At 43.0% G+C, this 288,358-nt stretch overlaps 3 protein-coding genes and 1 non-coding gene across 15 annotated transcripts; 2 read left to right on the top strand and 2 right to left on the bottom strand.

Moving 5' to 3' along the window:
• Positions 1–67,162: 67,162 nt before the first annotated feature.
• On the bottom strand, positions 67,163–214,628 carry RPS6KC1 (ribosomal protein S6 kinase C1). 4 transcript variants are annotated; one of them, XM_024552435.4, is made up of 15 exons: positions 214,378–214,628; positions 198,986–199,021; positions 192,593–192,713; positions 184,366–184,481; positions 175,994–176,087; positions 162,884–163,246; positions 135,576–135,691; positions 127,752–127,844; positions 108,599–108,646; positions 107,026–107,158; positions 96,333–97,907; positions 95,972–96,061; positions 79,315–79,397; positions 77,940–78,035; positions 67,163–67,399 (listed from the first exon to the last, which is right to left on the bottom strand). In XM_024552435.4, the coding sequence occupies exons 1-15, from the start codon at positions 214,480–214,482 to the stop codon at positions 67,289–67,291; spliced, it is 3,180 nt and encodes a 1,059-aa protein (XP_024408203.2). In that variant the 5' UTR covers positions 214,483–214,628; the 3' UTR covers positions 67,163–67,288. The 4 variants fall into 4 exon arrangements, with proteins under 4 accessions (XP_024408203.2, XP_053770491.1, XP_024408210.2 ...); XM_053914516.2 differs by lacking the exon at positions 214,378–214,628 and adding an exon at positions 203,305–203,395; XM_024552442.4 differs by lacking the exon at positions 127,752–127,844 and having other exon boundaries at positions 214,378–214,623.
• LOC112299212 (small nucleolar RNA SNORA29) lies at positions 122,658–122,792 on the top strand. The gene has a single exon (XR_002974238.1). It is a non-coding gene; the product is annotated as a small nucleolar RNA SNORA29 (small nucleolar RNA).
• Positions 214,629–221,344: 6,716 nt separating the features above from the next.
• ANGEL2 (angel homolog 2) lies at positions 221,345–240,611 on the top strand. 9 transcript variants are annotated; one of them, XM_024552414.3, is made up of 10 exons: positions 221,345–221,636; positions 223,835–223,942; positions 224,036–224,160; positions 227,261–227,514; positions 228,163–228,232; positions 229,578–229,999; positions 230,869–230,995; positions 231,627–231,684; positions 236,071–236,234; positions 238,016–240,611. In XM_024552414.3, the coding sequence occupies exons 1-10, from the start codon at positions 221,578–221,580 to the stop codon at positions 238,165–238,167; spliced, it is 1,539 nt and encodes a 512-aa protein (XP_024408182.2). In that variant the 5' UTR covers positions 221,345–221,577; the 3' UTR covers positions 238,168–240,611. The 9 variants fall into 9 exon arrangements, with proteins under 9 accessions (XP_024408182.2, XP_045044456.2, XP_024408179.2 ...); XM_045188529.2 differs by lacking the exon at positions 221,345–221,636 and adding an exon at positions 221,721–222,101; XM_045188525.2 differs by lacking the exon at positions 221,345–221,636 and adding an exon at positions 221,721–222,423.
• Positions 240,612–240,928: 317 nt separating this feature from the next.
• On the bottom strand, positions 240,929–277,653 carry VASH2 (vasohibin 2). Its single transcript, XM_024551397.4, has 9 exons — positions 277,547–277,653; positions 277,122–277,164; positions 276,492–276,948; positions 268,667–268,755; positions 264,713–264,769; positions 264,104–264,178; positions 256,454–256,835; positions 254,865–254,980; positions 240,929–243,947 (listed from the first exon to the last, which is right to left on the bottom strand). The coding sequence occupies exons 3-9, from the start codon at positions 276,765–276,767 to the stop codon at positions 243,875–243,877; spliced, it is 1,068 nt and encodes a 355-aa protein (XP_024407165.2). The 5' UTR covers positions 276,768–276,948; positions 277,122–277,164; positions 277,547–277,653; the 3' UTR covers positions 240,929–243,874.
• Positions 277,654–288,358: the final 10,705 nt, after the last annotated feature.

The following is a 288,358-nucleotide window of genomic DNA, read 5'->3' as shown; positions in this document are numbered from 1 at the left end:
AAAGAACACAAAGGAGAAAAACTTCGCGTCACAACGCCATCCCCACGCCTACTGCAAGAGAACAGACTTCAGGCCCAAGGTCTGAGCCGGGCGGAGCAAAGTAACGTGCAGTCCCCCACAACTAAGTCCACACCTCCCAGGCCATCCAGCTCCCCAGTCCCCGGGGGCTTATGAGAGCACTCAAACCACCCAGAGGTCAGCCAGGAGTTGGGGGGGATCTGAGTAAGGGTGGGGTTAGAGCCATAACCTTCAATGTGAAAACAGTCTAACAATCAACATAAACATTTATCTTTCCCATGACGAGATTCTCTGTCTCTGGGGACAACGATGTTAATAATACCATGTTTTGTCACATGCTCATGGCCCTGCCAAGTCTGGGCGTCATCGCCAGGTCCAGTGGCACGACGAACCCTAAGCCATTTTACTATAAAGGACAGGAGGCCTGCTTTCCAATTTTGTTTTTAAGTAAATACTGAAATACAGCATGCTTTGTTTCCCACGTGGTCTGTGTTTTTGTGTTTGAGAAGGTTTTCAGGTTTTATGAATTTGGGTTCAAGCAGGAAATGACTGTGAATTACTTAGGAGACCCTCCCCCCATTTTGTCTTGAGGATCTATTAGTCAATTTACGATCATTGGAAAGGTCTGATACATTTATTATCAGACTTGAGGCTGAGTTGGCCCGCTGCAACTGTTATAAGCCAGCAAAGTATCCAGAAGCTTGGAGTAAGCTGCGTTGGGAAAAATAGGCCAAGGCACCCAAGTATCACGTAGCCTAAATCCACCCACCTCACTTTGCCACCCCAGGGCAGCCCAGGGTAATGGGTCACCCTCTAATACATCAGTCCTGGCAGTGATGGACAGCACAGGGTATGGCCATGGGGTTAGGGGTAAAAAGCATCCACAAGACCTGCATCTGGTTAACAAACCTTCTCTAAGCTAATAGAAAACTTGTTACAAAGAGTCGTGAGTACAACAGGATGTTTGCTACAGTGACCTTCAAGCCTGAGTTGAGAAAGAATCCAGGAATGAATATACTATGTGTGGCGGTATTTTTGTGCTTCTACGTAACACCCTCCAGCCTTCATCAAATTCAATCACTTCAAGCACTTACTCTGTGCCAGACACTGTGCGAAGCGCCTTAAAGATATTCTTCATCCTTTCACAAGCCTGCCCGATACTGTTTATTATCACATACAGGAGGGAGAGAAGCAAAGAGCTAGAGCTTTTTCACTCTACCCAAAAGGAGAGACCCAGAGCAGCTGAGAAAAGCTGTCCCATTCTTGCTACATGAGCTGGGAACACCTCCACTGCAAGTTGCAGAGTCACCGACTCCACCTCACTTAAACCACACGCAGATGTGCATCCCTCATCCAGACCACCACAGCCGCTCAATGATGCCAAGTCCAGGGCCTGTGCTTCTCCTTCCTGCCACCCCTGGTGTTGACCTCACCCTCAAGAGGACAGAGTGACACTGCTATATCTGGATAGCTTTTCTTTTATCTTAAAGGAGGACAACTTCTGTAGCAGCACCTTTGAAAGACTTCTCCCCATGTCTCCTAGGCCACAGCTAGGTCACAGGTGCTTTCCGAAGCCTGTCCTAGCCGGGGAACAAGAGCAACCGTGAAGGTGAAGAAGAGGAGGAAGAGTTGGACCGAGGGAGTTCAGTTCACAACCCTCTGCATTGTTTTCATCGGGAAAACGCAGGTTGGTCCCTGGAACCTTCCGCTGAAACCATCCTGAAAGCTTAGAAAGGGTCCGTCTCTGCGGCTTTTCCTCGGAGCTACTGAATGAGACTCTCTTGGGCCCAGAAATGTGTTTTTTAAGTCTTACTTTATTTTTTATCTTTCTTTTATTGAGGTAACATTTGTTAGTAACAGTACGTAAGTTCCAGGTGTGTGACAGTATAAATCGGTATCTGTACGCACTGTAGCATGCTCACCACCACGGTCTGGTTTCCACCCACGACTCCTTTACCCTCCCGCCCCCCCCCCCCCCCAGCCTTCTGGTAGCCACCCATCAGCTGTCTGTATCTATGAGTTTGTTTTTCCTTTGATTTCATTTGCACATTTATTTCTTTTTGGTTTTATAGTCCGCAAGAGCAAAATCATATGGTTTTTGTCCTTTTCTATCTGCTTTATTTCACTTAGGAAACGTGTATTTTAACCAGCTCCCCAGCTGATTCCCATGTTCGGTGACGTTGAAAATAGCCGAGGCCCCCTTGGACCCTGTGAAGAGATGACTCAGGCCCTCAGTGGGACTTGCTGGGCCCTCCCACACTGCTCCTACCCACCTCCTCACTCTCCACCCTCCTCCAGGTCACCAGTCACATCCCACCCCAGGGCCTCTGCCTTCGGGGTCCCGGGGCAGGTGGAATAACAGCTCCCCAGAGACACGCATATTCTGTCCCCAAAACCTGTGGAGATATTAAGGGACTTCGCAGCTGTGGTTCAGTCACATTTGTCCCCCATTTCCTACACGTTATAGGATTGATAAAGTTGTCTTTACTCCTTTGTTTTCCATCTGACTTTTGAAAGCTAGACTTTTATTCCTATTATCCCAGTTACCCATACATTTTAATATGCGTACATAACTATATATTTTTCTAATACTAAAGCTGTTCCATGTCTTTAATCTCTTTCAAAATAAAATAAGAACTATTTAACTACCTCCTGAGAACCAACACCCTTAATTTTTCTTGTTGGACCTTTTGTTAAACATGAAAAAGTTTTCACAATAATTTTATTACCAATAGGTTTTCATTTCATTTAAAAATTATTTTTTATCCCCACCCAAGGACATTTTCATTTTTCTTTGCTTTTAGAGAGAGAGAGGGAGAGAGAGAGAAACATCAATTGGCTGCCTTCTTGTATGCACCCCAACCCTGACTGGGGGTCGAACCCACAACCCGGGTATGTGCCCTGACCGAGAATCGAACCCAAGACCTTTTGGACTACGGAACAATGCTCCAACCAACTGAGTCACACTGTCTAGGGCTTAATTTCATTTTTAACCACATTTTTTGTAGCTGACTCTTTCCCTCTGCGATCACTTTTACCATTGCGAAGTACACCCTTTATTAATTTATTCTGGAGCAGTCTTGAAGGGTTAATTCCCTTGGTTTTTGTATGTGTGAAAAGCTGTATGCACCATCTTCAACCTTAAACATTAGGGCGGTTTTTTGGCTACGGAATCTGGGTCAATACCTATTGCCATTCAACACTTAAAGATATTATCTCTGTGTTTTTTGTTAGTTAGGAGAAATTTATGACTATATTTGTCATTCGTGACCCCCACTACTGGTGACAAAGGACTGGGTTATTCAGATGGAGACCACACTCCTGCAAGAAGGTTGCAGGTGGGCTCTGCTCCCTGTGTCCCCTGTCCTGCTCCACACCAGCAGGCTAACCTGGCCGTGCGCTCCTCACGGCAGTGGGAGAAGCGCAGGAGCACACCTGGGGTGGGGCGGAGGGACGTCAGCAGCTGTGCAGACACGGAACGCGTGGTTTATTCTTGTACTGTGACTTATGCACTATTGTATCATTTATTTGTATTGCAACTGTAAACCTACTTTAGCCCACCCCTGAATTACATGTATGTGCACACAGAGTGTTCATGAAGAGTATCATACTATACATTCTTATTGACCTTCTCCCCACTTAAACTGTGTAGTAGGCATTTTACATGTAAGTACATATAGATTCCACTTCAGAGGACTTAAGAAAAATTTTAAGCAAATCAGCTTCAAGTAACAAAAAGGCAAATTTTTTATGCCTTCACAACTTTCTGTCTCACTATGGAGGGATAAGCAATTCTTTCTATTTTCTGTTTTCTGATCATTTTCATCGTGATTCTGTGTCATGATATGAATTTGGTGGCATCAATTAACTCTCATCTAGTAAAACTCAGAAAACGTAACCCTCTTATATTACCTCCTACCTCACATGTACTCCCAGAGGTGGCTATATTTTTTCATTGTTTTAGTGATCGCCTTTAAAATAATGAATATCCAATATAGTCTTCTGTGCCTCACCTACTGGTTAATTACAAAACATGAAAACCAGTAAACAGGAATTCTGCTTCCAACTCTGTCATATTAGCTTACAACAGATCAGCCCTCCTGCTAAGAATAACTAAAGAGTTGGATTTTAAAAATACATTTGCTAAATGCAACGTGGTATCCTAAATTGAATCCGGTAATTTTTGAAAAGGATATTAGTAAAAAAAAAAATAGGTGAAATCAAAATAAAGTCTGAAATTTTATTAACATAACACACCAATGTTGGTTTCTTAGTTTTGACAGGGAAGGTGTTGCATTAGGGGAAGCCAGAAAAGCTCACACTGTTTCTGCAACTCTACTGTACATCTAAGCTATTCCACAACACGACATTTATTAAAAGAAAAAAATGTATAGGCTCTGGAAAGCTGCCAAGACAGAAAGATTTCTGGGGCCAATATAGCAAAGAGAAGAAAGTACAGAAGAAGGTCAGCCATTCGTGTGGTTTTTAACGTCAAGGAATCTGCTGATTCTTAAAGATACAGATAAGGGGCCAAGAAGCAGAGAGAGGGTCAGAGATGCAGAACAGAAAGCGAGAGCCCCATGTCTGAGAGGCTAAGAATCCCAGGCAACCTCACAAGGCCCGAAGAATGAAAATTGAAGTTTAGGGTCCATCAAGCTGAGTAACTCTGGAAAACATGCCAGTAATTCTGTAGGACAATTCCCTATAAGTAAAGACAAACCGAAACAGACCAGTTTTTCGGCTTCGAGACTAAAGCCCAGATTCAAATAAACTTAATCCTTGTCTCGATTCAGGTGTGCTGCCTGCCATCTCTGGAAGAAACCATCACCCAGAGCCTCAGATTACTTGTACAATTTTCATTCCTTGACATCCATAATTCCATCAAAAAGTACTTGGGCCCTGGCCGGCATGGTTCAAATGGTTGGAGCGTCATCCTATAAACTGAAAGGTCTCAGGTTCGAGCCCTGGTTAAAGCACATACCTAGGTTGTGGGTTTGATCTCCAGTTAGGGCCCCAGTTGAGGTGTGTATGGGAGTCAGCCAATCAATGTTTCTTACTCAAATCAACGTTTCTCTCTCTCTCTCTCTCTCCCCCCCTTCTCCCTCTCCCTCCTCCTCTCCCTCCCTCTCTCCCTCCCTTCCTCTCTCTCTAAAAGCAATGAAAAAAAATGTAAGCGGGAGAGGATTAAAAAAATTACTTGGTATAATAACAGGCAAGATCAAATTATAAAAAAAAAAGAAAAAACAATCAATAAAAAGAGGCCTATCAAGATAATAATAAGAAAAGCCAAAGACTTGGGGAAAATATTTGGAAAAAAAACATATCTAATAAAGGTCTGTTATCCAAAAAAATACAAAGGGATCCTAAAACTCAACAATAAGAAAACAAACAATCCAATTTTAAAAAGGGCCAAAGACCACCAAAGATGTACAGATGGCAACAAAGCATATGAAAAGATGCTCCACATCAGGAAAGTCATATCAAAACAACGAATGAGACACACATGTATTAGAATGGCTAAAATCCAACACACCAACATCAAATGCTAACGAGGATGTGGAGCAACGGGAACTCTCATTCACTGCTGGTGAGAATGCAAAATGGTGCAGCCACTTTGCAAGACAGTCTGCCAGTTTCTCACAAAACTAAACCTACTCCTACCACGTGCTCCCACAATCACACTCCTTGGTATCTGCCCAAAGGGGCTGAGGACTATGTCCACACAAAAGCCTGTGTGTGGATGTTTATAGCAGCTTTATGCAGAATCGGCAGAACTTGAAAGCAACCAAGCCATCCTGCGGTGAGGCGAGTGAATAAATAAACTGTGGTACCTACAGACAATGGAATCTTATTCAGAGTTAAAAGAGAATGAGTATGAAGACATGGAAGAAACTTGGATGAATATTACCAAGTGAAAAAAGCCAATCTGAACAGGCTACCTAATGTGTGATTCCAACGATATGAGATTCTGGAAAAGGCAAAACCATGGAGACAGTAAAAAGATCGGTGGTTGCCAGGGGCTTGTGGGGGAGCGGGTGAGAAATAGGTGGACAATGAAACCCATTGTATGATATTATAATGGTGAACATGTCATTACACTGTACGTCAAAACTCAAAACAAACGCCGCCAAGAATGACCCCAACCGTAAGCTGTGGACGTGGGGTGAAGCTGATGGGTCAGTGCTGGTTCGTTGGCTGTAACTGCTGCAGAGCCAGAAGTGGACGGAGAGCAGGAGAGGCTGTGGGCGCTGCGGGGAGAGAGGTACAGGGAACTCTCCGTACTTTCCACTCCATTTTGCTGTGAGCCCGAAACTAAAAAATAGCCTATAAAAACAGACGGAAAAACAGACCCACGGGAAAACCAAACGTTGGGGTTTCAGATGAGAACTTTAGAATAACTATTCTTTTTATGTTCGAGAAAGTAGAAGAAACGATTGATAATTTCATCAAACGGAGAAAGTAATTGGGGTATTTGGGGGACGCTAATAGTGTTCTGTTTCTTGATGTGCGTAATAATATTTATCAAGCTGTTCCCTTCGATTTGGGAATATAATAGAATAAAATAATAAAATAAAATAACTCAATAAAATAATTTATTCTTGAAAAATAAACAGGACAGTGGAGCCTTGAACAGGGAGGGGTTAGGGGCTCTGACCCCCATGCAGTCCAAAATCCAAGTGCAGGCCTGGTGCGTGTGGCTCAGTGGGTTGGGCGTCATCCCACAAAGCAAAAGGTCGCCAGTCCGATTCCCAGTCAGGGCACATGCCTGGGTTGCAGGTTCGGTCCCCAGTTGGGGCACTTAACGAGATTGTTCAATGATTCTCTCTCATATTGATGTTTCTCTCTCCCTCTTTCTCCCTCCCTTTCCCTCTCTCTAAAAATAAGTAAATAAATAAACAAAATCTTTTTTAAAAATCCCAGTGTAACAACTAGTCAACCCTCCCTATACTCAGATTCCCAACCATAGATCGAAGATACAGTTGACCCTGGAATGACATGATTTGACCTTTGCTCTGTGCAGGTCTGCATATATATGTGGATTTCGTAATTTTTATTATTGTTAGAGGGTCTAAGCAGTTAGCTGATGGAAGCAAGATGTTAACTGCAGATACCTCAGACTCCTCAGTCCTCTGCGCGGCCCCTCTCAGACGGAATAGCAAATGCGTACATGGTCAGGTGCTGGGGTGCCCAGGCGTGCTCCTGCTCAAACATTTCATGAAATACTTGGTCACTGGGCCTCTACAAAGCCAAAGCCTTCGTCTTCTGTTACAATATAACTGCGCTCCCCGATCCCCAGGCCCTTCCCACACAGTTAGGTCATCCGTCAGTCACACTTAAGTGTGAATGATCTCCACATCTTTCGTCAAACCAGTTCTTAATCGGGAGGCTGGTGTAGGCAGCCTGATGAGTAGGAGAGCCCAGTCTTGAGAAGGGAGCCACAGGCCCAGAGGTCAGTGGCCAGGTGCTTCAAAGGCAAACTTTGGCCACCTACACAGGATGGCACGTCAGGGTTTTACATTTGTTCTCCGTCACAGCTCCGGGAGGCAGGGATTACTATCATCCTACTTGATATAATGAGGAACCTGAGGCTCAGAGATGCTAAGTGATTTCTCTGAGACTGTTCAACTGATGAAGGGCAGGGCCCGGACGGAATCCAGGTCTCCCAAGCCCACACCTTGACCTTGTCTGTGGCCCTCTCCAGCCACTGCCCACTGGCCCTGCCTTACTCCTGCCCACCACCAGTCCCATGGAGTCAGCCAGGGCCACCTGGCCCTCACATCCCTCCTATCTGTCCATTCACCAGAAGCTCGCAGTGAGCCCAGATTTGTCACAGCAGAGGAAAGAAGAGGAAAGGTCATTGTTTCCAACCATTTGCAAGAATATCTGAGTTAAAAATGGAAGATTTGTCATTTGCATGGGGAAGGGAGGCGGGGGAGAGGAAGCATTGTAAGGTGTTGGTAATGTAAAAACATAAGTATGCTGTTATTTATGTAATTAGTTATTGCTTTCATTATGGGTGCAGCCTTAATGGTTATAGTATTTATGTATAATTACCTTAATATTCACTGAAATTTCCAAGTAGCTCCCTAATTAACTGTCTCAAATATATAATTACATTGCATCTTTACGCAAGACTTGCCTAATTAATGTAGTTACACCACTTCTTTTGTGAATGTGCATTATTAAATGCTCTTTGCATCATTCTTCTGACTTCTTGTAATTCACGCTTTACAAAAATTAAGACCCCAAATTAGAAACCTTCACAAGCAGAATCCAGCAGCAAAGCAGAGGCGCAGAGCTGCTCTGGAAAAAACAAGGACTTGCTAAGCCTCATTAGGAGTTTCTCGTTACACAACCTTCCAACTTGGAGGTGAGAGGAGCCTGCTTAGCAGGTCTCATTAGGGACAGGCGGCCTCAGAGTGAGGCCCTCGGGTCTCGACTCTCCTTGTCCAACTCAGGCTACTGCCCTCAGGGTCAACCTGCCCTCCACAGGGAAGGCCACCCCCAGTCCTGGGACTTGCATATGACAGTGGGCTGAGCACTGGTCCTACATCCCCTTCCAGCTGGTGTGTCAGACGCGACCTCTCTGAGCCTTGGTTTCCTAATCTGCAGAATCGGTGCAATGACAAATGCCCGTCTCCTCAAAAGAGTGCTGCAAAATCCAAATGACGTGATGGACGTGAGAGAGGTCTGAACTATATAATGAACGCGAGGGATTATTTCTAGAACTGCTCCGTCTTCCCACCAGAGTGGTCTCACAGAAAGTATTGGTTATTCAGTGCTGCAGAGCAAACCACCCAAACTCAGTAGCTTAGAACAACCCCATGTTATTTAGTTCAGAATTGTGTGGACGGACAATTTGGGCCAGGCTCAGCTGGGTGAGCTCTCTGGGCGGAACCAGCCTCAGCTGTTCTCGGGGGGCTCCCTTCCATGCCTGCGGCCACTATGGAATCACCACGCTCCCTCTCCACGGGGCCTCTTGTCCTCTGCCAGGCTAGCTTTGGCATGTTCAGTGTTGGAAGTATTTCCAGCCTAAGATCAAACTCTACAGAGCTTCTAGACCCACAATTTGCACTATGTCCCTTCCAGCACATTCTGTTGGTCAAAACACCTCATCAATCCAGCCCAGATCCAAGGGCGGGGGAAACAGACACCACATCCGGCTGGGGAAAGTTTGTGCCATTTGCGATATCACTCCAGGCTGACCTCCAACCCATTTCCCAGAAGAAGACTAATCCTTCAATTGGCCGATAACCAAGGGCCCAGTGAGTGCCTGCTATGGACTTAGCATCGTGGGAGAGCCCACGGGGCATCCAGAGGTTCAGACAGATCACCCCCAAACTACTGAGCGGCAGCTGGAGAGGCAGAGCCAACAAACAGGAACGAAATAAAAACCAAGCAGGTGCAGACTGTGAGACACAGTCAGAATGCTCGGCAAGGAGCGGCCAGCGGAGTGGTGAGAGGCTTCATGGAGCGGCGGGGTGCAGCGGCCGAGGCGAGGAGGCGGTCATGGGCCAGGCCGAAGCGGGGTGGTGACCATGGACTTCATGAGCAGGAAGCAGTGAGACAATCAAAGCAGCGAGTGAGGTTCATGCTGCAAAGGCCCGTGGCAGTTTTTGAACTTGATGTGGGGGCCCATGGGAAGGAAAGTGGGGTTTGAACAGATCTGTGAATAGCTGTTTACTATGTAACATTAGACAAACACTTCCCAAGAGCCTGGGAACTTCCCCCAGTCAACCACACAGTTCACTCCTCTTAACTTAGGTCACCTTCACCACTGTCCCACACAGGCTCACACCCGTGTGCACACACATGAATCAGTCAGACACATACACAACACGTCCCCCTCACCAGCCCCTTGTTCTGCTGCACTGTCTTCAGCGACATCGTCACTCACTACCTGATACTGTGTTACACACTCCTGCGTGTCTTTGCCTCCGGTCCCTCTCTTCTGTCCCCGACACGACTGTAAGCTGCACGAGGGCAACAACTCCATCCATTTTGTGGGGAGTTGTGTCGTTCCTCAGCCCCTTGAATATCCCTGGCATGTAGCAGGCCCTTCATACATATCTGTTGAATGAACAAGTGATGAAAGGAATGTACGCTATATGCCAGGAACCAATCAGCTGTGGCCAGTCTCAAAATCAATAACCAGAGTATAACATTAAGAGATACTGGAAGAAATGGCGTGATATTTCATAATCAATCCCGAGTGCGTTATCATGGAGGGCAAATCAACCCACCTCCCCAACTGCGTCCCCCTGCACTCACCGCTTCTATCACTATGTCCTCAGGGGCTGACAGGGTGGGCTGCACGCAGCCTGGAAACAGCGCTGTCTGGAGACAAGAGCTGGATATACACAATTATTGGCATAATCATACACGGTGGGAGGGCATCTTCCCTGTTACAGAGGAGAAAACTAAGGCTTATAGAGACAAGGCCACATAGCTCATTGACGATGGTGGGACTCAAACCCAAGTCTTCTGTCTTCAGATAAGATCTTATCACACCCTGGCCAATACGGCTCAGTAGGTTGGAGCACCACCCCCTAAACTGAGGGGTTGCAGGTTCGATCCCTGGTCAGGGCACATGCCTGGGTTGCAGGTTCAGTCGTGCATGAGAGGCAACCGATCAGTTTCTCTCTCACATCAATGTTTCTCTCCCTCTCTCTCCCTCCCTTCCCCTCTCTCTGAAATCAGCATGTCTTCAGGTGAGGATAAAATCAAACAAACAAAAAAGCTAAATTCTTATCCCACCAGCACACTTGCTGCTACAATACGTGGGGTGGCTGAGTGAGAACTCTAAGCCCTCCCCCGTAGTAAGCCAGGGAGAGTGAGGAGGGCAGGACTTCAGTGGGGCCGCGGGGAGGTTTACCCCCACCCATTGCAAGGACCCCACGTAGTCTCTGTAAAGACACTGGAGCATGATGACTCCACAGCCTGAGCCTCAGTTTCCTCATCTATAAAATAGGAATAATATCTGCCCTGATTTTTGGAAAGGTTTTCGAGAGGATTAAATGAGATAAAAGCACTTTGTAAATATGTAAAAAGCCAGACAAATGTTAGGCATCATCATTCCCTCCACACTGAGAAGGACAGTCACCCTGCGGTTCTCTGCTCTCCTTGACGGGACTTCCCCATCCTGAAGTCAAGGTCCTTCTCTAACAACAAACACATCACACAGCCTCTCGGTGCCCGACGGTCTCCTACGCAGTGCCGAGGGGCTTTATAACAAGCACTGGCACCGGGCACCATGGTGGCCCCTCAGCCCACATTTGCTGACTCATAAACTTGATTTTAGCCTAATTCTGCCGCTGCCTCGCTCTGGGTGGGATGTGGCCAAATCACTTCACCATTCGGGCTTCACAGTAGTTGCGATACAATGAGAAATCAGGACTAGAGTGGTCGCTTTCAAGCTCGCAAACAAGTTTGAAGGAGTTCTGAAACTAGTGAATTTCATTAAAAGGGGACTTTAAACGATTTATAAAACAGTGGAAAACACACACTGTATCATGTGTCAAATATTAACCCATTAGATACCTTCAACACTTTAAGTCAAATCCTTGCTGATTTTAAAGTAAGAAAACCTTATAACTTGGAACTGAAGAAATTTATTTTAATAACATACTGCTTTTATGACTTCCATATTGGGGTCCCCTAAAGGATTTCTTTTGAAAAAGAATATATACTGATAAAAACAAGTTTAAAAATCACTGAACTGAAGGACCTCAGTGGCCATTTCAGACTCTGCAATGGCTCTGATTCTGTGGGTGAACACAGAATAGAATCCCTGCTCTTCGAGGAGAGTGCCTTCTTCTTGAGACGATAAAAAGCAAAATATGATAAAATGCAGCACAAGAAAATGACGCTAGCTGTTCCCTTTTCCCACAGTATTACCTATATACCTGCTTGCCTAGAATAAAACCTACATTTCCCAGTCTCCCTTGCATCTTGGTGTGGTCATATGACCAAGTTCTGGCCAATGGGATTGTAGATAGGGGTGGAAGTTGTGTGCAGACACAAAGTTGTGTATACACAAAGTTCTCAGTAAGTGTACTTAGAAGGAAGAGATCTGTCTTCCCTCTGCCCTTTCTCCTTTCTGCTGGTTAGAATGTAGACCTCATAGTCGGAGCTTAGCAGCCACTTTGGACCATGAGTTAGCAGTTCTCTGTGGAGGACGGCAGAGCAATAATATAGAAGAAACTTGGCCCCTGATGCTGGTGGACCACCTACCTGGAACTTCACATGAGAAATAAATGTTCATCTGATATAAGCCACCGTTATTTAAGGGATTTCTGCCACTAGCAGCCAAAACTAATCCTAACTAACACAACAACCTATCATTATGTACTTAACTTCCCCCAAGGAGCAGTAAGCTCCCTGCCATCCACCCTCTAGAGGCCATGAAATGTGATCCTTGTCTGTGTTTTGTAGAGAGGCCATCATCAGTTCATGCGAGTAAAAAGTGACTGTCAGAGCCCATGCTTCACCCTGTACTCTCCTCGGAGCCTCAGCTCCCGCAGGTGCAAAATGGGGATAAAACTCTGGGCACACGTTGTTTGAGGGAGACGTGGGGTGAAGCAGTCATTGGATCCACCCCTTAACAAACGGCTTCAAATGCAACCTTTGCGTACTATCTCCAAGTGAGGAATTATCCCCGCCAGAGCAATAACACCCAACAGGACCGGCTGCTGAAACCAGACACCTCCCGACGTGCGTGCTGCTACTATTTCCATAAATACATAGATAAGCCCTGTCAATACCTGTGACTAGGAACAAACTTCGTGCAAAGCGAATGAGCGTAAGCTTCGTGCTCATGCAGGCTGCTTTAAAGACCTGGGGGGAGGCCCCTACAATTTGTTAATGTGAACTTCTGTCTTTATAAAATTTGCAGAAGTAAGATATTTTAGCCAGAGTCAAGGAAGACTTCTCCCTTTTCCACTCTGACTTTCCTTTTAACTCCCACTCGGGAGGTGGAGGAATGGCGGAGGGCGTTTAGTTCGGGTTTTGTGGGGTGTAGCTGTGCAGCACCGTGTACACTTCACTGCTAGTGACCCTACTGTAGGAGTGGCTGCCAGGAACACTCAGTTCACAGAGCATGCTAGAATCACACAAGAGAAAAACTCATAAGGGGTATTCCCAAATGTGACACAATTTAGAAAAACCTGTGTGACCTCGGGCCAGCTAATCAACCTCTCTGGGCCTCGGTGTCCTTATCCATGAAATGAAGACTATAGAGTCCAACTCATGGAGCGCTTGTAAGATTAAAGGGGGTAATTGCTCCTGCTATTATTATCACCCTGAACCTGGAAGAGTTTTCTGTCTGCTTCTCTTTTGGAGCCAATCTTGCTCTTGAAGTTCTCCAGCGACGGTCTCCCTGATCGCCATTAGAAAGCCAGTCCTTCTTGTTGCCAAAATGTCCCTAACCTGCAGCATGGAGCATCACAGGGACTCAGGAAATAGATCAGGAATGTTCCCACAGCTACACCTCTTGTGAAGCTGCAGAAAACCAAGCAACCAAAATAAACACACACATGCACACACCACCCACCCCAAATCTCACCCTCAGCACCTCACAAGACACATCAACACAGCTGGATAAATCCTTGAGGCCGATTATCCCGAAAATCAACTGCAGTCTCGTGTGTACGTGAGATGACAGACACGGATGCTTCCATTAAACACGAGGGAAGCATCGCATCAGTGAGCCTTATACGCTTAATACAGGTGATGTACCAGGCTCTTCCCTTAATTCACGACATCTGTTCCACCAAGTCCAGCTTCCCACTTTTAGGAAATGTAGATCTACACGAATGGAAACAAATACCAGGAATTGGGTATTTCAAATGTGATGATAAATGTGCAGAATCAGTGGGCAGGCCCCCCTTCCAAGACTTCTTATAGAGACTTGAGGGTCTACACTCATTCACAAGAGAAATGTGGGAAGAGCTACTTCTCTGTAAATATGTAACTATCAGCCTAAGGGTCCCCTAGGACTGAGGAATGGAAAGAAAGAAATGGATTTGAGAAACAGTGTGGGAGGTAGAATGAGTAGGACTTTTCCACTGATTGGAGGTGGGGTGAGGGGGTTCAAGAACAGGAAGAGATGGTTAGAACTCCCCAGGCCTGACCTCCAGCCCCTGCTCTTTGAGCTCTGCCACTTGGGCCATGGGAGCCCTGAGCTTCTTCCAACAAAACAAGATAAAACGCCTCCTCTACCCAATCCATGGAAGGGTGGGAAAATCCACTGAGGGACTGGTGTCTTTTTTGTCAATCGTTGTTTGCGACTTGTCGAGCTGGATCTGTCCCCGGGTGGGTAGGAAAGAGTGGTGTAAACGGAGTGAGTTGTCCCACCGCACCGTCCCAGGCCGGCCGTCTGCAGTCAGGCCAGAGCGAAGACACCCCTCCACACAGAGAGGAAGTCACGGCCCAGCTGTGCCACCAACAGCCACCCGCGGAGGAGCCGACTAAATGGTGTCTGAGGGAACAGTTTACCTGCCTGCAGGAGCTGGCCCACACAGACTTACTAATGAGACTCTTCCTATAGGCCTTCCTCAGGCCAAATTCCCAGGCACTGTTGGCCGTCCCGGTGCCAGCGATCGCAGAGTCCCCATCGGAGCAGCATATGTCTTCTGTGGCATTTCTTCTGTTTTGCATATGCAGACAAGCGCGGCCGCTCTGCCATTCGACTGGAACACGGCACCGATGCGTTTCCCCCTGTAGGGCAGTGAGTGGAGTGAAGGCGTTTAGAAAGGTCTGTGAACGGCCACGCCCAAAAATGTATCTCCAGAGAGCCTGGAGGACTTCATTCATTGAATTCGGCCAGTTCAACGAGAGCCAACTATGTGCGGGGTGCTGCGGGGGGCTTCAAGGAAGCAGCTTAACACGACAGAACCGTGGACATTTGAAGTGAATTGACTGCACTTTAGTTGGTCGTGCATTGGAAAGCCATGCATTGGAAACCTTGGGACGCTCCGTTATGCAACCTGGGACACATGTATGGAAATTTTTTTCCAATATAAAATTTTTCCATTGTCTTTTTTCCTTTTTTTTTTTTTTTTTTAGATCTTGTGATGCCCGGGTAGCTACCAAAATAACCAGTGGCTACCACATCTGGGAGACCAAACAGACACAGGAAAAATACCGCAGAAGGGGAAGACCCATGAAAACAGGAAACATGGAGAGAAGAGTAAAAAGATGTCAAAACAAAAGCAGCCGGGGCAGGCGGCAAGGGAGGAGGCCCGGAGAGAGGCCACGAGTTCATCCGCCGGCACAAGTTCCTCAGGGGTCTTCGGAGAATTGCAGGGTGACATGGCTGCACAAAAGGGCCACAGCCTTTTCACCTCTGTTTTACACAAAAGGCATGGCCTCCTTCAAAACCAAATAATAGCAACACCGTCAACTTCCCTCCCCAGGCGGCTGCCCCTGCCTGTCTGGGCAAACCGGCCACCAGACACGGAGAGGCAGTGCGGTGGGGACTCGGGCACAGAGGCTTTGTCCTGACTCTGGCCAGCTCGTCCCAGAGATGCTCCACAGGCCCTCATTCTCTCCTTCATCCCCATCGCCCTGCACTGAATCTAGGCCGGGCCCATGATTCATAGTTGCTCAATTAATAATTGACCAAACTGAACTTAAACTGGCTTTGACCCCAACATCCAATACTTTTATCACATCCCCCTCATTTCCTGGTCCAAGTTTTCAGTTCCAACCAGATCAAAGCACACACCTCCCAGCCGAGGGGGACAGCACCCAGAGGACCCTCCTACACAGAGTGGGCACCCAGTCGATGCTGTTGATTAATTCCTAGACAAGTAGACCTTTAAGAGTTGGATGGAGACCTAAAGTTCATCAAGTCCAACCATCTTCTTAGACACGAATCCTCCACACATCATTAGAACAGAGAAACTTTATTTTTAACAGAGAAACTTCACTTCATGCATCTCCTGTGCCAGGCCACTTTCCCCTAAAGAGGGACACCTGTCCAACTCCTTCCATGGGCAAAGCAATGGCTAACTGCTTATTTCTGCCATTTATCTTCAAATGACAAAACAGCTGAACACCACCACCTCGTCGCTGTTCCTTCTTCCGTGTTTCTTCTCTTGCCAGGAGAAACTAAAGCATCTGAACCCAAGTGCTGGCATTCAGGCCACGGAGTCCTCACTGTTCACCTGCTCAAGAGAAGTGGGGGTGGGAAGGAGATGGCAGCCCGTTCCCATGATGTCATGCAAAGTTCCTTCTCCCCCTTCTAAACTGGTCACCACCCTGTACAAGTGGAGTGAGAAGGGGTACCAGGGGCTCCTCTGTTCTTTCAATGCTCACACCAGCTGGGTCTTAACACCACTAATTTCCTTACCCCTGAGCCTGAGAAGGGTGGGGTCATCTGTCCCCAGGGTCAATGAGCCCTTAACCACCCCAAACGCACCTGGGCCGGGTGCTGGGCAGGAAGAGCTTCTCTCTGGGCACCTCCAGTCTAAGCCACAGGCATCACACTGTGCTGTGAGTTAACTGCTTTTGTGTCTCCCTTCCCTCCTGGATTCCAGCAGGTTAGTGACTTGATTATCCGATTCTCCAGTGTCTAGCAAAACAAATAAAAACTGGAAAACAAATAATTTTTTTAAAAAACAAACACTTTCACATATTTGTGCTAAAGAAACACTCACCTGAGACATGCACGGAGAGGCCAGTTGGTTACGGCATTTCTGGCCAAAGAGTCGGTGAACTCACTAGGTCATTGGGGGCAGTGAGGCATTCGGAGACTAAAACCCCAAATCCAGAGCGGACACGGATGGATGAGGAGTGGGGTTAGGTTTCTCCCACATCCCATGGAAATCTTTTTCTTGGGTCTGTTTAAAGTTAAAGTAATGGGCAAAGGAGCCAGGGCGTGGGGGCACAGTACCCACAGGAGCCCCTCCGGCAGGCTGGCGGAGAGGTCTGTGGCGGGCGCTTTTCCACACAAAGCGACCTCCCTCTTGAACCCTTCTCACTTCAGGTTTCTTTGAGAGGGTGCCAAGGCTTCGCTGGCTGGCACGGAGACGGCTCCTTCCCTCAGACGCGGTGTGTGAAAGGCCAGGCAGGAGGAGCTTTTGTCGCCTGTGTGAGTGGGAGGGGCCGGGGGTCCACGGTGAGACCCCAATAGAGGAAGGACCTCAGACAGCTGTCTGCCAAGGCACAGAAGAATGTCTTTCTTACTTTATGAGAAAGAAAACAAACAAACAAACAAAAAGATCTAAGGAGAAGGGAAAGAAAGGTAACCATGGAGCTTTTCCCAAGGAGCCTAAGACAGCTATCTCCGCCAGGCACGAGTGGGAAAGTTCAGCTTTGTTCTGATGAAGGGACAGGAGGCTTATGTGGATCCGAAAGGGGGAAAAAAATCAGATGCCTCTGGACTGGCCACAGAAGGCTCTGTCTGGTGGTGTTCACTGGGCCTGCTGGCTTCCTGCAGAGATGAGAGCCTCCCCGAAGACGACTGCCATTCTCTGAAAGTCGAGTTCCTGGCACGGAGCTGGGGCCCTCGCCATAAGGGATTAGGTGGTTGGGGGCCTGCTCTGGCCTTCTCGCTGCCAACTCCACATGGAATTAAAATGCCTGGGGCTGAGCGGCTCAGTCGAGACCTGCCCATCATGCCACTCCCCGCTCCCAATAAATGTGTGGCCTCTGGGTCCCCTGAAGTTGGAAATGAGATCAAGGCCATTGGGAGCTGCCTTGCTGAGCTTCCTGGGAGAAAAGAATCATTCCAACTGGAATGATGGAGAGAGAAAAACAAGCCCCAAGATGAATTTAATTTCCATTTAATCAGTCATGGCAAGTTCCCGAAAAAAAGAACTTACTTCATTTTGAAGGGCCCAAGTGATGCTCTAAACCAGCAGAAAAGGACTTCTCCTTCACTTCCTCGTAAAAAGCTACAGCTAACAGCCAGCCCCCATTGGGGCTCAGGGTTGCGAAGCGGAACTCAGCACCTGGAACCTGGGTCTACGTCACAGGGATTTTTTTTTTTAAGATTTTATATATTTATTTTTAGACAGAGGGGAAGGGAGGGAGAAAGAGAGGCAGAGAAACATCAATGTGTTGTTGCCTCTCGAGCGCCCCCCACTGGGGACCTGCCCTGCAACCCAAGCATGTGCCCTGACTGGGAATCAAACCAGAAACCCTTTGTTTTGCAGGCCAGTGCTCAATCCACTGAGCTGCTCCAGCCAGGGCGTCACAGGGAATTTTAAAGGGTGTGATCCAAGCAGAGGAGGAAATGCCTTTCCAAGAGACTCTTGGCTTATCAGCTCCTGGAAAAAAATAATTAACCCATGTCCACTTCTTTAACAGAAGTCAACCTGGCACTTCACTCGGCATTTCAGCCATCCTGGGGTCCATTCACAGTGTCCCGAACTCACAGGGTCTCTAAGGTGTGGAATGGCAAGCCTTGAGGAGCCTGCTAACCTTCTCATCTCCCTTTCTCTTCTCTCCTCTTCCTCCTCCCCACCCTTCTCACATCACCCAGACCCCCCAGCCGCTCCCACTCACACCCGGAGGTCTGCATGGAAACATGAAGATGGCTGGCTCCCAGCTCGCACGCAGTGGACACAACACAGATGATGAATGCAGGGAGAAAATGGCCTTCCTTTCCAACAAGCCACTGTGTCGCTTACCCATCAAATGAGCCCCAGACTTAAAGAGGGGAACTGGGCAAAATATCTTTGTAAAGAAAGGAGATCAGTGGCCCACACTGTAGCATCCAGGAAATTTTGCTACGATATTACAGCTCAGAAGGTAACTTGAGCAACCTCTTGGAGATGACAGTTAATGTGATTTGACCTCTAGCCATGCCTTCTGAAGGCCAGACCGAGCTGCAGACTGGGGATACAGTACTAAAACAGAGAGAGAATAGTTCTCCCCTCACAAAACCCACCTTCTGATGGAGCCAAGGGATGATTTACATGTAAATAAAAGTAAATAGTGCTTATATGAAGAAGTTTCAGATAGTAGTACAACCAGTAACATAAATAAAATGATGGTAACGAGATAAAGATGCAGGTGGAAAGGTGACCACTCACTGACCATTGGAGGGCACAGCTGACCCCGTTGAGGACATGGAATTGACGTGAGACTGCAGGATGAGAGGACCCAGGCTGGGAAAGATCTGGGGGAAGAGATCGTTGGGCAGAGGGAACAGCAAGAGCGAAGGGAGAAGTGTCAGAACAAACCTGCCTTTAGCCGATTACTTTTCCAACAGTACCAGAAAAGTCTCCTCCCTTTCTGAATTCTTTTTTTTTCCAAATAGAAATCAATCATAATTATTTCTCTCCCAACTTCTTCCTGCCAGAGCCCCTTGTCTTATATCCACCCCTTCCCCTACCACTTACACACGCACGCACAGAGACACACAGCTACTAGAAAATGAAGTTCCTGCTTCAAGACTTAAGACCACCCACAAGTCGGGCACGTGACCAACAGCCTGAGTGGGAAGCTTGAGACAGACGCCCCACGGCTGGGAACACATGCTGGGGTATCAGAGAAAAGGCAGGACGCACTGGTGAGACTGCTGTGCACGGTTTTGTCTCTTCTTCCTCAGTCCTATGTGAACAGCACTGATTAATAGTGTGCCTTAAAAAAAAGACAGATTAGGAGTTAGTCTGAGGCAAGAAAGGTATTCTGGTGGTTGGAAAACAGAATGATTCTCTCTTTCTCTCTTTCTTTCTTTCTTTCTTTCTTTCCTTCTTTTCTTCTTTCTTTCCTTTTCTTTTCTTTTTCTTTCTTTCTTTCCTTCCTTCCTTTTTTTCTTTCATCCTTTATTCCTTCCTTCCCTCATTGGAGCAACTCCTCCCTCCTCGGTTCAGGCTGAGATTCACATCCCCGCACTCAGCCTTGTTCAGTCTTCCCACTTCCTGCATTTCATGTGAAGAGCATTCAAAAAGTGACAATAAGCATTTCATTCAATTTGATCATCTTCTAAAAAGAAAGAAAGAAAGAAAGAAAGAAAGGAACAAAGGAAGGAGAAAGAGAGAGAAAGAGAGAGAAGAGGAAGGAAGGGAGGTAGGAAAGAAAGAAAAGAAAAAGAGTGAAGGATAAAAGTTGGGAGAGGCTAGACAAAATGAATATGATCTGAATGCATATTTGTGTTACAACTAATGCAACCAGCATCAGAGAGGGACCAAGATCAAATAAATGGTAAAACCTGACAAAGGGAAGAATAGATGGTATGAGGAGCCATCTGTTTTGGAGGACACCCAAATCTGTCTGAATCCGCGAGGCCAAACTACCAGCTATTCTAAGACGCCCCATTCCAAGAGTGGCCTAATGCGAATCTACACAATCACTTTCTCTCACCATCACTTTGGCTGCAACTTTTTTGTGCAATTAAGTAATTTATTCCTTTCTTCAGCCTCCTGATTCTAATGAATCTGAGCCACAAACAAGCCTCAGTTGCTCCTATTCAAGGAGTCTGATTGCATCTGGCAGTGAGTGCTGAAAATCCTGAAGAGGAAACAGGGAAGGGGAGCATATTGTTCGGGGGGGTAATAGGTGAAGACCTGCCTCTCTTGACCTATAATACATTAGTGTCAGTGAACATTTGGCAGCCTTCAGATGATTAGCAATGAAGATGAATCAAGCAAAAAAGAGGTAGAAATCTGCCTCATCTGAATCTCCAGAACTGCATACATTTGCATGCTGATTAGCTGTTCTTTTGTCTGTGTTCCTAATTATTATGACACATTATGTCTTCATCATGCAAGATTCTGATCTGTCTTGTTCAAAATGCATGTAGAAAAAAGTGCTGTTTATTGATTCAACATGTAACTTTTATTTTTATGTTTGCTTTAATTAAATACATATTTGATTGCCTTTGACTGCCGTCTTTTTTTTTCTTTTTTGCTGTTATTTATTTCCTCTTGTTGACAAACACACAGGTAACCTTCCTTTATCATTCTCAGATTGTTTGGTGCTCGCAGCCTCTTCCTCCCTCTGCCTCCCTCCCTCTCTCTTTCTCAGGTGCTCACTTTCATTTTCTTGAAGAGGCAAAACAAAAGAGGAAAAGAAAACAAAACAGCATGCTGGCAACCCGGCAGAGGGGTGCGAGGATGCCCGGAGGAGGGAGGGGAAACGGCTCCAACCTCAATGAGAGCAAACAAATGCTTGTGACTCTGGGCAAGGGCTTTCCAGAGGGCGGTGGGCAGCGAAGGGGGTTGCAAATAGCATGATCCTGCCAGAGAAAGAGACCCTCTGTCCTTCCCAGTTGTCCTCCCACATTGATGACGCAGATTTGTGAGAAGGTTGTAAAAAGGCCTGCTTCCCAGGTCAAGCCTCCATTTTTCCCACAGGGCCCAGCGGCTCCACTGGTACCTCCAGACAGGAGGGGAGAGAGCTTTTCCAATGGGCTCTCCTTAGACCCGCTTATCCCCTTTCTCAGAAGTGGAAGTGGTAAGGGAAACTCAGTCTGTATCAGTGCCAGATTCCCCACCCCCAAAAGCAGTCAAGAAAACCGCATCCCCAGGAGCAAGGTCGCTGGTCACAGAACCCCAGAATGAAGGGCCTGCAGTCTCCTCTACCTACATGCAAAATGTACGTGCATGAGCCGACTGCCGGCTGGGGCTACGCCCTCCAAATTGGGGGTTCTTTGCGTGGGGGTGGGAGTGGGGAGTGGTACAGGCAGAAAGGGAAAGGAGAAGGTATTTCTTTCCTGCTGGTACAGCCCCCCCCAAGTCCTGATGGCCTTCTCACCCTCCACCCAGGGCTCTGCTGAACAGCTGTAGTCAGCACCAAGCTATTTGGTGAATCCAATCAAGACACTCAGAACGCGAACGAGCATCACAGAGGAAGAGCCGGATGCAGGAGTAATTGAGTGCACTGAGGGTCCATAGATGCTCAGAAAGAAAGCGGGGGCCCAACCAAATGCAAATGGCTCCTCGCTGAAGAGGCATAATGCCCACCGCTCTTCCCTGCTAATGGGCAATGATTGGCTGGAAATGTACTCAACAGCTCTGCCCCCAACATCTATCCCCACAGTGAGGGATGATGGAAATCCATATTCATGAGAAACAAACAGCCATGTTTACTGGGTGCAGAAAGGGGGCAGGGCTGGCCTGGCCAAGACTGAGGTCCCTGGAGAGCGATAATGAGGCCAGGAGTGGAGAAAACAGTGCGGCTAGAGCCCCACCCCAGTCCTCCCTCGGGTACACAGTCTGCTGAACCTGGAACGAAAGAGGATTCCCAATGTGCAAGTCCTTAGTTTACCTAGGCAGAATTTCCCCAGCGACAGCGGCCTCTAGATGTCCATCTGGGCACCACCAGCTCATAGCGCCTCGTGCAAAAGTGCTCGCTCACTCCTCACCACAAACCCGACCTCCAAGTACAGCATATCTTTCCACGTGCAGGAATTGACACGGAGCAAATGGTCACAAAGGGGACAGGTATGACACAGACGTCTGGAAATCCATTTTGGAATCTCCCCATCACACACTGGGCTGTCCACACTAAAAATAAAGGCTATCGGGAGTTGTACTGAGCTGAATACTGTCTGTATTAGTCCACTGAGGCTGTCGTAACAAAATACCATGGTTTGGGTGTTCTAAACAACAGAATTTATTTCCACAATCTGGGTGCTGGAAGTCCTCGATCAAGGTGATAGATTTGGATCCTCCTGCTGTCTCTCTCTTGGGCTTGCACATGGCTGCCTTTTTGCTGTGACCGCACACGGTCTTTCCTCTGTGCCCGCCCATCCCTGGGGTCTCCGTGTGCCCTACTATCCTCTGCTTATAAAGATGCCAGCCAGACTGACTCAGGGCCCCCCAAATGGCTTCCTTTTAACCTCATTCCCTCTTTAAAGGCCCTATCTCTGAAAACAGTCATATTCTGGGGTACAGGGAGTTAGGACTTCAACCCATGAATTTTAAGGGAACACAGTTCAGTCCCAAACAGTGTTCTCCTGAAACCCACATTCATCAGATCCTCAGAATGTGACCTCATTTGGAAATCCAGCCTTTGCAGATGTAAGTAGTAAAGATGAGGTGTTACTGAATTAGGGTGGGCCCTAAACTCAATGACTGGTGGTCTTACAAGAAGAGGGGACAACCATAAACACAGACACATAGGGTACACGCCATGCGACGACAGAGGCAGAGACTGGAGTGATGCAGTGACAAGCCAAGGAATGCCAAGGGAGAGCTAGGAGGAGGGAAGGCAGAACTCTCCCCTCGAGCCTGCAGAGGCAGAATGGCCCTGCTGACACCCTGCTTGCAGACCTCAGCCCCCAGAACTGAGAGAGAGTAAGTTTCTGCTGCTGTAAGCCACCTCCTTTGAGGTCATTTGTTACAGCAGCCACGGGAAACTAACACAAGCCTGATGACTGAAACCCACACAGGAAATCCCCAAATCTCCATGCCGAATGAGAGGATCATTTGAGCCTACCACCGGCTCAACACCCCACAGGACCGCAGATGCCCCAGCACAAACCGGTCTGCATTTCTGCTCCATTCTCCGACTCCCCAAGTGCCCTCAGGTGCAGGAGCCAGTGAGCAGCAGCGAGGTTGGAGAGTGTCCCCACGCAAGACACCAGATCCTCAGTCATCGGGTCACCAGCTGTCTGATGTCAGAGCCCAAAGACATACAGAGAGATCATCATGTTCAGTAAAGTCAGAAACCCAAATGATAAACAGCGCAGACAGCCTTTCGTCCCTGGGCGGAGGTGCAGAGACGGTGCCGTCCACAATGAAGTTTTAAGGGCTGTCAGTGAAATGAGAAAACTAAAGCCTGAACATTGAGCTTTTATAAAGTTAAATGTGTTTAATTCAAAGAACTCCCCTTTATTCTGAGATCATGCCATTTTTATTCCTTGTATGCTTCAGTGTTCTACCTGTTATGACATGAAGGCAGTAAGAGATGGTAAGAATGTTTCTAATGCATACTCTTAGCAAAATTAAAAGCTGGCAATTCTCTGGCCCCCAATTAAGGAATCAAAATCCGTGACCTCCTACTTCTTCCAAGAAGCCTCTCCACATTCCTCACTTCCTTGGTACTAATGCATAAATCTTGCATTTCATTTTCCACTCACTTCTATTTAGTTCTGCAATTGTTCTCTGACTCATTCTAAAGAAATTGCAAATAGACCCTTATCTCCCAAGGATAAAAACAGTGACTCTTACGTCTTCTATTTCTACTTTTACATAGCACAGAGCAGCACACTCCACAGATGCCCAGAAAACACTGAAGAGATGAACAAAAGCACAAGCAGATGAAGTTGGTACCAACTACCCAAGCTGTGTTCAATGGGCCCAGGACAAGGCAGGAAATTTATAAATTGATGATGGGGACGTGAGAGCCTCTGGAGTCCCTTGCCACCACGGCAACTGTCTGTGGTTTCTTAGTTTGTGGGGGAAAACTACTGGGATGAGAAATGGACCTCAAGCCCATTGAAATGACATTGAAAACAGGGATGCCCATGACACGGGCCGAGAAAACTGTGGAGGCTTCCATACTGAGACTGGCCCCAAGTAGGAGGCAGCTCGATACATCGCCAGGATCCAACTGCTTCTCACCCACCAACTTTGCCCGAGCCACCTTCATCCTTCACCTGCCTGGATGCACTGACTTCTGTGGTGGTCCGAACAACAGCCTTCCAAAGATGAACACACCCTCATTCCCACCACTTGTGAATGTGTCCTCTTACATGGCAAAGGGACTTTGCAGCTGTGATTGAATTAAGGATCGTGAGATGGGGAGATTATCCTGGATTATGCAAATGAACCCAATATACAAGGGTCCTTACACAGAAAGAGGAGGGTCAAGGTCGGTGACAAGGGGAGAGATGAGAGAGAGATTTGAAGATGCTAAGCTGCTGGCTTGGAGGACGGAGGAAGAAGCCGCGAACGGAGGAATGCAGGCCGTGTTTAGAAGCTACCCAGTCAGAGGATGGAGTCTCCTCCAGAGCCTCCAGAAGGCACTCAGCCCAGCTGACACCTTGACAATAGGACTCGGACTTCACAACTGCCAGTAATAGACGTGTGTGTTGTTCTGAACCACTCGGTGTGTGGCTAATTTGTTACAGCAGCAATAAGAAACTAATGACCCTCCCCACTGGCGCCCCTGCTTCTGCCCTGGTCCTGAAGAACTGCCTATTTCTAAGTAAAAGGCCAGAGCGATCCTTTTAAAACCAAAGTCAGATCACGTCCCTCCTCCTCTCAATATCTTCCTGTGGCACCCTGTCTCGGAGTAAAATAGAAAGTTCTTAAAATTCCCACAAGGTCCTACCTGGTGTCACCATAACTTTGAGGCTTCCTCTCCTGCCGCCTCCTCCCGCTCATTCCACTCTGGTCATACTGGTCTCCGTGGGGCTCTGGGCATTCTCCAGTCTCAGAGCCTTTCCATTTGCTCTGAACTTCTGTCGAGAAGCCTCCTTCTCCAGACATCTATGGGTGAGACTCCAGCCTCCTTCAGGTCTTCGCTCAAACGGCACCTCCTCAGTGAGGCTGTCCTTGAGGGCCCTATGTAAAACCGAAAGCCCCTTCCACTCCCAGCCAACCCCCCCTACCTGAGGTTTCTCTATGGTGCTGAAACGCTCTGATGAACCATGTTTTACTTACCCGCTTATTTCCAGTCTCCAATAAAACGCATACTTCGTGAGCACCTAGATGTAGATCTGCTTTATCTACAGCCCCAAGACAATACTAGGCACATAGTAGGTGCTCAATAACCGTCTGCTAAATGGACGATAACCCTCTGCCGGCTTTTCCCTTCCCCCGAGACAACGCAGCTAGTGCTGATGACAATAAGCACACTAATCACGGCCCCATTACTCAGCACTTACTAAGTGCCAGGCATTGCGGTAAACGCTTGACATGTACAAACTCAGTCGGTCAAATCACAGGAGCTCCTCACACGGGATCTTCAAGGGAACTCAAGGAGCAATGAAATTCAAAACGTGGGGTGGGAATTGCTGAGTTTTGATTAAGGTCCCAGCTGGCTCGGGGCAAAGAGAGAAAACTGTTTACTGGGCAGAACTGAGGTCCTCGCGAGAGCGTTGATAAAACAGAGACAGAGCCAGTAACCCCCGGCTCTGGAAAGGTTCTGACCCTGACGGAAGGAGACTGGACCTGGGCTGGTGAACACACGACACAACACACAGATGATGTGGTACAGAACTGTGTATCGGAGACCTGGGTGATTTTATTAACCAACGTCACCTCAATAAATTCAGGTTTTTAAAAGAAAGAAAATGCCTCACCTATAGTAGGGAAGTACTCAGAATTGCTAATTGACTTATAAAAAAGAAAAATCGAAGTCACCTCCTAATATGGAGAAAGAGGACAAGCTCACAGAAATAAGGGACTTCTGCTCGGCAGCCCACCCTCGTCCAGAGCAGCCAAACCCTCCCCACCTCTCGTGCTGGAGGCCCAAATGGCAGGGGGGAGAGGGTAGATGGGACGGAGAGCAAGGAAAGGAGACAGGAATGAGATGGGTCTGTGAGGTCTCTTACTCCCCAAAGAGTCACAGCTGGGGAAGCACGGTAGGTGCAGCCCTGTGCATGGGCCTGTGGTCAGATGGGGGAGGCGCCTGGGAAGTCCCTCCTTTCTGACTCTCACGGAGGGGGGTGGGGTCAATGCTTTGGGCGGCACCAGAAACTCACCTATGACAGCTCCCCTACAAGCCTGATCATCCCTGGGGGGAAGGAAAAGGGATCCCCCCTCAAGCCACACTCGGGGGTGGGTTTCCTTTGTCTGCCGTTGTAATCCCAGTAGTCACCCTGGTCAAAAACAAACAAGCGAGAAGATTCAGCGAGGTGTAAAAATAGATTTGCACAGGGCAGGCAACTGCGCATTCCGTATATTTACCTCTTCTAGCAAACCGATACCTGGGGTGACATTTATTAATAAACGGCATTACCAGGCGCCTGATATGTGGCTCGCAGAAATTAATTACCCAGCCCGTGGTAAAACCATAACAAGCCTGCAGTGCTGTAACACTTGTGCTAATTGAAAATGAGCGAAGTGCTGTGGGTGCAATTTGCATTCAGTGCAGTGTATTAATTATCTTCGGTCCTCCTCGTGATAAATACACCTGACTGAATCCCTCTCCTAATTTACCGGGTAATGGAGTCGTAAGCAGATTCCCTCAGGTAACCAAGGGAAGACCCCGCGTTGTGGGCAAGAGGGAGGCCTTCCACTTCTCGGGGTCTTCTGCAAGCTTAGCTCACGCCCTTCCCTTTGCCTTGTGTCACTCCTAGGAACAGAGAGATGTCACCTGTAACACTCACCCAAACTCCCAGTCTCAGGCCCAACTCCTTCCCTCCTCACCCACCAGGTAGGCCGACTATCCTCAGATCAGAAAGTGCTCGAAAAACATGAAGGTAAAGGGATGTATTTCAATCCATTTAACGTCGGCCCTGTACACTGCATATTTTCTCCGCGAGGAAGGCCTTTTGCTAGTCGCTGTCCTTGAATTAATTCAGGAGCTAATCGCATTCAGTTCGGAATGGACACGAACTGAAACGTGCACTATCCTAAGAATCAAGAAAACAGGGTTAAAGATAGGAGCAGGTGCAGCAGGTGAATGGTTGGGGATGATGGTTTGGAGGGAGCACTCCAAACCCAAGACGAGACGCATCGCAGAGTTGCGCGGTACCACCCAACGAGGAAGGCCTGCCTTTCGGGATGCAAAGAGGGAAAGAGACATTCAGTTATTGTGACCTGGAGTTCCCCGACCACCCAGGGCTGGCCCAGCTGCAAAGCCTTCACCGTTTCTTCCAACGCACAGATGCATTCCTCCTGCCCTCGCACACTGAGCAGCAGCGTGTACTGAGGGAGAGGGGACGACAGTGGCAATGGCAGTTATCACGGACTGAGAGCCACCACAGGTCAGGCACCAAGTCAGGGACCTGACCTGCATCCCCTGAATTGATGCTCAAGCCTTCCCTGCTCACTCTGTCTAAAGAACCCACCCCCCGCCCTCCCCGGACACGGCAACTCTAAGCGAGAACACCTTGCTTGCTTCCTGCTGGGCACTGTCCCCGTCTGCACACACCTTGCCCAGTTGTTTACCTGCCCACTCCCCAATTAGCATACAAGGTCCTGAGTGCGGGGCTCTAGCCATCTTCTTCACCCCTACTACATGACCAGCACAGAGTAGGATACTCAATAAACACACGTAGAATGAATGCAAACTTGTAATAATCATGTAAACTAAGCCAACCAAACTCAGTTTATGACCCAGTCCAACCAGCGCAGAAACATGTTCTCAAGCAAGCAAATCTGCAGGGTGCCCCAGCCCCACCCGCAGCACTCAGCAGGGCCAGGAATCCTGCATGAGGGCCAGTGGCACAGAAGGGCCTACCGTGAAATCCCATCTGCTTGCCAGAGGGGAGGCTCCAACCTGATTCTAAGAGGGAAGTACAGTCGGAAGTACCCGTAAGATAAAACGAACCCAGAGCCCGAGGAAGGAAGAGCTATGTCTGACGCTCACACCAGACAGAGATTTCTTCCAAGGGCAGAGAAGACACTGTTCAATGTCCCATCACACCCACACAGTAAGGAGACTGCTGCTGGCCCACAGGCGCTTCTGCGCGCCTTAGAAAAGGGTGGGCGCCCCTCTCCGAGCCACCGCAGCCCAGGAGGGCACAGGGCTCAGTGAGAGGAGCCCGGCTGGATTTCTGCCCTCACTGGCCCCCTTGAGTGGGAGCCCCCATACAGAACATGACCAACACCGTCCAGGGAGCGGCCCTGCTAAGGAGAGGCAGGCAACTGTCTCCTCCTCAAGCCTCTCTCAAGTTCAAGTGAATTCTGGTCAAACCATCCCCATGGCGGCCGTCAGAGTGTGGTCACAGTCCCTAGCTCTCAATCCCCTGGTAAATGTCACCGTATCTGGGGCAACTTTGCCAGGGTATGCCTCAGTATGACAAAGGCCAGTGACTGCTGGGTCTCTCCTCAGAGAAGGGCGACAGATTTTATTTCGGCCAAATGAGCATACTCTCCCCTCTGGAAGAAAGAACGGAACTCTTAAATGTCATTTCCATCCTGTATGCACAGAATGCTTGCACTCCCCCCAAATTCATATTTTGAAGCTCCAACCTCCAACATAGTTGTAACTAGAGATTGAACCACCTAAGAGGCAATTAAGGCTAAGCGAGGCCACAAGGGTGGAGGCCTGGTCGGAGAGAAGTAGTGTCCTGATAAGCAGAGACAGCGATGGGTCGCTCTCCCCACCAAGGGAGGGCACAGCAAGGAGGAGGCCGTCTGTGAGCCAAGAGAAGGAGCCTCAGGATAAACCTACCTTGCTGGCGATTTTATCTGGAACTGCCAGCTTCCAGAACTGTGAGGAATAAACATCTGTTGCTTGGGCCACCCAGTCCGTGTATTTTGTCACGGCAGCCTGAGCTAAGACACCACCCTAAACATCAATGCTATTGAGCTGCCCTGGGAAATGGGCAGCTGTGTGCAAAAGGAGAATGCTTCACAGGGTATTGAAAACTAGAACCGGGAAAGAAAAAGCCAGACGAGCAATGAATCAGAGGCGGCTTTCTTCAGAAAGTTGTATTGGAGAACCCGTTATTTAAATTTATGTCCACTATGAGTTACATTCATATTTCAATGTCATATATTTTCAACATAGTAGCCAGATTGGTCCTTCTGAAATACGTCAGACACCATCCTTCGCAACTTGCCAATGGCTCCACCCCCCTCAAAGTAAAATCCCAGGGTGCTCCGGGTCCTACAAGGTCCCCCATGACCTGGCCCAGGCTCCCTCTCTGACCTCACCCCCCACTAACCTTCCCTTAGCACACTCTGCCCAGCCATGCTGACTTCCAGTGGCTTCTCAGACGTATTCCCAGCACACGCCTACCTCCGGGCCTTTGCATCTGCTGCTCCTTATGCCTGAAGGCTCTTCCCTCACTTCCTTTCTCTCGGCTCGGATGTCACGGTACCGGCGAGGCCTTCCCTGAGCATTCTGTGTAAAATAGCACACAGATTGCATACCCTTCCTGCCCGATCCTGCTGTTTTTCTCCATAGCAGTACCCAGCACCTGACATTCTATTTGCTTATTAATGTGTTAAGTGTCTGCCTCTCCCTAAAACAGAAGCTTCACACAGACAGGGAATTATTTGTTCTTTCTTACATCCCCAGCAATTTCAATAGTGCTTGGCACCTGAGAGATACTCAGTAAGTATTTCTTAATAAGTGAAAAATGCACAAGATTATAAGGGAGCAAGTAACAGCAGCTACGTGTAGTGAGCAACGAGCTAAGCTTTTCGTATCTACCACATGTATAGATGCTGGACATTAAGCTAAACTCTTTACATACCAGGAAGAGAGCTTCAAATACATCATCTCTTTAGCGTTTACTGTAACTATGTCAGGCAGGTGTCATTAGGCCCATTTTACAGATGAGAAAACAGAAGCAAGTCCTCCGCACAAACTCACAGGGATAGCGGCAGCGAGGGAAGCTGGTGAGGGTCTCAGCACAGGTCTGTCTGCCTCTGAAGCCTGTGCTCTTCCCACACGACACACCTACCGATACATTCTGAGAGCTGGTATGGAAGCCACATCCCTGTAAGTTAAACTCTTCACTGAAATATACCAGGAGCATTTACCATTTAAAGGGAACTTGCAATAAATTCCAAATTGTTTATTTTTTAAATAATGCTTTTTATGACATAGCCCTCTAATGTATCTATTTTTTATAAAATATGCCAGCTTTATCTTAAACCAGGACATGCTTGTTATTCAAAAATCACTTTTATTTCACTTTACAATGTAACATGTGACATTTTTGCCAGAAGACCGACCTTCCTAATTAGGTTTTGCTCAGACTAGCACCCCTCAAATCCCACCAATGGACAAGGAGAGAAAGGAAACCACCATCGCAAGTGGGCTGAAAAGCTCACCAGGCATTAAACTGTTTCCAAAAAGATGCATAAAGAACTCACAAAGGTCAAGAAGAGGATTTTTTGTTGAACATTATCACCATTCTGTTCCTTTAAACATAAGCAGAAAACCACGCCTTCACCAGGCGGCTCCCCACCCAATCACCTCGTTTAAAATCACTGTCACTGAAAGCACAGAACAGCGCAAGGACTCGCCGACTTCATTGACTGTCCTGGTTGAGTTGCGGGGCTCAGACAGGCATCATGCACCGCACGTTTTAAGATATATGCTTGTCCCCACTTTCAAGGGGGAAACACACCTTCCAGAGGTCAGGAGAGTACATGGGGAGGGGGGGGACTCACACACATCCGGTCCGACTCTCGGCTGAATTCAAGGATCACTCAGAATTGAATCTTTAAAAATTGCTCCCATTCTTCAGGGCCCATTTCACACTATACAAACAAACAAAAAAAGTACTCCACTGAGTGCCCTACTATTTATCCCTTTTACCTCATTTGGGACAATTCGTATGGCAGAAACAACAGCCAATGGTCTGTGCTCCGCCAAAGTACATTCCACTGCTGTTAATGGAGAAAGCGTGGGGCAGAAAAAAGTCTCTGTGGTCAAACAAGCTACTGAGAATAAGTTTGATTTGAGCAAGTGTCTTGATAGCAAGATTTCTCAATGCCTTTAATATGCTAATAGGCCTCTTTGGTCTCCAGATCAGGAACAAAGATGGTGTTTCTCTAACGTGTGTGACAATTCATTTTAACAAGAACCTTAGGACTACCGTTCCCTAGCTAAGGTTTTAGGGAACACTGTTTAAGGAGGTACATCAAACACACCAGGCCTGTAAGAAGGTTACGACTTACTTGAGGGGCAGTATGAGTTAAACCGTGTCCCCTAAAAAGATACGTTGAAGTCTGAAGCCTTGTTATCTGTTCATATGACCTTGGTTGGAAATAGGGTCTTTACAGACGAGATCAATCAAGACGTAGTTGTAGGGTGGGCCCCTAGTCTAAGAAGACTAGAGTCCTTATGAGAAGAATCCCATGTGAAAAGACAGAGATACAAAAGGAGAAGACACTGAAGACAGAGACAGAGATCGGAGCTATGGTGCCATAAACCAAGGAAGCCTGTAAGCACCAGCAGCTGGGAGAGGCAAGGACGGATCAACTCTTAGAGGCCTTGGAGGGCGCGTGGCCCTGCCCACGCCTTGGTTTCGGACTTCCAGCCTCCAGAATACTTGTCAGTCTTTCGAAGCCCCTTTGTTACAGCAGCCCTAGGAAACTCATACAGGACGATGAGATGCAGGAATGACTGGCTAGAAAATGGAAGATAAAATAACAACAAGAGCTGCGGATGGAGGGAAGCCGTGTAGAAGAGTGTCCAAAAGGGAGTGTGCAAAACAAAGACGCAGGGTCTGAGAGGAGGAGAGCCCTCTGGTGGCTGGGGCGGTCAGCAGTGGCTTCCAAAGGGACATGGGGAGGAGTAACGCAGACCCCCTGAATTACTGGGGGAGTTAAACACAGACACACACAATTTGATGGAGTCACTAGAATAGACTGACACCTCCCTTCTGAGAGGTTTCTCCCTGGGCACATGAGGGGTCATCCGTCTGTCTTGAAGGCATCATGTAAAACCTCGTAACTTCTCAAAGACACCCCAAGTGCGTTTTAGAAAATACATGTCTTTTCAATTTTTTTTGTGAGCTTTGTGTTTCTGGGTCAGTGTGCATGTCATTAGACGAAGAGCTAAATAAGAATAACTACACAATAATTCTAGGTCAAGCCAGTTACGCAACCATCCCGTTTCCATAGGGAGACCCAGAATAAAAGAATGTGTCTTGGAAACTTTGGAGTAAAGAATCTCTACTGACTAAAATAGCAGTTAAGGCCCACATGGGGGAAGGGAAAGCCATCATGAGAACCTTCACTTTTAGCATGAAATGCATCTGTTAAATAGACCTACTAGTGGTGTTATTGTAGCTAAAAACAGCGACTTGAAAATGTTGTGTACATTATTACTGCCATTATCCACCAACTGTGAGAATGCTATGTTAAAACTAACTCAAAACACCTCGAGGAAGGTAATTGCTACTAATGGATCTGAAGTGTGCAAAATTGGGCATCATTACCCTGTCCTCACATTGTGGGGCTGGGGACGCTGCTCGAGATGGCGGTTAGTAGGCTCACTCATCTTTCAATCAGGACCGAGGTTTAGGGAAAGGGCCAGCCTTGCTCTCGCTCTATAATGAAGGGAAATTCCACACCGCCGGATATTACAGGCAAGTGTTTATGGGGCAGAGCCAGGGGCAAGAGAGTGAGTTTTAGCGCCACTTTCCACACTTCCCCACGTTGACTATGTTGTGGGGGAGGGGACCAGAGAAATAAGAGCATCTTCCCACATCACAAACCTTCCCGGTGCCAATTTGTCAGATCAACTGCCACCGAATTGCTGACCCTGAAATGTAGGGGAATGACCCAGATACGAGGGTCATAGACGCCAAACAGGTCACGTCGAGTCATCTGGTTGCTCCCGGCCAGCTGCACCCTGAGAAGCCAGCTCTTCCCAGAGACCCAGTGATGTGGCTCCGGGGTGACACGCCCAGCCTCCCTCAGTGTGCAAAGTCACACACTTCCTGATGTTCGGCCCAACCTGCCTTCACGGTGATCGCCAGGTCTGTCTGCTGAGTTCTTCACCTCTCACCTCGCCCACCCCTCCAGAGCTCCCTTCTCCAGTGCTAATGGAGAACAATTTTTAAAAAACTGTTCTTATATGTGTCCCAAACTTGCAAAATCAATGTTCACCAACAGTACACGCACCTTAAGACGGAAGCTTCCCTCCTTTGCCCAACTGTCCACTATACCTCCCACCCCACGCCCACCAGCAAAAAGGAAAACAGTCGAGAAAGGTGACGTTGACCAGGGACTCCAACCTCTATTCTCCCTATCAGCCTGACAATTTGGGTGTGATTCCCTCATTCCTCCAGTCGAAATACAGGAATACAGGGGGCCCAAACACCCAGAAACTGCGTCAGTAACCTCTGACCAAGACAGGGCTGCCTAAATTCTAAACTTAAATTTTTATTTATGTTTATTTATGTATTTTTCCTCACCTGAGGATTTTTTTTTATGGATTTGAGAGGGAGAGGAAGAACATTGATGGGCTGCCTCTCCTACGTGCCCTGACGGGGCATAGAACCCACAACCTTTCTGGTGTATGGGACGATGCTCCAGCTGACTGAGCCACTCAGCCAGGGCCTAAACTAATTTTTTTTTAAATGTCCTTCATACATGTAAGAAATTTCTTCCCAACCCCAATGGCTCCAGGTGAGGAATACCCCCAGCGCCCTTCCCGGAGAAGGAAGCAGGTGATCTTGAAGCTCTAAATTGGTGGCTTTGCCTCCATCGAATCACCAAGAGGCGGAGTGAGAAGCAGAGACCTCAACAGTCTTTCCTGTTCCCTGGGCAAGGCTCCCCACTGGCAAAGGGCACAGGGGGTGGGACAAGGGACAGATGAATGCACATGAGATGAAATGAATGTACAGGAAGAAATGTGACAAAACATTCTGGCTTTTAAAACAATTTTCTTACATGACGCCCCACTATGGAGAATATAGCTTATCCGTTTCATCACCATGTTATTTATCTCTTTGCTATTCGATGACGACTTATTTAGCATCTGCTAACGGTGTTGGTGTGCTGACAGTACCCGCCAACGAGAGAGGCAGGCGCCCGATGAAAACACTGCCGACAGCGTATATTCCGACATGGAAGGTGGACTACCAACGTATGAGTTCATGTCAGGTGTTGACTATTTTTCTTGAGGAGAGACTAGGTAGGAAAGGATGGTAAGGTGGAGTGCTCTTTTAAACTGGGCTCAGATCAAATGGAAATAACTGGAAGGAAGTGAGATGTCAGGGGCAAGAGCCGGAGGGGACAGAAGCGTGAGGCCCACATCGGGGACTGTGCTTTGGGAGCGGAGCAGCAGCAGAGACGCCGGGTGACAGAAGCACCCTGCGGGGGCAGAGCGTGAAACGAAGGACAGCAGGGAGGCCATCGGGAACAAGAGCTGGTTGGGCTGTATAGCCCCAGGAGGACTTGGGATTTCATTCAGAGGGAGGTGAGAAGCTGCTGGAAGGTTGGAGCAGGAGAGGGATGAATTGCGACCTGTTTTACACGGGTCACAATGACTGGTGTGTGGAGAACAGACGATCCAGGGACGGGGGTGGGAGTGGGAGCCCACTGGGAAAGCTGTGGCAACAACCCAGGGGAGGGACGCAGGAGGATGGGACGGTGAGGGAGAGAAGAAGTGGATAAGAGGCCAGCAAGACCTGCCGTGGGCGGGATGTGAGGTATGAGGAGAGAGGAGTCGAACACCCATCGCTGCAGTGACCAGAAGGACTGGTGAAGACCCACGCCTGTCCAGCTCCGGCACCGGCAACGTGACCGGGCACTGCATCCTCAGCCCCTCTGGGACCCTTCACGTCTAAAGCGAGAGGGCTGTGTTTACGAATCCCAAAGTTCTTGTGGACTCGCATTTTTCACACCATTTTTGGAAGAAAGATTCTAAAGAAGATCATTTTTTTTTAAATCCTCGGGTATTACATCAGTGTTCGTAGGGTTCAATAATTCTCTTTTCAAACACCTATGTGGTCACCATGCATTTCAACAGGCTCTTCTTCCACTTCTAAGTAATCCAGAGCCCCCGCGGACACAGGCTTTGCCTGTGAGCAGGGCAGGTCTCCGCGTCACTACCAATGACTTCATGACCACTTAGATCTGCTGCCAGATCTCCAAGTTCATTCTGCCATCGAGTTTTCTTTCATTGTCATCAGTGTCATCACACGTTTCCCACACCCTGAAATTAGCTGGGATGGACTGAACGCCCGAAATGTTAAAGATATTGACCCAAAGGGCAGGGCTAGAGCCGTAGTGTTAAACAGGGAGGGGTGTTCGAGTGGATGCTGATCTTTTAAGTGGTCACATTACTGCTGAGGATTTTCTCGGTAGAATGACTTTTCCTTCCTTTTGCAACTGGGGACTCAGACAATGAACACAGAGAACAAAAGGACCCTTCCACCCATGACGAAGCTTCCAAAAGTTTCCCACGATAGGTCTGAAATGTCTGTTAGTGGCTAGGCATGGTGTTCTAACTTCCAGTTCCAAATCGGTATATACAAAATATTCAACGTGTGCCAACAGAGAAAATATTTTGGAAAACCTGTTCCTAGATTTATCATATTTATTATATAGACAGAGATAATGAAAAAGAAATCATGGAACAATGTATTTCTTATTTTTCTTTAGAAATAAATTCTTTTTCTTCTTTCTTTTCTTAAAAGATTTTTATTTATTTTATTATTTTTAGAGAGAGGGGAAGGGTGGGAGAAAAGAGCAGGAGAGAAACATTGATTGGTTGCCTCTACCAGGTGTCCCAAGCGAGGACCAAACCCGTAACCCAGGCATGTGCCCTGACCAAGAATTGAACTGGTGACCTTTTGCTCTGTGGGATGATGCCCAACCCACTGAGCCACACCGGTCAGGGCTCTACTTTCTTTTTAATTTTGGCAGTGGCCCAATATCATTCCACAGCCCTTTACTCCTCTAGGCTGGCACGGTCCTTGATTTGCCACCCACTGAGCAAGTGCTGTGCTCTCTGGAATGAGGGACATCGGGGGAGCCACAGGAGGCCTGCTGATGAGACGAAGGGGACGAGAAACAGCAAGCTGACTGCAGTGGTCCTGCTGAGGGTCTCCCTGTGCCGTTTACCGTTGCACTTGACTTTCACAGTACAGATTCCATGGAGAAACCGTCCCAGAGTCCCAGCTACATATGAGCCCCTTTGGAGATCCAGCTCACCTTCATATCACTTCTGCTGAAGCAAGTGAAGAGAAGAGGGGGCATTCCTCCTGCTCCATCTGGGTGGGTTACAAACACACACACACACACACACACACAACACTTACAGGAGTGGAGGAGAATTAATATCATTCCCAGCTGCTACTTCAAGCTCTTCAGGAAAAGAGAAAGTTGGGTGTCAGGGAATAGAATATGGGGCCCAATAAGAATAAGCAACGTTTCACACAGCAGCCAAAGGAAGGAGCGAGGGAAAGAGAAACAGAAAAGGAGATGGCGCTGCATTAACCCCCTTTCGTTTCCTTGAAGGCACGCCTCACAGGGATGAAGCACGTGGGTAGTTCTGCAGGGCTCATCACGATGAGGGGGATACACTTCAGAAACCTATACCCTTCTTATGGGAGTGCATATGAGAGACAGCCAATTAGCGAGAATTTCTACTGCTTGAATTAATCTGGCTCCAACTGAATAGCCACATTAGCTCAGACATGGAAGTATCCAGAAAATAATGTGCCTCCCTTTTCCTCGCCCACCACCCACGCACGCAAAGGCAGGCACACACACAGGCATCCCATGACTGACAGGCATCGCTAAGGGATGCTGAGACCGCAAGTACTATGTGGGCTGCAGGCACCAGCACTTGGTCCAGGGCCTACTACGCAGACGTGGTAAGTGCTTTGTAAAATCTGTTGAATGAATGAATCACTGAACTCTTCCCCACTGAGCCTAGACGCCACCTGAGAGTCCTGCTCGACACAGCAGCGGCATTCCAAGGGGTTTACTACCGAATCAGGTGGCCATGGCACACAGATGGAACCTGCTTACCACCCCTGCACAATTAGCTAGATCCTAACGCTCTTCCTTTAAGTGATGCAATTCGTATCTGAAGACACAGGTAGATTCCTGGGTTACCTTGAGTTCCATCATGAAATCAAGGTTAATTTGATGCAATTGTTTTTACCACGAGGCACAGAGCTTAACATATTTGAAAACAACAAATTCCATGTGAAACCAAAAGTTGCTATTTTGGATGCGCTCGTAAGTCACTATCCATGCAGCTTTCACATACTTAATAATGACGTTTTTCTCTGTTATTGTGTTTGGAGTGTATCTGAAGATCATTTTTTGTTTTGTTTTGTAATTCAGGTGGGCACCATAATGCTCACCAAAATTTCCAGTTCTCCTTTCTTCCTGGACAGACAATCGATCCTATTTCCCTGACCCCAGGCAATTAGGTGAAGTCCCATCCTTACTTTTGTCCCAAACACTGTAACTGTATGTCACTTCCAGGGTGAGACACTTAAGAGACGGTGCTCAACTTTCTGCACACTCATCACCTGCCATGGCCATTCTGAAATCATGTCTTAAGATCAAGGTGCCACAAGACCCAAGTGGACCAGTTTGTTGAGTCACACCCCATTGGATGACAGCTACCTGAGTGAACAATAAACCTGCCCAGGCAAAGGCGCCGAGATGCTGTCCAGTGAGTTACCCTCGCGTTGCCTGGTTCGTCCTGGCTAATACAGTAATGAAAGAGTTCTGCCAGCCGTGATGGAATACTTGTCCCTTGACCTCAGCCCAATCCAGAGTGGAGAGCAGATTCTCAGAAGTGACAGGGTCCAGATAGTGGGTGGAAGAGCAAAGCAGCCCGTCCAGAAAAGGCACGGAGGAAGACTCAGAAGAGAGGAGCTGGCAGGGACAAAGATGGACAGAGGAATCCCTTCCCAGGAAATCTGTGGTAATATGATTGGCCAGTGGGATCTGTCCTTAACTAAGACACCAGAAACACAGACACCATGTATGTGAGCCCCCAGCCGTCACCCCCAACTCTTCTCCACTCCCCTAGGTGGCTGTGACACCTTCCTTGAGCTCAGTCATGGGCACCACGTCCCCTCCGCCGAGTGAAATGACCGAAGCAGTACACGCCACTGACTGGAGCTGGGGTCCTTGATGCTGCACTGTTCAAAACACCAGTCCCGTAAAGCCAGGGCAACCTGGACCTCACTCCAAATACTGCTGGGCGAGTACACAGCAAGAGTCTCAAGCCTAAATGCCAACTGGATCCAACAACACAGATGTTGCAGGAATTTCAGTCTGTTTCCCAAAGGCAGGTTCCAGGGAAGGAGACAGTGGCATCACTTGTAATAGCAAGAATTTAAATAGTCTAAGTGATCAGCAAAAGAGGAATCATTAAAATCAAACAAACAAACAAAAAACCAATCAGGGGATATGCAGGTACTAGAATATTATGGATAAAGCAAATGGTGTTTGTGAAGAATATTTAGTGAGATGCAGAAACACTTATATAATGTCAGGTAAACAAAAAACATACAAAATTTCTGGACAGAATAATCTTAATTTTACACAACAATATGCAACATGCATAAAAAGACTAAAAGAAAATATATTAAAAATGTTACCAGTGATTATCTCTGAGGGGTAGGCTATGGCGATTTTTGTTTCTTCTTTGTAAGTGTCTACGTTTTTCAAGTTCTCTTTAATCAACATATATCACTTTAAATAAAGAAGAAATGTTTATTTTAAATGAAATACATTGACAACAGGGTTTCAGGAATTTTAATCAGCCCGGGGCATTCAGGGCGAGGAGGGCTTGGCTCGCCCTCTACTGCAATCCTACACGGCGGTCGCTAATGTTCTATATGATGGTTCTGTTGGAACAGGATGTTTTATTTTATAGTTTTCTAGTTGATAGATCGTTAATTAAATAAAATACTATTATAACACCATTCAGAGCCTCGTTGCCAAATGATTTATAACACCTTTTAGTCATATAAGACTACCCTCAAATTAGCTAATTTGAAATGCAGGGGTTCTTTAAAAATTCAGCATGGCTGGGAGAAGGGTGCTGGGTTCTCCGAGCGTATGTTGCACTCCCCTTTCTCGGGGCAGACACAGCCATCATGCAGGCCATGTCTAGGGGAGAGCCACACCCCACACTCCAGTCCCAGGGCTGCCCCCCTGCACCCCAGACCCGGGGTCCAGGCATCCAAACAGGCATGAAACCTGCTCTAATGTCCACGTCACCCCAGAGATGGAAGGAGCCTGGGATGGTGTCAAGTTTCCAGGATTCTTTAGGGATAGGGTGATGTCAGAGATGAGTTTCCATCTGGAAAATACCAAGATGAGTCTTGAAGGGAACACTAGTACTGCTACTGGGACTTCCCAATAGGTTGAGGCTCCAAGCCCAAAGCAAGGGCTTCTTTATCTTCTCCTCTCACCCCTCATCCTGAAATGGTCTGAAGTTCATTACAACTTTGTCACACAGGGGAATCTGATACACGGCACCAGATATCCAGAACAGAGGAGCTCAAGCTGGAAATAGGAAAAACAAAAACTATAATTCCTCTCTCCTTAGAGAAATAAAGACATACATCATCAATAAGATAAGAATGGCGTGCTATAAAATAGTTACATCCAAAGAACAAGAAAGATTCTTGAGAATTAAAAAGGTGACTGCTGAAAGAAAACTCAATAGGAAAACAAGATGAAGTTGAGGACATTTTCAAGAAAGAATAAAAAGAAAATAGGAAAGAAAAAAATGTTGATATCACTCAAAAAGGCCCAAACTTAGCTAAAAAGAATTCCTGAAAGGAGAGCAAACATAAGAAATAATACAGTAGCCCTGGCTGGTGTGGCTCAGTGGGTTGAGTATCTGCCTGAGAACCAAAGGGTCGCCGGTTCAATTCCCAGTCAGGGCATGTGCCCGAGTTGCGGGCCAGTCCCCTATTGGGGGTGTGTGAGAGGCAACCACACACTGATGTTTCTCTCCCTCTCTTTCTTCCTCCCTTCCCATCTCTCTGAAAATAAATAAATAAAATCTTTTTTAAAAATTGAGAAAACATTCTAAAAGCTTCCAATGAGGAAAAAAAAAAAGGTTGCCCAAAATGCTAGGAATAGATATAAAATTCAGAATTGCCTTTAACATGCTGAGTGAAATGGTTCCAGTTAAACTCTGTACGTAGCTAAACTATACAGCTTGAATTTGAAGGAATGATACACTTTCAGGCTAAACGAAGATAAAAAAAGTATCTCCTCTGCACCCTTATTCTGGAATTCTGGAAGTTACTAGAGCAAAGAGATGAAGACATGGGGGTCAGGAATTCCAGATCTATTGATGGTGAAGGGGTTTCAGGACAGCTGAGCTCTTGCAGCCAGGCTGAGGATCTTCCCAGGCGGAAGTCACACTGAGGCAGCCAGCCTTTGGATGCTCAGAGGAGATCGGTGGATATTGCAAAACCAGAGGAAGAGTGGGAAAGAAACATCAAAACCAAGCCACGTATAGCTACTCTTTCTCTTTGACTTATAACGTCCTCAGCTAAAGGCACCGTTTCAGACCCTGGAAGCAGAGGTATCTGGACGGGACAGGCCCACGGGATATTCGTGTCCAGATTCTCGTATTCCAAGAGGAGAGGCCGTGGAAGCTGCCCTTTCGCACACCAGTTCCTGAACAAGGGCCACACCTGTGTGGGTGTTTCTCACGTTACACCAGCAAATTCTCACGTGGCCCCCATGGTAGGAGCAAACAGTGGAGAATCACTTTCTGTGCTCACTTAAAGTGAAGCTGCATCGTCAGTCTGCGTGAGTTCACTCGGCAAGGTCTCGGGCTCTTTCTGCTCCTAACCATTACCATAGAATTCTAGAAACCTGAGGCCCTGTCCAATGTCAATGCCTTAGCCAGGTCAGACCGTTACAACAAAATTACAACAGACTGTGTGACTGAGAGAACAAGGTTTGTTTCTCATCGTCCTGGAAGCTGGGGAGTCCAAGATCAAGGCACTGGCAGATCTGATGAGGACCCACTTCCTAGTCTGCAGATGCCTTCTTGTGCCCTCACCCGGCAGAGGGGGACACGCTCTCCTGTGTCTCTTCTTGCAAGAGCACTGACCCATTCATAACCCCGCATGACCTCATCACCTCCCAAGGGCCCACCCCCCACACATCGCACTGAGGATCAGGATGTCACATATGAATCTGGGGAGGACACATTCAGCCCCTAGCACCCCCTTTGAAAGGCTGCATCGTACTGCTGCCTGTTGCTGCTTGGTCCCAAACTCACTTCCCCCGGCCGCCTGGTGGGTGTGTGGGACTAGTAGGCTGGAGAGGGGGGTGAGTGTTCAGGGGAAAAGAATCCACAAACCCCAGTGCACAGAGGAAGATCCTTGCCCTTGACTCACTCCTCGCCCAACACACTAGTTATTTCTTTTGTCACAGTCGCAAGCTCCCTTGTCTAAAAGATCCTAAAGAACTGGCAGGTTTTCACTGTGACCCTCACTTGACCTTAGCTTGTAACTGTTTTCCCCACTCCTTTTGATAAACTTGAATCGCCCCGCCAATGGCTGCTAAACCACAAGAATGAACCCTCCCTCTCCACTTCTCCAAGAACCATCTTTGACTGACTGTTCCCAAAACTGCCTGAGCTCTGCTGGCTCTTCTTGCAAAAGCTCTGTAGAAATACTTCCCATCCTTCCCCAAACAGAATACTCCTCAGTCGGGTGCATAGCATTCTAAACACGGGCTGATGCTAATGGTGCTCTGGTTGACTATATTCCAGTTTTTTATGCCAAGACTTCACTGCTGCCTGGACCCACTTCTGCTCAGCCCCACGAGGACAGAGAATGCAGGAGACCCCTCCAGCCTTTCCTGGGAGTCCCAGGGCCTGGACAGCTGGGTTAAGTCCTGCCCTTGACTAGCCCTTGGCTTCCCACATGTTGAGGCACCACCTAAGCCCTCTGTTCTTCCCTCTGCGTTGTCCTTGGTGAAAATTTTTCGTTCAGTGTATTCCACAGCTTAAGGCTCTCAACAGTAAGATGGGTGTGTAGACATGTGCCAAGATTCTGAGGGAGTCACCAGCCATTCGATGAGCCCCCCGGTCTCTGTCCAGCTTCTTACGTGTACCCCATGGTGCCAATAGCACCAAATAGTAGAAGCTCTGATGGAATCTTCCCAAGAACAATGTAGAGCTTCAGTGGCCACTCTAGTGCACTTGGGTTATCGGTAAAATAATCCATCTGCATGGCACTTTAGAATCTAAGGGTCCAAACTCCAAATATTCAGTGGTTACTAATTTTTACTGGTATTACAAGGCCTCTGAAAAACAGCAATATTCTAATAGTTTCTCCCTTTAAGGACTCCTTAGGAAAGGCTAATAAAAACCCAAGTGGCCTACACTGCAAACTCCTCCCTCTCCTAACACCATCGCCTATGGGCCTCCCTCTGGTTCACTGCACCTTGACTTCCTCCTCAATCCTGCTCTGCTCTGCCTCCTGCACCTCCAAACCCCCTTTCCTCTTCTCCACTCCCCACCCTTACACTCATCCCTCTCCCTGGGAAATATCTCCTAACAATGGTTTTTTAACAGGTGGGGATAAAGACCACTCCCAAGGTCAACGGGCTTATAACTTTACTCCTAGGTCCAGATTAGAGTTGCGTAATCTAGTTAAGGGCTTCCCAACCCCTAGTATTAATAAGGAGGGACAAAAATTTGCTGAATAATTAAGCATCATCCATGGAACATATATTCTGGGACTCCTTCGTCTCTATCAATGGATTTGATTATCAAAATAATGTCAAATACATGGGTCAAAATTTGACCAAGGACAGCTATTAAAAAGAGCATAAATATTAAGACAAGATTTCTTAGCAGCTCTGAAATCTTTGATGTCAACATTGAGTGGTCAAAACTCCAGTCCCGTGAAATGAAGCCATCCTGATCCCTGAAACTATTAACTATTTCACCTCCCAGGACTACTCTGATGTCCCTGCAGAGACGCTAACCGCCTTATCTACTTCCTCTGCTGGTGGTTCCTGCTGGTGGTTCTTAAACCTCGGTGTACCTCTCCGAAGGGATCTCACAGAAGGGATCTCACAGGGTTCCATTAATTACAAACATTACAAACACTGCAGTGAAATTTCAAGGAATCACCCCCACTGGATTTATGATTTCCAAGATATCATACCCTGAACTTCCATATCGACAGGAGATCTAGAACTGGGACTCCCTCAAGATTATTCTGGATAAATGACATCACAGAGGAGACAGCTTTCCGAGAATCTCAGATGGAGCAGCAGACGACTGGACATGGGCAGTTTTGGCCTGTGACTCCAGATCGAGACCCCAGAACACAGGGAGCCACTGGCTGTCATACCCTTGTCTCCTCCTCCTCCTCCTTTTCACGGCTGTCTTTTCCCTTCTTTTTGTTTAAAACTGTGTTCAAATAAGATTCTTAAAATTTCTTTCCCTGATAATGTTATTCTGGATACTAGAGATTAACCTTGATGACTCTAGGCGGGGAATTGATGTGTTGTGTAAATTTACTGATGTCAACCCTCCCTTCTTGTTGGGCTGGGGAGAGAGCTGTTCTGGCTGATCCCAGGTAAGGAAGGATCTGGGCTCCTGAGCCATATCCAAGGCCTTTTGATAATTCTCTTAACATGTGTTGTCTCCACAATGATTTCCTGTTGTTTTCTTCAGTCTTAAATGTTCCTAGTCAGCCACTTACTTAAAAAAAAAAAAAAAGATTGAAATTCAACTACGAAAACAGAAATCACAAAAAACTCTGACAGCAGTTCTCATCAATTAAGTTTGAGACTACAATTGATGTGAGTTATATAATTTGAAGGGAAAAAATAAATCAGAATCTGATCAAATGATGAGACTTGGCTTCCCTGTTGACCAAGAAGAGGACTATTAGGGACTCTAAGTGACTGAAAATTTCCCACTGTGGCCCTTGTGTGACGTGGCCCCTGTAGCCATGGTTCCATTGATAAAACAATTTTTAGTAGCTGTTAAACCACCAGATCAGTCCCTCCCAATTCCTTCGATTCCTCCTCTTATCGGTGCCCTGGTCCATTTCCTTCTACATCTGCTGACTGTGACTTTACTACTAACAATTTTGTGCCCACTATAAAGAATGTAAGGGGATTATGAAAAATGAAAAAAATGTTGCTGTGTTAGGGTAGTGAGGCTCCTGAGAACTGTTTCCATCCTGGCTGGGTAGCTCATTTGGTTATAGCATCATCTGGATACGCCAAGGTTGCAGGTTCGATCCCTGGTCAGGGCACTTGTAAGAATCAACCAATGAACACCTCAATGAGTGGAACAACAAATCAATGTCTCTCCCTCCCTCCCTCCTTCCTTCTCTCTCTCCCTCCTTCTCTCTCTCCCCCTCCCTCTCTCTCTAAAAATCAATCACTAAAAAAAATTGTTTCCTATTTTCCAAGTTCCCTCTAAGCTAGTGATATTACCTTAATAGTAACTATATCTCCTAATGAAAAGGGGGAGGGATGTATTACTCAGTTCCCACACAATTATAACCCCTCCAAAAAAAAAAACGAGTTCCAAGAACATTTAAGAATTTGATATTTTCCAGAAAGATGCTCAAGACAAGTCTTGAGTCATCTGAGATATTGGTTTCTTTAAAGTTTTTCCTCACTTTAAAACAATTTACTGTTTCTCCCATAGAAACATGAATATTTGGTTTAGAAATGACCGATGTCTCAAAAAGCCTTGATTTCCTGCCACCTACTCATCTCCAAAATGCCAAATTAATGACATCTGATCCTAACTAAGTGAGACATCCACTGCTAAAAATGTCGTTATAATGGGGAGGGGGGTGGAGGGAGACAGGGAAAAAAGCAGGGGTAATTTTTTCCCCAATATGTTTGTCATTATTATAGGTTGTATATACAGAAGGAAAGTTAATTAAGCTTTTAAAAAAATCCATCACACATCAATGGCTGCATTTTAATGAGTACAAAAAGTTGAGGTGTTTACTACCAATTAAAGTGGTTTTTAAATAAGCACTAATTAACACAGAAATTCAGAAGAAAGTTATACCTTGTCAAAGAAAGGCCAGTGCGGGGCTGTGCCCACCCCTGCTCCCATTCATATTCAGATAGTAATTACCACCAACCCTATACTTTCCATAATAATGAGGAGATGCTGTCACGTCCATCAAACAACACCGAGCACACACAAGTGTTGGAATTAGAAATTCTCAACCCGAAGTAAACTTTTCAAACTGTTTCTTTCTGGGTTTATCCCTCTTACAGGTCAGAGTTATTCAAAGAGGCTAGCTGATCTCAATGGTGGGTCGCTCTCTTTCTTTCTCCCCCTTTTTGTGGGGAGTATTGTTGGGGGACACTCTCCTTGGTCAGAGAGGTGTTACTGGAGTCAACACTGGCAAAACAGAACTGCCCAGTGGTGACTGAAGAGGGCCTGCAGGTCTCCCTCTGTTTCTTAATACTCACATTAATTTGCATAATCCTACTATCTCTACTCTACTTCCTCTCGGAAAATTGTTGTCTAAGGTGGTAAGGAGGAAAAAGAGAATCTTTCAAACCCACAACCTGACTAGCACATGGTGTGGTGGGTGGTCTCATCCTCAGGCGAAGAGCTGTGGTAGAATCTGGGGAGGCCTCTAGGAAGATGCCCCCGGGGGTGGTCGCAGGAAGGGTGTTTTCCAGCACCTCGAGGCAACAAGGCCCAGAAACTGAGCCTCAGCCTTATGAATCAGATTTTCTTAGTGATGACCTTATTCTGACCAAATTAACACACAATTGACCAGCAAATGCTAATTTACCATGGAGGAGTTCAGAAGTTGCCTTTCTGGAGCTTAGAATTTCAGTGCTCCCCATCTAGGATTCCCTTTCCGGTATCAAAGTGTTTAAGGGAGGATGCTGACTTATTCAAAGAGGCCTCCTTGGGGAACTTGCAATGAAATCAGGGCAGGGAAGCAGAACGGTGTGGGAGGGATCTGCCCAATGGAACTTGCCCTCCACACGACAGGGAGCCTGTCAGGTCCCTCGCACACAGTGTCTCTCCCGTACACAGTGCTACCCACACGACTCTGGGCTCTCTGGACTCCAACTGGCAGTGCGGATGCCTCCCCCGTTCACTGACCTGTTTGGCTTTACCTAGCCACAAAGTTCCTCCCATTACAGTAATTTAATTAGGGAGAAGCTCTTCAGAGGCACGATCTTTAATGATCCAAGGACACCAAACAAGAAAGATCACTTCCACAATCTGCACTAGGCGTGTTTGAAGCCAGGTGGGCCCAGTTGTCCTAGACTTGAAGCCAAAGGGTGGGTGGGGGCAGCGGAAGAGACCTCACCATCCCTGAGAGCGCGATGGTTTCTCCTCAATGACAAAAAGGTAGCGGATGCTTCCAGAAGATCACACATACAAGTGGGAAGGAATCTACCCTCTTCTTAGCCTTAATCTAAGCCTCGAATTATGTATGAATAAAGAGATGGATGAAGAGATAGTCTAACCGAGTAGCCTTCTAGCTGCCAGAGCAATTTTCAGTGACTACTCAGGAGGCTTCAGAACATCTACTTAAGGCAGATTTAGGGAGCAATCCAGTTGAAAGGGGCTTAGAGAACGTGTCTAGAAGCCATATTTGCAAAGCAAACTTGTGATTTTTATCTAGATACTCTGTATCTTGGGGTGCCCTAGGGGTGCCGATGAAATTGAGAAAGTAAAGACTCTGCCATTTGCTGTGGGGTTATGGAGGGGGGGCCCGGGTCTAATTTACCTTTAAATCACGGACAATGCCTAGCAGAACTAAGTAGGACAAGTCAAGTACATTTATTATGTTTATTAAATGAATGGCAAGTGAGGTTTTAGTTCATTGGAGGTGATAGTTGGTGCCTGGCTTTGATTCCCTTATCACCCCCCTGGCTTCCCTCTAGTTTCAGCTTGCAGGCTTGCCCTGTTACAGGTAGGCTCAGGAAGAGACTTATAATGGATAGGCAACAAAAACTACAAACAAAAATAAAAAACAAAAACAAAGCCAGGAATTTAGTTGGGAAGAGAACAAGCTGAATGGGCACACCAGAGAAGGTGGGGCTGGAAAGCAATGTCAGGCAGGAAGCACACAGCGGCCCAGACCTCACCGAGGAGCCACAGAGCAGAGATCCCAGTGTCGAATGGCTGGCACTCTACGCCACCCCTTCCCCTTCAATATAGCTGTCCGCTGAGGGCACTCACCTTGGCCTTATCTGATCAGGAGTAAAGAGCTTCAAGGAAGAGTTAAGCATTAATGTACTTCTTCAGCAAGAACAGTCAAAGGCGGGCAAAGCCCCAGATGCCGGAAGTATGGAAATCTCCTGCCTGACATGGCTGCACCCTTGGCCTTGCTTCTCATCCCTTTCACTGCTGTTGCCTTTGCAGGCAAATGCTCATTCGGGCACTGTTTAAACGAACGGTTGATCGCGCTTCTTTTTGGAAACGCGCATTTCTTCCACAGAGCAGGTGCGGTACCATGCCTCCTTGGTCACGTCTGGTGGAATGAAATGCCCCTTTTTCTGAAGTTCCTCAGTCAGGTTGCACCCGCTATCTGGCTTTATTAAAAAGGAAAGAGCGCACCCTTCTGCATGCTCCACTCTTCCATTCACCAGGCTCGGGCTAGATTGTGCCTTTCCACTCAATTTGGACAATGAAATGAGTTTCATTTTTATTTATGGGCTTCATAAATCCGTTTCACTTGCTGCTTTTCATGCCCCAGTTCCACGCTGCTGTGTTGGGATTTCTCACCCCGCCAGGCAATTAAACCAAAAACTTGTGGGGGGAAATATTCCTTTACAAAATTCTTTTAAACCCAAAACACACAAAATCGTCTCCACTACAGGTCCAATACATTTAAGGGAGGAGGCCTTTAGGTCTTCTTTTTGAGCACCCAGCTCTCCAGATTAATTCTTTCGCTGTCATCAGCAAGCCCTCGTTTGAGTTCTAAAGATGAGTTCAGAACTCCAGAATGAGAAGAGGTACTGTGTTTCCCGCCCTGGTGCCCGGCCTGTGGGAAGAGAAGGCAGTGGCTGAGGCCCGAGGAACAGCAGGGGCTCACACACCATGGTCACCTGAGCAGGGTTTCCAGGCAGGACGAGCCCAGAAACCTGGGGCAGCAGCGACAGTTTAATGGTCTAGGCTGGATTAAAAACACAGACCAACCAGCCAGCCAAATGCAGCCCCCCAGACCTACAGCATTATAGGAAGGCTGCAGAGATGTAGTCCCACTTCCCAGTCCCTTGCCACCCTCAGAGGAACTTACTGCTAATTTCTCTATCTACACAATCCAACGGCAGGCTTCTACCTGAGAAGGCTGTGTCCAGTCGGACCCAACAGCTCCAACGCCACCTAATAAAATGTATGGGTTGGGTTCAGTTAGAGTTCAGTCCCGTGATACAAAGATTCAAGAAAAGAAATCCAATGAAGCCTTATTTAATCAGAGACCCAGGAATCTGAATTTTTAAAGGCTCAGACAAGGCCAAGCTGAAGTTCACGTTGATGCTTTCTCCGATTCAGTCACACTATACACACTGTACATGTAAACTAGTAGAATTGGGCAAAGAATGTTTAAGTCTGGCCCCACCAGGCCGTAAGCGACTTAAGACCAGGAACCACCGGTGATTCCTCCTTGTGCCCAGTCCACGGAAGATGTCCCATGTTTGGAACATCTGGTTCCGTTACTTGAAATTCTCTGCATGTGAGGCGAGCTGGCTGCTTCAGTGGTCACGCCACTGATCACCAGGAGTGACCCAGATGCTCTCGCTGACTGGGAAGGCGGTCCCGTTCTCCCTTTAAGCAGAGCGGGAAAAAATAAGCTAGGAAGCGAGAAGTGGTAAGTGGGTATATTGCACGATGTTGACACGGTTGACACAAGTGTTTTGGTCCAGCTGGCAGGTGCCTCCCTGGGGTGAAGATGGGTGGATCAGAATGTGATGAGAACGTCACCGCCCATTAGGATCATCCACCTCCCTCTGCAAACCACACAACCTTCTGGCTTCCAAGGTACTTGCCTAGTGGGAAGAGAAGAGAGCTAACACAAGTATTCTCATTCATTCCGCAGTTACTAATAATGGAAAAATTAATAAACTGACATTCTGATTTATATCACAATCTCATGAAATTTTGCTAATGTGCGTCTATCCCCCTGAACTTAATGAATTCTGGTGAATCAACTTCTGGACCCAGCCAAGACTGGATCTAAGGCCTAATATAGGGATATAATGCCATGGAACTTCCTGCCTCTGCAGCCAGCCAGCCCTCTTAACCATCCTCAATACTATAGAACATCTCAGGAAGTACTTAGTTCTATCTCAGGAATACTCCAAAAGGAGTGAGAGAAATACTAGCTAGAATGGCACTTTCCCTATCCCACTGGATCGATAAATTGCACTGAAGTCAAATTCCTCAAAGAATAAAATGGTGCTTGCCCCAAAAAAAGTCCCTTTCCCTAACAACACCCAACAGAGATGAGCTTGAACCAACACAGAGACGGAGATGAGCTTGACCCAACACAGAGACTCAAGGTCATTTCACGAAATTAGTGCAGGTTGTCCCCTGCACAGGAGCACCATCGAAGAGGCCCCTTTCGTGTAATCGGCCTTAGATTTTATTTACTGGCCAACAGCCAGTAAAAAGAAATCCCAAAAGGCAAAAAACACAATTTGAAGACACAGAGCAAGCAGCAGAAGCAGACATTGCAGGGATACTGGAACTTTCCGATTGGGAATTTACAACAAGTGTAGTTAATACGAGGCGGGCTCCAGTGAATACAGTAGACGACATGCGAGAACAGACTGGCAATGTGCGCAGAGAGATGGAACCCCTAAGAACTAACCAAAAAGAAGTGCTGGAAATGAAAGAACAAAAACACACAGGAACAGACCTGATACACCCTTTGATGGGCTTTATCAGTAGACTGGACACAGCTAAGGAAAGAATCTCCGAGCTAGAAAATGTGTCAATGGAATTCTTAAAAACTGAAAAGCAATGAGAACAAAGATTGAAGAAAGCAGAACAGAATATCCAAGGACTGTGGGGTAACTACAAAAGGTACGTACATGTAATGGGAATAAAACAAGGAAAAGAAAGGAAGGAACAGAAGAAATATTTAAAACAATAATGACTGAGAATTTCCTCAAATTAATGTCAGACATTAAACCACAGATCTAGGTAAGAACAAAACTAAACTACACCTAGGGTCATCCTTTTTTAAAAAAGATTTTATTTATTTCTTTTTAGATAGAGGGGAAGGTGGAAGAGAGGAAGAGAAACATCTATGTGTGGTTGCCTCTCAGCCGCCCCCTACTGGGGACCTGGCCCGCAACCCAGGCATGTGCCCTGACTGGGAATTGAACTGGTGACCCTTTAGTGCACAGCCTGCGCTCAGTCCACTGAACCATATCAACCAGAGATTATCATTTTAAACTATGGGAAATCAAAGATAAAGGAAAAATTGTGAAAGAAGCCTAAAAGAAATAATACCTAAACAGGGACAAAAATAAGAATCACATTTGACTTCTCCTCAGAAAACATGGAAGCAAGAACAGAGTGAAATATTTAAAGTGTTAAGAAAATAAAACCGAAGAACCAAGATGGCGGCGTAGGTAGACACACTGCGCCTCCTCGCACAACCAGAACTGACAGAGAATCCAACAGCAAGGGGGACCAACACCAAGAAAATAGAAAATAACCATTCATCCAGACTGGTAGGAGGGGCGGAGACGGGCACCGGGGTGGAGAGGACTCGCGTGGCTGTGGCGGGACTGAGACTGGTGGAGTGTGGGACAAATGGCGCAGGCAGTCCGAGCATTAGCAGACCCTGCGGCCCCACATCTGCGCAGATAAACCGAGAGGGCCGGACTCAGAGTGGCGGAGAGTGGGGCAGGCAGAGCAGCGGGTAGCACCCCGCGGCACCAAATTCGCCCACAGATAAACCTGACGAACGGCGGGCAACGAAGCAGACTGTGCAACCCAGGGCTCCAGCTCCGGGAAATAAAGCCTCAAACCTCTGATTGAAAGCGCCCCTGGGGCGGCAGCAGGAGAGACTCCAAGCATCACAGAAGAGGTTGTTGGAGAGACCCACAGGGGCCTAGAGTGTGCACAGGCCCACTTACTCGGGAACCAGCACCAGAGTGGCCCAGTTTGATTGTGGGTAGCGGAGTGAAGGATTGAAATCCGGAGGAGAGTGAGGAGGGCACCATTGCTCCCACTCGGCCCCTCCCCCACATACAGCGTCACAGCTCAGCGACCAGCGTTACCCCGCCCTGGTGAACACCTAAGGCTCCGCCCCTTAAAGTAACAGACGCGCCAAGACAAAAAAAAAAAAATGGCCCAAATGACAGAACACTTCAAAGCTCCAGAAAAAATACAACTAAGCGAGGAAGAGATAGCCAACCTATCGGATGCACAGTTCAAAGCACTGGTTATCAATATGCTCACAGACTTGGTTGAATCTATTTGAAAAACAGATGAAAAAATGAAGCCTATGCTAAGAGAAACAAAGGAAAATGTACAGGGAACCAATAGTGATGCGAAGGAAACTGGGACTCAAATCAATGGTGTGGACCAGAAGGAAGAAACAAACATCCAAACAGAAAAGAATGAAGAAACAAGAACTTGGAAAAATGAGGAGAGGCTTAGGAACCTCCCGGATGCCTTGAAACGTTCCCACATCCGAATTATAGGGGTGCCAGAAGGAGAAGAGGAAGAACAAAAAATTGAAAACTTATTTGAACAAATAATGAAGGAGAACTTCCCTAATCTGGCAAAGGAAATAGACTTCCGGGAAGTCCAGGAAGCTCAGAGAGTCCCAAAGAAGCTGGACCCAAGGAGGAACACACCAAGGCACATCATAATTACATTACCCAAGATTAAACGCAAGGACCTACATCCAAGATTACTGTATCCAGCAAACCTATCACTTAGAATGGAAGGGAAGATAAAGTGCTTCTCAGATAAGGTCAAGTTAAAGAAGTTCATCATCACCAAGCCCTTATTATATGAAATGTTAAAGGGAGTTACCTAAGAAAAAGAAGATCAAAAATTGGAACAGTAAAAATGACAGCAAACTCACAGTTATTAACGGCCACACATAAAACAAAAACGAGAGCAAACTAGGCAAACAACTAGAACATGAGGGTTGTCATTAAGGGAGTGGGAGGGGGAGAGAGGGGGAAAGGTACAGAGAATAAGTAGCATAGATGATAGGTGGAAAATAGACAGGGGGAGGGTAAAAATAGTGTAGGAAATGTAGAAGCCAAAGAACTTATAAGTATGACCTATGGACATGAACTATAGGGGGGGAATGTGGGAGGGAGGGGGGTGGGCAGGATGGAGTGGAGTGGGGGGGGAAATGGGACAACTGTAATAGCATAATCAATAAATATATTAAAAAAAAAAAAAAAAAGAAAATAAAACCACCAAACTAGAATTTTGTATCCTGAGAAATTAGCATCCAAGGAGAAAAAAAAAAGACCATTTCAGACAAACAAAAATTGAGGGACTTTGTTGCCAATCTTATAAGCAATGTTAAAAGAAGTTATTCAGAGAGGAAGAAAACAATATAGTTCAGATAATCAGATACACATAGACTAACAAAGAGTATCAAAGAAGGAATAAGTTAAGGAAATATTAAAACTTTATTTCCTTATTGATCTAAAGGCAAGACTTTGTTCAAAATAACATTAAAATGTATGTGATTATGTATCCTTGTGGATATATTACATATTATGATTATATATAAGTGAAATAAATGATAGTAATGATGAAAGGGACAAAAAGGAGGAATTATGATTATTATTATAACATGCTCACACCACCTGTGAAGTGCTACAGTGTTATCTGAAAGTGGACTTGAGTTAACTATAAATGTATATTGCAAACTCTAGGGCAACCAATACAAAAGTTTAGAAAAAGTATAACCAATATGCTAAGAAAGGAGAGAAAATTGAATTATATAAAATGCTGAATAAAAACCACAAAAGGCAAAAAAAGAGTGAAAGACAAAAATAGGAACAAAGGACAGGAGCAACACATAAAAAACAGTCATAAGTATGGTTGATATCAATAATCACTTTGAACATCAATGGCCTGAATGTACTAATTAAAAAACAGAGATTGTCAGAGTCGAATAAAAAAACAAGAACTAACTATATGTCGTCTACGAGAAACCCACTTTAAACATAAACACATACAGATTAAAACTAAGTAAATGGGGAAAATATACCAAGCTAACACTAATTAAGAGAAAGAAAGAGAAGTTGTGTTAATATCAGACAAGGCAAACTTCAGAGCAAGGAAAATTATCGAGGAAAGAGGCATTACATCGTGACAAATTGGTCAGTTCTCTAAGAAGACATAACAGTCCTGGATGTTCATGTGCCTAACAACAGAGCCTTATTAAACTATATGAGGCAAAAAACCCCAAAAACTAACAGTATGGCAAAAAGAATAGATGAGTCCACTAACATGTTTGGAGAATTCAAAACCCCCTCTATCAGAATGGACAGCTCCAGCAGGGGAAAATCAGCAAGGACGCTGCTGAACTTAACACCACCATCCACCAACCGGATATAATGAACATGCAGACTAGCTCATCCAACAACAGCAGAATATACAGTTTTCTCCAGCTCTCATGGAATACTCACCAAGACATACCATATTCTGGGCAATACAACACACCTTAACAAACTTAAAAGAATAGCAATCATAGGATGTCTGCTTTTAAACCACAACAGAATTAAACTAGAAATCAGTAACAGAAAGATACCTGGAAAACCACAAAAGACATGGATATTGAACAAACAAAAACACTTCTACATAACACGAGTTAAAGAAGAAATTTCAATATATTTTGAACTAAATGAAAATACAACTATTCAAAATTTGTGAAATGTACCATAAATGCTTAAATTTATAGTACTGAACGCATATATTAGAAAGGAAGAAAGAGCTAAAATCAGTCATCTAAGTTTCCATCTTAGGAAACTAGGAAAAGAAGAGCAAATTAAATCCACTGGAACGAATGGCCATCCACATGCAAAAATAAATAAATAAATAAGAAAGAAAAGAAGTCTAGATACAGACCTTACACCTTTCACAGAAATCAACTGAAAGTAGAGCACAGACTTAACTAAAAAGTAAAAAACTACAGAACTCCTAAGAGATAACGTAGGAGAAAAAGTTAGATAAATCTGGATATGGCGATGACTTTTTAGATAAAACCCCAAAAGCATGATCCATGAAGGGAGGAACTGATAAACTGAAATTCATTAAAATTTACCACCTCTGTTCTGCAAAAGACAATGTCAAGAGAATGAAAAGCCACGGACTGGGAGAAAACGTTTACAAAAGCACATATCTGGTAAGGAACTGTTGTTCTGAACATACAAAGAACTCTTAAAACGCAGCAATAAGAAAATAACCCAATTAAAAAATAGGCTAAAGACCTTAACAGGCACCTTCTCAACAGGGAAATGCAGACAGCAAGGAAAAATATGAAAAGGTGCTCCACATCGTGTTTCTTCATGGAAATGTGTAATAAAACAACAGCGAGGTGCCCTGTACACCTGTCAGAATGCCCAAAGTCCAGAACACGGACACCACCAAATGCTGAGGAGGACGCGGAGCCACAGGAACTCTCCTCCCTGCTGGTGCAAATGCACAACGGGGCAGCCACTTGGGAAGACAGTTGGAGAATTTCTTACCAAAGCAAACACGCTTTTACCATACAATCCAGCGATCATGCTTAGTCTTTACCCAAATGAGTTAAAAACAGCTGTCCACACAAAACCCTTCACGTTGTATATTTACAGCCGCTTCATTCGTAATTGCCAAAACCCAGAAGTAATCACGATGTCCTCCAGGAGATGGTAAGCTGCGGTACGTCCCAGACAATGGGGATTTATTCAGCACTAAGAAGAAAGGAGCTGGCAAGCCATGGAGGCCCAGAGGAAGCTTACATGCATGTCACTACGTGAATGACGCCAATCGGAAGAGACTATATACTATGTGGTTCCAACTACATGACATTCTTAAAAAGGCAAAACTAGGGAAACGGTAAAGTGTTCCGTGGTTGCCAGGTGTCAGACAGGGCGGGGGGAGCAGGGCGGGGCGAGTAAGTAGAGCAGAGATTCTGTGGGCAGTGAAAATACTCTTTATACCATAATGATGGTTACGTGTCATAATACATTTGCCCAAACTCATAGAAGGTACACCACCAAGAGTGAACCATTATGCAAACTATCAACGTTGGGTGATTGTGACGTGTCAAAGCAAGTTCACCAATTGTAACAAATGTACCACACTGGGGGCGGACGTTGATGGGGGGGGGAGGATGCTGTGCATGTGTGGCGACAGGGGATTATGGGATATCTCTGCACCTCCCCCTCCATTTTGCTGTGAACCTGAAACAGCACTAAAAGCCTTAATTTAAAATTAAAAAAAAATATTTGCGCCCTGGCTGGTGTGGCTCAGTGACTTGAGTGCCAGGCAGCAAACTGAAAGGTCACCAACCCAACTCCCAGGCAGGGCCCGTGCCTGGGTTGCGACCAGGTCCCCGGTTGGGGGCGTGTGAGAGGCAGCTGATGGATGTTTCCCTCCCACACTGCTGTTTCCCTCCCTCCCTTTCTCCCTTCCTTCCCCTCTCTAAAAAAATAAATACGATCTTTAAAAAAATAATTCCTTTTCACATCTTCTTAAGGTCTGTGGTGTTTGTTCCCTCTTTCGCTCCTCCCAGCCGTCATTTCTCATGTTTTTCCTTTTATTTCTAATTCTTCACTGAGTTGTCATCCCTGAGTGTTCTAATCACGATTTATGTTGTTCTTTCATGTCTTACATCATTTTCTTAACGTCTCTCAGTTCATTGGGAAACAGTGCACTAGTTTTGATCTGTTTTGTGAGCACACCTTTCTAGAATGCTTTCACTGACTGTGAGGATATCGCTCCCTCCTAATTCTATTTTTCTTCTAATAACTGTGTGTGAAACTTGATGTGGATTCTTTTGTTGTGCATTTTAATGTGAAATTAGTTTTACTAAATTATGAGAAGGAAGCAGGTTAAATTTTAAAAGCTGTAACTTCACAGAGCTCCCTCTTCTGTTGTTTTTGTGAAGTGTTAAAAAAAAAAAAAAAGTACAACATCGTGTTTTCTGAGATTCCCTGGCTGCTCTCTACTTCCTTTGAACTGGACCTTTTTCTTGTGCCTACCCTGCTCAATTTTGATTCCATTCCCAGCAATTTCTCCTCAACGTAGCGCCCGGCGCTAGAAGGCAGTTCTGGCAGGTCAATTTTGAGAGTTCAAAAGGCCAGAGGCTTTAATCCCTCTTCTTGCAAGCTCTTTGCACTTACCAGGTGTCAGAGTGGGCAAAATGCCTTTCCCTTCAGTGGCTGTTCTCAAATTGGCCCACTGAGTTGCAGTGCGGCGGTGGGCTTTGGGGGCTCTGTTCACAGATTCGCTCAGAAGCTACACTGTTGCTTCTTTTTCTCTGCCGCACGAATGCCCGAATGCCCGTCTTGTGCGAGTCTTGTGGTTACTGGTATTTTGCCCCCTACTGCTCGAATCTAGGGACTCCTGCCATCTTGTCACCTAGGCTTGCTGTAAATGTCGTCTATGAATTCCCGAGTTTGCTGTCTACGTGGGTACTATGCTGCCGCCGCCACCAGTACCACCACCTTCCCGGGACCATCATCATCCTTTAACTCCAGCAAATTTTTCTACGTACTCTTTCTTGATTTCTTCCTCCCTTGGCCTGTTTGCAAAGAGTCCAGTATTATACACATGTGTGTGTATGTGAGTAAGTGTTAGGAGAGATGTGCAGAAAGGGGATCATGGGTGGGGATGCAAATTGGGGGCAGAACTGCAAAAACTTAAAAGACACAGGCCCTTCCTGCCTTAGGAGCTTATCACCTAAGAATCCACCGCACATCCGCTCAGTGAAGCAGGACCGCATGGCTTAGTGTCCCGTCCGTCACAGCTCTGATCGGCGCACCATGCCAACCGGGGCAAGTCAACTTCTTGGGACTTCAGTTCCTCCCCTGGTAAAACACAGAGCACATCACTCGGTCGGTCCGGCAGCAGAGGATGTGGAGAAGAAAGGGGATCGTGGGAGTGTACGTAATCTGAGCGCCCATGACCCTTGCCTGGGGGCAGGGGCCCTGTGTTCCTCGTCCCTCTCTGCCCCTCAAGGCCTCTGACTGTGCTTAACGCATACATTCTGACCACACATTCTTTTGCACCTTGAAAAAAGTACAAACAGCCCTATTATGTGATAATTAATTTTAAAAGCTCCTCAGCTTCATCAAAGATGACAAGTGTCGATATGCCCGTGTTTGGGGGCTAGAGAGGCTAACCCCAAAAAAGACCCTTCACATCGAAGAAATGGCCTTCACTCCAAAAGTCAGCCATCAGAAGACACGGAAGAGCTGAGTTTTTAAAATGCATTTTTTATTATTCAGCCTTCAGCAGAAATGTCACCTTTCTAAAGCAAGCTGTTATCATGCACTCCCCGTGCCAAACGGTCGCCTCTGAGGAGCAGGATTTTATCTCAATGTTTTTGAGTGATTTGTGTTTTTCTTTCAAGGAGCTCCATGCCTCAAGGCACCTGCAACACGAACAGCACAAGAAGGTAAGGTCACGTGAGGGGCAGCCTCTGACGACAGGAAACGGGGATCTTCGCAGAACAGGCCCAGGACCAGCATCCTGAGCCACCCTGCTCAGTAGCTCTGTCCTCTCCACGCCGTAGCTCGCTGTTTGCTGGTGGGCTCCTTGGTTGCAAACATATTCTCAAAGAAACTCCGTTTTGTGACAGGGCCCCCATTAGCAGGCTCAGCCACATGACAGGCCGAGAAGCAGCCAGCACAACAGCCGGCGACGCTTGCCAATAAGCCAGATGCTGCCACATATTGGCATCTGGGTCCTGGAATAGCAACCATGTTCTCAGTCTGGCTAGGGATTCTGACCCTCGCTACGGAAGGAGACAAAGGAAGGAAAGAAAGAGACCGGGCAAGGGGAGGGAGGGCAGACTGAGGAGAGTCTCCTGGTAATTTCCTACCATGGATTTAGAGCTCCCGCAACAAAGGACGCGCGTTGGAAAGCTGCTACCAGTGCTGCAATGGGCGGGAGAGGTAGAGATGGGGAGCAGGCGCAACCCAGCGAGCTGTTCTGGCACCTGGGGAGTGGGGGTGGGTGATTCAAAAGGAGACAGCTGCAGCAGGCAGCGACCGCTCTCCCTCCGCTCCCTCAAACCATGAGAGCCCACAGTGGAGAGGAGCCACTGGATACAGCTTCGATCTGCAGCAGAGGGATGGAGAGCGGCAACATCAGGATGGCTGTTTCGTTCTGCTCTCTGGGTGCCAAGATTTACCAGCGCCAGGGAGGCCAGCTAAGTGGCGGGGTGAGAGCCAGACCAGCAGTCTCACGGAAATCCTTTCAAATCGAGGGAGGGTGACCAGAGGTGTTTTGGTCCCAGGGAACAGGGTGCAGGCAAAACAAAGCCCTGTGCCTTGAAGGGCCTTTTGATACTAAGGTCAAAACAGCCCGAGGGAAGCTTCAGGCCCCGCTGGGAGGGCTGAACCAAAGTTACGGGCTAGAAGTAACAGGTGACAGAATGAAAAGCAAGCAGCAGTTCTTTCTTGAAATACCAAGTTCATCCAACACCCCTGTACCCACGTCACATTGGACAAGAGGTGCTCAAGGCTTTACACTTGAAAAAAAAGGGTAGAGGAGCAAGAGAATGAGAGACGACATGAAGAGCCCTGGACTCCGCAGTCAGACCCCTGGGGGAGTAGCCCCAAGGGCCATTTACCAAGAGAGGGTTGACGCTCTCAGGGGCAAATTGGCTTCTCTCTGCCCAGCAGACACTGGGTTACCCAGCCAGAAACACGTGGGTGTGCCCCTGGGCACAATCCATGGGGGTGTGTGGGGAGGTGTGGGTGTTAATAGGAACCTCTGCCTACTGTTAGAAGAAACTGTGCAAAGCTTGTCCTTATTGAGAGTGGTTTAAGCAATAATGCCATTTTTAAAAAAGAAGGACAGCACATTACTATTGAGGCTGAGAAGGCGGAGCAAAAATATAGACAGAGGAAGCAACTGCTAACCCTGAAATCCCACCCAGTGAAAACAAAACTACCCAAACAGTTGGCAAATGCTCGCAGTGAGGTCAAATACATACATTTGGTCAAAATATATTTCATTAATGATCTCATCTAATCACCTTGGGACCTTGTAAGCAAGAGTGAAAAGTAGGAAGGTAGCGAGTCGCCCACATTTCCCTCATCACCACCTCCCCCCACCCACACACACACACTTTAACCTTCAGGGATTATCTAGAACAATGCATCTTACTCCCCAGAAGCTTGGCGCCCATTTTCAAAAGGCAAAACCAAGTCTACCCAGAGTGCATGCCCAGCTGAGCCCCTTTTATAACAAGAACACTGAGCAAGCAGCTCTGCTACACATCAAGTCCAATGAGAGCATCCTCAGAGCCTTTATTTTACATGGAGATGGAGAGCAATGCAGGGACTCAACCCTAAATCCCCACTGTGGCTCTGCTTTAAGGAGCAAGAAAGCCCAACAACAGACAGCAAGTCATCCAGACAGTTATAGTTGTAATGTGATGTTTACTCTATCTGTGGGTTGACTCTAGTCGAGAGAATTACGACTGAAGTGGCCCAGTGTTTGGGGGAACGGAACCACGCCCCCATGTGCTCCTCCTTTTGCTTCTCCTCCAATTTTCTCTTCATCCAACTGGCTATTTCCTGTGCTTTTTCCCTTTCCCCGCATCCTCATTATCTTCTCCTGTCACTTTGACACTAGGACTCCTCGGGACAGCCTCCTGGGAAAAACGCTGAGTGCTGGGAAGTATCTTCAAACTCAAGCCAGCACAGGAAGGGTACTTCTGCTCTTACAAGGCGCAGCCCCAAAAGCTGACATTAAACTAAGCCAGTGGTTCTCACAGTTGATCAAACATCAGAATCGCCCGGGAGCCCTTATGAAAACATTGCTGTGCAGGCGCCGGAGTTCTGATTTGATAGATTACGGATAGGGTGCAAGAATTTGCATTTCCAACAAGTTCTCAAGTGCTGCTAACGTTAATGGTCTGAGGATCACTTTTCTTTTTTCTTTTCTTTTAACTTCCCTGAAACCTTTTTATTTGGGAATAATTTCGAACTTAAAGAAAAGTTGCAAGAAGAATAAAAATCACCGTATTCCCTTGACCCAGATGGGAACCACTTTTTCAGAACCACTGAGCTAAGCAAAATGTGTGTCAGAGGTCTGGTACACAGAGAACAATCAACTGGCAGGATGTAATGCCTTCTAAGACCAAGAGCAGGACACGGTCCACATCAAAAGCAAACTGACTATTTAAAAGCAAAAGGTGGGAAGAAGTGTCACAAAATGATGAAAAGAAAGTGAGCTGGGACCCAGGAGTTTTAAGTTAAGCTCTGAAGGGTAAATATCATTTTCAATCACCGAGGAGGCATATGAGCTTTCCTGCTTTGCCTCTCTGGGGCTTCCTCCGGGTGAGCGTGCAAACGAATCCCTAATCTCCTGGCACAATCTGGCTTCAAGAAAAAGAAAGAAGCAATTATTTGTTAGGGAAACTACTCTGCACACTTGAGAGACCTGGACCAGAGGATGATTCGGCACCCCACCCCTGTATTCTACCGCCTTAACTCCGCATTTATCTCTTGCCTAAATTTCCGTAATAACTCCTAACTTACCTCTCTGCCTCTATCGCTTTCTCTCCAATTTAGTCTCCATTCTCACCCTAAAATTATCTTTTGAACAGCAGGATGCAATAATGTCGGCTCTCTAAGAACCTTCTCTAGCTCCCTACCACCTAGAGAATGACGTCCAAATATCTCAGTGTGGCATTTAATCTGGCCCCAATTTACCTTTCAAATCCATGCACCTACAAACCAGCTGAAACGGAATACACACAGCTTTACATTTCCCCACCTCCATGCCTTTGTACACAACTGGTTTTTGTTCCCCTGGATACTTTCCTTCTCCCCAAACATAATCTTGGGGGGGGGGGGAGTCCTTATGTTTAAAAATACTATTCTAACTTCAAGGTTCTGCCCCAATACAGGAAGCCTTCCTGCAGTTCCTCAGATCTCGCCTTTGTAAGCTCACCAGGCCCTGTTCGGGACTTACAACAACATTCTGCCCTACTTATTATTTATGCTTTCTTTCCCTAGGTTTCATAAGGTCCTTGAAGGCAGGCACCATGTCTTTTGTTCAGCAACCAGAGAAGCACAGAAGTGGGAGGGGGGGCAGACAAAGAGAAGATGAAGAGAGGAAGAAGAAATGAGAAAGCAGTAGGAGATCATGGCGAGTGGGAAAGTTCAGTTTTAAAGTTTCCTTAGTCAGAAACTTTTGGCTGATCCTCCAAATAGCTAACATATTTTCTTTCCAGAACAATCCCAAGACACTGAACAATTTTTCTTCTGTTTTGCCACCATGGCACCTCCTTTCTTCTTGTTTTCTATCTACGTTGCTATTGAGTCAAGCACATCAGGGCGACATCACATGGCGGTCCTTAGTTTGGCACTGAGGCGGGCTCAAATCCCCTGACATCTGTGGAATCTCCTCTGATACTGGGGGTGGGAGGGTGGGTCAACGCCTGCCTAGTGGATTAGCTTTAGGAAGAATCTGATCAACATTCCTAGAAGAGCTACCTTTTTGATATTAATTTTTATTTAAGATTTACAAATGCAGAATGCCAGCAGCTCTAAGTACGGCCAAAAGCTGGTTCACTGGTCATTCTTCCTTACCACATTCCACCCAGAAAACCACAGCCGCTCTTCACAGACACTCCCGGCCTCCTCCTGAGAACAGCTATCGCCGGCCAGGAGGTGGAAAGAGAACCGACTCTGGGTAAGCTAGTCACGTAATCCTTTCCAAAGAGGCAGTACAGTGTCCTATCTTCTGGGATAGAAGAAACAAGTTTCAGTTTCCGCCTGACTCTTCCAGGAGGAAGAACAAGGAAGTGCACTATGGGAAAAGTCAAGAAACATATTTCACTCATATGTGGGATACAGACGTGAAAGAAACAAATGAACAGACAAGACAGACACACACAGACACAGACAACAGTGCGGTGGTCACCACAGCGGCGGGGCAGTGGTGGGAGACGGTAAAGGGTAGAGGAGGTCAACTACATGGTGACAGAAGAGACCCGGCTTGGGGTGGTGACCGCACATGTAAAGATGACATACTGCAGAACTGTGCAAGTATGTATAATACTTGAAGTCTGTATAATTTTACTAGCCACTCTCACTCCAGCACATTTAACAACCATTTTTGAAAAATATGGCTCAACAAAGAAGGCTGTCTCTTGCACCTGGGCCCACACGCCGGCCAGGTGCTCTGCTTCATCTCCCTCCGTCACCTCCCTCAACTGTCCTTGTTACATCTCCACAAATGTTCTCTGACTCGATTTCTCCCTGTAAGGACAGCCCTGAATCAAGAAAAGAAGTTGTGCGATAGGGACGAAGAAGGCTGAGCTATCCTACCTATGTATTACCACCATTGTTAACCTCCCCAAAGAAAGCTCGTGCCCTGGCTTCCTATGGGCTGCACTTGAGGGAGTGAGAGATGCCGAGTCACCCAAACCCATAGTACTCCGCTTCCCATTCCCCTACTGCTATTCTGTTTACAACTTTATTTCGAAATAGCTGACTTCACAGCTTTTGCCATTTAGTAACCCTTCCACAGAAGGACCTAACACCAAATCCTCAAAACGAGCTGAGCAGGCATCAAATACTCTAAAGTCCAAATTACCTAGACTGGTAGAGGTTAATGTTCTGCATTAAATATGAATACAAAGTATCAATTTTGTACTCTGATGATGCCTGCTCCAGAACTGAGTCAAATGCACATAAAACATGATGATGAGGGCAATAGGGTAGGAACACCATCACGGTTGCTGAGAAAGGTCTAAGAAGCGAGCAAATGTGGGTGTGTCCCAACCTCCTTTCACCTCCGTGTACTTCCATCTGGACCTTCAATTCTCCGTTTCCGGTGTAGAGCTGCCTGAGAAATAACCTTTCAATATTTCATTCTATTTATAATCTTTAGAGCCACATAACCGCTAAGGGCTGTGCTACTGAGCAGGGTATATGGCAGCAACCCAAGGATGTGCAATTGCTAGAAAAATAATTACAAGAAAATAGTGAAGTACCAATTTAAGAGTTTCATTAACCTTGTCTTTCTACGATGTTGGTTTATCAAATCAGCTCACTGCGAAAAAGAGAAAGTCCATCCTATGTCTGTGGAGCTTGAGCTCACCCTCCTCTTCATTCTGGAGGTGAGGAACAGGTCTGGAACATCCTTATTTGGTTCAGATTAAAGTCCAGGCAGTCACAGGGAAAGGACCAGGACGCCACTCTAAGTCTTTCCACTGTATCTCACAACCCTTAAAGGAAGAGCTCGCAATACCAGGCTTCGTTACCCAGAGCATTTAGATACACCAAAGGCTAAATCAACTGCTTCTGAGGAGGAAAATGATCCACCTCGTGCCTTGGCCTTTGCTACAAAGTAATCCCTGAGTGAGTCCAGTGAAGAAGCTGGCGGGGGCCCCTCGAAAGGCAAAGAGTCTTACAGTGCCACAGGCAGATTTCTTTGGGCTCATAAGTTGTGGGCAAGTGACTGCAAGCAGGGCACGCTATGGGCCACAGCATGAGTACGTGTGTGAATTTTATACTCAGCACTACAGGCATCACAAGAAAGCAGAACTCAACTTAGGTTCACAATTAATCTGGAACAGAACAGGGTAGGAAAAACTGGAGGGTCAAACACAACAGGACTTGGAGCTGTTTAAAATTGTTTACAAGGCAGGTTTACATATACCATCGAGAGTTCAGGTATAAGAAGTGGAAAACATCTGTCTCAAAAAGTATTAACTCATGTCATAGTTACAGCAGATCACTAAAATAATGGCCTCCTTTCTTACCCACCTGTGAAACAGAAACGGAGGATTTTCACATCGAATGATAGGTGGCAATGCACCAGGATATTACTGGTGCCCCGCCAGAAAAAGCTCTCTTAGAAAGGGCACAGTAAACTCACAGTCAATGACACTGGCAATTTCATATAAGAACATAAAACCAAGCGAGAGCATGGACTCGGGTGTTTGCACATCCATGTTCACAATGGCACCGTGCCCATCAGCCAAAGGGCGGACACACCTACACGTCCGTTGCCGGGCAAACGGCTGAACGAAGGAGGCCTGTGCACACAGGGGAATATTATTCAGCCTTAAACAGGGGTGGCATTTTGATAATGCGCTACATCATGGATGAACCTCGAAAACATTATGCTACGTGAAATAAGCCAGCCTCAGAAGAACAAACATCCTGAGAGTCTAGTACATGAGCCCTGGAAGAGTCAAATTCCCAAGAGACAGACAGTAGAATGGCAGTTACCAGGGGCTGGGAGAGTGGGGGCAGGTAGGGGAAGTTATTACTTAAATTGTACAAAGTTTCAGTTTGGGATGATTGAAAAGTTATGACATGCGCAGTGGGGATGGTTAAATAAGTGTGAACATACTTAATGCCACCGAATTGTATACCTAAAAGTGATTAAAATGATAAATTTTACGTTAGGCATGCTGTACCACAACAGAAAATTCAAATGAGAAATACTAGGTGGCAAGTTCTTTTGTGATTTTGACCCGTATGACATATGCTCAAAAAAAAACAAAAAAAGCAGAACCCGTGCAGCACTGGAAATGTTAGTCTCTCCAATATAGACCATATGAAAACAGACGGGGGCTCCTCGACCCAAAGCCATTCATCCTGTGTGTTTATCACCCACACAATTAATGGCCATCGTGAGTGTGAATAATGCGTTCACACTAAGCACGAGTTCCACCCAAACACACACACAGAGAAACTGAAGCAATGGAAATGTGTCAACACACTGACACAGCGACCATCTGCTGACACGACCGTCCCCCGAATCCCAGGGACCAAAACCACGTGGCAGGGCTGGGAGCGTCACCTTAGCCGTGGAGCCCTACTCCCATGTCACAGGGCACTTCTGGAAGGAAGCTCTGTGGCGGCCGGCTCCAAGGACCTGCAGACTTCCTACCAGCGCTGCTCAGGAAGTCGCTCTGGGTCTCACCTGCATGAGTTCCTGTTATGAGGCCAGGGGGCCGGCCAGTGGAAACCCAGCTCCAGGAGCTGATGTCATCTGGACTGAGCTATGATCCTGGTGACCTGCTCCCCATCCCGGTGTTGTTGCAGCCCTTCAGCTGGGGTTCAGGTTACAAGGGGACCATAAAGGAAAAAGGGGGCGTCGGATAAGAGAAAAAGGAAAAAATGCTTGCACATTTCCTCTGTTTCACTAAAGCATGTTCTGCTTCCATTTCATTTGATGGGATGACCTGACCGATGGCAGATGGCAGATGCTCTTGGAATGGGGGGGTGGGGGGTTCTTACACATACCTCAAAAATACAAAGGACTGAAACAGACAGAAAGCTTCCATTATTTCTGGTAGCTCCTAACTTGGAAATAGTGACTTTTAAGTTAGAAAAAAATACATTAAGACTTTTAAAACATTTGTAAATTGTTGTAAACAATGCATAACCACAGGACCTATCTTAGCAACTGAACGAAATAATACAAATGTTTGAAGATGTGTGAATATTCGTATTCTTTCTATAAAACGTCGAGTAAATTAGGAGGTCAAATCTGGAAATCCTGTCACTATAAGTAATAAAATACGATTGCCATTCAATTCCATTTAGATGATGAGATCCTTTGGTTCTCAGTATACCAAGGCAAAAACTAAACTGATGTCAAGCCAGAAATAGAAATTACTAACATTCCAAAATAAAAGGAAGAGAAACCTTTCTTAAAATTAAAAAAAAAAAGTCCTAAGCAATTAAATGAAGGAGAGATTTAAATTCTTACCACGTTTATTTTACATCATGATTTCTTAGTCCTTAAGTTGATACAATTTGGGGACGTGAATACCCCCTTCCCTTCTTTGTCACATGTGGGTGTTAGTGGAAGAACAGAGTATGACAGAATAGGCCAGGGCTGGAGGATGAAGAGTTGGAGAGAAACAGAGCGAGTGTTTACATAAGCCCTTCCACGCGCGGTACCAACCAACCAAGGATAAAGTTGACATGATGAAGCTTTTCCTTTGCACGTGGACTTCGGAGAGTATGGAACAATTTGGGACCACATTCAACATACATTAATTACACAGCCTCTTGAAACATGTGTTCTATCAGACATGATGAGTATATTCTTTTTTTCTTCACTTTTTTAAGCTCCACAGATGATGTTATTCATGAAGCATTTCTCATATATTATTCGACAAATATTAATGTGATCATGTAAAACAATCTTGGATAGCAGAAAGCATGGTTAGCTGCCATGTAAAGGTCCTCCTTTCAAATAACACTCCATCGCACTCTTGGAGTTCCCTATCAGAGGATGTTCTCGATGGGCATTCCGTTCAGCTGGGTTCACAACTCACACGCCACGCTGAGTGCGGACAAAGCAGAGATCACACCTCGGTCAAAGGTCTGTTCAGAACAGCCCGGGGCACATGCAGCCGATATCTTGTCCAGACAGTAACTGCAAAGGAATTGTTCTCTTTCAGCCTTTTGATCACCCATGTCCTCTAACGGTCTTACCCCAATGCTTGGGGCTCCACAGGTGACCAGGAGGCAGAGCTGCCTCGGCGCTGGGGACGCCTGTCCCAGGGAAGACCAGACTGTGCGCAGACGAGCCTGCAGTATGTTCACCTCATCAGCTCGGCCCAGTCCACGGGGGTAAAAAATGGATGAGATTTGATATCTTCCACCCCAGCAACTCCAGCACCAAGACGCTCCATGGGGTTGAACTGCAAGAGCTAAAAAAGAGGATTTAGTGACTAACAGGAATTCAATGAGCAAATCAAAGGAAAACCAAAAAAAAGAAACATGAAAGGAAAGAACTTGTAAACTCAACCCCAGTGACAGATGGACTTAATAGCCAGCTGACTGTATTTTCTTGAAAGGGAGCTATGTCTAGCATCGCTCTAGCTGTGGGGTAGTGGGCGATATCCAAGTGTATGGCTTTTCGACTGACTTGAAACGTGACCTTGAGTAGTTCATTTCTCTCATCCTCATGTAGTTATTCCTACGAGTTTCCTATTCCGAAAGTACAGTGTGACATTAATTTGATATTGCACCAAATTCTGAGAGGTCCAGTTTCTCCTTTCATGGTTACAAAGAAAGATTGGGAGGCATGGTAAGTCCTCCAGCCCCTAGTGAATTACAGGTGCACTGGGACTAAACTTGACCCGATGTCAGAATTAGTCAATCACATTCCACAAGTGTTTCCTTTAGCATAGCTGACTCACGTGGAACAACCCGATCCCATGAGTAAAACACGTGTTGACTACTTCGCTCTTAGAATTCATGTATCAAATAAGTTAGTACTATTGTATGTAACAGAATTGTTGAGTGTGGGAAACAGAAGTACTCGTATACAATTATTGTAGACCACGGGCATGCTGCATTCACGCATCCTCAAATTTTTGTTTCAACAGCTTCACTGAGGGATAATTTATACAGCATAAAATTCACCTGCTGCCAGTGTACAATTCAACGATTCTCAGTAAAGTTGAAGAGCTGCGCAAGCATTCCCACTGCCCTGTTTTAGAACAAACACTGCGATCGCCCCGAAAAGTCTCCCCATGCTGCGCACAGTCAGTCCTCACTGCCATCCCCGGCCCCAGGCAACCACTGCTCTGCTTTCTGACTCTGTACACTTGCCCCTCCTGGATATTTCATGTAACGCAGTCACAAAGTACACTGTCTTTTGCTGCTCTCTTCCACTTCGCACGTTTTTGAGACTCGCCCACGTTGTAGCAGGTACTGACAATCCATTGCTTTTTATTTCTGACCAGCACTCCACTGTTTGACGAGAACCCATTTCATTAATCTGTTCATCAGTTAATGGACAGGAGCACTTTCCAGGTTGAGGCTACGAGGAACACAACTGCTGTTCACCTTTGCACATGTCTTCGTGCGACACGTGCTTTCATTTCTCTTCTGAACGCTGCTCGGAGTGGAGTTGCTGAGTTGTGTGGTGAGTGCAGGTTTAGCTTTGTAAGAAACTGCCAAGCTTTTCTGAAGTAGCCGTACCATTTTACACTGCCGCCGCCAGTATAGGAGGGTTCCAGTTTCTCTACATCCCTCCCAATACTTCATACCATCTATCTTTTTTATCGTAGCCCTTCTTGTGAGTATTAGTAGTATCTTACGGTTTTAATTTGTACCCCCTAGTGACTAGGGATGGGAGCATCTTTTCCTACCCTAAGCACTTCATATAGCTTCACTGGTAAATCTTGGCCCGTTTTTATATAGAGTTGTCTGCTTATTGAGTTATAAGAGTTCTTTATACATTCTGGAGACAAGTTCATTATCAGTTACATGATTTGCAAATATTTTCTCCCAGTCTGCGGCTTGTCTTTTCATTTTCTTACTGACACCTTCAAGTATAAAAGTTTTAATTTTAATGAAGCCCACCTTTATCAATTTTTTTCTTTTTGGTATTACGTCTAATAACTCTTTTCTTAGGTCATGAAGATTTTCTCCTATTTCCTTCATAATTTTTATATTTTTAGTTCTCACAGGTCTATGAGCTATTGTGAGTTAATTTTTACAAATGATATGAAGTAAGGGTCTTAGTTCATTTTGGTTTTACATGTGAATACTTGGTTTTTCCGAGTACCATTTGTTGAAGAGACGTTTTCACCATCAAATTACCTTGGCATCTTTACTGAAAATCAATTGACAATAATGTACAGGTTTATTTACAGACTCTCAACTTCATACCGTTTATCTATACGCCTTTCTTTGCTCTAATAATGCAAATTAAGTACCGGTGGTTTTACACTGACTATGGAAATCAGGTAGTGTGTGTCCTCCCACTTTTGTTCTATTTAAGATGCTTATGGATATTCTAGGTCCCTTGCCTTTTCATGTACGTTTTGGAGTCAGCTAAAGGCTTCCCAATTTTGCTGATCTTTTCAAAAACCAACTTGTAAATACCTTGATTTTTCTCTTTTCTATTTCATTGATGCCTGCTTCCTTTCTTCTGCCTGCTTAGATTTACCTTGCTTTTTATAGTTTCTTTCTCTAGTTCCTTAAGGTGCAAGGTGAGATTTTTATTTGAGGCCTTCTTTTGTAATATAGGTCTTTAAAGCCAGAAAATTTCCTCAAAAACTGATTTAGCTGCATCCTATAAACTCTGATATATTTTGCATTTGTCTTTGTTTTTAGTTCATTAAAAACATTTTGTAGCTTCTCTTGGGATTTTTTTTTCTTTGATTCATAGGTCATTTAGAAATGTGTTAATTTCCAAACACTTGTGGATTCCCCAGATCTCTTTCTGTTGATGATTGCTAATTAAATTATTATGGTCTGAGTATGTTGTATCATTTCAATCCTTTTAAATATTGAAACTTGTATTATGGCATATTATATAATCTATCTTGGAGAATGTTCCACGTGTATGGGGTAAGAAGGTATTCTGAAATCACTGGGTGGAGTGTTCTCTACACACGTCAATTAGAGTTGTTTGATAATGTTCGAGTCTTCTCTTTACCTTTGCTCACCTTCTATCGACCATCAGAATGGAGCAGCGAAGCCCCCATTTATGATTATCGGATTGCCTATTTTTGCCTTTAGTCAGACCTTGCTTCATAAGTTTTGCAGCTGTTATTAGAACAATATATCTGTAATTGCTGTATCTTTCTAGGTATTGACCCTTCTATCATTAAGAAACATCTGTCTTAGTCTCTAAGAAGTCTCTTATCTTGACATCTATTTTGTCTGGCATTTAATATAGCCACTCCCACTTTCTTATGGTTACTGTTTGCATAGCTTTCTTTTCCTATTCTTTTCCTTGCAACCTAGTTGTGCCTTTGAACTTAAACTTTGTCTCTTGTACCCAGAAGATATTTGGACCTTACTTTTTTATCCAGGTCAACAATCTCTGCCTTTTGTGTGGCGTGTTTCGACTTTCACATTGAATGTAATTATTGATATTGTAGGTTTATATTTGCCATTTGCTACTTGTTTTCTACATCTATTGCCCTTTTTGTTCCTCTCTTACTGCTTTCTTTGTGCCAAATAATTTTTCTATAGTATTTCAGTTCCTCTCTTAATTTTATTTTTTAGTAGCTGCTTTAAAAATTACAATATACATTTCAGTTTATCATAATCTACTTCAGATTAATACTAACTTGATTCCAGAAAAATGCAGAAACCTTGCTCCACTATTACCTACATTCCTTCTACCTTCTTTTGTCTATTATTGTTATTCGAGGTCTGCCCAGAAGGTATCCGGCCATGTACTATGAAAAATAGACATTTATTGAAAAAGATACAAGATAGAAGAAACACTGTACGTACGACAATGACGCCTCAGTCCCCTTCAAAGTGGGCACCCTGGGACCTCAGATGGTTCTCCCTATTGCCATCTGTTGCCCCATCATATTTTCCTGAATCTCACTGATGGTCTGAAATCTCTTCCCTTTCAAAGGTAATTTTAGTTTGGGGAAAAAAACAGAAGTCATAGGGCACCAAATCTAGGCTGGAGAGGGACTGAGTCACCTGGGTGATTTGATGTTTTGCCAAAAAACTCTGCCCAAGACATGATGCATGAGCAGGCATGTTGTTGTGATGAAGCTGCCAATCACCAGTTGTCCAGAGCTGCAGCCTCCTGAATCATCCGAATAGTTTCCGTGGAGGAATGTTCAAGCTTAACGCAAAATGCGATGCAGATGCATTGCTCTACTCGCTCAGTCATTCTGAATGCAATGGCCACACAGTGCACATGCTCACTCAACGGCCCCCTAGTACAGTGAAGTCATCCTTGTTCACGCATGTGCATTCCAGTCCACTCTCCTTGGCGGCCAAAGCACATTGATGTCAGCGCAGACTGTTCTTGTTGTATTAACAATGGCTGGACTTTTTCTGGACAGACCTCAACATATGCTGCATCCACATACATTATAAATCCAACAGCACAGTGTTACAATTATTGCCTCATATAATTGTATGTCTTATATAAGGCATTTAGAAGAGAAATGAGGAAAAAAAATATATTTAGTGTTTTGTATTAACTCCTATTTACCATTCTAGGACTCTTTATTTCCTCCTAGAGAGTCGAGGTACTATGTGGTATCTTTTCCTGTTAGCCTGAAGGACTTCCTGTATTATTTCTTGTAAGGCAAGGAATTTCTTTATCTCATCATTGTTTTAGAAGGATTGAAAGTTACTTCCTTTCAGCACTTCGAATATGTCATTTCTCTCTCTTTTCTTTTTCTATTGAGAGGTAATTTACATACAACATTGTATTAGTCTCAGGTGTACCACATAATGATGTGATATGTGTATATATTCTCAGCTGATCACCACAACAAATGTAATTAACTGTCTTCCATTGTTTTTAATGAGAAGCCACACATTAATGTTCCCTTGTACACAAATTATTTCTCTTTCACTGCTTGCAAAACCTTCCTCTTTGTTTTTGTCTTTCAACAATTTGCCCACAACGTGTCTACGTGTGGATCTCTTTGTATTTCCCTCCTTAGGGTCCACTGAGTTTCTTCAATGCATATTAATGTTTTTCATCACATTCAGCATTTTCAGCTAATATTTCTTCCAATATTTTTGCTGCCCCTTCCCCTTTTTCCTTTCCTTCTGGAACTCCCCTTATATGTACATTGAAGCATTTGATATTCTCTTACACATCTCTGTAGTCCTGTGCATTTTTTGTTTGTTTTCCAGATTGAATAATTTCTATTGTTTTATTTCAAATTCACTGAGTCTTCCTTCATCTCAAATTTGCTGTTAAAATTCTCTGTGAATTTGTTTCCCTTAGTGACTCCTTAATCTCAATTACTGTATTCTGAACTAAAGAATTTCTATTTGGTTCTTTTGTTAAAAATACCATTTTTAAATCCTTACTGAGAATCTTTACTTGTTGATTCATCATTGTTCTACTTTCCTTTAATTCTTTAAACATGGTTTCCTTTCCTTCTTTAAACATACTTATAATAACCATTTCCTAAAATCTAAAATCTGGGGACACTTTAGAGAAAACTCTTATTGACTGCTTTAAACCCTGTATATAGGTCAGACTTTTTTATTTCTAAATGTCTTATAATGTTTTTCTGAAAAGGGACATTTCAGAGAATATATTTTAGCAACTCTGAAGTCTGACTTCCCCCCACGAAGACTGTGAGCGCTGCTGTCAGATGGTTTAGTAACGTGTTTCAGGGAAATCTGCAAACCTGCTTCCCCCACCCCACTGTAATAAGCAGCTGTTGATATCTCTGCTCCTGTTTTTTCTTGTTTCTGTTTTTGACCTTGGCTTCCTAGGGGTCATCCCTGTGTCTGCATGGCTTAGTGGCCAACCAGTGATTGAAAAGAGGCTGCATTCAAATATGACAATGGAGGCAAAGATATACAATGGTGTAAATATACTCTCTTCAATAAGTGCATTGAGAAAATGGACAGAAACCTGCAGCATAATAAAATCAGACCACTTTCTTACACCACGTACAAAAATAAACTCAAAGTGGATTAAAGACTTAAATGTAAAACCTGACACCATAAAATGCCTGGAAGAAAACATAGGCAATAAACTCTTTGAAATTGCTTTTAGCAATATCTTTTAGCATAAGTCACCTCGGCCGAGGGCAAAAAAGAAAAAAAAAGAAATGGGACTACATCAAACTAATCATTTTTTTGCACAGTGAAGGAAAGCATCAACAAAATGAAAAGAAAACCTACTACATGGGAGAAGATGCTTCAAATGATACATCCAATAAAGAGTTAATATCCAAAATATAGAAGAAACTCATACAACTTAACCCCCCCCCAAACAATCCAGTTAAAAATGGGCAGAAGACCTGAACAGACATTTACCCTACAGACCTATGAAAAGGTGGTCAATATCACTAATCATCAGAGATGCAAGTCAAAACCACAATGAGATACCACCTCGCCCCTGTCGGAGCGGCTCTCATCAAAAAATCAACAAAGAACAAATGCAGACAAAGAAAGGGAGCCCTGTACACTGTTGGTGGGATTGTAAATTGGTACACACCCCAGCAATTCCACTTCCAGTCCTTATCCAAAGGAAACAAAAACACGGATTCAAAGACATATGCACCCTCACGTCCACTGCAGCATTACTTACAATAGCCAAGACAGGGAAGGAACCACGGTATCCACCATCATAGATGAATGGATAAAGAAAACGTGGTGTATATTATATATACGTAGAATAAAATACTGTTCAGCAACAAAAAAGAATGAAATTTTGCCATTACAACAACACGGATGGACACAGAGAGTATCATGCTAAGTGAACGCAATCAGACAAAGAAAGGCCAATACTATATGATTTCGCTTATATGTGGAGTCCAGAAAAACACAACAGAAACCTATCTCTAGATGAAGAGAACACGATGATGGCTACCAAAGAAAGGGGAGTGGGGAAATGGAGAAAAAAAAAAAAAACCCACAGCCACTAAAGCTTCCATCCTCCGCCAGTGGGAACACATTCAAAATTCAGGCCACACTCAAGTCGGCCCTAGTTCTGACTTTTCACGGGGCTCCTCCCTAATCCTATGCACATGCATGCAGCCTCATGTTGGTCCTGTGGCCTGCCCCTGTCTGGCAGAACCCTCACGCCTGACCCAGAAGGGAAAGACAGTGGGCACAGCCCCAGGCAAGGATGCCAGAGAGTGCCGCTGCCCTTTCCCAAAGTTCCACTATTTTTCAAGCATAAACACTTTTCAGATTTTTGTATTTCTCTGATCAATTTCCCAAAGACTGAGATGGTTGTTTTTGCCAATTCTGTCTAACTTTATACATTCCTTTTTTGAGGAAAGAATTTGCCAACTTCCTCATACACCATTGAAACCTGAAAATATTTCCAGAGCGAATACTTTTTTCAAAAATTTAGCCAACTGTAATTAAACTATTTAAATAATGTCTTTACATTAATGATTCTGTGCATATAGAAAATCCCACTATTCGAATTTAACCCCTACTTCTATTTCTTCTTTTTCCTTTAGTTCTATTTTTTCTTTCATTCATGCTTCATTCATTCCATTATTTGTGTGAAAAGTACCCACTGATTCCTTATTACATGCCAGGCCACTGCTTTTCTGAGACCTTTTCATCATATCATCAGCGGCTGCCTCATCCTGACGATGGCAACCCTGTGAGTCAGCTGCAGGCTTCGCCACATTACAGATCACGCATGTCATGAACCCTCAACACTGCCCCCGGTCGACAATAGTAACAGAATGTTTGTGCGACGCTCACTGTGTGCTAGCCATTATTCTAAGTGCTTCGTGTAGGTTAATTCATGTACCTCACAGTTCTACGAATATCTACTATTATTTTCTCTACTTCAGAGAGGAGAAAACAGAGACCCAGGGAAGTACGAAGTAGCAAAGACAAGACTTGAGTTCGGGCACTACGGCTCCAGAACCCATGCTCTTAGCACTGTCACAGCGCCTCACGAGCATGTGACCTGCACACGTCAACAGTGTACACTTCACCCTGACGAGACCAAGCCCCGAAAGGGGGTGAAACGCACACCTCAAACAGCTGTGTGCTCACAGTCTTTTAACTTGAAATTACTCTATCTAGCACTCAAAATGACTACTGTTTATTAAATCTAACTCCTCCAAGAATTACTGTATTATCAGTTGCTAAGGTGTTAGGAGAAAAGCTATTACAAAACAGACAAAAGAGTATCCTAAATGTATCAAACCCATTTTCAACATCAGATAATTCCTGTCTACTGACTGAAATGTGGAGGGCATCAGACACTTTAATATAAATTTAAAATATCAAATATTGCTAAGAATTAACCATAATTATAGTATATTTTTTACAATTTCAGGAAACATGTAAGTTCTTTCTTCTTTGTTACAATTGGCTTCTCCTCCACCATTCTATCTAAAACATGACCTCATCATGAAATTCCCACAGAAGTTCACATTTTCACTTTACTAAAGTCCATTCAGTTAGTTCATGGACTCTTCTATACATCTGTAAGAATAAATCTATAGGCAAAAGTGTGATTGTTTTTCTCATGACCATCCTGCTTATTCTGCCATTTCGAGTACTATACCAGGCCTCAAGAGCAAGCACGCACAGATCCCAATGCTTAAGAGAATGGGTCAACCAGTGGCAAATCCAAGACAATCGCTGCCAAGCTCCTTGTTCCTGAAGAGGAGGCAATAAAGCTGAGCGATAAAGACACAGAACTTTGTTTTGAAGGGGTTTTTTTCCCTCATATACTGATCTTTCAACTGAAAAAGCAACTGTGTCATAATTAACTAAATGTACACTATAAAGTACAAACATACACGCTCTGAGGATTTATAAAGCTTTTTTAAAAACTGCATTTAAAACGTAACTATGTTTTCTTTAGCACCATTCACTTGACTGAGATGACCGAACCATGGGAACGGGGCTTCATGAAATCTAGGAAAAAAGCAAGGAGCGGACAGACCAAAGAGGGGAAATCTCCCCAAAGCAGAATAATTATTTCCAAATAAATCATTTTGTGATTTTTTTAAATGACCTCTATGAACTGTGAGGTAGTGGAAGAGGAAAGAAAAGTGACAAATTGCTAATCACGCCAAGAGACCCCTCTTCCCTTTCCTGACGGTGTTTCCTCGACATGAGTGGTGGTTTCCTTAGGCAGGCCCATGACAGAGAGCGGAGTTACTACATAAGCTTTCAGTGTATGTATTTGGGGATTTAACATACCTGAAGCCTAGACTCCTTTACAACATAATTCTAATAAAGACAGGAGCAGCGGACCTTTATAAATTAATGCAAAGAATTCTATTCACATTATTACACAGGGCGGGGCAAAAGTAAGTTAACGGTTGTGAGTACAAGAAACAGTTTATTCGTATGTTATTTATCAATTATTACTTTCCATAGGAACAACTGTTAACCTACTTTTGCCCCACCCTGTACAATAATGACTACCTCTTTGAGAAACAACAACAAAAAATGGCAGTTGCTATCCTTCCTTAAGTGATTTACCGCCAAAAATTCTTTAAATTTACCTTTTTTGTGTCACAACAAATAGGATGAAATCAAGTGAGTCGCTGTCTTTTTTCCCATTAGAATGAAATGTTTTATATATCTTCCCATTATCTCTTAACCCTTTTGCAAAGGGCTCGAGCTATCCTCATTCCAGTATTTCCACCCTGATTACGTTGCTTTATATTTTCAGAATCTTCGTGAGGTGCAGTTCTGATCCTTTCCCTCTTCTGTACAAAAACTCCACATCTCAGTTCTGTTACTGAATTAAATATTACCACTCTACCCTGGTGCTCATGAAAGTAGACCCCCACGACAGAATCCCAACTTGTCTTTCCACATTCATCTGCTACTGTTTTTCATCCCTGTATTTATCCTTCCACTCTAGACAAACCAAACTTCTGATTTCCCAAACTGCATCTTTTAGACTTCCCCCTTTGTTGAAGCTGATCATTCCACCCAGCTATTCCTCCCACATCCAACCCTGTCAGGCCAAAACTCAATCTAAGGCTCCACAAACATAACACCCACTACACAAAAACTTTCCTAATGCTACCACTGCATCAACGATAACCCCTCTTAACTTCACTCGCCAAAGAATTCTTTAAACCTATGCGACAGCCTTCCTCACATCCATCTGCGACGGTTATTTACCAGGCCTTCATATATTTGTGAATGGAACCATAATCACTCTTCAACAGGACACTAGGTATTTCTCTTCCTAATGTATTAGCCCCTCTCCCCTTTTTTAAAATTGTTTTCCCTGATTAAAAAAGAATGTCATGTTTCTTTAAACAAAAATTTTAGTTCTTGATCTTTTTCAAATAACCTTTCCCTTTATATTTTTCATAAAAATGTACGGATCCCGGGCCTGACAGTTACTGCCAATCTGCCGTGGGCCTATCACGCCGCGGGGCTGACACCCTTCAGTGTGCTCACCACCTCCGACATTCGAAATCAGAGGGGCATTCTCAGCGCAGGGAGTCAGTTTAAGCAGCTCACCGGAGTTCCAAGCCTATGGCTGGGAAAAGCAACACTTAAATCTCATGCCTACACAAATATGTGAAACTGACTAAACATTAGCCTGAATGTTTTTTTAAAATCAATACCAGTAAGTTCAACCTGTTCTCTCAGACCTCACCAATACTTAGATAATAGCAGAAATCTAAAGATATACAGTATTAGTTCTGAATTTGTAATTAGTATTGGGTCTTTCTTGCCCAAAACTAATTTCTTGAAGGTTTTGGAGCTGCAGGCTCTACTAATCTGCATGGTTGATATCCTTGGCCAATAGGTCAATTGCATTACCTGTTGAATGAGTGAGCGAGCCTCTTCAGAGACACATTCTGGCATGTTCAGAGTAGTGTGAGTGGTTATTCCGGCCGGATGGCACTCGACCAGAGTCTGAAACAATCAATCAGGCACACTTTTATCCCAGGACGTACGGACAGCGCGCACAGAGAACGCGACCACGATTTAACCAGAGGTGCGGCATTCAACAGTGCCGCCCAGGCAGTTTGGGACAAGGGCGCTAAGCCTACAAACCCTCCAACTGGATTGAAGGCAATCGGCAAAATTACATCATAAGCTGATGCTACCAGCCCTTTTCCCTTAGGAATCAAGAAAATGGCTCATAAGTGGAAGAGCTTACATTACATATCAAAACTAAAAAGAGGAACCTAGGCCGGTGTGGCTCAGCTGTTTGGGCATCGCCCTGCAAACTGAAACATCGTGGGTTTGATTCCCGGTCAGGGCCCACGCCTGGGCTGCGGGGTTTGGTCTCAGGCTGGAGCGCCTACAAAAGGCAGCCAATCAATGTTTCTCTCTCACATCGATGTTTCTCTCCCTCTCTTTATCCTTCCCTTCCTCTCTCTCTAAAATCAATTAAAAAATTTAAAGAAAACTAAAAAGGGACTTTAAATATTACTAAAATTTTTAATGTATTAATGACCTTCAAATATTAGAATTTGTTAATAATGATACTTCATGTACATATACCGCATGATGGTGTAAGTGTATGTCTAGGTGAATTGTAAGTTCTACAACTATCTTCGGAATTCAGTCTTACCTACATATTTAAGGTAAGTGACTGCTTCCAAAAATATGACTGCTCATTTCCTCTGTCTTCTTCCCAGGAGGCAATCTGTACAGTACTCTATTAAAGTTTATTAACCTCAAATGTTTTTCTTAAAAGTTATTGATCAGAAAAAGTTTAAATTCTGTCCTTAAGCTAGCACACAGGAAAAATTTACAGCATTGAGGAAAAAGATGTTACTTTTCATATCTATATGAAATTTCTAAAATGAGAATTCCCTCCTGACTTCAGACAAGATGCTTAAAATTCACCCAGACAATTCCAATACATCCTGGCATGTACCTCACAGATAGAACTGTGTTCCAAGTGAATCATAAAAAATGAAAAGAAAAAATGTGTAGTCTTCTATCCTACTGTGTACTAACATGTGACATAACAGAATTTTAACACCAATTTATTCAGTGTAATACAACTCTATTTTTGTAAAAAAAAAAAAAAAAAAATCTGGAATCTTGATAAACGTATATATCTCAAAGGTTTTCTTACCTAGTCACTGATCTAAAAACTAAAGGCAAAGGCTAAACGTTCTCAATTTGAAATCACGGCAGCAGCTGGTAAAGCTTATTAAGCGTCCGGGTCACTGCTTACCTTGCCCGTGAGAAGTTCAAAGAGGACGGCTCCCAAACTCCACCAGTCGCAGGCTTCCGTTTCTTCAGTGATCGCTCCAACCTCTACATACACCGAAAAAGGTTGCTATTAAAATTCCAAAGGTCAATTAAACTTTCAAAATTAACATGTATAAGCAAGGTGACCTTTTTAATGCTGAGAGAGCATATACTAAATATTACTGGGCTTTCAAAATTCCTGAAAGTTACTTATCCCTTTGGTCACCTACTGTGGTTGCATTTTTTTTTTTTTTTGACACAGTCATATATTAAACCGAGACATTTGTTCTTTGGTTGATAGAGGGACACCTTCAAGATGCTATACTTAAAAGTTACATGAATCTACTAGATTAGCATTTTGCTTAATTTTTCAAATTTGAGAAAGTATAGCCAACTCTACCTCAGAGGTCATGTCTTGTTTTAACATAAAAACCCTAGGTTCAGAAGAAACTGCAAAAGTCGTTTAAACCAGTATTAATTACCCTTGTGTCGATTAGAAACCAGAGAGGTGAAATGCCCTGTCCAATGTCACATAGTAAAGCAGCAGCAGAACTAAGACCTAGTTCACAGTATCACCCCCTCCTATACAATCAATGATATCAACGACAGAGGGCGCATGTGCCATGCAAATTTACCCATTTTGTCATTAAAAGTACAGGGATGTGCTGTCTGAAGTCACCACTGAAACTACTGGCTAAGATAAGGGACTGTAGAACGTCTGCAAATTACAGTTTTATCTGTGTTCCCCCTATCTCGGCAGCACAAGTTCCTTAAATGTAATGTGAGTTTTCAGGTGTCATCTTTCAGGTTTCTCCACAGATCAGCAAAAACTCCTCACTTCACCACTTCTGAGGCTTTTAGCCCTCAAGTCATGTTTGATGTATTCTTGTCCTTTCCTAACGACATTCAATTAATCACTAAGCCTTATCAATATCTACCCTTTCACTTCTATTTGAATGACAAAACACACTGATTAGTTGTCTGCAGGTAGCCCACAACTCATAACAATAATGTTCTAAGGGTTTGGGGGTAGAAAGAAAAAGATCAATACTAGAAACAATACAATGGCAATAAATACACATCTATTGACAACTGAATCTAAAAAACACACCAAGCAAACGAGAAGAACAGAGACAGAATCGTGGAGAGTGGTTTGATGGTTGCTAGATGGTTGGGGGAATGGGTGAAGAGGTGAGGGGACTAAGAAGTACAAACAGGCAGTTACAGAAGAGCCGTGGGGCTGCACAGCACAGCACAGCACAGGAAATGGAGCAGCCAAAGAAGTTCCATGCGGGAGCCATGGCCGTGAACCACGGTGTGGGGATTGCCTGAGGGAGTGGGGGGAGCTGGGTGGAGGGGGGAAAAGATGGAAAACTGGGACAACTGTAACAGTAAAAGCAATAAAACATAATTTAAACAACAAAAATAAATAAATGAATGTCCATAATTATATAAAGAAGAAGAAGAAAGAAGAGAGTAATAACTGGAAGGGGTGCTCAGGCGCCCCGCCTTTTAACCAATACTTAGTAATCTATGTGTGGGAGAACCACAAACTTCATAAAATAGCTTGAGCTTTAAGTCTTGAAACAAAGGTCATACGGACCAGAGAACGAAAAAAGAGCCATTCCTGTGCAAGATACTGAAAGTAGCCCATTTCAGCAAACTTCATCCATACCCCTGCGCCCACGCTCTCCTTCCAGGTTTCCTGACTTACGCAGAACTACACCCTTCACGCTAGCCCCTCCCCAGCCCCCCAGCCCCACACTGAGCTTCACGCCAAGCCACACCCTCCCTTCTCTAACTAGCTGCTCTCACACAACTATCGTGTGAATGACCAAGTCTCCTCATCCCCCTAGATCCATTGGCACTTATAAAATAGCAGCTTGTTTTAGAAACTGAGAACTCTCTAAAAATAGAGATTTAATGATGTATAGTGGTACTCCCTATGATGGAATACTACTACATAATCATTTAAGATGATGTCTTCGTGCAAATTTTAGTGTCTAAGTCAACATCTGGCTATATGAAATTAAAAAAAAACAAGCTATAAAGCAACAGAATTCTATTTTAAAATTACATATTTACAAAAAAGACTGGTGAGACAATATGACAAAATGATTGTGATTTGCCTCTGGGGTAGTGAGATTTTTATATTCATTCTATACTTCTTAGCCTGCGTGAATATCTAAATGCTACAACGTAAAATGTATAAAAAGATGACATGAAAACATTTAGGCTTGTTGGAGCGGGGAAGGCAAAGCCATAATAAGTAGGTCTATCCTTCCCGAGAGCCTGCTCACCCACGCGTGACTATCAGTCCACATTACGGGAAGCAACAGACTAGGAGTCAGAGTTCTGGATGAAGAGCCTTGAGGAATCACTCGATCTCATCCATAACGTGCGGGTTAGATCTGAGATCAATCATCTCCTAAAACAGTGGTTCTCTTGAAAGACAATGTCCTTGTGGTTTCTCACCCAAAGTGCTTCGGGTGCCCTCCCTGACTCAAACCCACTGCTCCCGCACCCATTCCCAACCTGCCCGCAGAGAGCCACTCTCTCCTTCAAAAGTGTGCTCCAAAAACCTTGGGAAAGGTATATGTCCTTAGAAACTTGACAAAAGTAAAAGAAAATTACCGTGTTCTTGTCATCAAATACAACTTTTTGTGCATTTCCTTCCAGTTTAAATGGTCAATGCATCATTTTCCTATTCAATATTCTGAAATGGCCTCTCCCTGACCGTTAAATAACACTCAAGCGTCTAGTTTAATCGGGCGTGCGTACAACCAGGCCTCCAGCCCACGGTCTCAACCAGCGAGGCATCCAACCAGCACACGCGCGCGGCACAAACCAGGCCCTCTTGCTCCACAGAACCCCACGTGCGGGCCACGCTGCTAACCAGTGCAAAACCGAAGTTGCTTTTCCTGTTGGCGTAGCTGACAGTTTTATCTTTCAGTAGGTTTCTGCTCAAGAATTTAAGCTATCCCATTTTCTTTAACCCTACAGCAAGTAGTACATGTTCATAGTTTTCTAATAAAGGTGACCCCTGTTCACAAGCCAAGACCCAAAATCGTTGGTCAGCCACCTGTTCTGAGCAGGCTACCAACAAGTCCGCCGTTCTGTGTGTGACCTGTTGCTTGGCTCGCAGTAGGCACACACTGCAATGATGAGAATTGCAATAAAATAGCAGCCAACATTTACTGACTGCTTACCATATGTAAGGAACTACGTCTCACATTTTACATGCATTTTTGACAATTTCCAAGCAGACTATGGAGAACTCATTTGGGTCGGGTGAACTTTGGAGAAGAACGAATGGAGTAATGGAGGGTCCTGGGAAAAGAGGAACCTCGGACCCAATCAACAGTTGAGAAAATTAGTAAGATGGTTTTATAGGGTCTGACAGCACGTGCTGAGGAGCTCTGGACTAAAGCCCTACGCCACGTCTCTGCTCGGAAAGCTTTCCCATCAGAGTAGAGCAGAGGGCCACTGAGGTAAGTCCATCTAACGTAAACAATGTATAAAGGCTCCTTTTAAAATCACCCAAAGGTCCCAGTGCCAGAACCCGTATAACCCAGACCATCAAAAGTTACATATGACGCCAGGTACCCACATCACTGCTGGGAATGTCCCCCCGGCTAGTGGGGGAGGAATGAAATGTGTCACTGTGTGTGTGCGTGTTGGGGGGAGGGGGGCAGGGGGAGGTCCCTGAAACTACCAAATAAGCCCAGTACATCTTCCTGAGCATGAAGATTTTTTACATGTGTGAAAGGGGGTAGGTATTGTTTCACTGTTAAAAGAAACACAGATCTATTATGGAAGAGCATGTAAAATTTGCATGGATTTGCAAGATAAAAGGCTTCAAAGGAACTTCAAGATCATATTTCACCATTCCCCTGGGGTACTCATTTCCTATCACCGCTGCAGTCAGAAGTACTTGGGCAGAAAAGTTTGAGAAGAACTTGATGAGACAGACAAGGTGTATTCCTTTATTGGTCTCTGTGAACTTGTTCAACTAAGGAGTCTAAGGACTAGTTTCATTGGTTTTATGCTGCTTTGAAATCCCTGCAACGTTCTGCCAGAGTCCTTAACAAGTGGAAAACGATCAAATGTGAATTGCCACGGCGTCTGGTGAGTCCCAATCTGAATATCCTCTTGTATTTTAATATTATTACAAAATAACCCCTAATCTAATACTCAGATTGAAACCGTAGAGCTATACACTGAAACTGCATTGCCAAAAAGAAGCCTGAGGTCGTGTGGCTGTCAAAACCCCACGGACTTGAACTAAAGGCGGGGAACGTGGGTGGGAGGCGGTGTGCAGGGCGGAGGGGAATAAAGGGAGGGAAATGGGACAACTATAATAGCATAATCAATACAATATAATAAATAAATAAAGCACCGCTCTGAAACTGCTTTCCTTGCAAAACCTACAAAACATTTAAGCATAAACCAAGAGTTCTGATTTACACAGGGTCCGGCAGAAGTAAGGCCTGCTTGAGTGTGGTTGGTAGGGTGTAATAATTTATCATTTTAATTTGAACATTTCACCAAAAAAGTTACATAGTGTGCTTGAGTGTGATGCCGTTACATTACAGGATTACATGCTTATGCTTTTGTAACAAAAGAGGGCGTCGCTTGTGCAGAGAGCCCTGTCTCCAAAGAGCTACGCGACAGCTACTACAAACACCAGCCGGCCAGTCAGGCATGTGGGCCACACTTCAAAAGCAGAAAACTTAAGTACCAAATAAATACGTGAGGCTATTTTAGGAATAAAACACGGTGGAGCTGAGAAATCCCTTTAAACTCCTACCTTCGGTTTTTTTAATCTCTGAAAAATAAAAGCAGAAACACGTTTTAAAGGATACATTCCACCACTGTTTTGTCACCTTTCCAACTATTTTTCCTATAAACCCCGACACGATCGGTTTCCGTGCCTGTCCCAGCCACCCCGTGGCATTCCGTATGGGCCTTTCCCGGGGAGGGGGGCAGAACAGCAGCCTTTCTCCCCAAGTGCGGCAGTACTGCAGGCACCAAGCACGGTGACCAAGGGGAAAATAAACTAGCCCCTAAGAAAACGAACAAATTCTCACATTATCCCCACAAAAACTCAACAGAAGGACATTCTCACTCTGAGTCAAAGAAACCGCGTGGACAGGGCTCCAGTCAAGCTCCGCTCCTGTCCGAGCCTGGCTGGGGAGGTCACCAGGCTTCCCTGAAAACGAGGACAGCCAGACCTCCACCGTTCTCCCTACCTGTAATTTTATGAGCCTGAAACCGTTTTCAAAAGCACGCAGGAGCCTTTCTCACAACTTTTTCTCCCTCCATTAACCTAAGATGCCCAAAGAGTGGGATTATGTTAAAAGGAGCTAGCGTCCCTCCATCTTCCTTTTTCCCCTTTCTAGACAGAGGCACTCTTCCCCTTTCCCTCAGGGACCTGGTGGCAAGCGAAATGAATCAGTGTCATTGCCTCTAACCGTTACCACCTTTTAATGTAATGGAGACAGACGTGGCTCCAGCTTAGAATTTAAATCATCCGGAATTTTTTAAGGACATCAAGTATGTGAGAACGGCTTAGTAAAATCCTAGAACTCCCACTTCAGCACCATCAATTCTCAAATTCTAACACAACATAGACTCTTACTGATTCATACTAATGAATCAAACTATTTCATTTCACACGTGAATAAACACGCTCACATAACAACACAGATTTCACAACGTAAAATGTACTTTGCCTACATTGGCTTTAGTCGTGTTTAACACCTCAGAGAACACTCTTCAGCAAGCCAGGACGGTTTTCAGAAAAACAGCGCTACCTTGGTGACCCACACCGTCACAGGGCTCGCTGAAACACAGAGTAAGGGAGTTGTACAGTCCTGACCATAATCAGAGTTTACTAAGTCTCCCCCCACAGCCAAAAATAATAATGTCACCTGACCCCAAAGTTGCAACTATAAAGCCTCACTCCTGAAAAGGAAAGGAGTATAAAAAGAGGTAGCTTGGACTCAGGAAACCAGAAAATGTCTATATCTGTATGAGAAGTGAAGGGGAAAAAGCCCCAGAATGTCCACGCAGACCTGAGGACATAGGAAAGACACTGGACAGAGCACTCAATCTCAGCACTTCTGAAATCATGGCAGGTGCTTGTCCACCCTGCCTTTCAGGACTATGCATACAACTGAAGCCACGTACGTCTGACAGAGACACGACTGCAAAATGGCCAAAGATAATGCCAACCCTATGCTGGAAACGTTACAGAAAAGGGAAAGAGCTAGGACATGCATCTCAAACTCAAGCTTTAAATGAAGACCAACCTTTCTACAAAGCTTTATAAAGAAGAAGCATCTTGCACCTGGCTGGTGTGGCTCCATGGACTGAGCACCGGTCTGTGAACCAAAGGGTCACTGGTTTGATTCCCAGTCGGGGCACACGCCTGGGAGGCGGGCCAGGTCCCCGGTGGGGGGCACGTGAGAGGCAACCACACATTGATATTTCTCTCCCTCTCTTTCTCCCTCCCTTCCCCTCTACCTAAAAATGAATACATAAAATCTTAAAAAAAAAATCATCATCTTGAATTTCAAGCAATGGTAGTGCCCGCAGCACCCCAAATTCAGAAGTTACTCTTCCGTAAGAGACATTACTGTTACAGTGCATGATAAATAAGGGAATCTGGTATTACTCAGGTAGTTCTTGATGGATTTGTTGGGACACAGCTTCAAACTGGTGATGTCACTTGGTTCTGTTCCCTACGCAGGACATCTCATCCTTGCACTTGCCTCTGCTAACACTGACGCTACAGTGGCCCACACCCATTCCAGAAACCACAGCCGCCACCTGGCAGCACGCTCTGTTGTTATCTTCCTTCCAGGGCACGGTAGGAAGTATACAAGAATTTCACTTACTAAAAAATTCCCTTTTAATTTAGGACAAGTAGTTAAAGATTTTTCCTAAACTCTTTTCCTTAACTATACCTTTCCTAATAAAGAGAATCTTAAAAGCCTTATTTTTTTCCACTCTCAAAATAATAGGAACTGTGGAATTGTTATCAAGAGGTCATATAAATCCCAATGAATAACAGTCAATTTAAGCCAACATTTAGATGCTGGAAGAATTTGTCACACAAATGACATAGCACTCTATCCAAATATCAAAATAACAGAACAAGTTTAAAGGCACAGACCTATGTAATACATTAAAATGATAATCAGTAGTAAGTATATTTAGGGGGAAAAAGAGTACATATAATTTTCTAATGCCACAGAATTATTTTCCAAATTAATTCTTTAAATTTTTTTCTAAAATAATTTAATTTAAAAAAATTGACCTTAAGAATTCCATCTCTCCCCCTGACCAGTGTGGCTCAGCAGGTTGGGCATCATTCCACAAAGCGTCACCCATGTGGCTCCCAGGCAGGGCTCCTGCCAGGGTTGCCAGCCCAGTCCCAGGTCAGGGCACGTGCAAGAGGCAACCGATTGATGTTTCTCTCTCACATCCATGTTTCTCTCCCTCTGTTTCTGCCCTCCTTCCCTTCTATCTAGGAATAAATAAATAAAATCTTTTAAAAAAAATGAATCCGAGCTCTCTCTTTTGGAAAAGAAATGTAAGTAACAAAAACACATTAGCTTTTGGAATAAAAGACAAATCCTCAGGGAATAAGATGATATGAAAATTAAACCACTTTCTTATAAACCTTAAAACTAAACACCATGCACACTTTTAGAGTGTCAGAAAACAAGTTGGAGTGTTTAAACTTTTCCACAAATTCTGTAAATGTTCAGTGAGATTTAAAACGCTGTTACAAATGACCGAACATTTGTTCACTTTCTTCCAAGGGAGACAGACTTCGCTAATGGCCTTAGGAGGAGAGAAAGGTTAAAAAGAAAAATTCTAATCTATCATTAATGACACACTGACATATCTGGACCAAGGAAAAGCACATATTTTTTTCGGCAAGGAGCACTCCGTGATTGTGCTGTGTTCCGACACAGGCAGGCTTTCCCTGCAGCATCTGTTGCTAATTGAAAGGGACTAGAATTACAAAATTCTAGTCAATTTCTCCCACCAGCTCTTGCTGTGTGTAAAGATTTTCCACGCAGGGGCTGAGCATTAGTCTTCCACTACAGCTGATGACTAAAGAGCAAAGAGAAAGAAACACAGAAGACAGAATTTTTCTGTGTCCAACATTATATGGAACCAAACTGTGAGAAAAAGGACAGCTAAGCATATCTTTTGTTAGCTGGGTAAATTACCATTCTATAAATACAACTATGCACCTATAAAAGTCTATTAATGTCCTAATTAACCAACGGTACAGGTCTTCTGTTTGGGTAGTCTCTTTCTTTATATCAATCTTCAAAGGAACTGTCAATATTTTACCAATTATGTCTTTTTATCTCTAGCTCCTAGACACAGTGCCTGGGACACAGGAGCCACATAGCAAATGTTTGCCGAAGAAATACACCAATCTTGGGTGGCAGCACTGTTCATTCAAAACACCTAAAAAAGGCCTCATCACATTCATTTCCCTGGGTCCCCTCGGGCACTGTTACACGTGACGGGCTGGAAAGTTTCCAACGCTCTCTAGAGCGTACTCTGGCTGCTGGACGAAACAGAGGAAAGCAGAGTGAGGACAGAGGTCAGTCAGCTGACGACACAGCAGTCCAGGCAAAATGTGATGGTGGCCAGTGCTCCCCTCTGCAGAGGTGACGATCACTACAGTTTGTTCTGGCCCAAATGGCATATGGCAAGGAAAGAAGGTGCAAAGCCCTGGAGGCACGAAAATGACAGGACCGGGAGGTAACTCAAGGTCTCCCCGGCCCCTTTTCAACATAGGGAATCCGGGAGCACAGGTCCAGGAAAAGCCGCTAGAACCGTCTAAGCTGGCTCTAGTATCTGGCTGCCGGCCTGGTGACGTGATTGGTAACCACTAGAAATGTTATCTAAATGTTATCAAAAGCAAATTCATTTCAGTGTTCTCTAGGACAACCATACTACCTACTTTTCTCCCAAGGTATTATTTTAGAAACAGAAATATTTTTGTAAAGTTTCCACAAACAAGATAAAATCTTTCAACTGAAAGATTTTCAGTTGAAAACTGAAAGCCATGCCAACTATAAGAATGAAATTTCATTTTAATTCCAGGTTTGACTTGTTCCTCTAATGCCTATAACCTAAATTGTCGAAGTTCAGAAGTTTAAAGTTTAAAAGTCTGGTGGTGCACAACTATTTAAAGAGACTGAGTATTTAAAATGAGGTGTTCTGCACAGAAGAAGTTCACTTGCCTAAGGTCACATGATGTGTCTGCAGCAGAGCTTAATTCTCCAGGTGAGAGACTAATAAGAGCCTGGAACTTGCGTCTCATACCCTATCCTCTCGAATGGGTGTTTTCCTCCTCTTCTCCTAACTTTATACTATTTCAGAAGCTGCTGGCTGCACAATTAGCATTTCTACATGGCATGAAGTCCTCCACATCGTACTGAACTGATTACTCAAACGCCGTGTTTGTCAAGGAAGGAATGTGACCTGTTTAGAAGTTGCCTGCATCACGTTACTGGAGTTCGTCAGAGTGTTGTCTGGACAAGGCCAAGGACCGAAGCCAGCACGCTGCAGGGAAGGGCGTACCCACCTAGGGCTCTGCCCTGCAGGTGGCCACATGGTGATGGGAGGGGTGTGATGCTGGGCCCACCTTTCCGGCTTTCTTGGCTCATCCCAGTCTCTAGTCTTCGCTTCCTGATGCCACCACATTAATTCGGCTGGTTTTCAGGTAACTCAATACCTGAACCTCAGGGCCTGTTTTGTTACACCTGGGGAGCTGGATATAAGTACACACCACCACCAGCTAACTCGGGCCGGCCTTGACAAAACACCGAATTCTGCTCTCTCCCACCACCCAGCTCTTGTTGTGGTGGTGACCTGGCCACGATGTTCTGAGCTTGAGTCAAAACTCCTTAACTGAATTCAGCATTCCACAGCCAAGAATTACTTGTTCAAGGGAGTTTACAGGTGTCATTACTATACTGTTTTCTTGTGAGCTAAAATAACAAACAGGTAACTAACTGCCTTATGGCTTCTGATTGACTGGTTATAATTATAATTCTGAGCCCTTCACAATCTTGCTTGCTCTCTCACCCGGCATTTCCAATAGGAAAAAAAACCCAAGAGCGTGTTCCATTTCCCACCTTTCACACCACAACAAGGCCATTCTGAACGGCTCCCGGGGTCACAGCGGTGCCCCCTGACACTGTTCACGTTGACTGATGAGAAAAAGGCCAATTGAAAATTGTGGGAAGGACAGACCCGCTTCCCCCTCTCTGCGGCTCTGCTGCTGTGTTGGGCAGGCAGAGCTACACGCTCCGCCATAAAAGGAACTTCAGGAATTTGACTTGCTTTATCATCATTATTTATTTAAAATCTTAGCACCTTAAAGCATTTATCTGAAAGATGTGTTTGTGCATAATGGCTTAGGAGGAGTGAGCCCTGGTTACCTCATGGAGATTCAAAATAACCAGATTTTACATGGTAGAAAACCTGATGATTTGGTCAAAGCAATGAGACGGATTAACCGAATAGTTGCCCCAAATCAATTTTGACCTGACAATTAAGAGGCAATACACTGCAGCTATTGCTTAACACTTTAAGTATCTAGTCTCTTGCTCCTCTTTTGAACGAACAAAAAAAATTGCTCAAGATCATAAAGAAAAATGTCTGAAGTTAATAAGAGATTGAAATTAACCCCCTTTTAATAATTTAAAACTTGAGGGAAACCCCCCTTCTCCAATACCAAGGGGCACTATGAAATGGACAGAGGTAATGTTTTCACACAGAATGGGCGAAATACAGTATCAACTCTCCCACTCTTGCAGATTCTCTACTTCTAACAGCTGAAGAATCCCTTCTCTCGAGCGGGGCGGATGCGTTATTCACTAAGGTGCCACGTAACACAGACTGAACACTCTGCCATCGCTGTCCCATCCCCACCACGAGGGACCAATCACATTCTGGCCGGATGAGGAGGAGGAGCTCGGAATGGGTCTATTTTCAGAGGGAGTGACCTTCACCCAGAGGGGAGGTGACTGGCCCATCATCAGGGCAGTTTTGAGGGTTCCAGGGCACATTCTACCTCGGGGGGATCCCAAGGTTCTAGAACCTCAAACTTATACAAAGCAACCCTTTAATCTTCTTTCCATCAGAAGAGTTTTGCCTGGACAATGTAAGACTTGAGTTGACCTGGAGCTCTTTTTGCTTATCCTACTATATTAATAGGGCACAGGCTTCTTTAATATACAGGGACTGCATCAGGAAAGTCAGTGTAAAATTGGCACTATTTTATCACGAATTTGAAAAGTTAACTGGCTCTCTCTTGAAGATAAAGATTTCATTTTTATGACAATAGCAAATGAAGGTAAAAGATTAAATGTACTTGCTAATCGTTCAAGGAAAACATTAAAACATTTACTATGTACAAGAGAGCTACTGCTGAAGTTTTGCTTAAGGGTAAATCAAACAAAAGAGTTACTGTTTGAAACACAATGTTTAAATATTAACCACAAATATTTTACTCTTTTAAAATTATTTCTAAAGCTCCCTCTTGTCTTTTTCTTCTTTCTCCTTTGCGGAGGGAAAAGACTACACCAGGGATACAGATATATTTCCTGGTTAGATCATTATTATTCCAAAATATACATCTGTATTTGTTTGCTTTCTCTATCAATTTTGCATTCCTAAAATTAGACTCCTCACGCTTGATGAAGTTACCCAGGACCCTAAATTCTCAGATTTAAATGAGTCTTCTTCAAACAACTTTGTCTGCTGAGACTCTTGGCATTCAAATTTCACCCTACTCCAAAAAATTGTCTTGGCATTTTTCCTCTAAATATTTTCCATAAATCTCCCATTTCCACAATATATTCTTTACGTACATACTCTGTGAGTAAAAATATATGCATATAAAGTCCTCACGTAAGATAATTCTTTTAACCCTACTAACATTAGACAAAAAAATCAATATTTATTCTTGGGGGAAAAAATCCTTGCCTAATAAGATGGATTTGAATTTTGACCAAATTTTGAATAAGAAAGGAACTGGATGATTTGACATCTGTGATCTTTTCTGCAGTCATAAACCTGTTTAATTACTGGTAAAGTAAGGCCAAGAAAGTCCAATAACTTGCACAATAAGGCCGTGCAATGAGCTAATGGCCGATATGGGACAAATATCAACGTTTAGCAAGTCTCAATTCTATCTCAATATTCTAAATTTTAAACTTGCGATGGCCTCATGATATTTTAAACCATTCGTGGTCTGACTCCCAGATCTAGTAATCAAATACGTAACTATCATACAGAGTACCATGCTTTAAAAGCAACAAATTGTGTGTAAACCATGTTTAAGGAGAAGGGCAAGGGAAACTACTCTCAAAACATATATTCATGGACTATTTGATAAATTCAGGCTAGCAGAGCAAAGAATGGTAGTAAACAAATGTCATGCTCCTAACTGAATTCTGCAGACAGCTTTCAGCCTGATTTTTCTATGTTTCACTTTTCCCCGTCAGCTGCGAGCTGTTTCCATGTGTGAAATCGCCTAAGAGAGGAAGCAAAGCTGTCATCTGACATCTGGGAGCGTTGGAGATCGGGATGCAGTAAAGAGCATTTTGGACTTCTTCAATTTACACACAGATTCACCTACAAATTCTCAAGTCTGAGCCGTACTCAGTGAGAAATGTCAGTGTAAATTTCAGGCACTTATAAAGACTCTCAGAGGGGTGGAAACTAAAGGTGAAGGGCAGGCACTGATAGGGTCCCGTCTCAACTTCTTAAGACTAGAATGGGAAACTTAAGTGATATTATTATCATAAGATCTAACATATAAGCAATTCAACCCACTTGGACTGCATATTAAACTTTCAAACACAGTTGTTTACATTTTATATGCTCAACATTATAGGTTCTAGTTTCTAGCTGCGTTTTAATGATTAGTTAAGACCGAGAAACTAATAAAAGAAAAATACTTTCTTAACATTTTATTTTTCCTTAATACTTAAAATGCTACAACAAAAATTCATCCTGAGTTGTGAGAGTTCTGATGATACCACACACAAACCCTGTGCGCCCAGGTGCATGCGTAGACCGACACACAGTCAGAGTAATGCCGAGGAAGTCCTCCGGAGGAGGACAACCGATTCACTCCAGTTTTTATTCTGCAGTCTCTCATACTGAAAAACAGGGGAACCTGTCTAAAAGTCTCTTAATACCATATCTAAACGTCTCCTAATACGGAAACTAGACACTGTTCTACTTATATTGTCATGCTATACAATCTATTCCTACTTCGGGGGCTATTTCTTTGCTCGTTCTCGTCCTGAACTCAGTTCTGTTCTTGTGGTATGAAAGGAACCCATTTACTATGAATGATGTTTATGTAAAATAAAATCTTTCTATGCAATCATCCTAGATACTCTAAGGATACAAAGTGAACCTAAAAGAAAGGGCTGCTACTTTGAAAACAGGGTTGGGTTGGATCAATGAATTCCTATTCTCAAGACCCTCTTGATGGGCCTGCAGCTGCAGCCATTTATTTGCTGGCTTTTTCACAGATGTAGACAGAGAACGCTCCATGGTTTTTGTCTTTTTGTTGTTGGATTTGTTTTCTTTAATATAGAAAGTGGCAACTTTAAAAAAAAAAACATTTTTCATTTTGCTACAGAAGCTTGTCAATATCAGACATCCTTGGTAGTCTGTTGTTGAAATGACTATGACTTTTAAAAGCTAAGATCACAAAGTTGGCAGAAACTATACTTCAATAACAGAAGGTGACCATTTGCATTTCAAAATTTATCTATCTTGCTTTTCCCCTCAATTAGGCCAAAACATGTTGATTCACAGGTTTCAGTGTGTGTGTTTCTTTCTTTTTTTAAACTTATTTATAGAACAGAATAATGGCCCCCCTGCTAGTTTGGCATTTGCTCAAGTTTCTGCCCATGCAAATCGAATCTGTTACTGGAAATTTTTCTCAAAATATAAAGGCACATCATCCACAAGATAAAAAGATACATTACTGATAATATAAAGCACAGGGCAGGTGGATAATGTTTTTAGGACAAATACATGATACGGATTCCCAGGAGGGCGGAGAGAGAGGTTGCACACTGTTTAAACAGAAGTGAATTGTTCTCATCATAATCTTGTGACAACTTTACTTTATAACCAAACATCAGTGGCTTGGTACACTGTAGAGTTACTTGGACAGTAATACTAAGGGTAGAGAGAGGAAATGGGAGGGCAGGGGTGTGGAAGAATTAGTTAAACCCTTAATGTTTCTAAGAGTAGATCAAAAGAGGACTAAGACTCGATGTCCCCATGTGAGACGCATAGTAATTTACAAGTTTTGCTCCAATTCCTCTTACATTGAAACAAGGGGCAGAAGTACAGACTGAACTGAGTTCTGGGACTCTCTGAGTTTAAGATCATCTAAATTAGAACACTAGCATTACTTTTCCGTTAAGGCCATTACTGGCTTTATTTTATCCTGTTGATAAAACAAATTATTAAGCCCAAGGAATGAAGAGACTTTCCACGTTGTTCAATGCAAGCCATAATACTAGGGCACTTTTGCAACTCTCAAAGCCTGAAAGTACAATTCTTTTATGCAAATAATTAAAACAAAGCCCTTCTACAGACTACAGCTTTTTTTGAATGTTAGTGAAGGACAACCTGAAAGATGAGAGCAAAAAAATCCATTAATGGTAGACTGCCACCTGCTGGTCGATTGTAAGAATTGTGACTTCTGAAAAAAGGCTTACAAATTAGAACTTGGATAATGATCTATTAAATGCAGTATTTCAGTACACAAAATTGAAAGTACGTATCTATTGCTGAATGTTGTACGGTTTTTTCCCACATATATTTACTCTCTCAGAAGGTCAACATGCTATAATGGTAAACAGGACTGTATTTTAAACGGAAGAAAAATGATCTGCTAGAATGCCAACATACAGATAGTATCCAGTAAGAAAGTAACCACACTAACAGGAAATAATGAGTCAGTTACTATTTAAATTAGAACACTAGCATTAATTTTCAATTAAGGCCATTACTGGCTTTATTTTGTCCTGTTGCTAAAACAAATTACTAAGCCCAAGGAATGAAGAGACTTTCATTATACAAACATTAAACAATGCTCTATAAACACTTGGCTTTGATATAAGTTTTATCCTGCATCTGACTTCAGGATTTAATAGGATTTCACTTGAAAAAATCCCCAGATTTTATTTTGATTCTAAAACCTCCAATTCAACATAATGAACACATATACTTATGTGTTCTGGTACCTCAAATGTTATTTCTTATCAAGTTAGAAAAAAGGAGGGTCTGTTAAAAGAAAAAAGAAAGAACCAGATAACCATAACAAAGTGAGTTTACTATGAAAAAAACTTTTGTTGTCCCTTTAAAGCATTCTAACAGGGTTTCAAAAAACAGCATAATACTATCTGAGAGAAACAAAAATGTAATCACGCTCTATTGCCCCTCAGAAGACAAAAAAAACAAAGAACAAAAAATACCCCAAAGAGCCCTAATTTGGGGAAAGAAAAAAAGTAACAGTAAGAAGAAAATTCAAATCACCGTTTTCAGAAAATAGTTTTAGGATATTTGTTTTGTGAGTTGAGAAACTTTGTTATTCCCCAATACAGAAATCATTCTTAACAATGAAGGGTGTAACTAAAAACAATATAGCTCTTTCCATCCTAATTAGAATAATTTCCCATTACGCAGGGAAACAATGTTAGCATCAATAATATACTGGTCAGCTAGTACGCACTTAAATACTGCATTAATCAACAACTAAGCAGATCATGTCAACATAATCAGCTTGAACTTTCTCTGAAAGCCAGTGGGGTGACAAGTGAAGAAACTTCGGCTACCTAAAGAGGCTGAATGCTAGGCAAAAGGGGAAGGAACTCTGAATTCAAACACAGCCCTATCTGACAAAGAGAAACTAACTCAAATGCAATTCACATGCTCAAGTGACCTGTAATTATCAACAAAGTATCTAACACCCCCAGAAGTGAGTCTCTAATTAAAAAAATAAATAAAGACAATACAATTAGAGGAAGAGAAACCTGTTACATCAAATATTTGGCAAAATAGGCTATTTTAAAGGAAGAACATGCTTCCTAAAATTTCTCGAATACAGAAAAAGAAACTTTACAATCTGCTCTAAAACACCAGGCTGGCTCATCACTGAAATCACTACCTTGTACTTTCTTTTTTAATTCTATACTTTATCCATATTTTTAGCTTCAGGAATTTTACCCTTTTAGTCAATTACCTCTCACATCTTAATAAAAAGCATCCACTTAAAGAGGTTCAGGGTGTTTAAAGGTCTTTAAGCACTCAGAAGTTAAGATGTCTCTAAGACATCAACGCTTCCACAAGAAGTACAAACACATTCAACAACAAATGCACACACAAAACTATAAATTAGATAACGGTTTCACGCCTCAGATTCCTTTTTTGAAGGATGAAAGAGATAACCAAACCCCACACACAGGTAAACTGCTGGTGAAAATCACAACTCCCCTAGACAGTGGGAGCCACGGAAGTACTTTGTCAGGGTAGGCGGTGTAGGAGACGGCGCTGACCTGGGGCACAGTACATTCTCTCCATGGCACCGCTGTCACAGGAATCTTCAACCTCACTCCACCTGCTGAAATACGTTAGCTGGATGTGTCCTAAAAACAAAACGACAGGAGAAATCAAAACATTTTTCTCTTCCATTTTCTGCAGAAGTGAACTGTAATTACTCCTTTTGTAGCTAAAAACAGTATCATTAAGAATAATGGCATCATTAAGTACTAGAAGCTATTACTGGGGGTGAATTTGCTGCACTGATAATGAAGCTCTAGATAGGAAATGAAGATACTAATTACAAGATAAAACGCCTACTCAGTTAATTGGAAGCAACAGCGAATAAAAAGAAATGCATTTGCAAAAGTTCCTGACCTCTATCATTCAATAAGATGTTGTTTGGGTTCAAATCGCGGCACACAATTCCCTCTCTATGTAAAGCGTCAAGGGCTACCACCATTTCAGCTGCCCATCTTTGAATGCAGCCCTCGGGGATGTAAAACCTGGAGTTTAGTGCTAATTTTTTATCAAGGTCCTCAAAAATCTGATGTATCTCCTTGTCTCCTTGTGCTAACCCACTTGCTCCCTTAGTCACAGAGTCTCTCCGAAATAAGGTCGATTCCTCTTCGGCCAAATCGTCCGTTTGATCTGTAAACAGCAATACTTCTTCAGTTCTTAAAGTGTCTGTGTTTGCATATTCATTAGCACCTGAGAGTGGGCCAGAAACCGGGAATAAGCTTTCTTCTGTGCTGTTTGCAGCCACTGCCGACTCAACCACTCCAAGTCCCTGAAAGTTAGGATCGGAGCTGCGTAACAAAGACATGTCTCCTAAACTACTGGGGTCAACAGCGGCTACAAATAACCTCCCAAGATCCTCCTGGACATAGTGTTTCTCTGTTACACCATGGGATTGAAGACTAGAGGGATCACTCAAGTCCTCTGAGCCTTTTTCTTCTTGTGCTTGGCACTGTTCGGCACTAAGCCTGAGGCATAAAACATCGGGGGCTTCCAACAGTTTGCTTTCCATTATGCCTATGTTAGTCTGTGTAAACTTAGCAGGACCCACGGCTGCACCGTCTTTTGTTGGCTCCAATTCACCAGGCAGGTTTACAAGAAGATCAGGCCTTCCTTCATCAGGACCACTGACATCATCAAAAGCAGCATCTTTAAAAGAAATAACTGGGACAGAGTCATCTGAGCCTCTGCTAATGGTGTCCTGAGCTATCGCCCTGCTTTCACTAATATTAAAACTCCTGTCTCCGTCTGAAAGTGTAAAAAATGGTTTCAAAGGCTCGGACTTTACACTATACATTTTTTCTCCAAAATCAAGTCCTAGGAGTTCACTAGTGCTATCCTTACTGTCTATCCTAAAGACTTCCATGGAGCTGTTTTTAGATCTACTGAGGGAATCCAATGTTCTTGGAGAACTAACTGCTTCCAGGCCATCCTTTGCAGGGAAGAGTTTCAGCTCTTGAGCTATCCGCTGAGTGCTGAGGCTGTCGCTGTCAGCCGCAAGGGGCGCCGGGAAGCCTTCCACAGCTTTGGTATCAACACCGCTTCCTTCACTTTTCATGAAAGGCTCCTCGCTCAAGGACCCCGGTTCAATCTTTTCTTGCCCATATTCATTGCATAATGTTAAATAACTAGTCGTACATTCTTCCTCGGAACTCGAGCCCGAATCGGGCCACTTTGGAGAGCTATCTTGGCCGTCATCGTCTTGGCTGCTCCCGTCGTGGGAGCTCTGAGTCAGACTCGTGTCCAGAGGCAGGACCTGCAGCGAGGCTCCCCCGCCGCCTCCTCTGGATTCGAAGCTGCTGCTGTCCTGAGGACTGCAGGTCGGCTGTCGCGGGTGAACTTCACCAAGTGCAGATTTCTCCACGTCTTCGATGCCAAAGCTTTCTTTGGGACTTCTGTTTAGAAATTTACTGATATATGACCAGAGTCTGCCACCTGTGAACAAGTATAACAAACAAACAAAAAAAATTAACATCCCCAAATTAATGGTTACTCATCGAAACCATTAGAAAAGCAAAAAAGTATTCTAATAATCGATTAACGGCCAGTCAATGATACCCATCCATTAAAATATCCAGTATGCGGAAAGGCAAGCATTTCAATAAAATGTCTTTTCGTTATTGCTGACTGATGGGTACAGTTTCAAGCATATCTCCAAATAGCAATTATTTCCGAAAGGACAACCTATTTCTTCCTTTGAAGAGAAGTTAGTTCTAACACATACTAATACGAAATCTCACAAATGAATTTCTGCTTGAAAGTTAAATACAATTTAGCTTTAGAAACATCTGATTGTGTTCTGACTTGTTTATGTAATAATTTTTTTCAAGCATGGTCCCTTGGTCAAGTGGAAATTCATAAATAAGTGCTGCTTAAAATTGTATACTGCACTGGGGGGGAAAAAGCAGCAATATTACTGCATTTTGAAAATGCCCAGCCTAGGATCAGAGGGGAGATTCCGCACACCATATTTTTCGGACTATAAGACGTACTCCCCCCGCCACCATTTGGGAGGAAAATGGGGGTACATCTTATAGTCCGAATGTAGCTTACCTGGCTCTTGGGGGGGGACGGTGGAGTGGGGTTTTTTTTTTTTTCCTATTTTCCTCCTTTAAAACTTAGGTGTGTCTTATGGTCCAATGCGTTTTATAGTCCAAAAAATACGGTAGGTATATAGTTATGCCATTATAAATGGACATATTAATATTTTTCCCATTTTCTCCCCTCCCCAAACACATCATGTGTTGTATGAACCCAAGTAATGCAATTGAGGAATATTAATTGAGTGGCCATTAATGCAGCAAGCTATTAATTCTAATTTTGTATTCTGATATTTATCAGAAACCTATGAAACCCAAAGTCATAAAAATCAATTTCACAGAAATCACAGAAATCAAATACACACAAAACAATCCAGTGTTTTACCAGCAATACTTGCCAGGTATTTATTTCACCTGATTTTTCTTTTGCTTTGTTTTAACCATTAAAAACTAAACCTCTTTTGCTAATTAAAATCTTTGAATATATAAACTATTTTAAGTGTCAAAAACCTACCAAAGCTCTACTGACTAGAAAAAGCATTACAAGAAGAAAAAACAGGTAAATTTGATTCAGAAATCTTTAAAAATAGTAATTGCAGAAGCATATTTTGTGAATGTAAATGAAGCTTCCAAAGGTGAGAAATAATGTGTTAAAAATTAAACTTTCTATTACTATGGTGAAGGCAACTTTTTTCAGTACATTTCTGATGCTGTTATGAAGCATCATACACCAAGGGTGACTAAATCTTAAGAGAAACAACCACTGACAGTCCATTATACGTATAAAAAAGTCGATGGAAACATCCAAAATCCTTTTCTACTTCGCATTTCACTCCACGTGGAGGAATTCCGTGAATACGTAAAGCCCCCGGTACTGTGCGAAGCACAGGGTAACGGCTCAATACGGGGTAGCTGTCATAATATTAACCCCAGCGCACCCCGCATCCCCTCTACCAGGGATCTAGCTAACAGTCTTCTTGCATTTGGACACAATCAGTGGTATAGGACATAATGGCATTTGACCTTCCCCTCTCATTTTTGCCTAGCTCTCTGTCCTCACTAGATCATACATAGTTTTTCTTATTTCCCCACATTGAAATGGAAGTTAAAGATTCACATGTGGTTTTTAAAGGAAACACACTCGCTCCCACAAGGAGCTCCTGCGCTGATCCCATCTTTCCTTCGTCTTCTGACAACCACCCCCCTCCTCCTGTCGCCAGCGCCTCCGCTGAGGCGCACTAGCAACAACACCGGACCCTGAAGCTGGGGTTCCCGCGTGCAGTCCAGAAGGACCACGTGCTGTCTCCAGTTCTCCCGTGTGCTGACGGCTGTGAGGGCAGAACCCAGCCTTTTTCAAACTCTCTGTGTGGGTGCTGCTCACACAGGGCGCGGGGCGCAGCCGGCATTCAGTCACTGCTTGCTAACTCGGACGAGAGCCCATCAGAACCAGGTGCACCCTCACAAAGCGGACAGCTGCGACGCGCCGGTGACCAGCAGGAAACAGCACCAACTCAAGTTCTAAGAAAAGTTTCACTCATTCCTGGGCCAGGTCCACCTGGATGAGCTGCTGAAATCTAACATTCGATGTGCTTAAATTCTTTTATTTCTGCCCCCCAAATCACTTCCTCTTTCTGGTTTCCAAGCCTTTCTGGCAGAAAAGCTTCGGACCAAGCCTGGACTATTTTCTCGCCCCTGCCCTGTCTTCACCGAGCAATCATGCAAGTCCTCCTGTAAGATCTACACATAACGTTTCACAGTCTTCCTCTTCCTTTAACCCCTGAACCACTCTGCTTCTTGGAGTAACGTTATAGCTACAACTAGATTTCTACCACAACTGCTACCCAGTTAATCTTTCATTTTAGCACAGATCTTATGATGTCATCTCTCTGTTCAAGAACCCCAGTCCCCCCACCTACTGAATGATGTACCAACTCCATAAAAGGTATCTGAACCCCTCAGTGATAAAGTATCCACCCATGAGTTGGTCCTCACCCTCAGCTCACCACATAGTTCATCTGAACTGGACTTCTGCACACACAACCTAAGCCAGGCGTTCGATCATGCTACATCTACCGCTTGGAAGTTCCTTTCCTATCCGTTTCCCCAACACCTGCGTGTCAAAATTCCACTCATTCTGGCACGTCCTTCGGAGTTTGTTTTCTTTTACCAACTTTTTATACTCCCTTGCTGGATATGACTCCCATCATCTCTGAATCCTCTATATCACTTCCTCCTTCTTATGACATTTACAACATTCCATTTCATATTAGTAATACTTTTCATGCTTTTATTATCTCCTTTACCAGATGCAGAGTCTGCATAACTGCAGGGAGAGGATTCTCTCTAGCGTGTAGAATAATAGGTATTACATAAATATTTAATTAACTGGATTGTAAAAAGATGACAACTTTACCAATTTTTTGAAAACCTTTCAAGGAAAAGGTCTATAAATATTCGTGGCATTATTTTTGGTCATACAGTCTTCCTATTTTAAAACAAATATATGGTTCTATTGTTAAAAATTTTAAATACAGCCCTGGCTGGAGTAGCTCAGTGGAGTGAGCACCAGCCTGTGAACCAAAGGGTCACTGGTTCGACTCCCAGTCAGGGCACATGCCTGGGTTGCAGGACAGGTCCCCAGTTGGAGGCACATGAGAGGCAACCACACATTGATATTTCTCCCCCTCTCTTCCTCCATCCCTGCCCCCTCTCTAAAAATAAATAAATAAAATCTTTTTTAAAAGGAAGTATGAATATTTTATGCTTCTGACATGTGTTGTGAAACTGCTTTCCAGAAAGGTTATCCCAAAAAGCAGTGTGTGCTGTGCCACCTTCACGGCAACTTGCCTCTGTTGGATATTAGCAAATTTAACAATTTGATTGGTCAAAATAGCATCTAATTTCCATTCTTTCCATTATTAGGTAAAATTTCTAAATGTGTCTGTTGGCACTTTCCTTATGAAATGTGTTCTGAGCCTAAACAAGTACCCAAATTGAATTATAAAAACTCTGCATGTTCAAGCAAGAAATAAACTGTTTTAGCTCTTCTCTGTTCTTTGCAACATGCTCACTTAAATTTAATGCTCAATAGGGAGCCAAAGAAACAAATGTTTGGGTCCTATCACATACTTTTTTGTAAATTACAAAATCGTGGAAACCCCCTGCCCCACAAGAACACATTACTCCTGCTGCAGTTCCTCACCCACAAAGGCCGGGCAGGTTTTACTTCCCACAGAGTTAACATCAGGCCCAACACAGACTTGCACAAATGGCAGTTTTACTGTTGTAGCATTAAAAACATTAACCTTAGAAACAAACTTATTACTGGCTGACCCACAAAATATAAATACGAAATACATTAACGTATTTACAATTTTTAATACTTTAGTAATACAAATGATACCTAAGACCCATGAAAGCATATAAAATAGTAGATATTAGGTATTTTAAACTATGAAAATAGCAATACATAAGGTTTAATAAAAACTCTTTTTTAAAAACTCTCATATTTCAATCTATCGGTTTTCTGCAAGATTGCAAAAATAATTGAATTTTACTTGACCAGAATCAGAATTTTTAATTAATATATACAATAAAATATTGCTGGACCAATGATCAAAATCATCTTTTGACCCAGCAATTCTACTTCAAGAAATTTCACCTACAAACAGTTCTCAACAAAGAAAGATATGGTAAAAGCACTAGAAACAATTTTAACACCAAGTAACACTCAATTATATAAATCATGGTAAATCTGTATAATCAAATACTCTGTGTCTATTTTTTTAAAAATGAGAGCATTATTTGCAAATATTTACATCCTATTTACCATGTGCCAGGCCCTGCTCTAAGTTCTTTAAACATATCAACTCTTTAATCCTCGTATCAGTCCTATGAGCAGGGGTAATTATTATCACCCCTACTTTACAGATAAGGAAACAGAGGCACAAAAAGGTTGAGTAACTTGTCCAAAGTCAACAACTAGTACATGGTGAACCAGGCTCCAGAGTCGCTGCTTTAGTCCGCACCCTGCACTGCAGACCCACACGTACTGGAAAGGAAAGCTGTGCCACATGCTGTCCTGTTAAGATGGGGGAGCGTGGCAAGTTACAAACCAGTGTTCAAGATCCATTGTTGGACGTGAGGGCGATCTGGCTGCGACATCTGTCACCCCATTGATCCCAGAGTTGATTCGGCTGATCTGGCCGGCTAGGCGGGTGTCCCCTTCCTCCCTCACCGATCCATGTGCGTCCCTCCCAAAGCTGCGCGCTCGGTAGAAGAGGACGACCTTCCCAACTAGAGGAGAGGACCGGTCTTCGGTCGAGGGTATACGAGTAGCTGTGCTCCCCTGCTAGAACCTCCAAACAAGATCCATTTGTTTTTTAAAAGCAGACAGGCAGGGAGTACGTGTTTATATATACATAGGAAATTTCCCCCGTTTCCAGAGAATGAAACTGAGCATTATAGTGAATAGGGCGGGAGAATTTTAATTTTACTTTGTGTACTTCTACATAGTTCAAATTCATTTCTTTATCTATTAGTTTTATAAATTTTTAAAACTAGTTAATAAAAAAGAATCATTTCCCCCCTTGGGCCGCAAATAACTTGGGGAGAAATTGTTTCCCATTCCCCGTCTATGTGGTGTGTCCACATTCCGAGGCTTGTCCAATCATTTTCTTCCAATCCGCTCGTTCGTCTTTTCTCTGACTCCCTGCTCAATAATCACACACTGAGCCCCTTCCACGTACTAAGCATTCTGCTAAATGCTGCAGTGTGTATGATGCATACGATTTAATCCATAATCTTAGGAACTTACAAAGTTTTAAAAGCACTCAAGGCCTCTGCTAAATACAATTATTTTTCCACCTTTTCTTCCTCAGAGTTAAAATAACAGATTCATTAATGGAAACAAACATTTCAAACCTCTGTCCTAAAATCTCGTCTGGTATATCCTACTCAATACTACCTAGATTTAATAAGCACCTCAAACTCACAGGTCCAAAACTGAATCCCTGATTGCTCCCTCTACATCTACCTCTCCCACAGCTTTCCCCATCTCAGTAAATGGACATTCCATCTGCGCCAAAACCTTGGAGCCACGCCAGGTACAATCATGTCAGCTCTATCTTCAAAATACTTTCAGAATCTAATGACCATCTCTCACCACCTCCCCCACTAATGCTTTGCCCACGCCTCCTTCGTTTTCACCCAGATTGCTGTGACAACTTCCAAACTGCTCTGCTTTTGCCTTCGCCCTCCTACATTCTACTTTCCGCAAGGCAGCCAGAGTGATCCTTATCTTGTCACTCCTCTGCTCAGTGTCCCCCAGTGACTATCTACCAATTCAGAATAAAAATCAAGTTCTCAAAGTGGCCTACAAGACCACACAGGATCTGCCTGCCCGCCTCCCCACTGCTCCAGGCTCACTTCCCACCACTCTCCCCATTCTGCTCCAAACACGGCGACCTGGCTGCTTCTTGTACACCACGTACACTCTCGCCTCCAGGCCTACCTACTGCTCTCTTACCAGGACACTGATCCTTCACGTATCCACACCCTCCCTCTCTCACCTCCTTCAAGCTACTGGCCTAACTGCCTTCCAAGTTCCTGCCTTCCTAAGAAGGTTACCACTCTCTATAAAAGAGCAACCCCTGCCTCACCCTTCTGGCATTCCTGCTCCTTTCCGTTATTTTCTCTGTCTGACATATATTTCCTTATGCATTTGCTGATTGTCTGTCTTGCCTCTATAATATCTGCCCCACGTCGACAGTCTTCATCTACTATAGAACTAAGCCTGTACCCCACCCAGTAAGCACGCAATACGTTTCTGACTGGAAGAATTAAGGAAAATGAGTCAAGAGACTCATGTGAACCATGAACGGGTTTTATAAGCAGAGGGAAGCTAGTGCCACAAATAAATATTCAAACATTCATATTATGGCAAAAAAATTGCTCATTTACTTTTTCGGCAATACTTTATCCTGCATATGAAAGTGGCATTTATATGACACATGCACAAACCTCCTAATTCACAGAGGGAACGAAGACAGTACCGCTAACACGTAAAAGCACGCTGTCCATCATCCAACTCACTCGATCACTCAAGCCAAATCCAAGAAATTACCCTCGATTCTTCTGTCCCAACCCTTTATGCCACGGCAGGTCCCAAAATCATCGCTTCTTTACTTCATTAGCCTTCTCCCTGCTTCTACTCTTACCTTTCGATAATCCATTCCCCATACGACAGCCAGAGTGATTTTTTTAATGTAAGTCAGACCCGGCCCCTGCTTCAGATGTCCCATGTTCCCCAATGCACTTGAATAAAAGCCAAAGTCCTTAGCCTGCCGTAGAAGTCTCCTGCCTGCTTCTCCAACAGCCTCATATCCTCGCCTTCTACACTCCAGCCAAGCGGTCTCCTGGCTTGTTGCTCAGACATTCCAAGTTTGCTTTAGCCTTGATTCCTTACACGAATGCCTGTACTGGAAGGTGCATCCACCCCGCTTCCATCCAAATGCTACCTCTTTTGTCATTCAGAACTCTTCACTGCCTCTGTTGGGGACTTCTTTGACTACCTAATCTACAACAGGCCCCCAGTCCTTATCCATTAGATCTCTCTCTGCTGAACATCAGCAGAGTCCCTGTTATTATCTAACATTCTCCTGCTGTTTGTTTTTCTGTTTGACTCTGCAGAACAAGAATGCAAGTCGCAAAGGGGCAGGCTCTTTTCCTGTCTTGTTCACCTACACGGTCTCAGTAAAGCTCTTTAACATTAAATGAGTCCAGAGTCCCTACATGCACTATAATTTAGTATCTTTGTATTATAAAATCTTCTTTAAAATTAAGTGACACCTAACACACAAAAAAGAGACACACCCCCTTAAAGTGTATATAATCCAATGTAAATTCTACGGTCATGTGACTATTCTAAGTCAGGCATGGTCAACCATAAAGGAAAAGAGACTTGGTAAAGGTAATCTAAAACCGTGGAAAATTTAAAGACCATTATGTCTATGTCTTTAAGACAGATTATAAATATTTCTATAGTGTTGACGTAAATTCAGTTGAAACATCGGCTTTGGAGAGTAAGGGAAGGTGAGAAGATGGCAGAAGAGAAACCGAAGTGTGACTTGGAGAAGGAAGAGAAGAAGAGGAAGGGGAAGCTGTGAATAGCAGGGGTAAACTAGGATTGAAGATTTGCCACAGATAATCTCCAACATGAATAATCCACCCTGGGTAATAGAATATTGACTATAATTACATTCATCCTACTGACCTTGTTCTAAATTATTATGGATTATTACTGCACAAGTTATTTTTGTTCCACACCAGAGGTGGCTGTATTCCGCTATCAGATGACATGACCTCTAATTCAATAATGTCTGTAATGCACTGGTATCCTCCGATAAAAGCTGTCTACAGTGTCTGAACAAAGGTGAATTAGTTATCCAATTCACACACGCAATTAACTCTCTTAATACCTGAGAGACCATGGAGGCCCCTCTGAATTTCCCATTAAGTACCACATATGGAGGTCTTCCCTCCATCTGTAGTTATCTTGCGCTGTACTTCATAATGAACAATATTAATAGTTTATTGCCATCAAAAATCTTGCATTAGTTATAACAGACCTCATTCCGCAAAGCAATGACTCATTTTCCTGGGAAAATGCATTAAATTCAAATGCTATGCCTTTTAGTAAAGCACAATAGTTCTCTATTCTCAGTAATGTGAAAATAATAATAACACCATTAAATACAGAAAATTTAATTTTTTCCACCATTTTTAAGAACACCTCTTACAAGCCAAAGGGCAGTATTTATAAGGTAGACTTGTATTTATGTGTTGTATTCAGTCATTTTAAATAAAAAAAACTGTTTAAATTCAGGCATGAAAAGGCAAAAACAAATCAAAACAGAGTATTTTTGCCACCTGTTCCCTCTACTCAGAGCTGAAATTTCATACACAGGCTGAAGGCAGGGCAGTGTGTCCCTGCTCTGTACCCGTACGTGAAGCCGATGGCTGCCTTTGTAAAAACCCCGATTAGAATAACTGGGTCGTGTCAAATGCCAAGCAAACACCCAGGCCTTCTAAAAAAGGAGGTAATTAATTAATTCTTCAGGATATGTTTCCTATGTTAGTCATCTAACATTAATGTATCCTTTCAGCAGAGCACAAGAGAACAAAATAAAATCTGTAAAACGAAACCTGGCTCTCTTAGCACACACTCAGCTGGAAGTTCTCGTCCTATTGGGTCAATTCTAGGAGAAAGCAAGTAGTTGCGTGTATCCAAGGATGTTGCTACAGTTCAGATGACATCTGCTGCTCACCTGTGTTCTCACTCCCCCTCCCAACGCAAATGAGGGAGGGAAGGCAGAGGAAGAAGGCAACAGTTTCTCACATGTGTTTCACATGGTTTACTCACTTGTGTAATGACACAAAGAGGACATGCTAAAAACTAAAACGCTGAGAAGGTGACCCTCCTCGCTCCAAAACAATTTAAAGCCCCAACCAACCTTCCGCGTGCTGCAGCACAAGAAACACCGACTCCTCAGACACGATGTACTTGTGCAGACACACCATGTTGGGCACGCAGCGGGGGATGATGGTCTTTCTGTTCCTGCTGTACTCGCTGCTTTTCCGCAGACCCTGACAGAGAACAAAAAGGTCAGTTGTACCCTCAGCTGCCTTTGGAGCCTGCTGTGCTCTGTGTTTATCAACCAAACTAATCTATCCGAGTTACTCTGGGCTTCAGAGAAACCACTCATCTGCTGCTCTATGCCCTCAGTCCCTGGAGGCTCTGCGGATGGCATCTGGCGTGAATCCAGAGAACGGAAGATGCCACAAAGCTGCCATTAAAATCAATTACGTGGGTCAGTGTTTTTATTAGAGATGCTCTCCAACTAAGTCATCAGGATGACACGCAGTTATTTCTCCATGACCTTTCTTAAGTTGTATTTTACTTGTGTATATTTTTAAAGCAGTAGACATTGTGAGATCAATTCGAGTTCCTGGGACACAAAAGTATTCCTATAGTGAACAGGCAATTTTAAAATTCTATTCCAAGAAAGTATAAACGTTATTTTAAGTTTTCTCCAAAGGACCAGGTTTGTAGTTTCTGGTGTCATACCTTGGTTTAAAACTCTGGGAAAATGTCAGTGATAAAGTATACTCATAAAAAGAAATTTGTTTCAGATGTCAATGTGACCCACTACTGCCACACTGATAAAATAAAAGTATCAGAAAAAGAGCCTGGACCAGTGCAGCTCAGTTGGTTGGGCATCACCCCACAAAGCACAGGGGTCGCTGGACGAGCCCTGCTCAGGGCACGTGCGTTACAGGTTCAGTCCCCCAAAGGGGTTCACATGAGAGGCAATCAACCGAGTTTCTCTCCCTCTTTCTCCCTCCCTTCCCCTCTTTCTAAACAAAAATAAAATCTTTTTTAAAAAAGTTTTAAAGTATCAAAAAAAGAGATATAAAATTAATCTGAAATTGATTAATACTAGATGTTGTGGGAATATTTAAACTGGGTTTTTTAAAGAATATGTACTGCCATAATCCATTTCAAATACAATTTCAAAATTGAGGGGTTTTCTTTCCTTATTCATTTAGTTACAAGTTGAGATATACAGAGACTCAAAATAGAGATCAAAAAGAGGGCCAGGAATGTAGAATGGTTTCCCAAATAATTGTAAACAAAGACTTTCAGGCAAAATTTCAGCACTCAAGAACTGTAGTTACCCTCACAAGTGAGGTGGTGTGTGACCCCCACAAATTATACAAAAGGTGTCAGAGATGTATTTAAACTGCACGCTACACATCTAAGCAACATGCGGTGAGTCTTCGAGTTACCAACGTATTCCCCCCATACAGTCCCTTACCTGAAACGCTTTTTAAATGTATACTAGAGAGTATTTATCAACTGTGATGGGCAGACAAAAAGGAAAGTTAAGTACAGGCCACCACAAACATAAATGAACATCCAAAAAAGAACATTCAAACACCCAAGAGACAATATTAAATATTGTTTCTTTCAGAGCAAAATTTGAAATAAATTTCAAGATCATTAAACAAACTAATTCCACTTACTTTTAAAATGAACGTCTGCTCTGTCCTTGTGTCCATTACAAGTAAAACCTACATAAAAAACATGAGTAATAATTTATTCATAATACAATAGAACATTAACTTATAACTTTTAAAACTACACTTTAAGGGTTTGGGGGAAAGTGCTGGAAGCGAATCCACCAACACTGCTAATTTCTAAATAGATTTTTTTTTTTAAAGCACCAAATCACAGGATTGAAATAGTCTTATCCCAAGTAGGTTTATTATGGTTTCCTTTCTAAAAATGCCATATTTTAGAAACATTACTATGTTTCCCAGATTTATTTTAAAATATACTTCTTAAAAGTAAAGGAAAAATTATTTTAGAGAAAGAATTTTTCCTCATGCAACATGTATGGTTAAGAAGTAAAAATATATATATTTTACAGAAATTGTTGGGCTCTCAGTTTTCTCCCTACAGTCCCTGCTGTAGCCACTTGCTATAATGTGATCTCGGTAACTCAGGCTCCAGTCTCAGGCATCCTTAAGGTACCACTTCTCCAACCTGGACTCATCCTACCTCCTCCTTTTCCATCAGCAAATCCTGGTGGCTCCGTCTTCAAAACGTGTCGAGAATCTGAGCCTGCCTCACAACTTCCACAGCTATTTCCCTGAGCCAAACAAAGACGCACCTGGATTGTAACAATTGCCTCCCAACAGATCTCTCTGCTTCCGTCTTTTGTCCTTGGTCTATTCTCAAATAGCAGCCAGAGTGTTCTTTTTAAACAGAAGTAGATCAGGTCACTCCTCTCTTTCAGAGAAAAGGTCGAAGTCCAAAAAATGATCTCGAGACCCTTCGAGATCTCACGCATTGCCCCCTCGACCTACTGCCTCCCCCACCATCTTAATGGATAGGAGTAGAGAGAGAGGAAATTATCCTACCATATTAATATCTTATTATTTTGGAGACATTATTACCAGAGGGTGGCAATTTTTTCTATAAAGAGGCAGACAGTAAATACCCTTGGGTTTGTGGGCCTGTGTGGTCCCTGCCACAGCAATTCACCTCTGCACAAGAGTAGCCCCCACCTGAAATGGCCGTGACAGGGACACTCACATCACAGAAATCTGCAAACCCTGAAAGAGGGATTTTTCCCACAAATCCGGAGAACTGGGAGTCAAGGAGGAAAACAACTGTCAAGCTTGGGAAAATAAAAAATGGGGAGTTAGGATGGGAAACCAGTTTGAGAAGAAGATGGTAAATTCTATTTTAGAAATGATGAATTTAACATAACAGTGACATCATCTCTGACCTCCCTTCTGAGTGCCTAAGTCAGTCTCCATTTAATTTCAATGAATATTCCCGCAGATACCACCTGAACTCACCCTTTCCTCTTTCCAAAGCCCTGTCCCCACTAAAAACAAAACCCATCCCTGTTACTCCTCCTCTAAGACTGAATACTACTACCATCCACAGGACCCCCCCAAATCAAAAGTTCCCTAAGTCCCTGCCCCCTACCTTCATAACCAGCAACCAAGACAGTCCGTTCTATCTCCTACGTGTTTCTCTCACCCACCCTCCACTCTTTCACCTACCGTATTTAAGTGTTTACTGTGTGCTAGGCTTTAACCAGGTGTAACCAGTGTTACTTCTTCCAACTACCCAATGAGATAATTTTACCATTTCTATTCCGACTGTGAAGACATTATAGCTTCCGCTGTAGAAGCTATAATGGTTAGTAATAATGGCATCCACCATATCTGAAAATTTCGGTAAGAGATAATCCTGTAAAAGTGCTCGGTTTAACCAGTTATTACTGTTGCTACCACTATTATTGCTTCTTCTCCCTGAAATGCTCCCCTAGCCACTTACCAAACAAGTACTCATCTTTCCATATTCAGCTCAAATGTCTGTCTCTTAGTAACAGACTTTTTTCTGTTGTTCTCACACAGTACACAGTACCAATTTCTGTAACATTTCTAAGCCTTTAGTCTGGTTTTATGTTTACTTCTCTCTCCCAATCAGATTTCCAGCCTTTTATTGGCATGTTGGAGGCAGAATAATGGTTGCCAAAAATGTTCATACCTTAATCTCCAGACCTTGTGAATGTCGTGTTATTGGCAAAAAGGACTTTGCAGGTGGAATGAAGGTACAGACCATAAAACAGATTATCCTGGATTCTCTGAGTGGGCTCAATCAAATCACATGAGCCTTTAAAAGCAGAGAATGGCCTCTGGCCAGAAGTGGAAAGCACGGAAATGATAAAACGGAAGAGGAAATCCAAAAGATCCGAAGTCTGAGAGGGCTGCGCAGCGGCTGGCTCTGACATAAGGCCCACTTGTAAGCCCCGAGAGAGGCCTCTGGGAGCTCAAAGCAAGCATGAGAACGAACAGGCTTTCTCGGGGCAAAGACCAGCCCTGGCAGACAGCCTGCAAGGAAGACTCCTTCAACCACAAAAACAGTAAGAATTCAGCCAGCCACCTGAATGAGCACGAAAGCGGATTTTTCCCCAGAGCCTCCAGGATGGGATGCTGCCCTGCGATCCTAATAGATCCTTGATTTTAGCCCAATGTGACCCGTGTCAGACATCTGTCCCATGTGACATAATTAACGTGGTTGTTTTAAGCGGCTAAGTTTGTGGTGATTTGTTACGGCAGCAATAAAAAACCGTAGAGGGCAGATGTTGTGTTTCCTCTGACCTATGAGTCCCCCACAGTGAATGTTCCAAGTGAATAAATTCAGGTGTAAAAGTTTGGAAGGTAGTTGGCAATACAGGAGCGGAGCTTAGAAAACACACTGAACTAAAGAGCACCTAGGCCTCTTCTGTTCTCCCCATGATTCCCCTTTGAGCCACCCTCACCATGCACCTTGAACCGCCATGGCATGGCAACACATCCAAAGAACTTGAACCTTCATGGTTAAATTAACCCATCATGAGAGCAAAAAGAGGCACAGGGGCCCCATCCTCTTGCTGCAAAAAAAAGTATTCAATGAACGTGGAGTCTGTGAAGACAAGTAGGGTTCCTTAGATCTCATTTGTTTTTATATCAAGTTGTGATTCCTTTACGCCACTCACCAGAATGCCAGTCCTATTTAAATAAGATATATCTACGAAATACAAAGATTTCACTGGGTAAAAGGTTTGGAAGCTGTTACAAAGGAAAGAACTTCTTTTTCCCACCAGAAGCCCCTGCCCTGATGAACAGACTCCGTGTGCGTAAATGGGAAGTGATTCTTTCTGCTGCTCTCACTTAGCCATGAAGCATGAAGTGGATCAGATAAAGAGGCCAAATTAAGATCGATAAACATGGCTGGGAAGTGCTGCTTTGTTTACATTTACTATCTTCTCCTACCAAGTTGGTTTGCAGCTCGACGACGTTCACATTGAGGCCATAAACACAAGAACATATGTGATTTTTTTTAAATGTGCCCTTTGACTGTCAATTTCTCCCAAACAGGTGTTGGCTAAATGATTATAAATTGGCCTCTGGATACACCTCTTCAACTGAGCCGTACAGGGCTGGTGATAATGTAATTAGGCCTAAAAACATCAGGCCGGTGAATGCTTTCCATCTGTTTGGCAATAATGTTTAGTTAACAATAGTCTTTAAAAGAAGCACCTTCAACTTCAGTTCTTAAAGTTATTTATAGAGCCATTCTTAACACACCAGCACTCTTGCTAACAAGAGCTTTAGCCACTTGGAAATTATTAGCCATACGGCTGTATACAAAGAGAAATGACTGCATTTAACATCTGTATCTTTCCAAATTTACACGCTTCAACCTCATTTAAAGTCATTTCTTAATGAACGGGACTGTGGTGCTGCATTAATATTATAGTAGCACAAAGATCATAAGGAGCCAAACATTTTTTTAATGCCAACAGTAGGCCGATCTGTAATGAAGCTGTCAGCATAAAGGACAAAATAATAGCTTCTTTAACCCTCAAACAGAATTTGTTCATCTGTAGACTAGAACACATCAATTTAAAAACTGCTCATGGGTTTGCTCACCTTTATAAAGACAAAAATCTAATTTGGTACTAATCTGATACAATTGTCTTTCCAATAAAAGGCTCCTAAAACCATCTCTTATTTCATAATAAAACAAGTACTATAACTAAAAGTGTCATGAAATAATTATCTTGGCTAGCATACTTTATTGAGAGAATACAATTAATTTCCCCCTTTCATTTTTCACACTTACTTATCAGCACTGTATCAGCATAAGGTCTAGCTGAAGAGATCACTCCGTTGCTACCCACAGTAATAGCTCCTCCCTGGGGGAAAAAAAGCAGACAACTTACCCCATGAGGATGAGCCTCATCTGCTCTTCAGTTCCACCAGTACGACAAGAGTGACCCACTCTTCCTTTACAAGAGTGGTCGGAAAAGCTCCACCTACTTACAGGTCTGGGTCTTTCTGTTACCCAGGAAAGGGAAGGCCTGACCGTTAACTAGGAACCGGGAGTGGAAGGACAGGAGGAGCAGGGAAGTATATCAAAAGCATCAAATGATGATTCATTTTAATCACACGAAGAACCCATCTGGAGGAAAGAGACACTGCCCTGAAGACACTGGGACTGTGGCAAAGAAGTGTGCGGGCTCCTTCCCTGAGGATAAGGGTCACCACTCTTGAATCTTTTTAGATGCTTAACTGCTGACGTTCAAACTCCGTAAGTCTCTAAAAACGACGTGGGCTCCAGGTCCTTTGAAAAGAAAGATCACCTAGGTAACTTGAGGGAATACCACTCACTTTGGTGCCAGTACTTCACAGGACTCCAGAACAATTAAGGAAAGTCAGAAAAACATTTCAGAAAAGCCTACAGGGAGTCGTCTTGGGCAGACACAGCCCTGCCCCTAAACAGTCTCTCGGCACTATTCAGTCACCTTTGCTAGCTACAGTCTGGGTGAAGTTCAGCCGTGGGACCCACACATCAACACACACGCCAGAGAGGAGTGACACCGACACCACAGAGGGGGCAGGGGAAGCACACACGCCCAACTGCAGGACAGTTTTCCGCAACACAGTTTCAGGTGAACGAGATCACAATTCCCTGTACTCTCTTTTTAAACAGTGTACACTTACCCACGTCAGTGACTTGCTCACTGAACTCATCATGGCAGCCTCACTGAAGCTGGTAACACTATTTTTTGTAGAAATAGTTACAACAACAAACCTTGGCTCACCCCCAATACCACAAGATGATAATCAAATGTTATTTATATTTACTGAAAACCCATCCCATTTTGCATGCTTATCATGTTCAAAATGTGTTTCTAAAACAGCTCATTGTTAATTCCATACCTTACTCTCACAAGATTTCTCTTTTAAAAGTTCCACTACCAGAAAACAAGGAATAGATGACCTTTAATACCAACAATTCTCCTAATTGTCTCTTTCTTTGGGGTCTAATTGTCTCTTTCTTTGGCATCAGGAGGCTAACAACGTTCCCGGCCACTGCAAAAGCCAAAGATACTGAGCCTCCTGCTTTAGTGCACGGGAAGGTGCAGCCTCGAGAGCATCAGCAGGAACAGACTGAGCAGAGGCGCTTCTCCCACGTCATGCCGTGCAAACCATCAGTTCTTGGTGGTCACAGGCTCACAAAAGTTATTTCACTGATGGGAACTGAAGTAAAAGGAGTAAAATTCGACGTGGGTACTTGTAACATGTAGTCTACAGAGTATTTTCATTTACTGTTCCCAAGGATCTTCAGCTGAGAAAAATATAAAAGGTATCCCTAGGATTTAAGAGGAACAGGAATAAAATCCTTTGGAGTCTCATCAGTCGTATTTGTCCTAGAAGTTTCAATACGGCACATCACCACGAAGTGAACAAACAATGCAAAAGGGTAAGGGTTTCTGGATCGCTGGCAGTCAGACCATCGCCAACCAACTCAGAACGAGATGGAACCAACTCAGTATCTCCCCGAGGCAGGTGCAGTTGCTCAGGCTCCTGTGTAACCTACAGACAACTTCAAAGGTAGGAAACTTCGGACCGAACCCACAAGTCTCTGTGGAGGTAGCACCCAAGATCCACATTTCTTCCTAGTTATTAAAATCCAAAATACCATAATTCAAAGTATACTTTAAATGTTTATCTAAACACCTGTAACTCCTAAAAAAAAATCTCCTATTTCTGTTTACGTAACTATCTTATTTGTCTTAACTACAGGCAAATTGGGGCAGGAACAGGAAGAGAAGAACCACGTTAGGAAGAGCAAGCAACACAAAACTAAATTGGTAAATAACTTCTCTCTAAGAAAACAACTAATTTTAGATTTCTTAAAATGCCCAGACATTTGCAAAGGTTTTAGTATGCTAATTTTTTTTAATTAAAAGATATTGCAGCAGTGAAAGCTCTTTCATATGCACTACTGACTCTTCATCAAACGTTAACTTTCCAACTTAACACCAGTACAGCCTGCGGCAGCCTGAAGGTTCGCCATCTGCTGCCGCCGGAAGTCTCCGTGGCCACCTTCAGGACACACGCATCAAAGGCCGGAGATAAGAGACTGCAGAAACCCTGCCTCGGTCGGCATAGGGGGTGACAGACCCAGAGGCAGGCAACAGGCGGGCAACCAGAAAACACAGGGCATCATGAGCCAGCCGTCACCCTGAGAAGGCGCACCCAAGGACACAGGGGACACAAACAGCTGAACAGACAGACAAGTACGACTTCTAATGGAATGCAATGAAGTAAACTCAGTAAATGTGGTGACTTTTCTTTAAAAAAAAAAAAAAAGAGGGACTAGTCCCATTGAAAATCACCTCTGATTTCATTCAAAATAAGTATGTAAGTAAAATAAAATAGAAAATTCTTCAGTGTTTTAATCAGTCTGCCTATGAGTAATAATGTAGGTATATATTTTTATGTAGTCATAAATAAGACACTGTCTTGGAAAAGTTTGTTTTCTGGATACCATCTCACCCATAGTCCCAATGGCGCCCAAGGAAAATTACTTTGAGATGAGGTTTTAGAAAATCCACAAAATACCAGTTGAAAACCCTGATTTCTGGCTATTCAAAAATGCCATTTACTGATAGTAGTGATCATATTTACCACAATACCTCATTAGAAACAAAATACTGTGGTGTCTTTTAAAAGATTTAAAAAAGAGAGAATCTCAAGAACCTGCCTATACTCAATAACAATACTCAGGAACTGGCACATAGTCATCTTAAAAGAAATTCACTAATATAAAATTTTCTTGTCCCTCATCTTTACTTTCTGCTTTTTCTTTAGTATTTCAAAGGTAGTCAAAATCAAATCATTATAGAAGATAATTCTTTAGAAAATAATGCAAAAAAGCGTCTTCTATTCTTGGTTTGAAAATGGCAACAGATGCCTTTAGTTTGCATTAATTACAGCCTGAATCCAGATTCTTGAAAGTTCTTCCAAAGTTCCACAGGGAAATGGTTATTAACTTATTTAAAGTGAGCGCATTATTAAGCATCCGTGTGCCGTAAGAACTGCCAGTGAGTCCCGTGTGTCTTGCCCGCTATTCAAACTGAACGCAACCACAGCCTGTGGCGCGCGCCGGGGAGGACTTCGGCAACTGATGCAATACTGCGTGGTGTGTGCAGGCCCAGTGAACGCAATTTCCGCCTTCGTATACCGAGTAACTTCAATAATGATTTTTTAAAGGATCACAGTTTGTCACTGCGATAGTTAAAAAGAATAAATGCTCCCAGAGTAACTTTATCCCCTAAGATACGTTATAAATATATTATGAATCATACAATCAGAAAAAGAAAACAAAGCTTTGGTGGTACTAACACAAATTTGCCAATACAAGTGACTTACTCAAAACACAAAGCCTTTGTTGTTCCATTGCCCCAGGGGGCATTGAAATGTGGCTGGCAAAGGTTGTTGTCACTGACAGACTAATATCAGGGTCAGAAAAGGAAAAGGATTTAAAGAATGTTCCTCTACTTCCCATCTGAAAGTCACCTGGCCCAAACTCTGGATTACTCATCTTCAGGCAAAGAGCTCAATCTAGTCCTGCCCTCCAGCAATGAAGAAGACATGTCATTCTCCAGAAACCAGCCCGAGAAGTAACTATTTCAACCACAAACGTGAATTTAAAATTTCCTATATTCCTATTAGCCAGTGTCAATGAATGTGAGCCATCAGTGTCAGCGATGTCTCATCCCAGGATGTGAGGTCAACGGTTTAGTGAACAATGCAGCCGACACAGAAATGCCTTTCATGCATGTATACAAAAAGAGTTGCACTTTGTGTAATTTCCAAATCCTGGGCCTATACATCTATTGCTTCACAAAACCTGCTTCCAAAGGACATGGTGTGTCTTTGTAAGAAAACTGGATATAAATATAGCAGAAGGCGGAATATAAAAGACAGAAAAAATGGGGTTTAAAACAGAAATGCTGAAGAGCTAGGAAAAACATCCACTTAGCAGGCTCTTCTCAGATCCAAAGGCTTTAAAAGCTGGATCTCTACACCTTTGTCATCCTCATTTTGATTGTCTGTTTTCTGTTTTTGTGAAGCAACTTGCCCAAGGCCACAAAGAGATTATGCTAAAGAGAGGTTAAAACTCTGAAGTTCTGGGTGTAAAGGACCAAGTTCAGCTCATGCCATTCAAATCCATAATGAAACCATTTATACTAACTATTTCTCTGGTCTGAATTCTAAAGTTCACTTGGAATAATAACTTGACACTGTTAAATTTAGATGAAAATTAATTCAAACAAAAGTAGTCTGTTGTATTTAGCTTAAAATCCCTTCTTATTTGCATTTGCTAGAAAAGCCTAATGCTCTAGTGCTGATACTATGTCTATTCATACCGTAGTTCAGTATTTTCACTCCGCTGCTAGATGTGTTCTATAAATGTGCTTGAATCAATTTATAGGCCCTAAAAACTAAGTCCCTAAAAAGTAGCAAGTATGTCTACATAATTTTTATAGTATCCAGAATTGGTACAATGTATATACTCAGTTAATAAATGCTGTCTTACAATGATAATGGACACAGAGACTACATCTCCAAGGCATTCAATACATACCCAACTAAGTTGCCAACATCAAAGATAGCCCGACTGCAATTCAGAAGACAGTGTCTCAAGGGCAAGGAAGCTATTATTTCTAAATGTTTTTAACGAGTTTTATACTTTTACAGCAGATGGAGCTGAACTTCTGGTATTGATTAAACATGGACAGTGTTTTCAGATGACCTAGAAAATTTATTTAGTAGAAGAATACAATGTGTTCGGAAAAATTCCACATGGGAAGCACAAATGAGGCAGGACACTCCTTCTCAAACTGGCAATTTCCCTGACTGCAACGAGGTACCCAGCCAGCAACCCACAGGCGCTCTGAGAGAGAAGGTGATGGGGAAGGGGAGGAATGTTCTGGCAGTTCTCCGTTCAAACCTCCCTCTTGCTCTGATCCTGCAGGTGCAGTGCATTTTGAGGTGCAGGCTCCCTGAGTATTTGAAACTTAAATCCCACACATTGTCTGTTTTTTGTTCCCTGGACAACCACCCTCACTGCATGGACCCCTCGGAGAGTTAGGCATTATCAGGGAGGATAAAAAGGAATGTAAGATACAGAGTTCCTGCCCTCTAGGGCACGTTAACAATAGATTTAAGGCAACTAAAAGTATACAGGTGAAAATAATACACAATTGAATGCTAAACTTAATTCAAAGAAAGAAAAGATGAGCAGCAAGCAGAGTTACGGAGGAGGTAAGCTTTCAGCTGTCTTAAAGGATAGAGGTAGCCAGGAAGGAAGAACTAAAGAAGTTGAAGAAGCTAGAAAGAGGGCAGACTCTCTGAGTCTCCCTGCTCACCACCCCCTTTCTTTGCTTTGCTTACTCCAAGAAGGCCCTGGAGAGCCCCAAGCTAGATGCCCCTCCTATTTGTTCTCACAACACCCTCGTCTACTTCCCTCCCCCCGAAGCACTTGCACACTGCGTTGTAACTGCCAGTTTATTTATAATTCCCACTCGGTCTTAAACTCTGACAGGGTAGAGATTGGGTGTGTTTTATTGACCATTACATCTCCAGTGGCTAATACCACCCTTGACACAAGCAGAAGATCAATACATATTTGCTGAATGAATGAATGAATGAATGGGAAAACGGAAATGGAAAAGACATGTAATGAAATGGTGAGGAGCAGGCCAATTTGAATCAATGATTTCAGCACATATATATCGAGCATCTGCTATTTGCCAGTCGGTGTGCTAATGCCAAGAATCCAAAATTAAATAAGATATAGTCACCGAGCTGGTGTTTGATACGTTATAGAGACTTATTCTCCAAAGACATCTACCTTGAGCACAGGATTGAGATGATCTTTTCTGCCTAACAGCTGTCTGTAAATACTGTGCTAAAATAGACAAAAATGTTCATATTTTAAAAAGAAGAACAATGTTTGACCACGTGAGGCACATGAAAGCTTATTGTAGGAGACATAGAAATGTCAAGAAACTATCATACAAATACAAAACAGTACTGAAAGTAAACTGTAATATAAAAAAACTGTAAACTACCACACACTATTAATGAATGCTACCACACATAAGTGAAAGGCATGAAAAGAACAGAGCAAAAGATATTTAAGTCAGACAGCAAAGGAGGCTTCCAAGAGAAGACAATGAGTAAGACTGAGGAGCAATTAAGTGAGAAAGAAAAGGAAAAGTCCCTCCAGGGAGAGGAGGGCACCGTGTATGAGACATGATGCCTTGTATTCCTCACAGGTTCAACAGGGCTGTACCCCAGACCTTATCGCCCTCAGGTCTGGGAAAGGCTGGGGGTGGGGGGGGAGCAGGGAGAAACAGGCTGAGAATCAACAGAGACAGCAGGGGCCAGATCACAAGGTCTCTGCAGGCTTAGCTAAGGAGTTTCAACATTGTCCTAAAAACTATGTGAAGGTATTAAAGGACTTTAGCAAGAGGGCTATTAGTTTTAGAAAGACCATTTCGGTTAATTTTTATAAATTACCCTGGCAGTAGTGTTGACAATGAACTGGAGAATAAGCAGACTAGCAGCCAATAACAGCACATCTTAAAAGGGGAATGAGAACACAGTGCACGCCTTTACACTCGGAAACAGTTGGGGATGCCTAACTCTTCATTTGAAACACAGCTGAAGGAAAGATGGGCTCAATGTAACCAGCAGGACCCAGAGAGTCCTGGGGCAATCTGGAATAATTATTCTAGCTACAAGTCACCTACTGCAGGGGTCCCCGTCCTCCAGGCCGTACATCGCAGACCGGTACTGGTCCAGGTCTGTTAGGAACCGGGCCACACAGCAGGAGGTGAGCTTGAGTGCAATGTGCTTGAATCATCCCAAAACCATCCCCCCAACCTCAGTCCATGGAAAAACTGTCTTCCACGAAACCAATCCCTGGGCCACAGTGGCTGAGGAACACTGACCTACAGGACTCTTTGTACTATTTGATTAAAGAAATTTAACAACTTGAAAAGGTCAATAAACATGTTGATCAAAATTATGGATGCCTTGAAGCTGAGGGGGCTACTCAATGTGTTAATTTTTTTTAAAGATTTATGTATTCATTTTAGACAGAGGAGAAGGAAGGGAGAAAGAGAGGGAGAGAAACATCAGTGTGTGGTTGCCTCTTACGCTCTCCTACTGGGGACCTGGCCTGCAACCCAGGCATGTGCCCTGACTGGGAATCAAACCGGTGACCCTTTGGTTTGCAGGCCGGCACTCAATCCACTGAGCCACACCAGCCAGGGCACAACGTGTTAAATTTAACAGTATTTTAAGCACAGATCACTATTCCCTGTAGAAACCCCACTGAAGTACAGCAAACGAATGTTAGAAGATACAGAATGACAAACAAGAGAGGCATGAAAAGATGGCAAAAGTTTAGCAGACAGGAAACAGATGCCAAATGTCTACAGGTGGGAAGCCAATAAAAAGCAAGCCAATTCTTACTGCCGAACTCCAGAAATGAAAAGCACCAGCTATCTCCTGAAAACAGGAGGGCAGGGGAAAAGTCTACACATTCTTGCCACCGCAAGCCATCCAGAGCTGCCCTGCTCCTCCCTGGGGAAGACTCAACGTTCATTCTCTAAAGATGTGCAATCAGACTCCTGACAGCTGCAGGTGGGACTGAGCACAAGTACTGGAAACAGGACGTTGTGTGAAAACTTGCACTCCAGATTGGTGAGTGCATTAGTCCCCCTGCTACTTGTGAGCTCCCAGAATGCTGCTGGTACTAGATCCCTAGGTAGGAGATTGTTAAGGTTCTTTTCAGTATGTTTTGGGGGTTTTTTCCAGCACTTAAAAATGATGTGCCGTCCCTATGGCATTGATGGTTTCTGATGAGAAATCCATGGTCATTCAAACTGTTTTTCCTTTGTAAGTAAAGTGTTGCTTCCCTTGTGCCGCTTTCAAATTTTCTTGTCTTTACTTTCGAGGCATTTGACGATGACGGGCCTTGCCATGGATTTGTTTTGTCCTGTTTGGGATTCACTTCTTGAATCTGAAGGATTATGTCTCACCATTATTTCTTCAAATAATTCTTAGCTCCACCCTCTTCTTCCTCTTCATCTACAACTCCAATGACATGAACATCAGAACTTTTGCTTTTAGCCTCATGGATTCCTGAGTGCCTGTTCATTCTTTCCCCAGCCTATTTCTCTCCGTTCAGATGGGGTAGTTTCTATTGTTCTATACTCAGGTGGCACTATTTTCTCTGTCCTACCCATTCTGCTGTTAAGCCCATTGCGGGTTTTTTTTCCCTCTTATTGATTTGTTCATTCTAAAGTCTCCATTTGGTTTTCTTTATACCTTCTGTTTCTTGGCTGAGACTTTCCATTTTTTGTTTGTTTCATGTGTGTCTGCAGGTGCCCAATGAAGTGCTGTTGTGCGGGCTGGCTTAAAACCCTTGTCAGACGACCAGCCTCTCTGTCAGCTCCGTGGTGGGGCCAGTGGACTGGCTTTTCTCAATGATTTTCTAGATAAACCTGGACATTTTGAATTTTGTAGTATGAGACTCTGGATCTTATTAAATGTTTTTTTTATTATTCATTTTTTTTTTAGAGAGGGGAAGGGAGGGAGAAAGAGAGGGAGAGAAACATTGATATGTGAGACATATATAAATCAGTTGCCTCTTACAACTGAGGACCCAGCCCACAACCCAGGCATGTGTCCCGACTGGGAATCAAACCAACGACCTTTTGGTTCACAGGCCAGCGCTCAATCCACTGAGTCACACCAGCCAGGGCTAAACGTTTTATTTTAGCAGTATTCCCCTGCCAGCAATCTAATGGGGAGGTGAGATAATGGGTTTGTTACCCGCTGGCAGAGATGGATGCTCGGTTCCCGTTCCGCCTTCACTGACAGATAAGGGAGGAAAATGGGACTCCTGGTTACTGCAGGGCGGGGGCAGGAGTTCCAGCTCTGCTGATGCCACCTTGGCTGGGAAAGACAAAGGTGCCTCCTTAATACTCCTCAGGGGGCCTCCCCTGGCATCATGTGCGGGTGGCTTCATTGCACAGGGCAGTGGTCAAACCCGAAATCTCCACCAGGCTCCTCTGATACTTCCCCAGTGGGGAAAAGAAGGGAAACCTCTTTACCCCAGGGAGGCTAACACTCCAGGCTCCCCAAAACAACATCCCAACAGGGGGATGCAGAACCTGGCAAATATCAAAGTTTAGGTGCCTCACATGACTTTTGCTAGTGGTGGTGAGTAGGGCCAACATTTTTCTGTGCTGTTTGGCTAGAGTACAGTGGTTATTGTCTAGAAGTTTTCTGTCTGGCTAAGCTGCTCCTTCCCTAGTCCTCTGGCTAGGAGGAGCAGGCTTTCGTTCGGTTTGTTTTTGTTTGTGCCTGCTGGCCTTTCCGACTTGTCCATTTCCCCAACATCTAGCCTGGGGTCCGTCAGGCAAAAGAAAATGCAGGGACTCATCACCACACAGTCCGCTGGGTCACCAGCCAGTTCTCCTTCCACTCTCCGCTTTTCAGAGACTTTTTATGTTTGTTTTCTATAGAATGTCCAGGGTTTCGGTTGCACTTAACAGAAAAATGGGAAAAAAGACTTCAACTCTATGTTTCCAAAAGCAAAAATCAACATCTGTAATTTAGCATCATTAAAGATACTAGGTAATTTCCCACTGGACTACCACATTTTCTCCTAATAATTTTAGTGGCTACGCTAATGGGACACATTAAAATTGCCAGGATCTGAAGAGGGAGGATTTATTTGTGGTCTCCTCCTGTGTGGAAGGCTGAACAGAAATATTTCTGCCCGACTATTGAGGTAAAGGACAAATTCCCATTAATCCAGTCCGACTCCGTGTTCCCACCTGGAGCAGAGACCCAGACACTGAAGCTTCTGGGGTCCCAATGAGGGCGGTTTTCCCACGCGTCACCTAGAGAATCCATCTGCACAATCTCCACAAACTTCCTCAATCATATTATAAAAGCAAATAGAAACTCATATTTTTCCCAATGGCAAGTCAAACTAAGAACTCTGCCTGGTAAGCATCAAATAAAGTTGGCAAGCTATCTCGATTACAAAATCCTAAGGTACTTGACATAGTAAATAGTGACAGGTTTAGAAAATATGTGGCATTTTGTTTTAGTTTTTACTTATTGATTCGAGAGAGAAGGAGCGGGGCAGGGAGAGGGCAAGGAGGGAGAGGGAGAAAGAGAAACATCAACCTGTTGCTCCACTTATCGATGCACTCATTGGTTGATTCTTGCATGTGCCTGACGGGGAACCGAACCTGCAACCGTGCGTTTTCAGGATGACGGTCTAACCGACTGAACTACCCTGCCAGAGCTTGTGGCATTTCTTGCAACGATGACTGATAAAGCACCCTACTGAAGTTGTTTTTCAAGGAGTGCTCGTATTTGGGCAATCCAACTGCAACAACCTCACTAGTTGATCCTGGGAACACTACACACGCACCCACATGCTGGACGACTCTCTGGCTACGCACAAATCAAAGAGTTAACTGGACGAGGGGATCGCATGTTGGCATATAACTCTACTGTTCAAGCCAGTATTCATCCTGGCCTTTAAAAAAAAACCCTCTTTTTTAAAAGGGATGCAAAACCAGCAGAGTCCCAAGTGCCCGTTACCCAGCTCCTCCTAACGGTGACATCTTACGTCACTACAGCCCAGTGTGAAAACCAGGAGCTGACATTAGCGTGCCGCTGGTTACTAGCCTGCAGACTCCTTTATCCTTCTAAAGTAAGTCACACAGCAGTGAGCGTCCTCAGAAACTCTCCCGGCGCTCGGACATCCAATCACCAGTCAAACTACAAGACCAACCCAGACCAATGGCTCAACCGAAAATCCCCTATATATAAACAACCCTTATACACACAAGCATATGCACACCCTATATATGCATACCTGTCGCACACAAACACAAAAGTTTGCACCCACACGTGAGCAAATACATACAGAAACAACAGCAATCCATCCTTCTCACCCAAGTATGATTTTTCCACTAATTTCTTCTTTCCCCTATTACTACATGAAGATTATGTGAAAATGAATGAGGGCTAAAAAAAATCTTTAAAAATTACATAACGTAAAAATCCAGACAGTGCTTGAATTCCTTCTACAGTATCCCCACCAATGATCCTTCAGCCCTTTCTTGAATATCTCTAATGACATAAAACAAATAAGATGTGAAGAAATCCGGTCTGCCTTTGGTCAATCCTAATTCTTAAAAGGTATCTCCAATCATTGGCCAAAATTTTGACAACTTCTACTCATTTGGTTCTAGTTGAGTCCTATAAGGATATTCACAAACAAGTCCCATCCCTTACTCTCTTGCTCCCAGGAACGCCAGGCATCCTGGTTTGTCCAAGACGTTGTTCTGGCATAATTAGTACCTCCTCTCACCCTCAAGGTTGGAACAAAACATTATATAGTCCCCTGTATACGACATAGTCCTCAAAAATATAACCATCATACTTTTTTTAAAAAGATTTTATTTTCATTTAGAGAGAGGGGAAAGGAGGGAGAGAGGGAGAAAAACATCAATGCTAAAAACAAACATCAACTGGTTGCCTCTTGTTTGTGCCCAAGCAGGGAACCAACCTGCAACCTAGGCATGTGCCTGACTGGTTATTGAATCAACGACCTCTCACTTTGTGGGGTAACGTCCAACCCACTGAGCCACACCAGTCAGGGCCACCACATGTTTTTTATCAGGTTAGCCATCACTCAGTTTCAGCTTTTCTGTATAGACTTGGAGGGCCTTTACTAGCCTTATCATTCTTGATTCTGAATGCACAACAGTTCACTTATAATCCAAGAGCCCTAATGCTTAAATTCCTTGTTGCATATATATGCTTATGAAGGATTTCCTAATCCCAGTTAAAGAACAGATAGTCACTTACTTGCCTTTGAATACTAGACCAAGTTACAGCTATGGAATTATGGTCCATCTGAGCAAAGCATCTTCAACAGTGGTACTAGGTAGCAGTCTCACATTACACCAGTAGGTGTCACTCTCTATATAATACAGTATTTAAAGTTACAGCTTCAATTTATTCATTAATTATTGAGTGTCCCTATGGGCCAGTCATGATTCTAGGTGCTGAGAATATAGAGATGAACAAGAAAGACACAATCTTGTTCTCAGGAGCATATGGTCTAGATATCAATGAACAAATCTACTTTCTATATCAAAGCTTATAAAATCTCCCTGGCTGGTGAGAGTGTCATCCCAATTTGCCAACGCACATCCCCAGTCAGGGCACATACAAGAAGTAACCAATGCACGTATAAACAAGTGGAACGACAAATCAATGTCTCTCTCTCTTTCTCTCTCTAATCAATTTGTTAAAATCCTATACCATCCTAGAGAAATTTTATTTTCCAAATAGAGAATGCTCAAAATAACTCGTAAAGAACAAATACCACTGTAATAAAACAGAATCAGAGAAACCGTGTTCTGCACAGGCTAGGCTAATGTATCCTGTGTACTTCTAGCCATCTGAATTTATTCAACAATTCTCTGACAAACTTCAAGTTTGTAAAACCCAAATTTTAGGTATTCCTCAGTACAGTGGATAGGAATTTATCTTTAAATACTAGGCAAATTTTTAAAAATCTACCTATTCATGTTCTTGCAAAATAGAGGCTATGTTATACATCTTAAAAGATTATTTGCAAAGCTTAATTCCCATACATATTTGCTTATCTCTACTCAGAAAAGTTAAATGCCACCTTCTAAATAACCAAACACATTTCCCAGGTGAACACAGTAAAGACAGTAACGAATTATGCCTCAGCAAAAACTTTAGGAATTCCTCCACTGTCAAAAGTCCTTCGTTGAATAAATCAGGACTTCAAGGTGACTTACTCCTAATTAGAGAATAGCAATGAAAGGACACACTTTGTCAAAATAAACAGTCTAAGAGAAGGGGCAGGCACTGCGCATCAAAAAGTTTATGTGCCTGCACACACATCCAAGAACCTAGGAACTATTCAGTTCCTATTTTGCTCCTTAGTATCCTCAGTCTGAATGTTCTCCAAGTTGGAAAAGCTACAGAAAACATGGTTAAGGTATTATTTCCAGCTCCAAAGTCCTACTGCTTAGAATTCCTTAAATCCAAAATTCAGTCATATAAATTTATTTGAGAAAAAAATGATGCTTGTAAGAATTTAATAAGACACTGAATGCTGCATGTAATATCCAACCTAATGTTCCTTTTGGAATTCCTCAAACTTTGAATCACTGTCTAAATTACCTGAGATACACTGCATCTGTTCAATTTTAGCATGGAATCACGTGCATACGTTAGAACACAAGAAGTACTCACTGAACATTAAGTTACAAATGACCACTAAGGTGCTTCATAAAAAGCCATGGCTGGTGTGGCTCAGTGGACTGAGCGCTGGCCTGCAAACCAAAGGGTCACTGGTTTGATTCCCAGTCAAGGTACATGCCTGGGTTTCAGGCCAGGTCCCCAGAAGGGGGTACACAAGAGGCAAACACACATTGATGTTTCCCTCCCTTTTTCTCCCTCCCTTCCCCTCTGTCTAAAAATAAATAAAATATTGGAAAAAAAGATCTAAATTCATTTATGCCATATTAACATTGAAAGGTAAAAAAAAAAAAAGTTGATCGAATATATTTCAAACACAGTTTATTGTATATGGTTTTTAAATTACACTTGTAAACTCTCTAAGAGGCCCAGCACTGTTAATTTTTGGCTGAGATATCACCAAACTGGGGGGAACTCAATGGCAGATATCTCTGTTATTTTGGAATTTTTATTCCAAATATAAAAGTGTGTGTATGTGTTTGTGGAAGAGAGTCTAAGTGTATTTTTAAAAAGTATGACTTTTGCTCTGGCCATGGTGGCTCAGTTGGTTGGAGCATCGTCCCATAAACCGAAAGGAGGCAGGTTCGATGCCCGTTCGGGCCACATGCCTAGGTTGTGTGTTCGGTCCCTGGGTGGGGTGCACACAAGAGGCAACCGATCAATGTCTCTATCTCACATCGATGTTTCTCTCCCTCTCCTTCCCTTCCCCTCTTTCTAAAATCAATAAGCATGTCCTCAAGTGAGGATTTAGAAAAAAGGAAGGCAGGAAAGGAGGTAGGAAGGGAGGGAGGGAAGGAGGGAGGAGGGAGGGAACAGCTTTTGAAGTCACAAAGGTCAGGTTTGAATGCCCGACCTCCCCTGAATTAGCTACGTGATCTTTGGGCACATTACTTAACCTGTTTTAAACATCACTTTCCCACCAAGATGCAAATAACAGAGTTGTGAGAAGAATTAAATTAAGTTGCTTTATATAAAATGCCTAATACACGGTCTGGTGCACAGTAGGTACTCAATAGACAGTAGTTAAGAGAATGCCATTTTTCTTGGTGACTATTACCTTGACTAGACCAGTTAATGCTGAGCAACTACTGACTCCCCAGTCTTTGTAACCCACAGAAGGTGTGTCTTTACCCTGCTACAACCAGTTTAAAAAACCAAACCCCTGCTCGACTGAATGCCAACCAACGTGCGCCTTCTCCTTTACCTCCGATATATTTTGCATGACCTTACATGAATTGCTTAGATAAAAGCTTTTTCTCTTCTGCTTTTGTTATTTTAAAGTGCAGATGCATTTGAGTCATTTTCTCCTTTTGTTTCATATTCTTAAGATCCAAAGCTTCAAAGACATAATGTCAGCATGAGGTCGATTTATGACTGAACTCTTGAAGAGGCACTGAAGAATTACCTTGTCAATCACCCCAAGGACTCTGAAGGCCTTCAGCTCCTCGGCAGGGCTCCTTAGGTTCCAAGGGGGCCTTGAACTTAGTGATCCTGGAGGCTAATGAAAGATATCAAAGATTATACATCAATCAGGGAGGTACTTGAAGGAAGACTGCCTGCTGAAGCAAATGCCAGGCCAAAGGAAACTAAATTTATCATAAATCAGAGAATGGGAAGATGAAAGAAGTTTCTGTTTGTCTGTTAAAAAAATATCAAAAAATAAAGAAAATCAAAAAGAAAAAGCAAGAAAAAAGTTGCAAGTAAATAAATCATAACATTGAAAAAATTTTAAAAAGAAAACTTAATGAGCTGATAGCTTCTAGCACTAGAATGCAGTTCAGAACTGCTCAATTATAATGAAACTTTGTAACAAGTGGATAATGGAGCCAACAATCAACCACAGCCTTATATTCACCCCAGACGGCTCAAGAGTAATTTAGAACAGAGAACTACAAAACAATGTAATAACAGATAAACTTAGGCTGTGAGGGAACACAAGTCATTCTCTCTCATCATGAAACTACAGTCCATTTGTGTTATTTATAAATATATACTATGTATTGTAGATGGACTGGCAGATTGAAGTTCAACCAGAAGAACTGCCAATCATGGTGAAAAATCAAGAAACTCCACCATATAACAAATAATTGCTAAACCAAAACTTGTTTAAGTTGGAAAAGAGATCATTTACAGGAGAAAAAATTTTTTTAATATTTGAATATCTGTGATGTGGAAAGCTTAATCCATTAGCTCAAAAAAAAAAGTCTAAAAAGATCAGTGAACACAGAAAGGCATATTTCAGCACACATACAATAAAAGAATAATCCTAACTTCCCATCCATTGATCTTAGTTTTTTCCCATCAGTAAAGTAAGACATCAGACTAGATAATTCCAAAAACACCCCCATTTGGCATTTATAATCAGAAAGCAATGCTACATTAACCCCTACAGTAAAACGGTGATGCTGCAAAGGGGGACCAGAGACACAAGGCTTTACCTTTATTACATCCTCAAGGCAGAGCTTTTTGTTGTCAAAAACCTACCAGACTACCTAGGAAACATGTTTCCCCTATGAATGGAAGATAAATAACCCCTATTAATCAAACGTCATGAGTAACAGTAGAGACACCATTTTTCGTATTTCAAGTCCTCGGGCACACCAACATCACCAGACAGGAAGCTCCTTGGGACCAGGAAACATGGCTTATTCATCTTCATATTCACAATGCCTAGCATGTTAGCTGAAAGGAGAGAGGAAGGACAGAACAGAGAGGAAGGAGGAAGAGAGGAGAGAAAAAAAAGAGAGGGGGATTGCAGAAATGAAGTAGGTGTTATTTACAAATGAAAAAATTCACTGGTGATACGTTCTGCAAGCAGCACTTGCCCACGCTTTCCCTGTTTGCTTTGGTTTGTTTTCAGAGTGAGCAGGCAATACTGAATTCGATATGCCTGAAGAAGTGATGTTTGATTTTAAAAAGAAGACAACTTTTTAAAAAAGACTTAACTTGGAAACGTTGATGATTAACACCAATTGGACTGGATAATCATTTAAAATTGATTTAATTTATACTTCTAGGCAATGTTTCAAAGAATACTTATTTAATATTTCATGAGGTGCTGCGCTAGATGACATTAAAAAAAAAACAACAATACCTCTCTGCCTCCCTAAAAGCTCAAAATCCTAAATGTTTTCAGGGATAGAAAAAACATTTAGCAGGGGCTTTTAACAGACATATAACAGAAACAGTACCTTCTTTCTTAATTTACATCATTTCATCTTTATCCCTCACCATGCCCTGAGTGGAATACTTACAAGAACTTATAATACCCCCCCACACACACACTTTACAGATAAACAAAGGGAAGCTCAGCATAGTGGAGTGTGTGTGGTCAGGAAGAGCAGTAATGGAAGATCCTAGTCTAGACCTGACTCTATTGCCCAGTCTTCCTGCTACGCAACACGGTCTGACAATTAAAAATTAATTCCCCCCTACTCCACTCTCAAGAAAGAATAAGAACTACTCATGACTTTGGCAAAAGAAATGCTGAGGAAAGTTTATGGGGAAAAAAGAATATTTTCAGTGATGATTTACCCATGACGTCTTTGAACTACGGCCAGATGAGTCCGACCTCCCTCTCTCCTACGTGCACCTTCTTATTCCCTGATGTCGCTGGATCTCTCAGTCTCCAAAACAAAGTTATCAGTTATCCACTGAATCCAGCCATCTCAACAGCAAAGATAGCAAACTACAAAATCTCTACTGTACCTTTCCATAAATAATTACTGTGAGCCCACCATGTGCATTATAACTAAAAAGGATATAAAACGTCAAAAGGCAGTCACCAGCTTCAAGAAGTTTATAATTTATTTGAGGAGATAAGCCAAGTCCATGAAAAGTTAAATAACAACAGTTTCTTAAAAATATAAGACCACAGAGACAAGTCACTAGTTAGTGTATGATAAACTGGTCTCAGAAAGAAGTAGAACTAAAGGTGATTTCAAATGCTACAGAGAAATTAGGTTAGAAAATGGATATTACATATATCATTGGTAGCAAACTGGCCTTGTTGGGGAAAAACGGTCAAATTGTGGAACAGAGGAAAATAAAATATCACACTTAGGACCAGTCAGGTTTCATAGCCCTTGAGTGCCAGAAAGAAAAGTCTAACCTATATTATCCAGACTCCAGAAAATAAGTTCTTGTACAAGAAACCACCGACGAACACAGTGACTTAATAAGGCTACTTCTGCAAGATGACAATGGTGAGAGCGTAATGGTGAGAGACCAAAGGTAAAGTGATCGTTAAAGTGCGCTTCCTGCTTTCACCGCCTACAAACGTTTAAGATCAAAGGCGTGAACAAAGAAGGACCATGAAATGAAATCATCAATAAAAAATCCTATATTTCTTATAAGCAGCATTTAAATTGGGCAGAGTCTCTATAGATCTATTCCTTTTTCAGATGGCAAAACGTAATAGAAATCCACAGAATTTTAAGAACAGAGAGAGATCAAGTCCAACATTCTCCTTTTCTAATATGAGAAAACTGAGAAGCAGCAAAGTGAAGCAATTTGGGGAGAGGGGGAGGGAGGGAGGGGGAGCGAGAGAGAGGGAGAGATTCTTTGTTCCCCTGGGATTATATTAGCTTGGGTTGGAAAAGACCAGAAGTTTTTTCAAAACGACCAATCAACTCCCAAGTTTTTATGCCCCCTGGTTAGACTGACAGGCCTCTATGGTCCAGCACCACCCCCTGAACCCCTCAACAATTCTGTACTGGAGGGGGGAAGGGAGGAGTGTTAATCCCCTTGGCAGAGCAATGCCGTGATCCCCTGGACCGTGAAGCTATGGCTTCCTGGTGAGGTAAGCAGGCTTATGCTCCCTAGTTTATTACACTCAGTGTCTAAGTTCCTTCGCTCCCCTTTCCTTATTAATAATCAGCTAAATACCAAAGGTAACAGTTGTATTCATCCATACCAAAAGTAAATACAAAGGTCAAGGAGGGGGGAGAGGCAAGAATACTGGTGGCCCAATAATCTTCAAAACCAAAAACAGCAAATATGTGTCACTCAACTGCTCAAACCCATGTCAGTCGTCTCCGTTAATCCCCGTCTCACAATATAGTGCCCCTGGGCAGCCAGTACCCATGGGTTAGAGTTAGCACACTAGTAAAACGTACTTACCATTTCTGTTCTACATTCTCTAAAAGGCTAAGTGAAGCTTCCCTTTGTTTTGGTTTTATGGGGTTTTCTAAAAGTTGCTGTTTATCCTGCCCAGTCTTTTTCACTTGATATTATTCCCTGTTCTCAACGTGACCTCCATCTATTCTTAGCAACTGCTAGTGCAACACTTTTCAAACTTTAATGTGTGTGCACATCAGCTGAGGGCCTTGTTAAAAAGGAGATCCCAATTCACTCACTCTGGGGGACCCTAAGATTCCACATTTCCAAAGAGATCCCAGGAGATGTGATGCTACTGGTCCAGGCACCATACTTGAATCAGGTCAGCCCCTCTTCCTTAAATAACCTTTGTAAGTCACCATTACTTGGGAGGAAATAAGTAATCAAGGGCTCAGGAAAAACACTACAAAGAACTTACCCAGAATCCACACTCCAAACCCTAATGGCTAACTATACCAGTTTCTGCACTTGGCACCCTCTCTAGATTTTTGGCTTTGCAAAGACATTCATTAGGTTCCTATTAACCCAGGCCCCTAAGCCTCTCTCAGGTCACATTACAAGCGTGACTCTTCACTGCAGCCCAAGGACTGACCCCTGACCTCCAGCTCTGCTCTGCCCATGCCTCCCTAAAAGTGACACAATACTCATTTTAAAATATTTTTTCTAAAGAATTGAGAAATACCAATAATACCAGCAAATAAAATGCACAACAGGGAGCTATTTTCAATATTATAACAACTGTATCCAAAATCTACAAAATATTCAGGAAAGGCATATATTCTATACATTAACATTCACTCACACCCTGTAATGCATGACAAAAAAAATGTATTTACACTTTAGAAATGACACAATCTTTGGTGTCCTAAATTTAGACTATTTACTGTCTTTTCCTTTCATTGATCTTGAGTTAAAAATTCCTAGAGCTAAAAATAGCAAAAAAGCCATGCCCACTCTTTTCCGGGGAAATCCCCTTTTAATATTAATTCTTAAATCATTCATAGTCATCTACAATTTAATGTTTAAAAAGTTTAAAAATCTGTCTCCTTCAATTAAGATTTCACCTTTACTTCAAACACAGATCATTTCCTTTTTTTTTTAAACCTGTCTTTTTTTTTCTTGGAGCCCTTTAGTAAAGAAGGGGAAAAAAACAGTGGGAGAGTGCTTTTGCTCCTTTCTATCCTTCTTTGAAAAGGATAGTACCAGCAATGACTAGGAAATTCAGAACTTCTATATTTACCACCTAAGAGTAACATAAATAAATTCAATAAAGCAAAAGCTTAAACCATCACAGAAAACTCAGGTGGAATGAGTCATGACCTAGCCTGCACCAAAGGGAAAAACGGCAATCAAAAAAAAAATGTTAAATCAGAAAAGATTCCTGCATTTTCTTTAATCGACCAGGCTGAAAAGAAATATTTGCATATGAAATCAAAAGAAAAATAGTATCTTCTTTATGCAGAATTTAAGAGCTAAAGGGGACTTAGAAATCATTTATACTAGTCCTTTCATTGTGTCCATTGAAGTTGAGGCCCAAAGACAGTTAAATGGAGACAAATAATGAATTCACCAAGCTAAAAAAAAAACCTCTAGAACACATTTAAGTTGAATTTTAGGTAAGAAAATAATCGAACATGTCCCTGACCTAAACAAGGGCCAGATTTAATAGAATAAAATACAAAATGAAAATAAAAAGCAACTGCTTACTATAAAAAAAAAAAACCATCTTGCTCTAGCAAGAAAAACTCTCCTCTAGTCTTCTTGCCTAAAATCGGAAGAAAAACAAAATCCTAGTATATCAAATCTCGTACCCCTCTTTACCCTTTATGACCCAAATTACCATTATTCCACATGGCTCTTACCATTTTCTCTTTTATTTCCTCAATTATGTGCATATTTTGGGTCTTCAATTATGCTGCAGGGTTTGCAAGAAGCTGTCACTATCTTTTGTATAGCTCCAAAATGTATCTAGTTTACTTTTGTATACACCCAGAGTCTTACCAGACATTTAGTGAATTAATATATAATCTAACACAATTGACTTTCCTGTACTATATCTCTTTAGTTTTATTTTCATTAAAAGCAATACTTGAAGGGAAATTCTGACTCGTACACTCCATGGTTCCTTTCTCCAAGTCAAAAGTGATAAAGCAAGCTTTATATATTTATTTTCCTAATAAATTACTGCTCATAGAAGTCATTATAAGGAGCTCTAACAGGAAATGCCTAAGTAGAGAGAGTGAATGAGTGAGTACAGGTAGAATACTCAAAGTTAATGTTAATACAAAGGACAGAATACTGGAAGTTTTGACTCCCTAAAACTTTTAGAATATTTACAAGATATATTTAATAAAACAAGTAAGTTCATCCAGACCCAGATCTTATTGAATACTTTTATCAATGTCCCCAAAATAGAATTGAGAATGTGCACATTGGGACTGTACACCTGGGGGGCTGCCAACTCCATACACAGTAAGAACTGAATTCAAAGTAATCCTTAGATAAATACTTCATTTTAAAAAGATAAAAATCAACAGTGAAGAGTTAAAGGAATTAAACAATGTTATTAAAACAACAATGATAAAATACAGGAAAAGACTGGTGAACAATACAGAAGAGTCACAATAATTAACAATCTGAAAATAAGTCAGCAGATATATTATTTAAAACATATGCATTATGTTAGAACAAGTCGCAAAAGTACATTACTTCCAAGCTGGCATATAATCTTTTTGTCCCCCCCCCCCAAAAAAATGGTCCAATACTCAACAGAAACTCACTAATAAGTACACTTTTGGTAACTGGATGTTTTAAAAGGTCACACAGAAAAGGAAAAGGGTTCAGAAAATCAGCAACAAAAAGTTCGAATGGTCCAATGAATTAAGATTAAATATTAGGCTGTTTTTTAACTAGAGAATTGAGACGTTTTATCATTTTTCAAAAGGTATAAAAAGCATAAAAAATATAAGAAAGACGTTATAAAGCAGTATACACAGGGGGACGGAAAATAAGGCTGAAACTATTAATCTAGTCGTACAGGTTTGGCTTATAGGCTGGTCTCCGCAATGGTCTCTCTACAAGGAGGGCACCTGGTTTGTATTTACGTGGGTGTGCGCATATCCACTTGTTGAGCGATGTTTCTTAAACTCACTTAATCCTAACAAGAACCCAGCAAAGAGTTACTATGACCCTCGTTATTCAGATGTAGCAACTGACGCTAAAATGTAGTGAAGTATCTTGTCCAGTCTTCCATGGCTTCAAATGACAGAGCTGGGATCTGAAAGAGTCTGCCTGCCTCTTAGTTCAATTAAGGAAATAAACACTTCCTGCCATCTCTAGAAGACATGATTCTTAAATTGCATCAGAAAAGAATCTGGCTTAGTATCAAGAAAATTAATACAAAAGTTTTTTCCAGAAATGTGCCAAATCAGATAGATATATAAAAACAATATAGCCCTGGCTGGTGTAGCCCAGTGGATTGAGTGTGGGCCTGTGAACCAAAGAGTCGCTGCTTCGATTCCCAGTCGCGGCACATGCCCAGGTTGCAGGCCAGGTCCCCATTTGGAGGCTCACGAGAGGCAACCACACGTTGATGTTTCTCTCCCTCGTTTTCTCCTTGCCTTCCCCTCTCTCTAAAAATAAACAATATCTTTAAAAAGAAACAATAATAAAACCACGATGTTTCTAATGCTCCAAGCATTCACCTGCCTTTGAAAGACTGCGGGTAGTCCCAAATAATCTAAAAATCCTTGTTAGAATTATACCTTTATAATTCTAGGTGATCAATTTATACTTAAATGATTAGTTTTAGCATGAATCAATAAAATGGTACAGGAATTGTATGAGAATCATAGCTTTCAAAATTTTTTTAAAAATCAGTATACGTTAGGTATTAGGAGTAGAGCGAGAAACAAAGGGCTGAGAAAGAGAAGTCTCACTTTATTTCACTCCTGGTGGTTGGCTTTAATGCTGTTCTTTCCACCAATCGCTTAAGAAAATTACTGATAAAATTCCAAAGACCAAAATTCTCGAACGCTCTAATAAGCAATAAAGCTGAGAGCCAAGACAGCGGAAATGGCTGAAGAAAATGTAAATGCCACACAAGACGCACCTGAGAGACATCATCAAACTGAGCTTTTCTGTAGCAGCTAGACAGACTCTCCGCTCGCATGAGGTACTCTGCTGTTCTTCTCTTCACAGCTTCTCGCCGGGTAGGGCTCGACTCTCCTTAAGAGGAGAAAACAAAACTCAGGGCATGGGAAGCACACATAAGCACACACTCTCTTCTTTTGTCCAATCTGAAGACTAACGTCCTGTTACCTAATGCACCACTTGCTCACATTGCTAACTGAAAAGAAGAGAGATTCAAAACCGGAACATATATCAAAGTTATCAATATCAGCAAGGTCTAAGTGGTTTTTTACTTTTCAATTACAGCTGACATTCAATATTATTTAATATTAGTTTCCGGTGTACGGCAGAGGGGACAGACATTTGTATGGCTTACAAAGCGATCGCCCCAGTAAGTCTAGTACCCACCTGGCACCACAGACGTTTATTACAGCATTACTGATGACTATGTTCCTTATGCTGTACCTCACCTTCCCAAGCAAGGTCTGAGTATTACCTACAGGAATGCTATTCACCCAAATTCTGAAATTCTCCTATTGGAATATGTATAGAGAGAACTCACTGTATTTTATAGGAGTCGCTCTATAGAAAGACAGTGTCAATAGTTCCGCAGATAAAAGACTAGCCTCGCTCAGAGAGTGGTCTAACTCAGCGAATAGCACCAAGTGCAACAGATGTTTAACGAGAGCTATGACATGGATATGACATGCTATAAAAGTACCACCAAGCTGAAGAATACAATTATTTAGGGTAACTCTCGACTCTAATTGATTTTTGTAAGCTTCATGGTTTTTTCATTAACAAACTGCCGCTCACCTTACAACTGAAAACAAGAATGTGATTGAAATCCCTGTAATGCACAAATTATGTGAAAGTGACAAGTCATTTATTTACCCTGCCTGGCTCTCTGTTTCCCTAAACAAAAGGTATTCAAAACTGCCTCCAAAAAAACTCATGACCTCGATCAAGAGGCACTCCCGCCCATGGAGTACTGGGCTGTCTTTGAGAACCACAGTACTCTTTAAGTTCTCCAAGGCTCCTTTCCTAATAGTTCATACTAGGCCTGACTCATTTCTATCAAGCACTTAACACATAGGGTTGTTTTTATAACTGACCCTATACATCTTCTGAATGAAGTCAATCAAAAAGCAAGTACATGTGGTAGAAAGTGCCCTGTGTTACATTCCAGCAACCCTGGTTATGTGAGTTCTGGCTCTGCCTTGCACCAGCCCCTCACCTGACTGGTGGTAAGTGAGCTCAACTCTGGGAACCCCTTCTCACCCCCGCAAATGGAAATTTACACTCCCAATGATCGTGACGATTAGAGGAGACAGCAACAGAGATAGAAATACAGGAAGCGCTGAATTTTAAAGATTTTCGCTTTTAATTTTTTTCTCAGAACCAAATTCTATAAAATAATGTCACCTGGTTTGCTGAACTGAACTGAATTATAGTAAAGCAGACATCTTCCCCAAAAAGACTACTCATGGAAAAAAACTCTTCTTACTTTTGCCTGCAACAGCATCTCTCCTCTGTCGGGAAAGGCCCCTGTCTCCTCCCCTTCACACTGCTCTGCCTCTCCTCTCCCCACCTCCCACCAGCAACCCTTACCAACCTGGTTTGAATGAAAGCTGCTATCTTGTTTCACATTTCAGTCCCTCTAGACACTACTAGTTAGCCAAGGGTGCAAGTGATCCAATCACAGAGCCCCACCCTCTTGGCCAGAGCTGGAGGAAAGAGGAACTGGCCCAGCACCACCGAGCCAATGAGCCCTTCTCTGTTCTTGATACTGGAGTAAGAGGAGTGGGGCACACCTGTCTGGCCTCCATGCAGCCACGCATGCCAACTTCTGCTCCTGCCACGTGCAACCCTGCAGACTCACAGGGACCTACTATAAGCATGCAGGACACGGAGGTGGGCCTCACTCCCAGTCTCTGATGGAGAAAAAGGAAAAGCCGCCAAGGCCAGATGCAACTCAGAAAATCACAAGATGGAGGCATAGGTAACACAGCTCACCTCCTGGCTCACCTCCACCCACAACCCCAGCAAAAATACAACTAAACTACAAACCAACTATCACCCAGAACCATCAGAAAATCAAGCTGTGTGGAAGTCCGACAACCAAGGAATTAAAGAAATCACATCCATCCAGACAGGTAAGAGCGGCAGAGACACAGAGATGTAGAGACGCAGAACGGGTGGTCCCACACCCACATGTGGTGGATAAAAATTGGGAGGGATACCTCAGGAGCAAGGGATCCCAGCACCACCCCAGACAACCCAGCCCAGGGATTCAGTGCCAGGTTAAGTCCCCATAACTTCTGGCTGCAAAAACGAGTGGGAGTTGGGGTGGTGGAAGAAACTGTGAGTTTCTCAGGTGTCTCCTCTTAAAGCAGGGTCTCCAACCTCTGCGCCGCAGACTGGTCCTGGTCTGAGCCTGTCAAGAACCTGGGAACACAGCAGGAGGCACGCTTGAATGCAATGTGCTTAAATAATACCAAAACCATCTCCCCTCTCCCCAGTCCATGGAAAAATTGTCTTCCAAGGAACCATCCATGGTACCAAAAAGGTTGGGGACCGCTGTCTTAAAGGGCCCACAATGAACTTAGGACTTGTGCAGGCTCACTCCCCCTGGGCTCCAGCACCAGGGCAGCAGCTGGAAGGGCACCAGTGGCATATGGGGAGAAACTGAAGTGTCTGGCATCAGGGTGAGTTCCGGGAGACAGCTTCCTCCTGGACAAAACTCCAGAGGCCAGACAGTGGCCATTGTCCTTTTTCTGGGTCCTCCCCAACACAGAGCTACAGAGTGGCAATAGCATATGAGAGACTCCATCAACCTGGTTCACATGGGTTGCCCTGCCCTGGCAATAACCTAAGGCTCCACTGCATCCGACTTACAGGTGCGCTTTTCTACAACAGGCCATGCTACTAAGACAGGGGGTCAAAGCGCAGCTCTGCCTAATACATAGACACAAACGCAGGGAGGCTGCCAAAATGAGCAGACAAAAAAACACGGCCCAAATGAAAAACAGAACAAAGCTCCAGAAAAAGAACTAAACAAAATGGTAATAAGCAATCTATCAGATGCAGAGGTCAAAACACTGGTTAAAAGGATGCTCAAGGAACTCACTGGGTACTTCCAACAGCATAAAAAAGACCCAGGCAAAAATGAAGGTTACACTAAGTGAAATAAAGATAAATCTACAGGGACTCAACAGTGGTGTGGATGAAGCCAAGAATCAAATCAATTATTGGGAACATAAGGAAGCAAAAAAATATTCAATCACAACAGCAAGAAGAAAAAAAAATCCAAAAAAAAGTAAGAATAGGGTAAGGAGCCTCTGTGATAACTTCAAATGTACCAACAGTGGAATCACGGGGTTGATGGAAGAAGAGAAAGATCAAGAAATTGAAAACTTATTTGAAAAAATAACAAAAGGAAACTTCCCTAATTTGGTGAAGGAAATAGACACGCAAGTCCAGGAAGCACAGAGAGTCCCAAACAAGACGGAAACAAAGAGGACCACACGAACACGCATCATTTTAAAATGCCAAATATTAAAGACAAAGTATCTTAAAAGCAGCAAGAGAAAAGCAGATAGTCTTACAGGAACTTCCAGCCACCAGTTTCTGCGAATGGGCAAAGAGCCAATCTGAAAGAGGAAACTTGACTGAGAGGAGCAGGTATGAAAGACAAAGAAAAAATCCTAGTGTGACTGGGGTCCCCGATTTCAACTGAACCTATGTTCCTGCCATTCTTTGCGTAATAGTTCAAACTTAGATTTTTTACATGCAAACCAAAGAACCTGACTATATACAGACCTCAAAGAAAAAGTACAATGAAGTTGTGGTTGTAATTTTGCTAAAAAACTTTGCTTTCACAGCTTTTACATTACTATTCCATCTATTCTCTCCGTTATGAGAAATTCACAATCGGTCTCGGTGAGAGGAAAAACTCTCTAATGCCTTTTAACTGTGGAATAATCTATTAACTCTCCTGAAACCTCAATAAAAAAATAACAGTAATGCTTCCTACCTCTGTCCTTAAAATTAGTTAATTTCCAAACCCAAGGTTTTTTTCTCAGTTGAAGAATGGACATAATCTATAAAAATCACCTCAGGATAACATATTTTGAGGATAGAGTTTTCCATAATCATAAGAAACACACTACTAGCCCTTTTGTTTCGAGTTTGCTGTTTATGGGCTCTAACATTATCATTAGCTCTTCTCATGCCAGGTTACACCTTTTAAGCCCTAATTTAAATCCTCACTTAGAATTTTTTATTCCTCTGAGGCTCAACTCCCACAGAAACTGGGGCCACTCAGTTTTTTCATTCAGTGTGAATACGTTTTAATAAAACTTCTAATTTTGCTTGATTCGAAGACATCAACTTGTCTCCCAAAATAATCTGAAAGTCAAAAATGCCAAGACTATGAAACACCCAATTAAAGCTAGAGTTAAAACCGTATTTTGTGATCAAATCTGGTTTTTAAACTTTTGGTATCTCTGCCGCTTTTTAGGCAGTCTCCATAGGAACAGAGAGTCAAGAACTGGAAGCAGGCAGTTGAAATGGACTCCTGCTGAGGATAGTGATTCCGCTTCCATGGAAACGAGGAAGTGATGGAAACACTGGAAGGCCTTTCAAATGTAACCTTAAACATACATACTATGACACCTTCCTTATCAGCCCCTCAAAAGTAGGTCACAACCACTGCTGATCAACAGCAGCAGTCAAGGATGACCAGCACCCCTTACAGATTTCTGCTGCTGGATACTGACCGAGACTTGTGAGTACTGGACTGGAAATAAAGGATTACTCTATAGATTTCTGAATAATTGAACTGATAACATTACAGATACATGTGACTTTAAACAGACTTTAATTGATTTAAACATTTCTAATCGACTCTAACCTTCTTAATCTTCATTTTAAAACACACACAACCGATAAGGATTATTTTTCAAGGAAAATCTGGAATTCAAATTTTATAATCCCATTATTAGGTCACGTGGCTATTATTTCTTCAGCAATATATCCATGTAGACACTTACACTCTTAAATGGATACATATTTTACATTCTACCTAAAGATAAGCCACTACCTTCCATAAATTTTTCTACATTTCATCTAATCATTCAGATAGAGCAAAAAACCCCACCGTGCTTTAGTGTTCAGAAGAGAAAGACTGCTCCCATTATGTACTAACTTTTCTGTCAAGAAGTTCTGGTATGTCATAAAAGATATCATATGTACACTGTGTCAACCTGTGTTTCTTTACTCTGTACCTTATCAATTTCTGATCAGGGAAGAAGATTGATATAGGGTGATCTTATCAATTTCCGATCAGGAGAGAGGATTGATAGAGGGTGTTCTTTTCAGAGTGTGATCTGTGAAAAGACATGTCACTCAACAGAAATGGGAAAAAATTCCAAAACTGTCACTGAAATTTTTAGAAACACTGGATTGACTGCCTTGCATTTCTCAAAGCACCAACTCTGACTTACGTCACTAAGAGAAGTTTTATGGGAGACACAGTCCATAGATAACAGAATCATGGATTCTAATGTATCCAAGAAGGCATCACCATTTGGCACTCCTTCCCTCTATCAAATTCTATTTTCAAGAGATATATGAAGTCCCTTTTATAACTAAGGAGACTAAGGCTCAGGGATATGGAATGCCCTTCTCAGTTCCAAACCAGGTCTTACGACACCACAATTCAGGTAACTGAATTCCAATTAGACAACGTTACTGTTACTGAGCAGAACAGCAACAAAAATACAGAGCGCAGGACACAGAGACAAAGAGAAAATAAACAGACAGAGTGGAGGGGAGACTATCAGACAACACAGCAGAGGAGGGTCGGAGAGGAGGAGAGCTGGACTGAAGGTGACGGTCAAGCACACAGGAAAATGAGAGCTACATGGGTATAAATGTCACACTATGTGAAAGAGAATGGGCCTTTCTGAGCAAAACTGGTCTCCCACACATCCTGGTTACCCAGGGGCTTCCTTGTAAAACAAAGGCCTTTTCTCATTTACCCACAAAAAAGCCAAAAGACATTTTTCCTTACGGAACTAATGAAAGTCAGTTTCACAAACTAGAATAAAAAGTAGTTCTTCTTTTCCTACCTTAATCACTAAAAGAATACAGCTAACACCTCGGCATGGGTTAAACAAAAGGAAAGCCACATTGGAGGAAGAACTGGCCCCCCTTAGGCCTCTTGAATGACAGTGTGTCTACATCCGTATGTCATGGGAAATTGTAAGGGAGTTTTAAGAGTGATTTGACTATACTTGATTTTTGCCACCTGCACGGAATTTAATCTCCACACAAGACTCCACTTCGTCCCATCGTATATTCTCATATCTCGTTCTCCACTCCACGCTCTCAACAGGCCCCGTGCCATTGTGCTCTTGGTCAAGCATGCTTGGTTTCACTGGTTCACCACATCAGAAAGAACATCAGATCAACCTAGGTTTGTTGGAGTTTTTGTTTGTTGGTGCTTCCTTTTTTACTTTTTTTTTTTTTTAAATAACTTTAGTCACATAAAAGAATATGCCTGCTTGAGATGGCCTTGGTAGTTATAGTTTTAAGTGCTGATTTATTTTATTTAATGGTATTTTGTTCTTTTCAGGGATAGCCTCCCATATCTGACTTATGCTAAGAGTTTTGACAACAAAAGACAACCTTGAGGGAACAGGAATTTATTGTTCGGCGTGTCTACGACGACTCTGGAGCCATGGGCCTTTCTGCACACAGCCCGAACCCGGGCAGGCAGGGGTCTGCTTCCCATTTGCATTAACCAACCCCTCCAGAGACGGTTTTATAAAACCAAGTTCATGCGACCCACAAGGTCAAAGAGTCACCAAACAATACTAAAAGCAAAAGTCACAATGAAATTCAGACCCATGCACTGCCTCAATTATATTGCTTTCAATGTTGTTTAGCAGTTTTTCTACCACCAATAACACTGAATGAAAACAAACACAATATTAGATCACAGAGTATTAAATACTTGCAGAGATAGCCTTCTCTTAGATTCAAAAACTTCTTTCTGCTCCCTAACCTCTTTTTCTTCAAAACAACATTGTCTGGCCAGTCTCTTTCTGACGATAAACTCATGTCAATAAATAAAAATAAATAAATAAATAATCCCCTAAGTGTCTTTTATGTTCTAATCAAATAGCTCCCAAAAGATGAAGATAAAGAGAATTTTAAAAGCTAGACATATAATGCAGGAAGGAGAAATAAAGAATTAAAACCAAGGCGCTAAACCAAGAAGATCCTTAATAAAATTTTATTAGACAAATGAATGGAAAACTTTGCACCAATATTACACGGTCCGATACTGTAACGCAGGAGCCCCAAACCAGGTTGCTGCTTAAGTGTTCACGATATTCCAAATAAACCTCCTGGAGGACTCGCAGATGTGGACACCCTGTTTACTACTCACATTACGGGGGTGCACGGATGGCTGGCAGGCCAGGGTGAGAGGGACCGCACCCGCTGTGTCCCACACAAGCCGGGCATGTGTCCCACACAAGCCGGGCATGTGTCCCACGTGTGACTCTAAACTACATTACCTCAGTGTAAAGAAAAGGTCAGGAAGCAGTCACAGGACGGGGAGCCACTCCCAAAAGGAGATAAGGAGGGTATTACAATCCAGTCCCAAAACAAAAAACATTCCTTCTGGCCAGGGCCAGGTGCCCAGGCCTCAGTCTCAGGAAGAGGAAGGACCTGTCCATCGACCCCACAGATACCAATACCTTCACGCCTAGAGATGCTCCAATTACCTCTTTCAGTAATGTAGCGCCTTTCTCTAACTTAGACAATAATTAACATAAAATGCATGTCAGAAAACGTGTGTAATTATTGTCTTTACCAACCTTTTGGCATCTCTGGGCCACAATGGAAGAAGAAGAGTTGTCTTGGGCCAAACATGAAACACGTTTTGACAAGTAACCACAAAAAAATCTCATAATGTTCTAAGTAAATTTACAGTTTTGTGTTGGGCCGCATTCACAGCCATTCTGAGCTGCATGTGGCCCGTGGGCCGTGGGTTGGACACCCCTGGTGTAGCAGGTGAAATGCATACAAAGGGAATATAGAAGAATACAGCATAGAAGTGGCATGTTGAACAAAAAAGAAAACCTACATTTTGATTTAATTCTATGAAAACTTGCCAGAACAGTATCAATGAGGGAAATACAGCACAGATATTCCAATTAAAAGTCATTGTGTAAAACATAGAGAAGTCTACAAACTCTCTTTTTATTGTTTGATAACTACAATTTTGGAAAACGCGTTTAAAAGTTCACAAAAATTACAGTATGTCTACACAATTATCAGATTATGTTTCCAATGAAACACATTCTGAGACCAGGAACAGCAACAGAGTAAGCTTCTGAGGAAAAGCTGATTTACGTTGTCAAAACTGCCTAAAAGGGAACAGATGTGCCGAACTTCTGTGCAATTTACACAAGACTCGATATTTAATTAAGATACAATTTAAGCTGTTACATAAAACAATGTGACTCAAGTAATTACAAAACAATGGTTACCTCTTCCTCAAAGTGCATCATAACCTGCCAGTACCAAAAGAGCAGCAGTCCTCGGTTTAGGAATTTTTAGTTATGTTTGGTTTATTCTAACACGCTCATCGGTAACTACATTTCTTCTCCGCACAGTGTTTGTGCAATAATTGCAGGGATTAAAGCAACCTTCTCATTTTAATGTTTTTCAACTGTGTTGCTAAATATAGAAAAATGTGGCGACGCTGATGACAGAGTCCATCTAATGCAACACCCTTCGACACCCTCATCTCTGTCTCTGCTTTTGCCACTGAGCAGCTGCGCCTCACACGGCGTCACGTGAATGAAAATATTTAGATGAGAAACCACCCACTTAGTTTATTTTCCATATGACTTTCCTGTAATTATTTTGTAAACTGCTCACACAACAATACATAAAAACATCTGCAAAAACAGGTAATTAGTGTGTCAAGCCAAACTAATGCATTTTTATGGTGTCCATGCTTCGTCAACTGTAATTATAACTCTTTTTTAAGCAGATGATGATGTGTTTGTTGCAATGTGCAAGCGGTTATTTTAGATGTTCTGTTTACTGTTCATACAATTTGAATATAAAACTCCACGGCTACTTTACCCCATACAGCATTGCTTTACCTAGCTTTTTGCAAAACTGAGAGAGTAGTTCTCTTTCCCAGGCTATATTTCATAGTAAACATTCTTGGCATTAAACGTGAAACTCTCAATGTAAATGTTGACACCAAAATAGCCAACAATTCAAAAAACATGTCAGCCAATGATTCAGCCAGACTTTCCTCCTTCAGTTGTAACTCCGCGGGAAATACAAAGCGTAAGCCAATCGCTACAATAAGCTAAACCTCCTGAGTATCATACGTTTAGAAGGTTTGAAGGTACATCACTGTTTTTAGTGTATAATATCCATTCCATCTAAACCCACTGGACACATATACCTTTGATGTGAGACCAACAAATGAAGAACCAAATCCTGCCCAAAATACAGTTTTATAATGGGGTGCTGAGCTAGAGGCCCCCCAAAATGGAGAAAATCCCCACAGCCATAGCAATGAAGTAGAGCAGGGCCACTGAGAGTTACTTTGCTTATCTAAAGAACTTGGCCAGTGTTTCAGCAATGTTAAATAGCTGTGCCTGCTTGGAGCCAGGAAGACAGGCGTGACTCTAACCCGTGATCCAATGTAGCTGAGGGGCTGACTGCACCTGGGCAAGAGAACAGGAAGACAGTTAACTCTGCATTGTGGGGCCATGCCTGCCCAGACTAACAATGGCAGCCCAGAAAGGCAGAAGAAAGCAGAGCGCTGGCAGGTGTAACTCAGTGCAGGAGAGGTCGGAAATGGGGTTACGGAGGAAGATCCGCGCTGGGATTTAAACTCAGGTGTGGGATAGCCAGGCTCTCTCTTAGCCACGCGGGAGCTCTGGCCCATGTGGGAAGGAGAGGAGAGCCATGACAGGCTCTCTCTTTCTCTCTCGCTCTTAACCATGAGTCTTGGGAGCAGAGAAGGGAGTCTTGGCCACGTGGTTTGAAAGAATGCAGAAGGACCTCTCCCACTGGCTGGCCGTGAGGATGCAGGTTTGGATTACGAGCAGGAGCCCATCTAACCGAGCACAGACAACTGGAAGAAGCCAGAATGCAGACAGGGATGTGCCAGCTAAGCCACAGACTTCTTTGTCTGTTCCTGAGAGACAGTACCTCTGACCGGCCTGGTTTGGCAAGGGGCAGCAGGACTGTGTGTTTGTGGGTGTTTTCTGTTTCTAAGAGTGAGATTTAATGGCAAAATTCCACCATTATAATAAACCTGTATAACTTGTTCCCTTCCTTTTCATAAGACCCTGGCCTTGGGAGTCGCAGTTCTTATCGGTGGTGGGCAATAGAACCCAGGGGTTCTGCTAGTTTCATAACTCAATTTACCCTGCTTGAGTTCTAACTACATGAAAGATCTTTATAATTATTGCTATGATTATTATATGATAATATAGAATACTAATAATTGTCCTCAAATGGACATTCCTGAAGGTCCAAATGTGATCTCTAAAGTTGTTTCCAAAGCTAACAAGATCTACAATTAAGGGAGAATCATAACCCTATAATATTTTTCTAGGGTCCTTTTTCTTTTTAAAAGAGGCAATTTTTAAAACATCTATGGTGATGACCTTTTATAGAAAGGTAATATAGAAAAACCTTATAAAAAAAACTTCCAGAAAGCAAGGTTTTCTGTTTGTTTATTTTCATAATCAAATCTTTTTAGAGATAGTGCAGAATTAGCCCTTCCAGGTGCAAGTTTATGTAACTCTTTTGATACAACTATTTCTAAACTGAGCTACTTTGTTCTTCCCCTGAATATTAGCTGCTGTGATATGCTACAGGTGTCTGTCCATCCCCACCCCGTCCCCAAGAAGAACGTGAGAAAAGTACTGTAGCAAATCATATTGATAGCTTCCCAGATGCCACACTTGAGTTCTAGATCAAATGCTCATTTCAGAGAATTTTGGGTTAGGTCTGATAGAAATAGAACAGAGCCCTAGTTCCAAACACGCTGGAGTAGGAAGTGCATGACCCAGACAAAGGCTTACTTATTAAAGCTAAAAATCCAACTCAGGATCCGATTAGCAAGAAGTCTCAATCCTCAGTTCCACTATTTATAGAGCTACAAATATAAATGTAAAAATGCATACAATTCATGCTACTTCAAATGGTTCAATTCTACACATTGTCAAACCCTCGGCACAAATATACTGATATCCGTGTACTGAGACACCAGACAGGAGGCATTTTAAACCTATCTGCTATTTTCACAAGCTACCTTAACACATACTGGCTCTTTACTACACATACTTTAGGATTCAACTCACTACCTCCTTTAGAAGCCTTCCCTGTAAGCCTCTTCCTCCTGGTCAAGTGCCCCTTTATAAGTATCTGCAGAATCATTCTCATTCAAAAATGTTTACAGAGAACATCCCATGTAACAGACACTATGCCAGAAGATACAATAATGAGAAAATGCCCAGCCTTCAAGGACATTACGAGTAAATAAAGAGATAGTCACTCAATAAGTAAGTGCACAAATAATTAGTGTTCAATGACAACAAAGTCAGGAAATCTATTGTGGACTGAACAGAGGTGAGGAAAGGCTTCCTTGAGGAAATGTCACTGAAATTTAGACCTGAAAACAAGGAGGAGATACGGATCGAAGCCGCACAGTAAAGCACGCGGGCAAAGCAGAGCTGATGTGAAAGTTCTAACACAGGGAAGACCTGGGTGCCTCCCAGGAGGTGAAAGAAGGCCAGTGTGGCTACAGAAGAGAGAGTGAAAGGGAGGGTTCAAGATGAGTCTGAAGCGGAAGGCACCAGCCAAATCATCCATAGGCTTGCAGACCGTAATATCATGAATTTTATTGACAAAGCAATGATTTTAATTCCGGAAAGTGACATGATCAGACTCCATTTTCAAAAAATCACCCAGGCTATTGGAAGAGAAAGAATGTATGAGAATCAAGCAAAAGCAAAAGCAAAAAAGGCAATTATAAAGTTGTTACAGAAGTGATGATTGAAGGTGGAACTTCCAAAACGTCCTAGAGAGAAGCTCGGCAAAACGTCTCAACAGACAAAACCAGTCAAAGTTATCAAAAAGAACAACTCTGGAAACTGACTACAGACACACAACAAATGGAGAGACACTTACAAAGAAAAAGCACTGAACTACAGTGAGCAAGGGCGTTTTAACTGGAGCTACCCTTACACATACATCCCCTAGCACAAGGCAGTTGCAGATTCGAGGATCAGCAGCCTTCCTGCTCCCGGAGGGAGCTGGTCTGATTTGGGTCTCCACTAAAAAGCTCTGTGCTACTGAAACCAATAGCAATCAAAGACAAACAACAGCCAAGCCAAAACTTTAACAGGAAAATCTGGGAAACAAGATAGTCACAGTGTGCTCTAATAAGCTCCTACATATTCTTGGGGATCTTGAAAGCTTCTTGAAAGCTACACACATGGACAAAACAGACCATAGAGGGCTCCAGCTACCCACTCATTCCTAGTGGGCCTTACACAGGCAGAGAGTAAAAGCCAAGGCAGACCTGTAAACTGCCTGAGTTTTGATGCCCTAACCCACAGAGACACTCTCAGGAAACTGGCAGAAGCCTCATTGACTAATGCAGCTTAAGCACAATATCTAAACAATCATTGACCAAGGGGGTGGGTGGAACCTACAGTTGCTCTATTAGCTACAATGTCAAGTTTTCAACAAAAAATAGGAGACATGAAAAGAACAGAAAAAGCAGTCAATACAAACTGTCTCTAGGGGACTCGTGTAAATCTTAGCAGACAAACACTTCAAAGCAACTATTATAAATATGTCCAAGGAATTAAAAGAAACCATGTTCAAGGAATTTGAAAGAGTACAAAGACAACGGACCATCAAACAGACGTTAACAATAAAACACAGAAATTGTAAAATAAAACCAAACAGCAATTTTGCGGTTAAAAAGTACTCAACAATACATTGAACCTACAGAAAAAAAGAATCAGCAAATTTGAAGATACTTGGGTAGAAATTATCCAGTCTGAATAAAATTAAATAAAAGGGGGTGGGGGGACCAGACTCAGATACATATGCTAACATATACATAATGCAGACCAACAAGGTGGGGGGGTGAAGACATAATAGCTGAAAAACTCCCACATATAATGAATCTTGATCTACATATTCCAAAAGGTCATCAAATACCAAGGACACAAATCCAAAAGGATAAACTTAAAGAGATCCACACCTAAACACATAATAGCCAAACTGTTAAAAGCCAAAACAGAACATCTTAAAAGTAGCAAATGATAAGCATTACTTATCATGCACTAGGGAATTTCAACAAAACCAACAACTTATGTATCATCAGAAAAATGGAACCTACAAAGCAGTGGGATGGCACAGTCAAAAGGGGGTGGGGGATAAGAAAGGTCAACAAAGAACCCGATAGCCAGCAAAACTATCTTTCAAAACATAAAGGCAAAATGAGCATCCACACATAAAAACTGAGAGGATTTGTTGCAGTAAATCTGCCTTACAAGAAATCTAAATGAAAAAATAAAAGACAGGGCCTGACTGGTGTGGTTCAGTGGGTTGGGCATCGTCCCACAAACCAGAAGGTCACTGGTTCAATTCCCTGTCAGGGTACACGCCTGGGTTGTCGGTCCGGTCCCAGATTTGGGGAGTGCAAGAGGCAACCAATCAATGTTTCCTTCCTTCTCTTTCTCCTTCCCTTCCCCCACTCTCTAATAAGAAATAAAATCTTTAAAAATACATAAATATAAAAGATAGTATAAATATACTTTTCTCATTTCTCTTCCAACTGGTTGAAAAGTACATTTAAACAATAATTATAAAACTACACTGTAGGGTTTATATAAAGATGTAACCTAAATGAAAATACTAGCAAAAAAGTAATAGAAAGGAAAGGTGGCTACACTGAGGCAAAGTTTCTATATATTAAGGTAGTTTTACTCTGAAATAAAATGTTTGAGGCTAAAATACTTATTATTATAATCGTCGGGAAAAAATATTATGGAAACAAGAAACTCATAATATAGTCTTAAAAAAGAGAATAAATGATACACTAGAAAAAATTTCTACTGACCTCACCACAAAAGAAGGTGGTAAAAAAATGACAAGGGAAATAGAAAATGGCAAGATGGCAGACACAAACCCAAGTGTATTTCTAAATATACTAAATCTATATGACGTAAACATGTCGATCAAAAAGCAGAGAACATAAGACTGAATTTTTTATAAAAGGATACAACTATATCCTGTCAGTAAAAGACACACTTTGATTCAAAGAAACAAATAGGTTGAAAGTAAAAAGTAGTAAGGGAGGGCCCTGACCGGTGTGGCTCAGTTGGTCGGGCATTGTCCCACAAAGGGAAAGGTCGTTGGTTCGATTCCAGGTGAGGGTACATGCCTGGACTGCAGGCCTGTTCCCCAGTTGGGGCACGCGCAGAAGGCAACCGACCCATGTTTCTCTCACATCAATGTTCTCTCCCTCTCTTTCTCCCTCCCTTCCCCTCTCTCTAAAAAGGGATAAATTAAAAAAAACTTTTTAAAGTAATACAAAAGGTGGAGTAGCTACACTACATCCACCAAAACAGGTATCAAGAAAAATATTAGTGCAGAAAAAAGACATTTTTATAAGTCTAAAAAGTTAAGCTAATTAAGGAAACATTATAAATATGCATGTACCTTAATACAGATGGAGCAAAAACTGACGGAAATAATGGGAGAAACGGACAATTCATCATTAGTCAGCGCTGTCTCAATAATTACCAAAACAAAGACAGAAAATCAGTAACGATGTAGAAGACCTTAACAACCAACCTACATTAACTGACTTCTACAGAATTCTCCATTTAAAAAACTCCAGAATACACATTCTCCAGGACAGACCATGTGCTAGGCCACACAACAAATCTCAATAAATTTAAAGTAATTTAGATTATACAAAGTATATTCATCAACCACAAGAGAATCAAACTAGAAATCAAGAACAAAACAAATTGGGAAATCCACAAATATTTGAAAATTAAAGAATACACTTCCAAGTAACCTATGGCTTCAAAAGGAAATCACACTGAAAATCAGAAAAGCATTCCAAACTTAATGAAAATGTAAACAACATATCAAAATACACAGGCTGTAGGGACAGCAGTTTAGAAGGACTTTGCAGCTTTAACCACCCATACTGTAAAGACCTCTCAAGTCAATAACCCAGGCTTTCACCTCCTAAGGTAGAATCGAAAAAATGAAGAGTAAACTACATACAAAGAGGGCAGGGGAAGAAGCAGAAACCAATGAAATAGTAAATTAAAAATATTTAAAGAACTCAATAAAATCCAAAGTTCTTTAAAAAGAACAACAAAATTGACACTCACACTTTCCTAGTCCAACCAAGAAACAAGAGAGAAGACACTACAATCAAAATAATGAACATAGCCATCATTTCCAATTAATAATTCTTTATTTTGCCTTTATATTTTGAAATATATTTTCACTGGGTATAGAATTCTCCTTTGACAGGCTTTTTTATTCTTTCTGTTAAAGATGTTCATCAACTGTCTTTTGTTTACAATCGTTCTAAAAAAAACTCTGAGGTTATTCATATCCTTGTTCTGTACATCTCTTTTTCCACCTGGTTTTCATTTTAAGATTTTCTCTTTATCACTGGTTTTGAGCAAATTGGTTATAATGTGCCTTAATGTAGTTTTCACGTTTTTTATGCCTGGGGTTTGTTGGGCTTCCTGGACCTGTACAGTCATGCACCACGTAACAATATTTCAGTCAATTACGGACCACACATTTGACACACGATTATAATGGAGCTGAAAAAATTCCTATCAACTAGTGACATCATAGCCATTGTAACATCATAGTGCAACACGATTATTCAGGTGTTTGTGGTGAGGCTGGTGCAACGGGCCTAATGCACTACCAGGCATAAACAAGTGCAGCACAATTACAGTAGTAGTCCATGCCATCCCAGCTTATGTCGGTACACTCTGATGTTTGCACAGTGACAAAAGTCTCCTAACAACGCCTTTCTCAGAACATACCCCCATCGCTGACTGGCACGTGACTGCAGAATGTTTCCATCAAATTTGAAAACCTTTCAGGCATTATTTATTCAATAGTTTTGTCTCCCTCTCCCCCTGTCTTTTCAGGGGTTCCAATTACACATAAAGAAGTTGTTCTACAGCTTACTGATACTTTAGTCATTTTCACATTATTCTTCAATCTGTGTTTCATTTTGAATAATTTTTATTGCTATATCCTATAGTTCACTAAACCTTTCTTCTACAACATCTAATCTGCCACAAACCCATTGCTTATATTTTTCATTTCTGATACTGTAGCTTTCATCCCTAGAAGTTCAATTTGGGTCTTCTATAAATGTTCCATGTTTCTACTTAACTTTTTGAACAAAATAAATACAGTTATAAGAAGTTTTAAAGTCCTTGTTTGACAATTCTAACATCTGTGTCACTTCTGAGTAGGTTTGATTGATTCCCTTTATCATCATGATAGCTCGTATTTTTCCTGCTCCTTTGAATAAATGGAAAACTTTAGTGAGATGCTAGCCATTGTGAGTTTTATCTTATTAGGTGTTTGACAGTTTTCTAGTCTTACAAATATTGCTGAGCTTTGTTCTGGGATACAATTACGTTTCTTGGAAGCAGTTTGACCCTTTTGAGACTTGCTTCTAAGATTTGCTGGGGTGGGCCTTGGGCAGCTACTCATTATTTCACACAACTGAAGCAAGACTCTTCTTGAGTATTCTGCTCAAAGCCCGAGATTGAGGTTTTCACTACTACCTGTCAGGAACAGACGCTAGTCCCAGCCCTGCGTGGGTGCCCAGACTGTTTCCCCTAACCCTCTCAGTCCCCTGGCCTATGGCAGTTTCCTCTCACCCCATCCGCTGATCAGTACTCTGCTGAATGTCCCAGGAGACACTCTGAAAACCTCTGCGCAGTCACCTCCTCTTTAGATAAAAACAGTGAACTTCAGGCGATAACCCTGCAAACGCTAACTGCAAACTCTGGCTTCGGTCTTCCTAGACTCTGAACTGCATCTCTTCAAATCAGAGATTTTGCCAGGACCCATCTGATTCCCTTTCCCTGAACCACAGCCTGGATCAATCGCACAATGCAAATTCCTATACTACTGGGTCATTATATTTTAAGGGATTATTGCCATATACTTAAATAACTTGCTTCTTGTTGCGTGGGTAAAAATGGGCCTTTAATTAACAGTGCAAGTTGGGATACTGTTTCCCCTCCAAGTACAAGACAAATTAACTACAACAACAACAACAAAAACACAACCCTAATTTGGGGTTCTTTGTTTCTAATCTCTGCTTTTATTTGTCCCGGATACTCATTATCTTTGCTTTTTCTTGTCCTACAGTGAACTTTTCTTTGGTAAGGAAAGGGACTATCAATGATCTGGACTAAGTCAAGAAAACTATTTTATAGCAGGATTTTACTACATTTGTGAGCTTTTTCTGACAGCCAATAAAACAGATGAGCTTTCATTAATCAGATAATAATTGAATGGCCTCTCATATAGATCCAAATCAATTTAATCATAAGGACCTAAGATTTTTCTATAATCAACTATTACAGAATGATCACTACAGACTGATTACCCTGTAATGATCGGTTAACTACCAAAAATAAGGCAGAGACTACTAAAAGGTATGAAAATAACCTACAACATAAAGATAGTCATGTTATAGAAAGTATCAGGAAACCCTCAAATATGTTTTAGAATGTACTGAACATTCCATTTCAAGGCTTTGTATTAAAATAATTAAACAGGTAGGGTGGCTTGGCTATGAAGAAAGGCTCAACAATTTTCAAAAACCTGAAATCATTCTGACAAAGTTTTTTGAACTTTGGAATTAAAGCAAGAAATTAATAACAAAAAGATAATTAGAAAAACCTCAACTGCTGGGAAGTTAAATAGTATACATACTTAAGATACTTGAAACTATATTACTTCCAAGTAAATTCACAAGGGTCATTAACAGACCCCATATGATGTCCATGTCCTAATCAAAGAAACTGCAAAAATATTACTTTACTTGGCTAATACAACTTTACAAGTGTGATTAAGGTTAAGAATCTTGAGACTGGGCAATTATCCTGGATTATCAGGGTGGGCTCACCCAAATCACAGGGTCCTTAAAATCAGACAGCCCCTCCTGGCTGAAGATCACAGTGAGACCTACGAAAGAACAGCCAGAGGACAACACTGAGGCTGTGAAGATGGAGGCCATCACATCCTGTGTTCATGGACAGGTAGCTTTCTCTTTTAAATAATTATTCTTGCTAACTAAGTGCCAAGCTTTTAAAATCATTATATTAAATGTTTGCACCCTCTAAGTTTTGGTGTCCCAAGACAAAGCCCACTGTGACTGGTCATAATTCAGCTTACAGGCTTGTTCTGAGGATTAAAAACGACAGTTGGAAAAATCCCTGTACAGTGATAGACATGCAATAAATGATACGTTATTGTTATTTAAATACTTCACTAACAGTTTTACATCATCCATTTGCCACTCTACACTATAAAAATCATTCCAATAAGCTCACACTGAGAATACAGGCCAATCATCTCAGCCACTTGCAGAAATATATAAAGAAGGCAGACATGAAAAGATATGTACTGAAACATGCTCTTCAAAGATTCAAGTGGATTCCTTCCATCGGGACTTTCGGATTGTCTCTCTGAAATCCATAAAGACCTGAGGACTCAGAAGAGTAGAGGGAACCTGAACTTCAAGAGCCATTTCTAGACTGACAGAGTAAGTGTCAGGTTCAGGAGGGGAATTCAAAGTGGCCACTATCGGGGTATGCTTTCTCTCCACTGGATGGGCGAACGGACTGCTGCCATTGTGTTTTGCATCTAGTCTCAGCTGTGCAAACACCAGTTAAGTAAGAAAAACATGATGCCATCTTTATCAGTTCTACAAACAACCCAGATCAGCTCCTTTAGGATGAACAGTTTAGTTAGGATTAACAGTTAGTATTTAGAATAACAAAATTTGCCAACTCGTAAGAATCCTGTATAAAAAGCACTCCTACTTTGCTCCGGAAGATTTCTTTCTCTGGATAATCAGATACCTAGAAATAATTACTTTATTATAACACGTGTCAACCCAAACTAAGGGCACAGTTAACAAATCTTATAACAAGAGTTAAATGAAAATGACGCTTTGGCTACAGTGATGTTTCAATAACAGTTCTGTCACACTAGAACAAACGTTCCCCAAGGAAATATCTCTTCTGCTCATAAATGTCAAGTCAGCTCACAAGCTTGAGCCCTCCATTTCCCCCAAATTAAAGGATAATGTCAGTTATACTCAACATCATACTCAGTGGGCATGAGTTGAAAGCTTTTCCTCTAAGAGCAGGAAGAAGACAAGGATACCCACTTTTATAATTTTATTCAACATGGTTCGGGAAGTCCCAGCCAGAGTAATTAGGCAAGAAAAAAGAAATAAAAGGCACCCAAGTCAGAAAAGAAAAAATTAAACTGACTCTACTTGCAGATGACAAAATATTATATATAGAAAATGCCAGACTCCACCAAAAAACTTTAAAACTAGTAAACAATTCAGGATATAAGTCAATATACAAAGATTAATTTTGTTTCTATACACTTACAACAAACTATCAGAAAAAGACTTTTTTTTAAAGATTTTATTTATTTTTAGACAGGAAGAGAGGGAGAAAGAAAGGGAGAGAAACATCAATGTATGGCTGTGGCTTGTGCGCCCCCTACTGGGGACCTGGGTCATAACCCAGGCATGTGCCTTCACTGGGAATCAAACCAGCGACCCTTTGGTTCACAGGCTGGTGCTCAGTCCACTGAGCCACACCAGCCAGGGGAGAAAGAGAAGTTTTAAAAATAATCCCATTTACAATTGCACCAAAAAGAATAAAATACCTAGGAATAAATTTAACCAAGGAGGTGAAAGATCTGTACACTGAAAACTACAACCATGAAAGAACTGAGACAAAAATAAATGGAAAGGTATTCCATCCTTAAGCATTAGAATAATTAATATTGTTAAAAATGTACATACTACCCAAAGTGACCTACGGATTCAATGCAACTGCAATTAAAACTCCAATGGCATTTTTCACAGAAGTAGAAAAAACAATCCTAAAATCTGTAAGGAACCACACAAGACATCAAATAGCCAAAGCAATCTTGAGAAAGAACAACAAAGCTAGAGGTATCTAATTTCCTAATTCAAATTATATTACAAGGCTACACAAAGTATCAATAGTAATCAAAAGTATATTATTTACATAAAACCAGACACACAGGTAAATGGAACAAAACAGAAAGCTGAGAAATAAACCCACATATATATGCTTAATTAATTTAGGACAAAGAAGCCAAGAAGGACAGAGAAAGGACAGCCGCTTCAACAAATGGTGCTGGGAAAAATGAACAGTCACATGCAAAAGAGTGACACTACGTCCCTACCTTACTCCATACACAAAAACCAACTCAAAATGGATTACAGATTTGAACATAAGACCTGAGACCACAAATATTCAGAAGAAAATATAGGAGGGAAAGTCCTTGACATCAGTCTTGGCAATGATTTTTTAGATTTGATGCCAAAAGCAAAAGCAACAAAAGGAAAAATGAGTGTGAATCTATCAAAGTAAAAAGCTCTACACAGCAAAGGAAACAATCAACAAAATGAAAAGACAACCTATCAAATGGAGGAAAACCTTGGCAAATCATATATCAGATAAGAGGTTAATATCCAAAAAATATAAAGAACTCATAAAACTTAATAGCACAAAAACAAATATTCTGATTAATAAAATGGGCAGAGGAACAGAACAGACATTTTCCCCAAAGAAGACATACAAACAACCAATAGGTACGTGAAAAGGTATTTAATCATCAGGGAAATCCATATCTAAACCACAGTGAGATATCACCACACCAGTTAGAATGGCTATCAACAAAAAGTCAACAGGTAACAAGTATTTGAGAGGACGTGGAGAAAAGGGAACTCTTGTGCACTGTTGTTGGAAATGTAAATTGATGCAGCCACTATGGAAAACAGTATGGCAGTGCCTCAAAAAAAATGAAATGGAACTATACTGTAAAGTATGACCCAGCAATTACACTGCTAGGTATATATCCAAAGGAAACAGTATCAGTATCTTGAAGAGGTATCTACACTCCCACATTCAATGCAGCATAACTTACAACAGCCAAGGAAACAACCTACATGTCCGTCCACAGATGAATGAATAAAGAAAATGTATACACACACACGTAATGGGATATTACTCAACCATATATATTAAGGAAATTCTGTCATTTGCAACAGCATAGGTAGACCTTGGGAGCATTATGCTAAGTGAAGTAAGTCACACAAAGATAAATACTGTATGATCTCACTTATATGTGGAATCTAAAAATAACTAAACTCACAAACAGAAAAGGCAGTGGTGGTTGCCAGTGACAGGGGGTAGAGGTCATGGTGAAGTAGGTAAAATTGGTCAAAATTTACACACTTCGATTTATAAGATCAATTAATTCTGGGGATGTACTGTGCAACATGGTGACTATAGTTACAAAACTGTATTGTATGTTTGAAAGCTGCTAAGACGACCGGTCAAGATGGCAGCATTGGTAAACACAGCTCACTGCCTCACATGAACACATCCAAATTATAACTAAAATATAAAACAACCATCACTCAGAACCATGAGAAATTGAGGTGACAGAAGTCTGACAATTACGGAAATAAGGAAACCACATCCATCCAGACTGGTAGGAGAAGCAGAACAGGCTGCTCCCACATCCACACGTGGTGAATAAAAATTTAGGAGGGATATCTCGGGAGCAAGGAGTCCTGGGCCACATCAGGCCCGCCAGCCCAGGGTCCAAGACAGGAAGATAAGACCCATAACATCTGGCTACAAGAAACAGTGGGGATTGAGTCAGTGAAGAAACTTCTGGAGTTCCAAGCAGTTCCTCCTAAAGAACCCACACATGGACTTACTCGGACTCACCTCCTCTGAGCTCCAGCACCAGGGTAGCAGCTTGAAAGGTATCACTGGCATACAGGCAGAAACTGAAGTGTCTGGCATCAAGGCAAGATCTGGGGGAGAGATTTCTCCCAAACAGAAAGAAGGGCAGATGACAATGTACCTTTTCTGAACCTTCCTTACACAGAGCTGGCAGGCTGGTACTCTCAACCTAGCTAAAAATGTTTGCCCCACCCTGGTGAATCCCTAAGACTCGGTCCCAACCAACTTAAGGCCACCCATGCTGCTTTTCCATATGAATGGCTGGTCTTGGCTCATGATTCACAACTTCCTAAATCCTCTCAAACAAGCAACAGCCAGTCTCACTGAGCCCCCAGTGCCTATACCTCTTGCTAAGTGGCCCCAGGACTGGAACTAGCAGCAGCCAGCCTAGCTTCACAGCTTGGCTTCTCCTGGGAATCTCCAAGCCCAGCACAAGTAGCAGCCATCTCAGATTGCTTTACAGCTCAGGCAGGGTGGCTCTGGGCAAAACACAGGTGATGGCTAACCTTAGCCTATATCACCCAGGAAACCCCAGAGCCTGCACACCCAGTGGACTGCTACAAACCATGTAGGAATACCACCATCCTGCTCCCGGACAGCTGATCTTCCATGGTAGACAGAGGTTGGTGGTCAGTGGTCACAGCCAGTCCTTACAGCTGACTGGCCTTAGTAAATCCCTCCCATTGATCTGCCATCAGCAACCAAGGCTCAACTATAAGAAGGTGTACTCAGTCCACACAGTGGATGTACCTTGAGTACCCAGCTTGGGTGATTGGGGAGGCTGTGCCACTGGACCCTACAGGTCACCTACTACATCAGGCCACACTAGACACAAAACCAAAGCAGCTCTACCTAACACATAGAAACAAACACAAAGAAGCTGCCAAAATGAGCAGACAAAAAATATGGCCCAAATGAAAGAACAGAACAAAACTCCAGGAAAAAAACTAAACAAAATGGAGATAAGCAATCTATTAGATGCAGAAGTCAAAACACTGGTTATAAGGATGTTCAAGGAACTTAGTGAGGTCCTCAAAAGCATAAAAAAGATCCAGTCAGAAATGAAAAATACACTAATTGAAATAAAGAACAATTTACAGGAAAACAACAGTAGAGTGGATGAGGCTGAGAATCAAATCAATGATATGGAACATAGGAAGCAAAACACAACAAATCAGAAAAAGAAAAAGAAAAAGGAACCCCAATAAATGAGGATAGTATAAACAGACTCTGGGACAACTTCAAGACATCCAACATTCTCATCGTAGGGGTACCAGAAGGAAAAGAGAAATAGCAAGAAATTGGAAATCTATTTGGAAAAATAATGAAAGAAAACTTCCCTAACTTGGTGGAGGAAATAAGACATGCAAGTCCAGGAAGCACAGAGAGTCCCAAACAAGATGCACGCAAAGAGGCCCACTCCAAGACACATCATAATTAAAATACCAAAGGTTAAAGATAAAGAGAGAACCTTAAAAGCAGCAAGAGAAAAGCAGTTAGTTACCTACAGGGGAGTTCCCATAAGTCTGTCAGCTGATTTCTCAAAAGAAACTTGGCAAACTAGAAAGGACTGGCAAGAAATATTTAAAGTCATGAAGAGCAGGGACCGACAGCCAAGATTGCTCTACCCCACAGAGATGCCATTTAGAATCAGAGGCAGAAAAAGAGCTTCCCAGACAAAAATATTAAACCCAATCATTATTATATGAAATGTTAAGGGGACTTAATAAAGAAAAGGAAAAAGACCAAAACTATGAATAATAAAATGGCAATACATACACATCTATCGACTATTGAATCTAAAAACAAACTCAGCAAACAAAAAGAACACAGACAGAATCATGGACATGGAGAGCATTTTCATGGTTGCTAGGTGGAGGGGGGTATGGGGGAGAATGGGTGAACGGGTCATAAGGTGAAAGGATTAAGAAATACAAATAGGGAGTTGCGGTATAGGAAACGGAGTAGCCAAAAATCCTAAGTATGATCCATGGACATGAACAATGATGTGGGGATTGCCTGAGGGAATGGGGGTGCCAGATGGAAGGGGGCAAAGGGGAAAAATTAGGACAACTGTAAGAGCGTAACCCATAAAACATAATTTTTTTTAAGAAGAAAATAGAAAGTTGCTAAGAAAGCAGATCTTTGCCCTGGCTGGTGTGGGTCAGTGGACTGAGCACCGACCTGCAAACCAGAAAGTTCCTGGTTCAATCCCCAGTTGCAGCACATGCCTGGGTTGTAGGCCAGGCCCCCAGGTGCAGGCACATGAGAAGCAATCAATCAATGTTTCTTTCACACAATGATGTTCCTCTCCTTCTTCTTCTCCCTCCTTTCCCTCTCTCTAAAACTACATAAATAAAATCTTTTTTAAAAAAATAATAAGAGTTAAAGAAATGGTACTATTAACTAAGCAATTTTTTTAAAAAATAGATATTAAAAGTTCTCACGGAAAAAATTTTATAACTATTTGAGGTGATAGATGTTAACTAAACTTATTGTTAGTATAAGATTTCACAATATATACATTTATCAAATCATTACATTATACAGCTTTTATTTGATACTATATGTCAATTATGTCAATTAAACTGGGCAAAAGTTTTTTTTGAATAATGTCCATGCGTTTGTTAGGAGGAGACTGATACTTTTAAATATGGTCCACGGACCAGAAGCACTGCCCTGACATTAATTACATCTGACATATAGTTAAATGTACAATATAACCATGTTACTTTACATGTCCTTTAAAAATCAGAATTCTGTGATTATGGTTCCAGTTTGTATGAACAAAAATTGATCACATTTTGAGTAACAATAAAAGGCTACAAGCAATTAGTCTACTATAACTTTTTGAATTTGATGGCACATTAACATCAAAAAACAATCCAGGGCAATAATGGATATTGTGGTTTCAGAAAGAGAGGCACATATTAAATAGAAAAAATACGGTCAGCGCTGGCTGGCGTGGTTTGGCTGATTGGAGCATTGTCTTGTGGACCAAAAGGTCACAGGTTCAATTCCTGGTCAGGGCACATCCCTAGGCTGCTGTTCAATCCCCAGTTGAGGCATGTACAAGGGGCAACAGATTGACGTTTCTCTTTCACATTGATGTCTCTCCCTCTCCCCACCTCCCTGACTCCCCATCTCTCTAAAAGCAATGAAAAAAAAAATCCTCCAATGACCAGTGAAAAAAATGGTTAAATGATAACATTCCTTAAGATAGAGGTCTAGTAGACTTGGTATCAAGTTCTATTGGAGAAATAATTCACGACCATAATCACAAAGTAACTAAGTAAATGAAATATTTTTTATTTGCTGATGTGCATCCATAAAGCTCATTTTGAAGCAAAGATTTTTATTTTTCTGGTGCCATCAAGTGGTAACATTATGAAGTGTTCTAAGGTTAAATGTAAATGACTTTAGACAAAAGAATCACACTGACATGTTTTATCTATGTCAATTAAACACCAGTGATGTTTTAGCACAAAAAAATTATCTAAAAAGAAAAGGAAAAAGGATCAGAGCTGATTGTTTGCAACTCATCCCTATTTTAACCCCCAACCCAAAATAAGAGTAAGACAAATAAGAAAAATAAGTAGATCTTTAAGACCAGAATGCTCCACTAGCAAACAAAAAATCCCAATAGAGCCCTGGCTGGTGTGGCTCAGTGGATTGAGTCCTGGCCTGTGAACCAAAGGGTCGCTGGTTTGATTCCTAGTCAGGGTACATGCCTGGGTTGTGGGCCATGTCCCCATTGGCGATATGTGTGAGAGGCAACCACATATTTATGGTTCTCTCCCCCTTTCTCCTTCCCTTCCCTTCTCTCTATAAATAAATAAATACAATCTTTTTTTAAAAACCCAAAAGATTTTTAAACTATTTGAAAAACAAGTCTGTATCAAAATGATGTATGTTGTACTATCAGTCAAACCAAGAGAAATGCTCCTTTCTGAAGAAGCTCCATTAACATGGCTGTAAAATAGCTATTTTTAAGCCAGAATGCCACAAGGACAAAGAGATCCAGAGAAAAGACAGCAGCAACAGGACTGCAGGTGAAGGGCGGTTATGGACTTGGGGGACCTGCAGCTGCCTGACATACATGGCACTCGATCTCTCCCAAAGTTCAGGAACTGGTGGCCCGAGGCAGCCGTGGACATGAACGTAAAGGATTAAAAACAACAGACTTCGTTGAAATCAGTTAAAAAGCAGTTAGCGGGCCACTACACACACTTCCTATTCCGTGCCACACAGCCAAGTCTTCGCACCACGTGGGGAGAATGAAAGTTTAAATCCTAAAAAGTACAACAAAACGCTTCCAGACCACAGGACACCCGGCACAGTGAGGGCAGGAGTCAAAAAGCGTTAGTAATACGGGATGTTGTGGTAATCTCGGTGATGCTAACAAGTCAAAGACCACCAAAAAACAATGAAAGTAGTGGTTTTCTAGAAAGAAAACCATGGGAGGAAGGCCCCCTCACCCTTCCATTGGTGTGACCAGGAAGTCATGGCACTAAGTGCAGCATGCTTCACTCTGCTGCTACAAGGAGAAGCAGTTAAACAAAAACTGATGCTTAAAACACAGGTAAGGTCTTTACCGACTTCAGCAACATTTAACTCCACATGCCCCGTATCACCCCCATTCGCCAGCTGACAGTTTGCTGCAACTAAACAACACAGAACAAAAACAGCAGGCAAATCCGAAAACCTTTTACACTCTTAGTTAAAAGCCCCTTTCACCTTGTCTATTCAGGCCACTGAGAGCTAAGGCTCTAAAGAACCTCCCTGTCAACACTCCTGAGAGAGGTGAAGGCTGGTGAACACTGACCATGTCAGAAAACCAAGTATTATTCATAACAGAGACTTAGAGACTTGATTTTGTAAACCCTATTTTGTTGATTTATTGATCGAAGTATATAGTTCAGTATATCTGATACCGTCGTGTAACTAGAGGTATATATCCATATACAGGTCACTTAATCTTCAGTTATTTACCGTTTCAGTCTGTTTCTATGTAGGACTATAACATAAGATATACTTGTATGCATATATTTCTTTTCCAGATACCAACATAAGAAACATATTAATACAGATAAAACTGTACCTTGAACACCTTCTAGGAGTAAATCAACTCCCTTCCTATAAAAATCAGAAGCAGCTTCATAGTCATCTTCTTCTTCCTTTTTTAAAGCCAGCTTTATTAATTCTCCTGCTTTCTCCAAATAATCTCTCTTGCCAAGCTTGGATTTTAAGCTGCCAGGAAAGAGGCTACGGTTTTCCCGTTCTTCTTCTGTTTTGTTTGGTTCGCTGTCAGAAGCAACAGCTCCTAGTGCTGAAGGATCCGAAGAAAGACTGAGACCAAAAGTTCTAATGGGAGAACTTTGATTGGAAGCCATTCCATCATCTAACTCAGCAGGAGAATCCACATCAACAGTGAGAGACACCAGGTCGCTGTCACTGGAGAAGCCTGGAAATGTGATCGCAAGAGTAAACATATTAAACTGAGAATCAACCAAAAGAATACAAATCATGCTGACCATTCACTTTTTCATTCTGCCCAAGTCAATTAGGAAGGCTGGAATTTACTATGGAAGTCAGTGTCTGGCAAAATGTTTCAGCTCAGTTCATGCATTTGTGCACTTTCGGTAACTCTGGGAGACCATCTCTTTGCCTTAACTACCAAACTAAAACCGAAGACAAGTCTTTATCCAGCCTTGGTGTCAAAAAGAGCCTTGACCACAAGATCTTGTGAACCATTTTTAGAAAGCTGGTGCTTGTACATACAGCTGCTGTGAACAACAGTATCATAAGAAAGGGGAAAGAGTATTAAGAGCTTTAGAGCAAGTAAAAAACAAAGTTCTTGAAACCCAGCTCTTAAAACGTGTTGTGTGACCAACAGCAAGTTACTTAATGGTATTAATTATTATGCAGGGCATTAAATGACGAACAGAGTTGAAGTATACGAAGCCTAATAGACTATCACTAAATTATATTATAGCAATTATACAATAATTATTTAACTATTAGATGACATATAGTCCGAGGTGTACGTTCAGGTCACTGTGCACATCTGGAAAATGTATGCCATTTAGTTTTTGTTTTCTTTTTAAAGAACTGAATTTTTAATTTTTTTGTTTCAGACTCTTCCACAGCTTTTGGAGATAGTTCTGACCTGTATTCATATATTACTTTTATGACAGAAAATCAATAATAGGTGCTGTTGAAATTTGTAGCAATGAAAATTACTTCTCCAATTTCATATAACTGACTTCATGGTAAATGAGCATAACCTACAATAATGGTTATCAACCTTTTGCATCTAAAAGCCTCCCTTTCCATTCTTAAAAATGACTGATGGCCTCAGAGATTCTATTATGTGGATTATATCTGTAAATATTTACCAATATTGATATTTAAAAAACAGACTGAAAAATTTTTGATTAAACATTAAAGCCTATTACATAACTTTATTTTAACATAATTTTTATTTTAAAAAAGTGTATTTTTCTAAACAAAAAATAGTCAGAAAAGTGGCACTGTTGTACATTTCTGCAGATCTCGTTCACAGAAGACAGCCAGGTTCTCCTACCTGTTCTGTACTCAGTCTGTTCTCGGAGGCTGTTCTGGTTGGAAGATTAGAATAAAATGTTACGTAGAGATGTAACTGAAAACAGGGTAAATAGTAGTAGTCTTTTTAATATTGTCTTTTGATAACACCAAAACTTGATGAGTGGCTGTTTCTCAAAGCTTAGCTGCTATGTAGAACATAAATTCCTATCAGTAAAATTTCTGGTGCTATCACACTCAAATCCATCAGTCAAATCCACATTGAATGGATCTTTTTATCCATCATGAGTGTGTAACTTCACACACTGGACATTTTGAACATACTGGTTCCCACAGTTACACAGATCTTCCAAATGGTGACAAATCCCATATTACAATATCACCCCCAAGACCACAGTTGTTACTATCACCATCGATTTCACCAGAAAATTATTTAAATATCGGAAAACTGTCAAGCTCAAAGTAGCAGACACAAGTTCTCTAAAACTCTAATTTTGGGTTGCAAAGCTGAATTTTATCAGCGGCAACAAATATGGTCAGTTGTCTTCCTTCAAGTGTCAGCTCACTTAATTTACTTTTGAGAAAATATTTGCCAGACTTCCAGTCAAGATGGCAGCACAGGCAGACATAGCTCACCTCTTCAAACAACCACATCAAAAGTACAACAACCATCACTCAGAACCATCAGAAATCGAGCTGAATAAAGTCTGACCACTACAGAATTACAGAAACCACATCCATCAGGACAGGTAGGTGGTACACAGACTTAGAACAGGCTGGTCCCACACCCACATGTGGTGGAAAAAAACGGGAGGGATATCTTGGGAGACTATTCCCAGCCCAGGATTCCAGTGCCAGGATTTTAAGTTCCCACAACTTTTGGCTGCAAAAACCAGCTGCGATTGAGTTAGAAGAAGAAACTTCTGGAGCCCCAAGCAGTTCTTCTTAAAGAACCCACACATGGTTCACCTACTCAGACTCACTCCCTGAGCTCTAGCACCAGAGTAGCAGCTTGAAAGGCACCAGCATACCAGGAGAAACTAAAGTGTCTGGCATCAAGGTGAGCAGAGGCCCTTGTCTCTTTTCTAAACTGTCCCCCACAGCCACAGAGCCAGCAAGCTGAGATTCCATTAACCTGGCTAACACTGTTTGACCCACATCGAAGATCCCCAGAGACTCCACCCCACCCAACTTACAGCCCCACCCAAGCTGCTTTTCCAAGTGAATGGCTGGTCTTGGCTCATGATTCACAACTTCCTAAATCCTCTCAAACAAGCAACAGCCAGCCTCAATAAGCCCCAGGCCCAGCATTAGCAGCAGCCAACCTAGATTCACAGCGTGGCTTCTCCAAGCCCAGCGCAACTAGCAGCTTTCTCAGATTGCTTTATAGCTCAGGAAGGGTGACCACAGGCAAAACACAGGTGGGAGCTAACCTGGGCCTGCACCACTGGGGAAACACCAGAGTCAGGGCACCTAGTGAGCAGCCACAGACCATGTCAGAGCACCATCACACTACCCCTGCACAGCTGATTCTGCACAGAGGGCTGAGGGTGGTGGTCACTGGTCACGGCCAATCCTTGCAGCTGACTGGCCTGGGTAAATCCCTCCCATTGATCTGCCAACAGCAACCAAGGCTCAACTACAAGAGGACGGTGTATTCAGCCCATACAAAGGGCACACCTCAAGCACCCAGCCTGGGTGATAGGAGAGGCTGTACCACTGGACCCTACATGACATCTACTACATTAGACCACATTACCAAGACACAGAGTCAAAGTAGCTCTACCTAATACATAGGAATAAACAGAGAGGCTGCCAAAATGAGGAGACAAAGAAACATGGCCCAAATGAAAGAACAGAGCAAAACTCCAGAAAAAGAGCTAAATGAAATGGAGACAAGCAGTCTATCAGATGCAGAAGTCAAAACACTGGTTATAAGGATGTTCAAGGAACTTAGTGAGGTCCTCAGCAGCATAAAAAAGACCCAGTCAGAAACGAAGGATATACTCATTGAAATAAAAAACAATTTACAGAAAAACAACAGTAGAATAATGAAGTAGAGTGGATGAGAATCAAATCAATGATTTGAACATAAGGAAGCAAAAAACAACAAATCAGAACAAGAAGAAGAAAAAATCCAAAAGAATAAGGATAGTGTAAGTAGCCTCTGGGACAACTTAAGAGGTCCAACACTCTCATCATATGGGTGCCAGAAGGAAAAGAGATATAGCAAGAAATTGGAAATCTATTTGAAAAAATAATGAAAGAAAAATTCCCTAATTTGGTGAGGGAAATAGACATAGAAGTCCAGGAAGCACAGAGAGTCCCAAACAAGATGGATGCAAAGAGGCCCACTCCAAGACACATCATAATTAAAATACCAAAGGTTAAAGATAAAGAGAGAACCTTAAAAGCAGCAAGAGAAAAGCAGTTAGTTACCTACAGGGGAGTTCCCATAAGTCTGTCAGCTGATTTCTCAAAAGAAACTTGGCAGGCTAGAAGGGATTGGCAAGAAATATTTAAAGTCATGAAGAGCAGGGACCTACAGCCAAGATTGCTCTACCCAGCAAAGCTGTCATTTAGAATCAAAGGGCAGATAAAGAGCTTCCCAGACAAGAAAAACTAGGAGTTCATCATCACCAAACCATTATTGTATGAAATGCTAACGGGTCTTATTTAAGAAAAAGAAGACCAAAACTATGAACAATAAAAAATCTATCGATAAATCTAAAAAACTAAGCAAACAGAGACAGAATCATGGGTACGGAGAGCATTTTGATGGTTGTCAGATGGGAGAGGGGTGTGAGGGAATGGATGAAGAAGTGGGAGAGTTAAGAAGTACAAAAATAGGTTGTTACAGAATAGCCATGGGGACGTAAAGTACAGTGTAGAAAATGGAATAGCCAAAGAACTTATACGCATGTCCAATAGACATGAACAATAGTGGGGGGACTGCCTGAGGGAGTGGGGGTGCTGAACGGAGGGGGCAAAGGGGGAAAAATCGGGACAACTGTAATAGCATAATCAATTAAGTACAATTTAAAAAAATAATTATAAAAATAAAATTTCTTAAATGAAAAAATATTTGCCAAATTCCCAATTCTGAATAACGATAGTTTGTGAATCATCCTTTCGGCAAAAATGGTGTTCCAGCAAAAAAGCAGCTAGTTCATGGCTCAAACATCTGCACGGGTACTTTCCCATAAGACAACCATGGCAGTTCAGGCTGCAGAAGTGTTTTATACATACTTCCATTTCGTCACACAGAGTATCAAAAAGGCATGTACCCAAAGACGCAGATTTAATAAAGTTAAGTTTTTCCTGCTTTAGCAAGGATACTCACTGCACTGGCACCACGGCAAGTGTGTGCCCTGATCACTGATGCCGGCTGGGGTCACTGTCCCCATTCACGCTCCCGCACAGTTTTATCCACCATTGTTTCTGCGTCATAAGTGCAAGTATCAATCAACACAGCAAAAGGCAAGCCATTTCCCAGAGGATTAACAAAACATTTCTGCCTTGGGACTCCCTGAAAAGGTCTCAGGAATACCCAGGGGTCTAAAGACCACACTTTGAGAGCCACTGATCTCTACAATCAAAAAAGACCGGCAACAGGGTTATCAAAGTTAGGCTCGGGAACAGCCGAGAGCTGCGTCACCCTTGGATACTCAAGTTTGCCTAGTTTCTCAGGAAACTCAATACATTAAGAAGGAAATTATTTCCTCAGTGACTCAAAATTACAGGTGAATTAGACTGTATTATTCTAGATCAGGGATCAGCGAACTTTTCTGAGGGCCAGAGAGTACGTATTTCAGGCTTTGTGGGCCATCTCTCACAACTAACCAACGCTGCTGTGACAGCACGACAGCCGCCACAGACAATGCACGGGTGACCACGCACGGCTGTGTTCCAATAAAACTTTACAGATGTTGAAATGTGAATTCCATATAATTGGCACACGTCACGAAATCATATTTTTTTGAATTTTGTCAACATTTCAAACATAAAAACCATTCTTAGCTTTTAGGTCATAGAAAAACAGATGACAGGCTAGATTTGGCCCACAGGCTATACAGCGTCAACCCCTGTTACAGACGCAAATGGCTTACTTCACGTCAAATAACGTAACTTACGGTAAAAACTTGTTACTGGCAGCTAAACTCAAATTTCTCATCAGTTTTAGACATGACTCCGGCACCCTGTCAATATATCCTGTTTTCAGTGTTTTTCTTTCAAATCTTCAGAATGTCCATAAAGAACTAATATTTTTTTTATTTTTTTTAATTTTTGGCTTGTACAGCTAATCGCAGAAGAAAGGAAATGCTGTCAGAGACCTTTGGTCGGCTCTCCCGTGTCTTGTCACTGTGACCTCACATTGTATGTCACACCGGACCGTTTCATCCTTCACCTGACTCTCCTCTCTAAGCGGGACCGCAACACCAAAGGGCAAGAGGGCACAGCTGTGTACACGCAGTTTCTTAGCTTTGCCCACAAACACCTAGTGTCGTAGTCACATTTCCTCTTACCTTTCCAAACTCATTTTATTAGCAAAGGAAACCATGACTAAATGAAATGAGATCAGAAAAGTAAGACCATGATAATACTGAGGGACAAAGTCAGATAGCAAAATAAAGAAATAAATATTCTATCAAATTGTTTCAATTTCTACCTAATTCTAAACGAAGAATCTTTCAGAAAAAGCAAGCAAATAAAAACTGATGGGTTAGGAAGAGGAATTTTTTTTAGCCTCACTGGGAGAAGCAAAGGGAAACAAAAAGACTTCCTGTTTAACCTTTTTGGATGATAATCTGGCGATACATTATCAGATGCAAAAGAGTGTTTATATGACCAAGTCAGCCAGCAATTTATACCAAAAACGATCAGAGATATGAAAAGAGGTCTCTGTGTGAGACCATCCACCAAAAAAAAAGGTGAAAATTTTGCAATGACAAATTGCTAACAATAGATTATGATTCGTACTTATGATAAAATATTATACAGCTAATAAACGTGTATTATAGAAGAATGTTTAATGCTTAAGTAGTCAGATCTATTTGCGAGAATGACAAACTGCAAAGCAGTATATACACACGCATACATACACATATACACATATACATATGCACGGACACACATACATACACACACACTATAGTGCTCATTTAAAAACACAAACACAGAAAAAACCCTAGAAAGGTACACTGGACACTAACAGTAATTCTCCCTGCATGGTGGGATTGCAGAGGATGCCAATCATATTCCTCCTGCGTGTACGGCAAGCCCTTCAGGCTCGGTACAAGAAGACCATCGGAGCAGATGCGGCAAGGGCAAAAACTGAGAATCTAAGGAGTCATCATTTCTGAAATACTGACCTGTATAAATTATCCAGCAGCCAGTGCCCAGGAATCCCTAACTCCAGAGAGAGAAGACAGAACAGGATAAAGACAGCTCTGTTAGCACACTGGCCCCTGATGCTTCCCTGCCCATCCCCTTCCTTTAATTTTCCTCCTACGATGCGCCCACTGTACCTAAGAAACCCACCCTCACCGCATCTCCTCAACCGTTCACTGCACCTAATCATCTTTTCTGGTATCTCCGATACTCTTCTCTTCCATAGCTAAGCAATTTCTAAATTCCTTTCTTCTCAATGAAGTATTCCCCAAACAGTAAAAAGTCAAAAGTTACATATATTCAGTAACTAGTTTATTCCTCTTGTATCTTTAATATGCCTACTTAATACAGGGCCTGCTCAAGTCCTGGAAATCTCAGTCCTGTCATTCAACCTTTTTTACACAAATCTAAATATCCCATGAAGTGGAGACTAGCTCCCTGTAACCCAGGAAGGAAGTTAACAAGTAAGATATAGGGCACAGCAAACAAAACATTTTCAGTTAGATGAGCAGGAACAAAACTGTGGATAAGGCAGAGCAACAACTGACAATACAGAGACCATGTGTCCAAAGCTAAACCAACCTGAAGTCAATCCATGTTTCAAGGGGCCCCCTGGGCCATCATAAGAGGGAAAGGTTCACCCTTCACCTACGCCATCAAGTCAAAACCCTAAGATTTTTCCGCAGAGGATGAGGGCGGGGGTGGGATGGGGAGTCAAAGGGTCTGTGAAGCCTTCTGGCTCCAGATCCATTTCACAGACATTCAAGTCTCGGGCTATTGGAGGCCCCAGGTGACTGGTTAAAAGGCGGATGCGAGGGGTTTATTTAGCATTCCAGTCCACCTACCCACCCTCACCTTCTGTGCTTTGAACTGCTCCGAGTAGGGCAGTACAGTGCAATCTGTCTAGGACAGCATCTCTGAAAGACAGGCCCCAGGGGGAAAGGTTGAGTGGCCACAGAATAAACCTTTATAATACAAACTACCAGAAATCTGTATTTGAAGGCCATGTGCAAAAAGACCTGTTTTCTTTAGAACAACAGGTGGTCTCTCGTGGTTGACTATAAATAAAATACATGGCCTCATTATTACTAGCTGATAGCTTTCACCGAGCCCTGAGGCTCACATATTGCCAGTCAACAAAAGGGAATTTCGCTTTTCCTAGTAGCGATGACTCTGGCTTCTCACACAAAGCAGGACATCTAGCCAGCAGGACAAAGGTCCCCTGAGATGGAAGAAACACCTATCACTCTCCATCAAGAAACAAGCCCTCATAAATGTGATTTTAAGTGAGTACCTAAATCTAAATTTGTTAAGATTATTATGTTAAGATTCCTGTACTTGATTACCAACTCACCATTTAATAATAGCTACTGTTACTGAAAGAAACGTTCCTTCAATGTTTCACATTTTCATTACGTCCTTGGGACATATCTATGTCTCACCCTTGAAATTTTATGAAAATAGCACCAGAATGCCTTCTGTATACGTGGTGAAAACCAGAATGAGCTCAGAAAACAACACATTCATCACAATTACAACCCTAATACTGTTATCTTAGCATGAACAACAAAGATCTATGAGCTGGCTTCCCTTTCTGCCTACTGAACTTTTTATGCTGCTCCTCTCCACAGGTCTTCCCTGCAAACCACACCTGTTTGTTAGCGGCACACTAGTAGCTCACAGTGAGCTTTCTATACCAAACACATACCCTCCATAAATTAAGTCTCTTCATTTCACAAACGCACTTCTGTGACTACCATTCAATACCTGGAGTGCCTTGTCTGCCTTAGGCACATGGCTTACCTTCTCTGTAAGAAGGTAAGAGACGTATCTATATATTCCCTAACATTCCTTCTACTCTAAAACCCATTCCCACGACACAGCATACCTTTTTATTTGCCTCGCCCAACCCCTAAAGCCCTAATTTCAACATTACCCTCAATAACCCCAGGGCTGTAAGAGTCAATATTTACAATTGGTATCATTTGTTTTACATGCACATGTACACACAATGACACATTCTCATTTGTATTTATCTTGAGAATAATGGCCCGTACTTCTTTCCTATTTATTTTAAGCTCCTTTATCAAAGAAAACTGAACTAATAAAGAACAGTGAATAAAAGTTAAGCAGATAAAAGAAAAAGGAACTTCAAACTGAATAAGCGTACTCTAACAGAGTTCCGGGCCCCGACTAATTCCACTAACACGATTTAGAGTTCTCATGGTGCCACCTAGTGGACATTTGCTATAAATTCCACTTAAATTTAAATTTAGACTTTTGTATATTTTGTCATCTTACAGTACGTGTAGTGCAGAGTTTAAGTTTGTCTTAAATATATACCTAGTTTATTAAGTAGCCAAAACAAACTGAAGAATTTTCCTTTTTAAAATGATCCTGCCTGAAAACAACTTTAAATCTACATGAAAATAATACAAATAATAAAAAGTAAAAAAATATATAATAAAAAAGGTATTTTAATACAGAATAAATTTTTTCAAACTTAAATAACTACACCTTTGTAATTAGTCCCCCCCAACATAATATAATGTTGGGTACATTTAATGTCTTAAATATAATATACGTTATTCAATTTCATACATATTATAATCTTCATGTTTATCTACATAATGGAAAAAATTATTACCTTACTACCAAATAAAAACACAAATATTGGACTGGGAGTTATTTAATGAGTTCCCTTACATACACCAGCAATAGATGCCATTTCTCTCAAAATGTACATCTCATTTACTCTAAAATGGCTAATTCAAGACAGCATAATAAATCCTTTCTTGAGTCTACAATTGTTAGAATACACACTTAGAAGCTCCTAGTACACAATTTACAGATTTTTTAAAAAAGGTAGATTTGACTACTCCAGGAGACATTTAAGAATATTCACCCTTAAGATCTGCTACACATAAGCTGATCTCTTAATTTGTATTTGTGGTTATGATCGCCTAATTATTTTCTCTCATTTGCTGCATACACCTGGCAAGTGCCCCTCCCAGAACTGCAAAGGAAATAAAGTCATGGATTAGGAAGAGGAAATGACACAGGTTCCCAGATGAGACTGTACCGACATCAAAGGCTCCGGTATCAAGGCCAGCATGGCAGTAAAGCACCCCACATCCTTCAAACAGGCCAGCAGATGAGAGAAGCATGTCAAGAAGCCCGATTCCCATGCATCATTCTGGCCAGGTTTTCACAAATGTCAGTAACTTCATAGCTAACTTTAATCCAACAAATGATGAAAGTTTAAAAAGGAAATAAGATGTTAACAATCAATTGAACCTTTCTTCTATGAAAAAAGATATAGTTTAATTTCTCTGAACAAAGAAGATTAAGAGTAACCAGCATTTCACTTTAAAAACATAAAATGTTAACTTTTTATCTAAAAACCTGCTGAATAACTTTATTATTTTCAGTTTCATATTAGATAAACTATATTTACCAGTTACTTGCTGAATTACTGGTTTTATCAGACCCTAAAGGGCCTTCCTCCGTCCCACTGTACTACAAAATAAGGTTAAACCACTAGCAGCTCCTTGTTTTCCTGGGAAAACTTTCTTTCAAGGTGACGTAAAACATGTTGATTGCATTTTTATAGTACTAATAAAAATAATGATCCCTTAGCCTTTGCATCTGTTCTCTGAGGCGATAGACTTGCCATATCATTCTAACTCTACCTGAAGGACCTTGAAACAGCCGACTAGATATTAAGATTTGCCCTTCTGGCTCATTCCACTGGCAAACGAAATCACAAGTATGAAAAATGAATCTACCTTCAAAACACCATTTGAAACACTGCCCTCAGAGGAGCTGTTATGGAGTGAATCACCTCCTCACATTTTGGCTCTAAATCCAACCCACAAGCACGTGCCAGCCAGTCCCTCCACAACCCTCATCTCCCCGCACACCGGCAGGGCTTGGCGGGCGGCTGGCTGGCTTTCCCTGCACTAGAGGCCCTCTCCCTCGGCTGTCTCTGGGGTCTGCAGACCTTTCTGTACAAAAGTACGTCTTACACTTGCCAGTATGCCAGACAACCTCATGACACTTAAAAGTCCTTTCCCCTCTCAAATAGCAGTAAGTTTGTAAGCTGACATTCTGATCTGTCTTTGTCAATAAGATGTCTTTCAGTAGGATTGATCAGCCAGGCATAAAGGCCTTTAAAGGAAGGGGTAAAAAAAACATAAGCATTCACGGCATTTCCAGCCCATGTTTTTCACTGTTAGTGGATCACAGTGCATTTTAGAGATGGTAAGACTGTTGGAAAACTAAACGATGCCCTAAAAGGATAAAATGTCACTATTACTTTTAGGTCTCATAAGTCTTTTCCTGAGTTTTTAATAAAAATGTTGCCCCAATTTCTCTCACAAAAGCATATTCCCAGAAGAGAAATCCTTCCAAAGAAAACCCATCTTTTTGAAACTTGGAGGGCAAACTCTGAAACAACGGTTTTACATGGAAAGCCATTCTGCTCTGCTGTCCCAGGCAGTCCTGGTTTATGCCTGTTGTCTTACTGTATTTATCAAGAGCACCTCTTGCTTCTCAGACTGGACCATAAATTATTAGCTCACCTGAGCTTCAGGTTATATCTCCTTTAACATAAATACAGCCACGTTTTTACCCAGAAGAGCTTTGCTTCTTTTAGAACATCATCCCAAGAAAAGTCATTCCTGATAATAACGCCCCTCCTTCTCCCTTCTAGAGAAGGAAGGAAGACCTCTGCATTGCTCCCATCCCTGATTACTTCACAGCAAAACAGGCTCCTGAACACCACGGCCAACTCCCACTTAGCAACAAAGCCTTTTTATGGCTGTCGACAGAACATAACCATTCCTATATCACACAACCTTCGCTTCCTGTATCACAAAACAAAAAGAACAAAAGCATCCTTCAATATCCAAGTGCTCGTTGGATACTCTCCTACAATTATTTTTAACTGTCCTATTTGTCCTCTACTGAACATCACCGAATCTGCACATTTCACAGGAAGAAAACACACTCTCCCTCTTTCTCAGGGGGAGGGTGTCTCTGAGGCAACAGTCAGGCCAGGTTATCCCGGAGAAGTCACCTTCCAAGGAGACTAGCTCTGGAAGGAGAGTCACACTGGGGACTCAGTGGAGATCCTGGGCCTGAGGGCCCCCAACATTACACAGAACACTGGCTGTAAGTTAGTGAACTTGCTTTTAAGTCAACAGAGGCCACCATGAAAAACAAGAAAAGTTAATTACTTTCCCATACAGTAGAACCAACAGAAAAGTATATTTAAGTGCATCAGACTACACAATGGGTGGAAACGTGCTGCTCCTACCAAATGGAGATGGGGCTCCACAGCAGGAGCTCCACGTCAGTGTGTCTGTCTGCACACAGGCCCCAGGGACACCGCCGCAGTGGGGGGGCTGCCTCCCACCTCTAGTTTCACAAAACACCCTCCTCTGCTAGGAACTCCCACTTGTGAAAGAGATCAAGAAATACTAACTAGTTGTCATTTTGCTTTTATATAACCAGACCTAAGCGAGCCGAACAAATCTAATTAACTATTTTTAAGGACTCTCCCCATCCCTGTCCCCAAATCCTTTTTTTAATTCCAAAATCTTCCCTGAAAGAAAACTAGCAAGGGAAATCCAAAAATCCAAAAATGTATGTATTTTAAATCTTCATAAAAATTCAAGGATGACCTAACAGAGGAATAAAACACAAGAGTGAGCATTCCGGAATTCAAGTGATTAAAAGTACAAAAACTGCTTTGGTTTAGACTCACGCAATCTTACAAGATATCAAAACACTAAAACTGCCTTAGATTTTCCTTTTCTGGGTACATGACTGAACTTTTAAAGCCAGTCTTAAAATTAACTGTCAAAAAGTCGGATGCTACTAAATAAACTTAGTAAGCAAGGCATCCTTATTCTAGAGAATCCAAATTCGAAACATTCATTCTACCACATTTCATCAAAGCTAAGATGCCACTAATTGTAAGAGGAATCATTACCTTATTATACATCACTAAGAAAGAGAAAAAGCCGTCAATGAAATGTAAGATATCAATCCAATATCATGCACCAAATATCAGTGATGTTAAAATGTAAAAAAAAGTAGAATCTTAGAATGAAATATTCTCAAATTCCTATATCCATTTATTTTTTGCAATATAAATACGATTTATAGCCTTCTGCAGTCAAAATCATTGAAATGAAAAAATAAAATAAAATAAAATAAAATAATATAAAATAAAATAAAATCCTCTTACCTTCCGTACTACACTCAGGAAAGCTATCAGCGAAAGAATCCGAATAAGCTTCAACAGGACCAATCAATTCAGAACCATCGGTAATTATTCCACCCTAAAAAGATCAGAGTAATTGTGTTTCATTGTCAAAGAGTATTTTTTAAAAAATCAGTAATAAATGAACTACTATAATCTCAACTGAGTATGCATAAGGATTATAAAAACTATTCATCTATTAAATTAGATTGCACTTGCTATTTTAAAAAAATCAATAGAAATATCAATATTGGTTCATCAATTTTAACAAATGTACCACACCAATGTAATATATTAATAACACAGAAACTCTGTGAGGGAGTAGGGGGATATATGGGAAAACTATACTTTCTGCACAATTTTTCTGCAAACATAAACTGCTCTAAAAATAGTCTATTATTTAAAAGTTCGACAGGAATGTTATCATGCTTATAGTAGTAATACATGGCTTTTTACAAAAGCATTTTTTTTAATCTCTCAAAAGTACTCATTAAAAAATGCAGAAAGAGAAAAACCAACCATCTAAAGAATACCGTTCAGAATCCTTAGTGACTGCTCATTCTAATTACTGATGAACGACAAACTCCATTAGGAAGTAATTTAATTTTGTCAAATTAAAAACAACAATATATCATACAGCACCTCCAGGAGATCCCAGAAGTGTCTTAAACTTGAAAACCACTTAAATACAATATAAGGAAAGCTAAATAAATTTAAAATACTTTTATTAAAGACACACAGTGTTAATAATTTAAAATTGATTTCTCAATGGGACCATTATTTAATTCTATATTTAAGTTTGCAAATCCAAGCCTCAGTAGACTATTTGCTCTCACTTACATGTGACTAGAGAATGCTACTAGTGGGCAGGTGGCAGTGGTGTGATTCTGGGCCGTGGCTTCCTGCACTGCTCCAATCGTGCACACACGGGCTTATCATCTTTAACCACTGTAACTAAGTACAATAGCAGCTCTTCTGCTCCCAACGTCTCTCCTTCCACCTTCCACCAGCAGTTCTGTGCTCCCAAACACGACTTCCAGAATAGTGAGACCCAAGAGAAGTACAAACCCCGTTTCCTCTCCACATCAACACAAAGAATTCAACGACCATCTTCACCTAATCAAAGTCTCCCTGCCAGCTTATCTTCAAGAGAAATGTGAAATGGTCTTTCTCAAATTGCAAAATTTAACTTCCCAGAGTACTAAATGAACTAACACTTTAAAAACAAATATTCTTTAGAAGCAAGAGTTTATATTACTTTATTCTATTTTTATTAAAATATTCCAATCACAGTTTTACAGCTAAATTTCTCTCCAAAAAAGAGTACCTATTCCAGACAAAGTCATCCTTTGAACATCAAAACTAAATTTTAAGAAAATATGGGAATATTCTTGAGAATTTTAATAAGCAAAGTTGATTTTATTTATAATCTCACTTAACAGAAAGTGACGCAACGATAACCTCTCCTACCACTAGGTAGATAGTGACTTTAAGTTACCTACCTATAAAACAGAAATGATGCTATAAGTAACTCAAGGAATTGTTAGGTCTAAAAGATTTCATATGTGTCAAGTTTTTAGATCAATGTAAGTACTCAAGATTTTTTGTTATTATTATTAAAAACTGATATAAGATCTGCTTATAAAATAAAAACAAAAAAACTAAAACTGAAAAAATGTTTCAGCTAATAATCCTAAAGAAATCCTATTTACCTAATTTAACAAATAATACTACACAAAATAATAAATACACTATACCAAATAAAGAATACACGTTTAATGAAACAAATGAAAATTGCTGTCTAGGCACTACAAGGAAGTAATACGAAAATGCGCCACAATTCCATTTTAACTCTCTAGTTCAAATATTAACTTTATAGTGCTACTGACTGTGCAGGAAAAAGGAACTCGGGTTCCATAGCATCTCAGTGGTTTTGGTAATGAAAGTCAGTCTGAAGGGGAAGGAGTTCAGGTATGGTAGAATACATGGATCAGCAAATGCTCTCCCAAAAGACAACAATATAACTAAGGAAACTGTCAGAACAACCACTGGAGAGCTCTGGAACTTGATCAAAAACATAAAGAAAATGAAGAAGTGGTTACTCATAAAAAACTGCAAAACCACAGGTAAGAACTGTGGGAGGCTATGGCATTCTGGCCTGGGGTTGCTACCATCTTCCATCCCAGCTGGGTTGCCATGGTAATTATTCAAGGGCAAGGCAGGCTTTGAAAACCAGCCGATTCACTTGCAGAGGAGGTGGGCATGATTTTGATTACAGCACAGAAAAAAAAAAAAATCTACCCAAAACAGCATATCAGTAACAGTAGCGATCTCAGTGCCAAACCAATGGCAAGGAAGTGAGTGGCTCAGCAAGCATAAGCTGTGGCAAGCGAAGGACCAAAACATGATTAGTCAGACATTTACCAGGGAGATCAGGAAATAACACAGTCCCAGGGGTTCTTAATAAACTCTCTACCCATCCATGTAGGAGAGGCCAGAGAGGGATCCAGCTGCCTACAAATCCCTGGCAAACCATGCACATGCACAGAGCCAAGTCCACGATGCCCCAAAGGAAAGTAAAACTCAGGACAAACATGAAACTGCTGCAACTTTGAAAACAAAGAGTCATCGGCCTGAGGGAACAGCATGAAATGAAACCAAGTGTTCAAGGACAAGCAAAGACCAAACACTGGCTGCCCACTAACCTATAATGATACAGAGCTGATCCCTACTAAACCAGGTTTAAAGATACAAAAATAAAATAGAATAAAATAAAAACTGAGCATCAGTATCAGCAGTCACAAACTATACATTAAACAGACTCCACAGATTTTGTACAGACAGGTTAATAAACATACGAGCAAAACAACGGCAACAACCCTCAGGGGAAATAAATCAGAACTCAGCATTGCTATAATATATTAACCAAAATTTCCATTTTCAAAAAATAGATATAGGACATACAAAGAAACAGGAAAGTGTACACTCCTACAGAGAGCGGAAAACGCTGTCAATAGAAACGAATTCTGAAAGGGCAAAAATGTTGGACTTAGAAGGCAAAGACTTCAAAGCAGCTATTTATAAATAGGTTCAAATAACTGCAGGAAATCATGATTAACAAATTAAAAGAAAGTATAACTCTACGGTTCATGAAATAGCAAATAGAAATCGAAATTATTTTTTAAAAACTGAAGCATTATCACAGAGCCAAAAGTGGAGGCAACCCAATTGTCTACCAAATGATGAATGGATAAATAAAATGTAGTATATTCATATCCACTTAATGGAATAGTATTCAGCCGCAAAAAGAAACAAAGTACTGATACATGCTACAACACAGATGAACACTGAAAATACTAAGCAGTGAAAGAAGCGAGACGCAAAAGGCCACATATTGTATGATTCCATTCATATGAAATGCCCAGAATAGGCAAATCCATCACTATGGAGAGAACGTCAGGGGCTGCTCAGGGTTGGGGCATGTGGGGAAGTGAGTGCTAATGGGCATGAGGTTTCTTCATGGGGTGATAAAAATGTTCTGAATCAGGGAGTGATAATGGTTGCATAACCTGTGCATATACTAAAAGCCACTAAACTGTACACTTTAAATTGGTGAATTTTATGTTATATCAATTAATCTCAACTTAGGGGGAAAAAAAGAACCAGATGGAAATTCTGGAATTGAAAGGTATTATAACAAAAATTTTTAATTCACTAGGAGTTCAACAGCAGATTTGAGGAAGAATAACCAATGAACTTGAAGATCAACAGAAACTTCTAATCTGAAGATCATAGGGGAAAAAGACCAAATAATAATAAAAAGAACCAGAGAGAAATGTGGGATCATATCAAACATACCAACTTACATGTAACGGCAATATCCAATGTAAGAGAAAGGGGCTGAAAGGGAAATATTCGAAGAGATGAGGGCAGAAACCTTCCAAAACCTGACAACAAAAAACCTTAAATCTACAAATACAAGATAAACTAAACCTCATATAGGATAAACAGAAAGAGATCAATACCTAGACTACCACTGCTGAAAGGCCAGTCTAAATTATGAAGGAGGCAATAAAAAAAAATACAGAGGAACTACAGTACAATTAACAGCTGACTTCTCATAAAAACAATGAAAGGCAACAGGCAGTGAAATGACAAATTCAAAGAACTAAAAGAAACACTGTCAATAATTTCATATATCCAGCAAAACTATCCTTTAAAAATGAAGGGTGCCCTGGCTGGGTAGCTCAGGTGGCTAAAGCATCAACCTGATACAGCAAGGTATGTGGGTTCAATCCCCAGTCAGGGCACATACAAGAATTAACCAATGAATGCATTAATAAGTGAACAACATATCGACGTTTCTCTCTCTCTCTCTCTCTCTCTCTCTCTCTCTCTCTCTCTCTCTCCGTCTACCTATTTCTCTCCCCTTCCTCCCCCTTTCTTGTCTAAAGTCAATAATTTTTTTTAAATGAAGAGTAAACAAGAACATTTCCAGACAAAGACTGAGAGAATCTGTTGCTAGCAAACCTGCCTAAAACATAAAAAAGGAAACAACAGGAAATCCAAGCTGAAAGAAAATGACAGTTGTTGGTAATTCAAATCTACCTGAACAAAGAAACAACACTAAAAAAAGGTGAATGTGAGGGTAATAGAAAAGACTATATATATAGGTCCAGGGAAGGTCCCATCTTGTTAGTTATTTCGTTTCCTTTTAGGAATATGCTCTTGAAAAATATGTTATCATTTTGTGTACATGTATTTTAGATTTATATACATTGTTTTATGTTACATATCCTATGTTCCCTAACATTTTTTAATAAACACTGTTTTTAAGGTTAAAAAAGACTATATAAATATATATTGTTTTTTCTTCTCCTAATTTCTTAGAAAATATCAGATCATAACACTATATTGTTGTGTTTCTAATATGTTTAAGGAATACATATGATAATAATTCAATGGATGGGGAGTAAGTAAAGCTTTTTGGAGCAAACTTTCTATATTTCGCCAGAATTAAGTCAGTATTAATCTCAAGTAAATTGTCATAAATTAAAATGCGTGTTTTACTCCTTAGAGCAACCAATAATAATTTAAATTAACAAAAACAGCTCATAAAAAAGAATTTAAATGATACAACAATCATTATTTAACACAAAAGGTGGCATTAAGGAAAAACAAAAATATAGGAGACAACAAAGAGCAAAGTGGCAGACAAATTCCATCATCCCAATAATTACTTTAAGTATGACATGACTAAATACTCCAATCAACAACAGCAACGTTCTGACTGATAAAAAAAAAATAAGATCAAACTACACAGTGCATGTAAGAGATACGCTTTATTCAATAACGCAAACAGACTGAAAGAAAAAGAATAAAAAAAGGTACCATGAAAATAGTGACTGTAAGAGATCTAGAGTGGCTATGTTCAAATCACACAAAATAGGGCCTTAATAAATATTACTAGAGGCAGAGAGAGATACCGCATAAGACCAAGCAATTCAATTCATCAGGAAGACATACCTTTTATAAACATACATGTACATGCCAACAGGACCCCAAAATACAGTAAAAATTTACATAACTGAAAGAAGAAATAAGAAATTAAACAATAACAATAGAAGACTTAGAAAATTAGCAAGGATATCAAAGACCAACAGCACTATGAACTACCAACTAACTGGAACTAACTGGCATTTATAAAACTCCACCTGACAACAGAATATACGTATATACCACTGAAGCACACACGGAACATTCTCCAGGACATATCATATGCTACGAAATAAGTCAGGTCTCAATAAACTTAAAAGGATTGAAATTATACAACATATGACCACAACCACAAGAAAACAAAATTGGAAATCAACAGTAGAATAAACTTTAGGAAATCCATGAATATTTGGAAAATAAATGAATAACCAATGAATGGATCAATAAAAAACATCCCAAAAGAAATCAGAAAATACAGTGAACCAAATAAAAACAAAAACAAACTATAGAAATTTATGGGACTTGAGGCTCAAGCAGCACTAGGAGGGATATTTACAGCTGTAATGCTTACGTTAGACAAGAAAAACCATCTCAAAGCAAGAACTTAAGCTTCTACTTTAAGGAATTAAAGAATTAGATAAAGAGCAAAGTAAATAGAAGCAAGCAAAAGGAAGGAAATAAGTTTAGAGTATAAATCAATGAAATGAAAACAGAAATATAGAGATAAATCAATAAAACCAAGTTGGTCCTTTGAAAAGATCAACAAAAACATCAAACTTTTAGCTACACTAAGAAAAAAGTAGAGAAGACACAAGTTACCAAAATCATGAATGAAAGACAGACATTACTACCATCCCTAGTGAAATTAAAAGTATTATAAGGGAATACTATGAACAATTTTATGCCAATAATTTTGAATTTCAATCAACAGATGAAAATTTTTGGCTACATACTGATAATTTTTGAAGCTGAGTAATGAGATATGGAGGCTTAGTACACTATTGCTTCTACTCTTGTATGTTTTTAAAAATTCAAATCAAGTGGCTATATGGTTATTTGCATGTGATACTTAGGAGTGTTTCTGCAAAGAAAAAAACTATGTTATTACAGCACACCCTGTGGTTTGGCTACCCAAACCCCACCCCTCCATACCTTCACCCACAATCAAAACTTAGAAAGCTGAAAGGGCCACCTGCCCAGACTGCTCTGAACTCAAGGGTTATCCAGTGACCCAGTTTGGCCAAGGAGATATCAGGACTATCCCTAGGTAGAGAGTTAGCTTCACTTTTCTTAAACTGTCGCATCTTTTCTTCCTCTTCTTTTGTTTCTCATTTCTCAAAGCCTAAAAATAAGTGTCTTCCAGCAGCAGTTACAATTAGGAATTCCCTGATCCAGAAGAAAGGTAATAAATAAATACTTTCATTTAAATTATACAAAGTCTACATCTGACTTCTATGTCCCTAGATCAGCAATTTTCAGCCAGGGTGCTGCAAGAGGCACAGTCAACACAACAATAGCTGTCTGGTGTGAATGAATGAATCAAAATTATACCTATATTTTTTGTCAGATCAGCAAAAAAAAAATAATACATTTTTTGGTGTGTCACAGAATGTTAGTAGTTAGTTTACGTGTGCCATGAGATGAAAAAGGTTGAAATTCACTGCCCTAGACTAATTTTTTTTATCCCTTGGCATGTGTTAATTTGTATGTCTTGCCTTTCACAATTTCTATAAAGCAATATTCTTCTTGCTTAATAATGTTGCCTTTTTCTATAAGCATAAACTCCACATCAGTTACACTGTATCTAAAAGCAGCAAAGAGCGAAATATTTTATCATTCTTACTTGGCCTTTGATCCCAAAGATCTGCATTAGGTTATAAGCAAAGCCAAATTCATCATCTTGACCTAGTCTACAGAGTAACAAAAAATTAAGCAACAAAGTCAATCAGCAGGAATCTTATTGTTACTGTAAAAATTTTCTATTACTATTTCTATTTCCATTGTGTACTGTGTAAGTTTCTCGTAATATCTTTGAAAAGATCAACTTCTTTAGTTAACTAAAATAGGTCATTTTAGGTCTACTAGTATCAGGAAAATTAAGAATCCCACTATTCATATACCTTGTTGGCTATATGTTCTAAGAAATTACTTCTATACAAATGAGTAGAATTTTAGTCAAAGAAGGAAAAAAACAATTATGACACAATCACCCAGCTTTTTCCTAGAAATAGGAAAATTATGATCATTAAAAACAATGATATCAACCGACAACCTGTACAAGGTTCAGTTGAAAATAAATTCTAAAATTATTATTAAAAATTACAAAGAACTCAGAATGAAAGCATATGTCAAGAAACTTAATACACAAATATTCAATGATCTCTGGTAGTATAATTTGTACTAATTTACCTCTCTAAAATTGTGTGTAACTATTTTTGTTCTATCTTTGAATAAATTAGTACAATTACATAAAATGTAAATAGACTTATAGTGGTTTCTGTTCCCCAAAAAAAGTCTACCACTAAAAGATACCTCAAACAGTGAAGATAACTACTGGAGTTTCATGATTCTTAAAATTATTTTTAATGTATTTCAATTATAATGGAATGAATCATATAATGTCTAAGCCCTCAGTATCAATTTTTTAAAATCTATGAATCAAAAACCTTACATATTTCTGCACTAAAAATAAAAGATATGCCATAGACATTGTTATTAAACTAACACCTATTTTAGTGAATAATGAAATTCAAAAGTAAATGACATTTTCTACTTTTTAAAAAAACTTGACGCTTGTTTTACTACACAGAAAACACAGGTACTTAATAGAATACGAAAGTATTTCAGAGAGACCGCCAAACCTTGAAAAAATCTTCGAGCTGTTTACTGTTATGGAGAGCGGGGATGTTGGCAGAGAACTGCAGCAGGTCTTCGGCGCACTGCCTCCTCTCTTCGATGACAGTCTCGTCAAACCGGCCTAGGATGGAACGAGAATCAGCACAAATACAGACGGCTCCAACACCTGTTTCTGCCAATTTGGGGTCACAGGGCAGACAGCAGCAGCAGACCTATCGCTGCCTCTTTGCTGTGCTCATCCCGCAACCTCCTGAGGTCAAACCTCGTCTCCACAACTGGAAGCGGCAGCACTCGCACCAGAAGAGAAAATAACGCTCCTGATAAAACAAGAGGCAGAGATTTCAACTCAAATAAACGGTGCCATCATCACCTGCGGCCTGTCAATACAAGAAACTTACCGCTTAAGAAGCTGGCGATCTGAGACTGAAGTTGAAAAGAGAATTATAAAGAACTCAAATGGCTTTCTATGGTAACTTAATACTGTAATTACTCCTAATTTTCCCTTTCACACTCTTTTTTCTTGATGAAGGAATTGAAGAGAGGAAATTATGAGAACATCTGTATATCAATGGGGTCGAAGACCTCAGTTTGAAGCAAATAGCTCTTTAGGCTAAATCCCACGTGTGATGCTGTCGGCGTTTGGGAGAGTGCTCGTGAGAAGAAAGAGCACACACGACCCCCCAGTGCGCTGTTCTACAAGGTGACGGAAAGGCGGTTTTCATAGAACTTTTTAATAATACATACAATTTGAATGCTGATAAAGACATTTTCGAATGACCATTTTTACTACTCTCAAATCAGACCACCAGTTGGCATTTGTCACAGGCCATGTATCATACTGATGGCTATATGTTTTAAAAAATACAAATTTAAAAGTAGCATCATCACATACTTAAACATTTTCAGAAGCTTTGCAAAATGTTAACAGAACACTGAGGCACGAAGAGATTCCTGGTTATACTACCCAAGGCAAGGGTTGAAACTGAACTGCTAAATACCTCAGCTCAACGTGTCTCATGCTTATGGTGGGATGTATACTTCGTGGTAACTCAAAGGAATGGTGTTACAGTTAGACCTGGATTCAACTACTAGCTCTATCATTTACTAGCTATAAAATCTTAGGCAGATTATTTCCCACTTTATAAAATGAAGAAAATGAAGAATGTGCTTAAGGCTCTCAGTTCCATGCCGGGCACATAGCAAGCACTTAAAAAATTAATCACAGTGTTGGATCTTCAAGTACCAGCAGAGTGTCTAGCACATAGAAGATGCTAATAAACAGGCGCTGACCTGACTGCATGAGTGAATAATGAAAACTTAGAAAAACTCTTCTAACAAAAACTAACTGTTTTAAGTGGAAGACTCTATCCTAGAAGAGTCACTACCCCTAATAAGAAATCTTACCAGTGGGTCCACAAACAACTCTCAAGTCTTCACGCATGGGTTTCAGAGACAACAATCCTACAAAATTCCATGCGTATGTCCGCAGGCACATCTTCAAGGGAAGGGTTTGTAACTTTTACCAGCATCGTCAAAGAGCCCAGGGCCTGATAAAGGTTAGCAGGTAAGTGGCAGTCAATTTGAGGATTCCTAACATCCACTATAGCGTTTTATTTCCTGTGAAATCAGTTGCCAGTTGCTATCTCAACATCTGTCTCATCTTGTTCCTTAGCAAAATAATCCCCAATTTCAAACTAGGTACATAACAGTCCAGAAAAAAACAGGCTATGACTTCCAGCTTGCCTTGCAGTTACATGCGGACATGGATTAAGTTCTGGCCAATAACATGTAAACAAAAGTTATATTGCAGATTCCCAGAAATCTCTTTAAGAGACAGCCAATACATTCCTTCTCCCCCTCCCTTTTCTTCTTTCTCCTTTTCCACTTCCAAGAAGGATTATGAAGTGGAGGGTAAAAACTGACACAGCAACAAGGTAGGGACTCATTTTCCTGATTACTGTGGAGCCACCATGCCTGAGGCTACTGCCAGGTCTTATACCATGAAAATGAAAATGACGCCTATCTGGTTTTAAGTTTTGTCACAAGTAACCAAACCTCCTGTAATCCATTATGCTATACCTGCTTTCATATTAGTTACCAGTTTATATGCAACAATGCAATTAAACTCGATTATCCCAAGGACAAAAGCACATCTAAAATGACACTGCCAGTTTACCTATCAATTAACTATATTATCTGGAAACCAAAACCTCAACCCATAGAGCAAATACTCAGACTCAAACACAATCTAAGTTATTCAATCCTGGGGAAAATCCACTGACCAAAATAGTTAAAATGACAGCTAAATGTTCATCATTCCTCTTTCCTAAATAAGAAATTAAATATACATTGGTGCTTATAATTATTGTCCAGAATATTTGCCATTTAAACAAAAAGGTAAATTCCAGTGAACATCTAAAATCTTAGAACAGAAATCCAGAAAATGCACACATTATATTACATTTCAATCCATAATTTTATGTTTAAATGCATAACTACTTTCTGAAAAATTTTAATGAAAAGCTTCCTAATATTTGATGACACCCTTAAAAATCTTATTTACTAGCGAAAGCAAATACTTAAACATTTGGGAGCTTCAGTCCAAGTGTGATCAATGACTCATCCCATCCCCCCACTAAGCTAGACCAAACTGGCCAAGAGTCGACCAACTTCTAAACAGAAGACACACGCGAAAGCACGTCTCTGCCGCACTTGCACTGGTCTATGGCTTCCACTCCACTAACCTTACTCGGGTGGAGACGAATGACAGCATTTCTCAGAGGGGAGCACACTGAAAATGAAGGCTCGTGCAGTACAAGGGTCGATTGCACTGCATCCTGTCATCAAAACAAATGTGATGAAAGAGCATGCTCACTCCTTTCTTCCTAAAATACCTCAGAATAACAAAAAAGGAGTATTGGTAGCATAAACAAAGACAGTAGATGAGTTTTAACGCACTAACTACTGGCCCTAATATGGCTAACAAAACCACCTAATTTTAAAAGTAAATTAACACGTAGCAAGATTCAACGGCCATCCTAATGGTAGACAACACTCCAGTAGCTATTCTCTAGTTGTTAATCCCTTAGGGCAGCAACAATGAGAAATCATAAATGGGTGCTTCAAATTTCCATTCACATGGTCAATGTTTATTTTCCTGTGAACACAGTAGAAAAATAATTTAACATTTATAATAGAGTATGAAAAACAAATATTGTACTATTTGTGAGTGTATATTACTAATAAGCTATTCCACCACTCCCAATTACTTGATAATAGTTCATTAAAAGCTGGGGACAGGTAAATTAAAACATTCTAACAAAACTGGTAAATCATTACAAATAAAGTCTCTTTGATTTATAAGCTGCCTTTGTGATCTTCTTTTTGTTGTTGTTGTGTTTTTTATTACATATAACAACTCCTAGAAAACAGAGCTTACAATTTTTTTAAACACAAATGTCAATGATCAAAAACTGGTTATACAGAACTAAAAGCTATCCTTAACCAGTAAGAAACTAGCCAGAGAAGCTTGATGCTGATTCTTAACTGTATCAAAAATTCATTCACAGAGTAAAAAGAAAAACAGAGAGGCCCAAGTTCTCAGGTGTGAATTCCCTGTAGCCAACAGCACCAAGGACACACTTCCTGGTTAAACAAGTTGGATTTCTTACTCCTTGTCACTAGGGAGACTGTGTACTATTGGGAACACCAGGGCACTTTACTGAGGTGCAGAGAGGACTCACGGGGTTTGGGCTTGTGTTGGGGGCCCCTAGGAAAGGTTCAAAGGAGCGACGCTCTGCCCTGGTTTAGATGCTGTCGGGAAGGGGTTGGGGGTGATTCCATGATTTTATGAATTGTACCTAATTCTATGACTTGATAAATCTTACTATGAGGTAAGAAAAATGAAGATACACTGAGGCTGGGACTCATAAAGAAGCTGTGTCACTCATGGCGGCCAGGATGAAAACATGTGTGATCACTTTTGTGACTTGAGCAAAGGTCATGTTTTTGTCTGTGTTCAGGCATGATCACAGTGATCTTGTCTTTGTCTTCATCCAAGGACATTCGGTGGCCTTGTCTCGTGGTCATGTGCTGTGAAATGGCTCGGGTTCACCAGCAGGACAACACAGCTCGGTGTGAATGCCAGGTCAGCCCTAAGTAATGCCGAGTTCAAGGCAGTGCCCGGCCAGTTCTTTCTCAGCTGTCAGAAGCTGCTTTCTCTTTCTCACAGGAAATCATAGTGTGAAGAGAGAGATGACGACAACAAAAAATGATCTCATCATGAGAAAACGATCACACTGAGATTATGAAACCTACAAAACAACTGTCTTACACTCTTTTACAATGTCAATGACATGAAAGAAAGAAAATGCACAAGGAATACTCTAACTTACAGAAACAAAAGTAGAGGCATGATCCTGGATACAAAAGAAATCTAAAAAGGATATTTTTAGGACAGCTGGGGAAATCTGAATGTGGACTGCACATTGGATAATATTACTGTATCAATGTTAAATTTCTTGAGTGTGATATGGTATTGTGGATATAGGCAAAATACGGGACGTAGGGGTAAAATGTCACAATATCTGCAACTTACTCTCAAATGTTTCAGGAAAATGAGATACACACATGGACATTACAGACAAACATGGCAAACCGTTAACAATCGGTGAACTTGGGCAAAAGGTATATAAGTGTTCATTATATTATTCTTTTGGTTTTTCCTGTAAATTTGAAAATTTTGCAAATTAAAACAACTGAAGGAAAATGAGTTAGTTGCTATATTGGTTAAGAAGGAGAACTGGAAGGGGAAACAACTCAGTCCAAAGGAAACTCAGAAAACTCCCTAGAAGAGGAGCCATCTGAAAGTCTGAAGGGCTAACGGAAACCTTCACCGCAGAGCGGCGCAGCGCAGCACTCAAGAAAGAGCTACGAGGCGGGTTAGAGGAACAGTACACTGAGCACACACCGGCCAACCGGCCAATCAGGGCTGATACGTGCGTGTGAGCACTGAACTAGCACGCGCTGCAGATAAAACCCTCAGGGAAGGAAGGTGTTATCCCTATGCTACCAGTAAGGGAAAAGTCTCAGATGTCAATTTGTGTAAGATCACGTGACTCGTAAATAGTGGGTAAAAGATTTGGGCCTAAAGCTCTCTGATTCCAAAAGGCGCGGTCTTTTCACTGTAACACTGGAACAGCAACTGCAGGTCTGTGGGTTCTGCAAAGAACTGGGTTGGCCAAAAAGTCCATGTGGTTTTTTCCACATAAGACACGTTTTTCATTTTCACCAATCATTTTATTGATTTGGATATTTTAAGCATATTGTCTATCTCCCAGATGGTAAAACACTGAATGTTCTCAATTAATGTCTTGATTTGATCACTATCAACTTTAACTGGTCTACCCGATGGTGGAGCATCATTTAGCAAAAATCTCCAGCACAAAACTTCGCAAACCACTTTTGACACATTCGGTCACAGCACCTTCTCCACACACTGCACAAACCTTTTTTGCGTTTCAGTTACATTTTTGCCTTTCTTGAAATAATGAAGCATAATATGCTGAAAATGTTGCATATTTTCATCCATCTCCAAAATTAAAATGGCTACACAAAAATGCACCAATTTTGATTTTTTTTAATGTAAGCTGAAATGACAGCTATCACAATACAATCTAAGAAAATTGTTTCAAATAATGTTAAAGACAACTGAGCACTACCAGAGCCATCTTACAGAAAAAAAAAAACAAACTTTCTGGCCAATCCACTAAAATAGGACTGGTTTTTGCTCCTGAGGCTTATAAACTAAAAATGTGAGAGCAGCTAAAAAGATAGATGATTAACCAAGAACTCCCTCCGCACAACCACAGCTGCCGCCTGCAGGGTTCACTGCGGTTATCAAGCATTACAAATGGACTGGACCATTTACTGAGAGAGATAAATTGCTTACTTATTAAGATGAATAAGAAACTTTCACTCTATAATATGTAAGAATGAGGAGAAAAGTTGAAGATAATCCATCAGCAACAGACAGTAATAGATAGCTAAGAACCAATTTGGAAGCCACTCCCTTTCACTCAGTGACAAGCTTATTGTTTGAAAAGTCAGGCTGTGCACCAGAGAGATGCAAATTAAAACCGCAGTGAGCTATCACCCAACTCCTGTCAGAAGGGCCGTCATATAAATCAACAACCAACCAGTGCTAGGGAGGACGCTGAGAAAAGGGAACCCTAGTGCACTGTTGGTGGGAATGCAGACTGGTGCAGCCACTGCGGAAAACAGTATGGAGTTCCCTCAAAAAATTAAAAATAGAACTGGCTTCTGACCCAGTAATTTCACTTCTGGGAACATATCCTAAGAATCCCAAAACACCGATTCAAAAGAATATAAGCACCCCTATGTTCATAGCAGCACTATTTACAATAGCCAAGATTTGGAAACAGCCCGAGTGCCCATCAGTAGATGAGTGGATAAAAAAGCTGTGGTACATTTACACAATGAAATACTACACAGCAGTAAAAAAGAAGGAATTCTTACCTTTTGCGACAGCATGGATGGAAGTGGAGATTATTATACTAAGTGAAATAAGCCGTTCAGTAAAAGACAAATATCATATGACCTCACTCATAAGTGGAATGCAATGAACAAAATAAACTAACCAGCAAAGCAGAACCAGAGGCATGGGAACGTGGAACAACTGATAGCTCTAAGAGGGGAGGGGGAGGTGGCACCTGGTTGGAAGAAGGGGAAGGAACTAGTCACACAGCACACACGCATGCCCAAGGGCATGAGCAATGGTGGGGGACTGAGTGTGGGAAAGGGCGCGGCTGGCCAGAGAGGGGCGAAGGGGGGCAAAACTGGGACAACTGTAATAGCATAAACAATATTTTTAAATAAATGAATAAATAAAAGCCAGGCTGTGTATCTTCCAATATTAAATTTAAAGATACGTGTGCAAAGTTAAATTCTACAGTACAGAGTGTTTAAGGTCAAAAGTAAAAACAACCCTCTCCCCATGGCCCCAGAGATTTTACACTTTCTGCAAACGTGTGTAGGTGACGTCACACAAATACGTATGTCTATTTAAACACAGAAGGGGTCTCACTAAACACACTGCTTCGCAACATTTGTTTTCTATATCTTAAAAATATACCTTGGACATATTTCCATACCAGTGTATGTCAAATAGCTGAAGAATTCTAGGAGTTGGCTAAGTTATGGCATACCCATACAACCACATATTGAGAAAATTCAGTTTATTTTCAGTGTCCTTCTACTGAAAACACTGCAAGGAATACCCATGGGTATGTACATAGGTGTGTGTACAAATTTGTGTGTGTGTGTGTGTGTGTGTGTGTGTTCTCAGACATAAGCCACAGACTGCGGAGGGTCCCCCAACGGCCTTCCAAGAGATCAACAAGGTCAAAACCATCTTCATAACAACAGGACAGCAGCTGCATTACTCCCCACGCTGACGTCTGCACTGACCGCCTACAGCCAACAGCAGGGAAACTGCTGCCTCCTAGCAGGGACCAGGGGACAGCACCACACCACACTCACTGGTAATCGGCATGGTCCTCACTGCCACTCACTAGTGTTCACATGGTTTTAAATGCCAGTTTCACTTAAGAATGTCCTTGATGAAGCAGAAAATTTACTAACTTTATTTACTAAATCTCAGCCCTTTGAGACCATCTCTTTTTTAAAGTCTGTGGGAAAAAAACAAACTATAACTATTCAGATTTGCATAGCTGTCTATCTAAGTCGGCCTATTCAGTCTCGCCATCCAAGTCTGAATAGTTATAATTTGGTGCTTAAAAAATTTCCTTTAGAGATCTGTGATATTAACAATTTTTGGTATTATATAATAAATGGGTCAACATTTGCAAGAAACATACAAAGGATAGACATTAAAAATCAAAAAATGAAGATCTAGAAGACTAAGTCAACACCATCTTTTCCTGTGTTCTCACATGTTTTCTTATCTGATTGGTTGGAGCTGCTGCGGTTGTGTTGTTATTGGACAGGAGAGTAAGTGCGTTCTGAGTTAGCAAAACGACACCCAGAACATGAAAAACCACTTCACGTGTTTGATGCTTGCTGCGTGACACGAATTACTGTAATACATAAAGGGGCTTCTGACTTCCTGGGACACAGTTTCAGGGTTTGGCATATATGCAAAGTTAGCTAATCGGCACGTTTTAAAATCAGAAATTAAATGTAGTCACTTACCAAACACTATTCCTTTTGCAAATGGAGGAAACAATTCTGAATGTCGGAATAAGTTCTTGTGAATTTGCCATAGTTCTTTATGCAGTTTCTTAAAGTCGCTGTATCTCTTCCATATGATTATCTGAGAGAAAAAAATTAAATGTGTATCTCACAGTGAAACTACTTAGGTTAAGATATCTGAACATAATTGTTTCATTAAAGTGTTCAAAATGATCATGCAAAGGCGAACAAGTCTATGTTCTAACCAATACGGTTAACTATGTAAAAATAACAGACATTTACTTTAAAAGTAAAAAACAGCAACTTTTCCTGTCTTGATTTTTAAATTTCATTGTGAGCAAGCACTGTTCCCATCATGCTGGAAAAATATTCTAAAATATCCAACAAAGGAGGTCTGTGCTACCGAAAATGTCATTTAACCTCTTTAAAAGACAGTTACTATAGGCCATGGAAATGAGCTAGATGTCAAAATATATATATTCTGCCTCAAAAACATCATATTTACAAACACAAAATATTTCATTTAGACAATTTTAAATATAAAGTACCTACTCGGTATTCGCCTTAAAGGACAGACAAAGTGCATAACACAGAAGAAACAACAGCTATGTAGAAAGTAATTAACGTGAACTTTTTTATTTCATAAATCTCAACTGAAAATAGTAATAAGATTCTGGGAGAAGGTGAATCCTGATCAGAATACCATTAAAACTAGTATATTTCACAAACAACAATCATCTGGATTACACAACATGTAAAAAAGTAAATTTACCTTATTTAGTTCCAATTATTATTTAACCTCATTCAGATTAAATTAGAAAAAATTTTACAAAAGAAAAGGATTTTTTTTTCAACTGGATATGGAGTACTTATAGATAGGGCTGCACATTTGGCTCTGTTACATTTTTGCTTTTTCAGTTAACATCTCAGTTGATACATTCCATAGTCCCTAGCAGTGTGGGGGGTAACCCAAGTTTACAGTTCTGACTAAAAATCACCCTGCTTCTAGCTCACCCGACTCCTCTGCCCCTCACTCCTATTTGTTGCACATCACACTACCAGGAGATACACTAGCCAATTATGCCATTGAATAAAACCCAATTTTCATTTAGATTGTAACTGTATCATATGTAACAGTATCACTTTATATATATTGTAGTCAAATAAATGTTTACATAAACTAAAAAAAAAAATCAGTCCCTTATTCACACTAGCCATACTGAAGTATTATACTTAATAGCCAGAGAATATTTGTATCATTGAATACTCACAAATCAGAATACAACAGCAGTTTAAATGGCCTCACATTTATTAATGAACCAACCTACTACTGAAGGAAAAAAATCAAGAGACAAATCATTTTCCAATAATTTCCAATTAAAATGCCAAACTGTACAGACAGTAGTGGTCTAGGAAAAGGATTTCAACATTACCTGGATATCATTCATTCACCCCTCAGTCTCCACAAAATGAGTAAAACTGAGTTTTAAATTCTGTCACCTCATATATCAGGGCCTTCGCTAAAAAACCTACTTACCTCACTTCTAACAAACTCAATATTAGAGTGCGATGCTAATAAGCAAAGTTTTAAGACTCTTGTCAAAAATTTACTCTTTGTGTGTATAAAATTTGTCACCAAACTTTCTCAAACTATCAAAAACTCTACCAGGATTAATAAGTTCCTTATTTCTAAGACAGGTATAATCCTAGGGCACTAGTCAGACCATAAAATGAATTATGTAAACTGCTCTCCTGATGCTTCCTTTTTATTCATTTACCCAACAACAAAAGTAGTCATCCAAACAAGTATTTTCAGGGCCCCACTTTGCGCAGGGCACTGTGTTGGCACAAAGGATGAAGAACTGAGAAACGCGATCCCGGCCCTCGAGGAGGGCCAGCCTAGTTAGGAAGAATAAGCCAACACAGTAATAAGCACATTGCAAGACAGCAGCTTTATAGAAAGGATTATCTTAGGTGAGCAACCTGAAGGGAAGCAGTGATTAGACCGACAAAAATGAAGAAATAAGGGGTTGTGGATGAAGTTCTTAAAAGGAGAGTGACACCAAACACAATGACTAGAATTTTGGCTTTGCAATGGGATAAAGAGTGATGCTTCTCCTTAACATGAAAAGCCAAGGGAGAAGCTGTTTTGAGATAAGGGCAAAGTTCAATTTTAGATATATTTGATTTAGGTGCTTGTGAGGCACCTGATTGGAGGTGTCCCACAGGGTAGGCGGGTTTGGGGTTCAAGAGCAAGAAGTAAGCAGGATGTATTGATTTGGAGCATCAGCAAAGCGATGGTAACCACTCAGGAAAGGTATCTCAGCATCTGTAATGAGTTGAGGAGTCTAACAGCAGAATGATGGGGAACCCTAACACTGAGGGACCAACCAGAATTAAAGAAGAGAAAACCAACTGCAAAGTGTTTAAGAAACTTGACTATGCCATGAGAGAGGGAACACAGACAGCAGAAGAAATGTTATTTTAAAATGAAAGTGAACGAGACAAATGTTGAGGACAAAGAACCAACAATTCCAGCAAAAGACACAGCAAGAACTGAGAGAGCTAAACCAATACTTGAAAAGCAAAGTTCTCAGATAGTGCAATTACACTGATTTTAATTTTCATATTTTGTGCTTCTCTGTAGTTTTTAACTTTGACCTATGAACATTCTGCCACAAAAAAAAAAAAAAAACCCATTCAAATTGTGGGAGTACCACACTGCCGAGAGCTTAAGGAAGAAACGGGTAATGGGCTCATAAAACTAATCTTACATAGGCGACGCCACCCTTAAAGCCACGATGAACCAGACACGAGAGCTGTTCCAAAGACTACGCAGCTCAGGGAAACAAATCTGCAGATAAAAGGTTAATTACTGCGCCTTTATTTTACAGTGATCCTAACTAGAATTTTATAAATACAGTTAGATAAAATTCTATCTAGGATCACTGTAAAATAAAGGCAGAGTAATTGAAGGGGCAAAAGTTAACAATTTAATCACAATGAAGACAAAATAATGATCATAATACCATGGCATAGAAACCAACGGGTTGTCAGAGCAAGAATAAGAACTGTACCCCTAAGGCGAGAATCTGTGTTTCTTCACCGTGTCCTAATTTATTCACTCACATACTCCTTACTCTCAACACTGGAGCCTTAGAACTGATAAAAACCCTCAACAATTGTGGGAAACCAAACCATCACAAAATGTCACCATTCGCTGACTCCTTTTCTTCTTACTCCTTTCACTTTGGACATTTCTAAAAATCTTCAAAATGGGAAAGTGAGCAGAGGCACACTTCCATTACTTCAACAAGTATTAATGTTTATAAATTGGACTACATATAGTCCCAAAGATACATGCAAAAACTATTTTCTCTAATAATCAATATTTTCTTATTGTAAAAAATATCACATAACAGCTATTGCTCTATTGAACCAATTCTGCAGAAATTTCTTATTCATTAAAGTTATGAATAAAATTCCTCAATTAAATATTAATTTAATGACAATAATATATAGACTACAAGTTTAATAAAAGCTTAATTTTTAGTAAAAACATCCCCTTAAATATTTTTACATAAAAAAATTAAGATAACTTCATTTATTGATACCAAAAACCTTCAGATCTCTTGTACTTTATAAAACCATTCAATCCAATGAGCTTTGTCCTTTTTGTTCCTCTACAGTACTTAGAACTTGCTGTGTCACCTACCATACTATTTGCTATGGATGTTCTTTCCTTCAACACATTTCTGACACCAGTAAAATCTACCAGCTATAGAGAAACAGAGCTATACAGGTTACTTCTTTTAAAGGTGGGGGAGGGAGGACACATTTCCATCTCTCTCTTTACTCACTACAAGTATTCACGCACTAGAGAATCTTCCGAAGGAGAGGCTGCACGGACTGCTGTGGTCCCCCCTCAGGTTCACCCATGCTGCTCTTAACAACTAAAAATTCAGAGGAAATGTTTAACAGATGGCGGGGTCCATCCTGAATAATTTAAAATTATTTACCGCATGTTGGTATTTAAGCATTCTTAGGAAGAAAACACTACATGTGCCGAGGCATGTATGCATGCATGTATGTGTGTACATATGTAGAGACAAACAGCAAAGTTTCTCTGGTTTTGTAAGGATAGCATATTACTAGCCCGATGTTTGGTTAAACCAACTATACATCTACTAATCCTCAACAGCCCTGTAAAGCCTAAATTCTAGAGTAATAACTAAATGAGTAAGTTAGTGAAGAAAGAAAGTAAAAGGAAAGGAAATGGAAACACACACCCTGGAGGTGAATTCCTCTCCTAAATGAGAATTCCAATATTTAAATGAAACATGGGAAACTAAAATTATTATAACGCTCTGGCTGGTGTGGCTCAGTCGTTGGAGCATCGTCCTGTAAAGCAAAAGATCGTGGGTTCTACTCCCAGTCAGGGCACATGCGTGGGTTGTGGGTCAGTCTCCCAGATCAACGTTTCTCTCTCACATTGAGTTTCTCTCCCCCTCTCTCTCTCTGCATCCCCCTTCCCCTCTCTCTAAAATCAATGAGCATGTCCTCAGGTGAGGATAAAAAAAAGTGTTATAATTTCCAGATTATTCTATATTTTAAGAAGCCAGCTACACAGAAGATACGTTTTGATTTTTTTTTATAGCATTTCTAACAAAGGACCATGCAATCATCTGACTAAAGGACACTTACAAGTTTTCTGATGAATGGTTCACCAACAGTTGTTATTATAAAAGAGTTTTCCCCCAAAAAGCATTAAGGAAATGGCAGAGAGTATGTTCGTGAGAGGCTGGCTCAGGATTCTCCCTGGAAAAGGGGAACATCAAGCTACAAACTGCAGCACAGCAATCAGACACAGCCCGTTCAAAAGAAACACAACCCATTTCCAATTTCAACAGAGTTGCAAATTTTCAAAAAGCAGAAAACCCTGGAATTGACTACTCATTTAACATTCGAAAGAATTTTATACGCTAAACCGCAGTTCATACTAATCACGTGACACTGAAGTAGCGAGCACTTCAGTCCACGGTGCTAGTAACTTTCACTGCCGTTTGAGAAGGACAGGTAGATTGATATACACTCTTCTCTTCCACAGTAACAGTATGACAGTATTCTCTTCATGGCTATTAGGGACAGGGCGTGTAAGATACCTTAAAACCCTAAGGAAAGTACTAAGAAATCTCTTTTAAAATGTGTCTTTTACTGAACTATTTTTAACCATGGGGAAAAAAACAAGTATCATATCAGATACAGTAAGAAACGGTAATGTATAAAAGTCAACATACTCCTCACCTGATGTTACAAACTCAAACAAGCCACTACCAAACCATCAACCTGAATGTATGAGTATCAATCAAGCCAGATTTTCTTCAGTAAGCAGTAGTGGAGCTTGTGGCAAAACAAAAAGCACATACTCCACCTGAAGACATTCAAATTAAATTTAAAAAACACTGTTGCAGAATCAAGACCGCCCACTTACAGTGTCTGTTTCTTTAGGAGGAAAAAAATCCCCAATACACAGTATGTCCTAATCTTAGTAAAAATGAGATTGGGGTGATCACTTCATAAGGTATGTAAATGGCTCATCGATACGTTGTGCACCTGAAACTAATATAATACTGTATGTCAATTGTAATTGGAAAATAAATTAATTTTAAAGAAGAAAATGAGCGAGTGCTAATATGCAAGTAAATCAAAAACTGTTCAAAGAAGTAGGCTCCCAGATAGGATTCCTAAGAGTATGTAAGTACAAAGTAATTACAAACAGAGAACTACAGTTTTAAGCAAAAATAAAACAAAATGGTATTTTAGAGTGAGGGAAAGAATCTGCAAAAGAACTTACCAAGTACAAAATTTTAAAAAGAAACGTATACACCCAAAGCAGTTCTCCAAGATATCAACATGTTAACTCAATATAAAAATGAAGTAGACAGAAACCCATAATTTCATAGTGTAATCTTTAAAATTAATACTAGTTACCAAATACTTTTCCCTTTTTTATTAAACAGACATCATGATTTTGAAATAGGTAAACAGGGGCTCTTAACTACTCTTGAAATCTTATGAATGCTACCTATCAGAAAAATTATCACATTATTAAACAGCACTATAATTCCTGAAAATCTTATTTATATAATTTAACACCTACTAAAATTTAACACATATTTAATAGGTCTGAATAATTCCTCAAATTCTTATTTCTATAATTTAAATCCTACTAAAACTTAAAATGTACTTAATAGGTCTGAAATAGGACATTTCTGCTACTGTTTTGTGAGCTGAAGACAATTACTACCCAAATACACAAATATAAAGACTGACAAAAAATTCAGTTTCTTCAATAAGAAATAAAATAAAATTTTCATATGAATAGCATGTTACCTCCTGGACATCCTCTGGATTTCTTCTTGAAACAACCTGAAACAAAACACATACAGAAATATCTAGTCATTATCAAAATTCAAGATTTCACATTTGTGTAATTACTCTCAACAATATTTTTATTAAAAATGCAATTTGCTTAAAGGAAAAGAAAATACCATATTATATCACTTACATGGAACTCAACTATATAACTTCGCTATCTAAAACATATACTAAAAAATTAAGCAAAAAGGCAGCTGAAATGAAGTCCACATGCTAAAGTTCACGTATTGCATTCACAAGAGAATGCCTTGGGCCTTCACCTTTACTTGACCTTATTCTACCAAACTTGTCTGACCCCTTCCCCTGCCTCCATAAAACTAGCAGCATAAAAATCGGGTGCATCTGGAAAAGTATACAGGGGACTGACTACTCTGTATTATTTCTTTTTTCTTTGTTGATGTTATTGTTTCCTCAGCTCTTTTATTTATTTTTATTTAATCTTTATTGAGTTTTTTCCATTATCATTTAGCCCCCTTACCCTCCCCTTCCCCAGCAGTCACTACACTGTTGTCCACGTCCAGGAGTCCTTTTTGCTCAGTCCCTCCACCCCTAACCTCCCCCACCCCGTCTGATTCCTATGTCACTGCACTAAAAACACAATCACTCGCCAGACACCTTACGGAGTCCAACCACTTGGCACCCCACCATAAAGGATTACTCAGTAGTCCCGCCTGTGTAATTTCATTTAAATAAGTTAAGGATGTGACCTCTGAAATGGAAACTGAAAACCCAAAAGGACTAAGATAACATGAGTTGAGCCCAAATATCCATTAGTAACAACTCTTTCTAACTCTGTAATTCTCTTCAGCAGAACTGCAAAATTGATGAAAAATAAGAACAGCAATCAGAAATCTGAGAAAGAATAAGATCATACTAAAAATGAACAAATTTGAAATCTCAGATTCTCTCAACAATATCAACTCTAACACAAAACTACTTAAATTCACACTGATAGAGATTGCTAATATTTAGTAATTTTGTTGAATTTCAATGTTTTGTCATAAAATTCAAGCAACAAATTCCACAAAAGTTGGAATTTAAAGCAGTGACATCTTCCATTGAAAGTTCATAAATTTCCGTTGCAAGCCTTAACTACCAATGGCTCAGTAAGTACAATATATACACATACATATTTATAACTTCAGAAGTCTCAAGATGTATATACATAGAGAGAGAGAATTCTACTGCCAAGTCCTCTTGAAAATCATTACCCAAAAGCAGTGCTTCACAAACCATGCCACATGGAATGCCAGTATTCCTTAAAATCAGTGATCTCAGAGGATTAATGAGGAACTCAGGTAAACAAAGTTTACCTTTGTTTAAAAAAGAAACACATAATATGTGTTTATTATGCCTAGCGAATCTCCAAAAAGAAGGTGTCTGGTATTTCCCAATGTCATCTATCCATTCAACTTATCTTCATCATGGTGTTTATTTATTATTTTATTTATTTAGTGCAACACTTACTAAAATTTGGAGCACAGCTGAGAAATGCTGCTGCAATGTTTGCAGTCCATCTGCCTCTGTTAACACCAAAAGCAAATTCTAAATTTAGGAAAACAAGTAAGGTACCTATCTCTTGCTGTGCTAAGACATTACATCCTTTCCTTCACTCATTCGTCACAACAATGCTGCCTGGTAGGCTGAGACAGTCAAGGCCCACGAGCATACAGGGACATACTAATCGTATCAATTGGTAACAGCAGGACTGGAGCTCACAATTCTGATTCCAAACAAAGTGCTCTTTCCAAGACATAACTAAACCAGCCCTCCTGGATTAAAATTCCAAATATGTGAGAATCATTCCTAATGCCTGTTAGGTAAATCCATTTTGTCTTTACAAAGAAATGCACATCAACCAAAATACAGAAGTTGAAGAAGCACTTTTGCAAACAGAAAGAATTAAGAAGAAAGAAATTTGAATACGAGCTCTGGCACTAGCCATGAACTGCTTTTTTACCTGAAGTTCAGTAATCAACCAAAAAAAAAAAAGTAATGTTTACATGAGCCCTCTTGCCTATCCTTAAAACAAAAAACAAACACCAGACATTATAGCTTGGGGCCTAGCTCAGGCCCATAACAATCCACAGATCATATGTTATTAAGTCCTCTAAATCCTTTGCAGCATGCTAACTCATATTACCTACTTAACAAATATTACTAAGTGTCCTTAAAAGTCAAGTCAAAAACTCTCTTCTACCTAATTACCATTATGATAATTTGAAATCACCCTCTCAACTCTGATATATTCGAAAGAACATTCTTCATAAGATCAAGAAATAGCTACTAGAAAACCAAACTATAAAAATTATTCAAATCTAACTACTATACTTCCTGCCCCAAAAAAGCACAAAGTAAGTCCATTTAGAAATGAGTAGTTAAATGTATATTTTAAGAAGGTACCTTTATGAGCAATTTATTATTTCAAGTCTCTAATGACTATTTCATTTGGTGTTAAACTGCTACCGTAAGGTAATAAAAGAGCTAAGAGGACAAAGTGTTTACAAAAGTAACATATTTTTTTAAAAAGTAGGTGTCAAGGCACAAATAATCAAACATGAAGAAAGAAAGGGGGGCATGCCCGTTCTTCATTTCCCAAAGACAGACTCTTCCAGTGCAGGACAGGCGTAACAGGGCACACAAATGTGAGGCTGCACCGTACTGCACATTTCCCACGGTGGTGATTAGGACACTGAACGGCACATTCATCGATGTGATACGTGCAAATCTGAATTTCAGACCTCTGACTTTCATAAAATCCATATACTTCCATATAAATATACTGACACCTTTAAACTGCATTTCATACACACAAAAACAGAATTCTGGCAAGAAGAATCGGTACCACGAAGCACTCAGCTCACAGACAAACATCCCATTACCAAACTCAACCTCCCTCCCACCCCATCACCTACATCTCAGCTCCTCTCTCCCTCTTCTCCCTACAGAGCTGCAGGTGTCACTGGCTGGCAAGAATATTTGGGCTGGTTATCACCCGCCAGCCAGGTAGTCTGATCCCAGGAGACAGCACCTGCACAAACCCTAATTAGACATTCTGTATTTTTAGTTCTCTGGAGAGGAGGAACTCCCACATCAGATAAGTCAATGGGACAAATTTTAGACACTTTCTGACAAGTTTTTATGAAAATAATACACTGAAAGTAAGAAACTGCAGCTTTCTACATTATTAAAATCCCAAAACCTCCTGAGAGAATAAAGAAACTAACAGCAAGTTACCTCCAGATATATAATAAATGTTTGCTGAGTTGTTTTCTCACTTCAAATTTTACCAATTAGTAAAGCACCACTCTAAGGTAAACTATTTTCCAACCAAAGTTCAAGGAAATCAAAATCCTTAAGGTTAAAAAAAGTTTGTAGTTTAACATAAAAACTTAATATCTAGGCATATAGGTTGTCAATAAACAAGATGTAAACAAAAACTTTTTAAACTCACTAAAATTTTTGGTCTATGAGATAATGTTCTACTAAACAACATTAAGAGTCAAAAACAAAGAAAGGGCAGATAAAAAGAATTTGGAAAAAATTAAACTTGAGAGCCATTATTTTTCAAAAATGTTAAGCATAAATACATTTTAAAACAAACTAATAGCCCTCCCTACCCCCATAATTACTCTATTTGCTAAAAATACCTCCAGATTACACCAAAACCAAGTATTTCTTCAAGAAGTCTTTTTGGAGCTACTGTTTAAACAAATGAACACTAATACTCTCACTGCTTTAATACTGGGCATTTGTAATAATATGAGAGGTTAAGGGTTTAAAATTTAGTGAGTTCTTTTATCCCTTTAAGTGACTTGAGAGTTCCAAGATGGCAGAAGAGTAAGTGGAAGCTACACGAACCTCCTCCCAGGACCAATCTCTAATAACAACTGCACTGGAGAGAAATCATCCTATATAACCAACCTAACACAAGCTGGAGAGAAGCCTCATTACCAAGAACAGACAGAAGAAACCACTGCACTACAACAAGTCTGGTAGGGAGTGCAGAGGAGGTACAAGAGGGCTGGCTGGGCTCCCGTGGGTGGCAGCTGAAGTTCCGGAGGGATATTTCAGCGGCCACGGGTTCCCAAACATGTGTGGGGCCTAAACCTGAAGCTGAGCTCCCCAGCCTACAGCACCAGAGCCAGAAAGGATCCCAAATAACCTAAAGGTATGAAAAGCAGCAGGGTTTCCGTCTACCAAGGAAAGAAGGCTGGAGATGCAGACAGCCTCTTAAAGAGTGAATGCAAAAAATTTCATTTGCAGCCACTTACCCTGGGCTCCCGCAGAAGGAGGGCAGAGTGGACGCGAGACGCTTGAGGAAAGTCTGGGGTTGGTGGCTCTAAAGAGAGAACTGAAGGAACAGTTGCCAGGTTCCCTGTGCTGAGTCATTCCCCATGCTGCAGAAGCAGCTTTCTCAGGCAGGGAGAGCACTCCTCTCTGAAAGGCATTAGGCTGAGGTGAGCAACAGTCACACCCGCAGGAATTACTTTGCCCCATCCTGCAGACCTTAAACTGGGCTGCTGATAACAGCTTGATTAGTTTTAAACCCACAGGTTTTGATGGCTGATTAGTTTAACAACTAAGGCAGAAAACACAAAGCAGCAGCCAAAATGGAAAGACAGAGAATTAGACCCCAAATGAAAGAACAAGAGAATTCTCCACAAGAACTAGATGGAATGGAGGCAAGCAATTTATCAGATAGAGAGTTTAGAGTAATGATTATACGGATACTCAACAGCATGAAAAAAGACATAGAAACCATAAAAAAAGACCAACCAGTCAGAAATAAAGAATGCAATATCTGAAATAAATAATACGCTGGAAGAAATAAACAGTAGGTTGGATGAAGCAGAGGATCGAATCAGTGATTTAGAAGACAAGGAAGAAAAAAAACACCCAGGCAGAGTGGCAAAAAGAAAAAGAATTTTTTTAAAATGAGAACAGCTTAAGAAACATTCTGGACAACATGAAGCATAACAACATCCGCATTATGACACCCAAATCATGGGAACACCAGAGAAGAGCGCGAGCAAGGGACTGAGAACCCGTTTAAAGAAATAATGACGGAAAACTTCCCTAATCTAATGAAGGAAAAAGACACACAAGTCCAGGAAGCTCAGACAGTCCCAAACAAGACAGACCCAAAGAGGCCTACACCAAGACACATCACAATTAAAATGATATGGAGAGAATCCTAAAAGCTGCAAGAGCAGAGCAGGTAGTTACCTACAAGGGAGCACCAATTACACTGTCATCTGATTGCTCAACAGAATCATTTCAGGCCAGAAGGGAGTGGCATGAAATATTCAAGGTGATGAGAAGCAAGGACCTACAAACAAGGCTACTATACCCAGCAAGGCTATCATTTAAAATCAAAGGAGAAATAAGGAGCTTCCCAGACAAGAAAAAGCTAAAGGAATTTGTTAACAACAAACTAGTACTTCAACAAATGTTAAAGGGATTGCTTTAAGAAGAAGAAAAAGAAAAACAACAGAGGAAAACAGTCTAACAATAAAAAGGCACTACATAAGTACCTATCGATAATCACCTTAAATGTAAATGGCTTAAATGCTCCAACCAAAAGACAGAGGGTAGCTGAAAGGATAACAAAACAAGACCCATATATATGCTGCCTCCAAGAGATCCATCTCAGGTCAAAAGACACACATAGACTAAAAGTAAAGGGATGGAAAAAGATATTTCATGCAAATGGAAAAGAAAAAACAGCTGGGGTAGCAGTACTTATAGCTGACAAAATAGACTTTAAAACCAAGGTTATAGTAACAGACAAAGAAGGGCTCTACATAATGATAAAGGGAACAAACCAACAAAAGGATATAACCCTAGTAAACATCTAAGCACCCAACACAGGAGCACCTAAATATGTGAAGCAAATCTTGATGTACATAAAGGGAAACATCAACAGAAATACAGTTATGGTCAGGGATTTTAACGCCCCAGTGATTTCAATGGATAGATCTTTTTTTTTAAAGATTTTATTTATTTTATTTTTAGACAGAGGGGAAGAGAGGGAGAAAAGCATCAATGTGTGGTTGCCAGTCACATGCTCCTGTACTGGGGACCTGGCCCACAACCCAGGCATGTGCCCTGACTAGGAATCAAACTGGCGACCCTTTGGTTTGCAGGCTGGTGCTCAATCCACTGAGCCACACCACCCAGGGCCAATGTTGATTTTTCTTTGAGACAGAAAATCAACAAAGAGACAGCAGCCTTAAATAACAGACTAGATCAAATGGATTTGATTGATGCCTTCAGAGTGTTTCACCCCAAAGCAGAGAATACACATACATTTCAAGTGTACCTGGAACATTTTCTAGGATATACCACATGTTAGGACACAAAACAAATCTCAATAAATTTAAGAAGACTAAAATCATATCAAGCTCTTCTCTGACCACAATGCTATGAAACTAGAAATCAAACACAAGAACACTGAAAAACACAAAAAGACATGGAAGTTTAATAATATGTTATTAAACAATGAGTGCATCAACAGGATCAAGGAAGAAATCTAACGGTACCTTGAAACAAATGAAGATGAGAACACAACAATCCAAAATCTGTGGGACACGGGGAAAGCAATCCTAAGAGGGAAATTCATAGCATTACAGGCCTATCTCAAAAGATAAGAAAAGCTCAAATAAACAATCTAACTTAACACTTAAAGGAACTTGAAAAAGAGCAAGAGACAAAGCCCAAAGCGAGCAGAGGTATGGAAATAATAAAGATCAGAGCAGAAATAAAGCAGAGTCTAAAAAAAGATACAAAAGATCAATGAATCCAAGAGCTAGTTTTTTTAAAAGATAAACAAGATTGACAAACCTTCAACCAGACTCATCATGAAAAAAAAAAGACAGGACCCAAATAACTAAAATCAGATATGAAAGAGGAAAAATAACAAATGACACCAAAGAAATACAAAGGATTTTAAGAAAATATTATGAACATAATCAATAGAAGAAAAAAGCAAACAAAATACAACCAGAGACATTGAGGTTGGGAACAGTCTAGCAGTGGCCAGGGGGGGAGTGGGGTGGGGACAGTGGGAAGAGGGGATTGCAGGAACTATTATAAAGGACACATGGGCAAAATCGGGGGGGATGGTGGGGGTGGGGGAGGGAGGTGGGTTCAGCTGGGGTGGGAGGGAGGGAAGGGGAGAAAAGGCATACAACTGTAATTGAATAACAATAAAAATTAAAAATATATATATTATGAACAACTATATGCCAACAAACTGGACAACCTGGACAAAATGGATGAATTCCTACAAACATACAATTTTCCAAAACTAAGTCAGGAAGAATGAGAGAATTCTGAATAGACTGCTTACACTTAGTGAAATTGAAGCAGTAATCAAAAAACTACCAACACAGAAAAAGCCCTGAACTAGCTGGCTTCACAGGTGAATTTTACCAAGCATTCCAAGAACTAACACCTCTCCTTTTCAAACTATTTCAAAAAATTCAAGAGGAGGGAAGGCTCCCAAGTTCATTTCACAAGGCCAGCATTATCTTATTTCTAAAACCAGATAAAGACGCTACAAACAGAAAATTAAGGGCCAGCATCATTGATGAACATAGACACTAAAATTCTCAACAAAATATTAGCAAACTGAATACAGCAAAGCATCAAAGAGATCATATACCATGATCAAGTGGGATTTATTCCAGGAATGCAAAGTTAGTACATTTGCAAATCAATAAATGTGATTCACCACATAAACAAACTGAAGGATAAAAACCATGTGATCTTATCAATAGATGCAGAAAAAGCATCTGATAAAATCCAGCATCCATTTATGATAAAAACTCTCAGCAAAGTGGGAATAGAGGGAACATACCTAAACATAACGAAGGCCATATACGACAAACCCAGAGTCAGCAACATACTCAATGGGCAAAAACTACAAGTGTTCTAAGATCAGGAACAAGAAAGGGATGTCCGCTTTTACCTCTCTTATTCAACACAGTACTGGAAGTCCACCCACAGCAATCAGAAAAGAAGATGAAATAAAAGGCATCCAAACTGGAAAGGAAGAAGTAAAACTGTCTTTGTTTACAGATGACATGATACTGTATGTAGAGAACCCCAAAGATTCCACCAAGAAACTACTAGAACTGATAAGTGAATTCAGCAAAGTAGCAGGATACAAAATCACTATCCATAAATCAGTTGCATTTTTATATGCCAATAACAAACTAACGGAAAGGAAAATTAAGAAAACAATCCCATTCACAATTGCTTCAAATAGAATAATACCCAGGAATAAACCCAACCAAGGATATAAAAGACCTGTACTTGGAAAATTATAAGACACTGAAGAAAGAAATTGAAGAAGATACAAGTGGAAGCACATACTATGTTCATGCACAGGAAGAATTAACATCATTAAAATGTCTGTATTACCCAAAGCAATCTATAGATTCAATGCAATTCCTATCAAGATTCCAATAACATATTTCGGAGAACTAGAACAAATACTTCAAAAATTTACACCACAAAATGCTGCACATAGCAACAGCGATCCTGAGAAAGAACAAAGTTGGAGGAATCACACTACCTAATGTCAAACTACTCTATGGGGCCACAGTAACCAAAACAGGATGGTACTGGCATAGAAACAGACACATAGATCAATGGAACAGAATAGAGAGACATGAAATAAACCCAAACCTTTATAGTCAATTAATATTCAACAGAGGAAGAAAGCACATACAATGGGCCAAAGATAGTTTACTCAATAAATGGTGTTGGGAAAATTGGACAGATATATGCAGAAAAATAAAACTAGACCACCTTCTTATGCCACACACAAGAATGAATTCAAATGGATTAAAGACTTAAATGTTACACATGAAACCATAAAAATCCTAGAAGAAAAAATAGGCAGCAAACTCTCAGATGTTGCTTATAGCAATATTTTATCAGATATATCTCCCCAGGCAGGGAAACAAAAGAAAAAACAAATGGAACTACATCAAACTAAAAAGGTTTTGTACAGCAAAGGAAAACATCAACAAAATAAAAAGAAAACCTGCATAAAGGGAGAAATATTCACCAACATATCTGATGAGGGATTAATATTCAAAATTTATAAGGTACTTACAAAACTGAACACCAACAAAACAAACAACCCAATTAAAAAATAGACGAAGAGCCCTGGCTGGTGTGGCTCAGTGGACTGAGTGCCAGCCTGTGAATCAAAGGATCACCAGTTCGATCCCCAGTCACGGCACATGCCTGGGCTGGAGGCCAGGTCCCCAGTAGCGGTTGTGTAAGAGGCAACCACACATTGATGCTTCTCTTCCTCTCCTTCTCCCTACATTCCCCTCTCTAAAAGTAAATAAATAAAATCTTTAGAAAAAAAAATAGGCAAAGGACCTGAATGGACACTTCTCCAAGGAGGACATACAGATGGCTAATACAGATGACATACATATGAAAGGATGCTCAACATCACTAATCATCAGAGAAATGCAAATTAAAACCACAATGAGATACCATCTCACACCTGTCAGAATAGCTATCCTTGATAAATCAGCAAACAACAAGAGCTGGCAAGGATGTGGAGAAAGGAGAACTCTTTTGCACAACTGGTGGGAATGCAGACTGGTGCAGCCACTGTGGAAATAGTATGGAGATATCTCAAAAAATTAAAAATCAATCTGCCTTTTGATCCAGTGATCCCACTTCTGGGAATATATCTGAAGGAACTCAAAACACTAATTCAAAAGAACATAAACACACCTATGTTCACTGCGGCATTATTTATAATCACCAAGATATGGAAGCAGCCCAAGTGTCCATCAGTAGATGAGTGGAGAAAACAACTATGGGGCATTTACACAATGGAATACTACTCAGCCGTAAAAAAGAAGAAAATTTTACCCTTTGTGACAGTATGGATGGGCCTGAAGAACATTATGCTGAGTGAAATAAGCCAGCCAGAGAAAGACAAATACCATATGATTTCACTCATATGGAGAATCTAATGAACAAACTGAACTAACAAGCAAAATATAGACAGACTCATAGAAAGAGAGCAGGATGAGAGCTAAGCAGGGGTGGAAGTTAGGTGGTAGCGAGATTGAGCAAAAACCAAAAAGGACTCATGGACATGGACAACAGTGTGGCAATTGTGGAGGGGGTGGGGTTGTAAGGGGACTAAATGGTAATGAAAAAATACAATTAAAATATCAAAACTGTAATTGAACAAAAATTTTTTTAATTAAAACAGTAAAAAAGCAATGGTTATAAGCATGCTCAAGGAACTTAATAAGAACTTAAATAGCATAAAAAAGAACATAGAAACTATAAAAGAGAACCAATGAAAAATGAAGACTACAATAACTGAAACGAAGAATATACTAAAAGGAATCAACAACAGAACAGATGAGGCAGAGGATAAATCAGCGATTTGGAAGACACATTAATAAAAACACCCAATGAAAGCAGCAAAAAGAATAAAGGATTTTTAAAAATTAAGACAGTTTAAGTGACCTCTGGGACAACATCAAGAGTAAACATTCGCATCATAGAGGCACCAGAAAGAGAAGAGAAAAGGCAAGTATTGAGAACCCTTTTAAACAAAAAATGCCTGAAAACTTCCCTAACTTGGAGAAGGAAAAAGAACACAAGACCAGGAAGTGCAGAGAGTCCCAAACAAGATGAACCCTGAAGAGGCCCACACCAAGACACATCATAATTAAAATGTCAAAGTTTAAAGACAAAGAGAGAATCTTAAAAGCAGCAGAGAAAAGCAGTTAGTTACATATAAGGGAGCTCCCACAGACTGTCAGCTGATTTCTCAACAGAAACTTTGCAGGCCAGAAGGGGTTGGAACAAAAGACTCAAAGTGATGAAAAGCTAGGGCCTACAACCAAGATTGTTCTACCCAACAAAGCTATCATTCAGAATTGAAGGACAGAGTTTCCTAGACAAGAAAAAGCTAAAGGATTTCATCACTGCCAAACCAGTATTACAAGAAATGTTAAAGGGTCTTCTTTAAGAAGGAAAAAAAATCAAAAATATGAATAACAACATGGCAATAAATACATTTCTAACAACAACTGCTTTAAATACAAATGGATTAAATGCTTCAGTCATAAAACACAGGATGGCTACATGAATAAGAAACAAGACCCTTCCATATGCTGTCTACAAGAGACTCAGTTCAGATCGAAAGACACACACAGGCTAAAAGTAAGGAATGGAAAAATATATTTCATGAAAATGGAAACAAAGAAACAAAAAAAAGCTAGCATAGCAATACTTATACCAGACAAAACAGACATTAAAACAAAGGCAAAGAAGACTCACCCATTACACTTCTGGGTATTTATCCAAAGAAACCCGAAACAGTACACAGAAAAGACACATGCATCCCTATGTTCATTGCAGCATTACTTACAATAGCCAAGCTATGGGAAGTAACCTAAGTGACTCAGCCATAAAAAAGAATAAAATCTTGCCATCTGCAACAACATGGATGGACCTAGAAGGTACTGTGCTGAATGAAATAAGTCGGACAGAGACAACTGCCATATGACTTCACCTATAAGTGGAATCTAACAAACAAAATAAACGACCAAGCAGAATATAAATAGACTCATACAGAGAACATTTAGACATTTGCCAGTTGAGAGGGAGGTTGGAGGGATGTGTGAAAAAGGTGAAGGAATTGAGAAGGACAAATTGGTATTTATAGAACAGTCACAGGGATGTAAAGTAGAGCAGAGGGAATACAGTCAATAATATTGTAACAACTACATATGGTGTCAGATGGACACTAGATTTATCAGGGAATACCACTTTGTAAGTTATCCGAGTGACTAATCACTGGGTTATACACCTAAAACTAATATCATATTGAAGGTTAACTGTAAATGAAAAATAAAAAATTATTTTTTAAAAAAGACAGTAAAAAGCTACAGTATACAAAGCTATATGCTATTGAGAAATAAAAGCACATGTCCATACAAACACTTGTATACAATGTTCATAACAGCTGTCTTCATAACAACCAAACACTGCAAACAACCCAAATGCCCACCAAAAAGGTGAACGGATTAACTGTAATACAACCATACAATGGAATGAATACTGGTCAGCAATAAAAAAGATGAATCTCAAAAATCATGCTGAGTTAAAGAAGCCAAACGACCCCCCAAAAAATGCAAATTGTGTAATTCCAATTATACAAAATTCTAGAAAACACAACCAAGTCTATGACAAAAAGATGACCAGTGGTTGCCTAGGGACAGATGCTGGAGAGAGGGGACTGAGTGCAAAGGAGCTTGGGAAAACTTCTGCCGTGATCACTGTGGTGGTGTTTACACAACTATGTACATTTGTCCAAACTCATCAAACTGTACACTTAAAACTGTTGAATTTTTATAGTGTATAAATTATGCCTCAACGTAAACAAAATAAAGTCACGAGGCAACACTGTGTCTTCTATAAAGGTACACCTTCTGCTTTTCATATTCACGGAAAGAATGCAGACAAGAACTACTCCTCACTCAATGTTGTCGAGAAAGCTTTATTACAACATGAGAATTTTGAAAACTCAGCATGATGAAACAACCCAAAACTGCTAATGGTTCTTTTATATCTCTGTCTCCTTCACCTAAAGACTCACAGAAACCTACAAAAGAGTTTTTCGATTCTGAAAAGACATACTTATTCTAGGTAAAATTTAATAAGCAACAGAGGTTAACTAGGAAATCTGTTAACAAGCTTATAACTGGCCACAAGGTTATTACCTAAACCTGCAAAGTTCCAGGTAACTGTGTTTAAAAAAAAAAATAGAAAAGAGATTTAAGAGGATGCAAGAGCTTTCATGCTAAAATCTATGCAAAATTTAACAATGGTATTTCCAAGGATTCTAATTCTACTCCTACATAAAGAACCCTGCAAGGATGAAGAATATAGAGATTATTCCTCAAAGCTGAAAGTAAGGAAACAAACATAGAGAAGACATCCCTAATTTTTCTCTCATGAAGTTCTCTCAGGAGGGTACTGTTTACTTGGTTAATTCTTCTGGGGAAAGATGTTTTTCTCCTTAAGTCTCAAAAACTAATACATATTTACTTGTTTTATAATATTAAGCACATATACTTTTTAAGTATACCTTCATGTTGACCCTCAAACATTAAAATTACAATCTGCAACATAAGCAATAAATGAGGACAAAGAGAAGAAAGACAATGTAAGCAATTTTCAAGTTCAAAAAACCACAGCAATATGTAGCATGCATATAATATGGACTTGGTTAGTCTGAGGCAATGTGCTACTTTATGTTCTAATTTATGTTGTCGAAAAAGTTAGTTCAATAAATAGCTCACAGCTGACAAAAAGCTATTTAAGATCTGAATTGGGTTAACCTTGCCTTTTGTAAAGTAAGAATACTAGCAATTATCATACGGCGTGTTTGCTCTCCAAGTTGCACACATATTTATCCCTTCAAGCCTTTATGGGCTCTATCCCTTCTACCTATCCTTCCACCTAGGCTGCCCTCTCCTTCTATTCCACTCGGCTGGATTTTTCCCATCTTTGACCTCCTGTCTTAATTGGTACATGTTCCCTGATCCCTTGAGCCAGAAGCAATCTCTGTCTTCTGAAATCCCATAGCTCTTTCCTAGTCTCTTAAAGCACTTAACACTTTCAGTCTTGTACAAATCCAGAAAACTCTCTTCTAGGAGTATTTTTGAAAGAAAGGTCCATGCTTTATTCAGCCCTGTATACCTCATATCACTTAGTGCCTGGAATTAAACATATATTGGGTGTGCTGCCTAGAACAGAGAGGGAAACGTTCAACAATGTTTCTTAGGCATGCGTGCCCTACACTGCCTTAAACAAACACCAATGATAGAGACCAGTTTTAGATGCAGTAGAGACACAGACCTATAAACAGATTGATACAATGTAACTACAGTGTTATAATAAGGGATGAACAGGGTGCTATGAGGGGAACATTACATATATTGAAAATTGTTCTAATTCCATAAATCATATTAGGAAACTAAGTCTAGATTTTTGAAGAGCCCAATGACTATGAAGGTTTCAAAATTGCTATAATAAGGGCCCCTTAATCTTAAAAAATATTTCTTACACTACAGCTATACAACCACCTTACTTGCAAACAGGGCATAGCAAATTTCCCTCTGTTCTCAGTGCAGCCCTCTGCCAGGCCTGGTCTTACTATCTTTAAACAAACTTGCTCATCCCATACTGCTCACGTCTGTCTCAGCTGTGCGCCATTTCCATAAACCATGCCTCATTCTTCTCAAGACCTCCTTCGTGAGCTCTCTGTCACACATTACTACATCTTCCAAATGTATATCATATTATTACTACTATCTGTACCTTTCCTTTTTAACAATGAATGATAATAATAAAGTTAATTCGTAACTTTTTATATAATTTGGAGGTAGGCAGAAGTGGCCTCGAATCCCAGATGGGCCACTGACCTGCAATGTAAAGTTGGGCAAGTTACAAAACTTCCTTCAACCTCAGTTTCCTCATCATTAAAATTAGGATTAACTTGGGTGTTGTGTACAAAATGCCTAATATACATGCATACTCATACATGCATACATTGCACACATATAGACTTAATTATTCTATTCTTTATTTTCCAAGAAAAGAGATACAAACCCTCTTTAAAAGGAGCAAGAGCAATGAAACATAAAGTGGGTACTAAAAATTGGACCGGTTAAGTTAATACAAAGGAGACTCACAGCCTTTAAATGGACCCTCAAGACAACTCACACAAGACACTTCCAATATAATTTCTCATATGTCTCCTACCGTAAACCATGAAAAACTCAAAGGCAAAGACAGAAAAAGGTCCTACTGGTGGCCCTAACACTGACATCCCTCTCAAGAGTCTGTCTGCCTCGGTGCTAAAAATGACGCTGTATAAAATGGTCGAGAGAAGCAGTATTATCTATTACATAAATAAAATAATACATAAATTATTTCTCTAATCTGCATATCCCTCGGAAGCAAGCGAAACCACTTCTGCAAATTTCAGCCTCAGAAGAGAAAGTCCCAATGGGATGGAGGCTGAGCCATCAATTGAATCCACCTCTGCAGCCCTCGGGAACGGAAACACAACCTCCCGTGGAGTCCCGAGCATCCCACATTAAGCCCCCACCCCAGCCTTCCTGGAGCCCCCACCTCCGACGCACTCCCTGCACTACCGCACCCAGTCCCGCCTCGGCTCTGACCTGGGCTCAGGTACCCCCACACCAGGGTCCCCACCCCAGCCCCTCGCGTCCCAATTCTGGATCCTCCCCACGCCTGACACCAGCACTCACCCGGGCGGTGACCTTATACACCGTGTAGCCCCTTGGGTGTCGCTGAGGCTCTGTGACAGTGTAGAAACGGGCCAGGTCGGCACCCCGCTCCCGGGGAGAGGTCATCCTCCCGCCGCCTCTGCCGCCGCCGCCTGCCGGGGACCATCAGGGCAACCCGGCGCCGAGGCTCTCCGGGCTCCCCGAACGGCGGCGAAGCGGCGGCCCAGCGACTTGGGGGCGGTGGCTCCGCCGCGGCACCTCCCACGGCTCTGCTTCCGGGTCGGCAGAGAAGCTTCCGGGTCAGGCAGCATCTGGCGTCTAGGGGAAAAGAGACGCCGTGTTAGATTCTGAACCGCGTGCAGGCCTGGGTTTGGCAAGTCGGCGAGGACGACGTGGTCATACCGCTGCTCTCGTCACCGCGGAGAACTGAGCCATCTCCACTAAGTCTCCTGTGCGCCAGCTCGGTCACCTTCTAGATTTCGTGACAGCTGTTGTAGCCACAGCACTCCCCTGACAGCTTGGTCCTCCACCCCCCTGCCCAGCCTGTGCACACTCTTAATTAAGGGATGGAGAGATGCGCCGGCCGAGCATCTTCTTTCCCTCCCGACGCACGCTCTATCGTTTTAAAGGCCCACAACAACACTGAGCTCTCGGCAGACATAAGCCTTCCTTCTCTCAATCTGGAATCCTGTCCATATGTGCACCTGTCTTTCTACCTCTACAGCAAGCTTAACCCTAGAGCAGTCTTAAAATTCATCCCCTCATATTCTAAAAGCAGGAGTCTGCGTCTGGCTGGGGGGAAAGAAATCACATGAGCTCTCAAAATTATGAAGATAAGAGTTTCCGGTTTCGATCGATTGCTATCCCCAGCTTAGTGATTCCCTTACCTTTTCCTTGATCAGGATTCTTTCTCATTCCCCATAACAGCCATTCCAAGTGTTTGCCATTTTCTTCAGTCCTCTATTCCTCTTGTCTTGCCTCCCTACCCTTTGCCCTCTGCCCCCACTTCTTTCTGGGGGCGGGGGGGGGGGGGGAAGAATCCCTCAGTAACAAGTAATCCCTCCATGCTTTCACATTTCTGTTCTGATCTGAGATGTAGACGTTGCTCTTCCTTATTTTTAAGACTGATCACTCCCCTTGTGCACTGAAACCTATCCCCTTTGGCAGAGACTGTTTCATCAATGACATCCCAACTCTGCTTTCTGTACCTTTAATCCCTTCCTCACCACTGGCTCCATCTCTGCCTACATATACATAAATCTATCGTTCATTCATTAAACTTGAACTCATCACCCACTTTGCACCAGGCATCATGTTCATTGGGCACTGGAGTTACAAAGAGGGTCCCTGTTCCAAGTGCCATCTAGTAGGAAAAAACAGGGAACAATTAAAATATATTGCAACAAGTACCATGGCAGATGAATATATTGAGTGCTATCCAGCACAGTTAATTCAGAATGGAAGATTAGCTAAGGTTTTCTGATAGAGGGGAAACTGTGACTGAATTGTGAAACAGACAGGAAATAGCCAAGCAGTGAACTCTGGGGACGGAAGAGAATTTCATTTCCAGAGTTGTCACATTGTTATGTCCAAAATGTCCAGTTTTCAACAAAAATTGTGAAGCATCCTAAAACATAAAGAAGGCATGGCCCACAATTAGGAAAACAGCAATCAATAAAAACCATGAGAAAGCCTAAATATCGGACTTTATCAAAGATTTTTTTTTTAGAATTTAAAAATAGTGTTTTATTTTTTATTTATTTTTATTTTTATTGTTATTCAAGTACAGTTGTATGCATTGAAGAAGAAATGGGCAGACAAAGATTTTAAATAAGCTATTTTAAGCATGTTCAAAGAGCTAAAAGAAAGCAAGTCTAAATTGGCCAAAGCCAAACCAAAACTGGCTCGGAAAAAAGAGAAAATCCAAATAGGGTTATAAAAAGCAAAATTATTGAATCAGTAGTTAATTAGTGGTGATGATTGCACACCCCTGTGAATATACTAAAAACCATTGAATTATACACTTTAAAATCGTTAAAATGGTGAATTCTATGTTGTATAAATTTTATCTCAATTTAAAAAATGTTTACACTGAGATACCACCTTAGAACTACAATAATGGCTACATTTCTTCAAGGTGACTCTACACAATGTTAATAAGGACAGGAGTTCCAGTTGAAACTTTCACAGGTTGCCAGTGGGAATTCAAAATGATACAGCCACATTGGGAAACAGTTCAGCAGTTTCTTACTGTACAAACAGACACTTACCAGACGTCCTGGCGATCTCATACCTAGGTACTTACTCAAAAGGAATAAAAATATGTGTCCATATAAAGACCTACATGTGAATATTCATAGCAGCTTTATTCATAATCGTCAAATGCCCGCCTAACAGAATGCAGTACCAGGATGACTAACGTAAAAAATACTGATAATAACAACAATTTCACTCCTGGATATAGGCCCAAGAGAAATGAGTAGGTATGCCCATTAACAAAAGACACATTATAAAAAAATGTTCTAAGTATGATTATTCATAAGGTCCAAAAAGTTGACACAACCCAAGTGTCAATCAGCAGTAAAATGGGTAAGTTAAATGTGGTATAAAATCACACTATGGGATATACACAGCAGTGAAAAAGGATCAACTCCTCCTACATTCATCAACAAGGATAAATATTACAACATAATGTTGAGCATAAGAAACCATGTATAAGAGTACATAGTCTATGATTCCATTCATACAAAGTTCAAGAACAATTAAAACAAATCTATGGTGATAGAAGATAGTGGCTTTCCATAGAATGGGGGGTGGAGGAGTGAAAGCTATAATGGGAATTGCCTGGGAAGCATGGGGGAGACTTCTGGGATGCTGAAGAAGTTCTTAATCTAGTCAGTGGTTACATAAGCATGCATATATGAAAACATGTATCAAGCTAAACATTTAAGATTTATGCACTTTACTGTGTGTATGTTGTACCCCAATTAATACATGTTTTTAAAATTAAGAAAATAAAAACTACCCTGGTCTTCCTAGCCCCCTCCAATTCATCCTTCATATTTCCATTAAAATTATGCATTTCTAAAGCGTATGTCATTATGTTACGCTATAAAAGTCTTCATTGGGTTCTGTGGCCATGATTGCTTTGTCATCGTTTTTAGGATCCACCTTATCTGGTCCCTGCTCAATTGTCAGTCTCATTTCTCTGGGGTTCAGCCAAGCCCTTTGCAATTTGCACCTCCAGATCTTCGAGCCATCTGTTTCTTTTGAAATCCACCCCAGCCTTCAGGAATCAGCTCTCTCAAAGACTAATTTCTCTCTGAAGCCCTCTTTAACAGACCCATCTTTTTTTTCAGAGGATTAGATGCTCCTTCCCTGCTGCTCCCACATCTCTCTTCCACATCTCAACTACAGAACCTATTCCAGGGCCATGATGTTTATGTCGGCTAATTTAGGACAAGCTTTAATCCACTACCCTATGAGCTCCCTAAAGGCAGGAACTGTGCTTCCTTTGTATTCCTACCCCTAGTATCTGTTGCAGTGGACAGAAGATAAGAGGTATTTGCAGAATGCATGAACTCCAACGTTCTAAAGATTCTTTTCCTCTCAATCAAATTAAATATATTGTGATAATTATTTGTTTTATCTTCTTCGCCAAAGTCATTGACATATAACTAGTGATAAGAGCTCCTGACCAAAATGAAATAACAAATGTACCTATGTTAAACTCATACATGTATTATCAGTCAGAAGCAAAGAAACGCAAGGTTTTGGGAAACCTTTGCTTCCTTGTTGCAGACTTTCCTTCAATTTCGATTCCATTTTTCAAAATACTGTAGTAGCTCAAAGACTTTCTTAAATCTTTTTTTTTGGCCTCTTGGATCCCAGATTGCCCAGGTTTAAGTAACTATTGATGAACTAAAGATTCAGTGAAGAGAATAAAGTGATACATAATTTACACTTTGATGTTAGCCTTCATGAAGAACGTACACGGCTGCCAGCTAATGTCTCCTTTTGGCATTGGGCAGAGTGAAAATACTTGGTAAAGGGACCGTCAAACAACCATTTATTTATTCATTATGCAGACTGACAAAAGACGTGGTTTCTCTCCCCAAGTGGGTATCAGACAACCACAAAAAAAAGTGTTGCTGTTTCTTTCATGCAGCTTTTTCATGCTTTCATGTGCTGTCCCATTTCTTAGCCTCTTCTCCTCCACATCCAAGGAACCTTGCTGAGACCTGCCCTTGCTCTTGCACGCCTTCCCAGCAAGATAACTCTAAGGGCCCTAGAACAGACCAAGGTGGGCAGCAAGATTATTTGTCAGAACTGAGCTCAAGTCCATCATATCCACAACTGTCTACACTATAGTAACTCACAAATCTGCAATGCTCCCAGTCCAGGAATAAGAAAAGGATTAGGGGGTGGAGGGAAGAGAAGGGCTAACCCCAAGTTTGCATCCTGACTACCAGGTTCCATTATTTCTTTGTAATCCTTACCAGAGGATATCTCTATTGATTTTAGAGAGAGAAACATTGAAGTGAGAGAAAAGCATCAATTGGCTGCCTACCATACACTCCCTGACCCGGGATGGAACTCGCAACCTTTTGGTGTAGGGGATGATGCTCCGACCAAATGAGTTACCCAGCCAGGACCTATCTTTATTTTAAAAGCCTGGACAACAAGATTTTTTATTTAATCAGCCCACACAGGTTAAGAAATAAATGAGAAATTGTATCAAGGCCTGGGTGCCGTACTGTTTTCATGGAGGGCCATCGCAGGACTTATACCCATGGAGGATTACAAGGGTATAAGCTTTCCAGACTGATTTACCAACTACTGTGACTACTAACTACCCATCAATCTGCCCTGTTCCAAATTAAATCTTTAATTTGCCACTACTCCAGCGGACTCAGATGTAATATTAGGCTGGAAAATTGAGGCACAGTGTGGAAAAAGAAAAGGATTCCACAGCCATGAGGAATTAGGAAACCACTGCCCCAGACTGCAAGGCTCTGCAGGGAACGATGTCTCCATGACAACCTGGGACATTTTTGAGAGAGTTGGTAGATTATACAGAAACGTTTTCCTGAGTTTGGAGGTTGAGAGTGAAGTATAACATGTGTAGGAGTTGAAAGACATTTCACATTTGAATTTTAATCCTTATTTTTTTAGTTTTCCCTTGCAGTCCATATGTTGCCACATCTGTTCTTTAAGAGCAAAAGGGCAAAAATAATATTTTACCCTATGTTTACATATAAATGTTGGGTGTGTGTGTATACGATTATGTAACTTCATTAATTGGGAGGTTTTCCTTAGAAATGGTACAGGTTACAGGAACTACTATAAAGGACACATGGACAAAACCAAGGGGGAGGGTGGGGGTGGGGGAGGGAGGTGGGTTCAGCTGGGGTGGGGTGGAGGGATGGGGAGAAAAGGCATACAACTGTAATTGAATAACAATAAAAAATAAAAAAAAAGAAATGGTACAGGTTTTTTGAAGAACGGAAGAAATTTGTATCGATCAATAGTTCAAAATAGGTTTTTATACATTAGCATACCCATTCAATGCTAAAAAACCTCACTTTATATATTGAATCTACACTATATTTCTTTTCATTTGATTTTGTAACATATTATCTTCTGTTTTTAATTTCCTCTGACAGTTTCCCAAAGGATCTGCATAAAGTTCTGTTATATGTACATTATCTAATCATTGTATGATAGTTTCTTTAACCAATCTTATGTATTTACGTTTGTTTTGCATACAAGGTTGATGTAAAATAAAACATTTCCGCCTCTCTGTGTCTTATTACAGATTCTTCACAGCTATTATTTTATTTAATCTTCGCAATGTTTCATAAGTATTATTATCTCCATTTATGCACAAGTGCAGAATGGTGAAAAATTTAGTTGCCCAAAGTGCATGTTCCCTGCTGAGGTCTAAGGGAGCAAAGCTCTGCCTTCTTGTTTCAGCTCTCACACTGTAAACAAGTATCCTCTCCACAGTCTATTTAGCGCCACGTTTTTCACATTTCTGTGTTTTGTGTTGGTGACTTGTCTGTTTAAAATGGCCCCGAGGGTAGCGCTGAAGGGCTACCTAATGTTCCTAAGTGCCAGAAGTCTGGGATGTTCCCCCACGGAAAAACTGCACGTGTTAGATAAGCTTCGTTCAGGCAGGAGTTACAGTGCTATTCGCCATAAAGTCAATGTTAGTGAATAGAAAATATGTATTAAAGCATCTTTAAACCAAAACACATATAAAATAAGGTTATGTATTGATTAGGTGACTGAAGTGTTGTGACCAGTTCACGGGTACCTAGCCTCGTCTATTCCTGTAGGAGCAATGGTTCCATATTGGCTAATTCAGTGTTGGCAGTAAAACATAACTATTATAAATAACGGGAATCGACTATATTTATAAGAAAGGAAAAGGTGTTCTTCAAATGCATCTGATTTCCGTATTAACCCAAGAGGGTAAAAAAAAAAGCCTTCCCAAGAAATCACTCCACTGCTCTCCCGAAGAGCCTGTAACATAACAGTGGTGGTCCTGCCTCCCAGCATCCTTTGCCCCTCTGCTTTCTCGACTCTAGTGCAATTCCGTCTCCTGGATGAAGTCTCCACTTAAATAATGCTTTCCAAGAATCTATACTCGTATACCAGATTTGATACAGATGGACACACAAGACATAAGTACATTTAAAAGAGAACTCTATAAATACATTCCTGCAGAATTAATTGCAAAAATTCGTGGTATCTCAGTTCTATAGGAATCCAGAAAAGGGTATTTCACTACCTTGGGCATCCGCCTTCCGAATCTCCCAAGGACATTAAAAAAAACACGAGAAAATAATTTTTGTTCTTTCTTAATCTCATACAGTAACTACCCTGTACCGCCTCCCATAGGCCTTAAAGCTGGTCAGCAGTTTATTTCTTTCTGTTTCTTTAAGACCGAGGGCGGGTGTTTCGCCCTCTTCCAAAATGGCTGCCTAGGCGACACCCGCTCAGTGTATACTTTTTGAACGCAATTCAGCGACTTTCCCTGCGCAATATGGGGATTTGGCTGCGGGCGAGACTGAACCTCCCAGCGTGCTTTGCAGCCGGGCCGTGAGGCCCGACGTCTGGTGATGGGGAACCCTTAGAGCTTTGGGCCGCCAAACCTCTCGTAGAGGTTGCTGTTGAGCCCAGAGCCTGAGACCGGGCCGGCCGCAGAGGGGAAAGATGGAAGCGTGGCGCTGTGTGAGGAGGGGCTACGGCCGCTGTGTGGTGGGGAGAGGCCGGTCAGTAGGTCTGGGTGGCGGGAGGGAGAGAGGAGGGGCGGCCGGGGGCGGGGGCGGGCGGCCGGGTTGACCCGGGGCGGGGCGGGCTGGGGAAGGAAGGAGGAGGAAGAGGGTCGGGGCTGTAGTGTTGCCGGGACAAGCCTCCGGAGACCCCCCCCACCCCCAAGGGATAGGTAAACCCGGCACGGCGCCGGCGGGGCGCCGGGCCGACGAGCACCCGCGCCCCGGCCGCCGGCTGGGCTGGCGCGCTCCCGCCCAGGCTCGGCCTCGCGACCCCGGCCCACTTCCCGCAACCCGGCGCGCGAGGCAGCCGGAGCGTCTCCATCCCCGGCCTCCTCCCCGGGCCCCGCAGCGCCTTCCGGGAGCTGACGGTCGGCTAGGAGGCTGCCTATCACAATAGGTCCCGGGGCGGCCTGACCCCGATGGAAGCGCGCGCGGCACACACGCGCGGGGGTTGGTTTGTTGGTGTGTTCATGTCTCTCAAACTTTAGTCATTTGCATTCCAGCGTTTCCGATTACTACCAAATTCCGTTCGCTCCCGTGTTATTTACTGGCTATTTTTCTTGCAATTGACTCACTTTAAAAAACACTTAGGTGCTGCCTACGCTAGGGTAGTCCTAAGCGGTTTATCTGCGAAATCTGGGCTTTGATGTACTGATTGCTTTTTATTCTTAGTACATTTTAAAACAAATGCTGAGATATTAAAAACCAAAAAGTTTCTTTGTGTACCGTGTGAAATTGGCTGGTGTAACACACGTGGGAAGCACAGCGCTGTATTATTACATAAGTAAGTCATGGGGATTGGGCTTTAACTCCTCCCGCCCTGGGACTTGATGCCAGCCGGTTCAACGATGTTTTCTTGAGTACCAGCTCTGTTCCAGGCACTGTGCTGGGCACTTGGGAAGAGACTGGGATTAAAATGATTAAGAACGTTCAGGCTTTGAAGTAGCTCATAGTTTTAAGAGAAAAAGACATCTGTATATATTAGGGTGGGGCAAAAGTAGGTTTACAGTTCATATAGAAAACGAATTCAAGAATAAACTGTTACGCATACTCACAACTGTAACCTACTTTTGCCTCACCCTGTAAGTAACTACAAGTACAGAGAATGTTTTGTAGCACTATTATACTTCCGAAGGGCAGCTATTAGGATGGAAAAATGCATTGAGCAAGTGCTCAGATTTCTAAGGTTTTCAGAGTGGTCACAAAGCAGCATAGTCTGCCCATGTCCTGCCTTGAGAGATTAACGATTAAGTTGAATTTAGACAACAATTTGAAAACGCAGAAACTACAAAAATATAGAGTAAAAATTTAAATGGTAAAATGAAAATAACACGACATACAAACGTCAAGTAACAGAAAATACCCTTTAAGCAAAATTCCTTTGGTGATAGAAGTGGACATTATTGACACTACCTTGGAAATGTACCTTTAAGGAATTCTGGAGGAAAGAAGTCCTCAATCCTAGTATTTTGCCAGAATAGTGTAATAAGACGGTGCCCAAGAGAGCCTGAGAGCACACATCTATTCAACATAACGATAACACTACCTTGGAGGTATCTGGGGGGGATAGGTTAAACTGGTGCTGTTGGGTTTGGAGTGTTGGTGAATTCCTAGTAAGCAATGTCTGTCCTCTTTCGTTTCTGTCAAGGAGAAGCATGCTTTCAAAAAAAAAAAAAAGTGAAGTTGTGATGGGCTTTTGTTTTCTTAGCTATGCAAATGTTTGGAAAATATAACCTTGATATAAAAAACTGTCCGGGAATGTGTATTTACTCCAAACCAAGTTGGAAAAGAGATTCGCTTTAATTATAGGCAGCTTACGTGTTCCATATTTGATTTCAGTATTATGTTTGTTGTGGATTTTATTTGTCCGTTGAGTTTTATGAGATGCTAGAAAGCTAATCTGAATACCAGTTTGATTTATCTCTCAGTTGAACTGTGGACTTTTTGAAGTGTGCTTGGTGTGTTGGGAGCCTGGTGGATTTCATGTTAAGTGTTATTGCCATTCATAGTTTAGGGAGAGTATAGAGCTACTGCTCTAACAGTTAAATCAGGGCTGCTTTTCCCACATCCTTCACAGATTTGGAAATCAGACTTTACATATTAGACCTGTTTCCCCTTGAGGAAACAGATTCGGATGTCGTGGGCCAAAGCCGAACCTAAAGTGGTGCCTCAAGGAGTGTATTTATTTCTTTTAGATACCCCATGTTACCCCATCACCAGAAGAGTCTGGGCAGAGACGGGACTGCACCGTGGGAGCATCCGCAGAGGTCTTGCTGGAGCAGACACATTTCTAGTTGTATGAGGTGGCCTGGACATTATTCTCGGGCTCCTTACCCCTACTTCAGTAGTAGGCAGTTTTCATTAAACTGGAGACCACCCTGTCTGTTTGAGTCTAGAACGCACTTTCAGTACTGGAACTGGAGACCTGACAACCTGGGCCAGACATCTTTGATTCACCTCTCTGGTTACGTCATGAACTCTGAGGGAGATGAGCCTGCGTCAAAACGAAGAAAACACCAAGGTACAGGTGACATTTATCTTGGTGCACAAATAAACGTAAGCCATAGGCTAATCGAAACTTTCATATCTGATCCTCAAGAAAACCTGCAGGTTTTAGAGTGTTCGGTGTTTATTTTCAGCCACTAGTTTTCCGTTAGGAAAAGGGGAATTATTATTTTTTTATGATGTTTTTATTTTTATCTTTAATTAATTGTATATTTCTGGCAGTAAAAATAGAAGTGACTGTACATATAGAATAAGGTAGAAAAGAATGGAGGATTAGATTAAAACATTAAGTTTAATTTAAGAATAATTTTCAAATCCAGTGTTTTTGAAGCAGAGATTCTCAAACTTCTTAAAAATTGGTGGATATATTATTGGAAGTCCACAGATCTATAACACTGAATTTCATGTTTTCACAGAAATTTAAGCTAATGCTTTTAAAGTGATAACTTTAAAAAATAAGACAAAAGGATTTCCTTAAATAGAAACAATCATAAATAAAAGATATTTTCTCACAGAATAGGATTTTAGCTTATTAAATCTGTGTTTCTCATACTGAGGTCTATAGATATAATCTTGAGAGTCTGTGGGAAATTTTATCTTTTAAAACATCTTATTTAACTTTAAGAAATGCTTTTTTCTGACTATGTTGATTACTTCTATTTTTCTCATGTCCATTTTACCCTAAACAATTGATGAGACTCCCCCTGTGCTGCCAGTCCTGCCCCCTGCCCCCAGGTGTATAAGGAGAATTTGGAATTGTCTTTCTCACTGAGCTATGGTTTTCAGTGACGATAATGCCTCCGAAGGTAATTGAAAGTAGAGGTTAATGTGGAGGGAGCAGACGCAAGTCTGTCAAAGGACGACATTCACAGCGAGTGTCGCCTGGAAGTCAGAGCTGGAAGATTAGCTAAGGAAGAACTTCTACTGCACATTTAAGCAGAAATTCTAAGCACTTGGAAGTGGAAATTCATGTGTGTAGTACTTAACCACCGCTTGTGTTTATAACACATTTGTTTGAGTGAATGAAAGGTTTATTTAGAGGCATTAAAATGAGGTTCCTAAGAACACTCCGTATCTGTAACTGTAGGGCTTTATCATATGAGATTGCTCTTCATCTGGGTATTCACCGTGCATCAGGTCAGCACGCTTCTCTCTTGCTTAGCATTTTTTGTTTTAGCCTGTAAATCTGGTAGCCGTCAGGTGGGGCTGTGCCATATGACAGACGCATGGGCTTGAGACCGCGCCCTGCTGTCATTCTGCTCCACCACTGACTGTGTGAACTGGGGCAGGTCACTGAACCTCCCTGCTCCTCGGTTTCCTAGTGTAAAATAATGTTACTTTCAAAGCCTGTTGACGATGAAATGAGATGTCAAGTGCCCAGCACACTGTTGGCTTCATAGTAGATACTCAGAAAATTGTGGTGGTGGTGTTTTCCCTTTAATGGATGGGAAATGACATTTACACACTGATAAACTTGGATTGCAACCTGACTCTGTATATGTCCATTCTTCCTAGGTATTGTGAATAAGGAAAATGCTCTTCGTTAAGCCATATTTGTGACTTCCGATATTTCACTAATACTTTTCAATCAAGAGAACAGCATTGCTAACTTGCCTGTCACTTTAAAGTGGTATTTGAAGGATTTGTGTGGCACAATTATGACTTTTTAATTAGGCACCCTAAAAACCCAATCAGTCCTGTTGCTTACTTTCTTTGATTCATCTGTCTTCTCTGCTGTGATCACCTTGTTCCTCCCGACATGGAAGGTATATAAGCTTTTGTAGTATGAATTTATGTTGTGAAGTATATGAAGGCCAAAAACTATTTACTCCATCAGCAGTTTTCAGACTGTCTCCCGCGGAACTCTAGCATTTGAACGCATTTCCGTATGTTCGTTCAAAGCAATTGTGGTCAGCACAGATGTGTTTACCCCATCGTTCCAGCTGCGGTCCCAGCACGCCAGGGGTTGATGCTCACGACATGCAGGGTAACGCCCAAGGGTGGTCCAAGCTCTAGAGCGTGAAAGCCACTGGACTGGTGGGTTTCAGGCATTGTAATCCAGTGAAATGAAAGCCTTTGTGCAGGAAAAGAGAGAGATTCTAGGGCTGAGGTTTGTTTTTTACATTATCTAATCATGCATGGAAGTCCATCTCTATCTAAGTCTGCGTCTCCAAGTTCTCCCCATTTCTTGTTTTCTCCCTCATTTGAGTTCATAGATTCTCTAAAAATTCGACATTTTTCTCCATGGCTTCCATGGTAGTTGGAATGTGCCCTTTAATGGGGGGTGAGGGAGACAAGATCAGAGGAGAAAACCATATGTAAGGTGGTCATTTCTAAATCGGGGACTGCCCATAATTGCAAAATGTCATGCTTTTCGATCCTCATCACTTTTTCAGGGTTCATGATGTCTTTGCAGAATAGAAACCATCACACATTCCTGACGGCTGCATGCTAGGTTCGTCAACTAGCCATTACATTTACCAGCATTCCGTGACACTGTTTTATTTAACTTTTGCTTTGGTATGCATTAAAAAGATTTCTTTGTTCATTTTGTTCACACTGTGCCATTTCAGTGTTTTAGACACTAAACATGACTTCTGTATATTGTCATTACATACACTGTGCATGTGGAAAGCAGATTTCTGAGATGAGTTGTTTTTGGAATTTAGTTAATCACTGGATGATCTTTTCTTACTAATAGGGAATAAAATATGTGAAATTATCTTACTGGAAAGCGAGCTGTGACATACAGATATATTATTATGGTTACAAAGTTGCTAAGCATGTCTGTGGCAGTGCCACTCCCTAATCGTAAAGGAGGGAGAAATCACGACCCCTTTGTGGTCTCTGTTTTATTAAGACACACTCTTAGCCTCCAGAATGACTTGCTGAATCCTTTTAAACCTGTTAGTCAGTCAGTATATAATTTTACAGCCTTTTAATCAATTTGATGACAACTTCTGGTTATTCAATGCTACATTGCCATTTCCTAGGGTAAAACATTGTATTCGTTGCCTATGGAAATTTTTAAAAGGCAAGAGAATACTTATATACAGGACAGCATATGATCTGGTTTTTAAACTAATTTTTATATTTTGTCCAATATGTTTTAACAGGCACCATAAAACGGCATTGGGAATACATATGTAACCATAATAAAGAAAAAACGAAGATCCTGGGAGACAATGTTGAGCCCACATGTGAAGACAGTGAGAGCAAGTTTGACTTCTCAGTGATGTCCTATAATATACTTTCACAAAATTTACTGGAAGATAACTCCCACCTCTATAGACACTGCCGGCGACCAGTGTTACACTGGAGCTTTAGGTTTCCCAATATTCTGAAAGAAATCAAACACTTTGATGCAGATGTAAGTGCGAAATATCAAAATCCTTCACATAGGGTGTTGGGTTAAATGATTTCCTCACTTTTGTTTGTTTGGCAAAAAGGGAAGATGTAAATACAGTGATGGAATAGTTTTTAACAAGGTATCATAACTTCCAAAGAGTCATTTGCTAGTGCTTGTTGGTATAAATAATCATTCTAACATTTCAAAAAAGATCTAAAAGCTTACATATTGGTTACTTCTGAGATAGGGACTGGCAACATATTAAACATTCAGTACATATTTCCTTGGATTTTATTTTATATTTTTACAGATGTCCTTTGATTTTAAATTTAAATAATTCATGCAAGATTGATCTAGATAATGACATTCAAAGAAATCATTTCTTAAAAAAGGACAAGGAGGATTTATACTAATAAATGTGTAAAGTCAGGGAAAATATTCTGACATGTGAATTTAAAATATTTATTTTGAAGAAAGTTTCATGTGATTAAAGGGCTGATTAAATTTAGAAACATTGATAGATGTGTAAATTATAAGAGAAAAGGATTTTTATTTCAACTTTCATCAGGCTTTTAAAGTTTTAGAAGCCTGTTTTTAGATATGGAAGCACCAGAAAATTCATATTTACATTTCTTTGTTTTAATTCAGGCCTTTTTTTTTCCTTCCAAGGTACTTTGTTTGCAAGAAGTTCAAGAAGATCATTATGGAACAGAAATCAGGCCAAGTTTGGAATCGTTGGGTACAATGTAACTTTTATTTTAGCCATATTTACTTTGGAAGATTGGTATGTTGTTAAAATGTAACTTGCTAACAAAGAAGTGTGATGTTTTGGGGCCAAAAATCTTAATTTTGAAAAACTTAATACCTATTTCAAAAGGTCAGGGAAAGATTGAAGTATTTCAAGTGGCAACTTTTGTGTTGATATATAATTTTAATTTAAAGGGAAAGGTGCATAAAAGTCTCTTAATAGCTTCTTTCCAGGAGTTGCTCTGTCTGTCACTAGATCCCTAAGATTCTGAGATCCATAAGATCAGGGACCATTCTTTCTATCGGGGTGTCCAACCTGCAACCCACAGGCTGCCTGCAGCCCAGGATGGCTATGAATGCAGCCCAACACAAAATCGTGAATTTACTTTAAAACATTCTGAGATTTGTGTGTGTGTGTATGTGGTTGCATGTCACAGTGTATTTAATGTGTGACCCAAGACAACTTTTCTTCTTCCACTGTGGCTCAGAGACACCAAAAGGTTGGACACCCCTGAGACTCTAGGTCATCCTTATACCTTCTACAAGTGATTACCCCTACCTACTGGATCAAAACTAAAAAACTCTTTGATGAGTGAACACTTCTAAAAACAAGTTATCTGTCTGAGAAATGCTCCCCACTTTGCATTCATTCATTTGAGAACTATTTTTTGAGTGCCTACTATACACTATGCAATGTTCTCAGTAGTAGGGATATAGCAGAGAGCAACACAGATAAGTCTCCGCCCTTGAGTGTACAGTTGACAACAAACCAAGCAAACATGTGACTAGTTCATTAAGTAATGATAGTTTTCTGGAGAAAGGTGGGAGAGTGGAGTAAGTCAGCTTTCAGTTGTAAACAAATGACCAGAGGAGGTGACATTTGAGCACAGGCTAAAAAGAGGTAAATGAACAAGCCATGCCTAGAACATTCCAGACTGTGGAAATAGCAAAGGCAAGGCCTCGAGGTTGGAGTGCTGTCAGGCAGATGAGAGGCTAGTGTGTGTGGAGTGGAGCGAGGGAGAAGTTAGAGGCAAAAAGGTCAGAGGTGCATGGTGGGCGGATTATTATAAGGCCCTTCAGTCTTTGTCACAACTCTGATTGACTAGGATGGAAAGGAGAGCGTGGTGATGCACATTAGCATCTGTAAGACTGAAGTCCGCCAGGAGAGACCTTTCAGACCCAGTCCCAAACTTTTTTGATTCCAACACTTACTGATGTCCTACTGATGTTTTACAAAATACACTTTGGTAAACAGTGTTCAAAAATATTAGCTGTGTTTGCCATATATGCGTGTGTATGTGTATAAAACAGTCCCTCATTTTAAATCTTTCTTACAGGTTATCACTGTGAATACAAGATTCGGACAGGAAAGAAACCAGATGGTTGTGCCATTTGCTTCAAACATTCCAAGTTTTCACTCCTATCAGTGAACCCAGTGGAATTCTACCGTCCTGACGTTCCTCTGTTGGACAGAGACAATGTAGGATTGGTGTTACTCTTGCAGCCCAAAATTCCAAGCGGTGCCTCTCCTGCCATCTGTGTGGCTAACACACATCTGCTGTATAATCCAAGGCGAGGTGATATAAAGCTGACCCAGCTGGCCATGCTTCTGGCAGAGATCTCCAGTGTTGCCCATCAGAAAGATGGCAGCTTCTGCCCTATTGTTATGTGTGGGGACTTTAATTCGGTTCCTGGCTCTCCGCTCTATAGTTTCATAAAGGAAGGAAAATTGAATTACGAAGGACTTGCCATAGGAAAGGTAAGTGCTCGCTTCGTCATTATTAGGAGGTGGACGTGGGCCTGTGTTCACTGCAGTGTGAGGGCGCGTCCTCATGGGCTATTGGGAAACCTTGGACTATCCCGTCCCCTCACTTCACCAAGCTGTGGTGATTTTCCACAACTACTAATCAGGAATTATATCTACTTGGTTGAACTGCAACTTTTCCATCTATTTGTGGCAGCATTCCGCTTGGAGAAATTGGCAGACAGCAAAAAATCCAAAATGGAAGAGAAGGCAAAAAGAAAAACATTGACAGACATGAGTACTTCATAAATAAGGAACTACTCACAAGGTGGCAGAATAGAACTTTGAGTACTGGATATGAGCAATGCAGTTAGCAAACTAATTTAATATTGCTTTATAAGTCTTATTCACATAATAAATGTTTTAATTCCTGAGCTGAGTATTATTGATCCCGTTTTTAATATCGTTGTGTTCGCTTCTGCTTACTTTTGATCATTTGTTCATTATACTTAACCAAAATGTTTCTCACCACTGACTTTTGAGTGATAGTTTAAAATTTTATGAGTTCATCTCTTAGTATTTTATGTAATAGGAACTACATTGCAGATAGCAGAAAGGAGGGGCGGTATTAGTCCACAGCCATCATTTAGATGTCCAAATTAGAGAAAAACACGTATAGGAAAAGATTGCCATGTTCATGTAAATAATAAGTGCTTTCTGAACTGTATTTGAACAAGATTTTATAAGCACAAATAATCACTTAATATAAAGAATAAAAAGTAATATTTACTATTCTTGGATTCCCTTTCATTTAACACAAACTTTTCAATACATAAACTATTTAAAATCTACTCACTTAAGATACCTGTTGAAATTTTGTTTAGGTATCTGGCCAGGAACAGTCTTCATGGGGACAAAGAATTTTATCTATTCCAATTTGGCCCCCAAACCTAGGTATCTCACAGAACTGTGTGTATGAGGTACAGCAGGTACCAAAAGTAGAAAAGACAGGTAAGTGTTCGCAACACATTTTGGCAGTCTTCTTCATGATACTTTCCCTTTGAATGTAAAACTAAGTTTTTAAAAGGCTAACATTTCTGGAATAAATATATACATAAAAAAATAGTTGTTTGCTTATTCCTTTTTTATTTATTTTTAGAGCGAGGGGAAGGGAGGGAGAAAGAGAGGGAGAGAATCATCAGTGTGAAAGAGAAACATCAGTCAGTTGCCTCTCACAGGCGTCCTGGGCCAGGACCAAACCTGCAACCCAGGCGTGTGCTCTGACCGGGAAACGAACCGGAGGCCTTTTGCTTTGCGGGACAACGCCCAACAGACTGAGCCGCACCAGTCAGGGCTGCTTATTCCTTTTTCTAAAGAGCACTAAATTTACCTTCTAAAAGTAGAACTTTCAGAATTATCTTTGCATGAATTACTTGCATGTTGCTTTGGAAATGTTGGCATTTTATGTTTGCTAATTCTGGAGATGATCAAAACATTGGTTCTAGGGTGAAAGATGTAACTAGGCGTCTGTGAGCTAGGTATATCCTAAATATTGTTCCTAGAGTAAAAGGACTGTTCTGGGCAAACTAGAGCAAAGCTGTACTGGTAGTATTAAAATAGGTATTTTTCTTTGTTCTTACAGACAGTGGTCTGACACAAACACAGCTGGATAAAACAGAAGTCCTTGTGACAGCTGAAAAGTGAGTTCTGGAAAGCAGCAGTGGACATTAGCCGACTGTAGTCAAGTAGAAACTATCATTTCTCAAAACTGATTCTTTACAAAGTGATCGCCGGGGCAAGGGGGTGGGGACAGGTGGAGGAGGGTGGGGGGGGGGTACATGGTGATGAATGGAGACTGGATTTGGGGTGAACACACAATACAGTGTCCAGGTGATGTGCTGTAGAACTGTGCACCTGAAACCTGTATAATCTTGTTAACCAGCGTCACCCCAATAAATTCAATAAAAGGGGGGCAGAGAAACGGTATTTATTCTGTGCTGGTGAAGAATGTGAGCTCTTCTGTCAAATAGACCCAAGTACCAGCTCTGAGTTTGCTGCTTTTTAGCTGTTTGACTTTGAGCGAGAATCTTAACGCCTCTGAGGTTTAGTTTCCTTACATGTAATGCGCGTTGTTGTGGGAGGGTGAGATGAGACAGCACAGAAAGCTCAACGACGGGCCCAGGAGGTGCCTCAGCAGTGTTACTTAAAGGAAGCAGCTTGCCCGTGGATCTGGGCCAGCCAGTGCTCTTGAAAATGTGTTGCTATTACAAAGGTCAAGATTGCAGAAAAGTATCTTTGAAATGTCAAGAAGATCTTTAGCCTCCTTCGACTTACTAGATCTCAGAACTGTCTATAGGAGAATTGATCCAAAAAGGAATATGTCAGTAGGAAAGATAACTGTTTATACTTCTCTCTTAAACTACACGAAAAGGTCATCAGAGGTAGAAGGGTGAAGATGCCTGGACTCCTAATTATTAAGGAAGTATGGTATTTGGGGCTATGGTCGAGAAACGTGCGTTTTAATAGAACAGATGGAGACTTAAATCCTTTGGGGAGTTTCTTAATGTCTTCATTGTTTTATATTGTGGCTCTTCTATAGTTCAGATTTTGTTTTAACATTTAAGTTTAGGGACCAAATTACAATCACCTCTCATTTTTTCTTCTCAGTCTTATTTATATACCTTGTTTTTAAAAAATATCTCATGTATGAGAATCTAATAAAGGAAGAAATGTTTTAAAAATATTTTACTTATTTATTTTTAGAGAGAGGGGAAGGGAAGGAAAAAGAAAGGGAGAGAAATATCGATCAAGTGCTTCTCGCACATGCCCCAACCAGGGATAGGTCCCACCACCCAGGCGTGTTCCCTAACTGGGAATCGAACCGGTGACCTTTTGCTTTGCTGGTCAATGCTCAACCAACTGAGCCATGCTGGTTAGGGCAGGAAATGTTTTTTTTAATTAAAAAATACATATTTAAAAATTTATGATTGAACTATTCAAATATAGTCAAAACTTTCCTGAGTAAAGTTAATAAAAGGCTAGTTTTACTAATAAATACTTAGTTTTGAATAATTCTAAATCTTCTTATACAAAGTAGGGTACACTTTTAAGTATCTTTATATAAATACAGTGTTTTATACAGCTTATATGAGTAATCTCAAAAGTTGATAATAAGATAACAGTTTGCAGAAAAATACAGTACCTCTGACATCAACAGTCTGGTAGGATCTAAATGGTATTCCTAACGGCATTTTGATTTTCTTTCTTAAAAACAATATGTGTATACACACACACACACACACACACACAGGCATACCCTCAGAGATACTGCAGGTTCGCTTCCAGACCACCACAACATATTGAATATCTCAGTAAAGCAAGTCACGTGAATTTTTTTGTTTTCCCAGTGCATATAAAATTATGTTTGCAATATACTGTATCTGTTAAGTCTCCAATAGCATTATATCTAAAAAATGCACATACCTTAATTTAAAAATACTTTATTGTTAAAAAATGCTAACCATCGTCTGAGCCCTCAGTGAGTCATAATCTTTTCACTGATGGAAGGTCTTGCCTCAGTATTGATGGCTGCTCACTTGTGGGGATGGTGGTTGCTGTGGCAGTTTTTTTAAATAAGACAAAAATGAAGTTTGCCACATCGATCGACTCTTCCTTTCACTAATGATGTCTCTGTGGCATGCGATGCTGTTTGATGGCATCTTACCCAGAGTGGAACTTCTTTCAGTACTGAAGTCAGACCTCTCAAACCCTACTGCTGCTTTATCAACTCTTTTTAGGTAATATTCTAAAACTTCTGTTGTCATTTCAGCAGTCTTCACAGCATCTTCACCAGGAGTAGGTTCCATCTCAAGGAACCACTTTCTTTGCTCATCGAGCAGAAGCAACTCCTCTGTTCAGGGAATTTTTTTTTTTTTTTTAACTTTATGTACTGATTTTAGAGCGGAAGGGAAGACCGAGAGAGAAACAGTGATTGCTGTCCCACTTATTTATGCATTCATTGGTTGATTCTGGTATGTGCCCCGACTGGAGCGGAGGTCACACCCACAACTTTGGCATGTGGGAACCACACTCCAATCAACCGAGCTACCTGGCCAGGGCTGTTCAGGTTTGATCACGAGACGCCAGCAACTCAGTCACATCTTCAGGCTCCACTTCTGATTCTAGTTCTCTTTATATTTCCGCCATGCCTGCAGCTACTTCCTCCACAGAAGCCTCGAACAACCCAAAGTCATGCATGAGGCTTAAAATCAGCTTCTTCTGGATTCCCGTTAATGCTGATATTTGACCTCTTCCCATGTATCAGGAATGCTCTTAATGGCATGTAGAATGGTGAACCCTTTCCAGAGGTTTTCAATTTACTTTGCCCGGATCCATCAGGGGAATGAATCACTATGACAGCTATAGCCTTCTGAAATAGATTTCTCACTAAGACTTGAAATGCAAAATTACTCCTTGATCCACGGGCTGCAGAATGGATACTGAGTTAGCAGGCACGAAAACAACATTCATCTCACTGTGCATCTCCATCAGAGCTCTTGGGTGACCAGGTGCATTGTCAGTGAGCAGTAATATTGTAAAAGGAATCTTTTTTGCTGAGCAGTAGGTCTCAACAGTGGACTTAAATATTCAGTAAATCATGGTATAAAAAGATGTGCTATCACCCGGGCTTTGATATCTCATTTATAGAGCACAGTTAGAGAGAGAGCATAATTCTTAAGGACCCTAGGATTTTCAAAATAGTAAATGAGCACTGGCTTCAACTTAAAGTCACCAGCTGCATTAGCCCCTAGCAAGAGAGTCAGCCTGTCCTTTGAAGCTCTGAAGCCAGCCATTGACTTCTCTCTCGCTATGAAATTCCTGGGTGGCACCTTCTTCCAACAGACAGCTCTTTTGTCTACATGGGAAATCTGTTGTTTGGTGTAACCATCTTCATTAGGTACCTTAGCTAGATCTTTGAGGCAACTTGCTGTGGCTTCTCCATTGGTACTTGCTGCTTCACCTTGCATTTTTATGTTACAAAGACAGCATCTTTCCTTAAACCTATGAACCTACCTCTGTTAGCTTCAAACTTCTCTTTTGCAGCTCCCTCACCTCCCAGACTTAATAGAATTGTAGAGAATTAAGGCCTTGCTCTGGATTAGGTTTTGGCTGAAGGGAATGTTGTGGCTGGTATGTACTTCCATTAAAATTTTCTTCATGTCAGCAATAAAGCAGTTCTGTTTTCTTATCACTTATGGGCTCGCTGGAGTAGCATTTTGAGTTTCCTTCAAGAACTTTTCTTTCTCATTCACAACTTGGCTGTTTGGCGCAAGAGGACTAGCTTTCAGCCTGCCTTGGCTTTGAACATGCCTTCCTCTGAGGGACACGTCACTCTTCCTTTCACTTGAACACTTAGAGGCCACCATGGGGTTACTGATGGGCCCAATTTCAGTGTTGTTGTGTCTCAGGGAACAGGGAGGCCCGAGGAGGCGGGGAGGTGGGGAATGGTCGGCCAGTGGAGCAGTCAGAGCACATGCCGCGTTCACTAGTTACGTTTGCCGTTTGTGTGGGTGTGGTTTATGGCAGCGCAGGTCACCGTGACAAACAGCAAGAATGGAAACGTTTGGAATTTGGGAGAATTACCAGATGTGACACAGAGACACGAAGGGAGCAAATGCTGTTGGAAAGCAGCGCTGAAAGTCTTGCAGCGTGGCCACAAACCTTTCATTTGTAAAAAATGCCACGTCAGCAAAGTGCAATAGTGAGGCCCAGTAAGATAAGTGTGCCTGTGAATTGTTTTAGGATGTGTTCATTAGTAAGTGGGGATTCTCGAGTATAGTTAGTAACAAGTCACACGAGCATTTTAATTACTGAGCCCCCCACGCCTATGTTTCACAACCTGGTTCGTGGGTTTTGGTAACCACTGCATGAACACATGCCAAGTTCTGATGTTGTCTGTGTACGTAAAGCTTGTCCTGATAATGTCTGGCTTTGTCTGGAAATGAAATGAAAAAGTGCTTTCATAGGAGGAATTATAAAATCATGAAAAACCTGATGGATGCTAAACACTTTTCTCTTCGATTTAGGTTGTCTTCATATTTACAGCACCATTTCAGCTTGTCGTCTGTTTATTCGCATTACTTTCCTGACACTGGAATTCCAGAAGTGACCACCTGTCATTCCCGAAGTGCCATAACTGTGGACTACATATTCTATTCTGTGGAAAAGGAAGATGTTGCTGGGCAGCCAGGTAAAGGAAGCATGTAATCTTAAGTTCTGCTTGAGGACACAGTAGCTAAAACCTCAAGGCTGAAATTGACAAAGTTAGCTAAACGTCTAGATGAAGTTCTAGATTTAGAAGTTAAATACATATATATGTTTATGTATATAAATATGTATGTTTATCCTCACCCAAGGACATGTTCACTGATTTTAGAGAGAGAGAGAAAGAAACATTGACACGAAAAGGAGAAACATCAATCCATTGCCTTTCATACGCGCCCCGACCAGGGACTGGACCCGCAACCTGGGCATGTACCCTGACTAGGAATCAAACCCATGACCCCTGAGTCTACTGCCACACCAGCCAGGGCTAGAAGTTAAAAATATTTTTAAGTTGGTAATATAGTTGACAGACTGGTGATGTATTTGAATAAATCAGTTAATCACCTGCAAAACGTAGAGGCAGTGAAAGACCTCAAAGCAAATTATTACCTAAGAATTATATCCTCATCTCTACCCTCCAGTCCAGTTACCTTCTGAGTTCTCGATCCTTCACATTACCCTTTGGTTTCACTTGCCAGCAACATTATCGTAGTACCTTTTTTCTGTTTCAAGTTCTAAAAATAATCCGGAAGAAAACATCAGTGTAATAATGCTCGGTAATTCTCGTAACGTTAAGAGTTATTTGAGATTGAAAGCTTCCCAAGAAATTCACCCATCAGCCACCCCACAGTTGTATAAAACCGGGTAGACACAGCCACGGCTGTACTTGTTTATCTTCCAGCGGCAGACAGTTCGGTCATGTTGACCTTGGAGGACTGGAGTTTTTCTGCAAACAGAAGGCTGTGACTGGGTTTTCAAAAGCAAAGGTGCTGCAACACTTTTTCTTGTATGATTCAGTGAAAATAAGGCTCTATTAATCAAAGGATTTAATGTGGAGAAGAAAATGCTGTTTCATATAAGTGACAGTCAAAAAGTACCATTCAGAAAACTTTGACAGTCCAGAATGCAGCTGTTGTCTTTTCCGATTTTCCTTTTTTTCTCTTCCATTTTTTGGTGCTACTTTATTTTCCCCTTTTCCTTTTTGTTTTGTTTTTTTCTTCCTACTGCGGACAACCGTGTTAGTAATACTCAATGGATGACTTAACTCCTCCCCAGTAGATCGACTCTGCAAAATAGGCCCTGTACTTAGAATGTAACAAGGTTCTGGTAGTTGTCATGCCTTAACTCTTCACTAGGTGGCGGCAGTATGTCATGAACCAGCACCTCAGATTTTAAGAGCATATCCTCTTTTACTTCTTGTGAACTAAAGTGACTCTCTGGGACCAAATTATAAATTTACTTCCCAGTCACCTTATAAACTTCCTCCTTAGCTGTAGCACTGTCTGTCTGGATTTATACAACTATAGAGTGGTTGATGGGTGAATTTCTTACGAAGTTGTCAATCTGAAATTACTCTAAATGTGACAAGAATTACCAAACATTACCTTGATGTTCTCTTCTGGAATATTTTCAGAACTTGAAATAGAAAAATATCTGAAATAGAAAAAAAACTAAACATCTGAATCTGCTGTGTATTTGGCCATTATAATTAGGTTACAACTCAAATATTTAAGCATATTCTGAAAACTTTTAAGCAACTTATATTAGTGAAAATTTAATCATATTCTGAAAACTGTTTTATTTTTAGACTTCCAGAGGGGTCTCAAGTTCTGTATCGTTGTTGTTTGGGAGGGAAAAAGACTTGCATGATTAATTTACAATAACCTATTGATAGTTTCACTAAATATGTGTATTTCTCCAACGCAGGAGCTGAAGCTGCTTTGGTTGGTGGCTTGAAACTTCTAGCTAGACTGTCACTCCTTACAGAACAAGACTTATGGACAGTTAACGGGCTCCCAAACGAAAACAACTCCTCAGATCACCTGCCTTTACTGGCTAAGTTCCGACTTCAGCTCTGACTCTTCTTTGATGATAGACTTTTCTTTCCAATTTATATTCTTTTCCAGCGACTGTAAAGCTGTTCTTCAGAGTTTGCATGTTGTTTATTTTTGCACTGTGGAGTTGCTGAAGAGGTTATGTTAAATGCTTGGAACAGATATCAGAAGAAACAAGTTTACAGCAGTTCTCTTTTTTAATAATGAAAGAATATTTTCCTGACAAATGAAATCTAAATGCTCTTTATTGTAAAAAAAAAAAAATTGTAAATATTTTTTTTCTAAATTCCAGTAAAATAGACAGTGATTTTAAAACTTCTTTAGTCCTCTTAGTAAATACTCCATTTCATGTTTGTGGCAAGTTTTACAGTACATCGCAGGTACCTTTGAGTTCTTGCAAACCACAATGCATTTCCCTTCCAGAGGCCTGATTGCACGGTGAGGACCATGTGTGTGTTGAGTGAGTCCTAATTAGGTCATCTTAGAAATCACTGGGTCATTGACAAGTAAACCATTTTAGTTTGTTTTTGAGGGGTCTCGATATGCTTTCAAGAAATTGTACAGGTTGTTTGATCATCTTGTTACCATCCTGGGACATGGAATGTGTCTGCCTTTTGTTGGGGACATGCAGATCCTGTAACCAGTGGGACGAGGTCCTTAGGCCCACTCTTCCACCCTCTTAACAGACGAGCCGTTACAGGAGACAGAAACTGGGGCTATGCCTTCATTTCCCTAGCTGTGTTTTTTTCTTCTTTAGTTTCAAGGAAAGACCCCTGGGTCAGGGAGAGATTTTATATTAGTGAACCAGTGCTGCAGAAATACGTCAGGAGGAAGCCTGTCTTTGGAACAAAGTAGCAGCTTAAGATTATTTTTGTTTTTCCTCAGAAATTAGAGGAAGCCAGCAAAAGTCTAGTGGAATGACACCAACAAGGAGACCTGATATTCTTTAGTAATTTTAACGGTTTTGGTGGTTTTGTTTCTAAAATGTGTTTCTCTTACCACGATGCTACAGTGTGAGATAGTGCTGACATTAAGTGGTTAAGAGCAGGTCTAATGAATTCTGCAGTTGGCTTCATGTGAGTGTTGGAATCAAAATTTTTAAAACATAAAAAGTGAAAATTTTCTCTTTTTCAGACATGGGGATCAAAGAATTATATGCATTTTTACTAAATAATTTTATATTGAATTTACTGAATCATAAAAGTTTTTACAGTAGGTTTTCTTAATAGAATGCTTCACTTTAAATTAGAAAGCAGTGGTTGCTTTATAGTCGTGGACATTAAAAGTTTTTCTATTAAAGTGCTTACCACCATTATTTCAAAAAGAAATAGGTGAATTCCCCCAAAGGCATGTGGGTAATAAGGAACAGCTTAGTAAAACCTGTAGTAAGTGAATACAGCACAGGGGTCAGCAGAGGGAAGGCTCGCTTGAGTGTGGGTGGTAGGGTATGTGAATGTCTCACACGAGGTGGACGGCAATTTGAACAGTTCACCTAAAATGTCACGCGGTGTGCTTGAGTGTGACATTGTTGTGTTACAGAATCACATGCTTATGATTTTGTAATAAAGGGGGGGGGGCCGTTATTTGTGCCGGACCCTGTACTTTTAAATGCTTAATTTCTCACTTTGGGGATTTTTTACTTGTGGTATTAACTATAGGTCTAGGATTTTTCACATTTTCTAGTCACAGTTTTCAGAATATTATAATCTGCCCTATTAGCAGATATTATCATCAAATGACAATAATAGATGTAATTATCCCCTTTCAGTATTGAAAGAAAAAGGAAAATTCATTGATTATTGCTTTCTGTTGTATGAATTTATTAACAAATTAACTTTTAAAAAGGTTATTATTGACAAACTAACATCCCTGAAAGCCTCTGTGGAAATTTAATTTTTTATATCCTGATTAATATATTGTGTTTTAGGCCCTTTTGATAGAGTTAATCCATAAAATTACTTTCTTCTTTAGTTTATAGAACAAAGGGTTAGTTTGTGGACTGGAGGACAAAGGGTCAGTGTAGCTTTTTCACAGGTTTTTAAAGCTGCGCTAAAATTAAGTGTCCACTTGTCTCTTTCCTTTTTTTTGGTGAGAAGAGCGGGTAACTGTTGGAGCCTAGTACTCACCTGCCCGGAGCAGCTAACCCGGCCAGCGGCTGAAACCACGGCTCCCACAGCCTGCAGTGCTGTGCTGTCGGAGTTTCAAATGGGGAGGGGTATTGCCGGTGATGGAATTTGGGTGTGGCTACTGCTTTTGACAGCAAGATAATATGCACGTTTGAAGTCTGTCCTTCTTTGGTTTTGTTTTTTAATTTAGCAACTGTTTGCTTTTAACCCTTTGCTTTCCTTAAAAAACTGCGTTAGAATCTAGAGAGTTTAAGGGATTGGGGAAACAGATGTCAAGTCATTTGTACTTTGAACCTATGAATTACCTATTAGATTATTAGAATAAATTACTATACCAGTACATCCACGCCTGAGGTGTTTTTGGTAGATGTACTAAGCTGTGTAAGCTGGCTTGTTGCCTCCTCTAAATCATTCCCTCACCCTTTTCCGCCTTTATGACTTAGGCTGATGGTAAATACAAGGGAGTGAAGATGTGCCAGAGTAGAGTGCTGTTCCATATGGGGTCTGAAAACTGTGGAAGAAGACAAGGCTGAGGGAACGATCAGTTAGTTTACTAGGACAAGTGTACAGTAAGTGGACCAGAAAAAAACATCACACTATCTTACATTTTTAGAAGAAAAACAGTCCTTAAGTTTCCAGGATGGTTTTATTAAAGCCCCATGCTGTGTAAACGTACAAGTGGTGAGAAAAGCATTAACTTCAGACGCGCACGAACCGGCACTCTCTAAAATGCCGTCACACAAGTTTTCGTTTACTTAGAAAAATACCCACTAAAACAATCACAGGGTTTTTTTAAAGATTTAAAAAAAATGTATTGGCCAGAACAAAGTCCAAGAGAATAAACAAGATTCTGAATTGTATGTCAAAAAAACTGTACAAGGTTGTACATAAAACTAGCTTACAAAAGCCTTGAGTATAGTAAGAATACTGAATTAAGATTTCCAAAGTTCCATTTACCAATATCTATTAATAAAATCCTTATGAAATAATTGACTTAGAAAAAGTGAAATGCTCATGATTTCAAAGTGTATAGAAAATAGTAAATACCACTTTCTGAAATAAAGTGTACTCACACGTAGTCTAAAATCAAGATTTCTGTCATTCATTTAAACTTCGCATGTATTGCCATAATGGCTTGAGCATAAAATTTCTCCTGCGTTAATAATGTTTTCAAAACCAGATTTCAAACCATTTCAGTTTCATTTTTGATCTTTTCAATTGTAGTCAGTTTCAAAATCAATTTTGGGGGGTAAATCATATCATTTTTTTATGTGTGTTTTGCCTTAATACTAAAATTTAATTACTATACTAGAATTTAGAAATTTGGTTCCTTTCTCACATCTTTTAGAAATTAACATTCCATAAGCATTAACAATAGAGTGACAACTAAATATTTTCGATGAATTTTCTTGGGTCTGTGACTAATTCTTTGCTTTGGAGAAATGACTCTTAAAATCAAGAAGTTAGTATGGAAGAAATCAGCTTACTGAATTGAATCATCAAGCCAGCTGGCAGCTTTAAGGCTTGTACATCAGCATATTAGAAACACTTTGTATTCCTATTCTTTTCCCCCCTTTTTGTGAGAAACAAGAGGCTCTGCACCTACAGACTTTCTGTATTTTAGTTGGGACAGTACAGAAGTAGTGCTTGCAAAACCCTATTCCAAGCTCTTAGAAGGACTGCAGTGTTATAACTAGTCTTCTCATTGGATATTATAAAGTTTCAGATTGACAAACAGAAGAAACAGACCTGTTTTCAAAATGGGAATGAAATGACTCGCTGACTACTATAAATCCACGTGGCCACGGGCTGCAGAAGGGCTCACGGGTTGGCCTTGGGAAGACACACAGAGATAACTCATTGTAAACACCGCTGACTGATAATACTATTCTGGAAGTGATTAACTTCAGAATTTCTAACTTATGCTACATTTTATTCTGAGATGTGTACTTGCTTGTTCCTGTTTATGTAAAGGACATTAGACTTCCTTTTTCCCCCCAAGAAATCAGTACTTTCTAGTAATAACATTGATTTTTAGGGTAAAGTGAGGCCATGTGCACACGGCTAAAGGATGGATGCAGTCCTTTCACTCTCCCTGTCGCTCACCCTCAGAGGTTCAGAATCGGAACGGGCAGGTTCTTTTTTTATCCCTTCCTACAATCAGTGCCAGTCAAAGAAAGTCAGAGGGGAAGACTGAGACTGAAGTAACACTTTTGTTGACTAGCAGACTTTGCTTCAATGTCTTTTGGTCTCATGAGTTGCCATGGTTACTAAGATAAAACAAACAAAATAGAAGCTGTATTTTTGATAGTGATAATGTACAGACTTGGGATGCTGCTAGAGTTATTCTGTGTGGTCTGCAGCCAGAAGTTGCCCTGGAACTCCCTTGTGCAGGCCAGACAGTCACGCCGAGCATCATGGACCAAGTCACACTGTAAGTTGTAACACAGGACCTGAAAACTTCACCGCTTAAAAAAGGCCCCGTGCTTCTCCAATTCATTGCATTTTTCAATACCAGCTCCTAAATATCATGAAGTCGTACTGAAAAGTAAGGTACACAAAAATAATCACATCGCGCCCAATTTGGTCTTAATGTAAGACATCGGAACACGTCTCTAACAGCAGTGAGTCCTTCACAATCAAGGCCTGGCTTAGAGTTTAAACAATTGGATGAAATGTGAACAGAAAGATTGTCTGTTTCCCAACACCTGCGGTTTTGCTCCCGGCCTCTCTGCCTTTCTGAGTTGTGTTATCATCAGGGGTAATCGTCACACTGGTACATTTTCCTAAAGCTGCATGACTGCTTCTCCTTTCTGCGAGAGTCTGCAAAGTTTAAATGTGAGTGACAGAACGTAGACTAGCTTCTGAACGTGCTTGTTTTGTTTTGTTTTGAAAGAACAAAAGCTGCTGTCAGTGGTGCTTTAAGAAAGATTAAGAAAGTAACTCCTGAAAATGACTTCCCGTATTGCCAGAAGAATTTCAGTGCTTTTTAGCAAAACACTTGCATATAATACCTTAAATCTCATCACGTGTATGCACCAGGAAAGAATTCCAAACTCCGTGGAGACCCCCATGGGAAATACTGGGGAAGCAATACAAATAGAATATAAAAAACAAAACACTATTAAGTTTGCATATCTGATGTCAAGATGCTGAGGTAATATTGACAGCTTAAAAAAAAACCCACCATTCTTTGCCTCTGTTATTGCTGCAGAAAACATTAATACTGATTGAGTTACCTTACTACATCAAGTGGGAGGGGGGACTTCATGAACATGTACGTGGAGAGGGAAAATGTGGACAGCCAGTGAAAGAATGTAGGTAGGTGGAAAAGCACAGAACTACACCGACGGTATCATCCTCCTATCTGGAGTGAGGGAGGCAGTCCAACCCCAGCGGGGTGTGTGACTTCAGCCTTTTCATGGTTTCCCCTGCATGAATTTTTTTTACATTGTTACCACCCACTCAGATTCTGTTTCCAAGTGAATCCTTAAAAATAAAACTCACAAGTTCTTAATAAATAGTTGCAGTTCCCCCTGAAGACGCTGGGTAAAGTGCAGAGAGAAGCACCACAGAAGCCCTCTTGCTGGCTGGTATGGCTTTGCCTAAATTCGGATTTGATAGCCCACTTCATTCAGAGTGCTGAGGTCAGCCCCCTTCTTCTCAGGCAGAGCAGGCCTGCAGGTAAAAGGCAGGTGGTGGGCAGAGGGGATGGGATGGAGAAAGAAATTCAGTATTTTCAGGGGCCGCCTTGACTCAGTTCTCCTAACCCTGTGATGTTTGCTCCCACCCCAGCCACCCGCCACAGCTCCCAACTCTGCCTCTTGTTCCACAGTCCACCTTTTACAGGTTTTCGGGAACATTTTAACAGGCTTTTTTCAATCCGGAGTTCATACAAATGTATGGGTTGCTGAATGAGTTCAACTTTCAGCCTGAATTTGGTCACACTAACTTGTGACCCTTGCAGGGGGCTAACGTGTCACATGCACTACAGTCGAACTAAAAATCTGAGCCAAATTCCCCTGAAACCTTGGCTTCCCGGTGTGGGGCCCAGGGGGAAGCCAGCAGCTGTGAGCCATCTCAGGTGGTTCAGCGTCTCACCTGGAGAGGCTCAGCTGTCAGAGAGACGGTCACGACTCCAGATGTGACTGTCCATATCGGGGGAACCTCGGACAGCACATCGGAAGAGGCATGCCACCGTGCAAAATCATTCAGTGGCAAAACCTCTCTGTGCCCTAAATATGTTTCCTAAGGTACTTTCCAGTATACAGCTACACCTAAGCATTTATGTGTCTTCCCCTCCTCCGAGTGGCCCACTTTGAGAAAATTTAGTAATGAAAAACTCACTTTTTCAGAGATTAAGATTGAAGTGCTCATAGGTAATCCTTGCTTTAGAAAAGGATTAAATGGGAGACATTTCCTGTAGCAATTAAAATATGATTTCCACGTTCCCTCTCCTACCGTTGTATTTCTTACCCCAATATGAGTTACATTTGTTTTTAGCTGATGTTCTTAAGGCCCTGTGTCTGACAGAGCCTATACGCTGCCCCTCATCATCCACTCTCCCCTTCTTCCTTAGTAAGGACACCCCTGATTTCTAGCTGGGCACAGAGCTGCCTGGACTACAAGCCCCATTTCACAGCCTCCCTGAAGCTGGGCACGGGCTTGGACTAAGTTGTAGCCAGTGAGACGGAAGTGGAAGTGTGTGGCTGTCAGTTACCGGGACACCTGTGCAGAGGACAACTGGCATGTGCCCTTCCATCTCTCTCTTTCCCGCCTTCCTGGGGGAGGTGACAGCTGGGGCGGGGTCCTCCCGCTGGCACACTGCAGGGGCAGAGAGCAGTCAAGCCCCCACCACCACCTCTGCCGAGCTGCCTTCGCATTATGGTGAATCACAGGTAAGCCACAGCTGCAACCTCACCTTCCCCACAGCCAAGGCCAGTCCTAACTAGTACCATTTCCCTCCTTGAATTCGCTAATCCATTGGTAAGTCAGACACTGGGCTAGGGACAGCAGGTGTCGGGTAGGCCTGAGGAAGGTTAGTGGGTGGAGTAAGGAGAACGCGTTTCTAGCAAGTTCGCTGTAATTCCACTCAGGAATTAGGGTGCTGCCACACCCTGAGTGAAGTCCAGAGACTCACCTCAGAGAGCCGGTCTCTTCCCTGGAACCCCATGTAGGATGCAAGATCTCCCACTGTCTGAAGATTAAGCAATTCCTCGTGCTTAACGGGAAGCCCTGGGCCATGGTCCCTGCAGCATCCACCAGTGAGCCCACCCAGGGCTGGGAATTTGCGCACCTGCCTTCTCCCTGGCCTGCTAGCTTCCTCCCACCAGGCCGGCCTCTCCTGAAACTCTGCAGGGGCTGCCCTTCATAGACGGAAATACTACTCAAGACACTAGCTTACTGTTGTTGCTCAGGTGTGAAGATAAATCTGCACTGCCCTGTTTGCTCTCCCTCGGGCCTGTGGCTAACAGTACATGCTGGGAAGTCGGCAGGACCGGCCACAGGGTGGGTCCCACTCAGCCCTCTAATGGGGGCTTCCTCAGGGTCGTAGCAGCAACCAGCCACAGGATGCCACCTCCTCAAAAGGCAGTTTTGGCCACTCACCTGGCTGACTCACTTTGGAGCCCCTCAGCCTCGGGGGAACAGAATTTCCACCCCCTTTTTTATGGTTTGTGCGCCCCTAAAACACCGCCCCTTGCCTTTCCTCCTTTTCTGCCGTTGGCACCCTTGAGAGCAAATGCACTTCGTTTGGTGTCTTCGGCCACCTTTTTCTAAGCCGTTCCTGAGCACCACCCCCAGGTCCCCCACACCTTCCAGATGCCAAGACATCACCACCATAACATAACTTCGGTATTTTAGGCTTTGCTGTGTGCCAGGCATTGCTCTAGGAGGGTTACATGGGTTAATTAATTCTCACCATAGCCTTATGGGGTTGACACTGTTTCTACACACTTAACAGAGGAGAAACAGGCACCAGAAGTTAGGGAACTGGCTCAAAGCAAAGTCACGTGGCCTGCAAGTGGTAGAGCCAGAGGCTGGCCCCAGACTCCAGAGCCCATGTCTTCAACCATCTGCAAACGGCCCCGTCCTCCTCCCGCACCCCGCACAAAGCACCTCCCCATCACCTGAGCATGACACCATGGCCACTCCTGTCTCCACACCTTGGCTATGGAATGCCCTGTCGCATGTCCTCTGTCTTCCCTTCGAGGTCCAACCCAAATGCCCCTTCTCCCACGAACAGTTTTCTGACTTCCTACGGCATTTCCTTCTGCACATCTGTTCAAGAACCCTGCAGGCTCATAAACCTTGGGCCTGCCTTGGAGCCAGTGACCAACCTGAGAGCAGGATCAAGTAAATTCTTCTTTGAATCCCCACGGCTGAATACCCTGAAACTCTCAACAAACTTTGGTCGAGTTCTCACTAACATGCAAATGGCTGATATGTTACCTTTATTGGGGGATATTTTTATTTTAACAGAGACGAAGTCCTAAGCCAGGAAGTCAAGTCACCGTGACAACATTCTAAGAATTAATGAGTAGGAAGAAAATTGTCTTTTCCCGTATGGGAGAGGCTCTGCCTTACCCCTGAAAGCCCCTTGGGGAGCGCGCCTGCTCAGAAAGCTCGACGTGGCCCTGCAGTGGCCATGGTGTGAGGGCTTCCAAAGGGAAGAGACTACGTTGTCTCTTTCCTCTGTGTTCTCATCTCTCCTCCCTCCCCACAGGTACCCAGAACCTAGTGGGGGGTGGGAGGAGGCTGATACTGGCAGGAAATGCATTAAAATGAGATTCCTGGTGAACCGCCTGGAAGATGAAACCCTTCTCCTCCCCAGCCACACTAGCTGCCATTCCTCGGCCTGGCGAGGGGCAGAAGTGGGTTACCACAGCATGCCACCTGCCTGTGCGCCCGGCCAGAAACACTGCTCAGTCCTCGCCAGCTCCTCTCACGAGCAGAGCTGGGTGCGCTGTCGTGCCGGGAGAGGCCTCTTCCAAGGGCTCCCCTGGCTGGAATTAGAATATTGCGAGGGGGGTTATTTTTAAGAAACACGAGCACCAGGATGGTGGGTGACTCAGCCGGGTCTGCTCTTGCCCAGAACCTCTCATCAGATCCACAGCTATTATTTTAGACTGAATAATGTATTTCTCCAAACCCCTCCCCAGTCCAAACAAGGGAAAGAAATCAACCGATTTTCCTTCTGAAAGGTTCTCGGGCCACCTTCTGTTTTACGAGAAGAGGGGTCGGGGACTATAGATTTTCTCGGCGCACATTGTGGAAGGACAGAGGGGACACACGAGTGGGCGGTCCCAGCAGCACCTATTGTCATGTCAGCGTATCCAGGGAGAACTGGGGTGCCTGGTCCCGAGTCGACCCTGACCCCCAGCCTCGGGCTGCAGTCTGGGGTCAGGAGGAGGCAGGTCAGGGAGGAGGTATGGGGTCCACAGAGAAGGAAATACAAGGTATTTCCTGCTGCCTGAGCCCTGACAGCTGGGGCAGAGTGCACCATCTCCTACGTGTGGCACGTCCAGGCTGTCACACGCCCTGAGGCGGCCTCGGTGCCCACGGGGAAGAGCTTCTGCTGGATGGGATGCTGATGTCAGGGAAGCCACAGGAAGCCTCAGAACCAGAAAGTAACAGCAGCATGGTGGGGACCCACTGGGGATAACGGTATACTCTTGAACACACTAGTTGGCGTGTGCCTGTGTGAGGCTGGGTCTGGGACAAGACACAGTAGAGGGAAGTAAAGCCTCTAGGGTTCCCCCTACCTGCTCAGTCCCTCTTCTGGACCTCTGACTAAGGGACTAAAGGCTGTGTCAGGGCCTCTTGTCCCCTCACCTCTCAGCACCTGCCACCCCTCTGCCAGGCTGCCAGGAGGGCGAGTCAGAGGGCCCGAGTGGCAGCAGGGGAGCAAGGCTCCTGAGACCTGCTTGCTACTTACTTGTTCACAAGAATTTATTTAGCAGCGCTTTGTGCCAAGAACCTTCTTGGTCTTGGGGTTACCTAGACCAATAGCACTTCCTGCTCTCAGTGGAGCTAATATCCATTCCCTTTCTCCTGATGCAAACTTACCTCCGGCTTGTCCCCTTCAAGTGTGAGACACTTTCAGGGACATAGCCATCTCTCCACTCAGGGCTGCCCGAAGGGGATGCACAGGCCACCCGTCAGTCCACCTATGCTTCTTGCTCCTGTCTCCCCTGAGGTCACAACCCCTTAGGGTGGGGGGTGCACATGCCCATGCGCTCACACACACTCACCCTCACACTCAGACATGCATTGGCTGGCTTCTTTGTGGCCTCAGCATTCTAGGAGGGGACACATGACAAAGGTGCAACTCTAACCTTAACCTTAACCTTAGTCTGTTAAGGATGTGGATCAGATTAAGTCAGGGTCGTGATGGCCCAGCATTTAACTGGAGACCCCGGGCCCCCCTCTCTTGTCTAGTCTCGCAGGGATCAGGTCAGGCCAGGCCCCGATGTAGGCCTCCTCTGGAGGAACGCTGGGATGGGGGACCGGTTCCTTCACACCTGCCACCCTCATTCAAGGCCAGTGCTCCTCACTCACATTCCTTACTTCCCAGGCCCACAGCCACCACAGCGGGCAGCTGACCGGACAGACAGCTGGAGCTGCTCTGTCAACGGGCCTCAGCCAAGGCAGAGCTGGCTCTGAAGAGACTCTCCAGCCCTTTGCCCTTTCCTTCAAGCCTTCTCCAGGCAGGAGGCTCTGGCCAGAGACCAAGAGCCGTAGGCTCTTGAGATTCCAGGGCTCAGTTTCCAGGCTCTCCTTTCTGTGACAGAGATCCCCTCTAGGAGCCCAAACCCTGTCTGGCTATGGACAGTAGTCAGCTCTGGAGATCCCTGGGCTCACTCCCTCTGCCTAAGGCAGTCTCCCCTGATAAGGCCATCAAGCCATCCTGATTTTTCCACATATCCCCGAGGACCCTGGACCACATGAAATCCCACAGGGAGCTAAGCCGGGCAATCCTCAGAGTTGGTAACTACCTTCTCTGGGCTTCTGGAAAGAAACCTCACATCATCTTGGAGGTTTTACTTTCTCGTCCATAGCCTTTCTAGTCAGTCTCTCTCTCTCTTTGTTCCCCTCTGCCTTCCATGCTAAAGAAGTTTTCTCTTTCCCTCCCTTGGGGATATTTTCCCTTTTGGGATTTAAAGAGAATGACTTCTTGGGCACCATTCAACACATTGTCCATGTGATTAGACCATGGAAACAAGCTGATTCTCCATGACTTCATTAAACAGCACCAGACTTGGCCCTCAGTCAACCAGATGCCTGGAGACATCTTCTCGATCCCTCAGGACGGGACAGAGCAGGAGCTCCATGGTCCAGCGCCTGGCTGGGCAGTGAAAGGGGACCTTATCTCAAAGTGGGGCTTATTGACCTCTGCAGCCCTGAGGGTCTCCAGCGGGCGGGCAAGGCCCACCTGAGCCATGACCCGCCAGAGACTGTGACACTGTGACTTCTAGTAGGAAATATGCAGTCTGATCTTCATCCCCGTTTCCTGCCCGGAGCCCCTAAAACCCTTGGAATTTCCTGAGTGATTAGAGCACTGGACACATCTTATGTAGCAACGCGGTGACTCTGGGTGGGCTCCTGGGTGGGCGACAGTCCTCAGAAAGGCCAAGCCGTGATTAGAAGCTTGGAATTTTCAGCCCCACCCCTCATCCTCTGAGAAGAGGTAAGGACTGAAAATGGAGTTAACGATCAATCGTGCCTCCTACAAAAATCCCCAAAGCACGGGGGTCCGAGAGCTTCTGGGTTGGCGAACAACATCTACATCAGGACAGCGACACACCCAACTCCACGGGGACAGAACCTCCTACACTTGCGACCTCTCACCCTCTTCTCCTGGCTGGTCATCTGCATCCTGCATCATACCCTTTAATAAACTGGTAGACATGTGTTCTCTGAGTTCTGTGGGCCACTCTAGCCAATTAACTGAAGCTGAGCAGGGGTCATGGGCACCTCTGAACAACAGCCGATGGGTCAGAAGCACCAGTGACAATGTGAGCTTTCAACTGGCATCTGCGGTGTGTGTGCTGGGGGAGGCGGTCTTGCAGGACTGAGGCCTTGGCCTGTGGGATCCGACACTATCTCCTGGCAGATGGTGTCAGCATTGAGTTCAACTGTGGGACACCCAGCTGGTGTCACAGGGAATGGCTTGGTGTGGGGAAGACCACACATCGGGTCACCAGCAGTGTCAGAAACCAAGTGCCCTGAGCCAGCAGAGGAGGAGACACACAGGAGGGAAACAGCAGGAAAGTACTGTGGGGTCTGTCCCCCAACAAAAGGAAATAAACTGGGTTTTTTCCCTACAGCGCTAGATGACAAAGAAGGCACATCAATGAGGAAGAAAAAGAGAGGAAAAGAATTATGAAGAGCAAAGAGGAGTGGAGGAGGGACCGAGGAAAAGGGAGCCAGACCTGGGAGAGAAGACAGGTCCTCATGCGCCTTCAGGGACCCTTGCCCCAATTCAGAGGACTGTTCCACGTGGTCACTCCAACTGGCATGAGCCGCTGTCGTGCTAAACTAACACAGGCAGTCCAGCCAGAGCCACTGTCCCCTCACCCCGACTCTCCCAGGTTAACGTCACAGGCAGCAGGCGTAGGGCCGTGCACTGTCAAGGTTGGAAAGGACCCCAAAGAACATTCAGGGTTCTCAGTGGGGGCGCTGCTGCATTTTAGGTGGACTCGTTCTTCACTGGGGAGGATGGTCTGAGCTCTGTAGGACATTTACCGTCCCCGGTACCCCAGGGCCCTGGTGGGGAGCACCCTCTTCTCTTCCCCTCCTACCACACTTCTAACCCTTCTCCCCCAGAGGGTGCCCTGGCCCCTGTTGAGAACCACTGTGGACGCCCCTCGATGAAGGAAGAGCTGCAAGGGGACCGAGGCCTCGAATTGTGAAGACGGATGTTAAGTGAGTTCACAGAAGACCTTTAAAACAAGGATCCCAACCTCCACCTCCCCATCTCATTAAGAACCACAGGAAACAACTGGCCTGTTCTGCGTGGAAGGTGCTTTAAAGGCTCCTCGGGGAGCACAGTGTGAGACAGGACTTGTGGGTAGAGAGTGGGGGACTCCATTTCCCTCGAGGCTTTGTCTCAGCTGACGCTACTGAAGCCATTGCTGCGTGCCCTCCCACTCAGCTGACTCCTGTGTCAACCCAGTGACACCGATCCTCCCTTCCAGGAGGATTATTCAGACAAGTGCAAAAACGGAGAGGAATGTAGGGCTGGAAGTAGCTCCAGCTGCAGCAGGGAGGAAGGGCGAGATGGAAAGCCGCTAAAATTACCCACACGCACATGGGCTGGGACCCCACAGCTGAGGGGCCTCTTGCCTGTTACGGCATTTTCCATGCTCTGGGCCAACACATTTAGAAATGACTTGGTGGCCTTATGTCATGCGGCAATAATAACTCAGGGACAGTCACCAAAGCCTACTAAGTCCTAACCAGTCTACAGTAGAGCTCCCAGAGCTGGCAGAGTTATTGAGTCAGAACCAAATTTGTCACTGTCTCGTCTCCTCGCCCAAAGCGAGATCACCTGGAGGAAAGCCTGCTGGGTGAAGGCCCTGAGTAGAAGCTGCTTTTCTCCACACCCACCTCTAGGAACCAGGGTGTTCAGCGTTCTAGTGTGTGGCCATGGCAGAAGCAGGGGTGAGGCTTGGCCTGGGGGAAAAGTGAGGACCAGCTTCCTCTGTCTGGCCCCCAGGAGAATGAGCAGTTGGGCTCCTCCCAGAGGTACTTCAGTGGGGCCCAACCATGGGGGCCAGGCCAGGGCCCCACACTCTAGCTTTACCTAAGCAATCCTGTTATCTAGAAGTCCAGGCGGGACTAGCCTCATCTGCCCCTCATCTTGACCTTCTGTTATTTGTTAAGGCCGACCTATGACCCCCATCCGCTTTCCCACTCTGACTGATGAAACGCTGGGTCTCCAAGCGTGATCCCTGGACCAGCCCCATCAGCATCACCTGGGAACTTGTCAGGACAGCACGTTCTCAGGCGCCACCCAGATCTGCCGAATCAGAAACATGGGGAGGCTTCGGGCGGTGTTTTCACAAGCCCTGTGGGCAATTCTCTGCTTGCTCAAGTTTGAGGCCAGGGCTGTAGGACCCTTTTCTCTATCCTCCGCCCTTTCTTCACCGGACCCTGACAACCCGCCCTCTCTTCCTCACTCCCACCGGGTGACTCAGCCCCCCTTACCGGCAGGATAGTCCACCTGCTTCTACCTCCTCATCTACCTCAGACCCTCATTTCCCTGCTCCCTTGACTCCGACCCTCTCAGCTGTCCTCTGTGGGTACCCATGTGCCCTTCACCCGCCTGCTCCAGCCTCACTCTCTGACTGTTCCTTTCCAGTCCCCTGTTCGGATTTTCCTCTCTGGCCTGCTCAGGGCCTTGCCATCCCTTCTTTCTTTCCTCAAACACTTGTCCAGGCATCATTTCAACTGTCACTTCCAAGTAGATAGTTCTGATATCATTATCTCTGTTCCCCAGCTTCCTCAGACTCCAGACCTGCAGCTTCTAGGACACTCCTCCTGGAGGCCTAAGAAGCACCTCAAATTCCACAGTCCAAACTCAGAGGCACCTTCTTCCTCCACTTTCCTCAAACCACCACCGCCACCTAGCTTGTCACCCTGACTGTTGTCTGCTCAGCCGCTTTCTAAGACCTTATTGACTTTACCGCCCCCGGTCCCCCAAGGTAACTTCTTCTGGCTATAAACTTAACATGCCATGCACTGCAAAGTCCTTATGGGTCCAAGTAAAATGGATCCAACAGGAATCGCCTTCAAAGCCAACAGCTGCCATTCACTCTGTGCCTAAATCCACCAGGTGGACTGCTCTGGACCTGAGCCAGAGGGCAGAGCAGGCTTTGTGGACTGCTCGACATTTGCTGAAGATTAGGAGCTCCTAAGGGAAGGCCTCAGCCCTCTCTGGGCAGAAAGGATAATAAATCAGACTAGAAGGCCCTCTCCCTGCTTCATGAGCAATCCGATTCCTATTTCTGGGTCACTCGCTCTATGTTAAGTGACCCTCTGGGGAGGGTTTACATGTTCATAGTCCTCCGAGACAACTGCTACTTTGTTAGTGAAAACAATGAATGGATGTTTGAATCAGAAAGGAGACCTAGGGTTATGGTCAGGGTCAAGGGTCAATAGTGATGGTCAGCATCAGGGGCAGGATTAGGGTCAGAGGCCATGGGAGAGAGGTTTAAAGCCATCCTGCTCCCTAAATGGACACACTTCTGCTGAAACCATCCTGGTCTCCAGCTTCCCTTGCTATAGGACCACCCAACTCTCCCACTTCGTCATTTCCCTCCTTTCAAATCCTGGACTCCGGTCACGTCAGCCAAGACCATCCTGGCTATAGATGGAGAACCCTGGGACCGGCAGTGGGAAGTGGAATGGAGGCAATCAGACACCCTTCCTTGGCGCTGACAATACTTTGTCCTGTCCTGTTCTTCCGAAGACAGAACCACACCTCCCTCCCCCACCTCCTTCCCAGAGCCCGGAGAGCGGAGTCCTGGCCCTGTTCCACCACTGACAGCTACAGACTCAGTTCGAGTAACAAACTGGTTTTGTGTTCTGGTTTCTTCACTGAAGAATGTGAATTGTAAACGTCAGCCTGCTTACTCTACTGCATTGACGTAATAGTAATAACATGCGTGGGTAAAAGCAGTTCATCATTAACTAATGGTTCCCATGACACCTTCTAACTTGCTCCTGACAACACCTGGCGAGATAGGCAGGGAAAGCACTTTTATCCCTCAGTTGGATGAGGAAATGAAGGCTCCGGAAAGATTTGCCCAGGCCACAGGCTGATGTGCAGCAGAGCAAGGGCTCACCCTGGCGTTCCACGTACTGTGCCACAGGGTCCCAGCACAGTGAGAACCTCCTGGGATACAGCATGCCACTGTTACTAATAAAAGCATTATTTTTTCCCAGGGTAATCATGGCCCAAATAGTCTAGGCATCCTCGGCACCTCCGACCTGTCATTTCCGCAGTGAAACATTTTGACCTAAGAAGCAGGAGTGGAATCACTAGCCTCAGAGCTAAAGCAAGGGAGAGCAGAGTCAGTTGAGGTAGAGGGTGAGCCTGTGGGTGTTTCTGATGCTACCACCCACAGAGGCCAGCCATACTTTCTGCTGGGTACAGAGGGCTACGAGGTTTTAGGAAAGTTCATCAATTCCAACAATCCCATTGGGGGAGAGGGGTGAAGAGAACTTAAACCCAGGAAGGTGACATGCTTCAGGTCACATAGCTCCTCAGTAGCTGAGTTGGCTGCAGACCCAGCACCCTAATTCTAAGTCCAGTGTTCCTCCTATTCTGCCAGGAGTTGGGGCTATTTTCCATCTCACACAGTCCGGGGCCTAACCCTCCCACTGAGTCTACGGCTGACTGCCAGTAGAGTGAGGGTAATGGGGTGCTGTGCATGGTGGGTCCTTTTCCATAACACATGTCCCATGAATGAGGGCGGCCCTCTCAGAGATCACTGTTTGGTTCCAATGCCAAGCCCAGGACACACTTTGTCCCCTGGGCCAGGACACCCCACAGATGTGTGTGTTGGGCCTTGAGGAAATGCTACTCACGACTTGTCTCGCCTGCCGAGCCGTCTCGGGGGGCTTGCCTGTCTCCTTCGGGGGGACAAGGATTTTCCTCGGCTTCTTACTTGGGTTGGAGAGTGGGCACTTGCAGGTTTCAGGATCTGAAGGCGACATGAGGAGTTACCACACGGGTTTCTAGCAGCCCCCATTCTCGAGTCTTCCTGCAGGGCAGTCCACTCAGGGTCCCCCAGTGGGCAAGGCCCTGAGCTGGGAGACTTCCAGGAGGAGGTCAGGAGAAGGTCTGAGACACAAACATGCCTCTCTCACCCTGTGCACTGGTGAGAAGCAAAGCTACCGTGTCCCAGGGGGAACATGACTCCACTGTGCCCCCTCCCCATGGCAGCCCAGTGCCCAGGCCTCCTGGGGCTGTGCTTGATCATTCAGCGAGTTCCCCTCAGGTGAGGGCGACGTCCCATCTGCACTGCCCCAGAAGTCAGCTCGTCCTCCCTCCGCCTCTCCGTCCCCACACGCACAGAGTGGTTTCCGTGTGTCAAGAATCTCCATCCTGGGTCCCACAGAGTGGAGATGACAAGTGCCCATGTGCTAAACATGACTGAGCCTGAACTTGGGTAATCCCTCTCCCCTGTGGTCCTCGGTGTCTGCATAGGCTTTCTCTCAGTGACCCCACAAGCCCCAAAGGGACACGGACAAGCAGGCATCATGTCACATTGGAAGTGACATGGTAGAAGGAAGAAGGGCTGAGTCTAGTTAACATAAAGCCAGCACAGTGCTTGCACCTTAATTTGCTACTATGGTACCAGAGCAGAATTTTTTGCCAAGGGGCTTTGCTGCTTATCAAGCAGAGCAGAGATATGATGTGACTCTGAAATAGGCTATAAAGCCAGGTGGCCCACCCACTCGTCCTGGTTTGCCCAGGACTTTCCTGGTTTTAGTACCGAAAATCTCAGAGCCTGGGAAACCCTTTGCTTTCGGGGAAATTAGGATGATTGGCCACCCTCTTACAAAGGCAAATCAGCCCTGGCTGGTGTGGCTCAGTGGATTGAGTGCTGGCCTCTGAATGAAAGGTTTGCCGGTTCAATTCCCAGTCAGAGCACATGCCTGGGTTGCAGGCCAGGTCCCCAGTAGGGGGTGAAAGAGAGGCAATCACATATTGATGTTTCTCTCCCTCTCTTTCTCCTTCCCTTCCTCTCTCTACAAATAAATGAAACCTTTTTTAAAAAAAGGCAGAACAGGACAAAAAAGAAAAACCTAGAGCCTTAGTATAAAATGACTAACATCTTAGATTGATTTCAGAGAAGGAACTGTGGACCAAGACATTGCTTTAACTGTAACACCTAAGTTGACTTTGGCTCTGGTTTTGAAGTAGCACATATGCGAAGAAGAGACTTTTAGTTGTCCGTGTCAAATAGCAAGTGACTTATCTTTTTTGTTTTAATAGGGTGGCTACCAAGCAAGATAACCTCAAGAAACTTTTGAGCATCCCAGAAATGTGGGGCATGGGACAAGATGGGAGTGGGGAGACGGAGACAGACGGAGACAGACGGAGACAGACAGAGACAGACAGAGACAGACAGAGTTATCTTGCGTCGCACACTTGCCTTCCCAGCACCTACCTTCATCCTCATGTCCCTGGCATATTTCTCCAGCTCCTTCCTTATGTCAGCCCTCAACATCTTTGAGACATTCAGGACCAGCTGCTTCCACTCAATAGGCTGGAAGCTATGAGGTTCATGGGGGACATACAGCCCGATCTTGACCTTCTTGACTGTGTGCAGGTATTTCTTGTAGGAGTCTTCAAAGTCAAAGATAAGGTCACTCAGAGTCCGAAAGGTCAGCGGCTTGTCCATCAGCTCCGCCCTTCGGCTCATGCCCAGCGAGCCATAGCGGCCATTGCAATAGATCCCCAGCACGACATGGTGAAAGTAGTTTCCTGAGAAGTAGGTTTTAAAGCTGATGGGGAATCTCTCGATGGAAGGCTGTCCGTTGGTTAGGTAGCTTAGACCATCTGAGTCAAGGAAGAGGAAGGCGGCCTTGAAAATTCGCAGAGCTTGGACTCCCAGGAAGGGGAAGTGGCCCATGGGGTCAGAGAGTCTGTGCCTCTGCCTCTGAGCAGGCCCACACCCCATCTTTCCAGACTAGTCCTGTTTCAAGGATTCCCTCAATATCTTTGAGTACCTACTATGTGGTGCACCAAAACCAGATTAATATGGGACAAAGAGAAAAAAATTGTCATTTTCTTTAGTATTAAGTACAAAACAAAACAATAAGCAAGACTTCTGGCCAAAATGGAGGTATAGGTAGACACACTGTGCCTCCTCGCACAACCAGAAGAAGGACAACAACAAATTTAAAAATAAAAAACCAGAACAGCCAGAAAATCAAACTGTATGGAAGGCCAACAGCCAAGGAGTTACAGAAGAAACATTCATCCAGACCAGTAGGAGGGGCAGAGACAGGCAGCCAGGGGGTGAGGACCTGTGGCGAGATGGCGGCTGGAGGGCCCAGCAAAAGCGGGCGGTCCCACATTCGAGTGCGGATAAACCAGGAGGAACAACTGGGGAGTGAGACCGACGGAACCACCCAGAGTTCCAGCACAGGGAAATAAAGCCTCAAACCACTGATTGAAAACACCTGTGGGGGTCGAGGCAGCAGCGGGAGAAACTCCCAGCCTCACAGGGGAGTTCGTTGGAGAGACCCACAGGGTCCCAGAACGTACACAAGCCACCCACCTGGGAATCAGCACCGGAGGGACCCAATTTGCTTATGGGTAGCAGGTGAAGTGACTGAAAGCCCTTGGAGAGTTGAGCAAGCAGCACTATTCCCTCTCGGACCCCTCCCCCACAGACAGCGTCACAGCGCAGCATCGTGGGTTGCCCCGCCCTGGTGAACCCTAAGGTTCCGCCCCTTACTACGTAACAGGCGCGCCAAAACAAAACAAGTGGACCAAATGAAAGAACAGATCAAATCTCCAGAAAAAATACAACTAAGAGACTAAGAGATAGCCAACCTGTCAGATGCACAGTTCAAAACACTGGTAATCAGGATGCTCACAGAATTGGTGGGAATGGTCACAAAATAGAGGAAAAAGTGAAGGCTATGAAAAGTGAAATAAAGGAATATATACAGGGAGCCAACAGTGATGGAAAGGACACCAGGGCTCAAATCAATGGTTTGGAGCAGAAGGAAGAAATAAACATTCAACTAGAACAGAATGAAGGAACAAGAATTCGAAAAAGTGAGGAGAGGCTTAGGAACCTCCAGGACAACCTTAAATGTTCCAACATCCAAATCATAGGGGTGCCAGAAGGAGAAAAGGAAAAGCAAGAAATTGAAAACTTATTTGAAAACATAATGAAGAAGAACTTCCCTCATCTGGCAAAGGAAATAGACTTCCAGGAAGTCCAGGAATCTCAGAGTCCCAAGGAAGCACATACCAAGGCATATCAAAGTTACAGTACCCAAGATTAAAGAGAAGGAGAGAATCTTAAAAGCAGCAAGAGAAAAGGAGAGTTACCTACAGAGGAGTTCCCATAAGACTATCATCTGATTTCTCAAAAGAAAAAGAAGGGCCTTACAGGCAAGAAGGGGCTGGAAAGAAGTATTCAAAATCATGAAAGGCAAGGACCTACATCCAAGATTGCTCTATCCAGCAAAGCTATCATTTAGAATGGAAGGGCAGATAAAGTGCTTTCCAGGTAAGGTCAAGTTAAAGGAGTTCATCATCACCAAACCCTTATTATATGAAATGTTAAAGGGACTTACCTCAGAAAAAGATGATCAAAAATATGAACAGTAAAATGACAACAAACTCACAATTATCAACAACTAAACCTTAAAAAAAACACAAGAGAACTAAGCAAACAACTAGAACAGGAACAGAATCACAGAAATAGAGATCACACATAAGGTTATCAGCGGGGAAGGCAAAGGGGTAGAAAGGGGGTAAAGGTACAGGGAATAAGTAGCATAAATGGTAGGTACAAAATGGACAGGGGGAGGTTAAGATTGGTATGGGAAATAAAGAAGCCAAAGAACTTATACATATGACCCATGGACATGAACTCAGGGGAGGGGAATGCGGGTGGGAAGGGGTATGCAAGGCGGAGTGGAATAAAGGGGGAAAATGGGGCAACTGTAATAGCACAATCAGTAAAATATATTAAAAAAATAATAACAAGGTACTTTTCCTACCTCAATTTTCTACACGGGATGACAAGCTTTTAAAGGGGTTTTTATGCAGCCCTGACTAGTGTGGCTCAGTTAGTCGGGCATTGTCCCGCAAAGGTCACCAGTTCAATTCCTGGTCAGGGCACATGCCTGAGTTGCAGGTTTGGTCCCCGGTCAGGGTGTGTTTGAGAGGCAACTGATCGATGTTTCTCTCTCACATCGATTTTTCTCTCCCTCTTTTTCCTTCCCTTCCCCTCTCTCTAAAAATAAATAACATCTTTTTTAAAAAATAAGGTTTTCTTTATTCAATTGGAATGATGTTCTCAGACATTAACTCTGGCTGGAGTATGTGGGGCAGACCAGGAATTGAAGGCCCCTGCAACGTTCAGGGGAGAAATGGCAACCAGAATGAAGGCAGAATCAAGGGGTGCTAATCCAGGTATCCTTAAAAGAAAGGGGCCCATAGAACTCAGCCCACGGGCCTGAGGTCAGCCTTGTCCTCTGCCCTGAATTTAATCGTAGAGCGCTCCTCTCTAGAAATATGCTTTCTCCTGCTTTCTCTTCACTTCATCATGTGTGATTAACTGGCAGTGAGGAGTGAAACCACATCCTTCTGAGTCCTCTTACATGAATTCTTTCTTGCTTCCTGGGGCGAGTTCTCTGGGGCTGCCATAAGGGCATTCCTTAACTGTTTAAGTCAGTGTAACAAACACTTACTGAGTGATAGTGTTTGTTACACTATCTCCTGGCCAAACAGCCTGTTGGGCAGGGCTGTGGGGCCCTTCTCTGGACATCTGGTGGGGAGAGAGACTCAAAATGGACACAATAAGGTCAGAACAGTAATTCCTAGAAAAAAAAAAAATTAGACATAGACTTACCATCTGATCCAGCAATTCCACTTCTGGGTCCATATGCAAAAGAATTAAAAGCAGGGGCGAGGATGGACATCTGCACACCCGTGCTCACAGCAGCATTACCCACAACAGCCCGAAGGCGGGAACCACCCAGGTGTCCACGGACGGATGAATGGATAAACACCCGGGGTGTATACATACAACAGAACATTGTCCAGCCTTTAAGTGGCAGATAATTCTGACACATGCTATGTCATGAATAAATCTTGAGAACATAATGCTAAGTGAAATGAGCCAGTCACAACAGGACAAACTCTATGTAATTCCACTTTGCGAGGCATCTGGAGTAGTCAAACCCATACAAGAGAGAGAGTAGAATGATGGGTGCCGAGGGCTGGGGGGTGGGCGCGGGGGGCAGTGTTTAGTGAGTGCGCCGTTTCGGCTGGAAAGGAGGAGGTCCTGGAGATGGATGGTGGTGACGGCTGCACAGAAACGTGAATGTTCTCAGTGCCACTCAGCTGTCCCCTTTTGTTATGCTGTATGCCTTAAACTTACACAGTCCTACCCTGGCCGGTGTGGCTCAGCTGGTTGGAGCGTTATCCCATAAATGAAAAGGTCATGGGTTTGACCTCCAGTCAGGGTCCCTGGCTGGGTTGTGGGTTTGGTTCCCGGACAGGGCATGTTCGGGAGGCAACCAATCGAGGTTTCTCTCTTGCATCGATGTTTCTCACCCTCTGTCTCTCCCTCCCTTCCTCTCTCTCTAAAATCAATAAGCATGTCCCCAGGTGCAGATAAAAACAAAGCAAACAAATTTACACAGTCCTGTATGCCAACTGTATCTCGATACAACTAAAGTTTAAAAAAACCCTACAATGTGATGTGCGCTGTAAGAGACAAGCCAGCGATCGTAGGGAGAGCACAGAAGAGGCCCCCAAATTAGTCTTATGGGACAAGCAGAGCCAGCCATGCGGAAAAGTGGAGATCGGACAGGAGAGACCACCAGTGAGGTCGCCTGTCACGAGTCACTAATCTCTAGGATGTGTTCCATCATCATGGCCATTAGTGAAGCCTTGGGTCTTGGAACAGCTGGGACCAAGGGGGAGGGGACACGGAAGTGTGGATGAGGGTGGGAAATTCTCTTCTAGGGCAGAGAAAACAGCAGGGGCCCAAGACCCTGGAAGATGCGCCCAGCATCCAGCCTGCTGGGGATATGCCTGATGTGCCTCTACTCATGAACCTGTTACTTAAATAAACCGTAGTACTTTAGTACCATAATTAAGCCCCACCAGGGTCAGCAAGGGCCCGCAAGGAGCTGCCATTCCTCAAAAACTAATTTGGAACCCGAGGTCTACCACTCCAGCAAGCATGTGAAAGTAAGTGAGCATGCACACAAGCGAGATGAAGACAGCGGCCCTTTGTGAGTGGATCCTGGATTCTGCACTAACGACGCAAGAGAAAGCAAGGGAGGACACAGGCTTCCAAGAAGCAGCCATAGGTTTCCCAGAACCTGTGCGCAAGGAGGGGCAAGGAGAAGCAGACAGATGACCCAAGTCAGGACCTTCCCTGTGCCCGAGAGCAGAGGACACAGGGATGCTGACACAGAGCAAAGAGCAAAAGATAAAGATGCTGTAACTTTTAGAATTCGGGTCTGCATTTCTTGTCTGTGTCCAGGAGTCAAATTTCCCTGAGTTGGGCAGTGTGAGCTGAATTTCTGCATCCTCCCCACACTTTTCTGAAATGTCACACTGGGAAGGACAAAGGAAAACCTGCCCTCGGATTTGGACAGGCCCAGAAGCTGGTCACAGGCCTGTCCCCACCATCCTAAAAGTCTGCAGGTAATTCCTGTAACTTAAAGTAAGGCTGGAATTTCTGAACTGGCACGGGGACAAGGCTATTGTGTACCTGAGTGCTGTGAAGCAAGTGGCCTCTGTCCAGGTGCACTCAGACATCCATCAGCAGACGTCTGAAGGGACTGGTCCAGCCAGTGAGGGGCCTGCGCTTGTGATCTCCCCACTCTGATCTCCCCCAGCAAATCCCCGACAATTGTTCACCCCCATTAAACTTGCAGGAGGCTCTACCCAACAGCTGTGCTGAGCCCTGAGCCATCTGCTGCCCTCACCCATCGTGGTCCTGCCTTCCCTCTGGGCTCCCAGGGCACACGTTCCATCCCAGTGAGGAGCAGGGAGGATGTCTGACTGGAGGGCTGGGGAGGGGCTTTCATAAGGCTCAAGTTTCCTTTTTTGAAATGTCAGCCCAGGCACCTGTGGACTATCTCGTTTCAGATCAGGTCTGCCATTCCACCGCAGACAGCAGCGGGGCAGACATTCCCCTTCCCGTAAAAACATCCAGGGGACCAGAAAGCAGCCTAGACCTGTCCCACTGTCCCCAGTCCGATTCTCAGCCACCCGCCTACCCTTCCGCTGATTTCTGTGTCTCCTTTCCTGGTTTTCCTTCTACCTCTCGAGCTGTCCTTCTTAGTGTCATTTATGGGCTCTTTGGGGCAATTAGACCAAAAACAGTGAGATTTCATCCTTGATCCTTTTCTCACTCCATGAACAGCATCTGTCACCCCCTAAACACATAGCTCCCAAGCTCGTATTTCCAGCACAGAGCCCCTCCTGAGCTCTGGACTCCAAATGCCCCGCCTGACATCCCACAGGCACCTGAAACTCAACATGCCCAAATCTGAGCTCCACTCCCCATCAGGCTGGTCCTCCTGTTTAAGTCCTTCCCTTGGACTGTGGCAGTATTACCCAGTCATCCGATTTTCCAAGCCAGAAAGGGGAGTCGCCTCCTCCTTCCCGACTCCTCACCTCGGATCATGCACAAGTGGTGTTGATGGCACTCCCAACGCCCGCCCTCGCCTTCACGGCTGCCATCTTAGTTCACATCGGTGCTGAAGGGTCTTCTCCCCTTTCTGTCATTCTCGCCCCTCCAGCCCATCCTGCACAAACCATTGCTGATCCCTTCCTCACCAGCTTCCATACCCCACTGGCCTCCAAGACCTGTTAATGCTGTCCCTTCATAGCTCTTGAAACTGCCCCTGAAATCCGTTCCCATTGCTGGGACCATGATCCCAGCATCACCACTTCCATCACGGAACAGCCCCTACCAGGCTCTGCAGACCCAGACCCAGCCTTCTCCGGTCTGCCCTCCAATCTGCCCGACGAATAACCTCTCTGAGGCACACCTCTGCTCCAAAGCCCTCAACTGGGCTGCCCACTACCTTTCTGGAAAAGGTCACACTTCTCAGCACAGCACCCAAGGGCTTAACTGGCCTTACCTGGGCCACCTTTCAAGCCCATGCCTTGCCATGTTCCCTTGGTCACAGACACTTCTAGCCAGCATCCCAAAGGACTGGGAGTCCCTTTGCTCTTCCATCGGATCATGTTCCCACCATCACCACTATTGCGTCAGTGCCATCCCGGTTTTCTGGGCTGTACTTGGCCTTGAAGTCAGGAGTCTGGTGGAAAGTGGAATAGGAAGTGTGGGAGAGACCAGACCTTTGTTTCGGCTCTATGTCCTGTAGAGCCAGGACGCTACAGCATTACATGGTCTCCTCCACAATCCACTCATAGACTCTTCCCTGGTGGTAGGCTTGTCGGGTCCCACTTCCTCTTGATACCTTTCCTATTGCAATGCCAAATGAATGCAAAAAAAAAAAAAAAGAAAACCCACAAAATAATGATACACCCTGGCCAAGTAGCTCAGTTGGTTAGAGGATTATTTAGATACACCAAGGTTGTGGGTTCAATTCCCTGACTGGGCACCTACAAAAATCAACCAATGAAAGCCTAATAAGTGGAACAACAAATTGATGTCTCACTCTCTCCTTTCCTCTCTCTCTAAAAAATCAATTTAAAAAATGATACACACTCTCTCTTCCTCTCTTTCTAGAAAATCAATAATAATTAAAAAACCCCAATGACACACACTCTTTCTCTAGTCCCTCCAAGTTACAATTCTCCTCGCGACTAGCAAGGCTGGCCCGAGAGCTGGCCTGGATGCAGGTGTTAGCCAGCAGGTTCCACTGATGATGACCCAAGGAGCCGAGCTGACTTAGTCCAACTCCAGATGGGGGAAGTTAAAGAGAAACGTCGGGGAGCTTGGTATTTTCCTCCGAGGAGACAACGGCCGTCATCTCTGTGGAACTAGGATGTTAAAGGCTCAGCCAGTGCTTAGGTGGTGGAGTGAGGCCACCATCTACGGAGTAAAATGAAGCAAGTGTAACTTAAAGGATACATGCCCAGGATGACAGCTTCAAGGCATTTAATAGGCAAGGACTCTCGAGTCATTTCTTTCGCTGTTTCCATTAACCTGTAGGACAGAGCACAGCAAAGGATCTCAGGACTTATTTAACGATGCAACTGGTCTGTCTATCAATCCATCAGCATGCCTGCCTCCACGCTAGGCACCGTGCAGGAATACAGACGGAAAGGGGAGAACTCACTTTGCAGGAGGGTGCCAGAGCACACCCCCACTCGGCAGAAATGAAATCCTAAATTCCCCACTCCTCCCTCCGAGAGCTAGTTCCTAGATGTCAGTGCCCATATTCCATAGCATGCTCCCATTGCCTCAGGACAAGGGGCAAAACATGGAGCAGGTAAAGGAGGCCACACGAAACAATCTCATAGGCATCCCCCACCCCCTGAACGAGTTAGTCTCCACCCCTGAGCTTTGCTGTCAGAGTGGCCCAGACCCCAGCCCCACCTCCAACATGGGCACCCCCATCTCCACCCCTTAGAGACCAGAATACTGAGCACTGGGATACAGGGATAGAGGGTGGGAGAGGGAGCTAGCAGCTCTCGGGTAGGAAGGAGGTCACTGGCCCACAGGTCATGCACAACTTACCCACTCAGTGGTCTCATTTTCCTAATTTCAAAGAACTGGGTCCCTGTATGATTGTATCTGTGTGAAGTACGTAAAGGGAAAGTGACTGAAAACTCCAAAGGTCCCAGAAATCCAGCAGAGGAAGCTATGAGTTGATTTCTCAAGGGGATGAGGAAGTGAGGGCTTCCCAGAAGGGGTCTAGTAGCCAGAAGGTAGTCCCATCCTCTAACTCCTCACTGTCCTGCCTGGAAATTCGAGTTCTAACTTGGATCCCAAAGCACCTTGGACCTTTAGAATAGCTGTTTTCAATCTGCTCTATATTCTGGTTAGTTGAATACTTGTCTTAATTGATCTACTAGACTACAAGCTTTTTGAGAGTTGGGACCATTTATGTATCATCTTTATATCAACCATAAAGCCTGGCACAAGCCCAATACATTCCAGTTACCATATATTATTACATGAACGAGGAATAAGGGAATGGGTGGGTGGATGGATGGATAAAAGGAAGGATGAATGTAATTGATGAAAGGAAGGGTGGATGGACAGTTGGAAAGCTGGCTGGCTGGCTGGATAGACAGAAGGGGCAGGCAGGCGGATGGGAGGATGGATGGAGGAATGGATGGAAGGAATGGACGGAATGGAAGGGAAACACAGAAAAGCAGATGGATGGCTGTAGCGTTTCTCAATAGCGCAGCCTGCAGCAGAACTTGCTACGGAAACATCACTTCTATTCATGTTCAAACTGACACTTGACATTGACTACTAAATGTGACAAGATGACCACATCCCCACAACCTGGGATTTAGCTGGTTGCCCAGAAGGTCTCAGGGACTGGAGAGCCTGCACCAGGTTATTCTGGAAGAAACCGAAGATTCCCTAGTGCCATGCTCCCTGAGACTGGATCTGGATTTTTCTAAGCCTAAGTAAACGTTGCTGTGTGAGTTTCCCTATCCTGCCTCAAACAAAATCCTATAGAAAACGTGCACGTTGGGAAGCTGCTAGTGAAGCAAGACCTGTGACCTTGTGAGGCCAGTAAGGTGGGTGTATGCGGTAAGATGTGTGCCCCTCCTGTGATGGAGACAGCTGTGGAGGGTGGTGCTGAACCCCTAAAGGCACTGCACGCCCTTCTGAGAAGGGCCGAGAGTCCTCCCCTGGCCCGGATGTGCCTAGCCACTCAGACACGAGCACACGTAGCAACCGTCCGTGGAGCTCACCGGAAGGGCTCCACCTCTGGAATCTGCTTTCGGGGCATCGTTTTAACCCTGGATGCCATTCACAGTCACCTCAACTGGGACTGTTGAGTTGGAAGTTCCAGGGTTGGGGCCAGGGGCTGATTTTAACAAGTTCACAGCTGGGAAATCACTGGCATGGCCGTAAGAATAACCAATAACAATATAGGCTTGCCTCGCTTTAAAAAAATAACGTACAAAGCTAAGAGGTAAGAGAAAAAAGCCCATTCTCGCTGTGAGGTGATTTATTTTTTTACTTTACCAAGATTTCATTCAGTGCGATTCTGGTATATTTAAAGTAGTATTCAAGAAAATGCAGACAATTGTAACTGAATAAAAATTTAAAAATTAAAAAAATAAAATAAAATAAATAAAGTAGTATTCGGCCCTGGCCGGGTGGCTCAGTTGGTAGGAGCATCACCCTGTACACCAAAAGGTTGCAGGTTCCATCCCCAGTTAGGGCTTGTACAGAAGGCAACCGATTGATGCTTCTCTCTCCCATCAATGTTTTCTGTCTCTGTCTCTTCTCTGTCTCTTTAAATCAATGAGCATGTCCTCAGGTGAGGATTTAAAAAATAAATAAAATTTTTTTTAAATGTACAGTAGAATTCAACTGGCAAAAATGCAATGTATACGGCCAACTTTCCCTGTTGGTAGATCTAGCTTATACGTCTAATGCATTGAGACAAACCTATAATGAAATAATGAAAAATTACCTGGCTGTCTTTTCTCCGTTCCTGTTATCAGCTCCTTCCAGTGAGCTGGGGAGGGGAGCTTCCTGTAAACACGGCCGCCAGAGTGGCAGGCTCACTGGCCGAGCCCACCCTCAGCAGAGCTCAGGGGACACCTCTCTTCCCAGAACCCAATGCAGGATCAGCACTGCTGTTGGCCAAGGCTCCGAGGCTGTCAGAAGGGAAGGCAGAAGTTGTCCTTCCATATCGCCCCTGCCTGCTGAGCACATCTACAGTCAGGGCTGGCCCCAAGAGGTCCCCCGACTCCAGCGCCTGGCACGCCGTTCACTGCTGGGGACAAAGCAGGAGGAAACCCCAAGGCACTAAGTAAAAGCCTGGTCAGAAGGTAAACCAGAGGCCACACTCTGCTTTGTTTGTGTGGGGGCTCCAATGTCCAGGTGACAAGGGAGCACAGGCCAGCAGCCTGTGGCGCTTCCCTTCTCCAGCCCTCTCTGCCATCAGTGATCTGGGTCAGTGACCGTCAGAATGCATCAGAGAAAATTAACAAAGCAGCTCCTTGAAAGCTGGGCGGAGAATGCGCTGCAGGACTTAGCAGAGAATGCAAATCTGCCCCAATGGGTGCATTCGCCACCGGGCTCATTCTCTTTCATCTCTGGCCAAAAGACCCTTGTGAATGTCCATTTTAATTTCCGTCACCTCCTGCAATGCAGTGTTCTGTGATGAGTCGGCCACGTCCAGGAAGGCTCGGTTTTGGGGTCCAGGTCTGGCAGGAGTTTATGCCTCTGGACAACATGGAGCTCCCCAGGGAGCGTCCCAGTCTGGGGATCAGCATGACACCAGAGAGCCTTCCGAGGGCTGGCATGTCCGCCCCACCCCTGGAGGCTGGTGCTACCCCCTCCCTCTAACATCGCTTCAGCAGTCCACTGGGAAGATGCCGTGCAGGGGAGCTCACGATCGGTAAAGTGGGGACTGAGAGGCTAATCAGGTAACCTGCCCGCCCGGAAGGGCAGAACTGGTGTTATTCCCATCTGGTCGTATCTTTCCCTTTGGGGAAGTCACAAAAATCCACAGGAGAGATTCTTGCGTATAGCAGAGAGAGGAGGGGCCTCTCCCAGGGCACGTGGGCATGAGTCAGTGCTCCCGTGGAATCCTTTCTGCTAAGTTCTACATCTTTAGGGAGGAAGGACAGAGGTCAGCAGAGGCTTGACCTCCAGGACAACGTGCTAGGGGTCTGCAGGGAGTCTGATGCTGGCTTTGATCTGAGCTGCCGCGGACTTGCTTGGACAAATGGCCTGCCCCTCTCATACACACCTGCCAGCCCAGCCCCCATCTGACTCCTGTCCCGGACAAAACACCAGAGCAGCCAGTGCACAATCCGCCTCTGCCCCTTTGTTCTGACCGGACCTCAGAACTGACCTAATCCTGTCTGCAAACAGCCAGAGGACACCGGAGGAGAAAAAACCACAGTCTGGCTGGCCTGAACCCAGCCCGGACCCGCAGGGATCCTCAGCTCTTCTCAAGCTCAAGTGAGGGGAGAGGGCCCCCACCCCAGAGCCCCACTCATTCATGCAGAAAGGAGCAGGGCCACTGGTCTGGGCCCCCTGGGGAGCCAAAGGCAGGGCCTCAGTAGACTATGAGTAGTCAGAATGGAGGCAAAAAGTGAGAGGAAAGAAAAGAAACAGGACACAAGGAGGGAACGGGGAGGAAAAAAAAACAGAGAGGAAGAGAGAAGAAGGGAAAGATGACAGAGGAGGAGGAAGTGGAGAAAGAGGAGAGGATGGAAGGCAGAGGGGCTGGGGGGGCCACTGCCGCCTCACTGCCTCCTTGCCATCCTGGCCCTCAGCTGCTTCAAAGGGAGGAGGGCCTGATCAATTACATCCTCTGTCATCACTCCCGGACTCTCACACAGGGGCATCCCTCCCTGCCCGGCCTCACCAACCTTAGAGAGCATTTGCTGACCAGCTGGGGACAGACATGCCACCAGGCTTACGATCCCCTCGCCAGTGCCCTGGCTGAGCACGTTCCTGCTCAGACCCTGGTTGGAAGGATACTGTAGTGTCTTCATGTAGTTCTGAATTGCCTGCAGCCAGTCCGGGATCGTCATCGACAGCCTGTAGTTTGGAACCTGGGGTATTGAAGGCTGTGGAGAGGTAGAGAGAGATCTTTTTATCAGGAGACGCTCTGGGGCCAAGTGCTTGGGGGCAGGAACAGGGCTGAGAGCACTGGAAAGCTGCTCCTGGGAGCAGATAGCCACCTGGAATGTTCACCTGTGCAAGGGCTACCTCCTGGACAAGGTTTCCCCACTCCAGTCGGTCCCTTGCTGAAGTCCTCCCTCTCTGACCCTCTCTACACACACTCCACCCCGGGTCACAGTGGCTCCCCGTGGCCCTCTGTGCACTGTGAGTGTGAACCTGGCCAGTGTCCCCAGGGAGCCTGAGCCCCTCACTGAGGCCAAGGACCATGTCCTCTAGTGTCCCCCACTGAGTCTGGCCCAAATGTTCACAGCGGCCCTCCGTTAACTTCACATTTTACTGCATGCCACACCTTTTGCTGCATGGTCAGTGTGACCCATTCCGTGTGCCCCACTCCAGGGCACCCCTGAATGCACGATGAATGGCGCCCTGAGGAAACGCAACATGGCCCCACGACCACCGTTTCTCCTCAACGCCACCCGCTGCGACGCCCACCACCTCCCTTCCCCGCGTGTCTGGGCCCAATGGATCAGGACAGACTCCCCTCTGGCCTTGCCTCCTCCCAGGTCAGTGCAGCTCCTCGCACTCCTGAGCCCTCTGCTCACACTTTTCCCCTCACGGCTGCCCTGTCCCCTCTTCAGTTCCTAGTCTGCCTCTTGGTCAACACTCACCAAGTGTCCGCAAGTCCTGCAGAGAAGAGAAAGGAGCAATGGCAGGCAAGGGCTAGAGAGGGGGATGTAAGCGCCCCTTCTCGGAAATTTAGAGCCAAGACACCCTCAGCTCTGAGCAGGCCTGGCAACAAGGCTGTAGGTAAGAACAGGCCAGGGCTTCCGATCCAGTCACTGCTGGGGAGCAAGGGACGGTTTTTGCTTTATCCCCCCTATATGATTCTCCATCTCTTAACCTTGGCCTCTCTGGTGGGATGGAGCTGTCGGGGACAAAGACAGCACACTGGGCCTGCGGTCCCAGCAAGGTGTTGTTAGGGAGGAGAGGGGAGGCTCCTCCAGGTGAAAGCCCTTAGGGAGGACAGAAGGGACCACAGGACAGCTTAGTTCCATCCCAAGAGAAAACAGGGAAAGGGAGGCCCTGGGGATTTAGGCCTTAGCTGATGGACAGGGAAGCTGCTGCACTGACCTGGGCACAGGGCTGGGCGGCCTGGCTAGGCCCCAGCGCTCTCCCTGGCTCCGGGTGTTCAGGCCCACAGTGACATTGGAGGGCGCACTGGCCCTGGGCCCGAGGCGGGTGCTCATACTTCTATACCCTGGGCTGCATTTGCTTAAAATGCTACTTGACATTCTTTTCCTCCCATTCTTTTGCCTCTATTCTCTCTTGGCTTTGAGACTCCCTGCTGCACAGCAACTGCCCCTCCAACCGAAAGGAAGCTAGTCACACTCCCCACCTCACAGCCCAGGTGCCGTGTGAGTGTGAATGTACAAGAGGGTGCACACACAGCTGCCCTGGGAGCCCCATGCCCATTACAGCCTAGCAACTCAAATCACACTCTCGTCTTGGAGAGTCGCTGCAGGAGCCAACGTTCCAATGTGCTCACAAGCCCCCCAGTCAAACCATGACGTGTGTCTTTGTGTTTCTGCCCCAGCAAACACCAGGAGGGGTCCAGCTTGTCCTTGTTTTTCTGCAGTAACGTCCACTGATCTACCCAAACTGGGAATTCTGCGTCAGAACGTGCCAGAAACTTCACAGAGAAGTGGAGAGAGAACAGGAGATGCGCACAAACATCTCTTGAGTACCTGTTGTGTCCCCAACTCTAGATCAGGTACAAATGGGGGAGGGAGCACGGACGGAGGGAGGGGGCGGGAATGAGACAGTCTATTAAGTCACGAGCATGTTTCTACACAGAAAAGTGCTGTCGGTACCTATTTAATAGAAAAGCTGGTCAGGATGGGGAAATGCCCCATAGAATCACAGGCCACCTAAGGGATCCCCAGGGGGCATCTGTTGGCCACAGCCCTGAGGCGGCCAGAGTGACTGTGTTCAGAGTCATGCGGGCCAACCACCAAATTATTTCGACTCCAGCAAGTCCCGCAGAGCTCACAAGAGCCAGAGGATGGGGTGGAAGTCAGGAGGCAGCTGGTCCTAAGAATAGCAACTCAATGGCGCCCAAGAGCTTTTAAAAACAGCTGCCTGGTTACCTCAGCCCCTGCGGAAAGCGAGTGGCCACATTCCCCAAACTCCAGCTGGGGAGCAGAGCTGTGGTGGGGAGAGGGGCTGAGGCTGCTGAGGGGATGATGTCATCTGGCTCCAGCTCCCCCTGGCCTGTGGGATAGCTGACGGGTGCTCAGGCTGGGACTCAGCTCCCAAGCAGCCCCTCTGGCTGCCATCGCCCCCACCAGGTGGTGGACAATTAACCAGGGGGGCTCCTTCAGGTGTAATTATGCGTCTAATACAACAAGGTCCAAGTCCCTGCTCTGTCACCTGCTGGCTGGGGACCCTGGTCAAACTGCCTGACTTCTCTAAGCTGCCATTTCCTTCCTGATAAAAGAGGAGACTGTCACCTACTTCAAACTTCCTGGGCTGGTTAGGAGAATTATATGACCTAATGTATAAAGCAGGCAACTAGAAGCTTGGCCCTCGGTGCTCTTTAAGTGTTAGCCATGTGATTATTCATCTGCAGCGTGTCTTCAGGGGTCTAGAATGGGGAGGCCTGACATGGTTTCACTTTTCAGGAGCTGGAAAACAGATTCAGCACAGGCTGAGTCCCTGGACACTCGGGAGCATCACTAAGATGCTTTCTCGCCCTAATAAAAGAGGATGAAACCATCCACTTCCCCCTGGGACCACGAGTGAATCTCCTTAACTCACAAAGAGTTCACACAAAGGGTAAGAAAACTTCATAGGCCTCAAAGAAAAAAAAAATGGCCCCAAGGGGTGGAAGCAACCCAAGTGTCTACCAACAGATGAATGAATAAACAAAGTGGGGTATATACACACGTGGAATATTATTCAGACATAAGAAGGAAGGACATTTTGACACACGCTGTAACATGGATGAACCTCAAAGACCTTATGCTAAGTGAAATAAGCCAGTCACAAAGGACAAATAATTGTACAATTCCTCTTCTATGAGGTTCCTAGAGTTGTCAAATTCATAGAGAAAGAAAGTAGCCCTGGCTGGTGTAGCTCAGTGGATTGAGCGCGGGCTGTGAACCAAACGGTCACTGGTTCAATTCCCAGTCAGGGCACATGCTTGGGTTGCGGGCCAGGTCCCCTGTAGGGGGCGCACAAGAGGCAACCATACAGTGATGTTTCTTTCCCTCTCTCCTCCCCTTCCCCTCTGTCTAAAAATAAATAAATAAAATAAAATAAACTTTTTTAAAAAGTAGAAGAATGGTTGCCAGGGACTGGGGGTGGAAGGGAGGAGTGGGGAGTTACTGTTTATGGGGTGTAGAGTTTCAGCTGGGGAAAAAGAAGAGGTTTGGGAGGTGGAAGGTGGTGATACTGCACCACAATGCACAGAACTGAACACTTAAAATGGTTAAAATGGTAAATTAAGTGTATGTATATTTTATCACAATGTTTTAAATGGCCACGAAAAGACAATTAACCAAAAAAAAGTACACATAGTGAATAAATATTTTTTTAAAGTTCTAGCTCACTAATAATTTAAGAAACACAAATTAAAGCCATGGCTAAAAGCCATCTCTCGCCTCTGCGTTTTCAGAGACAGCGTGAAACGCGCACACTCAAAGCCAGCGAGCACGCCCTCACACGGCAGCCTGGGTGCGGAACCGGTACACTCCATTTGTTCTCTCCCTGACGGTGGACCTGAGACCCATCTCAGGTCATTTCCTGCCCTCTTTCACCTGAAATGCCAACCTAGATTTTCCATGGCCCTCCCCTCAAGGTTTCCACCTCCTGCCACCTGCATCCAGCCCCACTAAGCCACAGACAGCCCACCTTATGAAGGTAGCATCTAGGGGCCACGGATCAAAAGGACCCTGTCCACACTGTGCCTGTAGTCGGGGGTGGGGGCATGGGAGGAGGAAGTGGAATGGGCAGGAAGATGGTTATTCAAGAAAAATAATGAAACAAACCACAGGCAAGGCTTGTGGGGGCAGGCTCTCTTTCACTCCATTCTTGCCAAATACTGTGACCTACCAGAAGAATGGAAGGAGAAGGGATGGGGAGGGACACAAGTATGTGTCATCACCACGGCATCACCATGTGGGAGAGAAGGGGGAGCCAGAAAAGGAGTCAGGGAGGCAGCAAGGCCCCCCCAGGCGCCAGGAATCTTTAACAAGAAAGAACAAGGAGAAAGCGAAACCTTTTGCTGTCCCTGTTCTGAAAAATACACTTGGCAGGCACAAGGCAGAAGAATCTCCTGGAGGAGAGCAAGAACATCACTCATGAGCCCAGGATGCACCCCAGACCCCCGCGTCAGGGGCAGCCAGGAATCTGTTCATGGTAGCCTACCATAGAGGCCCGGAGGTCATAACCTTGGGCTGAGCAGGAAAGACACCTGGGCCACTCTGAATGCAGAACAAAGGAGGAAGGGGGCTGCCCATGTTAGCCAGCAGGGGGCAGGAGTGGAGCCCCAGCTGCAGCAAAGCCGCACCACCCCAAGCCCTCAGTTCCACACTCAGGCAATGCTGAGCCTTCTGAATGTGAATTAATTCCCAATTGGGAATCAACGTGAGAAAGAGGCACAAGAACGTGAGGCCTGCAAGAAACAGCCTAGTTGTTTTTTTTCTGGGCCAGCTACCTCTCTGTCCCTGGCTTCCCATTCTCTATCATCCTCCAACTGACTTGAGCTGCTTTCTTGAACTATCCCTCAAAAATAGTGGCCTTCACCTACTCAACTGTTAACTTCAGACCCAGTAACCACCAGAGGGGACTTCGGGAGAAAATTTAGGAGGATCACAGAGCAGGTGAGTACTCCCCGCCCACTAGCCATTCCCGCCTCTCAGGACAGGGCATCTGGACCTCCCAGCAGAACTTACCTTGCCTGCTAACAGAATGTCCTGCAGTCAAAGGAAGCATCATCCAGTCCCCCTCTTAGGCCTCTGACACCTTTCCTCCACCCGCTTCTGGGACAAATTCAATTGCCAAATAACCTAACCTCCCTGAAACTCTCCAACCCTTCCACCACTACCCCCTCTTCTCTAAAAATTCCTGAGTAAAACATTGATTTGGTTAAAGGAGCAAAGGACTTGGCCCCAGGGGGAAAAGTCTGCCAAGCTAAATGCAGGAAGAGCCCTTGAATCGGAGAGGTGTGGCCCCCAGAAACAGGAGCTTTTGCAGCTGCCCCCATCTCAGGGCCTGTGTAGGGTCAGGGTTTGGGGAATGGCGGGACCTGGGAAGGTGGGGGGGATGCCGTTATGGGGCTGGGGATGGGGAACCAACCATGACGACACAATGTAAGAGAGAAATGTTAAGTTCTTCACTTAGGTTCAGAAAGCCAATGCCCACGTTCAGGCTGGGGCTGTCCCGGCTTGGCAGGAGTTCGCACGTGACCTTTGGGTTACTACAAAAGGACAATGTGGCCACTCTAAATAAAGGAACCACTCTTTTGTGAAAACACAGCACTCAGCCACAGCGCTGGCGGTATCAAGTACAAGTCTCAGGAAGACGTGATCTATGTTCCAAGCTGCTCAGACAACATTTGGAATATTGCGTTTCACATGTGCTTATTTTAGGGGAATGACTGATGATGGCAATTTCCTAGAAAGAGGACAGGGACAGTGAGTTGATCTGGGGACTCTGGCGCATAAGGTGGAAGGAGCTACCCATGGACGAAGAAGACTAAAGGGAGATGCAGATTGCCAGAAGGTCCCGGTTCTGAGGTCTCGTAACTCAGTGTCCCTCTAGAGTCACACAGACACGTCCAGTGTCACACAGGTCAGCACTGGAGGCTTGGAGACTCATGGGTCATCACATCACGGGATTTGAGAGTTGGAAAGAAATTTATGTGAAGTCAGGCCTACTCCCGTTTTATAGATGAGAAGACTGAGATCAGAGATTTCAAGTGAGTGACCTAGGCCACGGAGCCAGAGGCAGCACCACCGGGCCCGGGACTCAGTCCCTTCCTTACTCCAGCAGCCCCTTCTAGTGACATTCCAGGGGGCTGTGAGTAGCAAAGGAAGTCAACATGTACTGCCCTGTCTCAAAGGCCACACAAGAATCACTGGTGATATGTGGCTGGGGGGAGAGGAGCAGCGCTTCTGTTGGAGTCCCAGGAAAAGAGCCGCCCACCAATCAAATCTGGCCAGGCCTGGGACCAGCTGCCCTGTGAGGCAATGAGCCCCCCAGGTTCCCGGAGATCTTCAGAACAAGGAAGGGAGACTGATCTCCACCAATACTACCATTCCCAGGTTCCCACAGAGAAAAGGGGTCCCGCACAGAAGGTCAGAAGAAGGATAAAGCCACAATTAGAGGCAGGGTCACCGCAGAGGGTGCCGAATTAGAAAGGCAGCATGGGACAGTAGGGACAGGACTCTGCTCCCTGTGGCCACTTCTCTTCCAGGTTTAAGGGCTCCCAGCTCCTTCTTAAGTAAAGACTCAAGTAAGGACAAATTCTGAAGTCAGAACCACAAACAGGACCGGCGTGGTTCTCAGGCTCAAGGAATGAATACAGCCGGCGCTAAAGCAGGCAGGACTCTCTCTGGGCACAGTGAAGAGCCCTGGACCGGCAGAGTAATAAAACACTGTAACCGACTGCAGCAGGAAGCTCCCAGGCTCTGTCACTTCCCCCACGGGCACATACAGCGTTCTGGCCTGTAGGGCTCAGATGCTCAGGTCACCAGTTGCTCCAGGTTGGGGACTGGACCAGATGGCCTTCCAGGTCTCAGGTCTGGCATTCCTAGACCTGCCCAGGAATCTTCTCCGCCATCCCAGTGTCCCCAGGGTGCAGGGGAAACCATCTGCCACGCTACAGCCCCCAAGGCTCTACAGCATTTCTCTCCCCGCTTGCATTTCATGTAGTGACCACCGCACACCTCCCTTCCTCCGTCTTGTTAAGTTATCCTTGGCCGCCAGACCCACTCCTGAGCCTCCTCCCCTATCCAGTGAGACTAATTCGTCCTGTGTGCTGGAAAGTCCCTTTTAAGCCACAGCCAAAACTCTTCTTTTTTTCTTGGAGCCCAGATAAGCTGGGAAAAAAGATCGCTCACTGTTTTTGCAAGTTTCAGAGGTGAAAGTCACTGTCATAAAAAAAATTGGCAAGAAGTCTAGAAATGATTCACGCTGAGAAGTCTGACTGGTTGAGTGCAAATTCATTCACAGCCTAATAAATCATTTGCAAGGGGGAGACGGCGGAGGACCGAGAGACTCCAAAGAGGAAAAGCAGAGTGGGATCCCTAAGGTGGCCTATGCATTCCTGGCATCGCTGGTGCTACCTGGGGCTATCGCTCTTGCTGAAAGAGGATGGACATGGGGGTGAGTAAATAAAATAGAGTTTGGCTCGAGATTCAAAGAAACCTTGGCACAACTAGATCATACAGCCATACAGTCCCAGGGCAGCAAGCCATCCCCCGGCTTCCCCCATTTCTAAGGCTTCCAAGACAAACATCTCAATTAAGTTAAGGGGGGGTGGTGGGGTGGCAAGACTGGAGAGGGGAAGGGAGTTTGCAACAGGACCAGGAATATGGGAATCGCCTCTATTTGCTCTGTAGAGACTGAAATGGCCCCATCACCACCCACCCCACCTCCCTCCTTGGAAGCCACTGACCTTTGCCAAGAAGGTGGCATTCCTGATGGAGCCCACCATTTCTCCCCCCTTGGGGTGCACCTTGGCCACGTGCATCCACATGCGCTCCCAGGTGTGGCTATCGATGGGAAAGCCGCTCTTGTTAACGTGAAACAGCACCCCGCCGTCTTTGTCTTCCTCCTCCGAGCCCCCGCTGGTGGCGAGGCTCACGGGCCGCGCGTGGCTGCTCCGGGACCGGGTGCCTTTGGCGCCTTTGGGGTGGGGGCAGCGGTGAGTGTCGGCCGCAGAGCCGGTCATGGTGGGACCGGGGCCGGGAGGGCGGGGCTGGGGGGTGCGTGGCAGCAGCGGGGGGCGTGTGCGTGCGCGCGGGCGCCGCGCGGGGTTCAGCGCCCCGCGGGGCCCACCTCCTCCATGCCTCTCGCTGCCGCAGGACGCGCCAAGGGGGAGCGGCGGCGGGAGCTCCGCTTACGGGCCGTGCCTAAAATCAGCGGAGACACAGCACACAGCGCGGTGAGTGGACACCCTGAGAAACCGTGCCCAGTGGCGGTGGGGCCTGGGACTGTCCCCACCCCACGTCACTCCCGCCCTTCCACCCCCCGCGCTGACAGACACTCCCAGGATTTGAATACAAGCTTCTAGCCCTGCAATTACCTCGAAAGGCGACTGGAATTTTGGCACAAAGCTTCACGCACACCTAAACACCAGGAGGGAAATAAAGGAGCGTGGAGGATGCGGAGTGGACGGGGTAGGGGTAAGAATGGCAGCTCGTGCGGCAAGAAGGAAGAGAAGGTCCCTGCAACGCTCCACTCGTTGCTGGGTCGCCAGATGTGGCCGAGCGCCGAGCAAGCAAAGAACGTGCCGGCACGTGAGCGCCCGGGGTCGGCGCGAGGGCGCAGCAGCAGCAGCAGCTTCGGCTTGCAAAGGCGGCCGCGTTCCTTCCAAAAAGCCCTCCAGGGCGCCCAGATTTCAGTGGAAATAGCTCCACCCGCCCCCCGTTCCCGGGGTTCCCGCGCCTGGCAGCCGGGGGCCGGCTGCAGGCGGAGCGCGGGAAGGGCGCTGCAGCTCCGGGACCCTACCTCGGGAAGCTCGGCCTCATAGCTGCGGCGCCTCTGCGGGCGGCGAGGGCGGCGGCGGCGGCGGCTGCTGCTGCGCGTGGGACTGGGGCTGCTGGGGCTGCTGGGGCTGCTGCGGCCGTCCCCTCATTCCATGTCCCATTCTCGAATGTTATTCTGTGACATATAACCGAGTCACCCGGACAGCCGCCGATGTTCCGAATGCGTCCATTGGCCACCGCAACAAAGAGGGGCGGGTCCCGCGCTCGGGACTCCACAGCCCGGAGCTCCACGCCGCCCTGATTGGCTCGGAGCTTCCCGGGCGGGAGGGGAAAGGAGTAGGGGCAGCTGCGCGGCCACGCGAAATCCGATCGCTGTCGCGTCCCGGGAGCCCCACGAGGCTAGAGCGTTTGTCCTAGGGACTTAACGCCGAGTTCCACCAGGGGTCGTGGTCCTGCGAGGGTTTGATGCAACTGTGGGGAGCAGAGAAGAAGTAGTCACCTGAGAAGTGACCCCGAAGTAAGGGAGGGCTAGGTCGGACACAGTCACCTGCCTCTGTGGGGGGGGGGGGGGCCGGGGGGGGGGGTGATGGATGGTTCAGGCAGGGGCTGTCCACATGGAGGTACAAAACTAAAATTTTTCTTGAGATTGTATTTATTTATTTTTAGAGAGAGGGAAAGGAAGGGAAAAGAGAGGGAGAGAAACATTGATGTGTGAGACATACATCCATCAGTTGCCTCTCACCTGCCCCCAACTGGGGACCTGGCCTGCGACCCAGGCATGTGCCCTGACTGGGAATCGCTCCGGTGACCTTTCGGTTTGCAGGGCGATGCTCAATCCACTGAGCCACACCAGCCAGGGCCTGTTTTTTTAAGCCCACATTACAAATTCCCCCAAACTGCGCTACCTCTCACAAGTCAGTCAGGACCCTAGGTTGCCCTCTGGAGGGTGTGTGAAGTACGTAAGAATTCTGCATCTCTGTCCGGCCCATTCATTGGATGATATTTTGTTAGACTAGGTGCCCATCTCCCATGGTGTACAGGGACCAAACCTACTGCTCCAAAGTACAGTAGCCAGTGTGTGGTAAGTGACCCCAGGAAAGTAAATCAGGGCCTTCTAGGATCTCCAGGCATCTTAGTCCTGGGCATTCAGGGATCGCATATGATCATATTGATGTAAATATGAGAACAAAAAGTATAGTAATAGTATAAAGCATAGCTGTGATTGCTATACACCACTATGGCAGAAGAAACTTTAAGAGAAAGCTTAGGTAATACAATCAATCTTCTGACGGATGTGACAACTCCCGATATCTGGTCAGATTTTAGAAGAAGAGCTCTGAAATAGTGAGTGTTTTTAGTAATTGACCTCCATAAATTACACCACCCCTTTACATAGAAAATTCCCCCAAACTAACGAGGGTGCACAGTCATGTGCTCCCTGACACTAGTGGTGACTAATGAAGTCCGTTTAAACCCAAGCTGATATGCAACACTAAGACCCAGGTGGTCACAGCTGCAGAGTTAGAGGAGGGGGTGGGGAGATGCTTCGAAGCCAAAGGGAAGTGGGAGGCCCTTCCACACTCTCCACTGTAGCACCTGTTTGTTCCTCAAAGGCCTCTTCCCTCACCCCCGACCCCTACCCCCCATTTAAAGAAAGAGAAGAGCAAGGTGAGGTAGGAAAAGCACCAGACTACTGACCTGAGGGCTGGCTCTAAGTCTTCATTCTAAGCTGTGTGACCCAGGACAAGCCACTTGCCTGTCCTGGGCTTTAGCGTCTCTTTCTGAGAAGAGGAGAGCAGATCCCTCACTCTCCAAAGCCCGTTTGGACTCTGAGGTTCTGTGATTCTCCAAGTTCCTCTCTTGTGGGCACTTAGGAGCCTGGCTCGAATATCCTGTCTCTTTAAACTCCACGCCGGCATGCCAGCTTTGGGAGGGCGAAGCAGTGGTGAGAGCAGTGCTAAGGAACCTAGAATTACTAAAGCAGTCGTCCAAGAGCCACTGATGACAGCTCAGGTTCTGGAACTTCTCTTCCATGGGAAGGCGTGGTGAGGGGCCAGTGCCAGCAGAGGCCACTGGAGTGTAGCTGAGGGCCAGGTCCTGGGTGAGGACGCCTGGCCTCTGGGCCAGCCCTGCACTGCTGCAGACAGAGCCCTTATAGAGTCAATAATGAGAATAATAACTTAGGTCCGGAAATTATTTGAAGAATTCAAGTGAAACAAGCACACCTGAAAAACATCCAGAAACTGGGGGGAAAAAAAAAAAATCCTCTCACTGCGTAATTGCCTCAGTTTTCATTTCCTGATGAAAAGAAAACCTGCCTCAGCGAACAATCCAGCTCCTCATCTCGAGCACCCTCCCTGCCTCTTCCCTTGCTCATCTCTCAGATCTGTCCCTTTCGCCGCAGTTCCCTGGAGTTCCAGGTCCAGGAGACTAGGATTTCAGGATGAGGACCTGTGGGCAGAGGATGAGAACTTGGCCTGCACTCCCTCGGGACAAACTGAGCTCTCAAAGCTCAAGTGATCAGACCAGTTGGTGAACATCGAAGAATGTCTGGCAAGTGTCACCTTCTCTGGCGTCGATTCCCAGTGTCTGCACTCAGGCCGAGTCTGAGAAACTAGTAACCCTGTTAACCAAGGCCTGGGTCCTGCTCTGCCTGAATCAAAATCCCATGGACCAGAGAGGGTTATCAGTTCATCTTCCTGCCCCAGGCACATCACGTCTCCCTGACAGTTCAATGAAAAGCTTTTGTTTTCATCTCCAGCATTCCAACTACCTATTCTCCTTCCCTGGGGAGTGGGGTGCCACAGGAAGCCAAGTGACATATGAAGAGAGCTGTGAGATTTACCTGTTTTTCCCGAAAGGTGGTAAGAAGTCTACTAAGGTGAACTGTGTTGTCCCAGTGAGGGACCGGGCAGCAGAAGAGCCCTTTGGTTCAGAATCCTCTGGCATTTGAGAGCTGTGCTGCTTGTGTGGACCAGCCACCTCCGTTCTCCCTTTCCTCGTATAGTTGGTATTACAGAGACTCAGATGAACCCAGGCCTGACAGATGATGGCTTTGGAAAGTTCAGATCATCAGTAAGAGTGACGTAGCCGTACATGCACGCAGTGGGACTGGGCCAACTTGCGATTTGAACAGGGACACCTGGTAACTACATGCTCAGCCTCTGAGAGCATAGTCACTTCCGGTCACTGGCATAACGACTGGCACAGTGGGGAGTTGTGGTGGGAAGGTTTGGAACAAGAAAAACTGGGTTTAAATAGCATCTCATTATTCAAGTGCCAGGTGCTGGGGTCTCAGAGTCAAATAAGGCAAAATTCCTAACCTGGTGGTCATTTTTCTAGCTCCACCACTTGTTGATGTTAATAGCCTATTCATGGGTGTATCAGACACTTCTTATGTCCCTCCTCACATTGGTTGGACCTTGCCTTTCTGCTGGCTCCATAGCTGCCTCCACAGCCAGTTAAATCTGTGTGGTTCAGCCACTGGGAACCGACTAGTCACTTGCCCAGCCAAGTCCTTCTTGGGGGCTGCTGCTCAGCCAGGCTGGCCAGCCACATGTCTGGAGTCTCTGACTCTTCCACGACTTCTGGACTCAGAGGAAATGCCACACTACAGGATGTGGCTTCTAAGCAGCCATCAGAGTGGTTAGATGATGCATCCCAGGAAATTCCCTGTGGTGAGTGTTTTGACCAATGAAAAAGAGGAGACGGGAGGGAGCTGGGCAGTTACATGGTCTTTCATTCCTGCCTCCTGTGGACTGGTCCGAGTCATGATTTCCCAACACAGCCTGTCTGGATATGTCCTGCATGGCTACTGACACGTACCGACTGAGTAACCTGCCATGGCTCCTTGCGGCTGGCCCTGAAGCAGTTACCTGCCTCGCTTCTCATCCTAGCCTACTTCATTTCCTTTTTCACTCACTCTGGCAGCCTTCTCCATCAGATTTAATTTTTTGATTCAGATTTCTGTTTCCTAGGGAAACTGAGCTCAGGCAATTGGTTCCACCAGGGGTTCTAGGATGGGTTTGGAGTTGTATCGCCTACCTGTCTGAAATACCATCTCTCTTACCACCCTTGGCTGATGGTAAGAGAGATGGTAATGACTCATATGTAACAGCACCACAGCTTTCTCTTGTGTCCAACTGGGGTGCAGTGGGTGGAGAGCAGGTCATTGGGAGATCAAGTAGCTGTGGCACTCAATCTGTTTAGAAACAAGGATAATTATAAGGTACCGGAGACCTTATTAGAACAGACAGTGACAGGCTCAGGGCAGTTAGTTACCCACTCATGGAATGCTCTGGAAGCCAAAGAGCCTCCCTGGAAACTTAACCGGAGAGCCTATTTCCTGCAGCCACAGAATAGACTTAAAATCAGGCCCAGAACGTGATCACAGGGCAGCCAGCGGGACTGCCCAGGACACTGAACACATGGCCTTTACAGGCTGCCACGGCAAGTCCAGGACAGGACTCTGAGACCTGGAAGAGGGACGTCTCAGTGGATGAGCATCCTGACCCTTCAAATCCTCTGAAGGCTCCTGCCTGAAGAAGGACCCCTTGTGCACGGCTAGTTCTCCTCCAGACCTGGCCCCACCGCTTCCTGCTTCCAGCAATATCCAGAGTCAAGTTGCAGCAAAACCCACACTGGGAAGAAAAAGCCCCGCTGTGGGGAGATAAAGCCTACCTGCCAAAGATATTTGCAAAACTTGGCTGCCGCGAACTGGCAGGAACTGTGGAAATATGTGTGGGAGTAGATCTGGAAGATGTCATATTTGGGGGCAGGAGCGAAGCAAGAAGCTCAATGGGGAGAATTCACTAATTTGGGGATACTCACACAGAACTCAGAATTTAATGTTTTTAGCCAAGGAGCCTGGAGCTTTTGGTCCTAACAGTTTGCTGGGATGCCTCTTTGAAGCCTGGTCTCAACAATGGCCTATCATAAGCAAAGTAGTGAAGCCAGACTTCCTTGTGTGGTGTTGGGGAAGGCATCAGAATACTCTGGAAGGTGGGAATAGTAGAATTTATTATGTATGGCTCAAGAGCTGAGCCCCTGGCCAGTTCCCTGTGCTGGCCCAGAGGACACTCCTTCACTAAGGTAATAAAGAATTCACTAGTAAGAAGGCTTTTGGAGCAGTTGGTAGTGCTGATCCGTATAGTCCAGGGTTAATGGTAGGGGGAAGACCGCCTATAACTGAGCTCCCTACTATTAGTGGAAGTGATAGAAAGCCTAGAATTGCAGAAGCGAGGTGAGAGCACTACTTCATGAAGGACAAACTGGACATACATACCACAATGGACAGCAAGAGAGAGGAGCGATCAGGGTGACTTTCTCTGCAGGGACCCCTGGTGCCAGCTGATGGATCATGGTATCCTTAGGGGAAGGATATTCACGTAACTCATTGTCCACATGGAGCTACTTGTGGAGGTAAGATGCGGCACTAGTAACCATTACATGGGGACCATTGGTGTCCACCAGGACCATCCCAGTCAAACTGACCCCCGTGTTACCCTACTAAGGGTAACACACATGAGCAGCCAGTCAGGGTATTGCTTGATCTGTATAATCAGAAAGAATAGCTGATGAGCGGAAGACTGACTTTGGTTACCACAGTGAAAAATCACCGACCCTCGCCTAATTTCCAAAACTCAGTCAGATCTTGCCCAACTGTGAAAACGGTTGCTGAGCCCTCAGCAGAGCGCTATGCCTCAGGGAAGCCAGGTAGCCACCTGGTGGCAAGGAAATGTATATTGCATCTTCCACCTTGGAGGGGGCAGTGACTTGACTTTATGGCAATCAGTGGAAACAGCATATATGTGTTTGCCTTCCCTGCCCCCAGGGCTTCAGGCAGTACCAGCGTCTGAGAGCCGGCAGAATACCGTATCCATTGACCCGCTACAACACTGACCCACACAACATTTCCTCAGAACAAGACACCCATTTTATGGTGAAGGAGGCAGCAACGGTGCGGTGGGCCCATGACCTGGCTCTAGTGGTCTGTCCATGTATCCCTCACGCGGAAGCAGCTGACCTGACAATATAGTGGAAAAGCCTGTTGAAACGCACTGAAGGCAAAAGTAAGGGACAACACTTCACCAAGTTATGATATGATCCCTTAGGTCGTAATACTTGAACTAATGGCCAATATATGGTACTAATCCCCAACAGCTAGAAAAAATGAATCCAAGAACCGAGGGATGTAGAAGTGGCAACTTTCACTATTACACCCAGTGACTGCCCTCCACCACCGCCAAGGAATCAGTGCTTTTTGTTCTTAAAACTTTGGACTTTGCTATGTGAAAGGTTCTGGTTTCCAGGGAGAGAGCTCTGCCCGGGTACACAGTGAGGTTCCACTACCTGAAAGCTGTGACTGTACCTGACCTCACTGGCCACTTCAGGCCAGTGGACAAAGAAAGGAGTCAGAGGCAATTCTCGCTGCCTCAAGGAGACCAGATTGCTCCTCCTGATTGCAGGGTTTGCTGAGCTATCTCCTGGTCCCTCCCTGCCTGGCACAGCAATACTTTTTTAGTGATAGCAATTCAACTCAGTAAGGCCAGTTCAACTTACAGCTTCAGAGCCTCTCCCAAGTAGGAAGATCACCCGATCGGACAAGCGATCTGGATAAACCTTAGCTTAAGTGTTGGATGAGAGTGAGGGAAGTCTAGAACGGTGGCGGAGAAGGGAGATGATGAATATCAATCACAGCTGCAGGACCAGCTATTGTAGCTCCAATGAACCTCCAGTCAGTTGATTCATTGGCTGTCTTCCCCTAGGTTTTCTAGGAGATTGGCCCCATGCCAGAAGGGAACCTCAGAACTGAATGGATTTGTACCTCCCCTTTCGGAAAAGAGGTGAGCATGTGTTATTCTCTTATAAAAAAGAAAAGCAAATGAATGGTGACTCCATATCCTAATAGGGGACCCATATTTAATGAAAAGGCACGCCTTCTCTTCTGGAAGGGGCAGTGATTTGTCTTCACCAGAATCAACATGTACACCATATATGGGTTTGCTTTCATTGTCCTGGGCATCAACCAGCAGCACTGCCTAAGGGCTTACGGAATGCTCATCCATTGATGCGTTACACCATGGCTTTTCCGATTGGTGAAAGGATAGATTGTATTGGACATGTCCTGATGCCTTTTCAGATACCCTTGGCCTTGACTGCTATAGCCAACCAGCTCCACACAGTTCCACTTCCCAGGCCTTTCTCTTTGTTTGCTATTGTATAGCCAGGCTGGCCAATGAGTAAATACATTCTCTGGCTCCTCCTACTACTTTCAGACTCGGGTGAAATACCGTACAATTGGATGTGACACCTGGCTTCTGAACGGCCACCAAAGAGACCCAGAAGCACAGTGATAAACTCCCTGCAGGGGAACCAATGAGAAACAGGAAGTGGAAGGTTTAGGAGGATAAATTCCCTCAGCTGCTCCATTGTCGCATTTCTCCAAGACAGTTTCTCCATACAGCCTGTCCAAAGACTGCCACGGGGTCAAGTGCTCACACCTGCCAAGCAACATACTTTTGCCCTTTGGGCTCAGTTAAAGCAGAGGCCAGGGTAGAAACACATCACCTTGCATTGCCTCCCAGCTTTCCCGGGCTCACTTCTCTTTTTTCTCACTCATCCTGCCGTGAGTTAACACCCCTCAGATGAGCGCTTAATCCTGGCTGCAGGTGCTGATTTTAGGGCACAAGTTCTCAAATTTTATGTATCACCTAGAGGTCTCATTAAAGTGAAGATTCTGATTCAGGGGGTCTGGGGCAAGGCCTGAGATTTCTCACATGTGCCCAATGATGCTGCTAGTTGAGGACCACACTTTGAGTACAAGTTCTGTGGATTAAGACATAGTCTTAACAACAACAACAAAAAAAGGTTGAAAACAAATTCTAAATGAGTTAATCATCTCAATATGAAAAACGAATTTAAAATATTTAGAGGAAGATATAGGCAAATGACCCTGGATAGGGAAAGTTTATTGGGCCAGAATTCTTCATAACAAGGATCCAAGCTGACTCTTGTTACAAGTAGAAAAGTGTTTCTTAAAGGAATTCCAACAACTCAGAATGGTGGGAGGACTAGAGAACTAGACCTGAGGCTAAGCTTCCAAGGTGAACATGCAGAATCATGGACTGATGAGGAACTGCTGCTACCACATTTGTTTATTTATTTATTATTTTTTATTGATTTGACAGGGGTGGGGGCAGAAGAGATTGACAGAGAGAGAGAGGGAAACACTGAAACATTGATTTGCTGTCCCACTCATGCATTCATTGGTTCATTTCTGTATGTGCCCTGACTGGGATTGAACCCACAACCCTGGCATATTGGGACGACGCTCTAACCAACTGAGCTACCCGGTCAGGGTGCTGCTTCCACTTTTAATACTGCATCATATACTTGCATTGCTGCCTTGACTTTACTGGAGTGGCACTTGCTGTCACCTCCAGTGCCCTTTCTGTGTAGACCCAATAGTTCCAATGAATCTTCAAATCCAGACTAGTTAGCCATCCCCCACCCTCACCAGCAAAACGGATGTTTAGTGCGGGGCGTCATTCCTCCCCCTGTTCTGTTGTGAATCAACATCTCACGTTGATCAAATGTGGTGATGTGACTGGTGGAACCCAGGTCACTTGGTTGTGCCCTACCTGTGAAGAAAGTTGAAGAGGGAAGTTTCTAGATTTTCTCTTAAATTTATCTTAGGAAAAAGATTCACATCGTAGAAAATTCCACAGATATAGCAAGAGTGTTCAAAAGAAGCTACACAATTCCTAAACCATTTTAGATGTCTGATGGGATTAAGCAAATGAGTGGACATTTTGATATTGTTGGAAGACAGTGTTCTCATTGTGGAAGAAGGAACATAGAAATATGGAATGGGGAGGGAGCAAAAAAGAACCCTGTAGGACGAATTGGAATTATAGGTATTGATGTGAACTCGTTACTTCTTAAACATGTGTATATGCGTATAAAAATGTACATATACAGGGTCTGGCAGAAGGAAGGCTTGCTTGAGAGTGGTTGGTGGGGTACACGCATGTCTCGCACGAGGTGGCCAGCAATTTGAACATTTCACCTAGAATGTCCAATGGTGTGCTTAAGTGTGATATTGTTGCGTTACAGAATTACGTGCTTATGATTTTGTAATAAAAAGGGGGCGTTATTTGTGCTGGGCCCTGTATATGCATGCGTATTTGTATGAACATTTACTAGCACCATCTGCTGAAAGGGTCAATAAGCGAAGATGCCCCTGTAGCAATGAGCACACCGAGAACTCATACCTTGGCATCTAAATACCACTCCCCATTAAAAGGACCCAAGGCTCCTTGGTGAAATGGCCAGTTCAATGACTGCTGCAGGGTAAATACAAGACGAGCCCAGAATATCTTATTATGTCAGAAAGTAATTGCTTTAAAAAAGTGATGAAGGTATTTCTCAAGGACACAAAGACAAAGGGTCAGTTTGAAGAGGCCCCCACTGGTGAAATCTGGGACAACTGGAGTACAAAATAAAATTAACTACAGAATGCAGTATTAATACAAGCCATTGGGGGGGAGGGCAGGAATCCATGAGTCCATGTTGATTATAAATATATAAGTAAATGGGGAAGAAGGGAAGACTCTTGCTTACAGTAGAATATACATAGAATATGAATGTGGAAAGAGTGCTAGAGTTAGAAAATTATTCTGCAGCCGTAATAGTAAGATTATTTCAATCAAGAGTCATAAGTGGATGCTAAATCTAGGGGGGGGGCATTTTGATGAAGAGCAAGATATCTTCATGGCCGTAAAGTGACTTTTTCCAGATTTCTTATTAGTTTCAAGGGAAAAAATAGCAACTACTGAGTGGAGTGATCACACGACACCTCGTCCAGGTGGTCAAAATTAGCATCACCCAGGAGGGGCAGATGGACACCCTGTGTTTCCATATGGGGTGTCCCAAGGACACAGCCTGCCCTCTGCCCCGCTCTGCCTGGGAGCACATAACAGAAATCTCATCATGTAGCACCAACCCAATCCCAAATGAAAGAGAGTTCTGCTTTAAAAACTGTCGGTATAATAAGTGACAAAACCTGTGAAAATGCTTCAGATTAAGGACTGAAGAGACACGACAACGAAGTGTGATGCTTGGTCATAAACTAGATCTTGACCTGCAGGATAAAAAGTGGCAAAACGTTCACAGCAGATGACTCTGGGTAAGAGTACACGGGCATTCTTTTCACTGCTCTTATTCTTGCCACTTTTCCAAGTCAAAGTTAAAGAAAAAGGTGAGGGACTGAATAACCCTTCAAAACATGATAAACATCTACTATAATAACCTTGTGAGGTATGTATTACTATTTCCATTTTCCAAAAGAAGAAAAGTTTTAAAAGGTTAGGTAACTTGCCTTTTAAGGTAATACAATTACCTTAAATTACAATTACCTTGCCTTTTAAGGTAATAAGGTAATACAATTAGTAAGTGTCCAAACTGAGAATTAAACCTGGACTCTCGTTATGCAGCTCTTTTCTCTTTTCTTCCCCTTCTTTTATTTTTTCCTGTAATCGCTGGAAGAACATGGATTACAATGATAATCACGGACAATTCCCAGACACCCTATCATCATAAAGCTTCACTGTCTGGATAAGTAAAACTTTTACCTCCCAGGGAAGTCCCTTGAAGTTCAGGTTCATTGGTTTTCCTAACCTGTTCCTTGGAGAGGGGACACCAGGGAAGGGGGAGCTTGGAGGAGAATTGGAAGGCCCAAGACCAGGGGAGCCACCAGGGCCTGAATGACCCACTGGCAGCAGCGGGGCCCTGGACAGCAGCGTTCCTGCCAGCTTTAGGGTGCTGAGGTGCT

The sequence above is a fragment of the Desmodus rotundus genome, chromosome 12 (assembly GCF_022682495.2).
Source record: "Desmodus rotundus isolate HL8 chromosome 12, HLdesRot8A.1, whole genome shotgun sequence".
NCBI lineage: Eukaryota > Metazoa > Chordata > Mammalia > Chiroptera > Phyllostomidae > Desmodus > Desmodus rotundus.
This window is presented reverse-complemented; position numbering and strand designations above follow the sequence as displayed.

Bases quoted from the DNA above. Each gene is read 5' to 3' on its own strand.
- RPS6KC1 (XM_024552435.4), bottom strand. From the start codon at position 214,482: ATGACCTCTCCCCGGGAGCGGGGTGCCGACCTGGCCCGTTTCTACACT. The intron at 192,714-198,985 runs GTAACATGCTAT...TTTTTCTCTCAG, and splicing joins ATCCAGAGGATGTCCAGGAG to ATAATCATATGGAAGAGATA. The intron at 107,159-108,598 runs GTAAGTGGAATT...GTTCTCTGTCAG, and splicing joins AGCAGACGTTCATTTTAAAA to GGTCTGCGGAAAAGCAGCGA.
- ANGEL2 (XM_024552411.3), top strand. From the start codon at position 221,578: ATGGAAGCGTGGCGCTGTGTGAGGAGGGGCTACGGCCGCTGTGTGGTG. The intron at 221,637-223,834 runs GTCAGTAGGTCT...TATTTCTTTTAG, and splicing joins TGTGTGGTGGGGAGAGGCCG to ATACCCCATGTTACCCCATC. The intron at 230,996-231,626 runs GTAAGTGTTCGC...TTGTTCTTACAG, and splicing joins ACCAAAAGTAGAAAAGACAG to ACAGTGGTCTGACACAAACA.
- VASH2 (XM_024551397.4), bottom strand. From the start codon at position 276,767: ATGACCGGCTCTGCGGCCGACACTCACCGCTGCCCCCACCCCAAAGGC. The intron at 268,756-276,491 runs GTCAGTGGCTTC...ACCTCTCCACAG, and splicing joins ATGCCACCTTCTTGGCAAAG to CCTTCAATACCCCAGGTTCC. The intron at 264,770-268,666 runs GTATCCTTCCAA...TACTTCACACAG, and splicing joins AACTACATGAAGACACTACA to ATACAATCATACAGGGACCC.